Genomic DNA, 288,358 nt, shown 5'->3' with positions numbered 1-288,358 from the left:
ACTATTTTGAGTAATGTCTACATTACTAAGGTATAAATAAGTTCCAAAGGAAAAACACTCAATATGTGCATGTGTGTTTATGTGTGCAATTACTTTACATATCTTTAATTATTGTATAACATGTGATCTAATATAAAATAGCCACATGGCCTAAAACTTACAAATAGCTATCCATTTTTAAATAGTGTTTTCAGTCCACAGTAGCTTAAAAAACACTGATTTTCAGCATAACTGCCTTCAATCACAAAGAATGATCATGAAAACTATACTGCTAACAATGAATGCAAACTATCAGTCATGCAATGTGCTTACCACTTAAAAGAACTCTTGCATTTAATAATATTAATTCAAAAGTTTTCAGGATTAATGAGAAAAAAACACATGTCCAGAATTTTAGCACAATGCCTTGTTCACAGCAAACATTGAACAAAGAAGTTACTTATTGCTATTATCTTCATAATAATGAAATTTAAGCTTAAAAAGTAATTTTCTCTAAGGTCACACAACTGTGGAATGCAATTTACCTTCTTAATCACTGATATTTTCTGTCTATAATTGGCTAAGGGTATGGATACCTTGGCAGATAATTTGTCATTGAAATACCCATCGTCATCCAAGGGTTTAAATTCAGGTACACACAGGTATTTGATAAATGATCATCTGAAGCTCTTTAACCATCTTCCAAAGCTGAGTCATCAGGCTTTTCTCATTCTCCACTTTTGAATTCATCTGACCCATTTCTCTTTGCTATTCAGAAAAAGATACAAATTAGAATTATTCAGGATGAAAAACATTTTGTTTAAGTATTTCTTAATGTATAAAAACAACACATAATTTGATCTTTTTTAAAATTCAACATAAAATCTACATCTGAAGCTATCTTGGCTATTACACCCAATCATTGTTTTCTTCCAAGAGGGAAAAACTATTATTCATTTGATGTGAATCTTTTCAGACTTTTTTCTAACTACCAACATATGTTTGTGTTTATGCATGTACATGTAGTTGTAGAAATAGTTTCATTTTCTTTATTGTGAAAGTATTAATGTTTCATACATTTGTACAGATCTGTAACTTGTACTTAGCACAGTAGTGTATTGGGGTTGTTTCTATACAGGTCCCCACAAAAGCTACTTCATGTAACAATTAACCATAACATAGTATTTCATTCCATCCTGTAGTTGATTTTGTGAATTTCCATATTAAAAGTACTTAGGCTTTTCCAATTATTTTGCTTTGAGAGTTAACACTGCTCGTATACATGCTCCCTTGAGAATATTTCTCTGGAGTAGATACCAGGCAGGGAATTGCTGGGTTGTGTATAGGTACATGCTTAAAAACATATAGTAACCTTGTCCTTTGATCTCTAATAGCAATGTAAGGTTATTACTTCGCTCCATTTTCTCTAAATATTAGCATATTTCTAAATTTTTATTAGAGAATAGATTAATATTTTATTGCTTTATTCTGAATATCTTCACTAACAGGTGATGAAGGCATCTTTTCAACTATTAGTCTTTTCAAATGGCCAAGAAACCAAAGGAACTGCCTGTTTATACTTTGCCCATTTATTCTACAAGATTGTTCAGCTAGTTACTCAACTACAGATTCGCTGTTAATTGATTTGTTGTTGTTGTTGTTGGTGGTGGTGGTGGTGGTGGTGGTGGTATTGAGCACTGGTGATTAAACCTAAGGGCACTTTTGACCACTGAGCTACATCCCCAGTCTTTTTAATTTTTATTTTGAAACAAGGTCTCTTTAAGTTGCTGAAGGCCTTACTAAATTGCTGAGGCTGGCCCAAACTTTCAATCCTCCTGCCTCAGTTTCTCAAGTCACTGGAATTAGAGGCATGAACCACCAAGCCCAGTTCTTTTAATATTCATAATTTTTATTTTTGATAATTTGCTGCAAATAGTTTCCTCATTTTATAATTTGTCCCTGCTTTATTTATGTTGGCTTTTGCCACATAAATGTTTAAAAATTTGATGTAGTCAAATTTAATAACCAGTTTCTTTGGGCTTTGAGGAGAACTGATCAACTCTCAATTTCCTTAGACTTATCACCTGTATTTTCTCTATTATTTAACTGTAATAAAAGCAATAAATATGAGATGTATCCTTAACAATTTTTTTAAGTTCAAAATACAGTATTGTTAACTGTAGGTACAATATTGTTCAAAAGATCTCTAGAAATTAATCTTCTTGCATAACTATAGCTTTATATCTATTGAACCACAGCCCCTATTTCCCCCTCCTCCCAGCCTCTGGAAACCACCATTCTATGAGTCTGGTCATTTCAAATACCTCATATTAATATAATCATGTAGTATTATCAATGTGTGACTGGCTATTTCACTTAGCATAATGTCATCTAGGTTTATTCAGGTTTTCATGTATGGCAGCATTTCTTTTTTAAGGACAGTAATATTCCATTTTATGTATATAACACACTTTCTTTGTGCTTTCATGCACCAATGGACATTTAGGTTATTTCCATATCTTGGGTGTTGTAAATAATGTTATGTTTTCTAATGGTGGAATGATTTTGGTTTTACATTAAATTCTTTATTACAACTGGATTTTGTATGCATAAATAGTGTGAAGTGAGAATTTAATTTTTACCTCAAGAAATGAATCCCAACACCATCTATTGATGATTCTATCCCATCACCACTAATCTGAAATGCCACCTTTATCATATGTGAAGTTTCAAATATACATAGATCATTTAAAGAAACTATTTTACAATAAAGTTACCACTTCATGAAAATACACATTTTTAAAATGCTGAAATTCTTTGAACTGTGACCTAGAGTATCATTTTTCACTTTGTTGAGCTGAAACACAATCTTCAAAATTGAATGCTAAGGGAACTCATTACCATTTCATCTTACACTGTTCCATTACATTAATTAGGTCACCTATTTCATCTTTTCCAAACACACCCATCAAGAATATGTATAGTGACAACACATGTACTCAAACAAAAGCCAGAAACCCAAAGCTATTCATTCAACACTCTTTTTTTTTTTTTTTTTTTTTTTTTTTTTTTTTTTTTTTTTTTTTTTTTGTGAGCCCAACATTCAATATACTTCCAGCTTTAACCTGAACTTATCTCACATTTAGACTTCACTGTCCTTCTTATTTGGTCAACTCTAAACAAGTTACAAAATCTTAGAGGTTACAAAAAATAGTCTAATTAAACAGAGGAAGACAAAAGGGATAAGATGAGAAATTCCATTTTGCTGCTATTACTGTTTTGTCTTTATTGAGACATAATATTAGTGCACCTTTATGGAGACATGTGGTAATTCAACACATATACTATTTCTTTATTTATTTACTGGGAACCAGGGATCAAACTCAGGGGCACTCAAACACGGAGCCACATACTTAAACCTTTTTTTTTTTTTTTTTTTTTTTTTTGTATTTTACTTAGAGACAGGGTCTTATTGAGTTGCTGAGAACCTCACCATTTCTCAGGCTGGCTTTGAACTGGCGATCCTCCTGTCTCACCACTTGAGCCACTAGGATTACCAGCAACTTGGCTATTTTTATTCTGTGGTTGCTCCCTTTCCCCACCCTTTATCCTTCCCCCTCAGGTCCCTTTCTCTATTCTACTGACCTCAAACAAAAAACAGAGAGAGATTAAAACAAATGAAAAACATTGATAGCTGAGTTAAAGTGAGGAAAGTAAAAATGAAATTAAAATACAAAGATTTATTTAAGCAATAGTTACCCTACTGAGCTAAAGAAGAAGAAGAAATAATTTCTCCACTGTGTGTTTTGGTATTCCTTATTGAATTTATTTTTACCTCTCCTCCCTTACCCCTTTGCACCTTCCCTTCCCAGCCTCTAGTGAACACTTCCATTCCATTCTCCTACAAGATTGATTTATTAGTATCCACAAATGAATGGGAACATGTGGAATTTATCTTCTTTCTGGCATATATTTCACTTAACATAATGACCTCATTTCCATTCAAGTTGTTGTAAATAACAGAATTTCATTCTTTTCATGGCTGAATAATATTCCATTGCATAAATATGCCTAATCCATTTATCTACTGAAGGGCATCTGAGTTAATTTATGTTTTGGTTATTGTGAACAGTGCTACAGTAAGCATGGGAGTTCAAATATTTTTGGTACAATGATTTCATCTCCTTTGAATATGTATGCAGGAGTAGAATTGTTAGATCATCTGGTAGTTCTTTCTACTTTTAGGGTTTTTTGAGGAATCTCCAAAAAAACCATTTTCCATCATGGTTGTACTAATTTACATTCTCATCAACAGTGTGTAAGATTTCCCTTCTCACCAACACTTTTTATTATTTGTCCTTTGGTGATAGCTATTCTAACTGGAATAAGATAACTTATTGTGATTTTTATGTGCATTTCTCTGATGATTAGTGAAATTGAGCACTTTTTTCATATACTTATTGACCATTTGGATGTCTTTTTTTTGAAGAGTGTATATTTAGTTCTTCAGCCCATTTTCAAAATGTGTGTGTGTGTGTGTGTTCAATTTTTTAGTTCCTTTTATATTGTGGATATGAACCCCTAGTTGGGTGAAGAATTTGTAGAATTTAAAAGTATTTTCTCCCATTCTATAAAAATTCTGTTTTTTTTTCTTTCACCAAGAATTGAACCCACAGATGCTTTACCACTGAGCCATATCCCCAATTCCCAACCATTTGTTCCCAATGTTAAGAGTAAAATAACAGTTTTTAAATATATCCTACAGTATTCTTTTTCTGTGAGTATTTCAACCTGGAACCTACTATTCTCCTTCAAACAATTTATTCCTTATATGGTTGTCATTAGGAGTAACCTGATATTGACTACCAGATAAGACTGAATCTATTAGTCAAAGGTTTCCCAAATATGTAGGTCTCTTAAATGAAGTAGATTTTAGAGCATCTTATTTAAGGAAGTTGGTTTAGGTCAACTTTATTTTTAAACAGTGGGGTTGACATTAAAGTTGTTAAATTATTCAGACAGTATTCAAAAATGTATTCCCTAAAGGAATATAGTAGATGAATAAGTTCATAGAGACAAGCAATTAACTCTAGAAAGCTGGTTCACCTTTCTCTTGCTTTGATTTGTACACATATTTTCTACCACTGTAAGGTTGATTCAATATCATATCTTGGCACAAATTGCTTAAATAGCAAATTATGAAAAAAAAATGTTGTCAAGACTGAGGTTTAAGAAGCATTGAATTTTCTGTCTTAAATAGCACTGAAGCATTGAACTGAGCTCTACTTTTATTACAGAATGCCTTATATTATAATTGAGTACCTTATATTATTATATTATTATAATAAGGCTAAAAATTCCTTATAACTGAGTATTCATAGATATTTTAAGATGCACATTTTCCCTTCCTACTCTTTTTCAAATGCATTCTTTGCAATTTTCTAGTGACCTTAGTGATTCCAAGTTGGTACTGGGTGTGGTCTACAAGGAGCCAAGAAGTTCTTTGGTTGCTTTTCTGCTCTTCAGAAACTTTCTCATTGAAAAAGTCCTTGAATTCAGAATGCAGTATCTAATTGGAAACAGGATGAGGGGATTGTATTATTCAAACGAAAATTCATCTGGTCAAGTGAGAAGAAAGGAGATATAGATGTCTATGTTTACTACCAATATGTTCAATTTTCATAAACTCTTGGTAACAAAAAATGAAGGTTCAAGCAATGACCCCCTTCCCTTGAAAAAATAGTTTATATATTTCATAGTGCTTTGAGTTCAACATCATCTGATTATATGCTGATTAAGAAGGGAAGGATTGAAAGGAAAGAGAGAGGGAAGCAAACATAAGTGTCTCTATCATAATGATAAGGAAACTTAAAAGCAGAGACACTAAGTGTCTTTTCCAAAATTTCCTTACCCTATGATGAGTTGGTAGAGAAGAAAAAAAAATGCCTTTTATTTCCTAGATAGATACTTTATCTACCATACTTTTCTCAAATTGGGTTGATGAACTATAATTTACACTTTCAGAATTCAGCAAATAGAAAGGAAAGATGCTCTCCTGCAATGGTTTGCTTAGATAGTGGCTACTATTAAGTCTAAATAACATTTCAGAGATTAAATTTAGGCTCTGTATCTTTCTTCTACATATATTGCTTCTCAGTGTGGGTCCAGTATCCATTAATAACATTTTGAGAATGTTACAGCTACATGGATATCAGATTTAAGGAGAAATAATAATGGAACTTTGTCATGATATATCTTACCACCATTCAAATATCTATCTGTAGTCTGGAGGACATCAAACAAACAAACAATAGTGCCTAAACACATGGAAAACAGAATGGATGCCTCAGGCTTCTTGGATATTGTAGAATATATGTATATCTTTCTTTAAAATAACCAGGTAACAGTCTGGTTTGGAAAACTTTCACAACACATCTTTTTATTTTTTTTTATTTTTTTTTTAGTTGTTGGTGAACCTTTATTTTATTTGTATGCAGTGATGAGAATTGAACCCTGCCACACACATGCTAGGCAAGTGCTCTACCACTGAGCCACAACTCCAGCCCACACAGCACATCTTAATCCCTTGCAAGACACCATTGCAGTACAGCTGCTGTAGAACCAAGAAAGAGTTGATTACACCTGGAAAAAAAGGGTCAAATTGGGTAAATTCCTCAAAATTGTTACCCCAGATTTTGTCCTAATTGTTGTCTCTTGGGTTAAAGAGTATTTGAATTTGATGTGCTCTACATGATAGGTCAAAGGAGATCACTTATAGTCTGATGGTGCTCACACTACCCATCCTAATATCTAGAAGTCTAAATATGACTTACCTAAAATTCCTTTAACATGGAACAAATCCTTGAGTTCAGAGTTAGATAAGATTTTATAGGCTGGGGACGTGGCTCAAGCGGTAGCACGCTTGCCTGGCATGCATGCGGCCCGTGTTTGATCCTCAGCACCACATACAAACAAAGATGTTGTGTCCGTCAAAAACTAAAAAATAAATGTTAAAATTCTCTCTCTCTCTTTAAAAAAAAAAAAAAAAAAAGATTTTTTTAGCATATACTCCTACATGATGGGAAAAGATATGTTTTCTGCTATGATGTAAAAAGCTAGTATCTTATCTGAAGGATATAGAAAATAACAACCCCCACCCCACAGAGAAAGGGAGAACAATAGGCCACAGAGAACTTCCCTTATCTACAACTGCTCCCCTACCTGCCTTCCTTCCCTGCCTTAAAAGAGTCCACCATCAGTGACCAACAAACTTCCTCCCTTTCTTTGTCCCCCCTACACCAAATAAAACTCAGACCTTGGGGTTGGGACTGTGGCTCAGTGGTAGAGTACTCACCTAGCATGCACCAGGCACTGGGTTTGATCCTTAGCTCACATAAATATAAAATAAAGATATTGTGTCCACCTAAAACTTAAGAATAAATATTAAAAAAAAAAAACCTCAGACCCTTGTTGTAGCCCACTGCAATTTTCTCCTTGAAAATGTGCCCCTTCTTTACAGCATTGCTGATCTGTTGAGGTCTGCCTCTCTTTCTTTTTCTTTTTGTATTCTCTTTCATTTGCTTTCATTATCCATTTGCCAACCAAAAATGAGTTATAGAGAGCAATAGGAACAAAAAGGAAAGCTTCCAAGTAGGAGGGGAAGGTGACTACAAAAATGGGGGATGAAAAGGAAGGAGAATATGGGTAAAACCTCAGAATTCTGTTTACAATTTCTCCGTGAAAGGACTTGGATACATCCTGGCCTTCATTGTCCCTTTATTATGTTGACAGTGCCTAAGTTTTATTCTAAAGTCTAATCATCCTCCTATCATCTCTTTCTCATTAAAAGAAGCCCTATTTGGGCTGGAATTGTGGCTCAGCGGTAGAGTGCTCCCCTAGAACGGGCATGGACCCGGGTTCGATTCTCAGCACCACAGAAAAATAAGGGCATTGTGTTGTGTCCATCTACAAAAAAAAAAAAAAAAAGATTTATTCTCTCTCTCTTTCTCTCTCTCTCTCTCTCTCTCTCTCTCTCTCTCTCTCTCTCTCTTTCCTCTCTCTCTCTTAAAAAAAAAAAAAAAAAAAAAAAAAGCCCTATTAGAGCCATCCCTGCAATCTCTGATAGAATCCTTGAAAAACCTTTTACCAAGTCTTGGGGATAGGACAAAGAACACTCCTGACACAAAGGCCTGCTGTGATGCCTATGACTAGGATTATAGAAGTAAACTTAAGCTGTACACCTGTACCCTAATCCCTTTCATAGACAGAAACAGTTGATGTATAACAAGTGGGGGAAGGTACCTTAAGATCAAACACATCCATCCCCTTTAAGTACATATGAACAAGTGTTTTGTTAAATCAAGAAGCTTTTCATAAAAACCGGTTGAAATCAGAGCCAGCTTATAGAAGGCAGTAGTTAATAGAATTGTTCCAAAATTGAGGTAGCAAATTAAATTTATTACTAGATGGAAGGAGTGCATCCCTAGGTGCACTCAGAAATTCAGGTGATGGCTGGGGGTATAACTCAGGTATAACTCACTGGTACAGTACTTGCCTAATATACGTGAGGTCATGCATGCAAAAACAAACAAAACAAAAAAACCTAGAATACAACAGGTAAGAAACAATAGGGCAAAAAAATACAACCATGAGTGAACATGAAGGTTTGCATTTGTTAAAATATGTAAATATTGTTAAAATATACCATGGAACCTCAGAAACCAGAATCAACATCTGGCCACTCATTCCAGGGGTGGTTAGTGCTCTGAAGACATAAGTGTTTATCAGATAAGCCACAGAGAACTAAACTTCCAAAGAGAAGGCTGAGAATCTTCAAATCCGATGTAAGTAAGTGATCCATGTAGTTCCTGTCAGTAAAAACTTTTTGTTTGGAAAATTAAAAAACATGTATCCACCATCACTTACCTATTACTTCATTATCCTACCACAATTAATTCATCAAAAAGTAACTATAGCTCAGAAGTGTGTAAATAAAGAAATAGATATTATTAGGGAAAGAGAAGATATTAGTACTGGGAAGAAGTTGATGGCAATAATTTATGATAGAACAACAAAATGGCTTGGGAAAAAAATGCACTTCTCAAGTTTTCTATGTTTAGAAAACTTCTACACCTTAGAAGCAGAATCTCAGGATTCTGATTTGAGAGATTTATCTGGAACGTGAGGGATGCAGGGTACAGCAAGGTAACTGAAAAGGCAATGGTACCGACTCAGCTTTAGTCTTATCCCTGCAGGACCCTTGAGTACAAATTCACCAATTGCACTCAGATGGTTAATTTTTGAGGCAAGGCAGAGGCCAAAGTCTGTCACAGGGCAAGAATACAGCTTAGCTTCCCATTTGGCCAAGGGCAATCCTGGCAATTCAAATGTATTATGAGCCAATATTAATATCAGCTGGAAGATGAGTACTCGCTGATAAAGGTGACCAAGGTAGGGCACCAACAGCGTTCTTCTAGAGCCTTTAATAATACCAATAAATCTTAAGCTTTTCAAACTTGGTCAAATTCAGATACTTTATCCTAATCACAGTTGTGAAATTTCAAATGAGTAATAATATACACAGATTGTGAAGCAGTTAATATATAAGTAGATACAATTAAAAATTATTTTATGCAGAGATGTAATCAATTGGAATGAAGCTCCTTTCTTGTGTTTCTTTTCCCCAAATTCTATAGCTTAAAAAAAATTGAAGAAAACATTTTTTAGAACTCTTGTATTTTTCACAGTGTCAGACCTTGTTGATGGAAACAAATTGATCAAAGTTCTAGAAATTATATGGCAGTATAATCTTCAAAAATATTTGTTTCAAAACAAAATATCTATGGCATTGTTCCTTAAACACATAACTGTGCAAAGATACTCACTGAATCACTATTTAGTCACTGCCAACAACAAAAAAAATGAAACAAAAATTAATAAACAAGTGTTCATCAGTAGAAGTTTGGTTAGTTAAAATTTTAAGAATGTGCATACAATGAAACACTCTAACTTTTAAAATTATGATGTGATTCCATATAATTAATATAAAAAGAATTTCAGGACTTAAGAGAAAAAGTAGGTTATAAAACCTGCATTTTATACATTATTATTGTGAGGATATATATGTGTTTTTAAGCATAGTTGTATCATGAGTGGTCTTCTAAGTCAATTGCTTAACCTCTTTGTACTATAGTTTCTCATCTGCAAACAAATAATAATATCACTTTCCATTGAAGTTTAAAAAAACTATAAATTTAGTTTAAATTACTTGGATTCTTCAGGAGAAAATATGGTTAAGTGAGCAAACATTAAAAAAAAATCATGGGAGACATATTTACCAAAATGTTAACAGTACTACCTATGTGAAATTATAGGTAATACTTATGTTCCTCTTTTTAGTTTTTTATATTATCTATGTTTTTGGTAATATCTATGAATTACTTTCATGAATTATTAAGAAATAAGTTTATTTTTATTTTTATTTTGAAACAAACAAAAAAAAACTATTCTATGCCAAACTGTCCTACAAACATTTGTGTACTACTAACTCACTAATATGTATAACAACAGCAATGATAAATCCATAGGTAACCTGGAGAAAATGGGCCTGCTATGAACATGAAAAACTAAAAAATTATTCTCTGAGCATGAGATATATTCTGAAATACATATAATTGCTAATTTCCTTTGTAGAGATCCCAGGTCTTCTAAATCAATCGCTTAACCTCTTTGTACTATAGTTTCTCCATCTACAAACAAATAATAATATCACTTTCCATTAAAGTTTTAAAAAAAACTATAAATTTAGTTTAAAGTACTTGGATTCTTCAGGAGAAAACATGGTTATGTGAGCAATTAAATGTGTGACTGAGTTAGAAACTCAAAGGTAAATATTTACAGTGCTTAAAGAATAACAAAAAAGAAAAAGGATATTCTGGAGAATTCTTTTCTTCTAGTTAAATAGAACACAGCACATGCCTCACCACTGTTGAGGCTGGCTTTGAACTCGCGATCCTCCTGGTTTAACGTCCCAAGCCTCTGGGATTACAGGTATGTGCCACTGAGTCCAACCATTCTCTGACCTCTTATGATCAGAAAATTACTCAACTGGAAGCCATCAGCTTATGTGGCCTCTACCTAACAGACTTCTCAGGGGCACTTGAGAAGCTATTAGAATCGGGCAAATGTACTACTGCCTGATGACTAGAAGAATCCAAACACAAGAGCTTCATTTTTCAAACACCTCCTGAAGCAGGCCCAGAGGATTTTAAGCGTGCTCCTGAATTGTGTCGTCATGTGCTATTGAATCTAGAAAGTTCTAACTCCTTTCTCCTTTCCCTGACCACCACAGCAGTCAAGAGTCCCAAATCAGCCTGATAGAGACCAGGAGTTCACAGGAAGCTGGGTGTATGATAATAGGAGAGTGAGGACATTAGGAAGTGAGAGTATGAGCCCCATTTAAAGAATAGCTGGTGCACTCTGCCGCGCTGCTGCCATGAGGGAATCTGAAAGCAGGCTAGCCAGAAGTTCTATTATCCCAGAATTTCCATTTTAAAAACAGGGAAGGGGAATCCACAGGTACATGTCAAATCTTTTGAGTTTTTAAGCTGTGTGGGTCAAACAAAACATGTTGGAAGGACAGGTTCTGCTCAGAAGCTATTAATCTGTGACCTTTGTAGAGCTTCCTTCTGTAGTTAGTGATAGTCCAGCTGCAAGGTTGGGATTAATTTGGGCTCAGTATTTCAAATCCATTGTATAATTATGCAGACATGTTCCTTGAATCATAAATGCTTATGACCTGTGCATCTCTCTGTTCTCTTTGTTTCTGGGACACAGAGAAGCAGCCCAAATTTGAGATACTTCCCCTGAACTGGGAGCAACATCCTACTGAGAATAGAAACTGAAGTGCTATCCCTCAAAGGCCCCAAGGATGTCAAGAAGCTGGCAGCAGAGAATGCCCCCTCCACAGGCCTTTGTAGTACAAGCCAATTAAATTTGCATATGTGCATTTCCTGCCTGTGTCTCTTTCCCCCTACTTTTCCTTTAAAAGTTCTGCTCAAGGGCTGGGGTCATAGCTCAGTGGTAAAGAACTTGCCTAGACATGTGAGGCACTGGGTTTGATCCTCAGCACCACATAAAAATAAATAAAATAAAGGTATTTAAAAAGTTCTGCTCACCCTCTGGGATTTCAAAGACATGATATTTAAATCAACAAGTTTCCACTACCTTCCTTAAAAACTGGTTTTGAATAAAACATTTTCTTACCATTTTTACTATGAATATTTTTGAAGCAATGAATGTTACAACCTAGCCTCTTCCTTCCCACCCCACCCCCACATATATTGATGCAACCCAGTAACAACAGTGAGAATGGAATAGACACTAGATTAAGAAACAGAAGTCTTGCTTTCTAGTTAGACTTTGCCATTTAGCAGACTCATAAAATTGAAGATGCCACTCATCTCTTCAGACCTTGTTCCTGTAAGACTAGGGGAGAGTCTTCTCTGTATATATCTGAAAAGGTCATTTAACAAATAAGATAATGTATCTGAAAGTGTATTGTGAATGACAAACTACTAAACAAGATTAGTTGTCAGTAGTCAATAAATATTTATGGAATGCCTCCTAAAAAGGCATTTGCTACATGCTAGAGGCTACAGTTGAACAAATCAAACATACTCCCTGACCTCAAGCTTACAATAACCTCAAGTGTACAGAGTTCTGTGAAAAGAATTACAAGGCTCTTGAGGAATATATACAAATACATATATAATTTGACTGCTCCATACATCTTAAGTTTGGTTTAAAGATTTCTCCATAGTTGTGAACTATAATTTATTTGATATATAAAGGCTGCAACCCACTCTTCTAACAAGTAGTTGAATCTTTTTGTGAAAGTTGAGGCACATATGAGTTCTACCCTGACACTGAGAAGACAAGGGAGATTGACTCACCACTCTCGGCACTGATGCCATTTTCAAAAAGGCTTGCCAGGAGTCTATTGGAAGACTTCTGAAATAGTACACCATTTCATGAAGAAGGTCTTTGTGCTTTTTAAGCCAACCACCTTTGGAAAGCATGTATTTCACTAACAAAAGTGGGAAATGCATGAATTAACTTGGGAAATTGTACATTGATTTTTTTTAAAAATCACAAATTTTATACTTTAATTTTAAATTAGTTTGATATAACAGTACTGAATAATGCCCCAGAATTCCATGGGTTACCTAAAGATTTTCAGTCTTTACCACTTACATTGTTAAACAAAAAGAAAAAGAGAGGGGACAGAAGATAAGTAATGGGAGAGACAGAGGGACAAGGAAGGTAGAAAAGAGAAGGAAAGGGACAGAGAGGGAAGAATTAAATGTTATTTCCACCATAAATAATTCACATCATCTGTCCTTCATAGAAAGACTAAATGATCCAACCATCCTTGACATATGGTGATCGCTCAGAAAAATTAGCAATTATAATGGCATTTTACTGTAAATGTCATCACAATTAATATTTCAGGATATCAACGAGGAGAACTACGAGCACATCTAAGACAGTTTGCAGGCCATTTTTAGTTTGAAGCATTATTTTATTCTTTATCAGTTCCCCTTTCTATTTCACAAGAATCACTGACCAGAAGTAGAAAAATGGGGTTTCATACTAGTGGAAAAATGAGAAGAAGCAGTGAGGGTCATTAGAAGCCTTTGTTGGCCGTAGTTTGGAGATAACTACTTCACACTGACTATTTCTTTATGGGAAAGCAAAAAACTCTTCAATAAAAAGATCAATTTAAATCACTCATTCACACAATGTTGACTTTAAAAAAGCACAAATAAGGGGAAAAAATCCATGCCTTTGTGTTGCAGTCTTGTTTTGAGTTGGGGTAACAGAGTCAATTTTGAGATCTTTGATCTCTGTGCACATGGGAGGCTCTTGTAGGAAGGCTATTTCATCTCTTGAGTGTTAAAAGTCTATACTACCTTTCCTGTGGCACTGAAATGTACTTTATTTTTTCTTTAAATTCAATCTAAATTTTAAATATCAACTGAAGAGTTTGGCTGAGTGCATTATCAAGGTCTTTGTTCTTTTCAAGCCAACCACTGAAAAGGCAGTTTTGAAAAGGCATACATTTCAACAAAAAAAGGAGGAAGTGTATAAATTAACATAGGAAATTGCACATTACTTGAAAATAATCCGAAGTTGTGTGGGTGCTTCAATTTTAAATCAGTGTGATATAATAATATTTAACAGTACTGAATAATACTCCACAAGTCCATTGTGCAGCTCAGAGATTTTCAAGCTTTATAATTTACATTGTCAAAAGAGAGAAACAGAAAGAAAAGAAGAGGGACAAAAAAAAAGAAGTAATAAGAGAGAGAGGGAGAAGAAAGAAAGGGGAGAAAAAAGGGAAAATTCAGGGCTGAAGATATGCTGGTAACTTTCCACACCTGTATAATGGACAAGTTCAAAGTGAGCTTCATAGTTCCCCCCGCCTTTTTTTAAGAGAGAGAGAGGGAGAGAGAGAATGTTTTTAATATTTATTTTTTAGTTTTCGGTGGACACCACATCTTTATTTTTTTTTTATGTGTTTGCTGAGGATCGAACCCAGCGCCCCGCGCATGCCAGGGGAGCATGCTACCGCTTGAGCCACATCCCCAGCTCCCATAGCTCTCCTTTTTATCAGACTTGCGCTTCTGGAAATAAATCAACTGTCCAAAATGGTCATCAAAGAGTTTGTTCTTCAAAGTTGTGTCTGTAGCCTTAGACAACATGCATTCTTCTTTGAGGATGGAGAGGAGGCCCATGGGCTGTTGGACACACACAAAGACAGCACATTTTTAAAAACTCTAGGAACAGTGTATCCAATGGGGAAACAGTATGCATTCATTCCCTAATAATTGAAAAAGAAGAGAATATTCACTGCATATAACTAGCCAATCATCCTTTCAACAAATATGTATTAAATACTTACAATTCAATACTGATACCTGCAGGAGCTGCTGATGCTGCAGTGACCACATACTTTCCTCAGGATGCTTACCTTCTGGTGGAGCAGACAGATCACAATCAAGTAAACAAAGATATAACAAGAAAAAATAAATAACTTAGTCTCATATAACTGCCCTGAAGATGCAAAGTAAAGGGAGATGACAATACAGAAGGGAGCAGGCTAAGGAAAATCTACTTTAGATGGGGGTGATCAGAGAAGACCTCTCTGACTTGAGTGAGAAGAATAACTTAAAAAAATCTGGGCACAGGTATTCCTGGAAGAAAAATGAAGAGCATAAAGGCCCTAAGGCAGAAACACACTTGACAAGTTTGAGTCCTATTGGAACCAAATAGGGACAGAAAACAGCCAGCAAGGTAGAGTTAAGTGCAGCTGGATCCCAAAGAATTTATAAACTATGGTAAGACATTTGGACTTTACATGTAATTAGAAGCCTTTGGAGACTTTTAACATGAAGTGACATGATTTGATTTATTCTTGAAAAGAACCATTGATTTAGAACAGGAATGGGCAAAGTCTATAGGGAAGTCATGAGCTAACAATGATTTTTTTATATTTTTAAAGGATTGTACAAACAAAAAAGAATGCTGACAGAAAACCCTATGACTGTCTTAAACAAATTCTTCTCTAAAGGGTCACTGATTCTCTTTCATACCTTTACATCCACTCAGTAATTGTAACACTGAAAGCAGCAGTTAACATGTAAAATAAATGAGTGACAATGTTCCAATAAAACTGTATTTACCAAAACAGATGGCAGGCTATATTTGACCCACAAAGTTATAATTTGCTGACTCCTAATCTAGACTAGTCAAAGTGTTAGAACTCATCAGAAATGTGATGTATGTTGAAGGTAGAGCTTTCATAACTTCCTGATGGATAGAATGTGGAGTGTAATAAAAAGAAGTTCTTGGCCTGAACAATTGGATAATGGATATTTCCATTAACCAATATATACATACATATACACAAGGAGACACATGCAGAAAACAGGCTTTGGGGACAAGGAAGTATCAAAGAATCTTATAGTTGTGTATGAATTTTTATATTTATAGATTCACTTATCTACTCCACAAATATTTGGAAGTGCCTTTTATAACCAAATCACTGTACTGAATACTTTGGTTTATATCAGAATGAATCACATATGGGTTTTGGTTCCAGAGCATCTAGCTAAGAAGACAAGTAAGACAGCAAAACAGACAAAACAGAGGCACAGATAAAATGTCATAAGCATTTCAAGGTATAACAAGCAAGACAGAACATGACCCCTTACTCCATAACATATATTTCATGATTTTCTACCAACTCTTTGTACTTAAGAACCATAGACAGCCAGGTTCAGAAGAGACACTAAAGCTGTGATTGAACTTTCCTAATAGAGCCTTGAATTCCCTTCGAAAAGGTTGGTTAGCGTATGCTTGAATATCTTCCTGGAAAGAAACACACTGACTCAGAATCAAGGCCCTGAAAGGGTGATATAATAAAACAAAATTTGTTTAGAGGTTAAAATTCTTTTTTCTAAATTATTCCACTATATATATAAATGGGTCTAATTCTTCTATGTGGTGGTTCATCAAATATTTCAAAATCATATTTTCTATCCACCTGAGTCTATCACTCTAATATGTGTATGTACCAGGGCTTTCTACTGCTTTTGTATTTTCTTGTAGACAAAATATATGGTACAATATGGACTCCAAGCTTCTAAGAGCTCACACCAGTGCATCAGCTGTTTAATTATGGGAGTCCTTATTTCCCTTCCCCTCTCTTTTTTTCCTGTTCTTCCTTCTCCTTCCATTCTCCCTCCTTTTTTGCCAAAAACTCACAAGGTCAATGTTGTCAGGATCAGGATAATGTTGATTTCATTTGGAGTACTCTGTCTTCACTTACAATAGTGCACCTACTTGCATTCTGCATCATTCCCCACTTAGATGCTTGGGAAGAAGTATGGTGCTCAGAACTCTTCAACCACTATTGCTAGAATATTGTTTAATATTCTTTGAAAAAATGCTTTTAGAGGCTTGGAGTCCATCTGACACCATATATTTTGCTACAGGTCTGCATCCTCCAGCATAAGGTAGAAAATGGAATGTACTTGTTAACAAGAGGGTTGTGGCAAAACCTCACAAGAAGCAACCATTCCCATCTCAAGCAAAGTCATTTCACATACATGAGAATTTCTGTTTTCCTAGTCCTCAGTCAAGACAACTTTGGGATGGATGGAGGTTTTATATGAAGCAAGCATATTTCATATTTTAAAATATAACAATAATAACAACACTGAAAAGACAAAAACAACTTCTTCAAGTTCTTATCTATCTCTCAAGCAGTCACAGGTGTAGCTTCTAATAAATACGGGGCTTTTCAGCAAATTCATTTCCAAATACATTGGCAAAAAAGTAATTATTTTCTGCCCCATAGCATCAGTTGTCCTATATTATACAGTAAATTGTTTCAGTCAGTTGCCTATGTCCTCTCTCTCTTCAAATATTATCAATTTTCTTTCTTACTGTCTTTATCTTTGTCACTTTCTGACAACTTGCACTTCTGCTATCCTGGATAAAGACCTCTTGATTTCTTACCCATACTACTATACCAGCTTCCTACCTGCTTATGATTATCCTGTCTTCCCATCCCAGACATCATGTACAAGCGTGCCAGATTAAACACAAGCAACTCTGACTTCTCCATTACACAGCTCAGACCCCTCTTTGACTCCCATTGCCTTAAAATTGGGAATAGTTAATTAAAATCCCTTTAGAATCTGACCTTCCATTTTTCTTATAAGTACTTCCTTCTGCATATACTGTGCTCCAACTAGATTACCTAACATTTCAGAACATATTCTTTGCTTTCCTGTCTCTATGCCTTTGCTCTGACTTGCCCCCAACCTTCATACCATCTTCCTATCTTTACCTGCTAAATTTATATCATTCTTTAAGATCTAACCTAAATTTAGCACTTCTCTCTCTACCAGGCCTCTCTAGATTCCTATAAGCAGAGGTGATCTCTGCTAATCTCTAGGCCTTTCTTTGTTTATGCCTTTTATTGTATTTATATTACATTTAACAATTTTAAATGCATTTCTTCACTTATTAGACTTACTTGACTGCATATTTCCTAAAGGCAAGCACTACTTATAACAAATGCTACATTTTCTATAGCATTTAATTCAAAGTCTTTTACAGAGTAGTGTGCTATAATTAAGGTCCAATATTATGTTTGCCTGGACATCTGGGGAAAATTAAAAGGAGCTCAAGTGACCTAATCACAAGTTCCCTTCCCATCATGATGCCCAGGTTAGGTCCCCCAGCAAACAGTCCTACTTATGACAGATTTCTAGGAACAGTATTTTCTCCTTATCCCTGAAAAACAGGTTTTGATTCCTTCTCAGCCTGTGGAATTATGCAAGCAAGCAACCCATTCTTTTGTTTGAACATAGCATCTCTCTCACCATATGATTGCTATAAAGCCAACCTCCCAGAGTCCCTGCTCATTCACTTTATTCTGAATATAACACCTGTGTGGCCCTGCTGTGGGATATCTACCTCTCTGGGGATGTGAACATTTGTGACTAATAAGATGCTGATATCATCCATCCAGTGTTGGATGTCATATGTTCAGTCATCCCCATAACCCTAAGCCAAGAATCATTCTACCAGTAGGGTGAGGAAGAAGCAGGTAACTGTTTGTTGCTAAACAAACTTACTTATTCTTTCAATGAAAACAAACAAATCATAAATGTCTTGGTTTTTAGACATCTTTCCAATTATACCAGCAGTTCCTTGAGTGCCAGGATGATGCCCTCTGGGTTTGCATTCCTCCAAACCTTTAGCACAGTAGGTCCTGAAGTGACTAAATTGTAGGGGTTCAGCAAATTTCACCTGAGGGATTGATTGACAGGTAAACACCGAAACATGCTCAGATAGGAACAGTCATGACTGTTATCCCATAACCAGGGAGGCTGAGGCAGGAGGATAGTCAGAAGTTCAAGGCTTGCTTTAGCAACTTAATGAGATCTTGTTGCAACATAAAAATAAATAAATAAAAAGGGCTGGGACATAGGTGAGTAATAGAGAGCCTCTACATTCAATCCCCAGTACTACAAAACAAACAAACAACAACAAATATATATATATATATATATATATATATATATATATATATATATATATATATCAAAATTAGCACATCCAAAGATCTCCTTTTGGGAGACAACATTTATATAATTCCAAGATGCTACCAGGGTTTAAGTATTTTAGAACTTGATTTGTAATAGTTTACACCATTGACTACTGACACGGAAAATTCCTGCTGCCTAATGGCATATCACTGTATAAAAATTATCAAAAGTTTTCAGGCCAAATTAGTCAAAAAAGGCAAATAAGATAGTATGGACTCAAAAACTAGTAAAATGATAAATACTGAAGTGAATTTTCTTTTAAGTATTATATAATTCTAAACTCTTAAACTCAATCCTGTAAGAGTATTTCCCAAAAAGTTGAATTATTGGAAGAAGGATATATTCTTTCAAAGTTGCTATACTAAAAGAGTAATAAGATTTTAAATGTATAATTTTTGTTGTATTCGTTAAGAAATAATAGGGATAATCATATATAAATGTAAATATGTAATCACATTAATATGTAAATCATTGACAAAAGTTCTAGACAAACTAGAATATTTAAAGTAACAAAATAAGTATATATTTACAGCATATATATGAAAGGAGATCACTATAAGCTTGAAGACCAAATTAAAAATTAAAATTGGTGTTAAAATATATTTTAATTCTGTATAAGATAAACATTTTTGTAAACTTAAAAATATAAAACTTTTATGTATGAAAATTTCTTTTCCTTATACACAGAATAGACATGCTATAAGACATTTTGGACTTATGGATGTATTTTAGTTATTTTGTATTTTAAAAACTCCCCATTATTTATTCTTTTGCAAGAACTAAGTATCTAGACCATTAATATTAGCTACAAGCTTTCTTCATAGACCTCTAATCAGCATAATGAATCTTTTCAAATTATAGGATCTTTGCAAGATAGGTTTTGCTATTAATATTCCTGACCTAAACTGAATTCTTTGAAATTGTTCATAGAAAACCAAAGACTTATCTTTGCTTTCTACTATCTGTTCAGTATTTTTTTCTTCATTTTATCATATCAGTAGAAAATACAACAGGAAATTACATCCACATTGGCTAGCATAAATGAGTCAAGAATCTTCAGGTCAACTAAAAATAAATAACATTCTCAGACATATCACAATCTGAACAAACACTATATCCCATCTTTCTGCTTGAAAATAGTGTCTTGTCATAATGAAAGTAAGCAGATGTCACGGGTAGCAATTAAATTTCCAGAAATTAAATCTGTCCCTCTGAGGATCTCCAGTTTTTTTGTTTATTTGCTAGTCAGAAAACTACAGTTTTATAATGCCACAAAACATCTACCAGATATTGGTCGGTTCACTACTATTTTTAATGAGCGTATAGTAAATCCATTATCATTTTTTTTCGATTGTGCCTGTCCTCCCCCAACTAAATTTACTCATTAGAAAATAAACAAAATCAATGTAGTGTCCACCTCTGTTAGGAAAATATATATTTTAAAGGAAGATTTAGTCTTATCTAAAGCATAATAAATAAAACTGATAGGATACTGATTGATAAAATCTAAGATCTGCAAAGGAAAATGAGAGGTCAGTCATCCCAGATCTTTCTTGACAGGGTCATTGAGAACTAAATGTAACAACATAGCTAGAGAACTTTCAGAAGGTCAAAGGCTTTGGACTGCCCAGGTCTGTCTCCAAAATTCATTGCAGTTCTTGATTACAGCAGGAAACAAGGGGCATGTAGCTGCAAATATGCCACTGTGCTTGTTCATGTGGACAAAGTCACAGAAAAGACCATCAAAACTCCTTAATTAACTCTCCTTAATCTTTGCCAGACCATGGGGAAATTTTTTAGAGTCCAGGGACAAACTAAATTCAGAAACCATACACTGCAGCTAATTTACTAATAAATGATGAAGTACTGTCATAAATTACTTAAACTAACTGGTACTTGTCCAATTAAATGAACAAACTACATTCTGCAAGGTAGTAGCCTTGAGATTTATGGCAGTTATTTGTTTGCATGTTAATTTTCCAAAGTTTGTTAAGCATCTTTGAGTCTACACATTCACTTTATGTTAATCAGCCGCACTCTACAGTGCTCACAGCTCTGTTTTTATTTTTTTTTCCCAATCAAGAATGTGGCCATTTTTAATCTCAACAAATCTCCTCACATATTAATGGTGGAAGTAATGCACAAGCTGCAAATATATAGCCATAGTCTGCATTAGAAATGATGGAGTAAGAGGAACTGCTGTGAGAGTTTAGTTAGAATGCCATGAGTGCTGCACACAAGGATCATTAAAGAAAATGTGCAGTACTTTCTGGCCCTATTTCCTATTCTCTGACAGAGGCTTATCAACATGTCAAGCAGAGACAATTCTTAAATGAAAATGGATGAGGAAAAAAATATATATTACCTTCTCAATGAGATCTATGCAGGCTTGTAAAACCAGAAGAAAGTCAATGAATACCCAGTCAATGCTCTCTTTCCTGTATTCTTCTTGCATCAAAATAAACATATGCTGATTGAAGAACTCTTGTCATTTTTCCCTGGTAAAATTAATGCAAAGTTGCTCAAGGCTATTATACTTCAAAGATATGAATAGGTAAGAAGAAAAATAATATAGAGTTCTAATTATAAGAATACACATTAAAGAGAAAATCATACTCACTATCATATGATGGCAAATAGACCTAGACAGCAAAAAATGCTAAAATAAAGTCTTCCCTTTTCAAATTGTGAGAGATGTAAACTCTTAGTCCCAATCCCAGACATATTGAATCAGATTCAGTACTCTAATACTATTCCTAGATAATGCCTATTGTCAAAAGCTCTCTCCTTGGCCAACTTTAGTTAGGCAATCTTATCTTACTTGCTCTGTCTTTAGTCTGTCTAGCCCAGTTGCAGCAAGAATCACTTTAGGGAAATTTTCCCCAACCTTGATATCATGTTCCTCAAAGTTCAAATTTTATGTGTAAAGTCTTAGCCTGTCTTTAGCAATAAACCTGTTAGGTCAGATCAGCAAGAATACTCCTATCCTTGAGGTCTCCTTTTAGTAATTTTCTATGCACTGACCTCTTCCCACTGTTATTTGCCCACAAATCCTCATTTGGCCTGGTTGTATTTGGAGTTAGGTTCAATGTCTCGCCCCTACTGCAAGTCCTGAATAAAGTTTTCCTTACCTTTTTTAACACTACACACAATTAGATTTGAAACGTATTTGTATAGTGAATTAGAAATCTGTAACCCCTAAACTTTGTTCTGTTGCTACTGTTGCTGCCGCTTACAATTAGTATAACTTTTGGCAAGTGACTGACTCTCTCTAGAAAGCAGCACCGCCTTGCAAATGATGGAGTTGAAGGTTCTTTTCTAGTCCTTGCTTCCAAATCTTCATTATATTAGTTCCCAGTGTGAACCTCATCTCCCTAAATGGAGAATGACCATTTTTAGCATCATTCTGGCTCAGATTCTCTTACTGTTAAAGTGAGGCTGCATATCCCTTCCCTGGAGGGCTGTGGCAAAGGCTTTCATGCAACCTACAGGGGACAGATCCAATCTCTGTGCCTGGACGATGCCATAGAAATGCAGATCCTGCTTCCACAATGCAAAAGTGCTATTATAATAGTGGGTTTCTGACAGAATCCAAATAGGAATGAATTTCATCTGAACACTCTCCAAACCAGGAAACAGAATGTGCCCCCCCAAAGTGTAACTTGCAAAACAGGCCTATCACATGCCTCCTTCTGCCCATAAGAAAACACACAGCAAGGTCAGTTAGTGTCTGGTGGTGATTTAGTTGTAAGTCACCTCTCTAATCAGTTATCTTGAGTCATTGTCACAGGAATCCATAAGTTGGATGACATCAGTTCTTAATTATGAGAGTTAAGAGCCCAGTATAAAAATAAAATATCAGGAAGATTTTTATCTTCTGTTAACACCAAGGAAATTACCCTGTCTACAGTGGTCAGTTTCAAACTTTTAAAAAAAAAGGACTAACTTACTTTTTATCCCTTTTTTTTCTCTAAATAGTCAAGAAGTGGTTTGGTCAGGAGTGGGGAGTAGTAGAGAAACACAGGAAGAAAGTCTGGAGAGGTAAGCAGAAGGAGACTGTTATGATTTGGAAATGAAGTCTCCCCCAAAGCTCCTGTGTTAATCCAGGTATATTCAGAAGTGAAATCATTATCACATGAGTGCTGTAACCTAATCTGTCCATCCTTGTTTGGATGTTTGGCTGGTAACTGTAGGCGGGAGGGTGGGGGGGGGAGCATAGCTGAAAGAGACTGGTCACTGGGAATGTGCCTAGAAAGGTAAATCTTCCCTGAGCCCCTCTCCCTCTCTCTCCCCCCTCCTCCTTCTTGGAAAACAGAAGTGAGCAGATATCTTCTGCAGTTACCCCTCCAACATGATGTTCTATTTTATCCCAGTCCTAGACCAATGGTGCTGACCAAGCATGGACTGCAAACCTCTAAAACTGTGGGCTAAAATATACTTTTCCTTCTCTAATTTATTCTGGTAGGGTATTTTGGTCACAGCAATGAAAAACTAACACAGAGATTAAGAATGATGTCTACTGAGTTAATTAATGAAACTTATAGACCAATATACTGCTGGATAAGTTATAATTCTAATAATTTTCATCATTTTCTGTCCAATGAAGAAGGAAAAAAGAAGCTAAAAATACACTTCCACATTTCAGGAGTAAATGGATACATGCCACCATGCCAGGCTTACTTAGCTCTTTTAAACATAACTTCATAGAAGACTTTGATTACTGTAGGGCACTAATGCATGATAGAAAACAAAAACATATAAAAATGAAATGGAATTAAATAGTCAAAATTCAACCATTTTGATATTAACTTTCATCTGTAAGAAAACAACAAAAATATACATTTCTCAGGGGTGTTGTGAGAGGTCCAATGAATGAGAGAATGTAAATTTCTTTAGCATAACACTTGGAGTTGGTTTCCAATAAATATTAGTTTACCCTTTCCATCCCTTTATCATTCATTTTCCCTTCTTCATGCTCACCTAAGTATTTACTAACTGTGTCACCTTGAGCAGTCAATATTTCTAAGAGTCACTATCTTTATACATTGGAAATATTAATTAGGACTACCTTTCTGGCTTGTTATTAGATTGAATTAGGTACTTCATACAAATCCTTTAGCCAGCATTCATAGTAAGTAATCAGTGCTTATTAATAATTGTTATTGTTTTGCCATCATTATTAATCTTTTTAAAATTATATTTACTTATTTCTAATAGAGTTATAACTCATGGAATCATAAAATACTAGACCTGTAGACCTTAGTTCTTGGTAATTAGGTATAGAGGTTTTCAACTTGGGAGAAGTGTATTTGGAAGATGGGGGGCATCTTTTGGCTGTCATAGTGACTAAAAATGCTTCTGGTATTTAGTATACGGGGGTCAAAACATTTACAAAGTATAGGACACTGTAATCCATAAAAATCATCCCATCTTATTAGATGCCAAATACTTCTCCATTGAGAAACAAAAAGTCATTCAACCTCTTCACTGCAGAGCTCAGAGAAATGAAGATATCAAAGTGAAGTAGCATTAAAGTTAGAGCTAAACTTGTATAGATTATTAATACTGCAGAAATTTTCCCCATCTTTTGCAAATGCCATTAACAAAGCATACACGTTTCTATTCTTAGCAGTGGTAATTATCTCTATAAAGTCAGCAAACTTTCTAAAAATCCTTTTAGTATTCTTTCTTACTCTGTCTCCAGGAAAGAGAAAGAAAATGAGGTTCATGTTTTATGCTGAGTAATAATATATTAGCTTACTTAGTGTGATAGGAAAGATTGGAGTGGTAACTCACTCCCCTAGAACACAATACTAAAGGGGTAAAGGTTTGATTTTAGACCTCTTATGGGCTCATTAGTTTTATAAAGAGAAAGGCCCTGTTCTATAATCATGAATGTCATACATATGCATGTTACAGTGAATGACTAAGAAAGCATGAAACTGCCAAACACCTCTAACCCCAATGGAGGAAAAATAGCTCAATTATTGTCCTGCTGAACATGATTCAATTTCCACTCAATTCAGTGTATTTTAACATTTGGGGAGCAATTACGAGTGTCAGGGAACTATGCTAGATGCTGGGATACTAGGATGAATCAGACACAGTCTATGGCCTCAAAGTGCTTAGGTCACCAGGAAGCACAAAATTATAAGGAGACAACTTCAATATAGTATAATTAATATTACAGTAGAGGTTGAATTACTGGTTTATAAAGTAAGATAAGCTATAAAATTGATTTTGTTTAGTTGTCTTAATGTTTTAAATAACAGACAAATTAGATACCTCAATATAACAAGAGAAACAGTTCAATGAAGTCAATTTAATTGTCTTCTATTCCAAATTTCATAATTTGTCATCTCCTTTTCAGATTTAAACGTAATACAATTTTGAGTGTCACATGACAACTAGCTGAGCTTTCTTTGGAATATTAACTATATTTCCTTAGCTTCAGTCTCCTCAACTGGAAAAATATAGTATTCCTGCTCTACTTACCTCTGAGTGTTGTAAGAATAGAAGAATAAACATACCTGTGAATGCTTTATACATGTTACAGATTTCAAAAGCAATTGTCACTTCACTGTACCATTCTCTCTTTCAGAAGATAATTTGACCAATTCTTACCATTGGCATATGAATGAAAGCAATATTCCCTCTACCCTGACACAGTTGAGATGGCTATGCTTCCTCCACAGGTTATCTTTCCCCCTTGTGCAGCAACTTTGGAGGCCATGTGTACCAGTTGGCATAACTACAGAATGGATGAAAGCTTTGCAATATATATTGGACTTGGTTGAGTAAAAATAAATCTTTTGTTGTCATTGAGATTTTAGTGTATATTAACTGCATTGTGGCTTATATTATACTGATTAATACATATAGCAGATATAAATTATTATTTTGAAATATTTCAGCATATATAATTGATCATATTATCCAACACCCCTAGGTATATTTATTGCATAAGACAAGGCCTCAAGATCAACAGTCCCCAAACTATTTGTTATTCTTTCATCATAATAGCCTTCTCTATGCTAAGTAAAACTTACATTACCTTCCACCTCTCATATCTGTTCAATTCTCTGTCCCTTCAAATACTAACTTCAACATATGTTCTGAAACCTTTTCTCAACTAATGTGTCACCATGTGTCTGTTACTCTAAATAAGTCAATATGCCAAATAGTTAAGGGATTCCAATTTATCAATTTAATTCATGTCAGAAATCGATAGTTATGAAAGATTCTTAACTGGACAACTAAGATGTTGATTGCAATACATGATGGGTTTGTCTGCATCTACAAAGAAACTTGTTACATAAGGGAAAACTGTCAAAACATATTGCAGAATAGAAAGGCTCTTAATTGAAGAGTTTTTTGATATGATTTTCATTATACATAAAAACATTTGGAATACTCATCATAGTAGTTCTTTTGTTCTTTTTATAGAACCCCTTATTGCAGTCGTTCCCAGTAGTTGCAAAATATGCAAGTACAATGTGTATACAATTATAACAAGATGATGTGATTATAATGCCCTTGAAATATCATCCTACCTGTTCTATATTTTGACTTCTGGAAATATATCCATTACCAACTTTGATTTTAGGATGGACCAAGCCCTTCACGAACTCCAAAGAACCAGTGCCCATGAGGAAAGCAGTTTTGTCAGCACCTGGTCATCAGAAAGGAAGAAAAGAAGGTGAGAGTGAGGAGGAGGAAAACAGTGTAGAGCGTCATTACAGTATAGCCAGCACACTACCCAAAGATCTGAAGGATAGATATATGTGTCAATATAGATTACATCTTTGAAATAAATGACTAAATTTGAAAGTATAAAAGAAGCTATTGTTTTGAGGATGTAAATCAAAGCTGCACTGAAAAACTTAGAATGGCTATAATATCTAAAAAGAACAACAACAAAGAGTGGCTATAATTAAAAAGCCATAGACAATAAGAAGTGTTGGTGAGGATGAAGAAATTTAGAACCCTCTTGTGTGCTGTGGCCACAGTAGTTTGATCATTACTCAGTAGTTAAGCATAGAGTTACTATAGGACCTAACAATTTCATTCTTAGGCATGTACCCTGGAAAAATGAAAACATATTTACAGGCAAAAAATTATACATAGTATTCCTAGCAGCATTATTTATAACAGTCAAAAAGTGGAAAAATGCAAATCAACTGGTGAATAAACAATATGTGGTATATTCATACAATGGAATATTACTTTGCTATAAACAGAAAAAGTAAATCATGTATGTTATGATGTGCTGCAATTTGAAAACATAACACTAAATGAAAGAAGAAACAAAAGACCACATATTATATAAACTGTCCAGAATGAACCAATCCCCAGTGAAGGGCTTGAGAGAGGAGAGAATAGGGAATAACTGCTAATTGGTACAGGGTTTCTTTGGGGAAGATGAAATATTCTGAACTTACTTAGTGGTCAAGGTTGTACAATATTGTGAATATACTGAACTATATACTTTAAATGGGTAAATGTTGTGGTATGTGAATTATATTTCAATTTTTAAAAGAATATATTTCTTTATAGTTGTCCTCTTTTAAAAAGAACAGTGTATAGGACATGGAAAAATCTCATCTTTATTATTTGCATTCTCCTTCTATGAAAATAGTCATTTATTTCCCCGTTCTTTTTTAAAAAATGTTTATTTTTAAGTTTTAGGTGGACACAATATCTTTAATTTACATTTATGTGGTACAGAGGATCAAATCCAGTACCTTGTGCATGCTAGGACAGCACTCTACCACTGAGCCACAACCACAGTCCCTTATTTCCCCCTTCTATGAAGATATATGCTTGTAGATTTTTTTTAGTGAAACAAGGGTTTGGGCTATGGAATTTGATCATCAAGGCAATCACCGATTGACACAAGTCTGGACACTTTTCCAGTATCTATCAAAAACTTTTCCTTTTCCTATGAAGTTTGTTTACTCCATAGTGCCCTCTGATGCCCAACAGGAATACATACACCCCACAAAACTAGTTTTATAAAACAGAACTTTAATTTTCTGAAGAAAGAAGTAAAGAAGAATAAGTGCTGCCAGAAGAAAATATAAATAAGCCTTTATTCCATTAACGGTTAAAATATGATAGTAATAAAAAAAGAATACCCCAGGCAAAAAGTTATAAACATATTTCAAATTGTTGATTATTTCAGTTACTGAAAAAAAATAAATATTCCACTCATCTGAAAACTCTTCCTGCTATGCCTTCAATTTTAAATGAGTCCTGAGATATACCAGTTTTTCTGCATCATCAGAAGAGCCTGAAAACCTAATAAAGGATCTAAGGACTAGGTATATTGAAATGGTTTAGGGTCTAAGCCACTCTGAGTTTATCATGTTACTTAGGTCATTCTGATACTCAGAAATTTTCAAATAAAAAGTCTTTATTAAAGTGGTTTTCAAACTTGCCAGCAGACTGGGATAACCTGCAATGGTAAAAACAAATACTAAAGACTTCATCCTACTCCCAAAGATCTGTTTTCTTTCATCTGGGCAAGACTCATACTTCAGGAATTTAAAAATCCTTCAGGTAGATTCTGATATACCACTAAGTTTTCAAACTAGCATCTAGAAAATGGTAGACAGATTTGTTAAGCACATTTATTAAGTCAAGAAGATGAAGAGAATAAAGTACATGTTATGGTTTGGATATGAGTTGTCTGCCAAAAGCTCATGTGTGAGACAGTACAAGAATGTTCGGAGGTGAAATGATTACAATGGAAGAGCTGTAAATTAATCAGTGGATTAATTTGCACTTGAATGAATTAACTGGTATCTCTAGGCAGGAAGGGTATAGCTATAGGAAGTAGGTCATGGGGACATGACTTTGGGGTTTATATTTTGTCCCTGATACCTCAATCTCTCTCTCTAATTCCAGGCTGTCATGAGATGAACAGATTTCATCTGCCATGCTATTCCATCATGAATTTCTATCTCACCTCAGGCTCAGAGTTATGTAGTGAGCCAGACATGAACTGAATCTCTGAAATCTTTTTTTTTATAATTTTTTTATTTGTTTTAATTAGTTACACATGACAGTACAATGATCTTGACATATCATACATTTGAATCAGATGGGATATAATTTCTCATTTTTCTGAGTGTACAGGTTGCAGAATCACATTGGTCAAGCAGTCACGTATATACACACAGCAATAATAATGTCTATTTATTCTGCTGTCCTTCCTGAAGGGGGGAAAGGAAGGACAGCAGAATCTCTGAAATCTTAAGCCAAAAATAAGTTTTTTTCTTACCTTTGATGCAAAGCTGACTAAAAAAGTACAACTTTACCTAAAATCAGATAATAAAGTAGAGAAATCTGAAATTTTCAATTTTACAATTCTATACCAGTGCAGTCCCATCTGTAAATAACCAGATATAAAAGAAAGAAACAAAAATGACTTTTGTCAATATAAAATATGACAAATTTGAGGAGGGGTTATGGCAATGGCATTAAATTAAGTCTTTCATGAAGGATTAGTGATTTCTGAACTGTTTGCATCTTATTATTTTATTGAACAAAATTTTACTGGGTACTTACAATGTGCAAACCTTGCTACTAAATGCTGTAGTAAAAGATAGTAAGCCAGACAAAATTCCCTGGCATCAAAGAGTTTATCAGTCATAAGAGTAAGTAAAACACAGTTATAAGTTGCCTGCCAGTGAAATAACTACATAAGAAACATAGAAATTAAGTATCATGAAAATCAGCAATAGAGAGATAACTCTATGAACATGGAAGCTCAAAAAATAAACAATATTTGATGTGAGAATGAGCCAGAGAGTAATAAATTTTGAGACAGAGAATAATATAACTTAAAACAACATAGGTGAAAGAGTTCAAATTATGGTCAAAGAAAAGGTATTTAGCCCAGACAAACTAGACCATGATAAACTGAGAAGTCAGTGATTTCTGGTTTATAAGACATCTGATGCCATTTTCAAGTATTAATCAAACAATGGAGAAAATGTTAAAGGAACTTTGAGCAGAAAAATGGCATACTTCACATTACACTATGGGTCAATTAATTTTATGGAAGTTGTGCAAGGCAGATCAGAATGGGAAGAGTCTGAAAGTACAGAGACAGTGCAAGATGCCCAAGTGCAAGATGGGAAGGTCTAAACAAGTAATAGGAACAGGAATAAGAGATCTAGAAACATAGCTAACATATTTCCAGTCTGTGAAGTACAGAAAAGAGCAGTATCATGAATATAAATAGAAGCCAATAGAAAGATAACACTTGGGGAGAATATGATGCCCTAAATTTTAGCCATGGAGGATTTAGGATACCAGATAATATACAGTAGAAAGTTTATAAATGTGGAGTAGGAAGTCAAGAAAGAGGTAAAGGCTAGGATGCCCTTTTAGGTTTGAGTGCCCTCCCCTTTCCACTTACTTCTTTATTGGTTTTAGTCAACTTTTCATGTTTATGAACAAAATACCTGACAAGAATAATCTAGAGGAAGAAAAGTTTGTTTTGGCTCACTGTTTGATAGGAGCAGTCCAAGGTGAGCCAACTCCATTGCTCCAGTCCAAAAGAACATCCTAAGAGAAGAACATGGTGGAGGGAAGCTGCTCAAAAGCCCAAAAGCAGAAAGAGAGGAGGAGAAAGCATCAGGGTACTAAATATAAACCCTAAGCACACACTCCCAGGGACTTACTTCCTCCAGCCATCCCACCTGCCCATAGTTACCACCTAGTGAGTCCATTCAAATTATTAATCCAACAAATGGATTAAATAATTGATTAGGTTACAACTCATAATCTAATCATTTTTATCTGAGCATTCCTGCATTAAACAGAAGCTTTGGGGGGATACTTCATATCCAAACTATAACACCATCTGTCCAGCTCCTTCAATTTTATCCTAAATGATTAATTCTAAAAGAAAAATCACAAAAGCTTAATAAATTAAAAGCCCTGAGACATCAATTTAAAAAAACTCAGCACCTTAATTTCTAAAATGGGCTACAAACAAAAATTCATGAAGAAACAGTACAAAATTATGACAATATAAAAAAAGATTGAAATGTAAATTAAAATACAACCTATCAATTAAAAATAGAAAAAAAAGTATGAGTAATAGTGAAGATAATAAAAGAATTACTCTCATGCTGCTGATAGAAATATGATAAAACAGAGCAATTTGAGAAAGAAACTTACTTTTGGATACTTGTTATATATATATATATATATATATATATATATATATATATATATATATATCTTGAAATCTATAAGAATTTTCACCAAAAATTTTTAATAATGGAAATAAATATTCAATGAGATATTTAAATTATTTTGTTACATAAAATTGAAATATTTTAGCCACATAAATGATAATGCAGGAAAGATGAAGTTGAAACATGATGAAAAGATTAAATATAAAACAACATTAAGATTATGGTTGAATATTTTTATTTAAAAGAGTCTACATGCATTATGTTCAACCAGAAAAAGATGAAAGAGGTCCTATGGCATTAAATGATTGTTTTGAGCAGACAGGATTCATTAAACAATTATCTACCACTATGTGCCAGGAACATTTTAAACCCTGGAATATAGCAGTGAACATACTAATTAGATCCATGCTCTTATGGAGCTTACATCTGGTGGGAATTGATGTAGGTAGAGGTTAGGTAGGACAGGTAATTAAATATATATATATATATATATATATATATATATATATATATATATATATATGGCTGTAGGAATCACGAATAAAAGAATTCAAGGAAAAGGGATGATATTGGGGAGGTAGTAGGATGGTCAGAGAAGGCCATATATTCAAGGTTTATAGTTTCTCCCCATGACCATGTCTATTGCCACCACCTAGCCTGAGACACAATTTCTTGACATATTATTGCAATAGTCTTATTATTGGTCTCCCTGCCTCTACTCTCATCTATGGTAGGTTCTTTTGCACATAGAAGCCAGTGCCAGTTTTTTCACAGTGTAAATCAGACCACATGTCTCTCCTCTATACCTAACAGTGTCTCCCACCTTACTCTAAATACAACCCAAGCCCTGTAATAGCCTCCTTATCTTCTTAATACCTTTCCAAATCTCTCTCTAATCTCATTTCCTGCCATTCCCTATTCTCTCACTCCCCTCCACTTAGGCCCATGGCTACTTGGCTCTTTTTTGAGAAAGAGAACATTTCTTTGCAGGAATTTTTTCTCTAATTCCTCTCTCTGTCTGGAATGATTTTCCTAGGTATTTTCATGGCTTACTTCTCACTTTATGAAGGTGACTTCTTGAGTTATCTCATAAGAAAAGCCTTCTCTCATAAAATGAAAAAGTAAAACAGTGCTTTCCTGAGGCTGGGGGAAGTGGGAAAGAGCTCTTTCAATTTGGGATGATGAAAGAATATTGGAGATGAACAGTGGTAATGGTTATACAACAATGTAAATGTAGTTAATGCCACTGAGCTATATATTTTTAAATGGTTAAAAGGATAAATTTTGTTATGCATATTTTGCCACAATTAAAAACATAATAAAACTATTTGTTGCAAGATATGAATGAACGCAAAAGAATTTTAATATTAAATGTAATAATTTCAGTAGTTACACTTCCTTCTAATAACTGTGGTTTTTCTAGTTTAATTATCATTCAATACAGATCACTGAATATGCCTCAAATCTTTTTGGTAAGCAGGCAAGAGTATAGATTCTTAAAGTGTGAAAACAGAAAATGATGTTCTTATGTTTTCACCCTTTTGAATTAGTTATTTTGTCTTTAGAATTCCAAGGGTCTTTGTTCACCTCTCCAAGTCATTTAAAGTATTTTATGGTAATTTGCTCCCTTCTCTGATTTCCCACAGTTTATATGCTAAAGGCAGAGTCTAAATCAATCCTATTTCACATAGGTATAGGAAATTCATGGGTATCATCAATTATTAATTGAGGAACGCTTCTTATTCTTCAATAGGCAGATACTCCATCAGAATAGTGATTAAAAGAATAAATTTTAGGAACAAAATTGAGGATGATAGTATTGGTTATTTTCAACTTTTTCCAAAAAACAAGTGAGCTCAACTACAGATAAAAAAGAGTGGGCTTAGAGTCTGGGATTTGAATAGAGGTTAAGCCAAAGTAATTCTTACTTTCTGTGTTATCTGCTTCCAGTTGCTTCTTCCTGGGTTTCTGTTTATATTTCATGTTTCCAAAATGCATGATGGCTCCTGTGAGTCTGTAGCATCCATACTTCTCATGTGGAAGAAAGCACAAGATGTCCACGCCTTGCTATAAAAAGAGAAACAGATGATCCTATCTTCTTTTTCCTAATGGCTGCAGTAAGCACCTACCCCACTGTGTGTCTCACCTCCCCCACTAGGATATAAACCGGCAGGAATGAGACACCACAGACCCCAGAATTAACAGCTATGTTCAAAGAAATGCAAATAGGCCCTGTTGACAATTGATTACCAGCAATCTTCTCATCCCTTTTTTTGACTTGGCACTTTGTCAAGGAGCTACATCTCAGTCCTTCTTATTATTTATTTTTGAGGCAAAATATTGCTTGGTTGCTGACAGTCTTCCTACATTGGAAAGGCTGGCCTTAACCTTGTGATCCTTTATGCCTGGCTTCTCACCCGCTTTAAAAGAAACTTAGGAAGGCACAAGACTTGGCTTATTTCATTTGCAGTAATTTTAGAATTTTTCCATGAGAGCCAGGTGCAGTGGTACATGCCTGTAATACCAGTGACTCAGGAGACTGAAGAAGAAGAATCACAAGTCATCATCCTCAGCAACTTAGCAAGGCCCTAGGTAACTTAGCAAGACCCTATCTCAAACTAAAAACTAAAAAGGGTGAAAAATGTGGCTCAGTGGTTAAGCACCCCTGGGTTCAATCTCTGATACAAAAATAACCCATCAGTACCATGTTCCTCTCCTCTTCCTTCTAGAAACAAATCACTAACTTGCTATATAAAATTAATTATTTTGCCTTTCACAATTATGGCAGCAAGCACTATATATCTATTGGGTTGCTCATTCTTTGATCCCATATATTCTTCCAGAGCAGACTCATTTCAAGGACTGGCAAAAGGAAGTGTTTAAGAAAAGCCACATCATCACAGAATTGTATCCTAAGAAGACACTGTATATCATATGATGTCATGAGCAGTATATAAATCATTGCTTTGAACTATGTAAACCCTGGACAGTAAGACACTGCTTCTGGGAATGCTGTGGTATTAAGAGTGCTAGGGGAACACCCATTTGAAGGTGACTCCTGTTGCTAAGGAGAATTATTCCATGCTTGTCACGGAATTCCCTAGTTCAAAAACATTGATGTCAAATCCCAGTAGAAGAGATGGATGTAACTGCTAAGCCCCCACCAAGTTGTCTTCCTCAAATTGGTGGGGGCTTTAAAAACTGTTGGGCATTAAAAACTTCACCCTGTTTACCTCAAGAAGTTTTTCACACTGAAACTCTTTAATGCTCATACCTGTATAATAAACGCTCAGGCTTTTGTTCCATTGTTAGATCTAGTCTCTATCAAAGCTTGGATCACCCACTGGATTTTCATATCCTTTGTCTTTAGTTCTTAATATAATTCTTTTTGACTTTTATTTTCTCAAGTCGGCTCACAGTCTGCATTTAGTTAACTGTTTACCTGCTATGTGGGCTGCAACAGACAATATGATGTGCATTCTTATATACTCCAGGAGGGAGAAGTTTACTAAAATCTTTTTAGTGGTTAATTTAGAATATGCATCATGAGACTATAAAAAATTCATATTCCTTGCCTAGTAATTTCACATCTAGGAGTCTAGCATGAGGTGAATATGATATGCAGAAAAAGCATTTACCTACAAAGACTCACCAAAGTAGGGTACGGGGCAAAAAAGACTTGAGTCCATCAACAGGAGGCCATCACAATAAACAATAGAACAAATCTCTGATAAAATATTGATATTAATTTAAGTGTTCCTAAATAATTTATAACAACATTTGGAATGCTTATAAGATGAAATTAAAAAGACAAACTCTATAAACCAAATAATATGTAGGCAGTGTGATGATAAACTTCTGTTGAAAAGCAAACAAACAAACAAAAAAACCATAATGACCACACAAAAGTAACCCAAATTAGAATAAATAGTATAAAGATATACACCAAATGAAAGAGGTACTTGCCATTCAGTTGAAATCTTTTTCCATAGTTCCAAAGTTACTCCACTGAGTAACTTTTAATCACTGTGCACTTTTAATCAGTAAGCTTTGGACAGAAGCAGCCCTCTCCCACCAAGGCCACTTCTGCAAGTCGTTTAAGAAGAATGGAGCACTAAGTTGCTTTCTATCATTCCTCATTGTCATCAACAGAGTGTGCTTTGACAGTTAACAAACCTTACTTCTGTGGCCAGCAATTCTTCAGCATCATTCAGGCTCTCCACAGCAAGTACTGCACAGGAACAAATATGAAAATCAGAGGGATTTGCAGACACCAGGAATATGACTATAGTAGGGAAACCCAGTTTAGAGAAATCCAGAAGGCCTGAGAAAATTGTTGAACAATATTCACAGCTTATTCTTACAGTTTATAGCATGCTTCTAAATAAGCCATATAAAATACATGTTCTAGAGCCAAACCTCTTTAATCAATTTTTGTCTCTCGTCGGTCATGTGTTAATGCTTCCCAACAGAAGACAAGGCTAGCCAAATCCAAAAATTCAATTGCAGCAGCAGCTTGAATTGGTATGGGGGGCGGGGGGTGGAGCAGATAAGGTGTATTGGTAAAACTTTAAAAACAGGAATTTGAGCTAGAATCATGGCTGAGGGCCAGAGGAAAAAAAAAAAGTTTTGTAAAATTATAAGTAGAACAGGCCTGAGCTTCAAAGGCTAGGAAGCAGCCAGACCCTGGGATCAGCACCCAAGGAACATCAGCAGTGTAGCCTGTCACATCACATTCTCACTCTTAGGAGGCTGAGTCTGACTTTCAAGGGATCCATAAATCGGCTACTGTGTTTAACACTGCACCACTGACATGCCTGACTCCAGATGTGATTCATTTCATCAGGAAACATGATGCAGGCCAAAGCCAAGGCAGGCTGTCAGTGACTTGGCAGAATCACTCCAGCCTCACCAACAAACACTTGCTCCTGAGGAAGTTTTTTTGAGCTGGTCGTATTTTCCTATTTATCACTCACTGAAGTGAAGATCTATTATCCTGAACCTCAATCTCAGAAACAAGAAATCAGGCTACAGGAATGCTATGCAGATCTATTTGGAAACAAGCCAAATATCTATAGCAATTGAATGAATTAACAACTGCTGTAATATCCACGCAGTGGATTGTTATTCAGCAAACAAAAAAAAGTTGCTACAACATGGAAGAATGTCAAAATAATTATGCTGGTATAAATCAACCAGACAAAAAGAGTATATACTATATAATTCTGCATTATAAAATTCTAGAATGTACAATCTAGTCTGTAGTTGACAGAAAGCATAACAGTAGTTGCCTAGGGATTGGGAGTGGAGGGGAGAGCTCCAATAAGTGAGGAGAGAGACAAAAGGGAGGGATTGTAAAAGATCCTGAAGAAACTTTTCTATCGAAATGTGAATTATTTTGATTTTGGTAATGGTTTCTCATTTAAATACATATACCAACACTTAGCTATTATACACTTAAAACATATGAAGTTTATTTTAGGTCAAAGGTACTTCCATTAAGCTGTTTCATAAAATAGTTTTTTACAAAGAAAGTGGACTTTCCCAAAAGAACTCAAGCAATGGCAAATATAACACATTATTTTTAATGAAAAGGCAATCCATAAAATTGTAAAGTATTTTAAGTATTTATATTTTAAATATTTTTTCTTTGTTAATTGACCAAAATTTTGTGTGTTGTCAACATGGTGTTTTGAGATATATATATATAGATAGATAGATAGATAGATAGATAGATAGATAGATAGATAAATGTGTGTGTGTGTGTACTTACACACACACATATGTATTTTGGAATAACCTACTTCAACTACTTAATTTGGCCACTACCTTACATACATACGTTTTTTGTGATAAGAACATCTAAAATTTACTCTCTAGCAATTTTCAAATACATAATACACTGTTATTAGCTATAAACACCATGTTGTATAATAGATCTACTGAATTTAATTGACTCTGAGATTCCATGAGTGAGATCACACTGCATTTATCTTTCTGATAAATGCCTAAATTACTTCACTTAGCAAAATGTTCTTCAGATTCTTCCAAGTTGTTGAATATGTCAAGATAGCATTTTTTATTTGAATGAATAGTATTTCATTGTGCGTGTAAATCATATTGTTTAATAGATTCAACTTTGATGGAAACAGGTTGGTTCAGTATTTTGGCTATTGTGAAAATGCTGCAATTTCATTGCCTTTTCATATATACCTGTGATTGGATTACTAGATCATATGATAGTTCTACTTTAATTTTTTGAGAAATCAACATACTCTTCCATGATGGCTAAACTAATTTATATTCCCAGTAATGGTGTACAGGGTTGACTTTTCTCCACATCCTCACCAACACTTGATACCTCTTATCTTTGTGATAATAGCCAATATAACAGATATGAGGTGATATCCAATGTGATTTTGATTTGTATTTCCTGAGAATCTATTTTTCACAAGCATTTTTTTTCACAAATCTACTGTACGTCTCTTTTCTGGTCCTTTGCCCACTTTTAATTAGTTTGTTTTATTGCAACTGAGTTGTTTGAGTTCCTTACATATTTTGAATATTTATCCCTTATCAGATGTATAGTTTATAAATATCTCCTCATATTCCATAGATTATTTTTTCACTATTTATGATTGTCACACACTGTAGGAAATGAATATTAGGGTGCTAGGAAAAATGTCAAAGATTCCATAAGGCTAGAACTTCTTGGTCACTGATCTCTACTCCTAAAATTTATTCACAAGTTGAATAGCAAGAATGAGCACAATGAATAAAAAAAATGGAAAGGGTACCAGAGAGTATGTGTGTAGGATGGGGGGACATAGGTAGAAACAAGATAAACATATGGTAGTAAAAAGTAAAGGATTTTGAAGGAGTCATATCTAAGAGAACTGAGGCAGTGAGTCTCTGTCACATCTGAAGCAAAGATCAGACTTAATTAAGAGTCAAAGAGAGAACAGGAATCCACAATAGATGGGGGCTGGCTCTGAAGTAACACATCACCTCATTTCCTAGGCTTCTTCAGTGAGTAGGCAGCTTCTCTGCTGTGATTTTCTATACCAGATTCTTTTGTAGTACAGACAATTGCTTTTACTTTAGGAGATCTGGACATAATCCTCATATTGCTAAAATTTTCCTTCTTATATCAATCCTCGTGATTCTCTGAAACTATTATTTTGAAAACAAGAATGGAAAGAGTACATAATATTTTTTAATATTTCTCAAAATGACAATGGATGCACAATAAATATGGAAAACAAGTAGAGTGACAATACCCAATTGTGACCACCAGATGTCAGGCATTGCACAGTAATCAATCTGAGCAGTCACACATAAATGTTCTAGAGAAGTCCCAAAGCTTCAGATGGCTCTACATTATCAGTAATCATAGATGCTCAAAGAAATATTAAGGTCAGAATTAGTTCCTATCTAAGACCATATTTAACAGATACAGCATAGAAATTAATGTTAAGAATGTTAGATTTGACAAAACTAATTTAAAAAAAATCTGTTTCCAAATTTAGGTAGAAGAAAGGGGAGGAAATACGTGCTGCTTATATATCACGAATTATACTCATAGGAATAACAATTTTCTAGTTAGAACAGCTTTTCCCATCTGATCGGGGTAATTAGGAGTTGAAGACCAAGTAATCAAAATGCTGCCAGATTTATACCATTCTTTATCTAAACATAATGGACTGGGAGAACTGTTCCCCAAAATCTGCTAGCCTGTATCTGCAACTTCAGACCACATCCACTCTTGTGGGAACACTGCTATCTTCAATGGCTTACCTGAAATGTAACTGAGTAAGTTTGCCGTTTTCCCCTTCCAATGACTTCCCATAGCACTCAAAACACAATATAAGTGCTCTCTATCATGGCCTGCAAGGTGCTACATGATCTGGCACCTGCCTAATTCCCCTTTCCTCTCCACTACCCACAGTGACTACTTTGCTATTCCAAAAAGAAGCCAGATATGTTCCTGCCTAGAAGCTTTCACACTTATCATTTGTTCCTCCTGGAATTGTATTTCTGGAAATCTTTCCCTCTTGCTCTCCCATTTATTCATGTGTCTGCAAAAATATTGCCTTCTCCTAGAGAAATTGCTTGACTGTTCCATCTAAAATAAAACGACCCACAACATTACCAAACCCCATTCTCTCTAGCCCTCACCCTATTTTTTTCTTTATACACCTACTACTCTCTGAAAATCTCTTATTATTATTTGTTACTTGTTTATTGCCTACCTTCTATACTAGAATGTGATTTCACAAGGGCAAGGAGCTGTTTGAACCACTCTGTCCTTCATGTTTAATTTGTAGCTCCTGCTGCACAGAGAGCAATCCTACAGTATAAATATTTGTTGACTGAATACATGAAATCCAGTTTCTGGCCCCATAATTTATGTTTATATTTCTGTTCATAGCAGTTATCCACATCAACTTGCTAATAAGTTTTGAATAATCATTCTACCTCATTCTTCTTTTCATTCAGTAGCAAGATCTGTCAATTTTTCCTTCTCTTTTCCTTCCATTCCCTCAGACACTACCTTGGGTAACTGTCTTCTCATCTTACACTGACTCTATTACAATCACTTCCATCATCTTTTTTTCTTTTTGCCTCCTGGCCATCCTGCCCATCACACGAGCTTAATCACCCTAAACACTACTCTTGATAGGACCAGTGACCTCATATTATCCTATCAATGCCTACAACACACAGATGCACATACAGCTTCCCAAGTCCCTGGCTGCAGAACCCATCAGAATAAAATCTCACTGTTCCCCTTATGTAAAAACTTTCTTCCAGTCAACTTGGACTCTGCTCCTGCTCTTGGCTTGCCCTGTACTGGCATTGTTTACCTTATTCCTTCTTCCATAAATGCCTTCAATCCTCAACTCTCTGTTAAATCCTATTCCTCTTCTTCATATCCCAAACCAAATTCTCTTTCTTATAAAACACTCACTGTCCACCACACACCATTTCTATTCTGCCCAGGTGGTTCTAATCATTTAAGACCTTAAATTTTCTAATACTTTTAAAACACACACACACACACACACACACACACACACACACACTAAACTGTACTGGGCGGACATCTTTTCTACCTCCAAGAACGCTTTTTTCTTTTACTACCACACTGAAAAATAGTGTCACCATTTATATTGTACCCATATAGAATTATGGAATATTGGTTCTATAATTGGTTTAGTTCCCTAATTTGTAACATGAATAAACTGAGATTTAAAATGGCTAAGAGAACGAGGCTCAGTGACTCATTCTGAGTCACGTATAATACGAGTTGGCATATAACAGTACACCTCTATTATTCAGGAGGTTGAGGCAGAAGGATCTTGAGTTTGAGGCCAGCCAGGGAAACTTGTCAAGAAAATGTTCCTAAAGCAACATTTTCCAGACCCCAGAATCTGTCAACTTTTCTTTTTCTTGTTCTGCAATGACCCTCAGCTCCACAATATTGCCATGAAGTTCTTTTTTTCCAGATAGAATTTGAAAGAATATATGGTAGTTCCTCTCTCCATGCCGCTGGTAAATCACCTGAGGTTTCTCAAGTAAATCTGAGTGGGTGGAAAATGAATGAAGATACATATTTTGATGTTCCTGCAAAACTTAGGGAAAAAAAAAAGAAAACAGGTGCTATAGCTCAGTGGTAGAGTGCTTGTACAAGGCCCATGGTTTGATCCCCAGAATGACAAAAATTAAAGAAAAAGAAAAGAAAAACTAATCAAGTACCACAATGGTGACTTACAGATCTTAATGTCGGCATATAATAGTACACCTCTCATATCAAAGTTCATCCTGATGAATTTTCCCTAGCTGAACACAGAACTCAATTTCCTATCAAACTTCCAAACAATCACAATAGTTTCATTATACATATAATTCTCAAAGTGACTATTTCCCCAAAAGATTCAAACACATGGAACATAGGCTGGATGTGGTGGCACACACCTGTAATCCCAGTAGCTCGGGAGGCTGAGGCAGGAGGATCACAACTTCAAAGCCAGCCTCAACAACTTATCAGGTCCTAAGCAACTCAGCTTAAGACCCTGTCTCTAAATAAAATACAAAAAAGGAGTGGGAATGTGGTTCAGTGGTTAAGTACTCCTGGGTTCAATCCCCAGTACCAAAAAAATCTGCAACATGGGATTGAGAGGATATAGAACCAGTTAATGTTTGGAGGGAGCTAGAACGATTGCCAGAACTAGCAGTGGCCCTGATTTCTATTCATATCTATCTGTTGCTACCGTATATTCTTGAATGTATTATGGAATCTCTAGGTGTCCCAATATTCTTATTTAAAATTGAGAAATATAATATTTTTCAGCATACTTCTTCATTCATTCATTCAACAAACATTCATTGAAAATCTGCTAGAATCCAGAAAACCTGCTAATCACTAGAGATACTACATAAGAGAAACCTGCATGATCCCTACCCCTTTGAAGTCTGTATTCTGGAGAGTAAGTAGCTGCTACAATAGTTCTAACACAGAAATATTTGGTATGTTTTAAATTCTAAAGAAAATCCAGTTGTATTGTTTTTTAGCAGATAAGAGAAAATAAAATTTATGATAATCTAAAAGACAGATTAGAACCATATTGTATGAAACATGTAGGACACAGTAAAGAGTAGGGCTTCATTTCATGTGTACTCAAAAATATTTAGAAATTTAAGAAGAGTAGTTATGTGATATGATTTATTTTCAAAACATACCTTGGCATAAACAACAATAGGGCACTGCTCCTTCCTTTACAAAAAGCCATAAGCCTGATGGAGGTCACACCATGCCAGAAAGGCACAGAAGAGGACAGCAGCCTGGCAGCAGCAGGAGAGTACTACGTGCTGGGGGATTGAGCTAGTAAGTTAAAAAATGTAGGACAATGGGAGCCGCGCACACAAACATACACATGTATAATTGAACACATACAAGTATGTACATATGTATATGTGTATGTGTATACATTTAAATATATGTCTACATACATGCATAGCATTAATTAAAAGAATTTAACTTTGATTTCTTGATTTTCTCTCTTTCCTTCTCCCTTTCTTCATTGCTTCCTTCCTATCTTTGTTTGTTTAGTTCTCGACTACCTTCAATTCTTCCAAATTTGTTTTTTTCTTATTCTCTTTCAATTTCTTTCTTTTCTACTTTATTTTTCTTTCCTTTCTTCCTTTTCTTTAACTTTCTACAAATCCCCCCTTCCATCTTTTCTTATTCTTGTTTCTGCTTTCCATCTTTCAGCAGAAAATTTCTTAGCACTCCAACAAATTTCAAATTTAGCTGTTGTTTATGTACCAGTTATTAGTACCTGCTGTGACCAGGTAGATACTGCAAGTAAATATAAGTGTGGACACGGCAACTCTAAGACTTTGAATGGCAACTAGGCAAATCAGCATGAGGTAATTGTTTAATTATGCCCAGAGACTCAAACAGAAAGCCTTCTGCAAATTTGCTTGTAAATTATATGGTGACTCCTTGCTCTCATTCATGACATAAAATGCATTTGTAAAACTAGATTTTAAAAAATCAAAATGCTTCCTCTGTCATGGGACTTCTGTTATTAAAAAGTACATAAAAATATTTTCCTAATTAAAAATTCCTCTGGGAAAATATACAGATATATGGAGGCTACAGGCAAGAATAGAAAGAATAATCACAATTAGAAAATACCTACTAAATTCCTTGTAATGAGGAATATTGAAAATTATGTAGAATTTACAAATCTGTAAAATTTAATATGAATTTACTATAATACAAAAAAATGAGCTTTCCTCCTTGGAGGGGAAAGATAGTTCAAACTATTAAGATAAATACTTTCTTCCTGAAATTGACCAAATCAGAGCTGCTCAAACACATATTTATAGGTAGTGTTAATTATTTTAGCAATGAAGAAAGTTAATTTTTTTCAGGCATCTAACCCTACTACTATAGACTTTAAAAGACTTTCTCTGAAATTCTAGATTTTTTTTCATGTGTTTAGACATGAGTTTTACCATTGCGTAAAAATTAAAGATTCTGATATTATGATAATTATGTTACTTACGAAACAAGAGAAATTGTCATTTCTCAAGGTCTGGAATTTCCCAAATGCTTCCAAGATAGGATTCACTTGCATGATTAGAACTCCTAAAGTTCTTGAGAAGCATAAAAGAGAAATATAACTACAACTGATTAACTTTAATGAGAATTTTACAATATGACAAGCCCTCCATTTCTAGGTTCATCACCATTCTTGCTTTAATAACCAGTAGCTAAAAGCTCCTTCCAAACTTGGTCATAAAATGTTTTTTGGGGATGGAGATTCAGAAAAACAGATGGATGAAAGACAATGTATTGCTATTATGATTACATATGGAAGCTCATTAATTGGTTTTAATCATTATTAGCCTGAGTGGGAAGATAAAGTGGTTATTTAACAAAACAAAACAAAAATACCACATTCTATTTCCACACAAACTTCATTCCATAATATTTCCCCATTGTTAATCTTCCTGTCTTCCCTCTCAACCTTCATGCCTGGAATGATATCCTAGGATAATATAACAGACTTTTGCCATTATTAAACTATATTTTTGCTTCCTGCTATTCCTAAGTAATCTAGAGTTTCACACCAAGCAGTGACTTGTAATGGTACTGACCTTGAATTTGTTTAGGCACATTCAGACCAATGGGACCAAACAGGTCATCTACACAGAGTAAACCTGAATGACCAGCCAGTGGCCACATTTCATCATGTCTTGTGGTTTTCTACTCATCCTCAAAGATCCATTTTATGGAAATAATTACATAGAATATGGTATTCAAGAATATGTAGAGTTACAAATATTATATCCCTTCTAAATAATATGTATTCACTGTCCTTTAAATAAGTAAAAGGGCTATATGAGCAAAGACTTTCATAGAAGTGTTATGTATTATGAAGTGTTATGTATTATGTATCATCACACATTCAATGGCTAGACATACCCATTAGCACATACCCCCCCACACACACATAAGCCTAAAATGCATGCTAAAACAAATTTTTACCTAGAAAATAGTAGAGTTCAAATAGTAGAAATCAATCAAATTCAGAAATATGGTGGTTGGTTGGAAAAGTAATTTCTATAGATTAAAGATGAACCAGATGGCTATTTTGAAATACTTCTTGATTAGCAAAAACAGCTGGCAACATCCAGAATCAAGCTGAAAAAGCAAACTAATAAAGCCAAAAGTGAAAAGGTTTTAAGTTTAGCAGTTCAATAATTCACTAATTTTGAGTTATACTCAATATTACCTAATTTTGTTTTACATACCAAATTTAATGGTCTAGTTATCTTTAAATTATTATATAAAAGCCCACTAACCTATCAAGGGCTAAACAAAGTAGGCTAAATTAAAAATTGCCAAGGATCAAAAATAGAAAAATAAAGTAAATTTTTTCAGAACATGGATTGTGATTAAAGTTGAGAGTATATGCATCGAGAAATCAGGCTTTGATAACAGGAGTTAGGAGCAAAGGAAGCACACTTCTTTTGTGCATATTTGTGGAAATCTGACATCATACTATAGCCAATGAAATTAAGAAATATCAAAAGTGGTCATTCAAGGATGTCAGATAGCTTGGATCTTAAGGGCATAACTTACATAGGATTGAACCAACAGGATCAAGTGGCCATTCAAGGAAGTCAGATAGCTTGGATCTTAAGGGCATAACTTACAAAGGATTGAACCAACAGGATCTGGCTTGAAGCAGATCTGAAATTACATAAATCATCAGATTATTAGTACAGGGCACTTGAAGATCCTCTCAAGGGGTAGAGGAAAAATATAAAACAAGACTTTTCTTAACTTTACTAATTGTTCTGTGGTTATTTCCACCTACCCCTCAGGTGGTCATGGCAAAGCTGCCATGATCCAGTGGATAGAGCCATTTCACTTTTCCTACCATGATATTTGAACACTTATCAGTTTTTTCCTGGTATCACTCATGGTGACTACGGTAGCAAAATATTGCAAAATTTTTTGTGTTCACAATCTTTCCAGCACCAGATTCTACTCTGTGGTTTGAAATTCAGTGACACAGTTAACTAGTTCTGATCATCAGTGTGATGGAAATTAAGTAATTTTGATCAAATCCAAACCTCTTCTCAGAAAAACATCCACCAATTCTTTCACCAGGCAATTTTGCTTTAGGTTTCCCCTTTACATTTCATACCCTGCTAACTCTATATTACCTACAGTATCATAGGACAAAGACCTTCCTTTGAGGAACAGGCCTATATATCTACAAAAGGCTGAAGTCGAACTACTCATCTAGTGCTACGATTCTGAGACCATGTATCCCTCCTGGGATAGCAGAAACCAATGAGGAGCCCAACACATAAGGTGACATCATCATTGCATGGGAAAGCCAAGTACCTGAGCACCTTACAGGGGTGGGTCTTTGTCACCTGGTGATATTCACCTGTCCTGCCAGCATTATTTTCATCAAAATTAACATATAAAAAGGTATTACTAAGGCCCTGTCCTTCCTTCCTCTTCACTCTCTTCTCTTTTCCTTCAGAGCCACATTTTTTAGTTTTCACTGTACCAGTGGTTCACTTCCTGCTTTGAGTATTCTGCTTCTTGACCAGCAGGTGGCTTATTTTAAAACTGATTTTTTTTTTTTCCCCCTCCTCTTCTACCCTTCCCAATCATGGGGTAGGGGAAGCAAGATTAGCATTCTTCCATCCCAAATTAGTTACCCTGCCTTTTAGCTCACTGATTACAGGAATGAAGGATTCTGTGTCAGTAAGATAAATGTGAAGACCTGGGAACTGGTGCCAGTAGGGCTGTTCAATGGATATCTCCAGGTCACCATTTTAACATGAATAATGTCTTCTGACAGGCATACCCAGAGCCTAGTCCCTGAATTTCCTTATAAATCCCTTTATTTCTCCTTGGGAGGGGGACAGTAGCTCCTAAGACACTAGATTGCTGCTCTCCTCATTTGATGGCAAATCAATAAAACTTCTTTATCCTTTTATTCAAAGCATTGTCCTCATTATTTGGATTGGCACCGGGAACAAGACTGAGCTTTCAATAATACCACTACAATAAACCCACACTAGCTGCCCACGACAGCATATTTTCTGTTCTGTGCTCCCATCCACTGAATTTTCAGTCCATCTTCTTTATTAGTCAGTACAGAGATCTTTGAATGTGATCGTTTGGAAAAATAGAACCCAGCCTGTGTACTACGGTTTCTAAAGTGTCGGTTGAAATGATGGAGCCAGACTACCTGATACTATAATTGAAGTAATCACTGACTGAAGCATTATGATAACTTGCTGAGTATCTTATTTTTACATAGAATGTATTCTACATCCCAAAATCAAACAATTCATAGGTGTTAAATTTAAGATTTATTTTCAGTGAAACATATCTCTTTCCACTGAAACTTAGTGCAGGCCCCAAACAAAACAAAAAAACATGGCAAACACTTTTATGAAGAGTATAGACTGGTTCTCTTGCTCTACAAAAAAAAAAGAAAGAAAGAAAGAAAGAAAGAAAGAAAGAAAGAAAGAAAGAAAGAAAAATGTCAAAATATTCTTATGCTATAGGCACTTTTATTTCCATGAATTTATCCACAATTTCCTTGGCTGCAGTTTGAAGTCAGGAACAAGGGAAAGTATTTGTTTCATTTAATTAGTTAAAAAAAAAAAAACACACACACACATTTAAATAGGGTGGAATAAAATAGATTTCCCTATGTACATAAAAAAGTCATAAGAACATATAAATTCCAGGCCTATTGTCTTCTCTAAACATAAATTGAAGGATATGGAAAACAGTAACCCCCAGGGAAAAAGGAGAACAACAACCTCTGGAGAGAAGGCAAATAATGGGCTCTGAATTTTCACCATTTCACAGCAACAATGGTCTTTGAACTTGCACAACTATTTCCCTGACTGCCTAACCGACACATTCTGTTGATGATTAAGTCTCTCTAAACTCTATAAAAATCAGACTCCTTTTGTAACCAGTTGTCATTTTCTCTCCTGAAAATGTGTCTTTCTGCTGCTTAATAAAGAAAGCTTGCTGATCGGTTGAGGTCTGTTCTCCATTTCAGTTATTTTTTGCTTTCATAAATGGAAAACAGGTAATGGCTTATATATTTGCAATTCTAAGCCTTTTAAGAATGTTTAATAAGAGCTATAGAATAACTTCTATGTGTCAAACGAATCAGTAGATGCTTTGTGTGATGAAAGCTGATATCTAAAGGGTGTTTACTCTGGGCCAGTGATCAGCCACAACACTATAAATGCATTATTTCACTCTGAAGTCTAAGCTAATTGTCCCAATAAGCCTAGGAGATATGCATTATTTTGCCCACATATTATCCAGGAGGAAAGAGGGGCTTCACCATATTAGATACCTGTAAAGGCCAGGCTCTGCACACAATGCTTACGTGCCACTTGATGACAGAGAAATCCCAGATCAGATGGTTTTGCTTTTCATTTTCTCGGGCAGCTACTTATATGAAGCATATCCTGAAAGAAATTATCAGCAAAAGCAAAGATGTGAGCCTCCAAGCACCTCTTTCCTTTGTAGGCAGCTATGACTTCTTTCTGATACACAGAAAGCCACTTGTAAGGGTTTATGGCCACGTAGAAGAGACCTAAATATGTCTGAGGAAAAATCAAAACAGATTTCAGAAAACAGATTAGAAATACATTCAAGCTTGTCAGTTCTTCCCCTGTCAGGTAACATTTGATCAAATATTTACTCATAAAGGAATACAAAAGAAGAGAACTTTTAGATTCTTATAAAGAAGGGACTTCTAACTGGAAGATACAGAACCAGGTTAGACTAACATAAGGACCTGGGACTATCTCTTCCTTGAGAGATTTGCTGTTATGATATAGATATAAGGTGTCCTCCAGAAGCTCCTATGTTAATGCAGAGATATTCAGAGGTAAAATTATTAATTATGAGAGTTGTAACCTAATCAGTTCATTTTAGTTTGAATGGACTGAGTGGTAACTATAAGCAAGTGGGGCATGATTGGAGGAGGAGGATCACTGGAGGCATGCCCTAGAAAGGTTCATATTCGCTGTGGCACATTCCCTTTTTTTTTTCTCTCTGCTTCCTAACTATCTGCCGTGCCCTTCCACCATGATGTCCTGTCTCACTTGAGCCGAGAGCAATGGTATTGCCCCACCATGGACTAAACCTCTTAACCACGAACTCTAGTTGCATTAATTGAACATTTTGGTCACACCAAAGCAAAACTGAGTAAAATATCTACTACTTGCTAACATGTCTAATACAGACAGCTTTTGAAGACAAAGAGAACACTAACAGCAGGAATTTTGATAAGTAGTCATCAGACATTTGAGGCTAGAAGGGAATCTCTGTCTCGGCAAGATTAAGAACCTGACTTTTAGAATACTGAGAGAAAATAAATAGCTCCTGTGGGTCAGTCTGTCACTGAAGTGGTTGAATTATGGCTCCCAAAAATATGTTTATATTGTGTATATTCTTAGCCCTAGAACAGGGTTTAGACAAAGGTTGATGAACACTGTGGTATTCATTATTACCATTGGGCCTATAAATGAAGCATGTTATTTTTTCATTAACTGATTCATTAAATACGTGTTTATTGCACACCTGGTAGGAAAATCGAAGCACGACAGAAACTTGGTGTGTCTTTAGTGGGCTCACAGTCTACTAGTCACTAATGCATAAACTTTCTGATCGCCAGGATGACAATTTCTATCATCGATGCATGTACACTTTAGGGGTTCCGCTCATTTCTTTCTCTAATGTCCAGACAGAGATTGCCATGTAAGATACTCAATAACTGCTTTTAGGAGTGTTGAATAAATGATTATCTGTCTCTACACAGGTATTCATGTGTGTATAAATATCTTGTGTGCATATTCATGAATACAAGCAAACCCCATAAACTATGACAAAAGAGAAACAGCTCAAATATAATTTCCACTCACAAAAATTTCTTAAAAAGAAGTTGAGGGGGCTGGGGTTGTGGCTCAGCAGTAGAGTGTTTGCCTACCACATGTGAGGCCCTGGGTTCGATCCTTAGCACCACATATAAATAAATAAATAAAATGAAGGTTAAAAAAAAGAAGTTGAGAAACTTAATTGATAAGGAACAGAGTTAACCTGGTCTATCAGGATCTAAGACTTATGCTGTTAACTTAACAAAATGACCTGTGGGAAGAAACATGAATGCTGACAAAATAAAATTGAGGAAATGCTAAGATAATTCCCTCCCAAATGGGTGTTCCTCAAACACAGTTCCTATGTAAGTGTGCATTAATTAAATGTAAAATATCACCCAGGAGAAGTGAGTGCGAGCATGATATTTTACCAGTAAACAGATATATATACATAGATCATCCAATGGTCATAGCGTCTCTTAAGGGTACTTAGCACAGATGTTTCTTTGAAGAGAGTCAGCATTAGCATGTCTTCAATCATTTCAAAATTTGTAGGATTCATCTGCTGGATTTTGTCCTCCTTGACACTCAGATTCTGCAGAGAGAAGACAATTATAAGATCCATTCCCCATCTCTCCTTTGATTACTCATTTTAACTTGTACTGGAAAGAATATTCAGAGGAAAAAAATGCTTTCTTAGAGATAGGACCAGAAGAAATTAAGTCAATTTCCATGGAAGAAACAGGTTCTCCCCCTAGAAGAAACAGTTTCTCCCCCTACAAAAGCCCCCTTCTTGCCTGGAAATAAAGAAAAGCATCATTTTATAGAATCAAAATTTTCTACAATGCCCTAATCTTACTGTTTTTCACTGACCCTGAGGAGCTCTGAGAGTACAAAGAGCACACTATGCATGATTTAGCCCTTATATTGATGTTCCAACGTATGTTAGAAGTTCTGAAGAAGCAATCCGGAGGGCAGAATCAAAGATGTAGATATCATCCTTTCAGATATAGTTCAAAACCTATGTCTCCCTCTATCAACTATCCTAGCTTGTAATTTTTTTTCCTTTGTTCATTCTTACCACATATACAACCTATACTACTGCCTTGATATCAGTAACTTGTGTGCATATTTTAATGACTATGTTAGATTATTTTACAACTACATTATAAATGCCTTAAGAAAAATTTAGATTCTGTCTTCTACTAAAGCACCTATTGCAATGACAGGGACATTAATCACTCATATTTTTTTTTCAGTACTGACAATTGAACCCAGGGCCTTGTGCATGCTAGGTGAGTATTCAAGTCACTTGGATTATAGGAGTACGCACCCCACCCAGGAATATTAATATTTTGATTAATATGTCTGCATCGTTACTATCAAATTGTTGCTTGGGTTTTTTTCAACGGTTTCCTACTACCTTTGTTACAACCCTTTTTCTTGATTAGAAAGTACTAATGTCAAGTGACTGCCCCATTTTACTCCAGCTGATGATGCCTTCTTCTTTCAAGGCTCTCATTCTCTTCACGGTCTTGATCCAATTCCCATCCATAGAAACTTTGACAGTGTTCCAGCAGTAATCCCTTCTCTTTGGGGGTTACTTTGATTTTCAAGTTTTACAAATTCCTTCTCTTCTGCCTTTCAAAAACATATAGAACATATGCCAATCCCTACATCATCAAAAACCTCCTTTTAGCCTTGATTCTTTCTATTTTCTGACATGACTAGTTTTTTTCAATGCATAATACTTTATATTTACTGGCTTTATTGGCTTTGTTAACATTACAAGCATCATAGGAAATCAAAAGTTTAATAACTTCTATTATGGGGATGAAGAAGACTGGAACCAGGGAGATATATTATGAGGCTGGGAGAATGAGACCTCCATTACACAGTGGAAGGTCAAGCAGGACACAGTAAGTCACCTTTAGACTCCTCCTTCTAGATGCATTAATGTTATACATGTTCTTCTTCCTATGATTTCCTTTTATAGTATAACCACATTGTATTTACAAATCACTTTAAATATTGAAGAGACAATGAGTTTAACAAATGTGCTCAGAAAAATAAACTTGTATTTGGAGGCCTAATAAATTGCTTTGGACATTATCAAGAAAGTGAAGACAATAAATAGACTGGGAAAAATATTTGAAAATGATATATCTGACGAGGAACTTATCAGCAATGTTGATGTATCAGCAATATATCTGAACATGCAGCAATGTTCAAGTCTGAGCTCAGAAATGATTGGATCATGAGGGTTCTGACCTCAACAGTGGATTAATCCATTGATGATTGAATGAACAACTCGGAGGTAGAAACCGTAATCAGTACGCATGATTGAAGGAAGTAGGTCATTGGGGGTGTGACCTGGAAGGCTATTTCCTGTCCCAGCTCCTTCTCTGCCCCCTGCTCATTCCCACACTTGCTCTCGCCCACCCCCACCACACACTGCCTGGTTGCCATAAGCTGAGAAGCTTTCCTTCTCTCTGCTCTTATGCCATGATGTTCTAGCTTTCCTCAGACCTAAAGAAATGGAGTCAGCTAAGCAGGGACTAAAATCTCTGAAACCATCAAACAAAATAAACTTTTCTTCCTTTAAATTGTTTACATCAGTTATTTTGTTTACAGCAACAAAAAGCTGACTTTTTGTTGAAAGCCCTGCCACTCTCTGGCCTCTTGTAGCTTCCTGACTAACAAACAAATGATCCCCTTGGTCTCAGATGTACTTCTTCCACTGTGATTCCATTTGTCACAATAGTCTCACCAGCACCAAGCTGACAGTGGCAACATGTCCTTGAAGCTCCAAAACTGTGAACTAAATAAAATCATTTACATAAATAAAGTTACCCAGCTTCAGGTATTTCATTGTAGTAACAGAAAATGGACTGCTACAGAAAACAGAAAACCAGTACCAAGGAGTGAGGTTGATACTATAACTATACTTTAAAACATTAAGGTAGCTTTAGAACTGGCTGATAGGAAGAAATTGGAAGAGTTTGTAGGAGCAGGCCAGGAAAAATCTAGAATGCTGAAAGCAGAAATGTGGGGAGATGCTCTGAATGACCATTCCTTCCAGTCCTGATACACCAGGCTCTGACCAACCACTGCATCCATTGTGGCTTGGGCAGTTACCTGCTTGGACAGCAAGGCCAGTCTTCTGAGTAGGTGTACCCCTGGGGTTGAGCTATACTCACCTATTCTTTTGTAATCCTACCACTTTGCCTTGTTCAGAATAGAATGTTCCATGGAAATTCCCTTTATGTGTCCCCTTCTCTTGCTCTGCCTTTGGATGTGACCTTCCTAGATGTCAGTCAATCTGCTGACAGCAGACATCATGAAGCTAGACTCAAACCCCTGAAACCCTTGCCTCATTTGAATGGCTTCTTCCCAATAAAAGGGTTCTACACATGCATCTCCCCCCCCCTCTCTCTCCCTCCCCAAATCCCTAAGGTGGAAATAGCTGTCACAGGACCCAAAGAAAAAAGGATTTCTCTGTCTCTGTGTGGTTATTTTGTGCAGCCCAGTTTTCCTGGAGTGACCTTGAGTGTTTAGTCATGGAACACGACACAGAATTTTATGAGTGATTCTGTTGAGTACTTCAAAGATAAAAAGACTAAGAAATGGTTTCAGATGAAAGGGATGATTCAACTGAAAATTGGAGAAAAGATCATCTTTGTTACACAATTGCAAAGAACTTCAATGCATTGTGTCCATGCCTTAGAACTTTATGGAAGTTTAAATTTAAGAATGAGGAACTAGTTTATTTGGTGGAGGATATTTCAAAACAACAAAGCATTCAGGCTGCAGAACAGGTAATATTGACTGCTTGTAGTCAAATTTATAATGAAACTTGAAATAAAAAATAAACAGAGTGGAAAGATCTGGGAAAGATTAACCTAGAAAACAGAGTGTAAAAGTGTATTCAGTAGAAAAAGACTAGGGTGAAGCCCGTAACTGTTTGCTAACATAATTAGCAAGGATAAAAGGGAATCAGTTGCTTTGTATCAGGACCATGAGAAAAAAAAAAAAAAAACAATGGCATCACAGAAACCTTTGAGGCTACCCCTCTATCATATTTTAGAGGACAGGAAATGCAGAATTGTTTCAGGAACCTATCCCAGGGAGCTCTCCATGGGAATGTTGCCTAGTACTGCCCTAGGATTCATTTCCTTGGATTGAGTCAGTGAACCACTCTATGGCTCCCTCTCAGATTCAAGTCATCCCTTACACTCATGCTAGTAGTGGACCTTGTAGCATCAACATGAAGCTGGTTTTGCAAGCATACAAGATGCAAGATTTTAAAGGAGAGTCTGGGGTTCAGGCAGAAGTTTGCCATAGGTATAAGCCCCTGAAAAAATTACGAGGCCATACCTAGTGGAGTCATTAGGGTGACTGCTGACCTCAAAAAGTAGAGTAATGACAACATACAGTTCTTGCTGGAGAAAGCTCTACACATTGTGAAGATGCAACCTGAGAGAATAACCACATGGCCTGTGACAAGCAAAGCCTGGAGGTGGGGCTGCACAAAGTTGTGGAGACTGCTATAGTTTGGATCTTGGATGTCCCCCAAAGACCTATGCGTTAAAGACTTGGTCCTCAGGGTGGTGCTGTTGGGAGAAGGTGGGACCATTAAGAGGTAGGGCCTAACTATCAGGTCTCCTGATAATTGAGGGCATAACTTTGAGAGAGATAATGATTATCCAGACTACTCCTCATTCCTAGTCATAAGGTAAGGAGGTCTTACCCTGCCACTTGCTACTGCCATTTTGAGCTGCCTCACAATGGGCCTAAAAGCAACAGGGCCTAAAAGCAACAGGGCAAAACAACATTAACTAGGACTTCCAAAACGGAGTTGAAATAAACCTTTATTTCTCAGTTAATTATCTCAGATAGATTGTTATAGTGACAGAAATCTGACTAACACAGCCCTCCCCCATAACAATTTGAACAGAATGCCAGACTTAAACTTTAAGATTTAATGTCCGCTTTACTGAGTTTAAGGCATGCTTTGAATTGACTACTTCTTTATACTTGCCTATTTCTTCCATTTGAAATAAGAATGTTTATCCTATATCTGTTCTTCCACTGGATCTTGAAAGTATATAACATTTTTTTTCCTGTTTTTATAAGTGCTCCTTGCTGGAAAAACTTTGTCTTAGATCTCAGATAAACTTTTGGACTTGAACTTTTAATTGATGATGGAAGGTAAGAATTTGAATTACTGGCATGGAATGAATACATTCTGTATTATGAGATGAATGTGAATTTTACGGGCCAGGGGCATGATGTTATGGTGTCCCCCAGTGGTTTATATGTTGGAAGTTTGATCTCAATGTAGCAATGTTGAGACATAACATGGAACACTTGAGGTGAGGCCTAATAGAGATGTTTAGGTGACTGGGAATACTGCATTCAAAAAGGAATAGCTAGTTCTTAAGAGATCCTGAGTTAGTTCTCAAGAAAGAGTTGTTATAAAAGAACAAGTCTGGCCAGTCCCTATTGTCTTCGACTTCCAGACAACTATGTGATCTCTCTCTCTCACATGTACTTCTACCATTTTGATACTATCCACCATAAGATCCTCACCAGAGCTGAGTTTATCCTGGTACTATGTCCTTGAACATCCAGAAGTGTGAGTAAATTAAATCCCTTTACCTCATAAATTTATCAACAGAGATAAATTTCATTATAGAAAATGAACTAATACATAACTCAATAGCAGAAAGGCAATAACCCAAATAAAAAAAGGGGAAAAGTCTTGAATAGATACTTTCCAAAGAAGATATACAAAGACAAGTACATGAAATAATGTTCAACAACATTACTCATTAGAGAAATGCAAACAAAAATTATATCAAAATACCCATTTACATCCATTAATATGGATGTAATCAAAGAGATACTATCACTATAATGTGTTGGTGAGAACAAGAAGAAATTGTATCACTTATGCATTGCTGGTAGGAATGCAAAATGGTGCAGCTACTATGCAAAACAGTATGGCTAGTCCTCAAAATGCTAAACATGGAGTTATATGACTCAGCAATTTTACTTTTACATATCTATCCAAGACAAATGAAAATATATATTGATACAAAAACTTTCACACACTCATAGCAGCATTATTTATAATGGCTAAAACATGTAAACAACCCAATAACTATCAACTGGCAAATGGTAAAACAAAATGGGCTATATTTAGCTATGAAAAGGAATTAAGTATGTATATATGCCACAAAATTAAAGCACTTCAAAAAGTTTGTTAAGTGAAAAAGCCAAACACACACAAATAGGCAAAAATCTATTTTATGATCCCATTTATATGAAATGGCTAGAACAGGCAAATTTGTAAAGACAGAAAGCAGATGAGTCATTGCATAAGGGTACTAGGGGAGGCAAGAAGGAGTAGTGATTGCTAATGGGCACAAATCTTCTTTTGGAGATGATAAAATTATTCTAAAATTACATTATGATGATGGTTGTGATATAAAACTCAGCCAAAATTCAAGATAGTTATTACACAAACTAAATGTTTTTACTCTTATTAATTTTATTTTGTATTTTCCTTATAAACTGTCTAAATGTTGCCTGTTAATGTTTTGCAGAGGTATTACTTCAAGAACAAAACCTGGGTTAATTTAAGATAATAAGCCATCACCTATAGGGCAGATAGGATAGTACAGACCCCAATTAATAAAAAGGGTTAATGATTATAAGGTTATAGACATTAAGGTTAAAGCCCAGTGCTCTTAATTTAAGACTGGTGAAACTTATTTGCTAGATGTTTCAGATCAAGACTTAAAAATTAAAAGGGCCAAGAAAACCAATATTTAGCTCTTGCCCTTGAGTCAGTCTGAATCCAGGGAACAGGGAACTTCTCTAAAGAGCTTTGCAATTCTGGGCCACATAACCTCCTTTCAGGGAGATTAATGAGACCACTGGAGAACAGAAAGCCAATCAGTGTACTTGCTATGAAGAGGAGGTTCATTGGAGAAGGGAGACATCCCTGATGCTTCCAAGGGAAGCCACATGCTCAGCAAAACCTGGCCTCATCCTAGCACAAATGGCACTAGCAGAACTAAGAAGCTACTCTCAAGTTCCCTCAAGAGTGACTCCCATGGGAACTCATCTGACTCTTAACAATAGATAGAAACAGAGTCAGTTTGACCTGCTTCATCTTAAACACCTAGCAAAAACAGTTAAAATCAAAACACAGCTATTCCTGAACATTTAAAAAATAATAATAGTTGAATGTAACTTAAGATATACACTTGTGTTAGCCTCCCAAAATAAATAAGACTGGAGACTATAAAAGAGAGATTCTGAAGAAGGAATGTTTAATAACTATCAAGTGAAACAGCCAAGTCAGAAATTTTTAGCCTGTTTAAGGCTTACAGATCTTCCTAACCTCCTACACAGGTAGGATTAATATTTACTAACATGATTATCTAGCCCTAAGTAACAGAAATAAAACATTCTCTACTAGACACAGAGGTCATACAACTACAAAGATTTTACGAGATCAGATGACATTAAGTAGCTTAACTACATCTTATGGTAATGGACATCTGTAACATTAAAAGTTAAATGTGTGTTTACCTTCCTGATAACTCTGAGGAGGTTAAAGATTTATATTCCCAAATAAAAGCCTGGTCCACTCTGGTCTTATTATGGGGACAACTTCTCAGCCCTCATACTCTCTGGTGAGAGAACTTCTATCATCTTCATGATATACATTGACATGTTCCAGATGCTGAAACATTTACTCAGTACTCATGTTTTTGTTTCTCTCATGGAAGCACCCATCCTCAGATGACTTTGCAATCTGATCTTCCCCAACCAGACTTCAATCTGACCCAAATTCTAAAAGGGAAATCCAAACTGCTTTCCCCACCTCACTTCGAGCTCCCCCACTCAGCTCAAAGAAGCCAGAGCAGTCGTTGCCCCATTTTCCTTATAGCAGTAAGAAGTTCCTAAAATTAAAGTGGGGAATGAAGCCAGAATTAGACAGGCAATAAGTACTGGTAGGTAAATAGAGTCAAGTCAGATCAAGGAGGCCAATTTTGAGTGAGTCCAGGAAGTTGGAGACTGGCCCCTTAGAGATTGAAGTGTTAATTTCTTTAGAGCCTTTCCTTCATCCTTATCAAGAACCTGCCCCTGCTCCCTGTTGCTAAGGTAACCTATCACAGGAATTGCCCCTCCCTACAGGGAGCTATAAGGTTGTTAATTATTGTATCCTAGGCTGCTCTGTCCTGCCCTTCCCCCTTCATCCCACCTGTTTCCCATCTTTTGGCCATCCCACTGAGCATTTCTTCGCCTACTCTGAGGCTACCAAGATACAGAACTCGTCGCTGATAACCGGCGGTATTAGTTGCATAATTCTTTACACATTGTTAAAACTATTGACTGTATGGGGCTGGGGATGTGGCTCAAGCGGTATCACGCTCACCTGGCATGCGTGTGGTCCTGGTTCGATCCTCAGCACCCCATACTAATAGAGATGTTGTGTCCGCCTAAAAAATAAATAAAATTCTCTCTCTTAAAAAAAAAAAAAAAAACTATTGACTGTAGACTTTAAGGAGATGAACTATATGGTATGTGAATTTTATCTCAATAAAGTCTTTTTTTCTAAGTTGACAGTTGGGCTGGGAGGATAACCCAGTGGTAGAGTGCTTGTACTAAGAACCTCTGCTTGATCCCCAACACCAAAAAGAAAAAAGAAAAGCACAAACTGATGGAAAAGAGATAAAAGACATTTAGATCTTTGTTTTGCTTTTTTTTTCCAATAGGATATTATCTCAAAGCAAATGTCCCTTTGTGTCCATACTTAACTGAATTAGGGCATTCTGAATTTTCCTTTGTACTTACCTTTTAAAAAGGACCACTTTTAAAATTTTTCCTTACTTCCATTACTTAGTTATAAAATCCACCAAATATGGGATTATTTTACACACAGATATCTACTCTCTGGAAGACATTAAAGAATGGTATTTACAAATAGCATCCAGAATTTTACAACTGCAAAGGCACTCCCTTGTGATTAAAGTTATTTCAATAAAAAGATAAGAACATTAAAAAGATAAACTTTGGGGCTGGGGATGTGGCTCAAGTGGTAGTGTGCTCGCCTGGTATGCGCAGGGCGCTGGGTTCGATCCTCTGCACCACATAAAAATAAAATAAAGATGTTGTGTCCACCGAAAACCAAAAAACAAATATTTAAAAAAATTCTCTCTCTCTTTAAAAAAAAAGATAAACTTTCTTGATAGTAATTATAACTGTTCATTATAGGTTATGACTTGATACAAAGTAGGGATGGAAAAGAATTAGAAAGAATTCAGAGAAGGCCAAAGAATTATCTATAAAATCCACAAAGAAGTGTTCATCAAAGTCAGGCAAAAATGTTCATTCTGTGGGGCTAGCAGATCAACACCAGGTGAGTGATAGAGGTGAAGGTTCTGAGAGTGAGCTGTCTCCTCAATACTATACAGCTGCCTTGAATGTCCTGATGATAGATAGGTAAAAGAGGTTGGGGGCTGTCTGTCATGGTTTCATTTCACCTTTACCCTTGAACCTTACAGTATTATGACACAGCATTTGACCTAATCTTTTCTTTCAGAGGTCATAATTCTGAAATTCAGCCTTGTTTTTTTCTTTTCTTTCTTTCTTTTTCTTTTTCTTTTTTGGTACTGGGGATTGAACTCAGGGGCACTTGACCACAGAGCCACATCCTTAACCCTATTTTGTATTTTTATTTTGAAACAAGGTCTCACTGAGTTTTTTAGTGCCTCACTTTTTCTGAATCTGGCTTTAAACACACAGTCCTCTTGTCTCAGTCTCCCTCCTGATTGGCTGGGATTACAGTCTTTCTTCAAGCCCTCAATGTCTTTCTCTAGCCTTTGACATAATTGGCCATTTCCCCCATCTCTTGGCTCTCTGACACTGTGCTATTTTTATTCAGATTATATACCTCTTCCTTTATCCAACAAACATAATTTGGTTCATACATCTATTAGGTCATTATTTACTCCAAGGTCAATCTTAAAAAAAAAAGACCTTGAACCATTGATGTATAAAAGGACATGAATTTCAGATCCTATGATGTTTGCCATGGCAACTGTTTTATTTATTAAATTGTGTTCATTGAATCTTTGATGGTAAGTAGAGGAGTACTTTAAAGACAAGTGCGATCTCTGACTGGTATCAGTGCCATCTCCTACCCCAGGTTTTTTTTTCTTTTTTTCTTTTTGATTCTTTTTTTATTATTAGTTGTTCAAAACATTACAAAGCTCTTGACATATCATATTTCATACATTTGATTCAAGCAGATTATGAACTCCAATTTTTACCCCATATACATATTGCAGATTCACATCGGTTCCACATCCACTTTTTTACATACTACCATACTAGTGTCTGTTGTATTCTGTTGCCCTTCCTGTCCTCTACTATCTCCCCTCCCCTCCCCTCCCCTCCCCTCTCCTCCCATCTTCTCTCTCTACCCCATCTACTGTAATTCATTTCTCTCTCTTGTTTTTATTTCCCCTTACCCCTCACTTCCTCTTATACATAATTTTGTATAACAATAAGTGTCTCCTTCCTTTACCATGCAATTTCCCTTCTCTCTCTCTTTCCCTCCCCCCTCTCGACCCTGTTTAATGGTGATCTTCTTCTCATGCTCTTCCTCCCTATTCTGTTCTTAGTTGCTGTCCTTATTTCAAAGATGACATTTGGCATTTGTTTTTTAGGGATTGGCTAGCTTCACTTAGCATAATCTGCTCTGGTGCCATCCATTTCCCTGCAAATTCCATGATTTTGTCATTTTTTAGTGCAGAGTAATACTCCATTGTGTATAAATGCCACATTTTTTTTATCCATTCATCTATGGAAGGGCATTTAGGTTAGTTCCACAGTCTAGCTATTGTGAATTGTGCTGCTATGAACATCGATGTAGCAGTATCCCTATAGTACGCTCTTTTAAGGTCTTCAGGGAATAGACCAAGAAGGGCAATAGCTGGGTCAAATGGTGGTTCCATTCCCAGCTTTCCCAGGAATCTCCATACTGCTTTCCAAATTGGCCACACCAATTTGCAGTCCCACCAGCAATGTACAAGTGTACCCTTTTCCCCACATCCTCGCCAGCACTTGTTGTTGTTTGACTTCATAATGGCTGCCAATCTTACTGGAGTGAGATGGTATCTTAGGGTGGTTTTGATTTGCATTTCTCTGACTGCTAGAGATGGTGAGCATTTTTTCATGTACTTGCTGCTTGATTGTATGTCCTCCTCTGAGAAGTGTCTGTTCATGTCCTTGGCCCATTTGTTGATTGGGTTATTTGTTATCTTATTGTTTAATTTTTTGAGTTCTTTGTATACTCTGGATATTAGGGCTCTATCTGAAGTGTGAGGAGTAAAAATTTGTTCCTAGGATATAGGCTCCCTATTTCCCTCTCTTATTGTTCCTCTTGCTGAGAAAAAACTTTTTAGTTTAAGTAAGTCCCATTTGTTGATTCTTGTTATTAACTCTTTTACTATGGGTGTCCTATTAAGGAATTTGGAGCCCGACCCCACAATATGTAGATCGGAGCCAACTTTTTCTTCTATCAGACGCAGAGTCTCTGATTTGATATCAAGCTCCTTGATCCATTTTTGAGTTAACTTTTGTGCATGGCGAGAGAAGGGGATTCAGTTTCATTTTGTTGCATATGGATTTCCAGTTTTCCCAGCACCATTTGTTGAAGATGCTATCATTCCTCCATTGCATGCTTTTAGCCCCTTTATCAAATATAAGATAGTTGTAACTTTGTGGATTAGTCTCTGTATCCTCTATTCTGTACCATTGGTCCACCCGCCTGTTTTGGTACCAGTACCATGCTGTTTATGTTACTATTGCTCTGTAGTATAGTTTGAAATCTGGTATCGCTAAGCCGCCTGATTCACACTTCCTGCTTAGAGTTGCTTTTGCTATTCTGGGTCTTTTATTTTTCCATATGAATTTCATGATTGCTTTATCTATTTCTACAAGAAATGCCGTTGGGATTTTGATTGGCATTGCATTTAAACCTATAGAGAACTTTTGATAATATCGCCATTTTGATGATGTTAGTTCTGCCTATCCATGAACAGGGTATATTTTTCCATCTTCTAAGATCTTCTTCTATTTCTCTCTTTAGGGTTCTGTAGATTTCATTGTATAAATCTTTCACCTCTTTTGTTAGGTTGATTCCCAAATATTTTATTTTTTTTGAGGATATTGTGAATGGGGTGTTTTTCCTCATTTCCGTTTCAGAAGTTTTGTCGCTGATATACAGAAATGCCTTTGATTTATCCGTGTTGATTTTATATCCTGCCACTTTGCTGAATTTATTTATTAGCTCTAATAGTTTCTTTGTAGACCCTTTTGGGTCTGCTAGGTATAGAATCATGTCACCTGCAAATAGTGATAATTTAAGTTCTTCTTTTCCTATTTTTATGCCTTTAATTTCTTTCGTCTGTCTAATTGCTCTGGCCAGTGTTTCGAGAACTATATTGAATAGAAGTGGTGATAGAGGGCATCCCTGTCTTGTTCCAGATTTTAGAGGGAATGCCTTCAATTTTTCTCCATTCAGAATGATGCTAGCCTGAGGCTTAGCATAGATAGCTTTTACAATGTTGAGGTAAGTTCCTGTTATCCCTAGTTTTTCTAATGTTTTGAACATAAAGGGATGCTGTACTTTGTTGAATGCTTTTTCTGTGTCTATCGAGATGATCATATGGTTCTTATCTTTAAGTCTATTGATGTGGTGAATAACATTTATTGATTTCTCTATATTGAACCATCCTTGCATCCCAGGGATGAATCCTACTTGATCATGGTGCGCAATTATTTTGATGTGTTTTTGTATCTGATTCGCCAGAATTTTATTGAAGATTTTTGCATCTAGGTTCATTAGAGATATTGGTCTGTAGTTTTCTTTCTTTGAGGTGTCTTTGTCTGGTTTCGGAATCAGGGTGATGTTGGCCTCATAGAATGAATTTGGAAGAGCTCCCTCTTTTTCTATTTCCTGAAATAACTTGAAAAATATTGTTATTAATTCTTCTTTAAAGGTTTTGTAAAACTCTGCTGTATACCCATCCGGTCCTGGGCTTTTCTTGGTTCATAGTCTTTTGATTGTTTCTTCTGTTTCATCCATTGATATTGGTCTGTTTAAATTGTGTGTATCCTCCTGACTCAGTCTGGGCAAATCATATGACTTAAGAAATTTATTGATGTCTTCACTATCTTCTATTTTATTGGAATATAGGTTTTCTAAATAATTTCTAATTGTCTTCTGTATTTCTGTAGCATCTGTTGTGATATTCCCTTTTTCATCCCGTATGTTGGTAATTTGAGTTCTCTCTCTTCTCTTCGTTAGCATGGCTAAGGGTCTGTCGATCTTATTCATTTTTTCGAAGAACCAACTTTTAGTTTTGTCAATTTTTTCAATAGTTTCTTTTGTTTCAATTTCATTGATTTCCGCTCTGATTTTAATTATTTCTTGCCTTCTGCTACATTTGCTGTTGTTTTGCTCTTCCTTTTCTAGGGCTTTGAGATGAAGTGTGAGCTCATTTATTTGTTGGTTTTTTTCTTTTTTTGAGGAATGACCTCCAGGCGATGAATTTCCCTCTTAAAACTGCTTTCATTGTGTCCCATAGATTCCGATATGTTGTGTTTGTATTTTCATTTATCTCTAAGAATTTTTTGATTTCCTCCTTTATGTCTTCTGTAACCCATTGATCATTCAGTAACATATTGTTCATTTTCCATGTGATGTAGGATTTTTCCTTCCTTCTTTTATCATTGATTTCCAGTTTCATTCCATTATGATCAGATAAAATGCATGGTATTATCTCCACCCCTGTATATTTACTGAGGGTTGCCCTATGGCATAATATACGGTCTATTTTTAAGAAGGATCCATGTGCTACTGAGAAAAAAGTATATCCACTTGATGATGGTTAATATATTCTATATATGTCAGTTAAGTCTAGGTTATTGATTGTGATATTGAGTTCTATAGTTTCTTTATTCAACTTTTGTTTGGAGGATCTGTCCAATGATGAGAGAGGTGTGTTGAAGTCACCCATAATTATTGTGTTGTGGTCTATTTGATTCTTGAACTTGAGGAGAGTTTGTTTTATGAACGTCGCAGCACCATTATTTGGTGCATAAATATTGATAATTGTTATGTCTTGTTGGTGAATGGTTCCTTTTAACAGTATATAATGTCCTTCCTTATCCCTTTTGATTAATTTAGTCTTGAAGTCAATTTTATTTGATATGAGGATGGCCACTCCTGCTTGCTTATGAGGACCGTGTGCGTGGTATATTTTTTCCCAACCTTTCACCTTCATCCTGTGTATGTCTTTTCCAATCAGATGTGTCTCCTGGAGGCAGCATATTGTTGGATTTGTTTTTTTAATCCATGTTACCAGCCTATGTAGCTTTATTGGAGAGTTTAAGCCATTAATGTTTAGAGTTACTATTGATATATGGTTTGTACTTCCAGCCATGTTTGATTATTTATCTTTTTTTTTTAATTTGGTTTGTTTCTCCATGATTAGCTTTCCCCCACCCTCTGTCTTTACTGAGGTACTTCCCACTGTTGGTTTTGGTTATTGTTTTTCATTTCTTCCTTGTGTAGTGTTTTGCTCAAGATGCTTTGCAATGCTGGTTTTCTGGCTGCAAATTCTTTTAAGTTTCGTTTATCATGAAAGATTTTTATTTCGTTGTAGTACCTGAAGCTTAATTTTGCTGGATACAAAATTCTTGGTTGGCATCCATTGTCTTTCAGTGTTTGAAATACGTTGTTCCAGGATCTTCTCGCTTTCAGCGTCTGTGATGAGAAATCCGTTGTTAACCTTATTGGTTTACCCCTGAATGTAATCTGCGTCCTTTCTGTTGTAGCTTTTAACATTTTCTCTTTGTTCTGTATATTGGATATCTTCATAACAATGTGTCTTGGTGTTGGTCTACTGTGATTTTGTATGCTCGGTGTCCTGTATGCATCGACAATTTGTACATCCATTTTCTTTTTTATTTCTGGAAAGTTTTCTATAATTATTTCATTCAGCAGGTTGCTCATTCCCTTGGTTGAACCTCTATACCTTCCTCTATCCCAATGACTCTTAAGCTTGGTTTTTTTATGTTATCCCATATCTCTTGGATGTTTTTCTCATGATTTTTTACCAGCCTTTCTGAGTTGGCTAGACTCGTTTCAAGATGATATATTTTGTCTTCATTATCTGACGTTCTTTCTTCTACTTGCTCCACTCTGTTAGTGATACTCTCATTTGAGTTTTTAATTTGGTTTATAGTTTCCTTCATTTCTAGAATTATTGTTTGATTTTTTTTATAATCTCTATCTCCTGATAAAGATGCGTATTTGCTTCTTTTATCTGTTTATGTAATTCATTTTCAATGTGTTCTTTCATTGTTTGAATTTGCTGTCTCATATCCTCTTTAAGATTCCATTCCATCTGCCTAAGGTATTCCTTGAGTTCTTTATTTGACCATTTTTCTGATGCCTCTAGGTCCTCCTGAATATTTGGGCTGTACTGCATTGTTTGTACTCCTTTTCTTCCTTGCTTTTTCATGCTGCTCATGTTACTCCTTGTTCTGTTTGACTGCTGAGTTACTGTTTACTCCTATACATTTATTTGATGCTTGGGAGGAAAGGTATTAGAAGGGAAGGGAAGAAGTCACTAAAGAGAATGAGAGTAAGAAGGTAGAATTCAAGGAAGGGGAATAAGGAAATTGAAAAGAAATGAAAAGACAAAAGAAAAAAATAGAAAGTAAAAAAAGAAAAAAATTCAAAACTAAAAATAAAAAAATATTTAAAAAAATGAAAATATAAAAGAATGAAAATGAACCCCCCCCAAAAAAAAAAAAAAACTTAATAAATGCAGTCTTAGAGTTTGATTAACTTCTCTTCCAGTAGGTGGAGCTGTGCCCACCGGGCCAAGCTTTTCCTCTCAATACGCGGGAACCAATCACTGTGCAGCAGCTCCTCCTCCCAGACTGGGCGGGTCTCCAATCCTGAGTGCCTAGGGCCTTTTCTTGTGTCTAGTTACTTCCCCAATTTTCCTCAAGCCAGGCCCCGCTCACCAGTGACGCTCATCACAATACTGGCTACATGCCAGGTCTGCTGCTTCCGGGAGCCCTATTTTCTTGAACGACTGGGCACACTCTCCCTGTTTGCCATTCCCTCAGACCCTAAGTTTGTGGAGCTTGGGGCTGAGAACCCTCAGCGTATTTTGCTTGCCCTCCGGTAGCCACACCCCCCGTAGCTGGTGCAAGAGACCTCAGTTGTCAGCACTGGTGGGAGCGGTAGCCGGGAGTTCCGCGCCGCGGGTCCCGCGCCACTCCTGATTCCCTCGGTCTGACTATCGCGCTCACGGGAGAGCTGGGAGGGGCCCTTAAGGTTTCCGTGCTGTGTGGAGAGGGAGGGCTAGGGAGTTACACACCTGAAAGGAAATGTGCCGGGTTTCTGTTCTCACAACTAAAAGGCTCAGGGGTCACTCTAGTTAAACTGGGCTAACTGGGCTGCATGAAATAACCACACAAGAGACACAAATACCTTTTTCTTTGGGGTTGCTGTGATGGCTCCTCTGACCTTAAGGGTCCGCAGAAAGAGAGAGAGTGAGAGCACACGCTGACCCCTTTTATTGAGGAAAAGCTATTCAAATGAGGCAAGGGGTCAGGTTTCAGGGGGCTGAGTCTATCTTCATGATGTCCACTGTCAGCAGGTTGACTGACACCTGGGTAGGTCACACCCAAGGACACAGTAAGAGGAGGGCACACACACAAGGCACTTCCATGGAAGATTCTATCCTAAACAGGGCAAGGGGTTATATTACAAAGGAACAGGTGAGCATAGCTTCACCCATGGGGCTGTAGCGAGACACATCCATTTCTGTGACTGAGCGCCTCAGCACCCAGCTGGGGTGTGTAACTCAGTCACCCGTAAGGTTGGCCTCCCACAGAAATGTTTAATGACTGATTAAATAGAGAACATTACCAAGATGAATTTGATGTTCTTTTACCTTTCCCTCTCTAGTCTCAACAATTATTTTTCCATCATCGTCACTCCCTTTAACCATAGCCTCAATATATGAATTCTTCCCATCACAAACCCAGTATTTCTTCTTCCCTGAAGAGAAAAAAAAAAAAACAACAACAACTATACTACTATTATACTACTTGTAGAAATATCCACTGGGTATGTTCATATTAATTGACATGATCTCATTTCTAGTAAATCTGCTTGTTGACTTGGAGCCATCAAAATATATAAAATTGTAAAAGTCATATAAAATCATATCCTGAAAATACACTCACATGATGATTCTATAGGAAAAAACAATGTCTCAGCAAGCAGAGTTTATATTTCCATCTAACTCATTGTCCTCTAACTTTCCATTTGTTGTTTGTCTTTTAAATACTGGGTTTGCTTTGCATTTAATATTCTGATCCATTTATGCAAACAATGATTTTGTTTTGTGTTGTGTGTACAACACAGCACCATAGAACACTTTGTTGCAAGAATATTACCTACCAATATATACCAGCGAATACTTACCTACTTTTCCAAACCCCATAACCTATCTCCACTAATAACTCCATGCCCTAGGCTATTGCTTTGGTCCTTGTAAAATTTCTTCAGTTCCCCTTAAAAATCTTCACTCAGAAAGGTCTGGTTACTGCTAAACAAAATTTTAGGTCCATGGTCTTCATTAAATCTTTGATGATAAGTGGATGAGCACCTTAAAGACAAGTGAGGTCTCCAAAAGAGGTCAGTAGCATTTCCTACCCCAGGTCTTTAATGAAAATATTAGAGAAAGGAGCTTATTCAAACCATATTTTTAATCTTTGAATGAAAATCTGCCAAGAGAATTATGTGCTAGATTTGGAGGGGATATTGAGGAGAGAGAATAGTTATTTTTGTCAAATAATAAAATTGACTCATATTTCTTCCATACGTTATTACTTTTCTCTCTTCAGCTTCCTCTTATAGCCATGTTCCATCCATAAGGAAAGAAGCCCCTCCACAAAATGGTTAACCCAGAAAAGATTTTAGGTGAAATGGGGCAGAACTCTTGTGAACACCTGAGGCAGATTCTCTAGGCTCACTTCAATACTTCCTAAGTTCTCTCCCCCTGAGGCAGATAGCCAGTATAGATGAATAAGAAATTTACTTTCAAAGAAAAATGAGTCTTAGCAAAAGATCACAGGAGTCTCAGATCACAGTTCCTCATGTAGATAGCCGGAAGGTTGAGGGGAGAGCATTTAACTGGAAGGGGGAAAATCCTAGCCCATAGCCCAGAAAGACACACTCTGTCTGTGGCACTAATGGGTAATGCCAGCTCAGTCACCACCACCACCTGTAATATAGGGTAGATGATCCCCATCAGATGTTTTCCCAGAGTGGGCAGTAGGACTTGGGAAAGAGTATGTACAAAGGAGGCAATGAAGTTAGGCACCATTTGCCACTTCCTTCACCATCCTTGTGTCTGCAAAGAATTCTGTTGCTCAATACTTTTTAGTATAATCTATGATGTCCTTCCTTCTGTTTCCTTGATTACAAACAATCTGCCACTAAAGCTTCTTGGTAAGAATATTTTATATTTCCATCTAACCCATTATCCACTGGTTTTCCATTTGTTGTTTGTCTTTTAAATACGGGGTTTGCTTTGCATTTAATATTTTGGTCAATTTATGCAAACACTGATTTTGCTTTGTGTTGTGTGTACAAAAATATGCTTGTTTTTTAAAAATTCCAATTTAGCATATATTTTGTATGTGTATGCTTCAAGTAAATGCTGTGCATTTCAAAACAAATATTATCAAATGAAAGAAATTTGAAGATAACCTGGAAAAGTGTCTCCTCTCCCCCGTTTTCTTAGTAAATAATCCAGGAAGAGAGAGAGAGAGAGAGATGTGCATAATACAATAGTTACATAGCCAATTAGTGACAGTCAATAGAACAATGATTCTATAAATTAGATCACCCACCTCCTAAATCAGTGCTCCTCCATTATAGCATGCTTTCTTTAGCGAATGCTTAGCTTTTCTACCTCCAATTTTTTATCTCAATCAGCAGGTTCACACCTGCCCCATGATGCACTCTATTTCATTACCTCCAGAAATAGTAGGAGAAAGTACTTTTTGGAAAACCTTTCCTATGTGAAGTTCAGGCCCTTCCTTGCAGGGATATTCTAAAAAATGAAGTATATGAAATCTGTCAAATTTTAATTCCTTAAGATTATAAACAATGCTGAGCTGGAAATGCAAACTGCATTGAATCAGGCAACATGAATTTTAGTACTGACTTTCCTACTTATAATATATAAAGCAATCATCTCATCTCTTAGAGACTTGATTTTCTCATATGTAAAGTGAAATTTTTGCTTACATGATTTCATAGATTTAGATGATTAAATATCTTGCACAATATAAAGATGACATCATTTATTGGAGAAAACGTAAAGAGAAATGTATAAAGAATTTAATAATCCACCCACAAACAACTTAGAAGTAACTGCTATTATCTCTCTCTGAATAATTTTTTATGAGTCCCTTTCTATGGTATTGAATAAAATTAGAAGGATTGTTCGGAAAAATTAAAAATGATGTTGAATGGTATATTTTGAGTAACTATTTACAATGCTGATTCTACTAAATGAATCATCCAATCATCTCTAATATTTTGGTTCAATTTTGATTTTCTTCCTGCCACCACTATTGTCTTGTCCTTAAATGTCTAACTACCTGTGATAAACTTGTGTATAAACAGCCAGACTTCAGGAATGCTTCTATTACTGTATTTGACTTGATGGATTATAATTAGGTACTTTGAAATTTAATCACAGTAATGAAATCCAATGACTGGACACTGGGAACTGATCCAAGTCTGATTGATATGATAGAAATATAATGTCTTAAATAACTAGCTTGAATTAAATTGATATTACTAAAGTCTAATGTTAACTAATTCTGGATACTAGAACAACATTCACTTTTTATGGTACACTGTTAAATGATTTTGGAATTAAAACACTTATGTGACCTGATTCTAGACCACACTGTGAATCTGATTTCTTAATCTCCAATTAGCTGAAACTTGGAGGATGGCTATGTAGCCCGGACATGTAAAGGAAAAGGAGATAAAAGGTAACATGTATTTAGAGATTTTAGTGTAGAATTTGGCCTTTTTCTTGAGACTAACCTTATTAGCCTTTGTTCTTGTATAAAAGGATCAAAAAATTATGAATTGCAGTGAGTGAATTACCTTTCCTTTAGTGTCGGCCCAGTGACTCTGCTGACATAGGAGACCACCAGAGGGCCAAGTTCCAACATTAAGAAGTTCTGAAGAGGACCAGAGACAAATTCTCATTTTCCTTGCCATAATGTTTCCCATTCATTTTTCTCACAGCATACAATCTCTACCTCTAGGTTAAGTCACTGTCTAATCTCTCTCTCCTAAGGCATTTATTCACCTACAACTAAGTCTTCTAAAAATGTCTTTATTGGTGGTCCTCTCCTGGGTCATAAATGTTGTAATAGTGGCTTCTGGAAAAAACACAAACTGTCTGAAGGCCAAGTGAGTAGGGCCTGGGCCACCTCCCAGATATCTTTCATTCCTAGTGTGGACACTGTGAGCTCTTCATTGCTCAGAGTCAGAGATTCATAGAGGCTGACTCAACCCCAAGCAATAAGTTCGGCTCCAGAATTGATGGCTCCTCTCAATCAATCAAATATCATAGTTGCCACCTTGAAGTAGTAAAATGAGTGAAGCCAACAGATATCATGAGTCTTACCAATCAAGGTCATGGTCTGCAGCAGAAGCAAGTCAGCTTCACTTCTGAGGAAGGTTGAAGCTTCATCAAGCTCTAACAGATCCATGCTTCTAAGGATATTCTCTGAAAAAGGGTAGCCTAAAAGTGAGCTGAAAGCATTTGCTCAAGATAGGTAAGGAAGCATCATGTGCTAAAGTGAGAAATGATTCACTGCAGACACGTAAAAGAGGGTTACTTTTCTTTTATCCATCTGTGCCCCTTTTTTCTCTGTGGCACATCTCAAGTTCATGTAAAACGGAACTCAAGAACATCTGCCTTTCACAAAGCTGAGTCACCTATCAGGATGGAAGTCACAATGCCAAGGGCCCACAGTGCTCTCAGGGTCGCATGAAAATGTTTTGTCTTAAGACAAATCAGAAGAAAAATATGAGTGTAATATTAATTACAGATAAAATAAAACCAGCCCAGATTATATTTGTCTTTACATCAACACAACTGTAAACCTACCTTAATATTTCTTTGTGGATAAAGGGTCCCCACAAGATAAAAGTGCCTGCCTAGGACCTGTGAAAATCACAAGGCAACTTTTACCCACAGAGTTTGGACCTTGACAGATGGTAGAATGGGCCAGAGCAACCAATATCAAGCTGTAGAGAGTAGGGGCCTTGGCAGGAGTAGAAGAGGGGCTTTGAAATATGTACCTGTATCCAGGTTTTATTGAGCATCATAGCCAGAATATGATGACAAGGGGAGGAAGTTATTGAGATACAAGTTCAGTTTTAGAGAATAAAGGAATGAAAACAATGAGTATCCTGACCGAGAGGAGTGTCTAGAGAAGATGGTTTACAAAAACTTCACATAGGCAGGAAGACTGGATTAGGGCAGAGGTGAAAAAGCAGGAAGTGGGAGCAAGCAGGTTGTGGGGAGAAGGACATGGAACAGGTTTGAGTGAAGGAGTTCATTGCTTAAGTCAGTATTGGAGGGATTGAGTTACTAAGTAAGGCTAAATGCATTGGACATTCTCCCTTTACCAAATAATTTACAATATTATTTCATTTTCATACTTTATATTGGTAACAGGGAGAAGAAGAAAGGGAAAACAGGTCATTGTGATCCCAAATGAAAGCTCTCTTTCTCTGAGTGGACAAAAAATTCTCCCTCTACGCTCAAGTGTGCAAGGCAAGTATCACTGGCCCCATTACAGAGGAGAAGGTGGAGAGGCACTCATCCAGTTTGCTTAACTCAGATGCTGCACCAGAGGACTCCTCAGCACCACAGTCTACCCACTCCAGAATGAACTGTGATTACTTTCTTGTGTTACTTGTACTTACACACAGTAACAATGAAGAAACCCAATAAACTAATGCATTTGCCACACTTAACTCTTTTCTTCATGGCTGCTTGTTAACATATCTGGAATTGATTTTAAAGAAATATAGGATAAAGCAAAAGCTAGTGGTCCAGGGTAAAAGTTATTTCTATCTCTTTCAGAAAATAGGCATGAGCCTTGTAGGAAATCACTTAATCCTGGTAGGCACAGTTTTCTTACCCATGCAATGCAAGGTTTAGGTATAATGTATAGGAACATTCCCTGAGCTGGAGAGGAGAAAAGATCCTCAAGTGAAACAACATAAGCAAATGTCCAGGAGATGGGACTGAGTTGTGATATTTCTCAGGGGAAAAAGATAAAATTGACCTTTCTGTAGGTAAGCATTTCACATTTAAGATTTGTAATTATTAATAATGTTAGGAACACTATTAGATATTTTAATAAATTGAACAGCATGATTAAAAAGCTCAGAAACCTAGCCAGAGAAATTGAGAAATCGATTATAGGAAACATTATTGACTCTTGGAGCAGAGACATGTAGAAAGCAGTACTTTAGGAAAATAGCCATGGCAGACTATCTGGATGGATTGGGACAGGGAGAAGCTATAGTCAGAGAGACAAGTTGTATGGTGCATTTGGAACAAAATTGTACTTTATCCAATTCTGATCTCGGTGGTGACTTCCTCATGGTTTGCATTCAATAGACAGTAGAGTTCAAGGAGTATATATGTGATACTGAAGATATCTAAAAGTGTGTGTGTGTGTGTGCATGCATGTGCACGTGCATGTGTACAAATTTCTAGAATGTACCTAAGAAACAAAATGGGCACAAGAGATGTGTGAGAAGAGAGAAGTAAGTTTCATTCAACTCCATTCAAACTTCTTTCTATGTATGCTATTGCTTATACTTTCATACTTAAAAAATTTTTAAAAAGTAGTTTTATCACTTAAAGGCATAGAGCAAATAGCTATGTAAATCTCCTTTTAAGTTTGAAGCACTTAGCATATTTTGAAGGCATACAAGGAATAGAATGTGTAGGAGCAGGCACTAGGTATTAGGAAACACAGGTGTCATGAGCAGAGAGGACCTGGAAACCAACCATTTGGAGGGAGATAACTGAGACCAAGAGAATGACTCACCTGAGCAAGGAAGGATTAGAATCCTCCCTCCTCTTTGACCTCCCTCAGTATCCATTAACACCCTAATATCCTTCTGATCTATAGATTCCTTTAAGTTTGAAAGAAAGAAAGAAGAGGAGGAGGAGGAGGAGGAAACTTGAAAATGACTCTCTGGAGCAAAAGGCTTTCAGAACTGTTTAAATAACTTTGGTGAAATTATGTTAAAAAACAAAATACAATTCTGAGTTAGAGTCTACAGCTCATGTAATCAGTTTTCACTACTAATGGCTACTTTGGCATAACTATTCCTCAAACCAATTAATTCACCATTTCTCATTGGGGAAAAAGAGAAGATAGTAGAGACATCTATATTGAATCATCTTACAGTAACACTGAGAGTAGAAATAGGCTAACAATAAATTCTGAAGCACCTACTACAAAAATTATAACTAATTAGTTTTATTAAAAATATCAAATATGACAGTCTAATTGAGATGATCTTTGTTGCTTCTTATAAGAATATGCTTTTAATTAGAATGTGTAAACTGACAGTTAACAGTAACCTCACAGAAATCCCAGGCCATATGAAATGAAAATAGAGAAACATCTTCCTGACTGGCTTTTGATTTGTATGACATGGACATTAGAACTTTCCATGTGATCTTAGAAAACAAGTGTGGTGTGTTTGGACATTTTAAAAAGAATAAATCCAGAGAAAGCAGACAGAACAATTTAACTTGGGTTTTAATAAGCTCTGAGGATTCAAAATATCCAAATGTAGAAGAAACTAACTAGACTGATCTTTAGAGAGGTTTAATTCAGAATTAATGATAGGCAAATGCTAAAAATCAGAAGTCTGTTTTAATTTCTGACTGATCTGGAGACATGTACTAGTAGGTTCTGAAGACATGTGGTGGGGAGCAATGGAAGGTGTGTATGGTAATGGTGGTATGGGTGTCATGGATGTGTCTGAAAAATAATAAATCCCAAGAAAGGGCAGAATCTGTGAAATGCTAATGTGGCTTAGTTGATAGTTGATAGATGCCAAACGTATAAGGTAGATAGGCATGGCAGTTGGAGATTCATATTTGACCTATGATATTATTATATTACTACTTAGGTGTAAGAGACACGATTACCTCTTCCCTATGCTGAATAAAGGAAGGGGATTAAAATATGGGCCTAAATATTAAGTAGTGACTTTAAAAAAATCAGGTGAGCCAGTCCTGGGTGGCACATGCTTGTAATCCCAGCAACCCAGGAGGCTGAGGCAGGAGGATTGTAGGTTCAAGACAAGGCTCATCAACTTAGCAAGACCCTAAGCAACTTAGCGAGGCCCTGTCTCAAAATAAAAAGAAAAAAGGTTGAGGATGTGGCTCAGTGGTCAGACTCCCATGAGTTCAATACCTGGTACCAACAATAACAAAAACAACAACTACAAAAATCAAGTGAGAATTATATTCCGTCAACAGTTGTTATACTCAAATGATCAAAACTCATAAATAATTGGCTTGAGAATAAAATGAAAAAACTATTCTTAAATATAGAGGACCCTTTGAGGATCTCTTATAAATTAATGAACGCAATTCATTCCACTTAAAATGTAGTTGATCAGATACTCTAATACACAGAACCAAAAGTCAGATCTCAAATCTTAAAATAATTTCTTCTAAAGAGGAAATGTTATGCAGCATTGAATGTACAGACATTAATCAATTGTTTGGGAGCCAAAGAATTTATATTCTTAATAGTCATTCTTTCTTCTTCCTAAGATAGAAGGGTTGATATCATAGAAGATGTTATAATATATTACATGCTGGAAAGAAAAAGAGGATGATTTCCATACAGATTTGCCAAAGATTTATGATGAAGTAAAGAACAATGCATTCAAACCCTCTCATTTCCATGGTGTTCATCTTCTTCCCTTCTCAATTTTCATTGGGATTTAAGAATGAGAACATTTGTGAAAAAACTTGATATGTGACTAAAGAAGCAATAGTTTAATATTTGTTATAATGTAAGATCATATGCTTCTGAGAATTATTAAAGATGTTTGTAAACTTAAGAATGAATTGCACAACAGTATCTGTGGGAATATCCACATACACACATATATATGGAATTATGAATTTAAAAAATATTTTGTATTTTCTACTCTTCCTACAACATATTTTTATGTAACAAGATGGTGATATTGCCGAGCATGGTGGTGCATGCTGGTAATCCCAGCAACTTGGGACGTTGAAGCAAGAAGATTTTAAATTTGAGGTAAGCTTCAGCAACTTGGCAAGGCCCTAAGCAACTTAGCAAGACCTTGTCTCAAAATGAAAAATAAAAAAGGGATTGAGGATATCACTCAGTGGTTAAGCGCACCTGGGTTCAATCCCTGGTACCAAAAAAAAGCTGGTATTTCTTGATATAAAATTAGGATTAGAATTAAGTATATGTCTACAAACATGTATATATAAAACATATAATTAATTTTACATATAAATCAAACACATTCTAAAACTTGGTTTTTCTTGGCTTACCTTTTTTCTGTTGCCATAACCCATATCAGGTCTTCATTCTTCTATCCTTCCACTTAAAACATCCCTCTTGCTTTTAGCCACCCCATATCTAATCCTGGTTAACAAGTGTTTGTTTGTTTGTTTATTTATTTATTTATTTATTTATTTATTTATTTATGTGTGTGTATGTGTGTGTGTGTGTGTGTGTGAGAGAGAGAGAGAGAGAGAGAGAGAGAGAGAGAGAGAGAGAGAGAGATGCTGGGGATCAAATTCAGGATCTTGCATATATCAAGTACTCAACCACAAAACTACATACCCAGCCCTTGGTTAACAATTTAGAATGAATTTTCAAATTTTTATCTATGTTTTTATGTTTAGGTAAACATATTGACACATCTTACACTGGTGTTAGTTGTTTAATAAAATGGGATCAATTATATATATATGTGTGTGTGTGTGTGTGTGTGTGTGTGTGTGTATCCTTTTGTTCCAATTTTTCTTACTCAAAAATACTTCATTGAAAACCTGCCTTATCAAGTTACCACTTCAATTTACTATTTTAATGGCTGTATGCTTTTCCATATCATATAGTATCATAATTTATTCAGCAATTATCCTATTAAAGTTTCCAGAAGTTTTGTTGTTGTTATTCTGTTATTTTTTTGTTTTGTTTGCCACTTTGAAAAATATTGCAATCAGCATTCTTGCGTATTTCTCACCATTTTTACTTGTAAAAGTGTTCCAGAAATGGGAATGTTACATTTTTAAAAAATGCATTTAAAATTTTAATTGATGTTGCCAAATTGTTTTCCAAAAAACCAGTAACAACTAATAATTTCATCAGCCACCAGCCATGCATGAAATTACTCTTCTTCCTGCATTACTAACAGTGATAGACATTCTCATTCTTTTTAATTTTTGACAGTCCACAAGTAATATCTCATTGTTACTTTAATTTCCCTATTAAAAGATTTGAGGACCTTTTCAAATGCTTTTAAGGAATTTGGATTGGTTCTTCCTAAGTTGTTTGTTCTGCATTTATTTTGTTTATTGTTCTATAGGGATATTTGTTTTCTTTTTCCAAATGCAATTGTTCTTTGTACATTTTATATCCTAATGCCATGTCTGTCATTAAAGCTCATTAAATTTACTAAATCTTTTATTTTATCTTCTGAATTTGTTTATGGTAATTTTTAACACTTTGATATGGTTAAATTATTTATCTTTTCTTTTTATAATTTACGATTTTTCATCCAGTTTTGGAGGATTGTATTTGGTTATATTTAGTCAGTAATTCTTGATGGTTCCTGTATTAGCTACCAAAGGGAACAAAAACAATAACAAAATTTCTCTTTGAAAGTGGACATGTTAAAAACAGAAACCCCCAAAATAACAATGACTTAACACAGAAATTTATTTTCTCTTAAGAAGTCTGGAAGAAGTTAATCCAGGGCTTTCATGTATATCCCAGTGTAAAGGATCAAATTTCTTCTAGCTTGATGACATTCTTTATATCAAGTTATGATTCAAATTGTTATGGATCCAACCATTTTGTCCATTTATAATTGGAAAAAATAAAAAAGGAGAAAAGAAGAACCATATCCTTTAAGGATTTTTTCCCCCAGAAATTGTCCACCACTCTTTATATCCCATTAGCCGGTTTATTATACCAAGTTGCAAAGGATGCTTTTATTACCCTGGCCACTAGAAACAGTCTTAATTCCAGGAGCCCTTGTGCCCAGCTCGAAACTGAGGGTTTCCAATAGTTTGGAGAATAAAGAAAATGAATATTTTATCACTGCAAGAGATTCAAAACAATAACTATCTGAGCCTAGCATGGGCAAGGTTCTGGGTCCAATTTCTGGAATTAAAGCAAAACAAAACAAAACAAAAAGTCCTAAATAATTAACTGAGATACTTTGAGACTAGTGATTTTTGGGAAAAATATATCTTTTAAAAAACTTAATGTTACTTAATAAAGACATAAATAAACAATGTATGAATAAACTCACTTCTAGTATTTTTCCAGAGCTCATTTATTCCTCCTAACCTCTCCCTTACAATATGAACACCTCCAATCATCATTTTCTTCTATAGCTAGGTGGCATAGATATTTTAACAGATGATGTCTACTTGGAAAATTGTTATAACTGGAAGTGACCAAGTACTTCCGCATAGATTTTTTTCTCCTCTCCACTGCTCAGTTTTATCAGTTGCTCACTCTACACACCTAATAGTCTCAACAATCTGGAAACTATTTTGTGAGTCTGGTAAAATGATCCAAGAAGGAAGATGCTGGAAAAGAACAGTTTACAGACAAAAGTGTTAATGCCAATTGGTGTTTTTTAATGAGTGGGTAGGTTTAAAGGAGTAACCTCTGTTTAGATGCTCTTATGTAAAATGCTTATTTTAAGTAAGGTTACACATTCAAATAAATATAATAAATATTATTTATAATAGATAAGTATGGAGGCAAAGCCATGGCTTATAATGTAGATTATAAGCCTGTCTGCCTTTTGGGACTAGATGGATGTCATAATACATTTCACCAATGTCTTCTGTATATTAAAAATACTGTAAACTTCTTGAGAAAATCATGTCTCTAAATTTGAGTTATGTTTTTTATTAAAGAAATAGTCTACAATTAGAATTAAGAGCACAAGATAGGCAAACAAATATCTTAATTTTTTCTTTGATCATGTATAGAAGTAATGAAAAAGAGGAAAGAAATATCTCATATCAAACTGATCATTTATAATTTCAAAACATCTGAAAATTCCTGGGGTATGATTCAGAAAGACAGTATCTTTCCTCGTGATCAAAATTGAATACAAATATACAAAATGGGCAAACAAAGCTAGATGCTTATTCAGTGATGCTTCAATAAATAAACTCTCCATGCAGTACTTTATTAATCAATTTATGCTACCAACGAACACTTTAAAATTATAATCATGCAAATTAAAGATACCTGATTTTGCAGCTGCTAGTATATACTTCTAAGTAGAGCTTTGATTACCCTTCACTAACTGAAGAAGACAAAGTTGTCAAGTCTGAAATTTATTTCCTCATTCCAACTTTTCCTTTTGCTATTTCTGTTCTCTTAATTGTGAGGTTAATGCACAATGATATTTTCATTCCTTTCCACTCAGTTCAGCTTGTGATAGTTTATTGAGCAGCTGGCTCCTTGTCAGTCACAGGAGAAACACCAATGAATTAGGAAGGTAAGTTTTGGAGGTGACAAACCTTCAATCCATAACAATGTACATCGTAAGATTTTGATTTTAAATAATATCTGTACAAAAGTACTCTGAATATTATTTAGAACAGAAAAGTATTCAATAAATGAAAAAACAATTATTATAAAAGTATTGTAACTATGTTCAGTGCATAAATAAGTAGAATTTGATTCACTTTCTAAGAATGGCCATATCCTGGCAAGACTAATAGACATGAGGTAAGATGAATTTCTTTGGGTCTTAAACATCTTGCAATAATGTTCTTGATAAAGCAAGTTGAGATAAGATAAACTAAAACTGGATGATACCTGGGATTTTCTGCACTCTTATCATGGCCATCAGTTTTGAACAGTTTGGTAAGGAATTTTTGCCCTTAAAAGCAATGGCCTGATTTAGGTGTATGAACATATATATTAATTCAGTTCAAAAGCATTATCATTTTTACACAGAACTTTGTGTGCTTAGGTACCATTATTGTCCCCTGTTTATATATGAGGAATTGAGGTTTGCAGGAGAAACTATTATACATGGTCATAGTGCAGATCCAGTACTTAAATACTTACAGTATGGCACCAAAAGCCATGTGCTTAAAGATCTGGCTTCTTGCTTCAGGCTTAGTTCCAGAGATACTGAATAATTAGTATTCAGTTTTTGTGTCAGTGAAAATAGAGGTGATTCTTCATATGCTGTCCACTTAGTACACAGAAGAGAACTGTAAAGTGGAAAAATTCAGCATTTATGACACTTGGTGTCTGAGAAATTGTATGTTGTGGATTGGACACAAAACACACAAAGTAAAATCATACAAAGTGCTTTACCATCTGTCTTTGTTTTTTGTTGTTGTTGTTGTTTGTTTTTGATTTTTGTTTTGTTTTGTTTTTACATTGAGAGCAGGTACTGTTTTATTAACCGACCAGATAACAAAAATACCATGATACCTTAGTTCTTCCTTCTAATAAGCCTATTGATCTGGTCTTCCCTGTTGCCAGCATCTCGATCTTCTAAAAAGATGGTCGTTTTCTTCATTCCACCTTTGGAGAAGATAATTTGAAGTGCCATAGGAAGTTATTTGCTTCTTTGAAGCATTTTCCAACAGTGTAGAACTCCTGAATTGGATCCTCCATGCAGATGATTCCATATTTACCAAGAGATTGAGCAATCGAAGTGTTATCTGTTAAGGCAATTTGTTTCTTATTGATTTTGCCATATCCACACTTGTAGATAAGTTCATTCACTGACTTCAGGTTTGAGTACCTCCATGCAATATATGGCTCTATAATCCTTAGCATGTTAACTGAAGTCTTGTTAAGCATAACAAAAGTGCCATTAAAAATCTGGCAAAGATGAAGAAGTTCTAACACCTTATCAACCCAGGTGTTATTCAATTCAACTGAGAATTGAACCCAGGGCCTTACACATACTAGGCAAGCACTCTACCACTGAGCCACAATCCCAGCCCCAATGTCTTGGTTTTTAAAAAAGTAGGACACCTAAATTTATAATATCATATAATGGCCATTTATAAACCACATCAGCACATTTTTATACTTTCACAAAGTGTTTTGTGTACTGCTGATTAAGACCAGAATGAATAAAACTCTAGGCTTCTCCTGCCAGGCTATTCAACATTCCATTAAAGAAATTACAAACGTATGTGAGGAGTCTATTGCTTCTTAGACTTTATGGTAGGCCTTTGAAAAAACATATTAAGAGGACATACACAATTCCTATCCTAAAAGAGCTTATAATCTTTGTTGGTAAAATGAGGTAAACACAATTAAAATGGTCATATGAAATAGGAATGACTAAAATATAGGATAAGATATGAAGACAGTAGCCAGGAAAGCAATGCTGTGCTAACAGCATGGGAAATCTGTGAATAAAGAGGTAGAAACATAAGTTGTTTTTAGTTATTCTGCCTGATATAGGAAAATAATTTTAAAATTCAGATTTAAAGCACATTGTGGAAGGCTTTGACTATGAAATTTAGATTTTATTCTAGATTTTAAAACATTTTTGTTCAGGTCAAACACATCTTTTTTAAAACAAACAAACCTAAATACATGTCTCTTAACTAAGATGTCTATTCCCAACAAGATGGAGAACAAAGATTTATCCTCTCACTTAAAATTTTTTTAAATGCACAAAATATATGCTTATTACTCAGCTTTTCATTGCTGTAACCAAAATACCTGATAAAAATAACATAGAAAAGGAAATTTTTATCTTGATCTTACAGTTTCAGAGGTTCAGTCCATGATCAGGTAACTCCATTGCTCTTGGCCTGAGGCAGAACATTGTGGTGGAAGAGTATGGTGGAAGAGTACTGTTCCACTCATGGCAATCAGGAAGGGGTGAGGGGAGAGTGGGGAGAGAGAGGGGCAAAGAAAAGGGGAAGAAAGAGAGGGAAGAGAGGCAGGGAGGAAAGGGCTTCAGTGAAGATGAACTCTTACAGGGCACATCTCCAGAGATCTAACTCCTTCAGTCATGCTTCACCTGCTTAAAGTTACTACTCAGGACATTCAAACCTGAATGAACTGATTAGGTTACAGCTCTAATAACTTGATCATTTTACCTCTGCATTATTCCTGCATTAACAGAGAACCTGTTGGGGAAGACTTCATACCCTAACCATAACAATATGATAAGAGGGTTCAAGTAATTGGTCAATAAACAGAAAGGACAATAATCCTTGAAAGCAAGAAAATAAATATGGCAAGCACCATGGCTGCCCCAGCTTGCTGCCTGGATAGTTTCTTGAACAGGGCGTAGGAAGCTTCCAGACCATGTTCCATAATTGCCTCGATTAAGGAGGCAGAGCTAGGAATCTATGGTGGCCAAGATGGCTAGAGTTCAAAGAACAGAGTACTAGAAAGGAGAGAGCAGCTAAAGAAGCAAGAGAAAAAGAAATTGGAGGAAAAAAAAAAACCTCAAAATTTAATGAAGTGTTTAGCAAAAAGTTTTGCAGAATTTAACAAGGCTCTTACATGGACCCAACACAGAAAGATTTTCATGAACACAGAGAAATGTTCATGGTTTATTATCTTCTTATAAACCAATCTGTAATGAAAAGAAACAAATCAAGCAAACTGCATGGACATATTTCTGAAGAGTCACACCTTCTTGAGATGCAGGTAGGTCCTTCAGGAATTGAGGAATTGAGGTTTGCAGGAGAAATGATTATACAAGGTCATAGTGCAGATCCAGTACTTAAGTGCTTGCAGGAATTGTATATGTCCTCTTAACATGTTTTCTCAAAATCCTTAATTGGAGATGATGTTATTGTCCCTGAAGACTTTCTAGTAGAACTGTTATGCCAGATTCGTGGGACCCCAATTGATGTTATGCCAGATTCCTGGGACCCCAATAGACCTCCAGGAGCCAAATCCGATGCAAGCACACAAGAGTCTTTATTGCAGCTCAAGCCTGGACTCACAACCGTTCCCGACGCAGCGGTCCCAGGGAGTGAGTCCGGGTCCTGTGTTCAGTGAGATTTTATAGGTTTTGGGGGGATACTCTATGCGTCACAACATCACACAGCAAATCATTCCATACTGCGGGAAAATCAAACAACTCTTAACATTGATTAGCACATTCACTGGCCGGAACAAGTTGGGTAAGGGTGATTGGCTAGTACAAGAGGGGGGTTCGTTTGAACTAATTAGTTTAGGCCACGAGGGGTGTCCGTGCTAAACTACATGGTTTCCCAACATGTTATCAACCACCACAAACTACTTTGGGGTCATCTGGCATTCCAGGTACTTTCCCTGTCTTATGCAGATTGGAGGTTGCTAAGGGGGTTGCCATAGGTCCTCACCTAGCCTAACTGAGTTAGGGACACCTGGTGCCGCAGACCTCTCCGGTTATTTACAGAAAAACAACTCAGCAGGGTGGGTATGTACTTAGGAGTGTTCTATGGGTTTTTCCAAGGACAAGAGTCACATCCCCTTCCTTAGGACAGGCCTTGAGGTAGAAGCTGCTGTTATTTATTTATTTTTTAAAATGGAGTCACATTAGTTTCTCAGAACAAGATATGGAGGTAGAAGACAGTAATACTAATGAGCCTGACCCTGTATAGGCCTAGGCTAATGTGTTTGTGCTTTAGCTTTTAACACAAAAGTTTAAAAGGTAAAAATATTAAAATTGAAAATCTCAGAAAAATCTTATAGAAGGATATAAAAAGAAAATACTTTTGTAGCTATACAATATGTGTCTTATAGTGATAATTTTTATAAAAGTGTCAAAAGTTTTTAAAAAATTAAAAAGTTTATAAAGAAAAAAATTACAGTCAGATGGGAGTGTAGATCAGTGGAAAAGTGTTTGCCTAGCACGTACAACACTTGGGATTCAATCCCCAAAGGAAAAACAAAAGGAAAAAAAAACATGTAAAAGAATAAAAAATAATTTGTAGTAAGCTAGTTTTATATTGAGAAAATAATAACTTTTTAAATAATTTTAATAGAGCCTAAATGTTTATAAAGTCTAGGGAATGTAACATTCTAGATTTCGCATTCATTCACTGACTCACCCAGAATGACTTCTAGTCCTCCATTCAGGATACATGCTTTAGAGAAGGGTACCATTTTTTAACTATCATTTTTTATTCTGTTTTCTATGTTTAGGTATGCTTAAAGACACAAATATTTACCATCATGTTAAAATCGTCTATAGTATTCAATATAGTAATGTGTTACACAGTTGTGTAGCCTAGGAGCTATGCCATATAATCTAGGTGAGTAGTAAGCCATTCTATTTCAATTTGTATAAGCACATCCTATGATGTTCATACAAGGACAGAAATCATCTAATAATGCACTTCTCAGAACATATCCTCATTGTTAAGTGATGCATGACTACATACTGTAAAATAAATTGTTTTTCTATTTTTAAAGGAAATAAAATAATATAACTGAAATTGTGTTTATCATCATATGTGACTAGAATGCTCTGGTGTCAGTATTGGTGATTAATATCATTCTGCTTTCTTAAAAAACCTAGGTATCTTATTAGTATTCTGTTAGCATTGTAATGATTTGTACAGCGGCTAAGATACTACAAAGATACTATACAAGAGTCCTTACATTAATGACAAGAAATGCCCTGGTAGTGATCCATATATAGAAATAGGAATCTTTCAAAAAGCTCTTCAGATTTATAAGCCTATCTTTTTCAGAATAAGTAGTTTTTAAAATGCTGATATGAAAGATCTACTTGGTTCTATCTGATATCTCTCTTTACCTCCAAGCCTGCAACGCATCATTTCTTTTCATCTGTAGATCAGCCTCTTGAAATATTCTGAACTCAATCTTGGTTTTGACTAGTAGGCATTAAAAAACAAAACAAAAAAAATTAGGGGAAGATAAGGCAGGGGTTACATGTTATTGAAATCAATGATGATCCAGGTCTAATTCTATGTCCAGATTCTACTACTTTGACTTTTGTTTTTTAATTAAATCCTAAATTACAAGACTTATCAAGTACTAATGAATTAAGTCCTAACATATCACATGTATTCTGCTTTCTGTATAGAATTTCAATTCCTCCATAATTAAAGACTTGATTAGTCCTCATATCTTTCAAGAAATACGATCCCAAATCCCTCCTCATTGTCTGACACTCTACCCTCACTTGCGAAGACTTTTGCTTGACTCTTGAGGATTCAAGTACATCTTCTTGTGAATGATCATATATAATTATGCATAATAGTGGGCAAAATCAATATTTGTACAGGATTTTAGCTTTGAAAAATTACTATTATCTTTTAATGTATCCTGATTTGAACATTAAAAGTGATGAAGTGAGTATGGTGGTGGGGTGTTTCAATATAATTTAATAACAATTTAATTTCAGAGACTCTAAAGCTCAGAAGAACTAAATAAATTGCCTAGGATCCAGAGCTAGGAAATAATAGTCACTTACACAAAATTAGGTTTTGTGAGCATAGTTTATACTTTTTTCATTCTCACCCTCCTTTTGTGCCAGAATTTCCTGAAATTCTGTGTAGAAATTTCTGCCTGATGTTCTTTCTACTGCTTTCTGTTGGGACCTTCTCTAGGGCAGCAGTCTGATTCCAGATCAAACTTGCTCTTGCCCATTTTGTCTACTCCTCTGTGCAAAACTAATAATAAGAAAAACTGCTCTATTGTCCTTCAAAATATTTTACTAATTTGAAAATAGGAAAAAATTCATCAAAACCTAATTTATCTCATAAAGCAGGCTCCTGGCTCATAGAAAACTTTATTTAACTGTCATCATGACCATATCATTGTTCATCATCAAATACAATAAAGTTATGAAGTAGTAGAACACTGGTAAAGTAGAACTATAGCCTCAATAGCCAATTTGTTGGCTTGACAATACCTATTTATTCTTGATGAATTAATCACCCCAAAGGGTATGGCCTGGAGATTTTTACTTTCTTATACACATTAACTTTTAATTTTATCTAAATTTTCCTAATAAGGGGTTATATATTCTAGTTTTATCTTAAAAGACTACAGAATTTCTGGAATCCTCAGAGAAAACCCTCATAAGATGTGATAGACATGTAAATAACTATGGTGACAGAGAGAATCAATTCAGTGTATCTAGAGAGATTGTTTTTAAAAAGGGACTCCTGATTATACAGGCTGAGCAGCTTCAAGATCTGTAGTTGGCCAGATGGAGACACAAAGAGTTGATGGAAATTTCTAGTCTTGAGGCCAAAAGCCTAAAAGTTAATGGTATAATTTCCAGCCCCAAAGCTGGCAGAGTATATAAAAAAAGAAGACCAGTGTTTAAGTTAGAGGCTTTACAGTTTGGATCTGTAATGTACTCTCTAAAAGCTTAGGTATTGGAATCTTGCTTCCCAGTTGATGGTACTATTAGGACATTGTGGGAACTTAGGAGGTGGGGCCTAGTTGGACGAAGTTCACTGGGAACATAGCCTTGAAGAGATTTTGTCCCTAGCACCTTCTTTTCTTTCTAACTACCAAGGTAAGCAGCTTTGTTCCACCAACCCCTTCTCACCATGATGTACTGCCTTACCACAAGGCCAGAAATAGCAGAGCTGGCTAACCAGAACTGAAAGTTCTGAAACCACGTACTAAAATAAATATTATTTTCTTTTAATATTTTTTCTTCATGCATTAAAAAAAATAATGGAATTCATTGTGATATATTTGTTATCACAATGACATAATTTGGTGAGTTTAATTAAACATTACCTCCACCACCACCACCACCACCAATTCCCCATCCTGTATTCCACTGGTCTCCCTTCTTTGACTCATAAAAATCCCCCCATTTATCTCTCTTCCACATGTGAGAGAAAATATATGGTGCATGACTTTCTGAGTTTGGCTTATTTCACTTAATATGATGCTCCCTAGTTTTATCCATTTTCCTTCAAGTAACATAATTTCATTTTTATTTATGGTTGTCTTGAACTCAAATGTGTATATATAACCACATTTTCTTTATCCATGAATTTGTTGATGGCACTTAGGCTGGTTCCATAACTGCGTTATTATGAATTATGATACTATAAACATGAGTATGCAGGTATCATTAGAGTATAACGACTAATTCTTTGGGATAAATAGCAAGGAGTGGTACCATGGGTCATATTACCGTATGGTTCTATTCACATCTTTGGACTGTTTCCCAGTGTTTGTACTAATTTACAATCCCATCATCAGTATATGTGTTATTTTTTCTACACATACTCACTGGAATTTATTTATTTATTTATTTATTTTATGGCTGCCACTCTAGCTGGAGTGAGATGAAATCTTGGTATAATTTTTATTTGCATATCTGATTGCTAAGGATGTTGAATACTTTTTCACATATTTGTTGGCCATTTGTATTTCTTGTTTTGAGAGATATATGTTTAGTTCATTTTTCCATTTATTAAATGACTAAGTGGGCTTTGAGTTCTTTATATATTCTGGATATTAATTATCTTTCAGAATTACAGTGGACACAGATTTTCTCCTGTTCTGTAGATTCTTTCTTTTCTTTCTTTTTTTTTTTTTTTTTTTTTTTTTTTTTACAATCCTTTGTTTCTTTTGCTGTGCAAAAGTAGCTTTTTAGTTCGATGCCATCTCATTTACTAATTCTTGGTTATATTTCTTTTGGCTTTAGGAGTCCTATTGAGGAAGTCATTGACTGCATCTATGTGTTGAAGTTTTGACACTACATTTTCTTCAATCAGTTGCAAAGTGTCTGGTCTAATTCCTAGATCTTTGATAAACTGAGTTAACTTTTGTACAGGGTAAGATAATAAATAGGGCACATTTCCATTTTTCTTTTTTTTGGTATTTATTTATTTTTTAATTACTTTTATTTTTTAAATACATAACAGAGGAATGCATCACAATTCTTATTACACATATAGAACACAATTTTTCATATCTGTTTGTATATAAAATATGTTCACACCAATTCATGTCTTCATACATGTACTTTGGATAATGTCCTTCACATTCCACCATCATTGCTAACCCCCTGACCCCTCCCTTCCCCTCCCACCCCTCTACCCTATCTAGAGTTCCTCTATTCCTCCCATGCTCCCTCTCCCTACTGATGAGTCAGTCACCTTACATCAGAGAAAACATTTGTTTCTTTGGGATTGGCTAACTTCAATTAGCATTACCTTCTCCAACGCCATCCATTTACCTGCAAATGCCATAGTTTTATTCTCTTTTATTGCTGAGTACTATTCCCTTGTGTATATATGCCACATTGTTTTAATCCATTCATCTACTGAAGGGCATCTAGGTTGGTTCCGCAGTTTAGCTACTGTGAATTGTGCTGCTATAAACATAGATGTGGCTGTGTCTCTGTAGTATGCTGTTTTTAAGTCCTTTGGGTATAGACGGAGGAGAGGAATACCTGGGTCAAATGGTGGTTCCATTCCAAGCTTTCCAAGAAACCTCCATACTGCTTTGCATATTGGCTCCACCAATTTGCAGTCCCACCAGCAGTGTATGAGTGTGCCTTTTCCCCCACATCCTTGCCAACACTTATTGTTGTCTGTCTTCATAATAGCTGCCATTCTAACTGGAGTGAGATGGTACCTTAGAGTAGTTTTGATTTGCATTTCTGTAATTGCTAGAGATGATAAACTTTTTTTTTTTCATATATTTGTTGATTGATTGTATATCCTCTTCTGAGAAGTGTCTGTTCATGTCCTTGTCCCATTTATTGATTGGGTTATTTGGTTTTTGGGTTTTTTTTTTTTTTTTTTTTTTTTGGTGCTTAGCTTTTTTGAGTTCTTTATATATCCTATAGATTAGTGCTCTATCTGATGCGTGAGGGGTAAAAATTTGTCCAAATTTTTCTTTTATTTATTTATATTGGTAGGGGGGACTGAATCCAGGGGCACTTAACCACTGAGCAACATCCTCAGCCCTTTGTTGTATTTTGTTTAGAGAGCATCTTACTGAGTTGCCAAGACTCACTTTGAAATTGCAATCCTCCTGCCTCAGCCTCCTGAGCCACGGGGATTACAGGTGTGTATCACCATGCCCATCATACTTCCATTTTTCTATATGTAGATATCCAGTTTTCCCAGCTCCATTTGTTTAAAAAAGGTGTCTTTTCTTCAAGATGTTTTTGGCAATGTTGTCAAGGATCGGTGTTTTTGTGTGGACTTGTTTCTGTCTTCTTTTCTACTATTTTTATTCTGGTACCATACTGGTTTTATTACTATTATCCTATATTAAAATGTAAAATTGGGTATTGTGATTGCTCTTATTGCTCAGAATCACCTTGGCTATTCTGGTTGATTTTGTTCTTCCTCATGAATTTTAGGCTACCCCCCTCCACCGCTAGTTCTGTGAAGAATGACATTGGTGTTTTGATGGGTACTACAAAAATCTGTAGATTGATTTTGGTAATATGACCATTTGAGTAAACTTAAGTCTACCTATTCATAAACATGGAAGTTCAAGATGAAAAGATGCTAGAGTGTCTTCTTCAATATCTTTCTAGCTTTTGAGGCTATTATAAAAGGAATGTTTTCCTAATTTTTCAGTGGATTAATTATTGATGTGTAGACAAGCTAGATTTTTGTGTGCTATTTTTGTAGCCTGCTACTTAGCTGAACTTGTTTATCCATTCTAGAAGTTTTCTGATGAAGTGTTTTTGGATTTCCTAAGTATAGAATGGTGATAATTTGACTTCTTCTTTTCTTAGTTGTATCCATTTTTTTATTCTGTCAGGGGATGCCCTGAACAGGAGCTATGCACACAACTTTAAGTCCCGAATAAAGAGGTATTGGATTGGTATTGTACCCTGCTATGCAAGTGAACTTTACCTCAGCTGGGATAAGAAAGGTACAGTTTTGGGAGTGGGCGTCACCTAAATGGGGTTGAATTACACCCACCAGTTTGTTGTAGTCCTACCTCTTTGCCCTTTTTTTGGATAGAATGTTCCATGGATTAGCTCCCCCCATTAATAAAACCTGGGTTTGAGGCGTGCTCCCTCTTTTTCTTGCCTGCTTTGCCTCCTTTATGGGAGCTGGGTCAGAGAGGCCGTCACAGAACCCAAAGAAAAAGGTATTTGTCATTAATTTGTGCCAGTCCAGTTCTCCTTGAGTGATCCTGACTGGTTTAGTCGTGTGCCGCAACACTTCTCTTGCCGAATTTTGCTGATTAAAATTTTGAATACTATATTGAATAGGAGAGATAAAGAGTGGACATCCTTGTCTTATACATGATTTTATAAGAAATGCTTCCAGTTTTTCCTCAACCAGTAGGACATTGGATATTGCTTTGCCATATATAGCCTTTATGGTGTCGAGGTAAGCTCTTTGTTATGGGTTTTGTTGCTTTTTACATGAATGGATGCTGCATTTTGTTGAAGGTTTTTAAGCATCTACTGAGATGATCATGTAATTTTAGTTCTATTTATGTGGTGAATTCACTTTATTGATTTGCATGTGGTAAACCATCCTTGCATCTCTAGAATAAAACCAACTTGATCATGATATATAATCTTAATTGTGTTACTATAAATTACTAATATTTTAAGAACTCTTCTATGTTCCTTAGAAATACTGGTTTGTAATTTTCTTTCCTGAATGTTTATCTGGTTTTGGCATTGTTAATATAGGCTTCATAGAAGAAATGTGGGAGTATTACCTTCTCACTTGTAGTTCATGAGATAACTTGAAAAGCACTAACATTCTTTATCTTTTTTTTAAAGATCTGGCTATAGTCAGCTGGGAATGTTTGCTCCTGGGTTTTTCCTTTATTGGAATGCTTTTAATTACTGCTTCAGTTTCACTGCTTAGGCTTTTCTATATCCTGTTGGTTCAATTTAGGTAGGGTGTGTTTGTCCATTTCTTCTTGATTTTCCAACTTATTGGAATCTAAGTTTTCAATATACTTGCTAATGATCCTCTGTTTTTCAGAGATGCTATAGTGATATATCCTTTGCCTTAATTTTACTAATTTGGATATTTTCTCTCTTTTGGTTAATTTGCCTAAGGAATTCATCAATCTTGCTTATCTTTTCAAAGAATCAATCTTTGTTTCTTTTTTTAAAAAAATCTAGTTTAATTTTTGCTTTCATTTTAGTTTTTTTCCTCCACTTCTTTTGGAATTGAATTAATCTTGTTTTCCTAGAGTCTCAAGATTCATATCTAATTTAATTCCATTACAATCTTATAAGATGCAGGAAATTATATTAATGTTTTTGTATTTGCTGACTTGTTGTGACATAAAATATGGGCTATTTTGAAGGTTTCATGAACAGATAAGAAAAAAGTGATTTCAGCTATTGTTAGATAAAATACATTCTACAGATGTGTATTAGGCATATTTCATTTAAACAATTTTTAAAATCTCAAAGGCCTTTATGAATTATATCCGAAAATCTCTATGGATGAGAAGGTGCATTTAAATCATCCAGTGTTGTATGTGAGTCTATCTGGGCATTTATGTCAATGACTTTATGTAAATAGGTACAGAATTTTGTGGCATGGATATTTACTATTGTTATTTCTTCTTGTTGGAGTCTTCCCTTTATCATAATCAATCAATCCTTTGTCTCATCCAATTAATTTTGATTTGTAGTCTGCTTTCAGAGTAGCCACTCCTCTTGCTTTCAGGCTTCATTCACAAAGAATATCATTTGTCAATTTTCACTTTCAGCCTATGATGTCTTTGCCTGTAACTTTAGTTTCTAGCAAACAGTTGTATTATTTTATTCTACTCTGCCAGTCTGTTTGTTAAAAGGAGAGTTATGATTTACATTGATATTTGAGATTTTTTAATCTCCTGTCATTTTGATCACTTTATAATTTTTTAAAATATTTATTTTTTAGTTGTAGATGGACAAAAATACCTTTATTTATTTTTATGTGGTGCTGAGGATCAAACCCAGGGCCTTGCATATGCTAGGTGAATACTCTATTGTAGTGAGCCACAACCCCCAACCCACTTTATAATTTTGAGTACTCATTGATCTTCTCTTCAGATGAGATTTGTCCATTTGTGAGCTATAGAGTTTGTTTTTAGTTTCATCTATGTGCACTATTTAAGTATTTTCTGCAATGCTGTCTTAGTATCCATGAATTCTTTTTTTTGTACTGGGAATTGAACCCAGAGGCACTTAACCACTGAGCCATATTGCTAGCTCTTTTTGCTTTGAGACAGGATCTTGCTAAATTGTTTAGGGCCTTGCTAAGACTGGTTTTGGACTCCTGATTCTCCTCCCTCTGCCTCCTGAGTCGCTGGGATTACAGATGTCTGCCACTGTGCCCAGCTCCATGAATTCTTTCAGTTTGTGTTTATCTTGAAAGCTATTTTTTTATTACATTCTGAAGAACAACTTTTCTGGACACAGAAATGTTGGTTGGCAATTATTTACTTTCAGGGCTTGAAGCATCACTCTAAGCCCTCTTAGAGTTTAGAATTTCTGCTGAGAAATCAGAATTATGATTGTTTTACTTCTAAACATTAGCTGATTAATTTCAGTCTTTCAAAGTTTCAAATAGTTTAAAGTCCCAAAGTTTCTGATCATATTTCTTATTTTATTGTATTTATTGCCAAGTGCTGAAGTTCATAGACCTCATTCTCAGTAACTGAAAATCTTTCTACATAATCTAATCGCTTAGAGAGAGACTTTCAACTGACTTGATCAAGTCTACCATCTCCAACATTTCTATTTGGTCCTTTTTCAGAATCTCTCTTTATTAAAATGTTATCTCACCTCCTGTATTTTCTCTCTTCTTTCATTCCTTAGGTCTTCTTGTAGTTCACTGATATTTACATCAACTTTTAAATTATCTGTCCAGGATTTCATCCACTTCCATACCAATAGTTTGATTCTGTTATTGGGATATGAGAAACTGAACATTGTCATGTTTCTTTGCTTTCTCATGTTACCTGCTTTTCTATATTGAGATTTGCCATATGCTGGAATGGATCTCTCTCCCATTGCTACGGGAAGATTCTTCAGTTCACTGTTTTCATTTTATTATGGGTCGCAAGCCAGAGGTCTATCTCTGTGTCAGAGGATCCACTCAATGTGTCACCATGCTTTGATCAATCCTTTATGCCATTCTGTAGGGAGAAGATGATCCCTTTAACAGTGAATATTTGAATAATCATAAAAACTTATTAAAAATGTTTTTCTATAACTCCAGTAGTTCAGAAGTGAAAAGGGGGAGCAATACCTTAGTGTAGGTTAATGAAATAGTTTTAAAGAAAGTGGAATTGATATTACACTAGATAGGGTATTTTAAAAAATTAGAAAGAAGAGGCATAAGGAGGAAAAATATAGGTAGGTGGAGAGAAGACAGGTGGAAAACAAGAAAGTGAGTAGAAAAAAAAAGGATGGGAGTTAAGAAAAAGATGAAATGTATAAAAGAACATTATCACAAAGAAATGGACAAAATAACAGCAACAAAACTCTAACAAAGTAAACAAGTCAGCAAACAAAACTAAAAGAACAAATTAAGTGAAAAAAGAAACAAAAAAGCACAAGAATCTGAAAAGAAAATCTAAAAACCAACCAAAAACAAAACAGGGAAACGGGTCAAGGGTAGGGAAAGAAAGGGAAAAATGATGAGACAGAGATAGAAAAGACAGCAAGTACAGAAAGGAGTAATAATAAAAACAGAATGATTAAGCCCACTTAATACACTACATCTCTCTCTCTCTCTGTCTCTTTCTCTCTCATACACAAACAGCTAGGCATGGTGGCTCTTTCCTGCAGCTCCAATCACTTGGAAAACTGAGGTGAAAGGATTGAAATTCCAAGGGCCACCTTGGCATATGCTGGAATGGATCTCTCTCCCATTGTTACTGGGAGAACCTATCTTCCAATTTTTTAGTTGAGAATTTCCCTATATATGCACTCTTATTTAACGGTCTTCATTTTAGAGAACCTATCTTAAAACAAAACAAAAAGTGCTGGGGAAGAATTTTCAGTGCCAGAGCTCCTCTGAGTTCAGTCCCTCCACCAAAACAACAACAATGAAAACAGCACCAAAAACCAAACAACAACAACAACAACAAAACCACAAAATAAAACCATCCTACAGGGAGAGGCAGAAGAAATAGCAGGCATAGAAATACAAGAGGGTCAGAGTATAACCAGAGAGAATAGTAGTTTAATACCTCCAATTAACACATTATAACATTAAAGATAAAAAATGTACAAAATCAAATTAAGAAAATGCAATATCAAAGAGTCAACAATTTTTGAAGTATCTCAAATGGAGGGAATTCTTACTGGGGATTCCTTCTTTGGATTACCCCACATGATTGGCAGTCATTTATTCAAGCCTTGATTGCATAGTCTGTATGTCTGGGCATGGAGGCAGCAACCATATCAGCCAGCTCCCCTTAACCTGTCTTGATCAGTTGTCCTCTTACAAAGCTTCCCAACACTCAGGTTCATTTGCCTTTCCATCCTGACTTCTCTACCTGTCCAACCTGGTGTAAACACTTGGAATTCCAGTGTTTCCACAGCATTTCAAGTTGCATGAAAGCTTTTAAGAGGGTCTGAGGGATTTACCCAAGAGTCTTCAGTCCTATTGCCTGCTTTTACCCCAGCTGAGAGAGCAACTCTGAGTTCTGTGGAAAACGCTGTGTCCATAAAGCTAAACACAAATACCTCACTCACCTTTCTTTTGGTTAGCAGGCAACTCTAAAAATAAAAGCACCACACAATGAATCACACCAATTGGGCTAGATGTGTGTGAACTTATGCTCAAGGGGTTAGTAACAATTATCTTGTCTGCCCATCTCCTGCTCAGCCAGAGTATCTCTGAGAGCACTGTCCACTGATTCTGTGGTTGAAGTGAATGCCTTACACTTCTTCAGGGCAGTGGGGAAGGGTCTGAAATTCCCTGCACTGAATCTCTAAAATGAAGACTGTTAAATAAGAGTGCATTTGTAGGGAAATTCTCAACTAAAAAATTGGAAGATGGAAAGATTTCCCATGCTCCTGGATGGGCAGAATTAATATTGGCAAAATGGCCATACTATGAAAACTTACACAGATTTAATGCAATTATTATTAAAATCCCAATGACATTGTTAACAGAACTAGAAAAAGGAATCATGAAATTCATATGGAAAAATAAAGAGACCCAGAATAGCCAAAACAATATCTAGCAAGAAGGGTGAAGCAGGAGGCATCATAATGCCAGACCTTAAACTATACTACAGAGGTACAATAACAAAAACCAAATGGTGTGGGTACCAAAAAAGAAATATAGACCAATGGTACAAAATAGAAGACACAGAGACAAACCTACATAAATACAGTTATCTCATACTAGACAAAGGTGCCAAAAATATACATTGGAGAAAAGATAGCTTATTCAACAAATAGTGCTGAGAAAATTGGAAATTCATATGTAACAAAATGAAATTAGTCCTCTACTCTCACTCTGCACAAAACTCAACTAAAAGTGGATCAAAGACTTAGGCACTAGAACAGAGACCCTGCACCTAAGAAAAGAAAAAGTAGGCCCAAATCTTCATTATGTTGGCTTAGGGCCTGACTTCCTTAACAAGACTTCTGAAATGCAAGAAATAAAATCAAATATCAATAAATGGGATTGATTCAAACTAAAAAGCTTCTTCTTGGCAAAGGAAATAATCAATAACATGAAGAAAGCACCTACAGAATGGGAGAAAATCTTTATCACACACATCTCAAACACAGCACTAATCTCCAGAATATATAAAGAACTCAAAAAACTTAATACCAAAAAACAAAAACAAACAAACAAACAAACAAAAACCCACAATAAAAAACCAAATAACCCAGTCAATAAATAGGCTAAGGAACTAAACAGACACTTCATAGAAGAAATACAATCGATCAACAAACATGAAAAAATGTTCATTATCTCTAGCAATTAAAGAAATAAAAATCAAAATTACTCTAAGATTTTACATCACTCAAGTCTAAATGGCAATCATCAAGAATATAAGCAATAATAAGTGTTGGTGAGGATGTGGGGAAAAAGGGACACTAATACATTGCTTGTATGACTGCAAATTGATGCAACCACTATGGAAAGCAGTATGGAGATTTCTCAGAAAACTTGGAATGGAACCACCAAGTTATCCCACTCCTCAGTTTATACTGGAAGGACTTAAAATCAGCATACTATACTGACACAGCCACATCAATGTTTATAGCAGCTCAATTCACAATAGCTAAACTATAGAATCAAATTAGATGCCCTTCAACAAATAAATGGATAAAGAAAATGTGGCACATATACACAATGGAATATTACTCACCTTTAAAGAATGAAATTATGGAATTTGCAGGTAAATGGACAGAAGTAGAGAGTATCATGCTAAGTGAATTAAGACAATCCCCCCAAAAACCGAAGGCCAAATGTTTTCTCCACCATGCGGCCTGCGCAATGGTTTCATTAATGAGGTTCTTGGCATAAAAGTTAGCTAGAAGAGATCGAAATAAAACACACAGACTCAGTTACCTTATTTCTATTGCCAGGTCCGACACGGCTCCCCTCTCTGGCTCCAACCTCTAACTGCCCAGCAGGGCAGCGAGGATTACTCAGGGCTAGCAGGAGAGAGAGAGAGTGAACACGCCTGGGAGTAGCCTTTTATTGGGGAACAAGAAATTCAGGGGATAATTCCATCCAATGAAGGTTGAGGGGGGACTGCACTCCAAGGTCAGGGTCAGTGATTGGGCCCCCGGGGTCAGTGGTCAGTCACACCCCCACACGGTTCTCTCATCAGGAAAGGGCCGGGAAAGTTCTGACACAGCCAGAACGCCTCAGACCCTTAACGGGAGCCGCCCAGTCACGTGTCAGAATGGCTTCCCACAGTTTTCTGATAAGTAGATGCTAATCCATAGTGTGTGTGTGTGGGGTTTGAGGGAGGGGCAGGGTGGGTAGGAAAAATGAAGGAACTTTGGATTGTGCAGAGGGGATTGAGGGGAGAGGGATGGCAATGGGGATGGGAAGGATGATAGAATGAGACAGACATTATTGCCCTATAATAATAGCACATAAGATCACACTACTGGTGTGACTCAGCACCTCGTACAGCCAGAGAAATTAGAAATTATGCTCCATTTGTCTACAATGTGTCAAAATGCATTCTATGTCATGTATAACTAATTAAAATAAAAAAAATGGGAAGACCACTGCTAGAAAATACTAAAATATTATCAAGCAGTAATAATAAAAAAATTGGAAAGATTAAAAAATTATAAGTGAAAAAAATTTATACAGAAAATACAGCATAAGCAAAAATAAAATTGTCAACTGAGTGGGAAAATGTATTTGCAACTTTTACTATAAACAAATGGAAAATTTACAATCTAAAGTTTGCTTCCAATCCAGTAGGAAAAACTAACTGGAGAAAATTTGGAAAGTAATTGATATGCTTTATATAAACTATTAATATAGCTTGATAGAAAAGGAAACAGAGTTTCTCTTTATATATACACGTTTTTATATATATGGCAGCTAAGAAAATGCTGGATCACAATGCAATGAGGAAACAAGGGAATAAACATTAATGGTGGGATGTTAAAAATGCATACACTTCAAGTAATTCTATTTCAAATGACATCTGTTTAAGGATACTAACTACAATATCTTCATAACAACAAAAATAATTTAGGGTTCATTAATTTGGGTGAAACTGTCAGAAACTGATCAAGTTCTACGTGTACTGCTATTCTGGAAAAATTCCCAAGATATGTGGATTTTAACAAATGGGTGTTACGTGTCCACTCTTACAGTATTGTGCAGAATAATTAGCACTGCCTTAAAAATCCCCTTTGATCTACCTCTTCACCTCATTCCCCACCAGTTTAAACACTATCATAGTTTTAACTTTTTCAGGTCATATAATTGGAATCATACAATACTTAACCTTTATGGATTGGTGTTTTCGATTAGGGATGTACATTTTTATAAAGTCTTCAAAGATCGTTTATTTTTAGCACTGAACAATCTTCCATTGTGCACTACAATAAGTTATCCATTAAATCATACTGGGTTTTATATAATTATTTGTTACACATTATGGAATTCACCTTACTGTGAAATAGCACACCAGAACTTTTTGATTCTAACCAACTTTAACCTAATTGCCATTGATCAACCTTTCCACATCCTTCCTCTCGTGTACTCGTTTTGGAAGGCTACTGATTGAGCAATTCTTTGATAGATATGGGCTTTTAATATCATCTATTTCTGCTTGTATGTATCTTGGTAGTTTGTGCATCAAGATACTGGAACATTTCATCTAAATTACCAAGTCTGTGGGCAGAGTTGCATTGAATAATAATAATCCTTTATTATTCTTTTCATATCATGGGATCAGTACTAATGGCCACATTCATTTAGTGGATATGTGTGATTAGGCTGTAACCTTTACAAGTTCTTTTATTTATTTATTAAAAAAAAAATCTCCTTCAGTGAGACTTGAAGGCTAGAATTGGGTAATTTGCCCTCTGATAAGGCAGTTCTTTTCCTTGTTAGGTAGACATTCTACAAAAAGTCTGTAGAATGTTCTGGGTAAATTTCATTACTCTCTTTGCTCCAACTTGGGTTAAAAACGAAGGAAATTTTCTTTGATGACCATGAAGAACCTGGTGGAGCTATCAGGAGAAAAGCCTGATCAAGTATCAAGGTAGAGTGAGAACTTATTACAAACTTCCAACAGCATTTCAGTTTTTCTATTCAATATCCTGTTCTGATATTTCCTGTTCTGTGTATTGACAGAAGACAAGCCAAGTCTGGCAAATTCCTAAAGTTCTCAGTGATTACTCTGTCTTTCCTACCTGCATTCATTACTCTTCCACAGTTGGGTGGCCAATTTGAATTCAAAACTGCCTCCTTTCTTTGTTATATAGATTCCTGAAGTGAGCTTGGGAAGGTACTACCTCACAGTACATTAGCCAGCAGGAACCCCATGGGTTTGTTTCAAGTCCTCAGATCCACAAAAATTCTAATGACCTGAGCCAGTTACATAACTCTTCTACACTGAAACCCAGGATAGCTGGTATGTTAATGTTTTTGCTCCCTGTGGGACACTTTACTTTTGGCTTGATGGGTTTAGGACACTGGGCAATTTTTTTTTGTTTGTTTGTTTGAGTTTGTGGAACTTCCAAACTAGCTAGTTGAACCATATAATCATTGCAACCTTGCTAACATGAGTCCTTGGGGAAAATATGTATTTTCATGGTGTTGTAGCTGAGTGTCATAGTTGCCTATGGTCCTCCAAAGGAAGGCTGATTGGAAAGGTCCTACAGGTCTAGCTAGTTCAGGTTCTAGCAATTTATCAATGTTATTGTTAAAGTGTTCCTATCAATGTTTCAAGTACATTTATATATGTATGTATGCACCTATGCATATTTACGTATTCATCTATCTCTATAGTTTTCAGGATGGAGGTTTATCTGTAACTTAAATTATCTGATGGATCTAAGAAAAAAATAAATTTTTTTTTTCATTTTCTTCAGCGTTCTTCTTCTTGTGAGGGTGAAAGACAAGTTCTCTGTATGTCAGGTAGAAATTGGAAGTAAGGATCCTTTCTAAATTTTGAATTTGGCCTCATTTACTTATATTCAATCCCTTATTATCCTTCAATTCCCCAAACAGAAAATCTCATTTATACCTTATATAAAGTTAAGGTGATACTATTGCCCATATAAAAGGACGGATATAAAAGGACATAAAAAAATAAATGTAACCATATGTAATAATCAATGAACTAACCCTAGGAAGAAACACAGACTGAAATCAGCACAATGATCTAAAGTTAAATATACATCCAAACGACCTAGCAAATCAGATATTATACTACTTGGATCAACCTACAATAGCAATAACCAAAGTCTCTTACTCACTAGCTCAAAGATAGTAGCAATTCAACTGATGGCTTCAATCAGTCTAATAATCTCCTGGGTATTTGCATAAAATGCTATTCAGACTACTTGGTTCAAGGTGACCTTGCTTACCATTCTCTTTTAACACAGCAAGCCCAAAATATGTATTACTAATTTATTGTTCTTCTTTGTCATATTTCAATTTTCTAATACTCTTATAACTCTTTCTTTATATTATAATCAAAGATTTATATTTTTCACTATTTTTGTAAACATCATACGTAAGTCTTTACTTTGGGTACACAGAAATAAACATTTATGGACTTTTTAAAAGAGACTAAAAATGATAAAATAGGTAAACTAATTTATATTAAGTTGAAAATTAATGAGGCTATTACACATATGTGGCTTAAGTAGTTAAGTATAATTTAAAAACTGGTTTGTTCTTAGGGTTCATAAATTTGTCAAGAGATAGAAATGCAATGAGATCCAAATCTGAAATACATTGTTTTGTTATTAAAATATGGCAAACTATGTCTAGGCTTTATACATAATCGCTTCTAGGAAGTTAAAAAAATCATGATGTGTAACTTCAGAACAAATTTTACAGGCACTCAATGATTGGAAAATACTGTGACATTCAAGGGAAGGCAGATTTAAAAATCCTCTCTCCTAACTATTTTGAAATACAAAAGTAATTGCTGTCAACCACAAAGACAAAAATATTTACTTAATACTTAAAAATAGCTATTTAAAAGAAATAAATTATATTGAAGTGCAATCCAGACTAGTAGTTTAGTCAATAAAACTGTCACTCTAGTTGTAGACAAACATGATATATAAAGTTTTATATTCCATTTCCCATCAAGGAAGATAAACACTAATTGATAATCTAATTAAAACCCATAAAGTTCATTTCTGTGTTATTTTTCTAATAAGTGCATATTATTCTCATTTCATAGAATACTAAAATGGGTTAAATAAAACTTTCTTTGCATAGAACCAAAAGTCAAATTATATATAGTCAGAAAATCTATGAAAACCTGGCTTTAAAAAGTTAAGTCAACATTTATTATAAAATCTAAGAATACCAATAAAGTTAATCATAATTTCATTATTTGGAACCTATCACTATTCAGTTCTCATTACACATTCATGAATACATATATACACACATATATATCTTAAAGAGAGACATGTAAATCTTTTTTTTTTTTTTTTTTTTAGTTTGGTTTATTGCTTTTTCTACTTCACAAACTGAAATCAATTTCTATATACTTTAAATATATTTCAAAATCTGGATGTATTTTATACTGATTAACCAATCTCCTACAATATATAGTCCATAGTATATAGGACAGTTTCCAAATTTCATGCCAAATTAATGTTGTACACAACTACTAATGTACCTAAATCCATCCTTATTTCCTTAGGATAAATTCCTAGAAGTAAAATTGCCCCCAAAACACATCTGAATTTTTTGGGGGGTGGTGATAAGAGATGGAACCCACGGTCCCAAGCATGCTAGGTAAGCACTCTCCTACTGAGCTACATCCCCAATCATTTTAATTTCTGAGACAGGTCTCACTCAGTTGCTCAGGCTGGCTAGAACTCCACTGGCTGGGATTTCAGGAATGGGCCACCATGCCCAACTATACCTTTGGGGAATTTTCAAACGCATGTTGGTCTATGTTTGAATCATGGGTCATTCTTCCTGAGAATACCACAGAACTTTAAATATCTTATTCTAAATTAAGAAACCTAGGCTGTGTTTAGAATCTTTTCAGTTCTAACATGCTGATTAACTGTATTACACAAATCACTAGATAGTAATTCATATTACAATTCGTGAGCAAATAAAATCTCTACTTAATTGAGCATGAACAATGCTAATTTTGCTAGCACTAATAATAAGACTTATTCTTTGAAGTTTGATAAAAGGATAAGGCCAGATGCACTTTATTTTTTTGGTAAGTGAAATGAAAATACAACTCTCAAAATAACTGAAGATAATATAATGGAAAGGCAGACTCATTCACTACCAAATCGTTGCCAAATGCTCTGCTTCTTACTGGAAAATTAATTTTAAATATAATAAAACCAAAATCTGGGCTATTCTTAATCACTTTGAAACTGCCACTCTCTTATTAGATTTTTTTGTAGGTATACTAGGATTAGCCATTTTCAAGATTCTAAGAGTATAGAAACAGTAGGTCCTTGAGGAATTAGAAACTGAAAAAAAAATACAGCTAATATAGAGGAAAAATGCTTGCTTCTCTTCATAATGAATGGCTTCTATGAAGAAATATTTGTAGCTCAATAAGCAAAAAAAGAATTAGGACAGCATATATTCATGGAATATGATAATTAAATTTTCTCTAGTGTATTTAGGAAATGCTTCTCAGTCTTTGAATAGCAACAAGAAAGTCAATTACATACAAAATGCTTAACAGTTAAGACAGTATAAAATTTCAATGTGATTTGCATATTCAAAAGAACCCCTTTATTTATACACTACAACTAAGAACTTATCAGGCTCATTATATATATTATTTAAAAAAATCAAAACATTTGCCTATTTTGTTTTAAAGTTATCTTGAATGCTAGCTCAGTGAAAGCTAGAAATGTATAATTATGTTCTTAATCCAAAAGACATATTCCCTGAGGATAATAAACATTTAATACTTATCAGTGATCACTGAGAGAGCCAAGGAAAGTGATGACCCAAACATTCGTAATAAGAAGGTACTAAGAGACAGAAAGTGATGAAGAATATTTAATTCGGACTTACCTTGAGCGCTTAAGTATGGATTTTCTTCTTCAGAAAGATCAAAAGTAGGTTAAGATTATATTTTTAACAAGCCTATTAAAAATATACATATGGAGTACAATAAGTCTCCTCATTATCTACAGAGGTTATGTTCCAAGATATTCAATGCCTGAAACCTAGTACCTATTTTTACACTATATTCTTTCCAATAATACATATTTACAAATAGATATATAAATTAGGTACAGATTAACAATAGTTAATTAAAAAGAACAATTATACAATATACTGTAGTAAAAGTTATTAAAATGTGCTTTTTCTGTCAAAATTTTATTGCACTTACTTTTTTTTTTTTTTTGTGATTAGGTAAGATGATACTAAAAGATGCACTTAACTGATTTCTCTCCAGAATATCCAAATTGTCAGCACTGCTACACTTGTGGTTTGGGCCATTAGTAAGTACTGTAAAATAAGAATTACTTAAACACAAGCACTCACTGCAATACCCCAGCAGTTAATTTGATAACTGTAATGACTACTAAATGACTATGAGTAGGTAACACATAAAGCATAGACACTGGATAGAGATGATTTATGTCTCAAAATAGAGTTGAATGATTCCATCATAGTACTACTAAGTATGATAAACAATTTAAAGCTTATGAATTGTTATTTTTGGACCAAGATTACCCATGATAACTGAAAACGAAGAAAGCAAACTCACAGATAAAGTGGGAATACTTCATTTGCCTATCCAGTTCTATGTAGGTCTTTAAGAATAGGCAAATTGAATTCTTTAAATAAACACATACTTTCTAAAATCAGGTTAGAGCTTTACTGTCCAGTAGAATGGTCAATAAAATAAAATAAAATAAAATAAAAAATCCAATGCATTAATTGCACAGGCTACATTTGAAGTACTAAAGAGCCATAAGTGATTAATGGTTATGGTAATAGACAGCACACAAAAGAAAATTCTATATGGCAGAACTGGGCTAGGCTGTGCCTAGAGATGCTTTAAAAAATTTTTTTGGGAGGGGGGGTGCTGGGGATTGAGCTAATGGATGCTTAACCACTGAGCAACATCCCTAGCCTTTTTATTTTTTTATTTTGAGACAGGGCCTCGCTAAGTTACTTAGGGCATTGCTAAATTACTAAGGCTGGCTTTGAACTTGTAATGCTTAAAATTATAAAAATATGATTTTCCTTACTTTTTAGTTATTCAAACATTTATTTTTTAACTTTTAGTTTTCACTTTGTAAAAACGTTCATTCTTCAGTTATATCTATCCATTTGTAGAATTTCTCACATTAAAATATACACATAATTGCAAGAGACTGAACCTCAATAAAACAAATAATCTAAAATGTCTTACTCTGCACAATACTTTTAAAAACAATTTGCAGAACTGAACAAAATGTAGACAAATATAATAAAAGTAGTGTAGATTTATATTCCTTAATGCAATTCCTTAATGCAATAAAATGCAAAAATGTATTTAACTTTTAAACATAGATTCAGAAAATTAGGGTTGAAAACCAGAAGTGCAGCTAAATTCACCTGAAACAAATAGAGATATAGTGAAAAGAGCAAATTAATAGCTATAATGGTATAGCAATAAAATCAAACAAAAATAATAAAATGTTCCTTTGAACAAAATAATATTTAATCTATACTTTTAAAATTAAATGGCACAGAGGTTTTCAAGATGGAGGCATAGAGGTTGCTTGGCTGAGTGCTCCATGACATAAAAACAACAAAGCAGATATGCAGCTTCTCCACAAATGAGGTATTGAAAACCCTAGGGATACTAAAGTCCACAAGGTAGAAACTCTACTGCTTCAGATCCATACTGTTAGATGGGTAGACATACAAACAGCATGAAAAAGCAAACAAACTAATTGCCCCAAACAAACCAAGATACTCTAATAGTAGAACCCATTGATACCACAGTGGAAAAAATGTCAGAGAAAAAGTCTAGAATGTACATAGTTAAACTGATCTGTGAGGTAAAGGATGGTACAAGGAGTGAAATCAGAGAGAAAATACAGGGAGTAAAAGATTATGTCAATAAAGAGGCAGAGATTCTGAAGAAAAAGAAATCAAAAAAACCAAGCAGAAATCCTCAAAATACAGGAATCAATAATCCAAATTAAAAATTCAAATGAAAGCATCATTAACAGACTAGAACATTTGGAAGACAGAGTGTCATGCAATGAAGACAAAATATATATTTTGAAAACAAAGTTGAATGTGGAGAAAAAAATCTCAAGAGACTATGAACATAACTTGCAAGAAATAGGGGAAAACCTGAAAAAAACATATTCAAGATTTATTGGGATAGATGAAGGCTTGCAGATACAAATGAAAGGAATACACAATCTTTTCAATGAAATAATATCTGATAATTTCCCAAACCTAAATAATGAAATGTAAAATCAAATACAGAAGGCTTAAAAGACCCCAAATATACAAAATTAAAACCGATTGACACCAAGGCACATTATTATGAAACATTCAGAATATGGACAGAATTTTAGAGGCTTCCAGAGAAAAACGACAGGTAATATTTAGAGGGAATCAACCCAGACCCTCAAAGCTAGGAGGTCTTGAAATAATATATTCCAAGCTCTGAAAGAAAATGAATACCAGTCAAGAATACTATACCCAGCAAAATTAAGCTTCAGAATTGATAAAATAAAAACCTTCCATGATAAACAGAGTTAAAAGAATTCACAACTAGAAAGTCTGCACTACAAAACATACTCAATAAAATATTTCATAAATGAAAAGTAAAAGTGAAAAACAGCAAAGGGAGAAAGTACATTAAAAAAACAGCGAACCAACAGAGAAACCAATTCAAATTAAAAACCAGAAATAAATAAAAATGACAGGGAATAAAAATCATCTCTCAATAATAACACTGAATGTAAGTGGCCTAAATTCATCAATCAAAAGACATAATGGGCCAGTTTGGATGAAAAAACTGAACCCAACAATATGCTGTCTACAAAAGACTCATTTCATAGGCAAAGATATCCAGTAAAACCATGGGGAAAAACATATTCACACGGCGCTCACAAACAAGCAGGGGTTTCCATTGTCATATAAGATAAAGTAGACTTCATGCCAAACTTAATTAGAAGGGACAAAGGACATTTCATATTGCTTAATGGAATAATACATTAACAAGACATTAACAATTGTAAATATTTATGACCCAAACAATGAAGAATCTATGTACATCAAACAAACCCTTCTCAACTTCAAGAATCAAATAGACCACAACACAGTAATACTGGGTATCTTGAATACAACTCTCTTACCATTTGATAGCTCCTGCAAATAAAAACTAAAACCATGGAACTAAAAAATACAATTAATAACTTAGACTTAAAAGACATCTATAGGATTTCATCCATCAATGAGTCAATACACTTCATTCACATGGATCCTTCTCTAAAATAGACCATATCTTAGGCCACAAAGCAACTCTTAACAAAAATAAAAAAACAAGGATAATATCTTGCATCCTATCAGATCATAATAAAATTCAATTAGAAATCAATGATAAAATAAAAAACAGAAGGTACTTTAACACCTGGACACTAAATAATATGCTACTGAATGATGAATGGATAGCAGAAGAAACATACTTAAAAAATACTTAAGACGTAAAATGAGAATAGTGATACAACATACCAAAATCTCTAGGACACTATGAAGGCAGTGCTAAGAAGAAAGTTCATTGCATTGCACTCGTTCATTAAAAGAATAGAAAGTCAATGAATAAATGACCCAGTTACATCTCAAAGTCCTAGAAAAAGAACAAATCAATACCAAAAGCAGACGAAGACAGGATAGGATAGTAAATAAAATCAGATCTGAAATCACTGAAATGGAAACAAACAAACAAAAAAAAAACAACTGAAAAAAATTGGCAAAACAAGTCGGTTCTTAGACCTACCCAAATTGAATGAGGATGACACAGAAAATTTAAATAGATCAATTTCAAGCAATAAAATAGAAGATGCCACTAAAAGCCTACCAAAGAAGTAAAGTGCGGGACCATAGGAATTCTCAGCCGAGAATTTAAGACCTTCAAAGAATAATTAACACCAATCTTCCTCAAAAAATTCTATGAAATAGAAAAGGAGAGAACCCTTCCAAATTCATTCTATGAAGCTAGTATCACCTGAATACCAAAATGAGACAAAGACATATCCTGGAAAGAAAATTTCAGACCAATATCCCTGATGAACATAGATGTAAAAATTATTCATAAAATATTGGCAAATTGCATACAAAAACATATTTAAGGGGATGGGGATGTGGCTCAAGTGGTACCGCGCTCGCCTGGCATGCACAGGGCGCTGGGTTCGATCCCCAGCACCACATAAAAATAAAGGTGCTGTGTCCACCAAAAACTAAAAAATAAATATTAAAAAAATAAAAAAAAAAACATATTTAAAAGATAGTGCACCATGATCAAGTGGGGGTTCATCTCAGGGATGCAGGGTTGGTTCAACATATGGAAATCAATAAACATAATCCATCACATCAAGAGACTTAAAGACAAGAACCACATGATTATCTCAATAGATGCAGAAAAAGAATTTGACAAAATACAGCTACCATTCATGTTCAAAACACTAGAAAAACTAGGGATAGTAGGAACATACCTCAGCATTACAAAAGTTATATATGCTAAACCCAAGGCCAATATCATTCTAAATGGAAAAAAAAAATTGGAAGTATTCCCTCTAAAAACTTGAACAGAACAGGGATGCCCTCTTATACCACTTCTATTCAACACAGCCCTGGAAAATCTAGCCAGAGCAATTAGACAAAGGAAAGAAAAGGATATAAACAGGAAAAGAAGAACTGAAACTATCACTATTTGTTAATGATATGATTCTGTATTTAGAAGATCCAAAAAAATACCATCAGAAAAGTTCTAGAGCTCATAAATGATTTCAGCAAAATAGCAGGATATAAAATTAACACCTATAAATCAATTGCTTTCCTATACATCAGTGTCGAATCCACTGAAAGAGATATTAGGAAAACTACCCTATTCATAATAGCCTCAAAGAAAATAAAATATTTGCAAATCAATCTAACAAAGGAGGTAAATGACCTCTACAAAGAAAACTACACAACACTGAAGAAAAAATTGAAGAAGAATTTAGAAGATGAAAAGATCTCCCATGCTCTTAGATAGGCAGAATTAATATTGTCAAATTGGCCATACTACCAAAAGCACTAAACAGATTCGATGCAATTACTATTAAGGTTCTGATGATGTTCTTCATAGAAACAGAAAAAGCAGTCATGAAATTCATTTGGAAAAACTAAAGGCCCAGAATAGCCAAAGCAATCCTTAGTAAATGTAAAGCAGAAGGCACCACAATACCAGACCTTAAACTATACTACAGAGGTACAGTAACAAAAAACAGCATGGTATGGGTACCAAAATAGAAATGTAGACCAATGGTACAAAATAGAAGACACAGAGACAAACCTACATAAACACAGTTATCTCATACTAGACAAAGGCACCATTAACATATATTGGAGAAAAGATAGTCTCCTCAATAAATGGTGTGAGAAAAACTGGAAATGCATATGTAACAAAATGAAATTAGTCCCCTACTCTTACCCTGCACAAAACTCAACTCAAAGTGGATCAAGGACCTAGGCATTCGACCAGAGACCCTGCACCTAAGAGAAAAAAAAGTAGGCCCCAATCCCTCCATTATGTTGATTTAGGAACCAAATTTCTCAACAAGACTCCTACAATGCAAAAAGTAAAATCAAGAATTAATAAATGGGATGGTATCAAATGAGAAAGCTTCTTCACAGCAAAGGAAACAACCAAGAATGTGAAAAGAAAGCTTACAGAATGGGAGAAAATCTTTGCCACTTGGACTTCAGATAAGAGCATTAATCCTCAGGATATATAAAAACTCAAAAAAACTGAACACCAAAAAAGACAAATAACCCAATCAATAAATGGGCAAAGAAATTTAACAAGCACTTTACCGAAGAAGAAATAGGATCGGTTGACAAATATATGAAAAAATGTTCAATATCTCTAGCAATTAACAGAAATGCAAATTAAAACTACACTGTGATGTCATCTCACTCCAGTCAGAATGGCAATAATCAATAATACAAGTAACAATAAATGTTGGTGAGGATGTAGGGAAAAAGGCACACTAATACATTGCTGGTGAGACTGCAAATTGGTACAACCACTCTGGAAAGCAGTATGGAGATTTCTCAGAAAACCTGGAATAGAACCACCATTTGATGTAGTTATTCCACTCCTCGGCATATACCCAAAGACTTGAAATCAGCATACTATAGTGCCTCGGCCACATCAATGTTTATAACAGCTCAATCCATACTAACTAAGCTATGGAGCCAACCTAGGTGCCCTTCAACAGATGAATGGATAAAGAAAATGTGGCATATACACAGTGTAGTATTACTCAACCATAAGAAGGTTCACATCTGCTAGTAAATGGATGAAACGGAGATTATGCTAAGTGAAATAAGCCAATCTCCCAAAACCAAAGGCTAAATGTTTTCTCTCATAAGCAGATGCTAACTCACTCATAGGTGGGCAGTGAGTCGGGAGGTGAGTTTCACTAGACTGGATAGGGAATGGGAGAAGGGAGGTGGAATGGAAATGGAAAAGACAATAGAATGAATCAGACATAACTTTCCTATGTTCATGTATGAATACATGACCAGTATAATTCCACATCATGTACAACTACAAAAGTGGGAAGTTACACTCCATGTATGTATGATTATGTCAGAATACATTCTTTGTCATGTATAACTAAAAAGAATAAAAAATTAAATGGCCCAATTAAAAATTATTTACACATTAAATACATATCAGTATAATTAACAACAAATACATTTCTGAATATGTAGCAAGAACAGAATTTAAACTCTCCTTATGTAAATCATAAGAAATTTAAAAGCGATTGGAAGTGTAGGTCAACATACATTTTACAAAAAAAAAAAAAAAAAAAAAAAAAAAAATATATATATATATATATATATATATATATATATAAACTAATATACCTTACAAACTGTTCTTTAAATTAGTTTTCTATTAGATGACGTAATCATTTTATACAACAGCTATTTCCTAATTTTTATACATTATTTCTGATAATTATTCACTGTATTTTTTTTTCCAAATTTAAGATTTTCTGCTATTTTATCTTACTTCATGTTAAATGCAATAATAATTATTTTAAATTCACTGATTTCTCTTAGGCTACTTTAGAGACAAACTTCTTTGCATCATATCTCTTTTTACAAAATAACTGTTTTCAACATATTAACCTTTCAAAATATTTTAAGAAAGTTTGATTTTAAAACCTAAGTAAGGTCATGTGCCCAGTGTAATGTCATTTCCTTCAGTAACAGACCACATTTACCATGGTAGTCCCATAAATGATATTGCCTAGTGATGTCTTAGCTATCTTAGTTTGTGTAAATATGATCTATGATGTTCTCACAATGAACAAATCACTTAATTAGGTATTTATCAAAATGTATCCTTGTTAAGTGACCCATGACTGTAATCACAAATGAGAGTAGACAAGGAAAAGAGTAGTTTAGAAAGACTATAATGCAGGTTTCTTAAGAATACTCTAATGTAACAAGCAAAGAAAGCTTTAAGCAATAAAAGCCAAAAACAGAAAAGTTTAAAAAAAATTATAATTCAAAACACCAAATAAAACATGCATCAAATTATGATTTTTACTAAATTATTAACTAGATAATAATTTCCCATTGTTTTGGAGTCACAAGTAACCTCCTTTAACCACCCCCCTCCAATACATAAATACACCCAAATTATCATTATTACAAATTCCAAAATGCCATGATGTCTATATACTAAGATTTACAGTTTCTGGACTTATTTTTCCACCACTTAAACTGTGAATCATTGCTATCATATGAGAGTGTTTGTTCAACTCTTCTTGTTGAAGTTTCACCAAATTTTCTTTTTCTTCCAAACGACCTTCTAATTGAGCCTTTTGAACCTCTAGGGAGGAAGCCTATGGAATTGGGGAAGGGGGTAGGAGAAAATGAAAATTGAGAAGAAAAATAGCTTAGTATGATTTATCTTTAGGTATTTTAAGATCCTTTATTTTTCATTTGTGTGTAAGACAACCATTTCAAGATAACAATATAATGTGTATTATATTGCAGTTAGACAAATTATATGGTAAAGATAAGTAATAATATAATGTAAATTAGGAAAATACTTTCAACTTATCTTTTTAAGTCAATAGCTAGCAGCTAAAGTTTTGCAGAAACTACTATATACTACTACATTAAAAATTACTAAAAAATGCATTAAGGCAGACAACAAAAAATGTAAAAGTGGTATTAAATTTTATGTCTCTCCTATTACTCATGGTTTATAATAGGTGGTAACATAATTGGCCAGAGAGAATAATTCATGGCTAACACTCAAGTTGAGTGACCATAAAATAGAAAGAGCACTATTTTTATTTTTGGAATATTTATGACCATGATTCTGTTACTTCAGACTTCATTTTTTCATTTTTAAATTACATGTATTAATATTAAAGTATTACTACAACATTTGTTAATCTGAAGACAATTAAGAAAAAAATGTTGTGTCCTTTGCAAATTACAAAGTTCTAAATCGCTATGAAGGAAGATTATAAGTAGAAATATAAGTACTTGCATATGACATCAAGAACCAGGAATCCCTTTCTATATTTTTTGAACACTTGAAAGCTGTTAAGTGCTGGTATGCAGTATACATTCAATAAATGTTTGATGATTTTATGAAAAACAGTGTTAGAGAGCCCTTATAACAAGTGACAGTCAAATGGCTTTGAAATCCTAATATCTTTTAAACAAAATTACTAATAAAACAGAACATAAATTTATCCTTTTCAAATGCAAAGAAGTCTTACCTTAATGCTCAACTCTTTTCTTATCTGTTCTGTTCTGTTTAATTCTTTCCTAAGGATATCAATGGATTCTTCCTTATCTTCCCTTTCCTTTTGTAAGACTTTAATCTTTTCTTCTTGTGCTTTTGTTTTTTGATGCAAATCTTAAAACAAACAAACACCAGCTATGTATTCATTTATATATTCATTGGTCTTATACTGATATTACCTTAAAAAGCATTAGTAACTATTATAAAAGCAAAAAAAAAAAAAAAAAAAAAGCAATGAGTAAGATAAAGAGATATCTTGCTGGGGCTGGGGCTCAGCTGTAAAGTGCTCGCCTAACATGTATGAAGCCCTGGGTTTGATCCTCAGCACTACATAAAAATAAATAAAATAAAGATATTGTGTCCAACTACAATTATTAAAAAAAAAAAAAAAAAAAAAAAAAGAGAGAGAGATATCTTGCTGCAAATACATGTTTTTACAGAATTTGCTGAATAGAAATTACCATGAAACTCTTCCACTGTTAGTACAGAAATTACCAAGTATTCATTCCATTCCATTCCCTATTTCCTGTTATGAATATAAATATATTATACATCAAAGACAGGAAGAACAACTCTCAAGAGCATAAGGGTTAGGAGAAAAAACAGGGGGAAGAAAACCATGAAAAATTATATAGTTATGTTTCTGTGCTCTAAGGCAAGTGAGTTAGAACAAAATGTTTTTATACATCATTTCACAGATGCAGCATTAAGAAACTAGAAGCTAAAAGTTACCTAGCACTGCCACCTGCTGTTATGACTCTTAAAATTTTTAAAAGGAAATTATTTCTTGTACCCCTAGATTTAAATATATATATATATATATATATATATATATATATATATATATATATATATATATATATATATTAGTCTTTTCAACTTGGATCAAGCTAAGGAAACTACTTCTATGAAATATTACAAAAAGAAAAGGGAAGTTGTGATTCTCATTTAAGGTTTAAAAAAGTTGAGAAGTAAAAAGTAATTAAAAAGTAAAAGAAGCCACACATGCATTTCTTCCAATGCAAAACATGCTAAAAATAGGCAATGTATTAAACAAGAAGTTACTTACTTGCTAATTTACATTCTCTATCTACTAACTGGTTTTGGACTTCTTTTCTCTGTTCTTCTTTCTCTAGCAACTGGGTAATAGTTCTGAAGTTATAAAAGAAAAACCATTGGACCATATTATTTGTGACATTTTGTTCCCAAGTATTTCCCCAGAAAATAACACAAGAACCATAATTACTTGTGAAATCTGCCAAATATATATTTTTCTTTTGTAAAATCCCAACTAGAATATATAAGATATTAGAATAAAGAAATTTTACTTTTCATTTTGTTGCTTGAGTGACTCATTCAACTTTTTCACTGTCTCAATTTGTTTATTCAGAGAATCACATGTGATCTCCAAATCTTTATTCTTCTGTTCAGTAGTTTCATTTCTGAAATGACAATGAATTGGTAACTTTATGAAAGAAAACACAATGGAAAAAATAGTACTAATAAGAGGAATGTTATGAACAAACCGATTTCAATGAACTCTAAGACAGTAAAGATATGTTCAGGTTGACTGATGTGGTTAAAAATTAATATGAAATAGAAATATGTGAGACAAGCTGGGTGTGGTGGTACAAGCCTGTAATCCCAGCAGCTTGGGAGGCTGATGCAGGAGGCAGGAGGATCCCAATTTCAAAGCCAGTCCTCAGCAACAGCTAGGCACTAAGCAGCTCAGTGAGACCCTTTCTCTAAATAAAATACAAAATAGGGCTGGGGATGTGGCTTAGTGGTTGAGTGCCCCTGAGTTCAATCCCTAGTACTAAAAAAAAAAAAAAAAGAAAGAAAAAAAGAAATATGTGAGACATTAGCCTTATTTTATGGATATAGTTTTAGTTTACCTACTAAAAGTTTTAGTTACTTAGCCACTAAAGAAGTTTTATTTTTGGTGGACACAAGCAGGTCACAGTAAAAAGATTAAAACAACTAAAAAACCCTAACCAACAAAAATGGGTGGCACTGGCCAAATGTGGCCAACAGAAATATTTCATCTGTGGTAACCTCCTATTAAAACCCTTCTCTCTCTGTGAGAACTATTTCTTTTCCTCTTGCTTGAATCTTACTCTTTCACACTCAAAAAAAGAAAAAAAAGAAAAAGAAAAAAAGATTTCATCGATCTATCACAGAGTTCTTACCAATATGAATTTGAATACTTTTATTGAATTTGAATACCTTCAGATACTCCTGATAATTAAAATGAACACTCCCTAACAATTAGCTTCCCTTTATTACCTACATGGCAACTGAAGTTTTACTTTTGGTGGCCACAAGTAGGTCCCAGAAACCATGTATTTCTTTTGGACCACAGCTTACATTCTTACATGTTAATCTGATTTAACACAGAGTGCATGTTATCAGTGGTGTCTCAAAAGTTGTTGGGGGAAACTACCCTGTTTAGAAATGAATTAGTCATCACAACTTCCATTACTTTTATTGATAGGCAAATAAACCAAAGAACCTTGCAAAGTTAAAAATTTCTACATCTGTATTAACACAATTTTAAAATAAGTTTAAAAAAAAAGTTCCTCAGAATGTTTTCATTTTTATTGTTTGCTAGAATACACATAATAGTTCCTGGTCTTCCTGGAAATTCAGAAGTTTTAAAAATGGTCTGAAAGTTTGACAAGGGAGGAAAAAAATAATCAAAACTTTTATTAGTAGGAATAAGAATTATATGACTATAGATCTCTAGAAGTTCTTATAGATGAATTGTTGTGTATAACCTTTTTAGATATAAATCTGAAAATATCTGTCAAAATTTTAAAATGTATATACTCCAGTAATTCACCTACAAAACTTACTCTACAGATCTGTAGTCATACAAGAAAATACATATAACTTAACATCATTAAGAGATGAATTAAACACAACCAAATCTCTCTGCTATTAAGGTTGAAAGTTAGGAAACTACCAACATACAACTATTTTTTGAACTGCAGAAATGACAACTCATATGGTTTGACCTGATGATAATTGCAACAACTAAGTTCATTCAACAATTAATGAGGTGCTTAATTATATATGAATCAAGCACCATTCTAGGCTTTACGGATTTTTCAGTGACCAAAAAAAGCAAAGAAATTTGTCCTTATGGAGCTTACATCCCATATGATTGGTGACTATATGAATAAAAGAAGCAAAGTTAACTGCAAAGAAATAAAGGACATCTATATTCTATTTCCAAATTTACTAATGAGTTTGAGGAAGCAATAGTTCATTTCACCATGACTCAAGTTTCTTGATAACTACTTATTTTATGGGGTAAGCAAAATATATGAAATGCTTGCAAAAGAATCTTAGTATCACAGAAAAAAATATAGTGTGTTCATTCTAGGTTGTAACCTTGGACGGAAACCTTATTTACCTATGAAGAAGTTCCATGTAAGATTTTGTCAGTATTTCATGTTCTTCGGCCACAGTCTCTAACTTCCTATTATGCTGAAAGAGATGCTCGATATCACTCTGGGCTCTTTCTGACTCAACTTGTTGTGACTTCAGTAATACACTAAGTTCTTCATTTTTTCTTTCAACTTCTCTTAACATACCAGCAAGTGTTCGTGCCTTAAAAGAAAACAGCAGACTATCATTTATATATAACTATGTATCATCCATAACATTTCAGTTAACAAATCACGTGTACAATGAGGTCCATTAAGAATTTATACACAGCAATTCACCTATAAGAACTTATTCTAGAGATCTATAGTCATACATCTCAGTGCATATAATTTAAGGTCATTAAGAGATGAATTAAATACCAACATCAAATCTCTGTGATATTATGTTAAATGTTATGAAATTGCCAATATACAACTACTTTTTGACCTGCAGAAATGAAAAAATGACATGGTTCAACCTAATACTAATTACGACAACTAAGTTCATTCAATGATTATATTGCTTAGCTATCCATGATTTAAAAGATTCACCCAGTATCAAATAAGTCAGTATCTACTGACTATAGAGAGTTGCATTAATCATATATATACTTATTACTCAACTGTATTTTTAATAAATAAGACACAGGGTGAGTATTCCTATCCCCAATGCTTGGAAAAAAAGTGTTTCAGATTTCAGATTCTTCAGAATTCTGGATTATGTGTATATACATAATGAAGTATCCTGGGGATAGGGCTCTATCTAAAAACAAAATTCATTTCTTTCAAATACACCTTACATAGATACTCTGAAGGCAATTTTATAGAATATGTTAACAATTTTGTAAACAAAATAAAAAGTTTCATGGTAAGAAATTTTCCTTTGGATTATGAAGCATTTTGGATTTCAGAATTTTGCATTAGGAATGTTCAACTGTATTATTATAGTTTTATATTTAGTAAGTCATTCTCATAAAAACAATTTCAGATGACCAGGCTAAAGGAAATGAACAAAAATTTAACATAAAAGTAGCTATAGGGGCTGGGGTTGTGATTCAGTGGTAGAGTGCTTGCCTAGCACTTGTGAGGCACTGGGTTCGATCCTCGGTACCACATTAAAATAAATAAATAAATAAAAGTAGTTGTAGCTACAATTAAAGGATAGCCATTAAAAATAAACTACTAGTTGCATATGTCAGTTCTTCCATTTCATGTAAGAATTAAGAATAAGACCTTAGTTACATCACAGATCCTTAATACTTAAAATTAAGGTGGCATACTCAAGAACATAGCAATATTTAATAAGTGACATGAAACATTAAAGGATAAAAGTAACTAAAATGAGAAATGAATTATCCCTACCCTTCTAGCCTTAAAAATACTACTTATTTTCAAATGCCAAATAAAAACCTATATCCTACTCGTTTTTATGACACAGACTATAAAAAAGTAATATGAATTAGTGTTGTTTTTATGATAAACATTTCTAGTACACGAATAAAATATTAAATTTTCTTTTTTAATCTTTATTTACCTATTTATTAATTTATATGTGGTGCTGAGGATGGAATCCAGTGCCTCACACATGCCAGGGCAAGTGTGCTACCATTGAGCGCACCCAAATATTAAATTTTCTAATAAAATGCAAGACATGTCCAATAGACATAGAATGTAAGAATGCACTAGGAGAAAAGATGGAAACAAATTATTTCAATATCATTATTTTTTTATATTTACACTTAAGTTCAATATACTAGTTAAGACAAATAAAGCCATGCTAAAATAGCATACACACACACACACACACACACCCAAACCTATATTTCTCCATATTTTTTAGAATGCCTTTAATCTGAAAATATCATAAAGGTATTTTTATGTGTCACTGCTTTTACTGCCTTTAAAAATCCAAACAACTTTATAATAATTCATTACAAATAAAATTAAATTGTGTAGATTTGTGACTGATGGGAATTTCATATTACTGAATTAAATTCTGACCTATATTGTATACATCTTATATATATTTGTACATAACCAGTATCAAACTTACCAAGCATCTACCATATGCTAAATATGTGCTATGTATGGCTTGGAGGTGCACAAAATCTCCAATGTCCCAAGTAAGGGGAAGATAATGGTATTTGCACATAATGTGAGAAATATTATTAAGCACAGCATTGATACACAGTAAAAGAATAGGCAAACACACGAATGGGTTGGAAAAGATCATAGCAGAATTCTGGGAAATAGAGGTATTTAAATTGCAATCTGAAGACTATAAGGAGTCAGGCAAAGAAAGAGAAGTTGTTCTACACAGGAGACAGAAATTACAAAGACAAGGAAACACAAAAGTATGGTAAGTTTTAGAAAATGCAAAGTAGTCTAATATGGTTGACTTCACTAAATAAGAAGAAGCGCTAGATATGGATTAGGAAGTAGTTGTAATCCTTATATGCTACACTAAGAACAATCAATGATATTCTGAGAGCAATGGCAGCTATTGTGAAGGATATTCAGCACAGAAGGGATAATCAGATTTTTGCTTCAGAGATCTCTAGGGGTGGGGTGAAGAAGGGCAGAACCAAACACAGGAAACAACTTTGGCTGAAGTGTAGAGGGTAGCTGAAAATAGAGTACTAGACTCAGGCAGGAGGACTCTAAATTAGAGATTCTGTTGTGACTCTTCCTATGAAAAACAAAAAGGAATTGACCTATAGTAAACAGAATTAGGAACAGACATAGGCAGAAGAGTGTAATTTTTAGGAGGTAGAATCAACAGGACTTGATTTTATGGTTTTTTAAAATAATTTTTTAAGTTGAGGATGGACAGAATTCCTTTATTTTAATTATGTATTTGTATGTGGTGCTGAGGATTGAACCCAGTGCCTCACAGGTGCAAGGCAAGCACTCTACCACTTAGCCACAACCCCAGCCCAAGAAAAACGTTTTTTAAAGGGAAAGGTGATTAATTCACTACTAGTTATGATTAGTTTTAAATATTTGCTGTACACTTAAATGTAGCTGTATAGGAAGCTCTAAATACAGCACAGGAAAAAAAAATCTGTACTTGCCATAAATTGGGAACACTAACATTTTAATAATGGTTAAAACCAAAAAATACATAAAGAATATCAATTAGATAGAAAACAAAATCAAAAGATAGACTTAAACATAATAATTATTTTTTTTTAAAGAGAGAGAGAGAGAATTTTTAATATTTATTTTTTAGTTTTCGGCGGACACAACATTTTTGTTTGTATGTGATGCTGAGGATCGAACCGGGGCCGCACGCATGCCAGGCGAGCACGCTACCGCTTGAGCCACATCCCCAGCCCGACTTAACCATAATTAAAGGGAAGAAAGTTTCAAAGTGGAGTAGATGCATCAAATCCTCAGGAAAATACATTTTGATTATAGTAATAAAAATATAATATCGTGCATATGATTTACTTCATTCATTAAATTTTCTACTAACCAGACACGTCTTTATATCCGCACATACCTCTGTTTCAGCTTGAGTTCTCTGACAGCGATACTGAGCAATCAGTCTATCAGCTTGTGCAAGAGCTAGAGCTTTGGCTTCCAAGAGATCTTGTAATCTGCTTTCCTTGGACTGTTACAAAAACATCATTAATTTTTATCAATTTCCAAAACAACTATTAAAACTTTTCAGAAATAGTTAAAATAAGCTTGTACTCACAGCTAATGTGGAGAGTTTCATCTCATAAACATCCATTATATCAGATATTCTCACATCATTTATCTGATCCTTGACCTAAGTTTTTAGATTCAAAATCAGAAAATTGTTAACATGACAAAAATCATAAAATAAATTTCTACTTCACAATTAAATCATTAAAACTTAATGATGAATAACAAAGAAAAATAAAAGAATGTTATATCAGATGTTTGCTTCGGCAGCACATATGCTACAATAGGACACCTTTGGTGCAAGAATTAAAATCAAGAATCAATAAATAGGATAGATTCAAACTAAAAAGTTTCTTCTCAGCAAAAGAAACAATCTGTGAGGTGAATAGAGAGCCTACATCTTGAGAGCAAATCTTTACCCCTCACACATCAGATACAGTACTAATCTCTAGTGTATATAAAGAAATGAAAAAACCTAAGCACCAAAAAAACAAATAACCCAATCAATAAATGGGCCAAGAACATGAACAGACACTTCTCAGAAGAGGATATACAATCAATCAACAAAAATTTAAAAAGTTCATCATCACTAGCAATTAGAGAAATGCAAATCAAAACTACCCTAAGGTTTCATCTCACTCCAGTCAGAAGGGCAGCTATTATGAAGATAAACAACAATAAGTGTTGGTGAGCATATGGGGAAAAAGATATACTCATACACTGCTGGGGGGACTGCAAATTGGTGCAGCCAATATGGAAAGCAGTATGGAGATTTCTTGGAAAACTGGGAATGGAACCATAATTTGACCCAGCTATCCCTCTCCTTAGTCTATACCCAAAGGACTTAAAAACAGCATACTACAGGGACATAGCCACATCAATGTTTATAGCAGCACAATTCACAATAGCTAAACTGTGGAACCAACCTAGTTGCCCCTCAGTAGATGAATGGATAAAAAAAAAAAAAATGTGGCATATATACACAATATAATATTACTCAGCAATAAAAGAAAATAAAATCATGGCATTTGCAGGTAAATGGATGGCGTTGGAGATAATGCTAAGTGAAATTAGCCAATCCCCAAAAACAGAAATGCCAAATGTTTTCTCTGATATAAGGAGGCTGATTCATAGTGGCGCAGGGAGGGGGAGCATGGGAGGAACAGAGGAACTCTAGATAGGGCAGAGGGGTGGGAGAGGAAGGGAGGGGCATGGGGTTAGAAATGACAGTGGAATGTGATGGACATTATTATCCAAAGTACATGTATGAAGAAACGAATTGGTGTGAATATACTTTGTATACAACCAGAGATATGAAAAATTGTGGTATACATATGTAATAAGAATTATAATGCATTCTGCTATCATATATGTTAAAATTTTTTAAAAAATTACATAAGGTGGGTCACTAACTTGGTGGGGAGTAAGGAGGAAGAGAAGGAGGAAAGATTTGATAAGCTTATGGCAACTTTAAAACTATTTCTTAAGCTGGCTGCATGGTAGAAAGGGGACTAGGAAGGACTGATAATTGTGTTAATAAATGCTAAAATTTTATGACTGATTTCTGTTCCTGTCCTTTCAAAATTTCCACAATAATATACTTCTTATGTCAAAAGAAAGTTTCAGTGATGAAATGAACATCTAAGGTTATTTAAATAAATGTTACCATTAGAGGTAATTTTTAGCTGGGAGATACCAGGCATCATCCCATTTAATATTGTTATCACTCACCATTACTCCAGATTGAAGTTTCTCTATTAATTCCTCAATGTTCAACCCAGGAACATTATCTTTCAAAAGGGGAGGTGTTAAACACTTTACTGATGTTGGAAAACTGTGACTTAATGACTGCAAAGGCATTCTCCTGGGCATATGTTCTGTTTCCTGTTGTCTATATGCATTATTTGCTGCTATACTTTCTCCAAGTCTGAATGAGAGTCAAAAAGAAAACAAAGTAATAACAAAATAAAGTTAAAAAAAAAAAAACAATGTATAATTAGGGAATCTTTTAGAACTTTTTTTTTTTTTTTCAAAATATTGATTTTTTGTAGTTGTACACAATAACTTTTATTTTATTTTTTTTTAGTGTGGTGCTGAGGATCGAACCCAGGCCTTGCACATGCGAGGCGAGCGCTCTACCGCTGAGCTTTAACCCCAGCCCTTAGAATGGGTCTTTTTGAATAGAAATCTTTAAATCTTCTCAAAATAATTTTGGAGAGCATGAAGAAACAGGGTTTTGGGAAATGTCCTAAATTTACTAAAGAACTTACTTTTTCACTTAAATCCTTCATTGTAACACATCCATCTTTGGTTTGGAGGTACTGCAGAACTAGTGTGTGAGTGTGCATTATTTGCAATGACTTACAAAATTATTGGTACTGTTCAAAGCAACCTTTATGCCATGAGAGAGATCACCTGGCCTTTATGTCCTTGATGTTTGTTTTTTTTTTTAAACTCTGTCCTCACCAATCAGATTTCCATCCTGCCCACTTAAAAGCCCATGTTGTTCCTATCTCAGGGCTTTGTATGAGCTCCTCAGGCCTTTGCTAATGCCCTATGCAATATTAATATTAACTACCTCTCCTTCCCATAACAAAATATACAAAATGAACTCACCCTCACTTTTAAATATTCTCCACTGACTATACTGTAAATTTATGACAGCAGGAACCCAGTCAATTTACTGCTATGGTCAAAATGTCCAGAAAAGAGACTGACACACAGTCATAATAGGCCCTTACCAAATGTTTGTTAAAGGTTAATAAATAAGCATGCACAGAAAAACCTACTTACTTATCCATCCTATAAATTTGCCTTATTGAACTGCCCAAGATAATATCAAATAAGAACACTAAATAGTAAACATATATGAATGTTTTGAGAAAAGTATCTACAATACAAGACAAGGATGGTCAAAATAGTGAAAATGGTAATGAAAACCTCATGTCCAGAGGCAGAGGGTTCAGATGCCCATGTTCATTGTGGATGCAGTCTTCCCTCTGAAGCTTGAGAAATTTTTAAATATTAACACTATTAAAGCAATCAAGCAAACACCAAATGGAGTTGCTACATTTATAGACCATTTGTATCTTGTTAACTTTAGAAGCTTCCTGTATGACCATATATTTGATGACCTTTAGTAGACATTTTGATGGCAACCATTTAGTTTACAGAGAACTACTCCCAACACAACAATTTGAAATTTTTTCAAACATCATTGCAAGTATTCTTTTTTGTTATTTAAAATTGGTGAGCATAGTGAAAAAATCTTGCCTGGCCAGTGTCTATTCCATTTTCTGATAAAAGCACAGAATTTTTCTTCAGGAACCTTTACATCAACCTTATCCAAATAACTTTTAATCCATGTAGTTCTCACAGCTAACCCCTTAGCAACAACCCAGATCTGGTCAAGGATATTTATGCTTATACTACTCACTTAAAACAACTAGAAAGGAAAAGTTCTTCCTGTAAAGAAACTAATATGGTAGGATCCAAGTGTAAAAAGAATCCTGAACCTACTACATTTTTAAAAACAGGTAGTAAGAGACAAAGAAGGATGGTATCTGGATAACATCTTTTACTTCATGGATCTAGTGTTCCCATGATTGAGTACATGTCTGGCCCTTTCAGTTGTAGGAATCAAAATTTTATTTTAATAGCATGAAAAATTACTGACAATCACAAAATCTTCAATTCAATAATCTATTCATATTAAGGATTACTGCACAAACAGTAATCATTTCAATAGCACAAGAGATACATTGCAAATGACTGTAACTCACACCAATGCAGGAAAGTCTGGCAGTGGAGCAGCTTCCAATAATATTCCCAATCCACATTGTACTTGTTCTCTATTATCTGACGTTAAAGCAAAAGCCAAAGGAGTAATCAAACGAGGATCCTAAACAAATCAGAAACCAGAAAATAAGAGGCAGAAAGAATATATGATGTCAGGTCTTTAGAGCAAAGTGGCAAATTCTAAAATGTCTCTATTTAATGTCTGAATGCATTAATGGACTTTACTTGTTTATAGCTATTTACACTGTCATGCAATCACTATGAACACTAGCTTAAAAATTTAGCAAAAGTTTGGGATGCTTTCAATTATGTCTATGAAAATTACATCTTAAATATTTTGATAATTTTAAAATATCATTCACACCTTACTAATGTTTAGAATCACTGTTTACTTTTTCTAATTACCATTTAATGAAAGAAAAAAATGGCTAATAATGTCCAAATTGGCAGTTATCAATTAAAAATTCAAATGAACTCAAATCAGAAAATTTAAGTTTAATGACTGAAACAGTATAAAGTATTAGTTCTCTATATTAGTAAATATTTTATATTGGTACTGTCAGCACCAAATCATCCACTACGAAAAACATCCCCTAAGAACATAAAAATCACATTTTTGGACTCAATTCCTTAAAAGGCACGTTGTTAATAAAGATATTAATATATAATTCCTTCACACTTAAAACATTAGGTGACTTGTAGGTACTCAAGCATAATTTGTGCTACAGAATTATGGTAACAGCAGGTCTTTAATTACACAACCCTCAATGGATATCTTTCTTTATAATTTCTCCCACAAAGAAGAATCCAATTTGCAGTTTGGAAATTTAAATATAGAGAGATGAAATTACTCACTCAAGACTATACCAACAACTGGTACAGTCAAACTCTGAATCATTTCTATGCCTTTACACATAATATTCTCAAAAGTGTGTAAGTGGACGTGCCTAAAGTTTGTTTTGGCTTCTACCCTTTCTACACATTTTAGAGATATCTTTGCTAAGTTACTGTACTAACAATTCAGCATTAACAGTAATAATTAATTACACATTTTTTGCTAAATACCTATAAATGGCAGGTGTTATTAAAATAGACACTGTTAAACAAATGTTGGTCTAGGCCCCAGAAGATCAGAAATAATAAGAATGAAGTCATTTGTACTAAATGTTACATAATCAAACTGAACTTTGATTTGAATCTTTTTAAATACAAACAAAAAGATGAAAAACCTCTAAGTCAAGTAACTAAAATGACCAATTGCTTTTTGTTTCTTGTTTCTGGATTTTTTAGAACTTTTTCTATCTAGAAAGCCAATCTCCCTTTGCCTAGCTAATGAGAACACTTATTTTACTTGATAGAACGAGATGTTGCCCGATTCTAGAACTGTAAATAAAAGGCCAATTAGATATTTAAACTAAATATGGTGTTATTGTCTTCTGATAACATGTAGAGCTTTTATTCATACACTACTGTTTTGAAATCTGAGTGAGTTATTTTCTGCACTCTTCTTCTAATCTTATTCTTTTTCATAATTGAATTGAGTCCTCTTCTCCTGTTAGCTTTTCATTGCTATGACCAAAAGACCTGATAACAACACTTTAGAGGAGGAAAAGTTTATTTTGGATCACAGTTTCAGAGGTTCAGTCCATGGCTAGCTCTGTGCACAAGGTGAAGCAGAACATCATAGCCAAAAGATGTGGAAGAGGAAAATAGTTCAGGATAATGGCAACCAGGAGGCAGAGAAAGCTCTGCTCAGCAGGGACAAAATATAAATCCCAAAGGCATGCTCCCAGTGACCTACCTCCTCCAGTCACACTTTACCTGCCAAACATCACCACCCAATTAATTCATATCAGTGTACAGATATGGGTATGTACCAATTAAGTTAAGGTTCTCAGAACCCAATAATTTACTTCTGAACTTTCCTGCACTGTCTCACACATGAGCTTTTGGGGGACACCTCATATCCAAACCATAACATAGACATTTTCCTGTCCCCTTACTATTCTTTCTCATCAACCCTAATCAAAACAAAACAAAACGAAATCTAAAATAAACACGACTTTCCTAATGCCAAGTGAAACACATAAAGAAATCCTCAAGTATGACACAAGAAAAGAATGAAGAGTATTATTATCACTAACATTCTATACATTTAAATCAGGAGCACTTAATGTTCAGTTTTGGGGAAAATATGTAAAATAATAGTATAACGAGAATATTAAAAGTACTGATAAAAGTTAACTTTAAACTGTCTTCTGGTGGCCAATTCTAAAATAAATATCCTTTAAAGATTTATAATATTAAAACAAATATATTCACTAGATATCAGTTAAATATAAATCAACTTCACTGTTTGAGAAGTTTAAACTCACCTGAAGGATTTTGTAGAAGCTTACTTCCATACCAGGAACCAACTGTTTAAGTTTGTTCATCAAATCAAGAGTTTTCAAAATTACATCAGCAGCAAGTTTGCTTTAAACATAAGTCATATTTAAATTAGATAACTAAAAAAATTCTTTGGGCTTATTTCTGTTCATAATTCTAAAGAAAATGAACAAACAACCGCCCCCCCCTTTTAAATGGAACTGGAGATTAAATTCAGGGCCTCATGCATCCTAGGCAAGCACTCTAACACTAAGCTACATCACCTGCCCTATATCTTTGTATTTAAAACTCAAGAAGATAAGGAATTACGTCCGCTGATGAGTAAAAATATTAGAGATCAATATTCTTAAAACTCAAGACCCAAAGAGAACAAACTTGTATTAATAATCTAAGTTTAAACAGTGTTTCTTTTTCTATTCTCAAATAGCAATATCCTTTAAGCTATATTGGAATATGACCCATTTAATTCTTAGTTTTGTCACTGGATTATAAATGGGGGGGTAATCTTAGGTGATTAAGAATACCCAATACAAAGTGAAAGAATTATACTAGGCCATGTTCTCAGAGTATAAAAAGTAAAAAAGAGATAATTTTTATTAGATTATCTTCATTCATGATGAGGAAGAAACATAAAAGAATGTCTTCTTACTATCAGTGAAAATCTACCTTTAACCACAACTCCTGACAGGCCAAGAAAAGTTGTCTTTGTTAAAAAACTATCAGCAGTGATTCATTATCTTAAATAAAACTATCCCATTTTTTCCCCATATATTTCATTAAACATTATGAACAAAACTCCTATGAACAAAGTCATTAAACTATGAATGAAGATATTAAATAACAATTGAGGCAATATAAAAAAGAATTTCCAGAAAAGGAATGTGCAGGACCCTTAGCTAATCACACATGCACATACCCAAAACCCTAAACAATGAAACGAAACCACAGAAGTTAATAATTTTCTTAAGAAGTACACAATCTATAAGTTAAATGTTTTTAAACAAATTCATTATGAAAAAATACTTTAATTCTCTGCTATACCTTGAGTTAACTGAACATACACTAGGATGATCTTTAAAGATGAGCATCACCACATCTTTGATTTTTATTGCCCTTGACCACTTTGCAATATGAATTTCTTATACTCACCATAATTCAGAATCGGCTACCTTTGTTCCAAACCCCAGGTCAATTCTGCCATATGTAAACTGCTGTTCTATGAGAGTGGTACATTTGATAGTAGTCAGAATTTTTGCAATGTGCATTTTCAAAGTATCATCTCCACACAGAGGTTAAGTTTTGTTAAGACACAAACAAAAAATCCTCAATATACTATATATTTGTGTAGTTATATACAACAGAATAATTTCATATTAATTATTTATTTGTCACTGCAATCCAGTATAATTACTGTTATATTTGCTCAATGACAGAAAACTGGAACTGAGGCTACTAAAGTAAGTGGCAAGTGAAGAACTCATACAAAGTTTCTGACTCAAAAGTAAAATAGAAAAGATGGAGGCTGGGGTTGTGGCTCAGTGGTGGAGTGCTCACCTAGTACATGCGAAGCCCTGGGTTCGATCCTCAACACCACATAATAATAAATAAAGTGGAGGTATTGTGTCCAACTACAACTAAAAAAAAAAAAAAAAAATATTAAAAAAGGTGTTTCTCCACCGGATGTACACGTTTTCTTAGCAAAGATCACGTTTCAATAAATATTTATTGAATTAAGGGAAGTTATTTTCTCACATTTTGCATATTGTAAATTACTGTGAATATCTACCACCAAAAAGAGGCTGTTACGATGGCATTCAATGAAAAGGCCTGAGTATATCAATTGCAAATATCTCTAAAGTCAAGGAGAATAAACATGAATCTGTAAAGCAGTGGTTCTCAAATCTGGTGGCATATTATAATCCCCTACACTGATGAATCAAACAAACAAACAAAAATCAACACGCAGAACATACAATCTCCACTAATCCTAAGGTTTCAAAATTACTTTCATTACATCAGATTCACTGGAAGGTTCCTGTGTCTAAATTTTCTTGTTTCTCAAATAATTCTAATACCAAACCAGAGTTAAGAGTTAGTACTGTAAAAAGTTGAGCATATTCTGGTTCCTTTATACACCAAGAAACTTGACCAGGTGAATTAAGAGATCTGGTTAGATTTGCTTATGGGGGAGAGGGCATTAATTAAATATTTTAAAAATGGGATTTGCACTTAATTAGCAACTCAGAGTTAAGTATATGGAAAAAGCAAACACAGGAAAGAACTAAAAATGAAGTTAGAAGTGAAACTAATTGTATTTAAGGTTTTCTTTTAAAATAAAGTTATGTTGATAACATTTGTTGATGGACCTTTATTTTTATTTATTTGTATGCGGTACTGAGAATTGAACCCAGTGCCTCAAGCATGCTAGGCAAGTGTGCTACCGCTGAGCCACAACTCCAGCCCAAAGGCTTTTATTTTTAAAACACACAATTAAAAAAAAAGAAAGAAAAGCTGGGCTAAAATCATGACAACTACATATTTATTACTGATACACTCCACTAAAGATGGCAGGACTTATCATATAGGGGTAACAATTAGAATTAAAAGCAAAAGACAGTAATAAGATAATTTTAGAATGCATCTCCAAATCTCAATTTGTAATAAAAATGCTTTCAAATTAAGATTAGAAAGCATTTCTTAAAATGCACTTTAGTTTAAACATTTTACAGAGAAAAGCGGGAAAGTCTATATACTTAGAGACTTTTCATTGAAACTTTTAAAAATTTTCAGTTTTAATATTTCTGAACAGAGATGATCATTGGAAATGACAAAATACAAAGACAAAATGTAATGCAGTACTGGAAAAAAAATATCATTTCCATACTTATGACAGCAAAGGATATTTAACAAAACTTCGATGGCCTTAACCATCCTTTCACATTTTTTTCTTAGTAAGGCCTCATCTAGATTTTGTTCTGTGAACTGAAGCTGATCAAGGATTGTAGGCAACAGAAGGGTCACAAAACGGTCAGCTGAGGAACAGTTAGCAGTATCTATAGCATCCTAGAAAATTAATAGTCAACAATGATTAAAAATAAAGATGAAATACAGAGTATAAAAACAGTCATCATGCAGCTGTCACAGTCTCTTTAGATGTCTTATTTACTTTAATATTTCCTTGACTTGAATCTCCTGCTTAAAATTTACCTTTGCATCCCTTTTTGAAGGCCATGATGGCTATTTTTTTCCTCAAAGGGAATAATAAGATTTTGCAAATAAGACATTTTTAATAGACCTGGTGATTTAAAATTTTTCAAAATAATTTAAGTATTTACTAAACCCCCCCCAAATTTGCTAAAAATAATTATAATAAATAATAACAGATTGGTCTTAATGGTTAATAACCATAATTTCCATCAAGAATCTCAAAAGCTTTTTAAAAATATTCAAACTGTTGAGAATCAAGATCAAGTTAAAATAGGATAATTTGTGCATAATCTTTAATGTATGTAATCACTCACACAAATATTTATTTGTAGTTCAGAAGCATCCACCAATGAGAAAGAAAATGCTTTAGGAAGACAGTGGAATATAAAAAAATGTAAAAACAGGGAAAAGAGTAGAGAATGCTAATTTGCAGAGATAGTAGAATCTATTGACTAAGGTGATTTTTTTCCTCTATCCTAAGTGCATAGCATATAGTCTGGCATGTTCACTCTATCTTATATTCAATTAAATCTCATATTCTATCTTTACAAACTCAACAGCTAATAAGGACAATGAACAACTTCTACTGAGAAAGACAGAATGTGACTATTAAAAGTATAACCATACAACAAAACTATACAAATCTTATCAATACCTTTACTTATTAAATAGAAACAAGAATACAGAAGCTATTCAATGAAAAAGGGAAAAGTAATGAATGTGAGTTTGGCTGAAAAAACACTTGGTAGTTGAATGCAGCAAGTAAGTCTAGAGTGACTGTTTCAGAATAATTTTCCAAAAGTATACGAACAATTGGAAGTTTACTATGAATGTTCTTGAAAACAAAATGTTAAGGGTAATGAAAAGTAGAAAAATCAATTTGTCTAATTTTATTACCTCAAATATTTCCCTGAACAACTCCAGAGCTAAAACAGAACAGTTTTCTGATCCATCCAATGGTTGGTTCAACCAACGAAGCAAAGCCACAGTAGGTTCTAAGCACTTAGAACGGCCTCCCAGAATGGTATTGCCAGATGGAGACTGTTCAAACATCATCTGAGTAAGCACGTGGCGCAGCTGAGTCACTGAACAGAAGGCAAGAAGTAATTCTAAAACCTGTATAATATAAAGTCTTCATTTAATGTCAATTTCTTCAGACTGCATCATACAAAGCATATGATGAAGCTAAAAACGCCATGTTTTTAAAGAAAATATTCTCAAACAAAGTTAAAAATGGCTTCCAATTTATCTTTCAGTATTATTTTTCAAATGTGTGATAAGGTTCCAGGCTATAAAGAAATTTGTTAACAGTGCTTACCTCTGATAAGCAGGACTATGAGAACAAAACAGGGAAGGGTGACTTCAACTACTGTTATACTCTTTTTATAGTACTTAAATCATGTTAAAACACAAGCATGTTCTGTTATAAAATGACAAAAACTTCAAAAGTTAAGAATTAATCCTCAGTGTCAAGAATCACTATAAAGCATACTGTAGGATAAGATAAAAGTGGCATCTCAAAGCCTTAAAACCGTATGGATGACTGTTTCTATACTATTCTTTACATACTTGTTAGCATTATGACCCTTAGCTACCCTACTATACTCAGTTCTCCATTTTGTAAAATGGGCTATAACCACTACATTTACTACCAGTCTGCTTATTAGCCATCAAGTTAAAATCTATCTTATTTCATGTACTATCAAACTAACAAAAGTTTTTTATTTGGTATCTCTTTGCCTATCTACTACTTTTTAAGCGACATAATCAGGATTTGCATTTTACTCAACATGACAGTATCTGATTTTAATAAAATCCATCCCATATTCATGTATGGTAATAAATGATGAACAATCTTTAATTTACACTTGCAAATATAAACTACAGACCTTGTTTCTGAATAGGTAATAGATTCACATTGCTCTAAAGTTAAACCCTGATCTCTAGGTCCAGAAACTTTGACCTGGAGACAAGCAAAGTTTATTGTGTATTTCACAGAGCTATTTTATGCATATTTAAGGAGATAGTTTTCCACCCACACTGATTTTCTTAAAACATTCATAAAATCAATCATTAGTACAGAGCTAGTTCATTTTCTAAACACATCTGTGTAACTGGCAATCAGACCAGGAGGACTCTACTAAAAATTCCAGGATCCCTCAGTGAACCCTCCTAGTGAATGCCACAACTAGTCCTCTCCCCTAAAGATTTTTGATATAGAGATTAATTTTATCCTACATATTTTTGAATTTCCATATAAAAATTTCAGCCAGTTTGCTGGTTTATACAAAGAAACTCACGTGGAACTTTATACAGTACTTTTATGTCTGGTTTCTTTTTCCTTTTTTTTTTTTTTTTTTTGGTACCAGGGATTGAACACTAGGGCACTTAACCACTAAGCCACACCCCCAGCCCTTTTTCAGTTTTTATATTGAGACAGGAACTCACTAAGCTGCTGAGGGCCTAAGTTGCTGAGGTTGGCTTCAAACTTACAATTCTCTAGTCTCAGCCTCCCATGCTGTTGGGATTACAGACATGCACCCCAGTACCCAGCCCCCTATGTCTGGTTTCCTTAGCTTAGATGTATACATACTATTATTGCATTTTATTCCTTCTCACTGCTATATACTATTCCGATGCAACAAATACCACATTTTACTTATTTATTCCATTGATGATGGCATTTGGGTTGTTTACAATTCTTAGCTAATAGGAGTACTACTGTATTTTGTATATGGCTTTTTGTGAAAAAAAAAAAAAAAAATACACGTGTCTATATATACTTATATATATATCTATATCAATATCTCCAGTTCTTTGAGGTAAATCCCTAAAAGTGGAATTGCTGGGTCATACTTTTATGTATATATGTATATATATATATATATATATATATATATATATATATATATGCCCAGTATTAGTAGATAATGCCAGTTTTCACAGTTTAGTACTGTATGAAAATTATGGTCTGTCTAGTATTTTCCATTTTAAACATCCAGTGGTTATATAGCATTAATACCATTTAAATTTGCATTTTCCTGAAGATTTATAAAGTTGACTAACCATTTAATATTTATTGACCAAGTTGTTTATATTCAGGTATCTACTGGGTTCGGCGTTTTTTTTCTACTCTACATTAAAAAATAATTTTAAAATAATATATTTTGGGTAAGAGTCCATTTTGGACATACGTATTGTGGATATCTTTTCCATGCTGTGAGTTTAGATGCCCTTTTGTTTTCTATTTCTTTCTTATTTTTTTGGTGCTAGGACTGACCAAGAGATACTTTACTACTATGCTACATCCCCAATGCTTTTTATTTTGAGACAGGGTCTTGCTCAATTGGTGAGGTTGGCCTCAAAACTTGCAATTCTCCTTTCTAAGCCTCCTAAGTCTCTGGGATTATAGGCCTGAATCACCATACCAGCTGCCTTTTTATTTTCTTATTGATAGTCTTTTCATGAACATCAAATCTTAATTGTAATGTAGTCTAACTGACCAACATTTTTCCTTCTTTTTTTAAGTTGTAGATAGACACAATACTTTCATTCATTTTCATGTGGTGCTGAAGATCGAACCCAGTGCCTCACATGTGCTAGACAAGTGCTCTACCACTAAGCTACAGCCCCAGCTCTATCATTTTTCCTATATTTTGTTTCCTGTTTAATTTTTCCTGCTTTACAAAATCTTTGTCCATCCCATGGCTCTGAAGATATTCTGGCTAGATGTTTCTCTTAAAAGCTTCACTGTTTTTACCATTCACATTTACATCTACAACCTTTGTATTAATTTTTGCATTTGGTTCGAGATAAGCTTAAGGTTAGGGCTTTTTTTTGTTTGTTTGTTTCCTAGACATATATTCAATTGATTTAGTGTCATTTAAAAATCACCATACTTTTAAGATTCTACTGCTATCAATCAGAAGGCTATATACTTTGAGTCTGGTTTAAGACAATACCGTGTTCCACTGGGCTAGCTATCTTATCATTATGACTCTGCTCTATTATGGTAGTGTTACATTAAGTTTTTGTATCTGTACTATGAATCATTCAATTTTGTTCTTCAGAAGAGCTGAGGTTATTTCAGAACTTCTATATATCCATATAAATTTTATAAACAGTGTCTCAATTTCTATATAACACCAAAACCAAAACTAATGCTAAAACAAAAACAACCAAACCTGCTGGGTTTTGATTAATTACATATTGCAAACTCTTCCAACCAAAGAACTTGGTATACTCATATTTGCTTAGTTGTGTTTTTCTAAACTGTTTTGTAATTTCACAGCAGAGGCTCCACATACATTTTGCTACATTTATGCCCTAATCATCTGATATTTCCTTAAAAATCAGTAAATGCCATCTTAAGAACTTTATTTTCCATTTATTTGTTACCAGAATAAAAATAAAATTTAATTGTATTACTGATCTTACATCCAGCCCAACTTGCTCAACAGGTTCACTTAATTTTTATGATTTCTATAAATTCAAGATTTTCTATATTCACAATAACATCATCTGAATAATAAATTTTATTTCTTCCTTTCCAATTTCTATAACTTTTATTCATGTTCATTTTCTTACTGGGCTGTTTGGCATCACCAATAAATACTGTTGAATACAATTGGTTATAATGAACATTCTTTTCTTATTTCTAAAATGAAGGAAAGTTCTCATAATTAGCCATTAGAAATGATGATGCAATAGATTTTTGGTAGTTATTCTATGAGGGAAAGAAACTTCTGTTTATTCCTACTTTGCTAATCTTTATCATGAATGACTATTAAATTCTATCAAATGCTTGTTCTTCCTCTAATAAGTTAATACCATTATTTTTCTGCTCTTATTAATGTGAGAAATTATATTATATATTTTTCAAAAGTTAAACCATTTTTGCATTCCAGGGATAAATCTCATTTGGTGACAAGGCATGATCCTTTCTAAATACTGGCTTTGATTTGGTAAATATTTTGTTTGGAATTTTCACAACTAAGTTCATGGACGACATTAATATATAATTTTCCTTTCTCATATCATTCTTTCAGTTTCTGCTATCAAAGTCATTGTGGTCTTATAATCAAACATACTTGCATGCTATTTTATATATAGACATATATATATACACACATACTACTATATAAGACCAATCCCTTTGGTTCCATGGTGCCTAATAAAGCATATGTATATTCCATGACAGAGCAATTCTGCTTTTAGGTACACAGCCAAGACATACATGTCCATAAACTCACCAAAAGACATGTAGAAAATAGTTAATATAAGATTCTTCCTAATAGTCAATCAACAACAACAGCAGCAGCAGCAACAAATCTGTAAAGCTTTATAAAATGTGGGTAAATCTCAGAACAGCAACAACAAAAAAATGCAAAAAGTACATGTTATATGTTTTTGTTTACATAAATTAAAAAATAGAAAAAATAGCCTATCAGAAGTCAGTTTGTGTCATCCTTGCTAAGGAACTGGCAGGTACTGACTTAAAAGGGAGAATAAGAAGAGTTACTAGAGTTCACATAATATTCTACTTCCTGGTCTCAATATTTATTACACAAATATATTCAGTTTGTAAATATTAAGAAAGCACTACACTTGGATTTTTATGCCCATTATAGTTTATAAAAGGTTGAAGACAAAAATGTATTTTTACATACCTTTGAAGAAGAATCAGGATCTTTACCATTAAGAAGACCTAATACTTGATTAAGGCATGAAGAAAAGTGTTCATACCTAGGTTTAAATAAAAAGCATATATCAATTAATGATATATCAAAAAGGATTTATTTATAACATAAATGAAACATATAAGTATTCCTTCCACTATTTATTTATTCTAATATAGAATACAATTTTTGTAAAGTTTACAGATACTTCTTGACTTATAATGCAGTTATGTCCCAATAAACCCATCTTAAGTAGAAAGTATTTTAAGTTGAAAAAGTATTTAATACAACCTTATCTACTTAATACCTTAGCCACATAATACACTACGGAGTATTGGTTGTTCAGCAGCTTACTGGTAGCTGTTCCTTATAGCCACCACTCAGCATTGTAAGAAAGTATGACACTACATATTGCTAAAACAGAAGATCAACATTCAAGATCTAAAGTACAGTTTCTACCAATCTGTGTATTGCTTTTACACTATTGTGACGTCAAAAAAATTCTTAAGAAGTCAGATCACTGCAAGTTGGGTACCTATGTTTAAAATCTGGAATCTATCTTATACTATTATAAACATAAATTTGCCCTCTCATTTATTGAAACACAGTAACTCACTTGGCAATAATCATTGAATTTTAATATCTCAACTGTCTTATGTTGTAAAAGATTGTGTTCATTTTATAAAAATTCAAAGGTCATAGGAATATACTAATAAATTACATAGCTACTTATTTATATAAAACATCTAAAATTGGCAAGCATTAAATTAGGCTCTGCAAACACATGATACTGAACTCTAGGAGAGGTACCATTCATGCTATGTTCTATATAACTAAATTGGAGAGAGCTCACAGAAGAAGAAATGTAGAATGTAATAATGCAAAGTAATGTAAAATATAACAGTAAAATGGAAGAACATGTGTGATGATACAGAACAAAGAATGGGTATCAGGCCTAGATTTGTCAGGGCAGGCCTAATTAGGTAATGACATTTCTTAGACTTGAGTATTAGAAGAATAAACATGAGTTAGACATATAAAGTTTTTCAGCCTTACAGAGGAAATAAAAAAAGAAAGTGTGAAGAGGTTGCCAGGGACCCCGATTTTGGATGAAAATTTGGATATATACCTAAAAAGAAATAAGGACATATGGTTAAAGGAAAAGCTGACACTGAGCATGTTTATAAGTAAAGGAGAAAGAGACAATTCAGTGAGACGTACAAAAAAGATGGAGAAACTGCTAACTGTAGGACAGAATAAGACTTAACACATATAATAAAAAATATTTATTAATGAGACAAGAACTGGTATAAACACAAATAAATTTGTCTGCAGACAAAGATTTGAGCAAACTTCAGTCAGATGGGATTCCATTTCATTTTTTTCTGTGTGTTAAACAAAGATAAGGTAATCTGCACAAAAGGTGGCAAGAAGAAAGCAACAAATATTTGAAAAAACCATTGTAAGCAATGAGAAAGGAAGTCAACTAGGAATCAATAATTCAAGAGGGCCGGCCCAGATAAAGTTGTGTGATTTGTTGAAGTTGTGATTAGTAAGCTAGGCATTAAGTTTGACTTTGGAACAGACTTAAGACTCAGGTTTGCTAAATGGTATAACAGGTCTACAAGTAGACTTGTAATTCTTGGGTTCTAGTCTTCTTGGATTCTAGACTGGACAGAGGAAAAAGTAGATAATAAAACTGTGATATTTTCAGAAGCAGTGATCAAACAATGTCTTACTAATGCTAAAACAGATTATCTTTCTATACTCCTAGGAAGATATAGCTCAAAGAAATTTCCAGTATACAAAGCTGTCAAGCACTACCTGGTAGCCAGAATGAATACACATGGATATTGAGACACTTATAAAAGATGAGAAGAGGCAAGTAAAGGGAGGTCAAGTGGAACAAAAAGTGCTGTCATCTATAGAAGTTTAAAGAAAATAAAGTGAAATACTAATGTAAATTCCTCTTGGGTTTTATAAAATATTAGTTACCCATATATAAGAAGTCAATTTTGCCTTAGTCCATAGCATTGTTTTTCAAATATTTTTCTTTCTTTTGTACAGGGGATTAAATTCAGGGATGCTCTACTACTGGGCTACAGACCCAATCCTTTCTAATTTTTTTATTTTGAGACAGGGTCTTGCTAAATTGCAAAGGCTGGCCTTGAACTTGTGATCTCCTTCCCTAGTTGCTGGAATAATTGTACCAATGGATCCAGCTTTTTTTTTTTTTTTTAAAGTTCTTTTCTTTCTTTTTTTGGTGGTGCTAGGGATTGAACCCAGGGCCTGGTACATGCCAGGCAAGCACCCTACCATTACCACTGCTTCATATCCCCAGCCCTTCCCTTTTAAATTTCTTCATTCTGTTTCTTTTTCCTTTCCTTTCCTTGTTTTTTTTTTTTTTTTTTTTTTTTGTACTAGGGATTGTACCTGGGGGGTGTGCTTAACCACTGAGCCATATCTACAGCCTTTTATTTTTCATTTTGAGACAGGATCTCGTTAAGTTGCTCAGAACCTCAATAAGTTGCTGAGGCTGGCTTTGAACTTGCAATCCTACTGCCTCAGCCTCCCAAGCCCCTGTGATTACAGGCAAACACCATTGCATCTGGCACTTGATTCCATGTTTCTTAAAAATCAGGAACTGTCTTTACATTTTGCTACTGCAAGAACCCATCCTTCCTGAGTGTCTGATAATAGTAGGAGCTCAATAAATGTTTTCCTATTTGTGAATGATAACTTAATTTAACTCTTCAAAGCATTTTCAATAATTTCTTCAGTCGGGACCACAGTGCTGCTTAGGCACTATGGAAATTTAACTTAAGATGTTAACAGGCCATGAGATCTTTGGAAAAGAGCTACTACCCGATCTCAAAAGATAGATGGTTACATGAAACTCACTGATAGAAAGGACATATAAACATTCCATTTTAACTATGACACAAAAGTGGCATGTACCAAGGAAAACATTAATATTTTGACAAAAAATTTAAAGTCATAGACATACTAACATAAATGTTAATAAAAATATTCTTTCAACGAATTATAATGTTCAAGATTTAAAATTAATTTTAAAAGACACTAGTTAAGAATATCTACATCTTTAGATAATGACAGCAGAATCCTACTGATGTAAGACATAGTTGAAACATACATATACCACCCCATCATCACCAACTTGTTATATTTTGTTATGGTTCAGGAGAAAAAGAATGGGAATTAATAAAAATATCAAAACATTTCAATTTAGTATTCTATGAATCAGTAGAATACAAGTTTATCATCTTAAAAAGTAGTTTTATTTAGCAAAAACAACACATCTTAATTAAAAAAGAAAAAAGAGAGAGAGATCCTATATTTAATAAAGAGTGTCATACCTGGTAAGATAATCAGCAATTTTTGGATTCTTGAGGAGATCCATCAGTAGATCAACTGAATACTTTCTTGTTAGGGTACCATCACCATTTATAAGAATATTGAATATTAGTTGAAAAGTCTGATGAATGTTTCGAGCATGAAATAGCTTAAAAACAAATTAGGAAAAGTATATTACATAAAAAAATTTAAGTTGACACCATACTAAAATGCAAAAAAAAGCTTCAATGATTTTTTAAAATATCAGAGACTATAAACACTCCACACATAATAGAAAAATAATTATATTTACCTTTTCCCCCACCTCTTCATTTAATGTCAAACTGGATAATATTGAAAGTGCAAACACAACCACAGTTAAACTACTATGGGCTAGGAAGGTTATAAGAGTTCGATAAAAGGATTTCACATTACTCTGAGGAAGAAAAAAATTAAAAATGAATTAGAATAAAAAATTATAAGTTTTATATTTCAGTTTAAAAAGTGAATGTTGCACAAAGTGGGTGAAAGTATTATTAAAAATCATTATCAACTCTTTTCAGTAATGATTGCCATCTTTAAAAGATGAATGCTCTAAAGGAGCAATGTATAACAAAGATAAATTTAAATTTAGAAACTGTTTGACTAATTTTATAAACAAAAAGGATCTACAGAAAAAATACAAATTTGGTAAACATGTCAAATTGGTGGGAGATCAATTTTTCCCAAGCTTTGTCACTTCAAATAATGCACAGATAATAAATGTGTCCCTTCTAATAGTTCAAAATGGATACAGAGAAAGGAAAAAGCTTAAATACTACAGGAAGTTGTTTTACTATTTAAGTTAATAAAAACAGTAATGAGGAACTCTCTTAATTGTGGTATAAAGCAAGAAAATATTCAGTCAGTTAGACAATTTATCTTATTCTGAGGTAGCAATGAACTTTTCTCATTTGCTAATTACCATTTAGACTTATGAGACCATTCATGAGGTAAGATCGGTAAGTTCATAAACTACTAAGAGTAGTATAGATAAGTACAGTCTTCATAAAGAGCAGTTTCTATGTAAGGAATTATGAGCAAATGTTTATTATTTATTATATTTAAGTGTTTTCTGAATATGGACATTATTTTTTATTCAGAAATTAAAAACAGGTGTGTATACCTACCAACCCACCCATACATGGAAGCTTTCCTTTTTCTAAAAACCTTTCAAACCCTTTAATGGCTCAAAAATCAACTCCACTTCCAAAGTAAGACTAGGTCAATAAAACCCAGCACTTGAACAATTTTAATAGCATTTAATTTAAAATCAAAAAGGTAATTCAGAATATTGCACAGTAGAGATGTGTTCAAAAGCAATTCAAGTAATCAATCAACTTTCCCAATTTATTCTACTTCTATATGTGATTCTGTTAGTTTATTTGGATGCTTTCACTTACAACAAGTACTGATAGTTGATACTAGGTGATTACTCATGGACCTTTCTGGAGGAGTTGTCCTTGACAATGCAGACTCAGGTAAATGGGAGTGCTAGTGACATGCCTGCATTATTAGCACAGAATAACTTAACAATTCTTGCCTTATTTCATGTGACAATGGAATACTACAGAGAAGGAAACATTTTAGATATCAATATTTGCATTAATTCTGAACTTACATTGTCTTTGAGAAATAACATATATAAAACTAGAATATTTCAAGTCTTTATATGATAATCTGACACTACATTAACTTTGATGTATCTGCTGGATGGTCTTAAATTAACCTTTTTTTTTTTAAAAAAAAAAAGAAAAATATGTGTAAAAACAAACTTCTTACCAAAGTCTTTATGTGTGTTTGAACAGAAAGATTGTGCCGACATAGATTTGCCAATAATCCTAGACAAGGCATTGTTAACTCATCTTCAGATGATTGACTGTTATTTTATATTGGTGTTTAAAAAAAAAAAAAAAAAAAAAAGACAAAAAGGATTAAATACATTCTATCAATCAAAATGATAAACTAATTCATATATCTAATTCCTTTTTATATTTAAAAAGTTTAACATCTGAAGACTGTCAAGCTCTGAATAGTAATTAATAATTATTTCACTCTTTGAAACTAAATTAGTCAACTTCATCATAGAAATATGAAAATAACTGTCAGAGTGACAATGTGCTATTTCATTGATATATTTCCTATCAAGAAGATTAAGCATATATACAAAATGTCCACTTTCATTAACTTTTTCCTGCCCAAACCAATGTTTCATGACTCCTAGCTATGAAAATTGAAGCAGTTCTTCTTTAATTCTGTTTTGATCTTTAAAATCATCTAAGAGGACCAAATAAGAGTCAGTCTCACTTAGTTTAAAAAGTACAAAAAAAAAAAAAAAAAAAAAAAAAAACTAAGAAAAATTAATCTATCACATCATTTTAGTTTAAAAATAAATCAATAAATTATTTGGTTACATGTTTAGTGCATACTCACATATGATCTATCAAGAATGTAATTAATTCATCCATATTGGCACCAGAATGGAAAACTTTGACATTATAAGTTAACCTCTGCAGAAGCTGAATGCACTAAGAATAAAAAAATACGTATGAATATAAACACATAAAAACCCATTGGTACCTACTCACATGACTGGGCAGTTGCACATATTATGAGAATGTCATCATTTGAAGAGGCAAAGGTTAGGGCAAGAATTTTGTCATTTCTTAGAGCAATATTTTTTCCTTTATTTAAAATTTCAAACACATACAAAGTAATGAGACTAATAGGAAGCTTTGAGTTTATCACTTAATTCACACATTTCTACACATTCTATATGAAAAAGCATCACCATTGTTAACAATTTGGGAGTGGTATAATTGTATCTCTCAGGGGTTCACTGTTATTAAAGGTTTTTTTTTTTTAAAAAAAAAAAACCTTTAAAAAGGTTTGGTCCCCAGGTTGATGCTATTAGGAGGTGGTGGAACATCTGAGAGGTGGGGCTTGGTGCTAGGTGTTTGGGTCACTGGGTACATGAAATCTTTCTCATGTGTCCTCTTTGGTAGTTCTCAAGAGAGGAAGGTTGCAAAAGGAGCAAGCTTGGCCCTATTATCTCACTATGATTATGCTCTTGCCATTGCTCTCTGATATGATGTGACTGCAGCCATAAGGGCCTTTGTCAGAACGGAACTGATATAGATGCCATGCTCCTGAACCTCCCAAACTGTGAGCCAGTAAACCTTTTGTCTTTAGTGTACTCTCTCAGGTTCTGAAAACTTAGTAACATAAAACTAACATAATCATCAACATTGTTCACTTAATCATCCTACAGGTGAATAGGGAGTGAAACACATACATAGCTCACTAATCGATTAAAAGATTTTTTCAAATTGAATCAATTCTAAAATTGCATGCCAATTTAATTGCTGATGTTTCTCCATCTTACAATTGCTTACATTTTAGATTCAATGAAATTTCATATATTTAAGAGTTTTCAATCTTTACTAAATAAAACTATGACCATAGCTTTAATTTTTGTAGGATGTTTCCTCAATAGATGGAGATTAGATGCCAACTCAAATTACATTTTAAATATGAATAGCTTACATTTCAAAATGCAGACATCTGTTATAAAGTAGATTTGGGTTTCTTCAAGAATGGTTGTAGTATGGGTAAAATTCCTTTCTCTAGAAACAATTACATGTGTGTCCAAACAGCTCTTTATGAAAAGAACCATGCCTAATCATGTTGTTATATCATCATATAGAGTTTAACAGTTTATAACCAATTTTGTCAATTTTGATCTGGAAATAAGTGTTACAGCATACTATGTGGGTATGCATACCTGCAAAAACACTGAATCACTGTGGCATGTGCTGCTCCGACAGATCACTCCTGCCAGCACACTATTCAGATTATATGTATTCTGAAGACAATCTCTGGTTTCATTGTCTACAGCTGTAAGTTAAAATAAAATGGTACAAACTATATTTTTTAAAAATTATTTTTAGATATACATAACAGTATAGTGCATTTTGACATATTATACATGCATGGAGTATAACTTCCCATTGTACATGATGGCTGTACCCGATGTGGAGCTACACTGGTTGTGTATTCAATGAACCTAGGAAAGTTAGGTCCGATTTATTCTACTGTCTTTCCTATTCCCTTCCACTCTCCCTTCTCTTCATATTTTTTTTTAATATGGACTTCATGAATGAAGGTAAAGTAATTTTAAATTTATTTCACATAAGTTGTCATTTAAGAAAATAAAGTGTGAAAATATGGTTACTTATCAACACCCTCCAATTCAGAAACTCAAATGATTTCTCTATGGAGAATAAATTAATATGAAAGAAAAAACTCATTTTACATCCTTATAGAAATATTGCTATTAACAGATTATCACATTGACTTTGTTGTAAACCAGAAAGCCTCTACAATATAAATCTATTAAAGTGTATATAACTTAAAATAAAGATTATCACTTAAAAATTGTCTAGTATATTTAAATGTTGAAATAGCACCTAAATTGTTGGTGGGTGTTAGAAGAGGTATAACTGTTTTAAAAGCAATTTATGCAGGTGGCGCACCCCAGCCAGATGCTAAGGAGGCTGAAACAAGCATATCGGAGATTCAATGCCAGGCTCTGCAAATTAGTGAGTCCCTGTCTCAAACATAAAAAATAAAAAGGGTTGGGAATATGGCTCAATGGTTAATGGTCCCTGGTTTCAATCCCTGGTATATAAAGAAAGAAAAAAAAAAAAAAGCAATTTACTTCCTGAAATGGCTATCCAATTTTAAAATGACCTGAAAACTTTACTCGGAATTTTTGAGGGAAATTACATAAAAAAAAAGTTCATTGCACTATTGAGTTTATTTATTTTTTGGTACTAGAGATCAAACCCCAGAGGTAGTCACTGGTTTACACTGTGCTGTATAGACAAAGAATGGCAGAAGTTCAGAAGAATGAATAATCCTCTCTCACACTGATACCCATTTCTGCATACTCAGCAGTTGTTTCCATAAGATCTGCACAAAGGCATTCACTATCAATGCCCCCATGCCCAGCACACTATTGACTCTAGAAGCAAAAGTTGAAAAATAACATCACCATTAGGAGAATGGCTACATAAATTATAGCACCCTCTAATTATAGTAGCAGACAGCTACTAGAATTATACTGATATAGGATAAAACATCTGGTGCTCTACAACACCAACTGCATTGAAAACAACCATCTAAATATCTAAAATCATTTGTTCTAAAATAGAAAAATACCTAAAAAGATACATATCAAACCAAAAAAATGAGATTTCATCCCCAAAGGTGAATGCAATGATGAGAAGAGCTGTGGTAATGAGTAAAGACTCATCCCATCTTACTCTACAACTAGGCTTACTAATTTGGTAAAGCCATTACATTATATATGTGGTTATTTAGATTTAGATTAATTAAAGATTTAGTTTCTCAGTATTGTACCTATACTTCAAATGCTTAATGGCCCTGTGTAGCAAGTACTTACTTGACTGGACAATAAGGACCTAAAAAATTTCTATCATTAAAAAAACTTCTATTCTTCTATTGGACAATGCCTCCCTGTGCTAGTATTTCCATATCACTTGAATTTATTAAGCTTATCTTCATTTTACAACTACACAAAGAAATATCCCACTCCCACCACCCCATGCTCAAATGAGGGGTGGGGGCTAATCATTAAGTAAATGCAAAAGGAAAAAAATTAGAAAAAGCAACAACAGTATTTTTATCCCTAGTTCAAAATTCTCTGTAATGTCTATCACAGAAAAAATGATCTTTTGGTTGGTAACTATGATTTTCTGAATGGTGTATTCAATACCGCCATTATGTAGGTACAGATTTTTGTAGTTTATAAATTCCAAAGCAGCTTAACATTTCCCAAACTGCATTCTTTCCTATAAAACATGGAATTTTTGAAATGCTTTTGATTCCTTGACCTAATATTTTAAGAAATGACATATTATCCTTTTTCTAAAGATTCACAATTCAAAGTAACTCTGAAAAGTTCTGCAATGAAGAAATCTTTTGAATGTGACTTGTTCTCCAAGGGAATTTATAATTAAATTTGGACTATAGAAAATATTAAATTAGGGGCTGGGGATGTGGCTCAAGCGGTAGCGTGCTCGCCTGGCATGCGTGCGGCCCGGGTTCAATCCTTAGCACCACATACAAACAAAGACGTTGTGTCCGCCGAAAACTAAAAAATAAAATATTAAAAAAAATCTCTCTCTCTCTCTCTAAAAAAAAAAAGAAAAGAAAATATTAAACTAATATATTTTCCAAAAACTGGGAATAAAAAAAAAGAAAGAAAGAAACTAAATGCATTACCTAGTTGAGACAGCAAACTGATAATACTTAAGATCAGTGAAGCACTTATGTTTGGGTCTTCCAGTAGCTCCACAAGGCAACTCAAGCATTCACTTGGTAGTATCTGATTTGAGGTAAACAGTCGTGTGAGCTTTTGTCCAGAAATTACCTATTAAATGGTATACAAAATGTGTTAGTTAAGAGTTGGCAATTTTCACCTCTTCTTCGTTTCAAATAATAAGCTCAGTTTTTTCAAAGTGCTACTGCCACTTTCTTTCCCATTATGAAAAATTCACACATCCTAGATTATCTAATCCTCCTTCACTAGCTACAGTAATCACTTGGATCTTAGTTTAAATTCTTCCAGTCAATTTTTCTTAAGTCACTTACACCATATAAGTTAGGCTGACTTGTAGCCTACCATACACTATACCTCTTTTTCATGCGGTAGCAAACTTTTGACTATCTAGTAATATTTGTCTTCCATACTATATTGAACACTCTACAAAACCCTAGACTGAAAATTTGCCCTTTATTACTTATACATTTATTTTATAAATGAATTCTAGTTTCACCAACTTTGAGGGAGGAGAATGAAAAAAATGAAACCTCAAGGATAACTATGGATTGCTCCTTTGCAAAGATAAGACCTAAGTCCAAAAAGTAAGAGATAATGGAGAAAATAGTTTAAAAAAGAATTTTAAGTAGCCAGGATAGGCATTAAAAATTTAATTTTTGTTTATTCAATTTTTCATTCCTTTCTTACAACCAACAAAGAAAGGAGAGTCACAATGTAAAGTTTGGATTGAAAAACAAAACCAGCTGGCAGAAAGCATGAATTTCCAAAATGCTTTACAAATTATTCATTATTTAGCATCTTGTTATATTAAGATAGAAAAACCATTAGTTACTTCAAAATTAGATTAAATCTGTTCTAAATACTTTAAAAATTTTCTGCTTTATTATCCCTCTAATCTTTCTTTGCCTGCTTTATTATCCCTCTAATCTTTCTTTTCTGATCTTTTATTCCCTCACCCATGTTAGTTTTCTTTGAAAGCTTTAGTGTTAAGAGTTTCACATTATCTGTTCCCAAGGAGTATGGGTTTTACAGTATTACTAAAATAAAGTCTGTAAGCCAAAAAACACTAAGTCAAAAGATGAAAATACAAACAATGAGAACATATATTTTGAGGTACAGACCTTCTAAGCATTGCTCTTTTACCTACTGATAACTATAGTCCTCTAGAAAATTAAGACCATACTTTTTGTGTATTGGATACTGGGGATTGAACCCAGGGCACTTTACCACTGAACTATGACCTTTTCAAAAAATTTGAGTCAGGCCCAGGCTGGTCTTGAACATATGATGTTCTTGCCTTAGCCTCCCAAGTAACTGAGATTATAGGCATGCACCACCAGGCCCAATCTGAATGCTACTTTTAATTTCTAGTCACAAGGTTACTGTTGTGAAATACCATCATCAAGAATCAGCTTAGCCTATAAAGAACCAATTAAGAAACTATGAACAAATAGAAGGAAGACCACTACAATAGTGGAAGTGGAAACAGGAGGGGGAAAGAATAAATACTAGCGACTCAAGTAGAGACAATTATATTCCATGCTTGTATGATTATGCAAAATGTACCCCAATATTATGTATAACTATAATACAAAAAAATCAACTAAACTTAGCTTTGTGAATCATAAAAAATTCAAAGCTCAAGTTCTGCATGGGTCTATATAGACAAAGTATGGAGGAAGTTCGGAAGAATGGATAATCCCCTTTCACGCTGACACCCATTTCTTCATTCTCAGTTTTTTTCTGAGAGCTGCACAAGGCATTCACCATCAGAAATATATCGCCTACCTAAATGGCAAAATTAAAAACTATGAAAACACCAAGGAGTGGTGTGGATGAGTGGGCCCAAATTTCCCACCCGCTCTTTTCCTGGAGTCCTCCGTAGGCCCTCCTCTCTCGCTGCAGCCACCTGAACGCTTATACTCACTCGCCCTTATAATACAAAATGACAGTTAAGAGAGTGAAGAGCTGTCCTTTCCGCCCCAAGCTGGGGCCGCCACTCCCCGGCCACACCAGGATCCGTGGTAATTATTAAGGACGGAGAACCCAATTTGTCCCACGCCGCGAAATCCTTTACCTCCAAGTGCCGCAAAAGCTGAGTAGCGTTCGCTTCTGACTTAACGGCTTTGTATTGACTGATGGTCAAGAGCAAGGACTTCAAGCAGGCGGTGGAGTCCATCGGGACAGTCCAGTTCGCAGTGCTGGTCTAAAAGCCGCCCAGTCTCAGTCTGGGGCTTCCACTGTTCACCGCGCTTTTTCGTTTTGCGGCTCCACCCACTCCCAGTTGTTTCCGGTTCCGGTCGAGCTCCGGAAGTTTCGAGACACTCTGGGGGACTGCTAGGTCTGCGGGGAGGGGTGGGCCTAGGGGTCGAGGTGCTCTGGGGGTCCGTGAAAGGGATTGAGAGGCGGCCTCTTAGCCCCTCTTACACAAGAGGCCGCGAGGTTTCAGATTGAGCTCCGAGAAGACGAGAAATCTCGCGATAAACGCGATTGCGGCTTAACTTGTGGAGGGGCGGTTAGGCTCCGGGGGTCGGCCCTGGCTAAGTAGTGTGTTCTGTTTTTGTGTGTTTCCTCGGCCTTCACGCTGGCGGGCCAGTTTTTTTCTTTGTGCATCATCTTCTACCAGAGAAATGGTCGCTTTCCCCTAGTCTAGACAGGGTGAGGAGATCTGAGGAGCAGAATCTTTGGGTCCTGGATTTTGACGCGGCCTGGGAGGGGCCTCAATTTTAAGTCTTGCTGCAACCACTCCTTATGCCTAGGAGTGAATATTTCTCAGAGAGGACCTGTGTGTGGTACCTGGGGTTCTACAGCAAGTTAGTTATGCCCTTACACTAGTGCCAAACTTCCTCCAGAAAGCTACCTCGGGGACGCCTGGGCCAGGTATTGCTCCGGAGGATGTTCTCAGCGTTAATTTTTGTAAGCGAAGTTGTCTGTGTGTCTAGCATGTCTTGTAAAGTTCGATGATGGCGAAAATGACACTTTGCATTTTTTGTTGAGAGGTAATATGCATGTGTATAGAGTGAAGTGAGTAACTGATTCTGGAACTTTCAACGTAGTATATGCTAATGACGAATAAAACCTTAAAAACCAGGTTGTAGAAAATTGTGCAGATACAACACAAGTCCGTTTAATTCGGAAATCACGTTTTGTCAATTGAAGAAACTTTCTGTGCCAGTACTTTTGTTAAGGCACACTGTATTTTTATATTAAAACTCGATTTAAAATTAAATAGGATAGTTGACAATCTTTTGGACCATTGAGACATTCATGTAAAAGTTTGGGGGTACCTAATGTATTTATTTATGCATTTATTCATTTTCCATATTAAATAATTATTGAATGTTTATGAGTTAGGCATTGCCAGTCTGGGAACAAAGAGGTGGAAGTACCCCTTGCTAGGAAGAAACTGTCTGATAAGGTAAATATCCTAAATAAAAAGTATTTTAGGAATTCACCACATAAATGAAAGTATCAGTGATTGTAAAGAATGGAACCGTGTTTTTTACAAATCATTGCTTCATCTTTGACTATGTGACTCCAGGCAGGCTCTCACTGTTACAGTCTTAAAGTAAAATCTAAGTATGATCTGTTTGACAGGATTTCTCATTCAATAAATTAATTCGTTGAGATTCTACCATGTACTTGTTCTAGGCTCTAGAGATTCAGTGAATAAACACCAAAAATCTTAGTGTCATAGAACTTACATTCTGGTAGGAAATCTATAATAAACAGAAAAATAAGGAAAATGATGGAGGAAAACAGAGTATTGTTACCTCATGGAGAAGCAACATTTGAGGAAATACTTTTAGGAGTTGAGAAAAAGCTATATTCATTAGTGGAAAAAGTTTCTAGTTGGTGAGAATGGCGAGGACAAAGACTTTAAAGTGGAAATGTGACAACATACTAGGAATACAGAGTAGAGAGCAAGAATGAGTGGTAGAGATACAGAGATGAGGTCATATAAGATCTTGCAAGACCTTTGAGTTAATCAACATAAAGAATGAATTATGGAGTGTGTACTGCATATGCCTGTAATTCCAGCTACTGGGGAGGCAGGAGTATTACAGTTTCAAGATGAGCTTCCATAAAGTAGCTAGAGCCTGACTCAAAATGGAAAATACGGCTGGAGATGTAGTTCAGTGGTTAGCATCCTTGGGTTCAATTCCCATTACCAAAAAAAAAAAAAAAGGAATTATTGCTTGACAGTTATTTTGTGTTAGTTACAGGTGTTGGTAAATGGAGTGTTAAGATTTTGGTAGTATTACACTTTCACCTCCAATTACAGGTGTAAGCATTACCATTTTTAGCACCTGCAAAAGGCTCCAACTCTGTGTGTGTGAGCCTTCTTTTGAATCTTGCATTTTAACTTAAGCGGTAACAAAATTTTGCATTTTCTTCTGTTTATATTAATGTAAAGTAATTTTTTCTCATGAAAAAAATCTTCACCAAATTTAATGGAAGCTTAGTAATATAAACATGTTTGTAGCTGTGAGAAACCTGGGCATTTTTATTCAGTGATACTTGCATTCCTGATTTGGTAAACAGAACCATGTTTTTATTCCTTAAAAAGGGTAAAGAGTAGATGAAGGAGATGATGCTCAGTCCAGGTGACTAAAGGCCTTGTGCTTGGATTCCATCTTGAGTGCTGTAGTGATCTCTGTTTTTAAACTGGGACCTTATCTAGTCAATTTGTGTTTTAGATTGATTACTCTGGCTGATGAATGGGCAATGATTTTGAGAGGGGAAAGACTAGAAATAGGGAGACTAATTTGCTTCTGTCTTTGCAAAGGATAACTAGGATAATTGATTTGGAGATTTAGAAGGGGTAAAAATTTGAGAAATATTTATGAGGTCAATTTGGCAGGATTCAGTGACTATTCGTGAAGATTGAGGATAAGGATTGCTCTAGAAGGATTTCCGAATTTCTAGGTTGTGTAATTAGGAGAATACAGGTATTGCTGAGGTAGTCAATCAACAGTATTTGGGGTATATTTTTTATTCAGTGAAATTTTATATAGTTTATCATATAATTTTGTACCATTGAATTATATTTCTAGGTATTTATAATTTTTTGTAATTTTAAGAAGATTCTCTTTTTCTCACAAATTTTTGTTGTTACTCTTAAGAAATGGATACTAATTGTTTGGTTTGGTTTTAAATCAGGCTACTTATCAAAATCTCTTAGTATTTTTTTTTTAATTTAAAATTTTTTTTTAGTTGTGAAGCCTCAAGACAATGAGGCAATACTTTTTGATTACTTATTGTGATGAACACAATACTTTTTTTTTTTTTTTTAATGTGCTGAGGATCAAACCCAGTGCCCTACACATGCTAGGCAAGTGCTCTACCACTGAGCCACAACCCCAGCCTCTCTTAATAATTCTAATAGAGTTGTGTTTATTCTGTAGACTTTCTTTCTTATATCATTGGTAAATAATTACTTTATCTTCCAATATTTATTATCTTATTGTATTAGCATAATCTTGAAAATATGAAAAATCATGATAACACTGAATATCTTCAATGAGAATGACCAGTATTTTGGGTGAGGTTGTGGGGAATTGAACTCAGGAGCACTCAACCACTGAGCCACATCCCCTGCCCTTCTTTGCATTTTATTTAGTAACAGGGTCTTACTAAGTTGCTTAGTGCCTTGCTGTTGCTGAGGCTGATGAATTTGCGATCCTTCTGCCTCAGACTCCCAAGCCCCTGGGATTACAGGCAGGCACCACCACACCTGGCCTAGTATTTTTTACACTCAGTATAATTTGTACTATTGACTTGTTATAAGTATTTTATATCAGTTTTAGGAGATTCCTCTTTATATTATGTTGCATTTTTTCTTGGAATAATAATTACACAGACTAATTGAGCATTTATCATGTGCCAGGCACTGTTCTAAGGACTTTCTACCTACCTATTTAATATTCATAAGAACTCCCTGCTATAGATTCTGTTATAATCACCATTTTACAGATGAAAAAAAAAAAAAAACTAAAGGAAAGATGAAATAATTTGCCCAAGGTCACGCAGGCAGTGGTAATAGACCCTGTTTTTGCTATGCTGTAGGTTTTGATTTTTTGATATTTTATTCAGGTATTATTATCTATGTTTTTAAGTGAGACTTTACAATATTTTTTCTTTATTCTTCTTTGGAATTTGGGTATGTATTACTTTTGAAAAATGAATTGCAGTGTTTCATATTTATTGGTATAGAGTAATGATAATCATATAGGAATTACTTGATCCATGCAGAATGAATACAAAACTGGCCTAATAAATTAAACTTGGTAGATTGTATAGTGGTAGATCTTCCACAAATTGTGAATTTCTAATAAGATTATAAGTCTTATAATTTTCAACCTTTTCTTTAGTTATTTTTGGAAAAAATATTTAGCATACCAAATTTTTCTAGATTTAAAAAGTATTGATATACAACAAGTTGCATTTATTTTTTTAGTCTCTTAACTTCTTCCATGTACTTTTAAATTTCCTTTTTCATTCTAATGTCTTTTTTTCTTATTTGCATTTTTATGCACCTTTTCAAAAGAACCAACTTTCATTTGTTAATTCTTTTCCATTCATTTTTGAATCATTAATTTTGCTTGGCCTTTATTAATTCTATCCGCATACATACATTTGATTTTTGTTGTTTTTTTTTTTTAAAGATTTCTTGTTTAGTTGTAGATGGACACAACACCTTTATTTTGTTTATTTTTTTATGTGGTGCTGAGGATTGAACCCAGTGCCTCAGTCATACTAGGCGAGCACTCTGAGCCACAACCCCAGCCTCCATACATTTGGTTTTTTTCATAGTTTTGTAGAAGTTAAAGGCTTAGTACATTTTATATTCTGTATTTTTATAAAGAACACTTACTTTACACCAGTAATGTTAAAAACCTAAAGTCAGAATCTTCATTTTTACCTTTAAAAAAAAAAGTCATTTTAACCTGTCAGGAAAATATAATTGAAAAATGCTACAATCAAATATCTACTGCGTGCCAATACTATTTTCAAAGAGGTTATACTCTTTGGGGGAACCAGAATAAGTACTATTAAGAGAAATAGAGAATGTTGTAGAATACACATTTTTTTAAGGATAAAATGTTAAGTATCCAGTTCCTTCATTCTTCAAGGATTGGCATAAAGTATCTCTTTGTGAACTTTTATTACTGTCTGTTCTTTATATTTGGCTTAGATATTTTCCATAGTTCAGGAATCAGGCTTCAAGGAGTAAACAACACTTGCTTAGGATCTTATAACATGAGTTTATGCCTGACTAGTTCCTTTATTTGTTCTGGGAAAACCTAAAACATGCTGTCTTCAATTCTGAAAATACTAATTTTTAATCTCTTTTAATCAGGGTTTAACTTATGTTAAATGAATCAGACTGAATGAAGATGTGAAGTATAGTTTTTACAGAACTGCAGAGTTTGTAGAATACTGAATATTGTAACATGAGAATTGTACCAGAATTTTAAACGGAGGATCAATTGTTCATTCATTCATCCAGCATGTACTTAATGAATACTTAAGTGCTAGGTATATTTCAAAGGATTCTGAGGATGTGGCAGTGAACAAAATAGACAAAAAATTCTGTCCATGTAGTTTTTATTTTACTTTCTTGTCTGTCTGTCTGTTTTTAGTTTTTGTCTTTCCCTTCAGTGCTGGGGAATAACTAAAGGACCTCATAATGGTAGACAAGTGTTCTACCACTGAGCTACAATTCCAACCCTGAGTTTTTATTTTATTGAGGGATAAAGATAATAAATTAGACACATAAGTAAATGTTAGTAATAAGATTTATAGAGGGAGACAAATGGAGGCAGAATAGGAATTATCAAAGTCAAATTAAGGTGTTGCAATATTTGCTAGGGCAAAGTGTTAATTGGTTTTGGCTGAATAACCAAGTCACCTCAAAAGTCAGTGGTTGAAACCATGAACATTTGTTTCTTGCCCTCAGGTATGTGTGTTGATCTAACCTGACTTGTCTGAGTGGCTCTTTTCAGTCATTTTGTGGGAAGGTGCAGTTATCTGGAGCTCTGTTTTAAATGTCTAACATAACATCTGTTATATGTCAAGCAGGCTATTTAATTTAATATTGGTAATTAAAGGAGAGGTCAGGGCTAAAGGAAAACAAAAAGCCTCCAGACTAAGTGGTGTAGAAAGTCAGTATGAATAGAGAAGACACATCTGAAATCTAAACCCCAGGGTACTTAAAAGTATTTAGAAAGATGTGGAAAAAACAGCAAAGGACATGGAGAAGTTTACTGCCAAAGAACACAAGTTCTGTCTTGACCTCCTGATCATCTTGACTTTTTTTTTGGTACCAGGGATTGAATTCAGGGGCACTTGACCACTGATCTATATCCCCAGCCTTATTTTGTATTTTGTTTAGAGACAGAGTCTCACTGAGTTGCTTAGCACCTTGTTTTTGTTGAGGCTGGCTTTGAACTCATGATCCTCCTGAGCTGCTGGGATTACAGGTGTGCATCACCATGCCTGGCCTCACCTTGACTTTTGAAGGAGCACATGGGCTGCCTTTTGACTTCTTTAGTAGGATTTTGGGTTAGCAAAGAAGGTACTCAATCTATTCATAAGTCCTCATTACTTCTGTCTCCAGAAGGTTTGGGGTATGCAGAAGGATGTGTGACATTGTTCTTTAAATCAATATTGAGTGCTTCTTTGGGTGTAGTGGTTCATGCCTGTAATCTCAGCTATTTGGAAGGTTGAAGTGTGAGGATTGTGAGTTCAAGGCTATATCAGGTGCTATTTTAGGCACTGGGGATACAAAAAAGATTTATACAGTTCAGTAATACATGCCAGTAATCTCAGCAGTTTGGGAGGCTGAGGCTGTAGTACTGCAAGTTTGAGACCAGCCTGGGCTACTTTGGGAGATCCTGTCTCAAAAAATAAAATGAGGTGGAAATGTAGCTCAGTGGTAGAGTGCCCCTGGGATCAATCCTCAGCACTTAAAAAAAAAAAAAAATTTTTTTTAATAAGAATTCTCTGACATTGTGGGACTTACTAGGGGATTGTTTATTCAGTGGACATAAATAGCAAATGCAACAAAAGTTTCATTGGCCCAGGTTTCAGAATTTCAAGCTAGCGAAATTCAGTGGTAGCAAATTGGCAGTGGTCAGCATTGGGTCATTTAGATACCATGTCCTTACTATAGCTAAAACCATTTACATATTGATATTAAATAATTTTTACCCTTTATGCAGAACCAGAAAACAAGGTCTTTATAATTAGCGTCAACTCCCATTTTTCAGAAATGTTACCTTTGTCACGGAGATAGATCAGAAAAAAACAAAATTCTCTTTGCAATTATAGTCATGTGCCACATAATGTTTTGGTCAATGATAGACACATATATGATAGTGTTCCATAAGGTTATAATGGAGCTGAAAATTTCCTATCATCCAGTGACATTCTAGCTGTCTTAACATCATTACTCAATGCCTTATTCACATTGTACATTTCAAGTACATAATATTTAATAATAAACTTTTACTTTTTTACATACTTTTATTTTATCACTTACTTATAAAAATAGCAATTTTAAATTTTTAAAAAACTCAACTGTGAATTTGTATGACATGTTATCTGAGCAACCTCATATCTATTTTTTAAAATTTTTTTATTTGTTTATTTTTATGCAGTGCTAAGAATCGAACCCAGTGCCTCACGCGTGCGAGGCAAGTGCTCTACCACTGAGCTACAGCCCCAGCTTCATATCTTGGATTTATCAAGTCTTCCTTGTATCAAGGGACCATGTCTAACGATTGACCTATGCTATCTGGGTTTACATAAGGACCTCTGTGATGTTGCCTGACAGTGAAATCACATATAGATACATTTGTCAGATATTCCTGTCATTAAATAGGGCTTGACCATTTTATTCTATAATTCTGCTTTCTTTCCTATTTCTCAAATATTAAAATTTAGCTACTATATAAGTGACTTGTCAAACCATAAAATTTCCTTTCTCACTTTTCAAATTGCTGATTTTTCTTTCCATACATTTCACAGAATTTATCTTCAGGTTAAGAGTAATTGTCTTGGATAAGTCTTGGATAATTTGGTTAATTTTATTTATTTATTTATTTATTTATTTATTTATTTTTGCATTACAATTCTTAATACACCTTTATACCACAACTTATCATATCTCTGATTGTATATAAGATCTGTTGACACCAAATTCACATCTTCATACATGGATTTTGTATAATCATCCATGCTATTCCCCTTCTCCCTCTCTTTCCCTTCCACCCCTATTCCCTATCTAGAGGTAATCTTCCTCCCTTGTTCTCCCTCCCAACCCCATTTTGAGTCACCCCCCCCCCCCCGCCCTTATATCAGAGAAGACATTCGGACATTTGTATGAAAGGATATTCTTTATAACCATAAGCTTATTCTACCTCTCACCTTACAAATGTATGCCTTTCTAAGAGGACATGAGCAGCCACTGAGTCAAGTTAGAGATAGATAAGGTAGACCTCATCAATTGGTACAGACAGGCACACAAAAGATAAGTTCTCTACTATTTATGTATTCTTTCTTTGTGATTATTGTCTAATGACTATTTTTTTAATTTGCTGAAGATATTTCACTTTTAGAGAATATGCTTTCAGTAGTATATGCTGCTTCTTTGGTTCGTACCCAAATTTCTGAGCAGAGTGGTATTTGCTTGCTTTCCTGCGTGCCCATGCTCCCTTTCCTTCTAGCGTGCACACAGGCAAGCATGCTTGCTTCCTCTCTTGCGTCCCCCTCCCTCTCTTCCTCTCTCTCTCTCTCTCCCCCTCTCTCTTTCTCTCCCTCACTCTTCCTCTCTCTTCCTGTTTCCCTCTCTTCCTGTCTCCCTCTCTCTCTTCCTCTCTCTCCCTCTCTCTTCTCTCTCTCCCACCCTTTTCCTCTTTCTGTGTGCGCGCTTTCGCGCGCGCACCTGCTCACACACCCGCTCACACATATATGCACATGTTTGGGAATCAAGCTCGGGGCCACACCCATACTAGGTATGTGCTTTTTACACTGAATTACCTATCCAGTTCATAACACCTTGGTTTTCAGGTGGACAGTTTCATGTCGAAATGTTTTCTGTTTGTTTTGCGCGGCGGAGTGGAGGGTCAGGGAAGTCCTAACCTGTGCATTATGGATACATTCTAAATATTCAAAAAAATACATGTGCATATATGTTATGCACATGTATATATTATGTAGGTTTGTCTATTTAACTCCAGAAATAAATTACTGAATAGATGTAAATAGAATTAAAAACCTGCTTCTGACAAGATGCTAATTATGCCTTAGACAGGCTTGTTTTCTTTATTGGGAGGAATGTGTATATATTTCAAGACTCTTCTCTGTGGTGAATTGCTATCCAGTGCTAACAATGATCTTTGTGAAGTAGAAAGAACACAGAATGACAGTGGGTTTGGAGGGACAGAAAATACATGATTAAAATTTCTGTTAAATTCTGTAGAAATTTTTCTAGTCATAAGAATGTTCTTAATGCATAATTTGCTTGAGTCAACTGTATATTTATTCTTTGTGGCCAAATGTTTTGGCCACTCTTGTCTAGGTGAGTTCATTTTATGACCTTGCCAGGAAGTTAAACAAAGATAGAAAATTAGAAAATCAAATAATGACTACATTTTGTTCATTCTTAATCCTACTATACAAAATTATAATTTGTTTATTAGATGGTACTAGAAGGTGGGAGTCTTTGAAAGTATATCACTGGAATGGAGCCATCATGAAAGAGATTATAAAAAGACTCAGAGAGCTTTCTACAAGAAATACAAGAAATGGGAAGTCAGTAGTCTGCAACCCAGAAAGGGATCCTCACATAAACTAAACGTGTTGGCATCTTGATCTTGCACTTCTAGCCTCCAGATAAGAATTTCTGTTGTTTATAAGATACCCACTCTATGGTACTTTGTTATACTCACTCCAATGACTAAGACAACATAATATTTAAACAAACAAAACAAAACAAAAAAACACCAAGAATGGCTATTAATGTTTGTCTGGCAGACATAGATAACAATAATTAAGATTTTGGTTATGAGAAACTTGTATCTTGATATTCCTAGGAAGTATTTAGTTTGTTTGTTTAGATTTGAAGTAACTAACAACATCTCATCCTCTGAGTAGTTTTTTTTTTTTAATTCTTTTGGTAAAATCTAGTAGAAGTAATAACTAAAGTGTCAGAATCTGCTTGTTAACAGAATCATGAACTTCTGGAATATATTTAATTCAGTGTTGATGTAGTAAATCTATCTTTCTAAAATAGCTATCAAATTTTTATAAAGCTGCGTATTTGAGGTTGTTTAATGTAGCATTGTTTGTAATAGCAAATTTTTTAAAAAAATTCCCAGACACAGCTAAGTTTTATCAGTAATGATCTGGTAAAAATGACATACAGTGGCATATGATGCAGATCAAAGACTATAGATAGTAATATGTACTGATATGAAAATTCAAGGTGCTGCATACTAATTTACAATTTGCATTGTGTGTATATATTTGAAAATAATTTTTGTTCCATTTCTTTTTTTTAAATTTTTTTAGTTGTTGATGGACTTTTATTTTATTCATTTATTTATATGCAGTGCTGAGAATTGAACCCAATGCCTCACACATGTGAGGCAAATGCTCTGCCACTGAGCCATAACCCCAGCCCTTTTGTCCCATTTAGATAAACGGGCTCCCTAGTTACTGAAATAAAGTTGTTATAGAAGGAATAAATGAGAAACTTTACCCAGTCTTATGCTGCAAAGCAGTGTAGATCTGTTATGTTTATAATGTTGCTGCCACTTTCCTTTCTTTTCCTCATCATTTCTTCCTTTGCCAAAGAACATTTATCAGTAGTTATACATATGCTTGCTTTAACACTTTCTGGACTTAAAAAGGGGGATCAGACAGGGAAGCCAGCCTAGCAGAAGATACTTGAGTCTAGAGGCTTGAACACTTAATAAAGAAGATCAGATGGCACTAACTTGGAATAAACAGCTGTATAAATAAATGAATGCTAATGACGCTCTTTTTGTTTTCATTTGTATTATTTCAGTATTTTTTTTTTCCTTCAGGAAACATCCACAAAATCCATTGGTATTCTAACCAAAGATGTATAAGATCTCTTTACATCCCACTTTCTATTTATAGAGTTATCCAATCATATAATTTTGGATAAAGTAGCTACCTGTCATTTTTAAACTAAAAGGAAGTAAAATAATTAATACTATAAAGCAGAAACTCATACCTCTATGGGAAATAAATTACTACAAACCCTTCAGGAAGCCATTTGGAAATATGCACTGAAGTCTTAAAATGCATTTTGGCCTAGAAATTCTTCTGAGAAATTATCAAAAGGAAAAAATCATAAATATAGAAAAGTGCTGTAAACAATGGAGTTTATCACAGAGAAACATGAGAACTCTATTTGTCCAACTATTAGAAAATCATCAAGGAAACCCCAACCAATTGTTGTGTAGCTATCAAAAATGTTGGCTAGGAGGCTAAAATAACATGAAAGATGCTTTTTGTATATTATTCAGTGGCTAAAAAAAGTGGGCTAGAATATTTTCATTCAATATGATTATAAATTGAAAATATACTTATGCCTAGAAAAATAAGTACATTAAAGTATAGGCAGACATTGTGTTTGGATGGGGAAACTATTTTCCTTTTATAGCAGTTTCAAAAAGTTTTAATGACTAGTTCTTACAGGAGGGAGAAAGAGAATAACTTTACTAATTAAAAATATTACTTTCCTTATAGCTTTAAGTAGCAGTAGTAAAAGTCAGTTTTCAAGCATTGGAAGACTTATAAAGGAACATTGTGCAACATGGAATCTTTACCAGAAGAATTTTTTGTGAGGTAAGGAATAGGTTGACAAAAACAAACTCATTTGTTAAGATTCCAAAGGCATGACATTAGTCTTTTCCATGTAACCTTGGCAGTCTATTATGGATTAGATATCCTATGCTACAAGACAGTTTTTGATTAGTGGGGGAATGAGGAGTGGGTGAAGTATAATTTTAGAGAAGTTCTCTACCAGGGCTAATGAAAAATGTGCTACAACTTGCTGTACTTGGGACATTCTCAACAAAATAATTTTAACATACACTATGTACTTGCTATGTTGAGACACTGTTTTTAATGCTTTTACAAATGCTAATTTATATAAACCTCATAAAACTCTATGAAGTAGATGCTGTTATTTTCACTTTAAGAAAGTAACTTAAGCATAACACAGGAGACCCTGTGGTATTCTGTTCCCTCCAAACAGTGCAAATTCAGCCTGCCTGTATGTCTTCCATATAATGCTGAACACCCTTGAATTGTCTCATATACTAAGCAATGTTACATATTAATTTATTTCACAAGCATTTACTGCCTCCTTGGTGCGGAAGGAATAATGATTAATACAAAATCTGTATACTTAAGAGTTTATAATGTAATAGGAAGATATGTGAAAAGAACTGTATCTGTAGGCAAAGTGTATAATATTAGAAGTGTTGTGGCTATGTTTCAGAAGGAACAATAATTATTGACTAGGAATTGAGTCAGGTTCTACAAATTGATATTGAACTGATCTTTAAAAAAAATGAGAATTTTTTTTTAATATCAACTTGCTATTTTTTCTACCATCTATCGTCCAGTAAGGTCTACCTTAACGTCTTTGAGTCCATAAAGAGATGTGATACTTACCAGGATTATCTAAAACTTTAGACAGAACTCAGTTGTTAGATTGATTGCTACTATAATTCGTGATCTTTGTAAGGAGATGCTCTGAAAACACCTCTGTTACTCATTTTCAGTAGGGATTCTACTGTGGAAGAACAGACTGAAGAGGAAACTGAGAATAAGATAGAAAAATCAACCAGTCAACTGGTAAGAGAAAATTTAATTTTCATTTATTTGTAGTTAATTAATAATGATTAATTCTGTATGAGAATGTAATGCTAAATTTAGTCAATAATCTTAAAAGCTTTTGAATGAGTCCACTTTTCTAAATGAGTAAGATGATCATAATTAAATATTTCTTGCATGATTGATACTATATGTCAAAGTTATCATTCTAAGTACCAATTCTCACTGTTAGTTAAAATTAATAGAAAATTAAATTCACTCTCCCAGAAACATCTGAACAGTTAGTTTTAAGAAATTTCTCATTTTGGGCCAGGCTTGATGGCTTGTACCTTAAACCTAATATGATGACGGCAAAGGGATTACAAGTTTGAGGTTAGCCTGGGCCACTTAGTGAGATACTGACTCAGAAATATGAAAGGCCTGGGGATATACGCTCAGTGGCAAAGCATTTAGTATACTATGTGTGAAGCTCTGGTTTTAATCCCCAGTTCTGGGGATAAGAAAGAAAGAAATCATATCTTTTTCTTTTGTGTGCACGTGTGTATGTGTGTGTGTGTGTGTGTATTGCTGGTGATCAACACATGTTAGGTAACTGCTCTACCACTGACATCCCTAGCCACCTCATTTGTCTTTTCAAAGGAAAATTCAAGAAAAATGAAACTACAAACACATATGTGAATGCAATCACATACAAAAATTTTATTTATTAAGATGTTTTGCTGAATTATTTATGAAGTTACTTTTCTTTCTTATTTTTATTATATTTCCTGTTAAAAATTCTAGGCCTAAATGAGAAGTTCTGCATTATGCATTGATGTAATTTTTGTATTGTCAATGACAAATACTTTATAGTTGATTAAAACATTTATGTGAATACTATATATCATATTTATTGAAAGTTTTTTTTTTTGTTTTGGATTTTTTTTTTGGTACTAGGGACTGAATGCAGAGGCACTTAACTACTGAGCCACATCCCCAGCCCTTTTTATTTTTCATATTTTATTTAGAGATAGAGTCTTGATGAGTTTCATAGAGCCTCACTAAGTTGCTGCAACTGGCCTTTTACTTGCAAACCTCTTGTCTCATCCTCCTAAGTGCTGGGATTACAGGTTTGTACCACTGTACCCAGCAAGAAAAGAGTAATCTATATAATATTGTAATTTAAAAAAAAAAGAAAAAAACTTTTGATACTGGGGAATAAACTCAGGGGTACTTTACCACTGGTTCTTCCCAGCCCTTGTAATTTTTGAGACAGGATTTCACTAAGTTGCTTAGAGAACAGAGAGACTATCTTATTCTTACTTGCATTCTACGTGTCTGTCACAATGATATACATATAGTAGGAATTTGACTCTATTTTTAATAGTTTTGCTAGTTTTAATCACTAGAGTAAACGAGAGTATGTAGAATTGTATAAATTTTTAATGGATAAATGTCTTGTAGGACAAACAGAAAAAGGACATACCTACTGACCTTGTTCCAGTTAACCTGCTATTAGAAGTTAAGAAGTTATTAAATGCAATTAATACTCTACCAAAAGGTGTGATTCCTCACATTAAGAAGTTCTTACAAGAAGATTTTTCTTTCCAGACTATGCAGGTAACATTATAATTTGTCTTTGAGGCAGAAGTAATAGCTCTATGTAAATAATTTCTTTTTTTTAACTCATGCAGTGTAACTCAGGTCTTGGAATCTTCATTTTACTACTACTTCTTTTTTTAAAAAAAGTTTTATAGTTATACATAGTAGTTGGGTTATTCCAACAAACTCATACATGCATGGAAATCAGTTGCAATTTATGACCCCTATCATTTTTTGTGTGCATATCCTTTTATAGTTACCTTATTTCTTCTAGGACTTTTCTCTGTTTTGGGTGTATGCATAAATGCCAAGGATGTGACCTAAGTTCCCTCTGATTGTTCCTCCTTTTATTCTTGTTGGTTTGGGACTTTTGTCTCCTTACTTCTTTAAGTTGGAGTAATGTTAGGGAATGTTTAGTTCTGTAGCAGTCTCTAATCTGTGAACTTTTAGTGTCCCTATAGATTCCCAGCACCTCACAGAATGGGGCAAAATACATCGTAATAACAACTGTTGCAAACAATAAACAATACACAGTGTTAAAGCAAATTGTCACTAATAAAGAGGAATGGTATATTTAGCACTTGTCAATGGTAAGAACAATAACCGTGAACTAGATCTGGCTTGAAAGAAAAGAGCAGGTGTCAACTGTATCATCCACAGCAGTAATGACTGTATTTAGCATTAATGGTGGGGGTATGAGTTATATAGACCAATTAGTTCTGAAATGTGGTAAAAGTAGAGTTATTTATGGGAAAAGGAAACATGTTAGGTAGTTAGAAAACACTTTACAATTTCAGAAAGTGAACAGAGAATGCAGAAGAGATGTATCAAGTAATCTTTATAATGAAGGAATGGAAAAAAATAGAAGCAGCATGTATCAAGAAAGAAGGAATGAAAACAGTAGAATTTGGCTATTAGCAGGAAAAGAGAAAGAAAAACAAGAGAAATAAACAAATGAAAATAATACAAAACCAAACTAAAATATACAGTCTAAAATGTCTGAATCCTCTAAAGGTAATGCTAGGAAAAAGTAATTACAATATTTTTTAAAAATGCTGAAAATCAGGGGGGAAAAAATAAATGTATGTATATGATTCTGAACCAATCAACACAGCCAGAATTCACATGCATGCACACTTTCTGTCTCATATACACATATGGAAAGAATAAAAAATAAAATAACTTTTAAAAATTCCAAAATCTTAGTGAAGAATGAAGGAACTTTAACTTTCTCCACTGAGGTAATCAAAATAATTGACCAGAGTAGGTGAGCACTGCTTATGTCCAATAGACTTTCTTTCCATTTCTTCTTAAGTAATGTACTAAGAGCAAAGGGTAAAAATTGTTAATTCTTTCCTGTTTTTGTGTTGCTCTCTGAACTTCCAATTGAAGTGGTCTAAGATGGAAGCTGTTTGATGTAAGACTCAGCTTCCCTGTTTATCAGTATGAGGTGGGATGGGTTAGGATGTACTGCTTGGCATTTTGTTCATTTGCCAGGAGAGTGGACTGAGGTCTAATCAGGATTTGTTGGGTAGACCCTTTTTTGGAGTGACTAGATTGACTCCTAGAGCTAGACTGTAGCTGATCTCTTTGGAGGTTTGGTTTTAAGGAGCCTCTCACAAAATCCAGTCTGCTGCCCAGGATCACAGCCTTCCTGAGCTTAGTCCTTGAGTGTATTCACCCCTACCCATGGAGACTCCCAGCCTGCTTCATATACATAAGATAAACACAAAGGAGAGGCGAGTTGGGGTCCCTTCCACCCTTCTGACTCTAATGCCCCTGGGTGTGTCTGTTTCTCCTGTTTCATGAGGCCCAGCGTAGGTCCCTCAAAAATGGGTACTGCTGGCATGTTGTCATTGTTTTTTTGGTTTTTGTTTCTTTTTCCTCCTGATCTCTTAAGTTCCAGAATTGCCATTCTGGCAGTGCACTTGTCCCAAGATGGCTCCCACTCAGCTCTCCACAGCCGGTTGACATATAAAGCATGATTTTTAAGCACCAGCATGCAATGCAGCCTCTGAATCTGTTAAGATTAGGCAGCATTTTTTATCTCAGATTTCCTTCAGCTAAGTCTGTGTTTGTTCACTCTCCCTCTTGTCTGTGGTGAATCTGCACTGGTGGCCTCCAGGTTAGTTCCATGTAGCCTTCAGAAGCTATACATCCACTGTTTTGGCTCCATGCCATGGCACAACTTGGGATGTTGCTTTCCTTTACTCCGCCATCTTCCTAGCCTCCTCCGTTGTGACACTCTGGGACAAGAGAATGTTTTTAGTTTTCTAATGTTTTACTAAAATTTTTTTTCAAAAATATAAAACAGAAATGATATGCAAAACTTTTGGATTTTATGAGTGAAATAAATATTCTAAAGAATATATAGATTTCCATCTTGCAAATAGTTTCTCTAAAAAATAATTTGTGCTAGCTTCCAGTATAGTAATGGAACTATTTCTTAAGTTAATAGTGTTTTCCAAAGTTAAGAAAAATGATATACTCTTTAATCTGTGGCGGTTAAATGGCAGTGGGGGCAGTACACCTTAGGTATCTTAAAAATACCACATTTGTACCTTCTATATGTAAAAAATACATGATTGTTTCCATGAAATAAATTAATGCTGTTACAATTAAAAATTTAAACTCTGAAACTTTCCCTACGATTTTATATGTAGTTATAACCTTAACTGAGATCAGTTACTGTGATTGAATCTGTCTTGACTCCTTTTTTTCCTCTTGTACTTTGGAAACTATCAAGAAACAGCAAAACTCAGAAATCAGTAAACCTTATGTATGCATAGTCAATTAGAAAGTAAGAATAGAAGAAAAGTTTTTGTTTACAATAGCAAAAAAAAAAAAAAATTTAAATACCCAAGAAAACAACTAAGAAATACATAAGATAAACTAGTTTTCAAAGTTCATCCTAAGTCACTCACATGATAATATCAGAACCCTATATAAGTACTAAAGAATCAAAATCTCTTGGGGTAGGTCTGGGAATCTGCACTTTAGCAAGCATTTACCCTGATTTTATTCACAGCTAAGTTTAGAAATCAATGCTTCCTACTAAAACAATAAATAAATATCTCTAAAACCCTATTAAGAGTATTAAAAAAAAAAAAAAAAAGACCTGAGTGGAAAATATGCATGTAAAGAGACACGGTACAATAAAGTTCTCAATTTTTCCTAAATTAAATATCAACTAATTCCAATTTGAAAAGATTTTTGTTATTGTTGTTACTAAGAGATAATTCTGAATTTCAAATGAGAAATAAGAGGAAAAACAACCAAGAAAATTTTGTAAGAGAACTGTAGAGGAGAAGGGCTCAGAAATTTGCTGACTTAAGACTTACTAAAAAACTGTAATAACTAAAAGGTTGTGTTACTTTTTCTTGACATTACACATGGATAAGTCTAGAAAATAGAACCCAAATTGCAGATGAAATAGAGATATATACACACGGAACTTTTATGAATGATAAAGTGATAAAAATTGAGCATGGTGGGAGGGGGCGCATATCTCTAATCAATGCTTGGGAGGCTGAGGCAATCGGATTGCAAGTTTGAGGCCAGCCTCTGCAATTAGTGAGACCTTGTCTCAAAATTAAAAATAAAAGGGTTCTGGATGTAGCTCAGTGGTAAAGCATTCCTGAGCTCAATCCCCAATACTGTAAAAAATAAATATATAAATAAATAAAAATAAAAACTGAATAGTAAAGGGACAATGATCAATTTCAATGGGAGATTTTAGTACTGTTCTTTTTAAAAACTGCTGACACAAAATGTGTTGTCATACAGCAAACTTCATCCCATTGGGACACACAAGCAGAATACACTACTTCCAACAGTGGTAAAATATACATTTTTTAAAATGTGCATATAGAACATTTACAAAAATTGGCTAAGTCACAAGGCAAGTCTCTTTGGATTTTAAAGGATCAACTAACTCATAAAAAGCATATAGAACATTAGCAATTAGTCTAGAAATAATAATAAAAATATAAAACTAGGAAATCTCATGTTCTTAAGATAGATGCTTGTAATCTAGGGTATATATAGGTCAAGGAAGAAATTGCAATGAAAGTTAACATTTTTGAACTGAATAACAACTGTATATTAAAACTTATATTATTAGCTAAAGCAGTGCTATGAGGAAAATTTATAGCTTACAATTCATGAATTAGAAAAAGAAGCAAGGTTGAATATCAGTCATTTATGCATGAACTTTAAGACATTAAGAGAAGAACAGAAAATTAAACATAAAAGGAAGTAATAAGGATAGTTAAATCAAATAAAAGTTAAATTGAATCAATAAAATAAAAAGAATCAATAAAACTGACTAGTGTCTAATAATATTTGAAAAAAGAAAGAAAACAAGAATAATCCAAGTAATCACAAATAAACATAAATATCAATACAAATTCCATAATCATTGAAAAGATGACAGTGAATTCTGCTATTTGTAGTAGTTGCCTGAGTTGTTTCAAAACAATTTCCTGTGAAGAACTAGAAAACAGGAAAAATCTGCATATTTTCTAGTCCAGAATTATCACCTGAATTATAGTTTTATATATCCACCATTGATTCAACATTATTTCTTGAATTTGATTAGGCATATAAAACATAACACTGAAGTTATCATCTCTATCAAATAGGCTAGGTAATTTCAGATCAATTTTCCCATTGAGAATGACTAAAAATGCTAAACAAAATATGAAAATCAGGGGCAGGATTGTGGCTTAGTGGTAGAGCGCATGCATGAGACACTGGGTTCGATCCCCGCAACACATAAAAATAGAAATAAATAAATGTATTGTGTCCATCTACAACTAAAAACAGTATTTAAAAATATGAAAATCACTGAAAGCAATGGAAAGCCATAATAGCACTGAAAATCTCTGAAGCCAACATGTAGGAGAGGTGGAAGTCCCTTCTCTTTGATAAGCCATGCACTCTAATTTTCCCCTAGTCTTTGCTTATTTGCTTTTCTGTTAGACTTAAGTAATTCACCCAGGGATTGGGATAATTCTAAACTTACTTCTGTTTCATGAGAAAGGGTCTGTTGTCAGTGCCTTGCACATATTCTTGAAACACTATCTTTTCAGTATTCTCTGGTCAGTTGTGTTTTAATATCTACATCTATTGCCTCAAGGCCTGTTCTAAAACTGCTGAATGCTGTACATCTGGCATTTCGGAAGTTCTTATTAATCCCCCCTCCCAAAAGCATTCAATCAATGTATTAGAAGTTATGACATAAATTAGAAGTTATTATATAAATACTCCTTTTCCATCTCCCCTTTAGTCAGGTAAATCTTAGGCTTTTAATTTTTCAAGAGTCCAGAGTGTCGCTGTTATATGAACCCCAGTTGCCCATTGTACTTTATTAAAAGCTTTTTTGGGCTGAGGATGTGGCTCAAGCGGTTGCGCGCTCGCCTGGCATGCGTGCGGCCTGGGTTCTATCCTCAGCACCACATACAAAGATGTTGTGTCCGCCAAAAACTAAAAAATAAATATTAAAAGAAAATTCATTCTCTCTCTCTCTCTCTCTCTCCTTCTCTCTTTAAAAAAAAAAAGCTTGCTTTTCCTTCTCGTTATTTTTCCCCTTTCTAACCATTATTCTCTACCTCCCAAATAAACTACTTGCATTCAGATCTTTTAATTATAGTCTGCTTTTATTAGAACCAAAACAAAAGAATAAGGTGTTTACTAGAGTCCCTGCCATGCACTCTAATTTTTCTCTAACTCTGCCTATCTCCTGAGAGCTCTGCCTGGCATCATAGCCACAAGTGAATTTGGCAGTTCCTTTAGAAAAGTGGTTCTAAGTCTATCTCATGTCTTTGGGTCTTCCACCTCTCCTGCATGTTGGCTTCAGAGATTTTCGATGCCGTTATGGCATTCCATTGCTTTCAGTGATTTTCATATTTTGTTTAGCATTTTTAGTCATTCTCATCAGGAGGATTAATCTGAAATTACCTAGTCCGTTTGACAGAGGCATAACTTTAGTGTTATGTTTTATATGCCTATTCAAATTCAAGAAATAATGTTGAGTAAGTAGTTGAATATATGAGTTTGTAATTCAGGTGACAATTGTGGACTAGAAAAATAAATTTGGAAACTATCAGTTTGTAGATAATATTTTAAAATATAACAGTGGATTACTTTAGGGAATGTGTGTTGATAACAAAAGAGATTTATTGAGTCATCTGTTGGGGAGACTGAAATACAGTATCTAGTTAGTTAGGAGAAAAGAAGGAAAGAATTATATACTGGAAACCAAGTTTACAAAGTGTAGATTAGGGCTGGGGATGTAGTTCAGTAGTAGAGCACTTGCCTAGCCTGTGTGTGTCCTGGGTTCAATCCTCAGTAACACACAGGCACACACACAAAAAAAGAAATTATAGATTAAACTTTTCACAGGTTGTATACATCATTAAATACAATATAATTTAAAGCATTTGAGGGTACAACTTTGGGGAATCAGCACACAGAAAAGACATAGTTCTTTAATTTTATCCATGTGAATAACAAAGTAGGTAGAAAATAAAAGTGCATATTAGCTCATTTCCTCTAATTTGGTATAAAATGCTTGCCCTGATTTTTGGTAGTACTGCCATAGTTTCTATTTACCACAGATTCAGGGCTGGAAAGAAGATTTTACCTATACTTGTGAAGAGAAATAATGAGAGTAAAGTAGGATTACTTCTTTTACTCTGAAGTAGGAGTTGATGTTGCCAACCTCTTGCTTTTAGTGTTTATAGGAAATAGTTACAAACAAGATTCATCAACTACTTATAATTCAAACATGAGTATACCTGGGTGCTATAGATTTTTTGAAAACCATCTTTATCTGTTCCAATTTTTCTATAGTGAGCATGTATTATTGGTATAATATAAATATTTATGGGTATTTATTCTAACTTAAAGAAATTCTCAACTAACCTATTTTTCAGAGAGAAGTTGCAGCAAATAGCCAGAATGGGGAGGAAATTGTTCCTGCTTTAACTTTACGTTTTTTGATAACACAATTGGAAACAGCACTTAGGAACATTCAAGCTACTAATTATACTGTAAGTATATTCCTTGAAATAATGGAACTTGGACAGCATTTATTTTTTTCAGAGCCTCAAAAAAATTTATTGTCCCATTGTCTCAATGTAATATCCCTACTTGACTTATATGCCCATATTAACAAGTCAGGAATTTAGAATTACCTCACAAAATTGATTTTTCAAGGCTATCACTTAAGTGATAGAAACATAGATTAAATAAAAAAACTGCAGATGAAGTGGACCAAAGCAGACTGTACAAAAAAAGCATTTGGGGGAATGTCACAAAAAAGACATACAGTTAGTCATCCATAGCCACAGGTTCAATAGATCTGAATTTAACCAACTACAGACCAAAAAGATAGTTAGGCCTATAATAGTTGTATCTGTATTTAATATGCACAGACTTTTTATCATATTATTATCCCTTAAACAATAGTGCATAATAACTAATTTTGTAGCATTTACATTGTATTTGATATTATAAGTAATCTAAAGGTGATTTATAATATGTGGGAGGATTTTAGTAGATTACATGCAAATACTCTATCATTTTTAAAAACTTCCTTTAGTGTAGATGGACACCATACCTTTTTTATTTATTTATATTTAGATGTGCTGAGGATGAATCCCAGTGCCTCACACATGCTGGGCAATAACTCTACCACTGAGCTACAACCTCAGCCCAATAGTCTATCATTATATGTAAGAGATATAGCATCTCTAGAAGGGGTAGGGTCCTGGAACCAACCCCTCATGATAATAAAGGACAACAGCAAGCACTGGACAATATTCTGTGGTAATACATGATAAGAACAAGTTTTACACATCTTAGAGAGTACCCAGGACAGTAAGCATGTGTCATTACACTGTGTTACCAACAGGTACCTTTAACCTCTGCTTAAGAGTACTTATTTTTACTCATTTTGCCCATGATCATCTTAAGTGGACAGCATATTTTAATGCAGGAACATCAATGCATTTTTATTTAGAGGTGTAAGCCAATTTATCTTTTCCTCTTTTACCTCTAGAGAAGAGTACATAGAATTTATTTCCTTCCTTTATCTTACTTTCATATGTGACTGCATCTCTATAATGAACTTATTCTAGCTCTCTTCTCTACCAAAAAACTGTTTGAGTTATCAGAAACTGGAACTTGTAGAACTATGCTTTCCAAATTAGGAATGAAAAGTCATGAACTTCAAAAATAAGAATAAGGTGTTTACATAGAAAGACAAAAATTCCATGAATAAGGTGTTTACATAGAAAGACAAAAATTGCATGATGTCACTGATATGTGCAATCTAGAAAATGTTGAATTTGTACAAATAGAGAATAGAATAGCACTTTTCCAGAGGATAAAGAAGGGGAGATGGAGATATTGGTCAAAAAAAAAAAAGGATAGAGAATTTCAGTTAGGAGAAATAATAAGTTTAAGAGATATTATGCAACATTGTGGCTATAGTTAATAATGATGTATTGTATTTTTAAAAATGTGAATTAGATTTTAAGTCTTCTTATTACATAAAATGATAAATATGTGAGATCATGCATGTTACTTAGCTTGATTTAGCCATTCTGAAACCGGTTATAGCTGGGTACAGTGGCACACAACTGTAATCCCAGAAGCTCAGGAAGCTGAGGCATGAGGATCAAAGCCAGCAGGAGTTCAAAGCCAGCCTCAGCAAAGCAACTCATCGAAACACTGTCTCTAAATAAAATACAAAATAGAACTGGGGATGTGGCTTAGTGGTTTTGTCCCCTGAGTTCAGTCCCTGGTATCCCCCATTAATTTAGCCAGTTTACTTTACTACTACTACTACTACTAATAATAATAATAGTAATAATAATAAAAGGGCAATAAAATAAAAAATCAAATTTTTGGCATAACTTGGATCTGTAAAGTAAACTGAATTCTGCATATATGTAGAAAGATAGATTATGGTTATCTTCAAAAAAGTACTGTTTAAATGCCTAAAAGATAGTCCTAAAATAAAAGATTCCATATTATAAGGATGTACAAAGGGGTTAAACATTAGTCCTTATTTAGTACTTGCAGAAATAAAGAGATTCTAGATGTATTCAAAAAAGAATCCAAAGAAAAGGAAGTTTGCATCTTGATATCCCTAGGATGTGTATCTACTGCTGCTTGCTAATCAGATTGACAATCAATGAAGTATAACAGTATATAATGAACATTGTCCAAGTTTCTTCAAAGACGAATCTTGAACAGAAATAGGAAATGGAAGAGTTCCCTCTCTTGGTAGCACTTGTGAGCTGACTTTTATTAATGTTATGATCAAAGCAACCTACTGCTATATCCAAATTGTTCTCCTTGTCCTTGAAGACCATCAAGGAGGAGCAAGACCACTTTGTTTGTAAGAGGCAGCACTGGGTTGCAAGGGTGGAGTGTAGATGCCAGTCACATCTGTAGCCATTTGGTTCTAGTACTTCAAATCATCTTTGCTAACTGGGATAAGATAGGGAAAAAAGGGCAGAGGTAAGGTCATAAATGTGCTGCTTTTGAAATTTCTGGAGTTTTTTGCCTTCTGATTATAGTATTACCACAATTCTGCATCTTGTTCTCAAAAATGTTTTTATTTAGAATTGCGTGAGGCATAGACTTTGTTGTACAAAGCTGAGTTTTTTAAAAAAATTGCAAAATGATAACCACATTTATTTAGTGTTTACTACATGACAGCCAGTTTTCTGAGCACTTTGCAAAGATTAGTTTATCTACTCTTTGTAATTATCTTATTATTCCCATTTTTTTAGTTTAGGAAACTGAGGCATAAAGGTTAAATAACTTGCTAATTTCCAGGTAGTAAGTAGTGGAGTTAGTATACAATCCATATAGTGTTGGCTTCAGAGTCTATGCTCTCAACTATGACATTGTACTGACTCTTCAGAGATGGGAATTTTAAGGTGGAAACCAGTTAGAAAGTACAGGAAGTTCGTAAACTTATTTAGTCCATTGAAAACAAACACAACATCTGTTTCCACAACTTTTTGAAGCCAAACTTCTAATTCTCTTCATTTGTCTCACAGATACATACAGTTGGTCATAAGAAGTGTGCTAGGGTGAGGGAATACTGTTAGATCAGCATAAAAAGGAAGTTTATATCTTAACGGATGTTAATCATCCTTATACCTGGAAAAAACTTGTTTATGGTATGAGGCAACCCCCATTAGAACACTTCACATGACAGTTGTACAGAGTACAGTTGTACTCTTCAGTAAGTATAGAGTATAAGAGTAGTAGACTTAAAGGTCTTCAGAGAAACAGAACTAGTTTATGTTATATAGGTTATGTTATATAGGTTTCCCTGTGTTTTCTCGTGCGTGTAATCAGAGCATTGTGTACTCTCCCTCTTCCCTCTCAACCCCAGCAACACAAATGTAGCAACATCTGTATTGCTTCTGCCAGGGGTAGTCCATTAGAGATTTAAGTGTTCCACATTTTTATTGGTTGGTTATCTGGGGGATCCTTTGCCTGGTATGTATTAAAATTTCAAATTACCAGAAAAAATTCCCAGATTTTCAGCATAAATCTCATTATCATCATAAATTTCAGTTCAAACAATTGAAGCCCAGCAAGCCACCTTCAACAGCTAGAAAATAGTGGGGGAAAAAAAATGAAACCCAAGTTCCAATACAAAAGCTAAGGATCAACCTTATAGGCAGGCCTTAATAAGGATATTAGTATCATGCCAGCTATGTTGATTATTTTATGCACAGGCATGTATAGTTCTATGACATTTTATCACAAGTGTGTATTTGCATAATCATTATCCTAGTGAGTTCATGCTACCTTTGTAGTTACGCCTTTCCCTTCTACCTTGCTTCCTTCCCTTATCTTTAAACTGTCTCCATCTCTGAATTTTGAGTAAATGGTGTTTAAATGAAGTAAATATCCACACATTTAAAATTTTCACTGAAGAAATGATAAGCTTTATTTTTATATTTTTAAAACAAAACCAACATGTGGAGAGTAAAGGATTTTGATGTCAGAGATGATTGAATTTTTTTCAGATAGGTGTTAGATACTTGCCTGTTCATTATTATATTATTTCCTAAAGTATTCTTGATACATAAAATATAGAATTTAAAAAAAATTATGAATTACATTTGCTTTTATTTTTTAAAATTTCTCTTCTTAAATCAAATTATCAAATTGATCTAAACATGCATACTCTATAGTTTGGATTATATAATTCACAAAATAATAATTCTTTACATTTTTCATAATTATTAAGTAGGCCAAGGATATTTAATTAAACTTGTATACCAAGAAGTAGCTTGGTCTGTATAACCAATTAACATATATTTTTTTTCTTTGCAGGCATACCAAATTAATATTGGTTATTATTTGACATTACTGTTTTTATATGGAGTAGCACTCACTGAAAGAGGAAAGAAAGAGGTATGTAGTATGTGTTATTTGCCCATTATGTTAACTTTATTTTAGCAAATTAAAATGCTGACTTTTAAAACTTCTCTAGAAATTGAAACCTTTCATTGCCTTTTTTGACATGTATTTATACTGCCCTAACTTTACCTTTTTTAAAGTGATTTTTTTAGATGCTTACCATTTGTGTAAAATAGAAAATTGTTTTGCTGCTTTAACTTGTACAGCACATTTTAATTCATTTGCTAATATGCCTTAATCTCTGTGTTCTTAATCTTACCCCTTTTGTAAAATATGAGTTCTACCTAAAAATTTTTTGTTAAATAAAGTGCAAATAAATAAAAATTGGGGAGTTAACTAGAAAATTTCTAAAGTTTCCTTCAAACTTAACATTTTCTTTTTTTTCACTGATTTTTAATGTTTTCTTTGCAGCCTCGAGATTTCTTTCACTTTTTTTTCCTAAATGGGTATTTTTTACATGATATCATAAACATATAAATATGACATTAGGTGAAATAGAATTTTTTTAAGTATACAAACTGAGGACATTTCTATTTTAAATAATTTCATGTAATACTAATTATCATTCTGTCTGATATACTAGAGAACATTTTTAAACAAGGCTTTGAAGGATTTTTTTCTGCTTGCTTTTTCCAGACCATTGCTATTATACCTGTTTTATTATTTATAGCTAAAGCATCTTTTGGAATTTATCCTGATCTTTACCTCCAAATCTGTATTGCTTATGATCTATCTGGTGCTTTCCCAAATGAGATTATATCTATGGTCAATGAGTCACTTCTTTCCAGTTTGAAAAATTAGAATTCTGCTATAATTAGAAGGAAACATTAAGAATGACAGAGAATTATGCTCCAGTAGTGATCAGAAAAACACTTATTTTGACTAGTAATATTTTCCAATTTCAAATACAAAAATTGTTATGTAACTTTCACTTTGAAACACTGGATAAAAATGTTATGATTAGAGATATTGTATTCATTCATAAATATTTTAAGTTCTGAATGCATTGTCTTTGTGATCATATACATAGATGGTAAGATTGAAGTTGTAAATAAGTGAAATGATTGGATCATCCTCAGAAATGCCTAATTTCTCCAGTTTGGGAAATAATTGTTTATTATAAAAGAACGAAATTCTTTTCACATCAGCCAAACCAGTTTTATGTCACTACAGGATTATACAGAAGCTGAGAACAAATTTCTGGTGATGAAGATGGTAATTCAAGAAAATGAAATTTGTGAAAACTTTATGTGTTTAGTTTATTTTGGACGTGGTTTACTTCGATGTGCACAGAAGAGGTAAATATTTTAAATAGTGGATAGATCTTTCAGCATCATCAACTTTTAATTTGTGAAATGGAAATAACATTTACACAGTATGTCAGGCATCATAACATTGTGAACTCATACTGCTTTGTTCTGTCTTCATCTTTCCTATAGAAAATAATTTATTTAATATACTTGAGAATATTAAATACCAAACTTAACACACCATGACAATAAGAGGAACTCTGACGTTGACATTAGCAACACAAGCTTTGGAGTCTGACAAACCTGCATTCAGATGCATTTTCTATCACCCTAAGAAACTTAATGTTGTTAAGGCCTATAGGTTTTTTCTTATCTCTAAACTAGAAATAATATAGTGTTCACCTCATAAGGACGTTATAGGTGATGAACAGTGCCCAAGACACAAAAAATACAATACTTAATAAATGAACAGTGGTTGTAGTTATTAATGTTACCATTGACTTAATGTTTTCAAAATATAAGTAAACTTGTAAAGAATTGAAAGGGTACAAGTGCTAAGTTTAGGGAATGTTTTAAATGTTTACATGTTTTTTGGAAAGTGAAATTGTACAAAGGAAACTATATAGATTATCCGTTGTTTTTTGGAAAGTGAAATTGTGCATAGGAAACTATATAGATTATCCGTTCATTTCCTATATGGATATCTTTAGCTTTTGTAGCATCTTTCATTCATTTTATTTACCACGCATCTGTCGTATTCTAGAAATTGTGCTAGGTATTAAGAGTATAGTAGTTTAAAATGGTCTTATTTTTATGTAACTGACAGTATGGTGAAAGATATAGACCTTAATTAAATACAGTTATAAAATATTCAATTATGAAATGTGATAAATGGTGAAGGGCTATGAAGGAAAACATAATGAACAGTCCAAGTCTTTACTGGAACTCCAATTTGGTTCTGAGAACTGGAAGTCTCCACTGAGGAAATTGTGGTTCAATGAGATCCGAGGGATGAATTAGGGAGTTTACTTAAGCAAACCCCTGTAAGGGACTAGGCCAAATAATTGGGTTCTTTAAAGTGTCTCCTGTGTGGTATTTTTTGGTTCTATATAAGGTTTATCTACTATTCACTGGCATACCTGTTTTTCACTGGTGTATCCAGTAGACTTCTCACTTCCTACTTACTATATCTGATTAGCATGATATCATCAATGTAGTGGGCTAGTGTTATGCTTTTCAGAATTTAAAGATGATCAGAATCTTTTCAGCCTATATTGTGACAGAATGTAAGAATTAACTGTAGTCTAAGACAAGACAAAGAATATGTACTGGTTTCTTTCCCTTAGAATGCAAACTACTTTTTATTCTCTTTACTGATGGGCAAAGGAGGAAATCTATTTTCTAGACCATCATTAATAGAAAACACAGTTGTATGGCAGCATCATTATAGAGGACAACCACCACTGAGTTTCTCAAGGCACTGGTGCTTTTCTTAACTCTTTTTCCTGCATTAATGAAACTAATGTCTTCTCTGAGCCTTTCCATGAACATTATCTAATAACAGGTTCTTTCTGGATTTTTATATTGTGTGTGGGTGTTGGGGGGCAGAGTTTGAGGGGAGAGAGAGAAACAGAGAGAGATATGTGCTGGGGATTGAACCCAGGGCCTCATGCATGCTAGGCAAGTGCTATTATCACTGAGCCACAGCCATAGTCCAGGTTAAGTCCATTCTAACATTCTTACCTCCGCAAGCCTCCTGACTCTTTCAGTAATCTGCCAAAAAATGGTTAGCATTTCTTCTTCATTTACTGTAGGCCATCATTCAAATTTTTAGGAGCCTCTCAACAGCATGTCAGGACTGGCTTCAGGTATCCTTGCTAGGAAAGTAAATTTTAAATTCTGTAAGAGTTGTCCCATATCAGTATACAATCCTCTATCCAGCCCATTGGCTTTGCTTTCTTGAGATCTACTCCCACACTTGTTTTTGCTTAAATGTGCATACCTGTAGGTTCTGCAATTCTTAGAATCTAAGTTTTTTATTCCCGAGACCTTTTTATTCCCTTTTTGACCCTTTTATATTTGACCCTAGATGTACTAGTCTGAAATTAGTGACTATAGGGTGAGGAATATATTGAGAAGGAAGGCATCATCCTTTGAGACTTGTGTCTCTCATGTTTTTGTATAGTTTGTAAGTTAAAGGGGGCTGTTGTCTTTTAGCAAAAAACCGGTCTTTGCCAGTTGGATGATTCAGTCAGAATTTAGAGAGTCAATGTTTCTGAGCACATTCCATTAAATATCCTCATTTTAGATTTTGCAGAATCCTCTCATTCCCCACAAAAGCCCTGACCTAGCAAAGTAGTCCTGTTGTGGCTATGCATTTGATCTTTTTTTTTTTTTTTTTTTTTTTAGTTCTACCCTTGTAACTAAATCCCAGGCCTTATTTGCAGCATAGTCTACCCTTATCTCTAGAGGAGATGAGAATTCTTTAAATGTTTCTATCTTCTAGTTTTATAGTGTACTGAGTTGATAGCTGCAGTCTGTAGAGGCTTATATATTAGGTCTTATTTGCAGTTTATTCCATTTTAGGATTAAAATCTGGCCCTTTTAACACAAATTATCTTTATGGATACAGAAGATGAAAATCTCTTTAAATGCTACCTTAGAGTCTTCTGGCTTTCACAGTATATTCTGGGATAATAATTGGCTGACCAGTGTCTGTCTCTTTCTTCAGGGCCTACAAGAGAGTTAAAAAAAAGCCATCCAGTTAACAAAGCTAACCTCTTTAATTACTATGGCTCCCATACTGTTAAAGCTTGAGCCACTACATAATCCATTGCCTCCCCTTCTATCTATATTTCAGCCCAATCTTCCACAGGTGAGAATCCTAGAATTTGCATGACAGAGGTTATTACAACCCTACTTACCACACAAACTTGATAACTTGTTATGTCATTTTTAAACCATACAGTATTAGAGTTTCATTCAAACTAACCTATTTTAAAATGCCTTACAGATATAATGGAGGACTGCTAGAATTTCATAAAAGCTTACAAGAAATAGGAGATACAAGTGATCATTGGTTTGACATAGATCCTACAGAAGATGGAGATTTACCTACAACTTTTAAAGTAAGAAATTATTTAGGAATAACATTTCATTTCACTGATTGGAATCATGTTTGGTAAATTTTATTTAAAAACTACATTATATTCTATGGCAAACCCTCTTTTATTGAAAATTACCTTTTAAGAAACAACTTTGATTTCATTATCTGTTCTATATATAATGTAAGTATGATTCATCAAGTACAGAGCAGCAGCATTTTCCACAACAGGAAAGTTAATATCCGTACTAGTCTAGTACTTCATGAATAGAACTAAATGTAATAGATGGCATTATTTTTTTATAATTATTTATTTTTTGTTACCTAACTTAAATTGTAATGCACTAAATGCTTTGTTCAGAAAACTTGGAAAATGTAAAACTATCCAAAGATAAAAGTTAAATTCACATGTATTTGTTCAGTGGAAAAACAATTGTTAACATTTTCATTTATGTCTATTCACATATATACATATATATATGCATATAAACACATATCCTTTATTTTTTTATACCTTTATTTTTGCTAACTTGGCTATATTATATTCATATATTTGTAGCCTGGAAATTTATAGTGTTTTAATTTTCTAGTAATTATATTCTTATATAATATGATTTTTGCAGTTCCACCTTAATTAACTTAACCATTCCCTGCTGTTAAACATTTAGTTTGTCCTAAACGTTTCAATTTTTAACTCTTAATATAAAGTGATCTTTGCATATTTCTCACATCATTCCCTTGGAATAAATTTTCTAAGTTTGAATTGTAAAACAAGTGTTTACACACTTGTAAAGTTGTTGATAATATATTCCTATATGCTCTTTCAGGAAATTGTGCCAGTTTATAGTCTTAAGACAGTGTAAGAGTCCCAGTCCCCCGAACTTTTATTCTTTTTCTTTTGGGTAATTTTTATTCAAAGCCATGTAGGTCTCTTTTTAATTTACTTAGTATGAAAATAGCTATACCAGGTTCTCCTGGTTAATGTTTGAATGGAATGTGTTTTTCCAAGCTTCTACCTTTAAACCTTTTTGTAGCCTTATATTTTAGTTGTCTTTAAGGCCAAAAATATTCCTTAAACTAAACAGGGACATTTCATTTTAAAAAAATGAGATTAGATTATCCTGGAAGCTAAACAATTCAAAATTTATATATACCTAGTAATATAATCCCAAAATATATAGGACAAAAGTTGACAACTGAAAGGAGAAATCAAAAAATCCCAGTCACTGTGGGTGTGTGTGTATCTGTGTACACCCAAGGTCTCACACATGCTAAGCAAGCACTGTACCACTGAGCTACATTTCCAGCCTACAATGGAATATTTTAATATACCTTTTTCATTATCAATAGACTTCATAAATGGCCTTTGGCATTGTCGTGATAAACATGAAGTTTAACTTTGAATTATTAATTAGCAATAATTTTGTATACTTTTTAGGTATTAAACTATATCACCCTAAAGCATTCCCAGCATAATCTTTACTGTTTGTTTTTCCTTCTTTTAAAATAATTTTCTATATTATCCAGATTATGGTCAGTGAATTTTTATATTATGCAATGTAATACAATATATGCAGTTTGACAAAAAGTTAAGAGTTCTTGCTCTGCCATCTCTAACTACAATTCCTGTTCCCTATATTTGACTCCTTCTAAGTTTCTAGTCATTTTCTTTGTTTTTTACATATTTTTCAAAGAAAGTACTGCTATTTAAAAAAATTTGTCCATTTTAGGTTTTATTTTGACTTTCCACTATAAAGGGTTAGCCCTCTTATACAAAATACGTCTCTTTGACTCTTACGCACATACACAAACACACAACAGCTCCCATCTTACTAGTAGTTTTAAATTTTTATTAAATGTCCTTATCCTAGGGATTTCCTTTACCTCTCTCCTGTGTAGAATCTTTCATGTGTCAGAACTCAAGTTTTCTCTTTCTACTTTGCTCCTGGTTTTGGTGTTGCACCTCCTGCAGCAGCTTTCCATAGAAGAGTGCTTCCTTAGGAAGTAAATTTTTTAAGAACTTTAAGTCTCAAAATAATTTATCCTTTGTACACTTTACTTATGTCTGGTCATAGAACTATAGGTTGAAAATAATTTTACTTCATTTTTTAGAAATGTTTTTCTGTTATCTTCTAGATTCTAGTATTACTTTTGAGAAATCTGATGTCATTCTGGTTTTCAGCCTTTTACATGTGACCTGTTGCATTGTCTTCTTTCCATTTTCTTTCTGAGGGTTTTTGAAGGATATCTTGTGTATCCCCAGTGTTCTGAACTTATGTTTTTGGTTCTGAAACATTTTCTTGATTTATGTATATGATAATTTCTTTTTAGTTTTCTCTTATTTCTGCTTATTATTCATATACTCTGTATATTGAACCCATTAAATAATATTTATAATTAGATACAGAATTTCTAATATTGTATTTTTGTCATTTTACCTTCTTGCAAAGATTTTCAGCTTTATCTTCCTGAATGACTGATATTCATGAAATAATCATATGCTCTCAGAAAATTAGCAGTAATACTATTTGAAATGTTCTAATACCATCCCTCTAAAGGATAAGTGTTTATGACCTTATTAATTAAGACCTGATAATGTGTTTTTCACTTATCAGCAATTTTAAAATTAGAAATTGTATTTCAAGTTGTAACTCTTGGCAATTGAAAGCATATTTTTGTACTGTACTTTTGCCAGTGTCCTAGGGCCCAATTGTGATATTGAGATATATTTTATATATATTTTATTTATATATATAAATATATGTATATATAACATGTAATTTCTTAAGCAAGTAATTCTTGATAGGAACATGCCAAGTGTTTTACTATAGGTTAGATGGAAAAAAGAAATATAGCTTCAAACATATATTTTTCTCCTTTCTCCATGTTTCTATCACTCTGTAAAATTCAGTATTTACAGTTTTGTTTACTTTTCATGTAGGAAATACGTTCTCTAACTATTTTTAAAATGCAGATCCTTCAAAAGGGAATATGATATGGACACATTACTTAAGGAAAACTTTGGAAATATTGTTATTTTAATTTATCATTATTCATGAGAATATTTTTTATTTTGAAATCTAGGATCTTCTCAATAATTTTATCAAGACAACTGAAAGTAATATAATGAAACAGACCATTTGTAGTTATCTAGATTGTGAACGATCTTGTGAAGCTGACATTTTAAAGAACACCAATTATAAGGTACCATATTTAATACTTTACTGAGTATTTTAATGTGATTATAAAATTAACTTAGATGAAATTATTATATCATTATGTTCTGAAATATTATTTTAAAAGAGTTTTAACTTAATTACAATGGTCATGCAGTTGAGAAGATGTTTCATTATCTCTGAGAATTTCAATTCAGAATGAGCAATAATTATTCACAATCTGTACGTTAGTTAAAAAATAATTAGTTTTGTTAAGATTTTTATAACACATACCTACAGAATTGTAACTATTATTTCTGTTATCGTACAGTGAAAATGATCTAGAAATTCTTTTTACTTAATAGTTAGAAATGTTAGAAATCGAGAACAGGAGCATTTTACTAAAGAGAAAAGTTGTCACTCCTCAGTAATTATGATATTAAATAAGTTCTCATTACCTCTTCAGTAGGCCTTCTAGAAGGGAAAGGAATGAAACTCTTTGAGTTTTAACTTGAATAAATTCAACAATCAGAATACTTCTGATAGATCTCTCTAAATCAATCAGAATTAAACTACGTGATATCATAAGATGGGAGAAGAAGATTGATTATCAGTGCAAAATCAAACACCACTTCTGTAAGATAATTGCAGTCTCACTTGCAAGGAATGTTTATAACAAATGGAGAAGGTGGAGAAAAGAAGGCCAAGATATTTCCTTACGATAAGACAGGGATTGATAAGTGGGCTAGGTGAGGTAGAGTTCTCAAAACAAAGCATGTTCCGTATTGGTTTAGGTAACATGGTACTATGGTGCTGAAATTTCCTAGGAAAGCCTGGTAAAATAAAGTCCTGGACATGCAGCTTCAATATTTGTAATATAAGCAGAATTCCTACATAAGGAGAAATAGGGCTATAGTTCCCAGGGAGAGCATATAGGAAGGACAAACATATCCATACCTGTGATAACATAGTAGCCCAGGAACTGTCACTATGGAACAAATCTGAGGTGCAGTGATGAGTTATATAAAAGAGATTCAAGGAATAATGGTATGGAGTTGGAGCTGGTAGAAAAGAAGATGTAAAAATGAAGATGATCTGGGATCTACTTATTTTCCTTGTTAGAGGTTACTCTCTGGGTTCTGTTATTTTATTGTACATAGAATATGGAAAATATTACATTGACCTGTTCAAATCATTGCCCTTTTTAAACTGTCTTTATTGTAAAAATGACATAAAGTTCTTCAGTGATCTCTATAGGTAAATTTTGAATGCCGTGCAAAACTCATTATGATAAAGTACTTTTAAAAGTAACTTGAGGAGTTTGCATTTTTTGTACTTACATGAATTACTACTTATTTCCATATCAATTGCTTACTTTTATTTTTTCCAGGGATTTTTTCAGTTAATGTGCAGTAAAAGTTGCTGTGTTTATTTCCATAAAATTTGTTGGAAAAAGTTCAAGAATTTAAAATATCCAGGTGAACATGATCAGGTATATTTGCTTTTCTTTCTTAAAACTTTGCTATAGCACTTCTTCTTCCCTTTCCCATTTTGTCTTCATTCTATTTATTTCTTCCTATGTATATTTTCCCTGTTTTTTCCTCTCTCCATTTTCTTCTCATTTCTCTCTGATGCTTATCTTCCCACCATTCTTCATCCCTCATTATTATTTATTAAATAGCTCTTTGTAGCAGGTATTCTGCTAGTTGTTTTGCCTAATTATTTCTAACAATTCATTTTCTTGCCTCTAGATGTTTATACTCAAGAATAGAAATATTGTTCCATATATTCACATAAAGGATATAAAATCAGAGTAGAACTGCTTAATAAATACACAGGATAATTATACAATTTTAAGAATAATTTCTTTTCGGGGGGTGGTATTTGAACCCAGGGGGACTCAACTACTGAGCCACATTCCCAGCCCTTTCTATTTTTTATTTTGAGACAGGGTCTCACTAAATTGCTGAAGAGCCTTGCTGAGTTATTGAGGTTGGTTTTGAACCTGTGATCCTCCTGCCTCAGCTCCGAAGATAAGCCACTGGGATTATAGATGTGCACCACCATGCTCAGTGATAATTTATATTTTTAGGCATTGAGAACAAGGACAAATTTGTTTTAATATTTGGATTTGTTTATATTTAGTTTCTACCCATATCATACTCCTCTTTCCTACTAAAATTGAAGTGGAATGCCATAACACAATTCTGTATTTTTCTTTAGTGAGTTAATGACCATAAGTTGGGTCTTAATTTTGATTCTGTAGGGTTTATATTGTGCAAACAGTAAGAAAACCTTATAAATTGTGGTGTATTATAAAAAAAAAAAAAACTGGATATAGACTTGGGAAATATGGGTTCAACTCCAGATTGAGACACTTATTAATTTTATTACATTTGACTGGTAATGTAGCCATTCCAAGACAAATTTTTTTAAGTTCTAAAGGATAAGGTAAACCTATTTCATAGGGTTATTGTGAGGAACTGACATTATAAACTGTACAAAGAATTATATAAGGCACTGCTATTCATTTTTAAGTGGTATTTAAATACTTCTTCAATTTCTTTTATTATTAGGACCATTAATATTGCTCAATCTTAAAAAGAGAAGTAAAAGAAATGTAAAACTAAGCCAGAGATAATGGCAAAGTCAGAATCAGAGAAAAGAATGATGCAAAATTTGTATTTTTCTGTTTTCTCGGGAATCTTTGAGTATCTGGTAATTCTGTATTCAGTAAGAAATTCAGTATTCTTTTATACTTCCTCAATTAGAACATTTTACATAAAGTTGCTTTCCTTGGAACAGCAAATACATTTTAGGCTGTAATATAGCTCTTTACACATTTGGAAATAGAAATGACTAGAAAAGAAAGTGAAACCATACATCTTAAATAGAGTATTTGTTGATATGAAATAGATTATCTGAACAATTCCCAAATGTTTATTCACTTGTTAGTTTACTATTTGGCAACAAGTGCTTCTACCTATTTATTTAAATTTACTCACATTTGCACATTAGTGATTTTTATTTTTTTTCTATTAACTTTAGAGTTTTAGTGGGAAAAAATGTTTGAAGGAAGGATGTACAGGTGACATGGTAAGAATGCTACAATGTGATGTACCTGGCATTGTTAAAATTTTGGTGAGTATCTTCTAAAACTTTTCTTGGTTTCCTTTACAAGAATAATATTTTTTGATTTGAAACAGATTTTGTAATCATAATAGAATCCTAGTCATATTTCTTTGCCATTTCTATTCATGTGATTTATGTGAAGTAGTATTTAAGTGGTCTTTAAGAATAAAAAAAATTTAAAAATAAGGATACAGAAACATGAGAACAGATGAATATGCTATGTGCATATGAATGAGGGAAAGTATCATCAACTAGGAATTATAATGTATTTACTTCTTTGCTACCTAAAGTTAAAAATAATTTTACTTTCTGAAACTCTTATAGTCTGTAAATATCTTCCTATGAAAATATCTGTAGAGCAACCCCTATAGTAGTACTTGTCACAGTGCACACAGATGGTATACATTTTATTTTTAATTAATGAAATATCTTATTGAATTATCTGTTTATAATAATTATGACAAATTTGAATAGAAATGAATCTCATTTACTTCTTTACCTTTAAATATGTATTTTTATTTTTCAAATTTGTCATTTAGATTGTGTAGTGATATAAAGTTGAATTTGTTTTAAAGACAACTCTAATTTGTTTCAACAGGACCATGTATTGCTCACCTTTCAGTTACATTTTCTTTATATTCACTATGGTTTTACTCTGATTGTCTCTTTTCAAGTGTTAAGGCTAAGAACTAACATTAAAGAATTTTGGAAACTGAACTACTTTAGGGCTACTTTTTTTTTTTCCCATCATTTGCAGTTTGAAGTTGTGAGAAAGGATGAATATATAACCATTGAGAATTTAGGAGCAAGGTAAGCTTGAAAGAAAATTTTCTCTTACTTTTTTCTGAGTATGTATGTGTTTTTAGTTGCTGCTTCTGTGCTATGTCACCTGTTAGAAAGAACACCATTATGTTTTAAGGTAGTATTTAGATATATGAAAAAGTCGTATTGAATTGCCTTTTGTTCCCCCTTCTATGCTCACTGCTGTGTGCATTTACATTGTAAAGCAGGGAAGGATAAATTATGTGGATACTTTTCTCTTGAGAAAATGAAACATGTTTTTCTTAAAATTAACATTTAAGTTTGTTTGATAATAATCTTTCTTCAAAGCTCATCTAGACCTCTAAGCTGATCTCACAATTAGACTCTTCCTGGTTCCTTAGATGAAAAAGTATTTTAAAAAGCTGAATACACACACACACATTTTTTTTAAGCTAGAAATTCATAGAGGTATAGAGAATTGCTACTAAAATGAAAAATTCCAATATAATGTTTTTCAAATTCACTGATTCTCTTTTTCTTTTATTTAAAGTATAAAACAATATACCATTTCAGTCTACCCAGATAGATATCAAAGGCAATATTTTCACTTATGAGTTAATGAAACTCAAATCTTGTCTAGCACAGATAACTCTCCTAAAATCTTAACCTTTTTATCTGTCTGCATCCCAAGAATCTCTACTTTTATTTTTCATAAATGTCTATACTCAACATGCCCCAAACTGAACACTTGATCTTTTTATCAACACTGCTCTTTAACTCTTAAAAGTCCTCTAGCAATTTGACTTCTTAATATATTATAACTTTTTCCTTATTTCTGCCCTGCCTGCCCCCTTTAACTAAATTAGATTATCATTGTTTCTTATTTGGAATTCTAAACAGCTTCTTAACAGGTTTGTTCCTAGCCTTGCCTTTCTCTAGACTGTTGTTCACATAGCTGTCTGTAGGACTTTTCTAAAATAAACATTGAAATACATCACTTCTGTGATAGCAAATCTTTCATAATCTTCTCATTGCTCTTAAAATTTAAATTCAAATTCCTTAGCCTGGCTGTTCAAACATTTTGGACCCTGCTGAACTCACTAGTGTCATCTCTTGTTATTCTGCTAAATTTATAGTTATATACTGTGTATTAACTATACTGAGCTTCTTTTAGTTTCTTGGGTGTGCCATCTCAAGCAATGTCCAGATTTTTATTTGGAAGTAAAAATGTTTTACTATTTTATGGGCCTTGCATGGAGTACTTTGCTTCTTTGACTTTCCCTATTTAAAACTACTGGATAGCCTTACTTAGATGAAAGTAGGTGTTTCTATCATGTATTGCTGTTACTTCTGTCAAAACATTCACAAATTTATTACACTTTCTTGCTATCTTCACCCTTTGACTGTAACATCTGTGAGGGCAAGAACTATATCTTACTGATATATTCTCAGCACATAACTTAAAGCCTTGCATATAGTTGGTACCAAGTAAATGCATAATAAATGTAGAGATTCTGAATTCCATTATTCTCCAGTGAGTAATTTACTTTTGTTTTGCTAGGCAGTTCACTTGGCTGGTTGTAAACTGTGGACTTTTTTTTCTTGGAAAATGGTTCCAGTATCAGTCCAGATCTTTTGCCATTAACTGAACTGCTTTTGGTTTGTTCCACATTTAGTCAAACCCAGGTGTAGGATAATGGCAGTCAAGATTTGGCTAGATATTTGGAGATATCTTCTCTTTCTATCTCTTCCTTCTTGTATTCTCTCATTTCTTCAGTGGACGTAGTTCCACGGGTTCAGTTTTCTGATGTCTTTGGACAGAGAGTTTGGATCTGTAGTAATATACCACCTTTTTCATTTCTGATGTTGACAGTATTTATTTTTTTTTGTCTTTATTTTCCTGACCATTTTCACTAGAGATTTATCAATTGTGCTAATCTTTTTAGAGTCAGTTTTCATTTCACTGATTTTTCTCTTACACATTTTTATTTTCAATTTCACTGACTTTTGCTATTTGTTATTTCCTTGTTCTGCTTGTTTGGGTTTTTAGTTTGCTTTTCTTTTTCTTAAGATGAAAGTTTTTATTATTGAATTCAAGATAGTTTTCTTTACAAACTGATTTTACATTAAGTACTGCTTTAAATGTGTCCCATGTATTTTGGTACTTAAAAATTTATGATTATTATTATTTTCATTAAATTCAGAATGTATTCTAATTTCCTGTGTGTGTGTACCATGGTTATTTGGAAATAATGTTGCTTAATTGCCAAGTATTTGGGAAATATTTTAGCTGTTTCTCTACATATTGGTCTGTTAGAGTCTCCCACTCCTGCTGTATCAATGTACACAAGTTGCTCGTCACCCCTCGGTTATTTTGCTGCAGCCGGACTGCGGCATTGGTCCCTACTTTTAATTTTATGTGATTGCAGAATATATTTTCTAGTTCTATAGTTTTTAATTAATTTGTGGGGTTTTGCTGTATGAGACATAATATTATATATTTTTATGAATATTATATTTGCATTTGCAAGCTGCATTCTGTTCTTTTTATGTGGAGTATTCTCTACATTAGACAAAGGTATTTTATAGTTTCATTTCAGTGTTCTATATCATTAATAATTACTTGTTTACTTTTTTAGTTCCTTAGGGGAAATATTGAAGCTGCTGTTGTTATTTTATCTTTTTATATTGTCTGTGTATTTTGAAGCTTTTTTTTAAATGCTGTATATACATTTTAAGATTTTCTTGATGATTTGATCTCTTTACTGTTATATAACATTCTCATTGTCTTTGCTCATAATCCTACTTTAAATCTTTGTCTGATATTAGCTACTCCAGCTTACCTTTTTTAAAAATTTTCTTTAATCTCTATACTTGTGATTTTTATTTGTGTGGCATATGTGTTTGTATTCATATATATATGTATATATATGTTATTATATTTTAAGTTAATTTTTTGTTTTCTTGGTAGATGGCATAGGTCTTGCTTTTTGTTGTTGCTGTTTTTGATATCTCATCTTACATTCTCTGCCTTTTAAACTGGAGTTTTTATTCCATATAAATTTTCTAATTATTTATATGATTGGATTTAAATCTACTATCTTATTGTTTTCAGTTTTTTCTTTTTGCTGTTTTTCTTTCTTGGTTTGGTTATTCGTTTTATCTTTTCTCCCACAGTAATTTTTCCAGGGTTTATAATATATATTTTCAACTTACCATGTCCATTTTTAAATATTATACTACATCGTATATAGCATAAAAATCTTAAAATAATATCTTCTTACATTTTGTGCTATTGTTTTTAATTTGTTTCATCAGCATTTTTATAAATTCCACAATATATTGTTACTTATAAGATAATTTAAAAAGTTTTGAACTTCATATATTTGGAAAATTTATGTTTTATGCATTTTAAAGCTATATGTTTATATAATTTAATCTTATTATTACTTCATTTCATAGTTCTAACTTTATGTGTAGCCATCACAGTCATTCTACTGTTGGCAGCTATTTGTGTTATATCTAATTTCAGACTATAACATTAGTGATACAAATGAACATTCTTGTACAAGTCTCCATTTTTCAGAATATATATATATATATATATATATATATATATATATAATTGGAATTGCTAGTCCATTTGTGTATATACTCAACTTTATTAGATCTTGCTGAACTGTTTTCCTGTTTTATACTCCCTACCAGCAGTCTAGCAGAATTCCTTTTACTTATTGTCTTAGCCAATACTTCATAATGTTCAAGAGTTTTAAATTTTTTCAGTGTTGTGGGTGATTGGCAGTGTTATAGGTGATGCTGTAGATAAGATCAATTCACAGCGGTCAGTAGCCACACTAAACTTTCTGTCATGAAACTTACATTCTAATGTTAAGTATTTTTTTGTTTTGTTTGTTGTGAGAGGGTTCATTTCAAAGCCAAGCCACACATTTTTTCCATCTGCTTAATGGCAATATTTACTTAGTGCTTAAGTATGTTTAATAAATTTGGCTGCTACTTAATTTTTTTCTAATTGTTTGTGTTGATAGTATGCCAGTTTATTCATTTTCAAAATCCTAAACATTGTTTTAGTCAGCTTTTTCACTGTTGTGACCAAAAGATCTAATAAGACCGATTAGATGAAGGAAAGTTTATTTGGGGTCTTAAAAGTTCAGAGGTCTTAGTCCTTAGGCAGCTGACTCCATCCCTCTGGGCCCAAGATGAGGTAGAACATCATAATGGAAGAGTGTGGTGGAGGAAAGTATTTCAAGACATTGCATGCACAGGGGAACAAAGAGAGAGAGTTCCACTCATTCATTCAAGACTACCCCCAAAGACACAACCTCAGGGACACACCTCTTCTAGCCACACCCTACCTACCTATACTTACCACCTAGTTAATTCCTATCAGGTGATTAATGCACTGATAAAGGCTCTCATAACTCAATCATTTCACCTTTAGGCTCTCTTGCATTGTTTAATACATGAGCTTTTGGTGCACACCTAGTGTCTACACCATAACAATGAGTAAGTTGGGTTCTATTAGAATAGTTATTGCCAAAAAATTTGGAAAAGAGAAGGCCAAGAAGTTCCAGGTTTGCTATTTTTTGCTTTTGTTGACAATGTAAGCCATTTTTCTTTTTTTCTGCTACCACAAAGCCTTCTTGCAGATAAACTTTTTACGTGATTCTTTTCTGTATGAATCTACCAATACTATTTGCCTCTTAATTACAATGAAAATGCGTGTGGTTTTGTTGGTATTTTATATTTTATATTCGATTTTTTCCTTTGCTTTTGAATCATTTCCAGTAGGAGGAGAAGAAAATACCCATTTAACCATACTTATACCACAAATATTGACTGACTTTTATATTATTTCACGGTAACTTAATTTTTTCCATTTGCAGTTATAAGAAGTTGATGTCTCTGAAAATAACTGATACTGATATAAGACCGAAGATCAGTTTAAAATTTAATACAAAAGGTATTATTTTAGTTTTATATGACTCCTTTTGAAAAGTATGTGAACATATTTTACTTTCTCTGTAAAGTGTCATGCCATTAACAAGCATACCATCACCTTTATTGGCTGTTCTCTAGACTTGGGTTTATATCAGTGAGCAGCACCTTGTGTAGGCTAGAACTCACAGACCGAAAGATCAGCAGTATATGGGTATCATATTACTTTGGCATTCTATAGTATGGCATGCCAGGTAGCTGTGACTACACAATAAGATTTGCCCCAGCAGAGCTTTCCTCCAACTCCTCTCCCATTGTTACTATTTTTCCTTTTGATAGAGCAGCATTTAGAGCATCCTAACATGGGATAAATGAACATTCTCATATCTGAGCCAAGTAGTCTAAACTAAGGTGCCAATATTCAGGAATGTACTAGGAAATGCTCTCTCCAGCACTTAGAGATATTACAGGTCCTTGGTCCCAAGGAAGACTAGTTTGGTGGCAGTCTTTTGTGCTAGGGGAAATGGATATCCCTCTTAGCAGCCAGCTTTTTATTGGGCTAGCTGGAGAAAGCTCTTTGAGTCATTTTATTGTTAATTTTTTTCAGGTCCACAGCATATATGAGGTATACTAAGTATAAATACTAATTTAAAAATTTATTAAAACATAAAATCAAGAAGGATAAAATAAGCCACATTCTATGATAAATACATTTTTATATTGATAATAAATACTGTCATATACCAAATACTATCATATACCAAATTCTTACTACTTTCTAACTCATCTTAGTCTATTTTCTTTCTGTGGAAGTACTACTAAACTGGAAAAATACTGAATAGTTTAGTCACATGCCTATTTTATTTCATTAATGACATACATACTTTATCATTAAATTTATTTTGGGGTGTAAAAACATGAAGTTTACTAGATTAGTGCTTCTAAGAATTTGTATGTACTTAATAAAATCTAATGGTTTTATTAAAATGCAGGTGCTAATTCAGTAGATCTGGAGTGGGGCCTGAGATTCTGCATTTCTGACAGGCTCCCAGGTGGATGCTGCTGCTCTTAGTCTGTGGATGACACTTTGAGTAATAAGGATTTATATTGTTTCATGTTTCTTGATATAGACATGTGCTTTCTAATATGGTAACAACCAGCCTATGGCATAGTTTAAAGATTAATTAAAATTAAATAAAATTTAACACTCTGTTCCTCAAGCACATTTACAGTGCTCAGTATCAGACAATTTTTAGACAATGCAAATATAAAACATGTTTGTCATAGAAACTTTATTGAATAGTGTTAAAAATTAGGATAAAGTATAGTTGTTTAAGTGAAGTATAAACATTGCAATTATCATTCCTGGAAAATTTTCGGAATTTTAGAGGCCTAATACTTTGATGACATTTGGTTGCCAAAGCTCATGTACTTGAATGAAACCTTGGATGGTTGAAAGGTTCTGATGATTGCTTTTGCTTGGGTACATATTGTTTTTGTTTAAAGTTTTTTGACAGCTAGATAGAAAGCAGCATGTTTATTTAGCACCAGTTGTGGCAAAGCACTATGCTATGCTTCATTCCTTAGGAATAGTTTAGGAGCTTAGAATGTAATTCAAGAGGCCACATAGAAAAAGAGCATTAATGTGGAATGTCTTGACTTCTCAAAATTCATTTTCAGATGAAATGCCTATCTTCAAACTTGATTATAATTATTTCTATCATCTGCTTCATATAATTATTATTTCTGGTACTGACATTGTCCGGCAAATATTTGATGAGGCTATGCCACCCCCTCTTTTGAAAAAAGAGCTGCTTATACACAAGAATGTGCTGGAATCCTACTACAACCATCTTTGGACCAATCACCCATTGGGTGGATCATGGCATCTTCTTTATCCTCCAAACAAGGAGCTACCACAGTCCAAACAGTTTGACTTATGCCTTCTATTAGCTCTCATAAAACATTTGAATGTATTCCCTGCACCAAAAAAAGGCTGGAATATGGAACCACCATCTTCTGATCTCTCTAAGTCTGCAGACATCCTGAGGCTATGCAAATACAGGGATATCCTTCTTAGTGAGATTTTGATGAATGGTCTCACTGAGTCACAATTCAGTTCAATTTGGAAAAAAGTTTCAGATATTCTTCTGCGCCTTGGGATGAAGCAAGAGGATATTGACAAAGTGAAGGAAAATCCCATTGAGAATATCTCCCTTGATTACCATCAGCTATCCATCTACCTAGGCATACCAGTACCAGAAATCATCCAGAGGATGTTATCCTGCTATCAACAAGGTACTAAGTAATTGTTTACTTCAGTCAGTAAATCTTCACTGAAAGTCTGCTCTGTGCCAGGCACAATGCGAAGGGTAGGAAGAGTCAGTGAAGTTGAATTCTTGGTAGAATAGACTCATTAAGAAGGTGATGAGGAAAAAAAAAAGAAGGTGGTAATGGAAATTATGGTACTACAGATATTTACAGAATATGAGGGATGTCCTCCCTCAAAGGAGTCTTAAAAAGCTTTCTGGAAAATATAATATTTAAGGAATTCTTAATAGAAAAAAACATACTCAAGAGGATTTCTTTTTTCATATTGAGAAAGCAATTATTAAGACTTTGTTTTCTTTTGGTACTGGAATTTAACCCAGGAGCTCTTTATTACTGAGCTGTATCCCCAGACCTCTTTATTTATTTTTTAATTTTAATACAGTTTCTTGCTAAGTTGCTTAGAGCTTCACTAAGTTGCCAAGGCTGGCCTCTATATTGTGATCCTCCTGCCTCAGCCTCCCAAGTCACTGGGATTATAGGCATGCACTCTCATGCCCAGCTTTAAAAATTTTTAAATAAAATAATTTTATTACTTCTCCAAAAGTAAATATGCCTAAAACTATGAATTACAGGTGCTGTGTGATTTGAGGATGCCTTTATAGACACAATAGGTATATGTTTCTTTTCCTCTTCTTTTCAGCCAAACCTTGATGTTTATTTTAAAATTTTAGTAGCTATCCATTTGCTGTGGGTAATTAAAATATTAGATATTAGAAGTGTCTGAGTTCAGCAGTTCCATTCATAGACTTGTCTTTTGATATGTGAAACACTTTGGACTTTCTTTGCTACATCCCAGGATTACTTCTCAGATTTCCTCTTGGGCAGTAGAGTTCAAAGCCTGTCAGCATCATTGAAATTCTTGCTTGCTATTCTGAGTGAATGTTTCTTGTCCCCAAGTTATTAGCCTAATGAGTAACTGATGACCACATCTATACTATTTAAATGTACAATTTTCCAAGTTTCTAGTAATTGTTGAACCTGGTCCAGGTTTTCTTCAGAGAAAATTACTTTGCCTCACTCCCAGTCCTGGTAGTAAGGTTCTGGAATAGCTTTATTTGATTAATATTTGAGAGCCTTTTTATAAGTGTGAGGAGACACTGAGTTTAGTGAAATGGGAAAATTAATAAGGAAGAATTCTTGATTTATAAACTTACTTACTAATTTTATTTTTCAAAATATATTTACTGTATTAAGATTTTAAATAGCAAAAACTCATGAAATTGAGGTAATACTTGGAAAGGACTTTAAGCGCCAATTTCAGGCATTTCAAGCAGTTTTTACTTGTATGGTCTGAAGAGCTTATTGATCAAGTTCCTTTAATAGTGGCTTTCTTAGTATCTTTCTTCTCTTTCTTCAGTTATTAAACTTGCAGTTTTTATTCATTTATCTGTGATTATTTGATTAATACCATTGTCCTCACTAAATCTCCATGAAGGTTGTTATTTTTTTTTCACCCTTCAATCTCTAGAGATTAACACAGCCTGATGCATATTATAAGTGCTCAATAAATATTAACAGACAAGAAGAGTGAGTGCTCATCAGAATAATTCAGATTGCTTAAAAAAAATCACAAAGTTTCAATGGAAATTTACTTCTTAATTGACAATTTCCCTTCATGGCCTTAAATTAATAATAAGGAATTTGTTGCTTTGTTTAAGCACTTATTTTCTAGGCTTTTTCTCTTATCAACTATAAATTTTTGTGTAATTTTCTCTCTTTAATCATGAGCTTATAATTTTTTTTAAAGAGAAATAGAGAGAGAGAGAGAATTTTTAATATTTATTTTTTAGTTTTCGGCAGACACAACATCTTTGTATGTGGTGCTGAGGATCAAACCCGGGCCGCATGCATGCCAGGCAAACGCGCTACCATTTGAGCCACATCCCCAGCCCAGAGCTTATAATTTTTATATGATAATCTAGGTTGTGCCTTATCTAAATTGCTTTGATGACCATAAATTGCTATTTTTATAGTTAATTATAGAATGAATTGATGCTGTATAAAAATCTTACTCTTTTCTTAGTCAGACATTTGTTGGTAGCATTTGTAGTTGTACATCTAAATTTTTTTATTTTATTTTTTTTTGTATACCATAGGAATTGCTCTGCAGTCAATAACTGGCAGTCAACGTAAGTATATTTAACAATAAAGTGATTAAGAGTGATCTTTTAATTTGTGATACCTAAGGGATAGCTATAGGATTTATACTTGGTCAGATTAACTGTTTAATAAACTGTAAACTATACCTATTTATTAAAAGCTTGGGAAATCATTTGTTCATATTAATACTGGCCAGCTGAATCTTGAATGAACCTTGGTCTTAGTACATATACTTCAGGTTTTTACCTAAGGATGATGTTTTAACTTTTTACTTACCAGATGCTTCGCTTCAGCAGGCAAAAATGCCTACCTTCTTGACGTACTATGTGTTGTCAAACATGTACAGCTTTATCTGATTAACAATTCATTGTTTATAGTTGTATTTTTTTTTTTTTTTTTTTTGGCCAGGTGATGAAGTGAGTTAATGTATTTTTAAACTTCCATTTATTTATTTATTTGATTTTTTTTTTTTTTTTTTTTTTGAGATGGAGTTTTCCTAATTTCCCCATTATGCCATTATGGCCTCTCAAATTCCTGAGCTTAAGTCTTTGTCTCTCAAGTACCTGACACTACAGATACACAACACTATACCTGGCTTTTTTATTTCCATTTTTGTGTTGTTGTTGTTTTAAATATAATTAACATTCAGCTTTAAAAAAAAAAAAAAAGGATCTGTTTAGAGGTAAATGTTGGACCATCCAGGTGAAGTTTTGGGCTGAGTCTCTGTGGCAATAACAAGGAACAGTGTTAAAGAGAGCACATAATAAGGGGCTGATATCCTTCTTATGAAAAAGAAAAAATAGATATTTTAACTTTTCCTTATCTTCTTATCTTCTTTATGTTTCTGATTTGTATCCTAAAATAATACTGGTTACAGTATTTACAGTGTCAGTGTCAAAACTCAGAAACAGTATTTTGTGTCTACTTAAGTTCTACTACAGTCTACTTACGATACCAACAAAATATCATAGCATTTTGGTTCATACAGATTAATTCCAGGCTAATTATATGTACCTATTATTTGATCATTGATAGACATTGTATTTTTATCTAGTATTTAGAAAAAGTAAAATTTATTCTGTATCTCTTTTTTTGGCATATGTTATATATACACATATACACATACAGATATTTAGGCAAGCATTTTTATAATCATAATAAGAGACTAAAATTGCTTGCATCTAGATTCTGAGTGCTTTGTCTTTAAAAATTAGGTATTGAAATAGAAGAGTTGCAGAATGAAGAGGAAGAACTAAGTCCACCATTCATGGAATATAATATAAATGTGAAATCAAACCCTGAAATACAGTTAGCAGAAATGAGTAAAGATGGAGCCTCGATACCCAGTGAATCTTCAACAGAATCTATTAAAGATCTCCAGGAAGTATAAGCTTTCATTAATATTTGAATTTCAAAAACTTAATCTGGGCCTTTAGTTGTGTGTACTATACTTAAGGCATTATGATTTTAGCTTATATTTAACTGTGTTCACACAGAACTTGAATTGGAATACATCTTTCCTCAGTACTTTCTTCCATAATAATTCCTGCCATTACCATTTATTTTATCAACATTTATTGAACACTTTACTCTGTGCCAGGCTCCATGCTAGATTTCTGAGTACAATTCTTCCTTATTAATGGAAGTCTAAGTGGAAGAGTAGCAGAAAGAAAAAGAGTGCATAATGGGATATAGAGCAGAGAGAAAGAGAAAATTGAAATATTTCAATGCCACTTGCACAAAAGTAGAATTTAAATCATCTAGGATAGAATCTCTGTTTCTTAATAACTGGCAAAAGTTATTATATAGTCAGTAAGTTTTTCATGGACTTAATCATTCATCTTATGAACATGAATATGTTGCTTTTTTAAAAGTGCTTTCTTCCTCACATATCTAGATATCTGAATTATAGGATAAGCAGCACTACAATACAGCAAAAAAAAGTTGTAAAATAAAAGTGCTTTCTTTCTTTGTTGGTCACATGCATGTGTTCAAGTGAGCACTTGAAAACATTTATCCTTAGTCTACTTATTGACAGAATATTCTATTCCTTTATACGTTATTGATTTGTCAAGGACAAAAAACTAAGATTAAAATAAAAATAAATGTTTCCATAAAACCTAGAAAGAAATATGATTTATAGTAGTAGAAGACAAACTATCAGTAGTTAGAAGCATGCAAAATAACCCATTGTATACTTTGAGCTGCATATTAAATGATTTATTTCTTGCCTGCTAGGTTAAGAGTAAACCAAAGAAAAAGAAAAAAACTAAGAATAAAAAGGTAAGAGACTACATGAGCATTATAATACAGAGTTGTCTGATTATGACCTCTTCATTTTAATACATAAATTCATTGTTAGAACTTAAATTAGTCCAAGATAGACATGTAGCATGAATGACTCAATGGCATGTTGAGTATAGGATTATAGAGAAATCCACTTACGTTGTACATGGTTGAAACAGTATATACAACTAAATCATAATTTTCACTTTTCAATATATAAATATGTTGATTGAATTAGTCAATTTAAAATTCCCTTAATTTCTGCATACCACTGTTATTTTTAAAATGTCTACTGAGTATTTTAATAACAGCTTCCTTTGTCATATTTCTACAATGTAGAAGCATTTTTCAACATGTTAAGAAATCTTATTTTCTTTTGTGTGTCTGAGAGTCTGCCAAAAATGCAATAATGTGCAATAAAGGTACAAATGCAACCTTTTTCATTGTTCTTTCCTCATGTATACCAGTTCCAAAAATAACAATTCAAAAAGTCTTACAGTTTTATCAAAAAGTCTTCTAATCACGTAGACAGTTTCAATGCAAAGTGAGGTGTTTTTTTTAACCAGACATATTACTGTCCATTTTGTGGTTCATACTTAGTGGTGAAAAAAAAAAATATTGTTTTTCTAGTCTGAAACAATATATTTAAAATCTTGATATCTTTGTTTATTATATACTGAGTAATTGTAGTTCTCCCAGCTACAATCTAGTGAGACCATAATATTCGTCATTTGGAAGTATGCACAAATTTTAATCATTGATGAAACTTAAGATGAATTCGCAAAATACTTACTGATGTGAAGAACAAAATAAATAACATGTCAAAATATTCTGCCATGTGTATCTAAAAAGAAAAAAACAAAAAAGAACAAAATAAAGATAATTTATACATTATCTGATAAATAAATATCAGTATTATTTTCACAGTTTTCATAACCATCATTTATTGTAACTTATTTAACTCCAAAGTTTTGAAAATTAAATTGTTTTTAAAAGACAGATATATGCATTTTTTTTTTTTTTTACTTTTGGAGAGTTTTTGCCTTATAAAACACAGTCCAGTTCACTAGATTAGTGGTATATTTTATTTTTGCCAAAATATCGATAAGTCCCAGGTCTAATACTGTCTAAAGCTGGACAAGTAAATTCACAGCTGTCAAACCACAAAGCTAAGTTCTATGTGGTATGTCTTTTATTTGATTCCAAAAAATTAAAATACGATAATTCTCAAATTCTCAATTTTAGTTAAATGGAAATGTCAAATTGAAATCAAACAGAGAAAATACATCTAGAAATAAATGGAAATATCACTCAAAATTTCATACATATGGTTATTAAAAATGTTTTATTAAATGTCAACAAATATCTAGGTATTATTTTGTTTCTTTAACATCTTTTTTCCTAATTTAGTTTAAGAAGTTCAAGTTCTTTTGAAATAAATTTTATTAAGATAAAATTTGGATATTAGAAGAGAGATCTTATACCTTTATCTTGTATCTTTTATCTAAATTTTAAAATATTTAAAAAATGCTTAAAGTTACACAAACAATTATTTTATATGGAATAATCCTATTCATATGCTTAAATTGCTGTGCTGTAGGTGCAAAGAATTGTCTAGTTGTAGCATAGGCAACCAGTTACAAACAGTGACATCAACCAAATTCTCTAATGAGGAATTCTTACGAAAAATTTTAACATTAAAGTATGCTTCTTGCACAAAGCAACAATGACTGTTGTAGTCCGCTATGCGATACTGTTACCAAAATGCCCGGCAAGAGCAATTTGGAGGAGGAAAAGTTTATGTGGGGCTCATAATTTCAGAGGTCTCAGTCCAGAGATGGCCAACTCCATTGCTCTGGGCTTGATGTAAGGTAGAACTTTATGGTAGAAGAGTATGGTGGAGGAAAGCAGCTCAAGACATGGCACCAGAAAGCAGACAGACTTCAGCAGAGACAGAATATGTACTATACAGGCACACCCCCAGCAACCCATCTCCACCAGACATACCCTGTCTACTCTCCTAGGTTACTACCCAGTTAATCCATTCAAGTGGCTCATAACCCAATCAGTTCACCTCTGAACTTTCTCGAATTGTTTCATGCATGAGCTTTTGGGAGACACCTCATATCCAAACCATAACAGTCATTTGAAACCATAGCAGTCTCTGCATGAAATTATATTCTCTAATAAAATATCAAGAAAAGGTAGAATTTGTATAGCATATAGTGGGGACAGTACAAACTTTGTAGCTATTCTATATTTTCTCTTTTTTCAGTTAGGTATTTAGTATTTCTTCTAATATAATGTGAATTGTAAATAACTCTTTTGGGTATTTAGATCCTTCCATCTCCTTCCCAGGGTTAGAATTGGGAAAAGAATAGAAGTCTTTTGTGATGAAGCCTTGTGGGAGAAAAAAATGACAGAAAATAAATCTAGCTCTTCAGATTGTGTGGCCTTGCTACAGAACAGAAGTTGCAGAGATGAATTCAAGAGAGATTGATGTATATTGGCATAAAGTTGTCATGGGAACAGCTAGAAGGAAATTTGAGAAATAATCTAGAAATAATTTATACTATACTAGGTATACTTATTATGTACAACCAAAGATCTTTTCAACTTGGGCATTGAAGTGCACAGGAACCAAAGTCAGAGTCAGTAATTCTAAATTGTAAAATCAAATTGGCATTGAACATTTAACGTAAGTCAGAAAACTGAAACATCAGAATTTTCTTAGTGTACTGGTAACAGCAGAAGAGCATTGTCTGGGGCTGGGGTTGTGGCTCAGTGGTAGAGAACCTACCTGGCATGTGTGAGGCACTGAGTTTGATCCTCAGCACTTCATAAAAATAAATGAAATAAAAGGTGTTGTGTCCATCAGCTACTAAAAATAAATTTTAAAATAATTTAAATGAAGAAGACCATTGTCTGTATAGAAAGAAACTCTGAATTTCTTGTAAACAAGAGATGGTAGAAATTAATCCTTATATAGTATTCCTAATTTATGTCATTTCTATTACCTTTATTTGATACATTGTTGCTATAGTTTTAATGAAGATAAAATTTAGAGACTTTTTAAAGATTCCCTCCAAACTGAGATCTCCTGAATACTTCTCTGTTATTGTTTTGTTGTTGTTGTTGTTTGTTTATTTGTTTTTCTTTTGATTTTGTTTCTACTGGGAATTGAACCCAGAGACACTTAACTCCTGAGCCATATCCCCAGCCCTTGTTTGTATAGTTTTATTTAGAGACAAGATCTCACTGAGTTGCTTAGGGCCTCAATAAGTTGCTGAGGCTGGCATTGAACTTGTTCATTATCCTCCTGCCTCAGCCTCCTGAGTCACTGCAATTATGGGCATCTGCCACCGGTCCTGGCCACCTTCTTTAAGATTGTTAATGATTTAGTCTGATTGCACTTTACATGAAAGTTTCCAAGAACCCTTGTAATTAGCATTGGAATAAATCGAAATTACATATACCCTTTTCTGAGTTTTACCAACAGGTTCAAACTCGACCCCAATATTCACCTTCATTATCTGAGTCAGTGATTTTTAATGTTATATGTCATGACTTAGTAGTAGATTATAAAATCAATTTAATAGATTAGAACCACCATTTTAAAGAAGGTAGAATAATAGAAATAAAAAATACCACAGTCACTGTTCATTACAGATAACATGAATATTTCATGAAATTTATATTTTAGTTTTTCACTTGTGAGTAAAGATATAGATAAGTAAGCATATATGGCATCATGATATAAAATGTATTTATTTGGTTTTGATCAAAAATATTTGAGAAACACTGGATCTAAATGAGATATCACTATGCTATATTGATATAGTTGATATAGGTTATTAATTCTTAATGCTTTTTTTTCAGAATAAGGACTCAAAAGAAGAGCAAGTGTAAGTATTATTTAATTTAATTTTTAAGTTTTTCTTAGTATTTGCAAAGGGTGTTTTGTCCATAACACTCAGCTTTCCTTTGAAAAATTTTTCACTAAGAGAAGGAAAAAAAACAGTTATTTTTCTTAACAAGTTGCTGCTATGTTGCAGAAAATGACAAAAAGTTGAAATATCATTTAGCTTGGGAGAATAGTCTCTCACCATTTTTTCTCTGAGGCTACTTAGGAGTCATCTAGTGCTCACTGCATCATTCAAGAAATAACTTGAGTTCTGCATAAAATATTTTTAATTGTATTCTACATTGTAGTAGCCAAATCTAGACTAGATCTAGAATAAATCATTGTTATTCCCCAGTGACCTCTTTAGAAGAGTTCGATTTAATGTGTTTTTATTTAACCTAAAGTGGTGATGGTGGTGGTTTTGTTTTTTTTTAATCTCAGTTATTGACAGTGAATTTTTAACTTTTAACATAAAAATTTCAATGTCAAAACACCACTAAGAGATATTATATAACAATGTGATTGATCACAATATAGTAGATGAAGGAAGGGGATAGAACATTTAATGAAGGAACAACATTATTTCTACCAAAATGTTGGTAACTGTTTATTAGAAACATTAGAAAATTTCTCAGAACATGAATTGGGATATCTTTTAAATGAAAGCAAGAACATATTTTGTAAACTTTAAAGCTATTATTTCTAGTAAATATTTCTTATGGACACAATCCACTTGTTGAATAAATAATTCATCAGTGGCACATGCCTATAATCATAATGGCTCAGGAGGCTGAGACGGGAGGATGGCAAGTTCAAAGCCAGCCTCAGCAAAAGCAGGTGCTAAGTAACTCAGTGAGACCCTGTCTTGAAATAAAATACAAAATAGGGCCAGGGATATGGTTCAGTGGCGGAGTTCATCCCTGGTACCCTTCCCCAACAAAAATTAGTTCATCAGCCAAGATATGATTTTGCTTTCTTTGGCAACATATTGAGCCGCTAGAGCAACAGGTTTTTTGTTTTGTTTATTTGTTTGTTTGTTTCTTGGCTTTTTCTAAATGCCATAAAAATTACTTAATAAAAGTGACACATTGTCAGCAATCTTTTTTTTTTACATTGTAGATCCAAATCTATATAGTGATCAGTATACCCTGGAGGCTTTGTTTTTAAGTGAGAATTTTCAAATATCCACAAAGTAAAGAGAATACTATATATACAACAGTATAAATACCTATCATCCCAATTCATCAGTTAATCATTCTTTCACATTTGTTTCATACTTTGTTTGACATTCTGTTCTGTTTTCAGTCTCTAAAATTATTGTAATTTTACCTCTTTATACTTCAGTTTTCAACTGTTAAAAATATAAACATTTTCCTATATTTTCCAGTGCCATTATTGTACTGAAAATATTTGGGAATAATCTTGGGAAGCTTTTAAGAATGCAAATTTATTATATTTTTTTTTACTTAGAGAGGTGCCTGGAAACGTGTATCTTTTTTTTTTTTTAAGCTCTTCAAATAAGTTAAAAAATTGAGTTCGCGAGACTGGTCCATATAAACAGTTGATTCCATTGAACTTTCTAAATGTTTAAGTTACTTGAGAATATCTCAGTTATGTCTTATGACTGCTTATATAGTGTTTTATCAATTCTACAAACGTTAGATGTTAGTGTTCTAAAAAAGTAATACTGTATCCTAAAATTTTATCCACTTGCAAAATCAAGTCATCTATATTGTGTTTTAAATAAAAGTACTATTTCTAGTTATCATTCAGGGAGATTAGGGAGAAAATTTAGAGTTACTAAATAGTAGGCCAAGTAAAAGATTAGTAGCATGTATTTAAATTTTAGACATAAGCATAAAAATTGGACACTTGACATTATATATTTAGCATTTTTATTTTTATTTTTTAGTGGTTCTTATTAGTGGTGTAGTTACTGAATGCTATGTTGTCACTATAGTTTTATTTAAAAATTCTTTTGTAAAAGAAACTTACATTTGATAATCTATTTTATGTTGTTATGCATAGCCCTCCATTTACACTGAAGTTGATTAAACCAGCCTACTTGTCAAGACAATTTTGGGTGGTAGGGAATGTTCGGATGAATAAATAATAGAGCAGATATGGACATGCTTGCCAGTGTTTCTCAAAATATTGTTTTACACGTCAACTGATAATTCATTTATAATTTGAGAAACAAAATAGATGCTTCTCAAAAGAAATACAAATGGTCAACAAATATATGAAAAAAATGTTTGACATCTAGCAATTAGAGAAATGCGTATCAAAACTTTTTTGAGATTTCATCTCACTTCAATCAGAATGGCAATTATATAATAGTAATGTTGACAAAGATGTGGGGAAAAGGTATACTCATACATTCTGGGTGGGATTGCAAATTAGTACAACCACTCTGGCATGCAGTATGGCGATTCCTCAAAAAACGAGAAATGGAACCACCATGTGTCACAGTTATCCCACTCCTTGGTATGTATACAAAAGATTTAAAATGAGCATTCTACAATGATGCAGCCACATTAATGTTTATAACAGCACAATTCACAATAGCCAAGCTATGGAACCAACCTAGGTGCCCTTCAACAGATGAATGGATAAAAGAAAAGTGTGTGTGTGTGTGTGTGTGTGTGCGCGCGCGCGCGCGCATACATACACACACACACACACAAATATATACATATGTGTATACACACACACACACACTGTAGAGTATTACTTAGCCATAAAGAAAAATGACATTATGGCATTTGCCAGTAAATGGATGGATCTAGAGACTGTCGTGTTAAGTGAAATAGCCAGTCTCAAAAAGTCAAAGGTAGAATCTTTTCTCTGATATGCAGAAGCTAATCCAAAATAAGGGGGGAACATTAAAAGACAAAGAAAGGAAAAAGGTAGCTTGAATTTCATTAATATAGAGGAAAGATGAGTGGAATAGACAAAGGAGATTGAGGAGGAGAAGGAAGAGATGGGAAAAACAGTGGAATGAATCTGACCAAGCTTTTGCATGTGAATGCATGAGTGTGGCACAGTGGGTCCCAGCATCAGGTATATCCACAGGACACTAATTGAAAAACAAAAACAAAAAACTATAAATGGATTGAAGTAAGATTGACTGGAGAGGACTGGGAAGATGGAGAAATAGTGGAGATTGAATTGGAACTGGTTGAGTTCCATACCTTTGTGATAATGACAGAGTGTAACCTGTGTTTTATATAATTAAAATAAATAAATAAATTTATTGGGTTGAATAGGATTTAATAGTTTCTTTTAATGATCTCTCAAATATTCTAATATTCGTTGTGAATGTTGAAAAGAAAAATATGGTATGAGCACTATCCAAACATTCTTTAACCATGACACCTTCTAATTCTGGGCATCTCATGAGACAAGTACAATACTAATTTAGGAAACAATAGCTTAGATGAAAAGCAATGTATAGTTAATACAAAATCACATTGATCATATCACCACTACAGCTCATATATGGTAGAGAAGGAAGAACAGTTGAAGAAAGAACAAACAAATCCACAACTCATTGGTAGATTTATGAAAGATGATGCAAGTGACATTCAAGAGGATTCTGCATCTGAAGACAAGTTTTATAGCCTGGATGAATTGCATATTCTAGACATGATAGAGCAGGTAAGTGTGGATGGAGAGGGAACAGCCCGGATTCTGTATTCCAGAAATAGTTGTTAACCTTTGTTTTTTTCCATATTCTTTGAACAGAATGACTTTTTTTTTTTTTCATTTGCTGATAGATCTTTATTTTTTTAATACCTGGTGCTAAGAATCGAACCCAGTGCCTCACACCTACCAGGCACATGTGCTATCACTGAGCCACAGCCACAGCCCCCAGAATGACTTTTTTAAAAACCCAGCAGTTTCTGCTATTATAAGGAGAAAGTAAAAACAGGAAGGGAGATATGGTGGGGAGGGTGAAGGAAAAAAAAAAAAAAGAAGGGGAGAAAAAACTTTAGGAACTGGAAATGTTTCATATTAGCCTTCAAATCATTTCTTGGGCTTCTCTATTGGCTAAAGGTGATTACAAATGTTTTCCTTGTAAAAGGTTTATGGACACCACAAGGGGGGAAAATAATTTTACTGGATTCAATATTATGACCAAAAATAGTTTTGTAAAACACACTTACCTTTTTTTTTTAATTAAATCTGGTTTTTATCAAGTGTTTATAAAAATATAAGGTACAATAATTTTTTCTTGTTCCCTTGGTGATAGTAGTCACTGTTTGTATATTCACTAAGAAGTATTTGTCAGTACAGATGATTACCTGACTGGTAGTACAGCATTCATATAAATGGTCATGCCCAATTTTTCTCCTTCCCATCTACAGTATTCAAATATGTACATTTAAACTGAAATTACATACTCTTAGTTTTGGATGTCACGGTAAAGTTTAATTATGGGACCCCAAGTTTTTATTTAGTATCCAGGAGAGCTCTAGCAACTCAAAATTAGAATAAAAATGTTACATACCTTTCAAAAAATGTTTATTCATTTAAGAAAAGACAAAAACATTTATCATGTACATGTTGCCAAGACATTATGTTAAGACATGGTCCTTGTTAACAGTGTTTACAATCTAGTGGAGAAGTTGAATATTAAAGTGAGTTGATAAAGTGCAGTGAAGAGGTTTGGGCAATTAAGACTGCCTAAGTTAGAAATTATATAAATTAGAATTATATGAGGAGGATAATTAAGTTAGAAATCAGGTTCCTCCACATGCTGTGTGACCTTGGGCATGTTGCTACTCCTTTTATCTTAAAATTGGAATAATGAGTGTCTGACTCATTATTACAAAAAGCATACTTTAAAAAAAATGTTAAGTATGAGGGTAGATGTGATCAAAATACATTATTTGCATGTATGAATATGACATAGTGAAACCCATTATTTTGTATAATTAAAATGTACTAGTATAGGTAAGCATGCTGATGGTGTTATTCGATAGAAGCAGCAGCAGACAAGTAACTGTTGTTAGTGAAGGGTGTAATTTGGGAGAGGTGAGTTTATCTCATCAGAGAAGTGATGTTTTAGTTGAGACATGAAACATGAATAGGTATTAGATGGTATCTTTAAATCCCCTGTAAATAACAAAATAGTAGTACTTTTTTAAAGAGAAAAATAAGACATGCATTATTTCATTTTCTTAATAGGGTTCAACTGGCAAGGTAACTACAGACAATGGAGAAACTGAAAAGGAAAGGCTTGCCCGTCAACGGCAGCTTTATAAATTGCACTATCAGTGTGAAGTAAGTACTTTTCCCACTAGATCTGAGGAAAGCAAGAAATATTTCAAATGTTAAACTTAATATTGTTTCTTTTTAAAAAGAATACAGTTGAGTTTTTCTTTCAGTTTCTAATGATTTAAGCCAAATTAACTGTGAAATAATATTTTTCATTGACCAGGATTTCAAAAGACAGTTGAAAACAGTGACATTTAGATGGCAAGAAAATCAAATGCAAATTAAAAAGAAAGACAAAATCATTGCATCTCTTAACCAACAAGTGGCTTTTGGAATCAATAAAGTCTCCAAGTAAGTACAAATTTTTTGATAGAAGGGAAATTGTGGGTTTCCCTTGTTTATCTAATAAGGATACTTATTTTGGCCACTAGATGGCAATATGACTACACAGTCAAAATTCCAAACAGGGCTTGTTTAAAAACCGACTATATTTTTGCCTTGCCAATTGAATTGAGAAATAACTAGCTGCTCGTGTATTGGCTAAACAAGTGTGAAGGTAATAGAATTATATGAAGAGAATAATTAACTTTCAGGTTGTAACTCATAATTTGTAAAAATATGATTGATGATTGGCTGATTCTTTCTCAAAGACACCCATAGAATCATTTGAGTACTTCTTTATATTGGTGTGTCAGTATTTGTGTCATGGAGACTCTTCCCATATTTACCAATCTCTCTTCTTTTATAGTCTTAAGTATTAAATGCCAAAGTCCCCAAATTCTGACTGATTAGGGAAAAACGATTCACCTACTTTATTTTTTATACTAATAGCTGCCTCCCATATATCTCAGTTGTAATAGTAGCATAGTTTGTAACACATTTGCTTATTTTAATAAACAGTTGTACTATACAACACCAGCCATCCATGAAGTCTATTTCAAATTCCATTGAAGTTGCTAGAATTCTAGTAGAGAGTAGAGACAAAAACTAGCAGATGTTTTATAGTAAGGGAGTGCAAGATATGTCTTATAAAATTGGAGAAGTATTGGCAGCAATTTAGATCTAAATTTTCTATCACATGTTAGTTTAAACATAAAAAGGGTTTTACAAAGAACTAGATGCCATAGTTTTGTCAAAATAATTTCAATTACCAACACCTTTAGATTTGTCCCTATTGGAGTAAGAGAGATCCTGTGAGTTCAGAAGGAGATGAGGACCTAAGAAAGTCTAGGCAAACTGAGCGGGCCACAGTCACTTACTTCACTTATCTATATTTCAGGATTTAAAACTTTATCTTTTAGCCTGGAAAATGATAATGAATCCAGAATATGTCATGTAACATCAGAGATAAGAAAAGCAATTCTATCAGTGTGGATGAGCAGCCTCTCTTTTGCCATCAAAGAATATTCCTTCTCAATCCATAGGGCTACAACCATCACTCTATAGGATGCATATGTCTTCACATCAGAGCATTCACCAAACATATGTCAGGTGCCCACTGTGTCAAGAATTATATAAAGTACATGTAAAAGATAACAAGATGTATGCAGAATTTATGATGAGCAAATGGATACCATAGATTAACATGTAAGAATTAGAATTACATATAACAGGAACTTTTAGGTCCAACAAGATACAGTAGTCCCATTCTTCTCAGCTCCCTGCATCCTGGTTATAACATAACCATACATAGGAACAAAAGTAATAAATAAAAGGTGAAAGAGTGAAATATATTGTCTAAAGACTTTGGGGTGTGTTGGAACAAAAATGGCAGTAAGTGTTCTTGTTGCCTCCCATATATATCCCAGACAAGATACTACAGAAGCTAGAACTGTGAATAACCACAGAAAGAAAAAAAATTCTAAGAAGTTTGTTTCCTATAATCAAGAGATCAGGAAAAGGAAAGTATAACAACAGTAAACCCTTTGATAGTGACCACCCTACTCTAGCCAAACACCAGTGGCCCCCATACCACCCCTAGAAAGTAATCAGTGTAATCTGAGTGTCCACTTGACAAAGAGGTGGCAGTATCTATTTCCCTATCAGGATACTATCAGCAATATTGAGAAGGCAGCTGACCTTATCATGATGATGATGTATTTATTTGTTTATCTGGGGAATGAATCCAAGCAGCTGATCTTCTAGACAGAAGGAGGTAATTCACCTAATTCATCTGCCAGTATGTGTCAGTGTGATCTAGTGGATGAGAGCTGAGCCTCTACCTTTAACCAGCATCAATGAGACTCAACAAGGCAGTTCCTGGTAGGACTAGTCAAGACTAGGCTTCATCTCTCCTTCTCCCATGGAAAGCTAAATCTATCCCTGGAACTAATTGCATTCCATTTCTCTCCCCCCTTATTAGCTGGTGACAGAGGAGCAAGCACATAGGGAGCTTCTGCCTCCATTCTAATAAGAAAGTGGTGTGAGTCCACTCTTGTCAGCAGGGCCAGTAGGGAGCTGATCTTATGCTCCACTTGGAGACAAAAGGTGCCTTTTTTAGTATGAGTTGGTGCTCCTTCTTCATGGGAAGATATCAACTAGGCTCAATGGTGAGCTAAATTTCTACATGTTTCAACATCATTGAGGCAGTGTAATTCAGTGCCCACTTCTGTTAGAGTGCTTTCAGTAGGGACCAGTATAAAGCTGTACATACCCATTTGGCCCTTATATTATATCTCAAGAGGGGTACTGTTTGCTTATAAAAAGGAAGATTAAATAGAACCCAGAGTCATAATATCCAAAATATCTAGGCTACAATAGAACATAGTTATAATACCAAGAATCAGGAAAATCATGTTAAAGAGAGTAAACTATGACAACATTAAGATGAATCAGATGTTGGAATTATCTGACAAAGATTTTAAAGCAACTGTTATAAAAATGCTTCAATAAAATTGAATTTGCTTGAAATAAATGGAAACCTGAAGGCCTATAATCCCAGCTACTCAGGAGGCTGAGGCAGGAGGATCATTGAGCCCCAAAATTTTGTGACCAGACTGGGCAACATAATGAGACCCCCATCTCAAAAAGAAAACCTAGAAAATACCAGGTTATAATAAGAAACAGTAAGTTATAATTAAATACAATAATTAAAATTAATTTAAAAATACTGACTATAGTCACTAAAGAGGACAGGAGTGAATCAGTGAACTTGGAGATAGATGAATAGAATTTGTCCCATCTGAAGAGCAAAAGAAAACAGATTGGGGAGTGGGTGGATCTAAAAAGACAGTTTCAGGGACCTGTTGAATAATGACAAAAAGCTAAAGTTCTTTTCAGAGTTCCAGAAGGAGAACAGAGAGAGAAAGTGGACTGAAAAAGAGTGTCCAAAGGAATAGTAGAAAACTCTCAAATAAATGAATAGAAAACTCTCACATTTGAGAACACACATAAATTTACATGTTCTAGAAGCTAAAACTGAACCCTAAATGGCAAAACTGAAAGAAATCCATGACAAGACACATCTTACCTATGTCTCTGATAATTAAAAACAAAGAATAATCTTAATTATAGGAGTAGTCCCCCTTAACCACGGGGGATACATTTGAAGATTAGGTAGTACCTGTGTGTATAATGTTTTTTTTCCTAAACTTACATATCCATAATAAAGTTTAATTTTTATTAGGTACAGTTAGATATGAACAGTACCTAATACTAAAATGGAATAATTCTAACAATTATACTTAATAAAATAGCATCACTTTTCTTCTTTTATGGGAATATTATTAAGTAAAACATGGGTTTCTTGAACATAAGCACTGTAGTGCCAGGACAATTGATCTGATAGTCAAGATAGCTACAAAGGGACTAATGGGTAGGTAGATATCTTGGACAAAGGGATGATTCCATATCCCAGCCAGGACAGAACACGAGGGTGCAAGATTATAACACACTGTTCAGACTGAGAATAATGTAAAACTTACAAATTGTTTATTTCTGAAATGTTCCATTTAATATTTTTAGACAATGTATGACTCTGGGAAAGGAAGGAAGCAAAACTACAGATACCAGGAGCAGGGAGGATATTGTACCTATGTTGGAACATTAATTGGAATTATAGCAGAGTTTTCATCTGAAATCATGGGAGTCAGAGGAAGTAGCACATTATTTAATTACTGAAAAGAGAAGAATTGAAAGAAAAGAATAGTCATGAATCCTGTATTCAGCAAAAATATTCTTCAGGAATGAAAAGAAAGAGAGACAAACTCAAAGGGAAAGTATAAGAATTTTTTGGTAGCAAATCTACCCTTACAGAAGGAGAATAGGAAGTTTTCTAAACTTAAAGGAAATAGAAGATTAAAAAAGGAATAATAATATCAGAATCAGAATGAGTGGGAAAATAAAAATAATGAGTCCATTCTAATGCTCATTAATTTCTTTAATTGTACCACCTCATCTGGAATGTAACATATAGAAAAAATACAACAATATATTTTACAAGTGAGGAGGGTAAAAGTACCTAATTCAGAGTATGATTTCTGAATTTCACTTTAAGAAGGAAAAGATGAATACCAGTAATTATGTATATATTTTCACACATTAATTTGTAATTTTAATTATGTAATTTTTTTTGTAAACCACTGAGATGTGTTAAAAAACACTATTAAATAAAAGTCAAGATGGAACCTAAAAAAAAGTGTTCGAATAACCCATAAGATGGTCAAAACAAAAAAAAAGAAAAATGAGGGATATAAACAGAAAGCAAACTGTAAAATGACAGTTAAGCCCTAACATATCAATAATTATAAGGAAAAGACTAAAAGAGTGAACTTAAAAACAAGCAAACAAAATATGTTCTAATAATATGTGGTTTACAAGAAACTCAATTCAAATTCAGTAACAGTTTGAAAGAAAAAACATGGTAAATATGCAAACTATTCATATCAAATAAAGTAAACATCAGAGCAAATAAAACTGCCAGACACAAAAAGGGACATTGAATAATGACAAAATGGATCAATCCACTAAGCAGACATAAGAATTTAAGGTATGTATATCAAACAGCAGATCCTTGAAATACATGAAGCAAAATCTGATAGAACTAAAAGGAAAACAGAAAAATCTACAACATAGTTGATGACTTCAAACCCCATTCTCATTACTTATGGAACTAGTAAACAAAAAATCAGCAAGGATTTAGAAGAGTTCAGAACCATCAACCAACATTATCTAATCAGTGTCTGACAACAGCCAGATACACATGCTTTTAAGTGCACACAGGACACATTCTGGGCCATAAAACAATACTCAACAAATTTAAGAGTTGAAAATCATACAAAACATGTTCTAGAATCACAAAGGAATAAAACTGGAAATAAATAACAGAAAGATAATAGGAAACTTCCAAATATATGGCAACAACTCAGGTCTAAATAATTCAACAGTTAAAGAAGATTTCAAGGTAAATAAAAGTAAATTGAATTAAATTAGCATGAAAATACAATATATTAAAATTTTAGGTGCATAGCTGTCAGTTCTAAGACTATATAGCACTAAATAATACAATCATTAGAAAAAAGGAAAAAGTGAGAATTTTCAAAAATTCCAGTGCAAATTAAACCCAAATAATCTCAAAGCAAATGGAAGGAAATAATAAAGATTAAAAATAATGGAGGTGGAAACACTGAAACAACAGAGAAAATGTATGAAACAAAAAACTGGTTCTTTGAAAATGTCATTAAAATTTGGCAAACCTCTAGCAAAACTGACAAAAGACATGAGTTATCATCATCCACAAAGAAATAGTGATATCACTATAAACCTTGAAGACATTGGGGAATTATACTGAGTTGAAAAAAGCCAATCCCCAAAACTTATACTTTATAAAATTCCATTTCTATACGATTCTCATTGAGAATTTATTTGAGAATTTATTCTATTTTAAAATTTGAGAATTTATTCTATTTTAAAAATAGAAAATAGTTTTGTGGTTCCAAGGTTATAAAAAAGAAAAGGGAGCAGCTATTGAAGGGCAAAATGAAGGATCTTGTGGCTTAAACTGTTCAATTAATCACTCTCAATATCCTAATTATGATATTATACTACAATTTTGCAGTCTGTTACCATTGGTAGAAATTTGGGAAAGTGTGCATGGAATCTGTTATTAGACCTTCGTATGATTCTACCATTATTTCAAAATAAAAGTTTAACTTTTGAAAAGTACATATAAATACCAAAATTGAATTTTATAGAGTAAAGAAATTACCTTTGATTATTTGGATGAGAAAGAGCTTCCTTCAGTGAAGGAAGAACTTCATTGAAAACATAATACAAGGTGCTGAAGGAAAGAAAGATAGCCAGACAGAAGGAAAACATGAACTCCCTATTAAGCTTTTAAGCCTTTTTTCTTATTTAATTCACTGAAACATTTCCTAAGAGTGTGTGATAGCATTTCCTTAATTATAAATATTGGTTTCTTTTATCTTATAATATGGAGATTTTTAGATAGCAAAAAAATATTTCTTCCCTTTGACCCAAATTCCATGCCATGCCTACAATAAATGTTTTGCAAATATTTGTTGTTAAGATTTATATGAAAGTGACATATTTTGTATAAACTACAATAAGCAGTTAGTAAATGTCAAGAAACTGCTATTAATAAAATTTATATAACAAACTTGACAGCCAGCCCGACTTAGCTGGAAAACTTTAGATCTTAAAAGAAAATTGAAGAATTTCTTCCAACATGAGAAAAATAGGACTGAAAAGTTACTTACAAATGCCTGAACACATATAGCTGGTTCATATCCATGCTGGATAATGGGAACTGTGCCTACCTACCCAACAATATTTAAGAATCAGGTCTTCTGAATTTCCCACTGGCTGTCAACTCTTTGTTTTATTTTGTTTTGTTTTTTATTTTTATTTTTTTTAATTTATATATGACAGCGAAATTCATTACAATTCTTATTACATGGGACTGGGGTTGTAGCTCTGTGATAGAGCACTTGCCTCGCATATGTTAGGCAGTGGTTTCAATCCTCAGCACCACATAAAAACAAATAAGTAAAATAAAGGTGTTGTGTCCATCTACAAGCAAAAAAAATATTTTAAAAACAATTCTTATTACACATATAGGACACAATTTTTCATATCTCTGGTTGTATACAAAGTATATTCACACCAATTCGTGTCTTTATACGTGAGGCTGATTCATAGTGGGGTAGGGAGGGGGAGCACAGGAAGAATAGACAAACTCTAGATAGGGCAGAGGGGTGGGAGGGGAAGGGGGTGGGGTTAGCAATGATGGTGGAATGTGATGGACATTATTATCCAAAGTACATGTATGAAGACACAAATTGGTCTGTCAACTCTTATTGCCCATTCTACTCTTACACTGGGTAAAATACTGAAATAATGGAAGTATATAAGGAAAAAGATGTCATCTTAGAAATCTTATCTCAGTTATGTGCTATCTAAAAATGTTTTGGCCATTGAGTATGTATGTGATGGTTGTCCCATAAAATGATATTGTCTAATGACATGATAACCATCTTAGTTTGTGTAAGTACACCTTATTATATTCATGCTAACATTTATCTGAATGTATCCCCATCATTAAGCAACATATATGACTAACTTTTCAATTCTGTCTGCATATTTCTGTGTATTATATTGTAACAAAGCTTGTATTTCTTATTCTTCACTTGAGAACATGATCTCTTCTACAGAAAGTGGGGCCTGGTTTCTTTTCATTGTTTCCTCAGTTCAACAGAACATTTAAGTCTACAAGTTTCAGAAAATTTAAAGTAAAGGTGAATGGGTAGTCTCTAAAATCTAATAATTCAGCCAACATTGAAGTCACTGTTTTAAGGACTTAGCATTCTATAATGTATATTAATCAAACACCTATGTATCCCAACAATCTGAACTATAAAGGACTTAAGGAGAAATGTATTTTTGCTATAAATCTCTTTATATTGAAGCTAATTAACAGGTTTATAAAAAAGCTTGGTTATAAGAATAAATATGGCAGCACACAAGGAAGGAACCTCAAAAATGGTATATGACTACATATGTCAGCCAAAAGGTATTACTTTATATTTCTCTTAAGAATTTCTTGCATATTCATTTTTAATCTGATCCATAGTTTTTTTTTCTGATTTATATGAAATTTTTACCCAATCTTTCCAGAACTAAGTCATGTGACTCCCAAGTTATAATTTATACTTTTAATTAAATTCTATGCACACAACCGCATTACTTCTATATTTAAGGTCTGATTTTTTTTTAAGATCTTAATTGTTTGATAATTTGCATGACTCGATACAGTGATCTCATTAAGGAACTTGAAGTTCTGAATCCCACAACCATTTTAGAAAAAAAGATGATACTATCCCTGTTTTCTAGTGGGTAAAGTCTAATGGGTAAACCTTTTCCAAATCATTGTGCTGAGATACAAGATAACACTTTTCTCTGGCTTTCTAATGTACTGGGTTAGTACATAATTCTCCTTTCTTTGAGAAGTCAGTAAATCAGACTCAGAAATCAGTTAAGTTCAAAAGGACCAGGTGTAGAAGTTGTATTAGGATTCTCTAAATGTACAGAGCCAACAGGATATTTATATGAATGATTATAAAAGGAGATTTATTATATTGTCTTACACAATCAGATGCTGACTAGTCTCTAAATGTCTATCTGTGCACTGGAAAGCCAGATGACCAATGATGCAGTCCCAGTCTGAGACTGAGGCCTAGGGACTTCTGGAGAATATCTGTTGAGAGTCCACATTGGAAGAATGAAGGAGCTGGTGTCATGTCCACTGGCAATGACAGCAGTCATAGATGCACCTGCTCAAAAGAAAAAAAAAAAAGAGCTTTCATCTACTGCAGCTTTCTTCTTCCACCTTTTATTCCATCTGAATCCTCAACTGATTGGACAGTGCCATCCACATTCAGGACAGGTCTTCCCCCACAGTTTACTGTCCCACCCACATGCTAGTGGTTGTTATAAATACTGTCATAGACACACCCAGAGTATCTTAATCCTAGGCATTTCCTGGTGTCTCCCAGTTCAATCAACTATACAATCCAAATTAACCATCACAAGTTCAATTAATATTTCAGGCTCAAGATTTGTGATCCAAATTAGACATAGTTAGTTGGTCCCTTCTTTGGCTACAGGTAGAGCTATTCTGACTGGGGTAAGGCGAAAATTTCTAACATTATGTAATTTACTTTCTTATTCTAGATTACAACGTCAGATCCATGCTAAAGATAATGAAATCAAGAACCTTAAAGAGCAACTTTCCATGAAAAGGTACAAACTTAGATTTTTCTTTGGTTGGTATGCCCTTTCTGAAACTCCTTATTTCTCTCTATATGTTATGGATAGGGTAGCCATATAATGTGTCATCCAAATTGGGTACCTTGCTTTTTTTTGGGGGGTACCAAGGATTGAGCCCAGGGGCTGTTAACCACTGAGTCATATCCCCAGCTTTTTTTACATTTTATTTTGAGATAGGGTCTTGCTAAGTTGCTTACGGCCTCACTAAATTGCTGAGACTGGCCTTGAACTCAGGATCCTCCTGCCTCGGCCTCCCAAGTTGCTGGGATTACAGATATGCACCACCACATGTGGCCAAACTGGGTACTTTTGAGCATGATACTTAGCAGCATCAGTAATTACATTGGGACAATAGATGTAAATTGGAAGTGTGCTAGGCAATTTGGGAGGTCTGATCCTGAAAAAAATGATGAGAAAGATTGAATCAGCAATGTTATAGGCCTACAACAAACTATTGCCTCAGACTAAAACTTCAGAGTTATTTTTTTTTTACCCTAATTAATACTACTGGGTGTGACTGCTTTGTGAAATTAGCCAAGTTTTATTCTCATTCACCTATTGTTTGTAGGAACAGCTTTTTTGAGATCTAATTCATATAGCATAAAATTCACCTTGTTAAAATGTACAGTTTGGGCAAGGCGTGGCACATGCCTATAATCCCAGTAATAATAATAATAATCCTCCTGAGTTAGGAGGATCCTAAGTTTGAGGCCAGCCTAGACAACATAGCAAGAACTTATCTCAAAATAAAAAATGAAAAAGACTGAGGATATGAAAGTTGTTTGTTGGTTTCTTAGTATATTTGTAGAGGTATACAGCCATCACCACTGTCTTTTTACAGAACATTTTTATCACCTCCCAAAAGAAACCTTGTACCCATTAAGTCATTCCCCCTTCTCTTCTCCTCTAGCTCTGGCAAACACTAATTTACCTTTTGTCTTTATGTGATTTGCCTGTTATGGACATTTTATGTAAATTAATCATAACATGTGGCCCCTTGCAATTAAGTTCTTAACATAATGTTTTCAAAATCCATGTTGTAGCATATATCAGTTCTCATTCTTTTTTATGAATATATAATATTCTATAAATATAACGCATTTTATCTTTTCATTAATTTGTTGGAAATTTGGCTTTTTACCAAGTTTTTGGTTAGTATGTACAATATTGTGAATAGTGATGGCATTTATACATAAAGATTTTGTGAATGTTTTTCTGTCTTTTGAATATATACTAGGAAGAAGAACTTCTGGGTCAGCAGTAAGCTTTACGTTTAACTTTTTATTCTTTTTGGTACTGGGGATTAGATCCTGGGACACATCCTCAGCATTTTTTTTTTTTTTTTAATTCGGGTCTCACTAAATTGCTGAGGCCCGTCTCAAATTTGCAGTCCTCTTACCTCAAAGTCACTAGAATTACAGTTATGCAACCACCATGCCTGGCAATGTTTAACTTTTTGAAGACCTACCAAACTATCTTCCAAGTAGCAGCACCATTTTTATAGTCAAAATAACTATATATAGAATTTTGATTTTTATACATTCTTACTACACTTGTTATCTATCTGTATTTATTTTACCTGTTTTGTTTGAAGCACTATATCATTATGCATTCCTCTAGTGATTAATTATGTTGAACATTTTCTTATGTGTTTTCTTTTTTTAGTGTAGATGGACACAATACCTTTATTTTATTTATTTATTTTTATATGATGCTGAGGATCGTACACAATGCCTCTCACACAATGAAAAACATTCACAAAATCTTTATGTATAAATGCCATCAGTATTCACAATCTCACCATAACACAATGTTATGGTGAGATTGTAATAAATCACCAAGTCAATCTCAAAGCAGGAGATGGAACACCAGCTGGCGGGCCAAGGGGCAGGCTGCAAGTCTACACCCTTCAACCCTCTTCAAGGGTTAGAACACACTTTTTATAGTCCAAAACCACAAGTAAATCATGTCAGTACATTAATTATAAATAGCTGTTGCTATGATTCAAAACTATAAATAAAAATCATGAGCTCTAAAATCATAAGCAGAAGGAGAAGTGGATCAAAATAACACTGGTTACATACAGTTTAAAGAATGGTTATTAACGTCTAGACAATCATTCTCTGATAGGGTACATTGCCCAAGAAAAATGGGAACCAAAAAAAGGAATAATTTTACATTGTATAAGAAGAACAGAAACATTTGCATTTCTAAGCAGGATGTGCTAAGCAGGATCAGGATGGCAGAGGCAGAGTTTTTTCATGGAAGAAGCATTTCTTACATGACATGGAGTCTCAGGGTAAAAATGGAGTCTGTTTGGTCATTGCCTAAATAGCCTTGCCCATAACACTAGGCAAGCTCCGCACTATTGAGCCACAACCCCAGCTCTTCTCATGTGCTTTTTAGTCATCTATCTTCTTGGAAAAATTTTTACTTGCTTTCTTTGCCTATTTTTAAATTTGATTGTCTTTTTATTAGTAAGTTTTAAGAATTTCTTGTATTTTGTGGATACAAGTTTCTTTGAAGTATACTCTTCCATTCTGTGGGTAATCTTCATTTTTTTCAGGATATCATTTAAGTCAAAAATTTTTTTGATGAAGTACAATTTTTTTCTTTAAAGCAAATTTTGCACAATATTTAATTGCATAATATTTCTATTGTGTTAATTTGTCTATTTGAGTATTTTGTGGTTTTTATTTTCTCCTCAAAAAACTCTGGCCTTAATGGTATTAATAATATTATTGTCAAGCTTCTTATCAATATTTTCAGGCACTTGAGCTTCTTAGTGCTTCTAATAGTAAAACCTTGAGAATGATTTTGTGATAGTCCCTGTTACACTGTTGCATTTTTGATTGATTATTTTCATTAAAGATATCTGGGTGTGGTGATGCCAGTAATCCTAGCAACTTGGGAGTCTAAAGCAGAAGGATCGAAAGTTCAAGGACAGTCTCAGCAACTTAGCAAGGCTCTAACAACTTAGTGAGACCCAGTCTCAAAAGTGAAGTATAAAACAGGCTGAAGATGTGGCTCAGTGACTGAGTACCCATGGATTCAATTCTTAGTACAAAACACACACACACACAGAGTTTGGTTTGTATTTACTATAGAATTTTGGGACTCAAGTATAGGAAACTGAGAAGGGATAGGAAAAAAAGAAAGAAATATTATAGGAAACCATTTTCCATTGTATAAACAATGACCTGACCTTTATGTTTCTCCTTCCTCTCAAGCTATGTAGAACTTGCTCTTATTTTAAGGTATGAAATGAGAGCACTGATAAAACCAGTAAAATATTTTATGACAATAATAATGAAAACTTTTGTGGTTTTATTATATTGTTAGGATACAAAAGGGTTTGTGGAAACCTGATGTAAAATTTATTAACAAAGATAGTGGCTAACATTTATTTAGTATGTATGTGCCAAACACAAAGTGCTTTATGTATATTGTCTGAATGAATTTTCACAACAGCTATTTTTAAAAATAATACAACTTTCTTTTTACCTGTGAGGAAAATGAGGTATAGAAAAGTTAAGTAACTTGCTGTCTTACTTTGAGCTGTTAAAAAAATACCATTGAATAAGTAGCTTATTTACAACAAAAATGTATTTCTCATAGTCCTGGAGGCTGGAAAGTCCAAGATTAAGGCACTGGTCAGTTTGGTATCTGGTAAGGATTTGCTTCCTCAGTAGACAGCCATCTTCTCACTGTCACCCTACATGGCAGAAAGGGAAAGTCAGCTCATTCAAACCTCTTCTATAAGGATACTAATCCCTTTCATAAGGGTTTTACTTCATAACCTCATTAACACACAAAGACACCGTTTCCTAATACCGACATCTTGCAGGTTAGGATTTTAATGGGGGTATAAACATTCAGTCCATTGTATTCAAGCAAGACTTTACATTTAGTAAGTTGTAGAGCTAAGATTCATCCTAAGACAGCTTGATTTTAGAACCAAGTCTTAGATAATAACCCATATACTGACAACTTTAAAACTTCTGCACTCTTGATACTAAAGGATAACAATAGGGGTTGAGCAATATCTTCTCTTGTTCTCACGTGTTATATAATTTTCCAAAAAATCATTTTCTACTCATGGTATAGTTTATATGTTTCTTCCTCCTGAATAAGATGAAAAAGGTGATTCTTGCTATAATGTTGATAACTCTTTAATGATCATATATTTCAGATCCCAGTGGGAAATGGAGAAGCATAATCTGGAAAGCACAATTAAAACATACTTAAGCAAGGTGAATGCAGAAACTAGCAGAGCCTTAACAGCTGAGGTAAAAAAAAATATATATATATATACATATATATATATATATATATATGTGTATATATATGTATGTGTATATATATATATATATATATATATATATATATATATATATATATGAAGAGTGAGGGAGGGATGTTTTACTTGTGTAATACTGGTATCCTAAAGAATGAAAAAAGGCTGGTTTTGAATAATCCAAAATAACATATTTTAGTACTAAGAAGGAAAACACAGCTTAAACTCATGTTTTTTTTGACTCACTGGCATACTGCATATGAGTACTTCAGTGTTTATGATCACATGTTGTTTTACTTCAGTGATTCCAAGAAATCATTCTGTTGTGGTATTGTACAGGAAATACATAAACCTTGGGGAAGTTTCATGAAGCCAGGTCACTAAGCCAAACTTTAAATATAAGCTAATACCTAAAAACCAAAGGCCGAATGTTCTCTCTGATATGGATGCTGATCCATAATGGGAGGGGGGCATGGTAAAATGGAAGAACTGTGATTGGGAGAGGAGAGGAGGGAGTATTGGGGCAGGAAAGATGGTGGAACTAGATGGACTCATTACCCTAGGTACATGTATGATTGCACATATGGTATGATACTGCATCGTGTACAATCAGAGAAATGAAAAGTTGTGCTGCAATGGGTACAATGATTCAAAATGCATTCTGCTATCATATATACCTAACTAGGATAAATAACCTAATTTTAAAAAATAACATTTCACTACTGCCATAATATTTCTTTTCTTTGCCACTTTCCATATACATTGTATACCCCAGAGTCAAAAACGAACTTATTTTCCAGGCCCCTAGAAAGTCACCCAATTTCTTCTAAGTTAGCTTAGAACACCATAGCTAGTATCGCTCAAAAGAAATATAATTGTATATGTATATGTAATTTTTATTTATAGATAACCAAACTTGATATACAATAAGATTCACATTTTTGGAGAGTTCGCTGACATTAAAAGCATTACAAACCTTCCCACCTCTGTCATTGGTAAGCTCTATTCTCTAGCAGAGTACTTGGGATTCCAGAATTCAAGAACCAAGGAGTGTATCTGAACTCAAAATCTGTGGAAGTGGTTTTGAAATACGAGTGTTAACAGAAGAAAAAGCCCACATAACCTTAAAAGCTCAAGCTTGTATTCTTCTTTTTTTACTACTTTAATCAAAAATTTATTTCTGCTTCCACTATTAATTTTAAAAAGGAAGGACTTTGTAACAATGCTGTCCAAGAGTATAATCTGTAGTGAATATTGTGTGATGAGTAGTAAAAAACAGAGGCTAAGTCATTGTGTATCAGTTATGACTTAGAAAGGATTTCTGATATTGGAGAAACTCCAAGGCCCTTTGGACTGTTATCTTTCTGTGTGGTCTGATTCATTATTTGCCTATTCATCAAGGGAAAAAAGTAGCAGGACTTCTTTTGAGTGTTCTCAAATTTTGCTGCCTATTATGATTACCCAAATTATTATCCTAATGCTCAGGTTAATCCTGTTATCAATTAAATTGGAATCTCTGGGATCAAAGGATCATTTTTTTGAAGTTTCAAAAATTATACCAGTATGTGTGCAAGTTTGAAAAGTAACATTCTTGGAATGTTTACTAGCAGTAACCATTGAATATGAACATTAGAATTGTAGGATTACATTCGATCAAAAATATTTAAAATGTATCTTGAATGATCAAGAAGTTCAGGTGCTATTGGGAGAGATTGAAAAATAGCTTAAAATTTACTTGAGCCAATATTCACTTACAAGAAGGACACCTTCAACTTCTTTCTTTTTCTGTCAAAATCCATAGGTGTATTTCTTACAGTGTCGTAGAGATTTTGGTTTGCTTCATCTGGAGCAGACTGAAAAGGAGTGTCTCAATCAGCTTGCCAGAGTGACTCACATGGCTGCAAGGTAACCTTTTCCTCATAATGAATGCATCTTGATCTTAGAGGTTCACAAATGTCTTCAAGGTTGAACGTAATCTACAATGTATTTCACGTAGAGTATACCAGAATCTTTGGAGTAAGGTAGCCACACACACACACACACACACACACACACACACACATATAGCCATATATATATTTCAGAAGTTAGTCACTTTGATGGCTGTACTTTTTGTTGCCTCTGCTGAAGCATTGAGTACAGTAAAAGCTGTAGAAAGATTTTTTCTTTCCTTCACAGTGAACTATATCAGAAGTCTCAGTCAATTGGAAAACTTTTTTTCTAGTTGTTTTCCCTAATAATGCTTGTTTTTATTTGTTTTTTATATGAGAAGTAAATACTTTACTCTCACAGTATTATCAAACAATGCTATATATTGAGGACATGTACAAGTTTTACCTGAACAGAAGAAATACATCTATAATACATACATAATGAAACTTCATTGAGTAGTGAGTATTCAATTAGACATTTAAAGATTTTTTCTGCAAGCTCATATCTAAATGTCTCTATTAATAATGCTTATATCAAACGCTATTAGGATACCTTGAGGGAAAATCAGTATTAACACCTAAAATCACATGCTAAGGGCAGTTTCTTACTATGTTATGTAAGAGTAGTTTTCAAATATTGAGCAAGTTGAATGAAATTTTCCTTAAATTTTTAATCTTATGGGGTATACCTTTGACATTAAACACTTAATTTAAAAAGAATCTCTGTAATCAAGACATCCTTAATTTTTTTAGTGATTAGCATTTTAATAATTATCATTCTTCTAAAAATCAGAATCTCTGATGTTTAGCAAGATTCCCAGGATGTATTGATGGGCATTCAAGTTTAGGAAGTACTGTTGTAAGTGATTGGTCTTCCTTTGCTTGCTACAGAGAGAAAGAATGCAGTATAAATGAAAATATTATGAGGCCTCTTTCTATGAGATGATCTTAGTGAAAACTAATTCTGCTGTTTTAAAATTTTTGAGTTTGGTAATACAAGTATGACAGTGTTACAAAAGACAGACATTTTAGACTTCCACATGAAGTCCCTTCTAAAGATGACAGGCCTGAAGATTCAGAGTTGTTCAAACTTAGTTATTTGTTGGACATGGCTTGACAAAGCTACTGTGTTTGTGCAGTTTATGCAATGCACAAAGGAATCTCATTCATCCTCACCAAAAAGGTATTTGTTTCTAATTTGCCCTGCCAAAGGCAGTATCTTTTTCTAATTTACAGAGGAACCAGGTAAGCCAGCTCTGGCTCTGTGATGTCAGAGTTAATGTGAAGATGGACCAAAACCTTCTTCTAAGACCGGTCAACATTTTTTAAAATGCTCCTGTAGTAAATGACTAAGGCAATTTCCCATATAGCTTCCCTACTTCACTGGAAATATTCCTATGCAAAGGTTTTATAATATGGTCTCTAAAATATCACCAAGTTAGAAAAAAATTGGCATTCTGGAAGACTAAGGTTGATTTTCTCTTGAAAAAACAATTTATATATATTATTAGTTTTGTTTTTATTTTTAATAACAAACTCTTCCATACACAACTTTGACCTAATTTAAGGGAATTATTGGTGATAGAAGTAATTTTATAGTTATATGTTATTTACATGTATGCTAGAGAACATAACGGAAATTTGCAGAAGCCTAGGTGTTACATAAAAAGAAATTTCTCTGTGTTTCTTTGTTTACATCAGCAATCTAGAATCACTTCAATTAAAGGCTGCAGTAGATAGTTGGAATGCCATTGTGACGGATGTTAGAAACAAGATCGCATTTCTCAGGGTAAGTCCTGAAATATATTTAGAGCAAATTGGCTGATTGTTAAACAAGACATCTAAAATAAAAGCAATTACAGAAATTTAGGGAAGAGCATTTTTTGTTGTTCTTGTTGTTATTTTGTTTTTTCAGATACCAAAGTTTAAGCTTTCAGATTGAGATTACTTTCATGTATTTGATGGTAGAGAGCATTCTAGATTCATACATGTGGCCTTTAGATCCTTAGTCCAGGTAATGATAAACTCAAAACTTGTCCCTCATACCTGGTTTCCCTGAAATTCCAAAGCTAATGCTACCCCATCAAAAATAAGTGCCTTAACTAGTTTTAAGTAATAATATGCTCAACTTAAAAGAAAGATCAACTAGGCCTGTACTCATTTTCAGTTTTAACTTTGTATATAATTATTCCATAATGCAAACTAATTCTTAATCAATGATTTGCTTGAATTGGGATAAGGGGAAAGGTAATCTAAAGAAGTAATTCAATAAATAGTTAGTAATTCATTTAGTTTTAGAATTTTTTTTTTTTTTTTGGTTTTAGAATATTTATATCTGTAAAGTTGATACATAATGTTGATTGTTTTGCAATTTACAACAGAGCAAGAAAGTATTGGTGCTCAGTTGTGAGGAGCTACCTCAAAGACTATAGACTTGTACAGTTTCTTCCTTGGTGGTTTTGACTGTTTTTCCCCAGACTCTTCTTTACTCAGTCTTTAGTGTGTCTTTAGCATATCTGTTGGTGTCTAAAGAGCTGTCCCTTTTTTCTCTGTCTTTATTTTCTTCCAAGCACACATCCTGTGTGGAAACTTCTAAATGTTTTATTTTATAAGACTTTCTTTTCCTGCTTTTGTGGGTTGTTTGCCAAATAATATTGTAAAGCAAGATGGAGAGAGTGGCCCAGAATGTTGAAAACATAATAATAAGCCTCCAGGATTGAAGTTTCATTTTTGGCAAAATCTAAAAGAATAAAATACATGTGGAGTAAGAGCAAGCTAAAGGTATATACTTTTTGAGATAAACAAAATGTAGACATTTAATCAGTATTCCCAAAGTTTTCCCTTTAGTTTTTAAAAATGAACATTTTTAAGTAGTTTAGCTCTTTGTTAAAAATGCTTGTTTTCCTGTGTATTACTTGACTCCTCTGACTTAGATTCTTTCTATACTTTATTTCAGTGATTCCTATTTGGCACTTAAACTTACAGAAACAAGGAGTTACACAAGGAACTGTGAATTATGTGTCACTGTTTCTTGTCAGTCAACAAACACATCTAAAAAATATAGTATTTACAGTGGGGATAGTGGTTTATAGCATTGGTCTTATGTTTTTATATTCTTTCCATCAGTGGATTGAGAGCTACTATTCTGTTGGATTATTCAAAACTATATCAAGTATATTATTTCTTTGAAGTTGATTGTGCTTTAAAATATCTTTTCTCTTCCACCAGACACAGTACAATGAGCAAATTAGTAAGGTGAAGCAAGGGTTTGCCTTGAGTTCCTTGCCTCCAGTCCAGCTTCCTCCACCACCACCCAGTCCTGAAATATTGGTAAGAAATATGACATTTTAGAAAATTGCCAGTTTATTTTTGATAATATAAGGATGTAAAACACTGATTATGCAGTATGTTTGATGTTGCAATTATCTCCATATCTACTAATACAATTAACAGATGATAATTTCCAAATGATGTAATAACTGGCTGACTCAATTGAAGCCAGTGCAGTAGGGTTCTATGAATGGATTTTAGTGATTTGTTTGCAATTTAAAAAGTAATATTTTCTCATCCTCAATCTCACCTCTATTGTAGGAGATACCTGATGAATACTCAGAATTCCTGGTTCCTCCATGTTACCACAGAATAACTGAAATATTTCAGTATCATTCCCTAGAAAGCATTTACTAAGGATTCACTCCTCTCTATTTCTACATTAGACTCTCTTTTCTTTAACTTTTATATTCTAGTTTATTTTCAATGCAAGGACAGCTTACACTTATTCCCATTCCCTGCTCCTTACGAGACAATGAATCTAACCAGATACACCATATACGTATTTCTGTACCTTCACATCCAGTGAATTCTCACAGGTTTTCAAAAGAACTTTTAGGATGATAGCATTAGGTAATAATTTTTTATAATCTTAATAGAACTGGTCATAGTAAAAGAAGAAAGGTATAAGATTCTTGGAAGCAGATGACTATTGATATCAGCACTCAACTGCTTGTAGTAGAACTCTGAAAATGTTATTTCTATTCATGGTTGAATATAACAAATTATGTGAGTTGTATGGAGTTAACACTGCACATTTTGAAAGCAGAATCCAAAACTAAAAGAACTTTATGATATACCCCATGAGCTTTAGTTTAGAATAATAGTATTGCCTTTTATAATTTTGGTCAGTTCAGTTTCTACAGGAACAATGTTTTATGAACATTGTTGTTCTAGACTTAGCACATCATCAATACCCAAGTACCCTGAGAAGGAAGTAGCTGACAGAGAAATTTCAAAGATTATCTATTACAGGAAGCAACACATATTTTTGGTAGGATTTCCAAAAATCTTATACCTTCTGCCCATATTCAAAATATTGCTTATAGGCTGTAATCAAACTTTCCCGTGATAAAAGGGCTCCACAAACTGAGAAGCTGAATAGAATTCTTTTAAAGAGTTTTCTGGAATGAAACCAGCATCAGCCTTGACTGGAAGATACCTGTGATACTCTACAACTGAAAAACAGTGAAATCTTGACCCCCACACCCTCTAGATCTTTATGCTGTTAGAGACTATCTTTGTGGCTTACCCAGTTTTAATAAAGGGCATAATCCACTGGCAGTTAGGCTCAATGGCAATTTATAAGCATCCTTTGTTAATGGTCTGAGGGGTACACATATATATATCTTCTGTACTTACTAACCCAATTCTCTACCATTCTTGATTCAGCTCACAGTTGTGTAAAAATGCAAGCACTATTGGCCATTGAGCAGCAACAAAATACTTTTGAGAGAACAAATACTAGAAATGTTAGTGTTATTTGTATAAATTGAGGCGGTATTATACAAGACAAGTACACTAAAGGGGACTGGGTTTAGGTCTCACTGTATGAAGAGCTATGTTGGTATTGGTCAAATCAGCTGTCCTGGACTTTGGTTTTCTGGGTTTTCCCATTAATAAATTAGGAAATTGTACTAGATGATCTGATCACTAAATTGCCATCCATCTCTGAAGTTCCAGTGTTCAAGAAATGATCACTAGACTTCAAAGTTATAGAAGTCTACCTGCGAAGTCTCTGATAATGTGAATTATTCTCAGTGTACGTGTGTGTGTTTCATTATATCTTGATTCATGTATCCTGGCTTTTTAATTCTCAAAGAATTGTTAGGTAACTGTGGTTCTTAAAAAGAGCATACTTTTAACTCAGTTACCCACCATTAATTTATTATTTAAAAACTTATGAAAAATTTGAAACGCACATAAAAATATTATAACAATCTTCTGCAAACCCAAGAGCAAGCTTCAATATTATCAGCATTGTTTTATGTCACCCCTTCTTCCTCTCCTCCCTGAGAGGAAGCAAACCCAAGACATCATATAATTTTATCCATTTATACTTTAGGTTATACCCTAAAAGATGATGAACTCTCATTGGATATACTCATAAACATCATTATCTTACCTAAGCAAATTATAAGTAATTTTTAATATCCACGATCCAATTCAAATTTGCATTCCACCATATGTTTCAGAATTTTTTTTTTTTTTTTACCTATGAGATATATAATATCTGTCCTTTAGTGGTATTAAAAACCAAGTATCAACCCAGTCTGTTATAATGCTCTCCTTTAGCTTTTCATTTGCCAGTTTTAGGATCATTTCTTAAAGCTATGTTAATGTTGGTTATTTTTTTTACTTCAGCAAAACAGTGGAATGCCTATTTAATGCTTTATGCAATGCTAGTCCTGGCACATGATAGTTGCTCAATAAATCTGTCCTCTTTTGTACTCCAACCAACAAGTTTTCTCTCTCATTGAGAGCTGCTAAAAAGGTTCAGGTTTCCCCAAATCCCTGGTAAATACAATGACACCCATAAACGTCTGGAAGTCACTGTAGAGAATTTATCTGCCAGGTCTACCCTCCTTTGTTCTTCTATTCCTCCTGGAGCTAAACATGAAGCTGTGCATCCATTAGGTGGTATCTTTAATACATAACCAAAAAAAGCAATATTTTCTGTGGATAACTTTTTGAGTTTTTTTGTGAAATTTCAGCATAACAATATAACAATACTAACAGCCAACATGACCAGCACTCACCAAGAACCTCCTTTATGTAGTCCTATATTATACAAGTGGGAAGGAACCTTAAAGATCACCAAACTAGGAAATTGGCATCCAAGGTTAAGCTAAATCGAGAGAATGTGGAAATAAAACCCAGTTCTCTTTTCTGACTCTCAATATTCTTCCCAATATATCTCACCACACGAGATATTTATATATTTAACAAATATTCTAACATACATTGTTTCTTAGGCAGTTTTCTGTCACTGTGATAAAATATCCAAGATAAACAAAAGGAGGAAAGATTTGTTTTGGCTCACACATTCACAGGTTTCAGTTCATGGTTACTTGGCCATTTGGCTTTGTGACTTTGGCAAAGCAGTACATCATGGTGGTGAGTGAATGGATGAGGAAGCTTTCCACCTCATGGCCCCTGGGAAACAGAGAGCGGAAGCAGCCAGGGTCCCAATATACTCTACAGGGACATACCCTTATCTCTACTCAGTGACCTAACTTCTTTCCAGTAGGCCCCCATCCTTTAAAGGTTCTACCACCTCCCAATAGTTTTGCAGCAGGCAACCAGGCCTTTAACATGTGGGTCTTTGTGGGACATTTAAGATGGAAACTATAACATATTGCTTCTGATATATTTTGTATCTGAACTTCAACATGTTTATCTTTATATTGCTCTGTGAATTTAAATCATTGCCTGTATAACCTGTATAAATATATAAATGTGTATAGTTTTTTTTTAATTTTTTAAATTTTCTCTTTTAGATGCAGCAATTCTTGGGAAGACCCCTTGTGAAAGAATCATTCTTCAGACCCATACTTACTGTTCCTCAAATGCCACCAGTTTGCTCTGGTGTCATCTCTACAGCAGGCCAACCTAGAACCCCCCTGGTAAGTCTTTCTTGGTGATGAAATAGATATTAATTAGTTGTTTATCACTATTATGGGCTTCTTCAATTAGTTTTTTATCAACTGACAGTTTGGTTTTGGGGGCAGTGGTTGGGTAGAGGGGATACTAGGGTGTTTAACCACAGAGCCACATCCCCAGCTCCTTTTTGGTTTTTGTATTTTATTTAGACACAGGGTCTCACTGAATTGCTTAGGGCCTCGCTATGTTGCTGAGGCTGGCTTTGAACTCCTAAACCTCCTTTCTCAGTCTCCCGAGCCACTGAGATTACAGGCGTGAGCCACTGGGATTACAAGCATGAGCCACTGGGATTACAGCAGTGCGCCACTGCATCTGGCTTGGTTTTTGAATAGATATATTTTTATACTATAGAGTCATCACATTTACAATTTTACTTTTGTAACAGGCAACAATGCTTAATAGATTGGTATTTATAATAGATAATTTATTTTTAGCATGTTTGTTGGGTGGATTGAAAAGCAAAGAAGCCAAATCACTCCAAACTAAATTATGCCATGAAGCCAAAGAAAAAATTTATACAAGCACGTACTGTATAACACTTAGGCATTCTTTAACTATATCTATAAACAAACAATATAAGTACCACCACCTTGGAATATATGCTTTCAAGTAACAAATCTTCCTACCTACCAATAGTCAGATAAGCTTTTATCTAAGCTTGAAGAAGTAATAAAGAAATTTAAAATTACTAGAATTATTTGTTGTCTTGGCTAAAGTAAAATTTTATTTGATTAAAAGAGAATCTTTCTCAAAAAGAATGATGTTACATGTAATTAATGAAAAAAATTATAACTTTTTTGTATGTTCTAAGTAATTATGTGTATATGTATATGAAATTGTAATAAAATTTTCTTGAAAACTTTGAAATACCTTAACTTTCTATTAAGATTATTTTCTGATTGCTAAGGGAAAGGTTAATACTGAGGCAAATTTTCTGAGCAGTATTCTGTTTCTTACTTACAAGACTTTATTCAAGTTATCCAGTGACTGTTAACAGTTGCTAATTTTTTTATGACTTCTAAAACTTTTTCTGTATGTGCATATGCTTAGACATTTAAAAAATTTTTTAATATTACAAGAAAATACTTTATGGCAGAAAACTAGATGTATTTCATGGACATCATTCATGCTCCATAATTTAGATTTTCTTTTAGTTACTTAATTAGATCTACCATAACTTAGTCATTCTCTTCTTTACAGTCTTTTGGTTGTTTTCAGTTTTCCACTATTATAAAAAATACAGCAAAAACACTGTGCATTTATGTACATGTTTATAATTACTGAGGCAAGCATGTCTTATTTTATAATAAATAGTTAGGTAACAAATTAGAAATGTTGTTGCACTAGTTTAAAGGATCTCTGAAAAGGGAATGTGAGTATCAGTGTTATTCTTCATTGTAGTCATTTTCTGAAGTATGTAAGTGTCAGGTTGGCATGGAATTGTACCAGTTAAAACTGATGGGTTATAACTTTCTGCTCCTTACAGATGACTGGCATAGCCTGGACTATGCCAGCTCCTGTGGGAGAGACTGTGCCTCCTGGTACAGGTCTGGGAAATGATCCTTCCCTGATGAATTTGGAGAGGATTACAGACAGGCTGAAAACTGCTTTCCCACAACAAACCAGGTACCTTAGTTTTTATTTAGTGCTTGTAGATCATATTATACAGTTTCCATAGCCGTAACTGTGACAGTGAAACCTTTCAGAGAAACATAAAATTCACACAGAAGTACAAATAATTCTTTACCATGGTCTTGGTAAGAAAAATGAAATTTACCAAGAAAGGATAGTATTCAACAGAAATGCTAAACTTCTTCACTAATATTATTAGACTTTAATTATGAGAAAATAACATTTTAAATTTAGGTTTGCTCATTTACTGAGAGTACTAGTAGTGGTAACGGATCGAATTTTAATGCTACCAGCTGCAATATTTACCTTGATAACCTATTTTCAAAGGGGTTTTTAAGTTAATTGTATGCTAAATAAGCCCAGACATCATCGGGTTATAGTTCCCTATTTTCTTAATTTTATTGAAGATTCTTATAATTTCTTTGTTAGGAAAAACAGTTAAGTGCAAGAAATCATGATTTTATTGTGCTCTTTTTTTCTATAGTCTGACTTTGGCAGAAGGATATTTAATTCTACACAAATGAAGTTTCTTTTATTTCTTGTACCCAAGGATGTAATTTGAATTTTCACCAATATTTTCATTCAAAAACTAATACTTTACTATGCCTACTGTTGCTATCTGGATTCGATGATAAGTTTATAATTCATAGTAATAAAATAAAAGTGAAAAATATAATATACAGAGTTGTTATAAATAGATAAGTATAAAATGAATAAATTATAAATGAAAGGTAAATATATCAGGCTAATTACACGACTCTTCATTTGAGGGAGAAATATATTTGATCCTCTCTTTCATCAGAAAAGTAGTTGTAGGCTCAGTGGACTTTGGGAATTTGAAAGGAGTATATTGATTAAAACAATTGTAAGTTCCTTTATCGAAAAATGTGGTTTTTAATTTTTGCTTTTTTATTCCAATTTTTATTTTTCTCTACGAATTTTAAAAAGTTAACTCTTAACAGGTAAATAAGAAAGAAAACACTAACAACCTAGGTAAAAGGAATATTTTAGTCATAAGGGAAGTTTGAGAGAAAAATATAAAAACTTTAGTACACAAATAGGTAAACTCAATTTTTATATAATGAGCTCTCAAAAAAAGGTTATAATCTCTTTTCTGGAAAGAAAATAAATACTAAATTTTATTACTAATGAAAACATTAAACATCATTATTAAACAGAATTAGGTGTTTTTGTTTTGGCTTAATATAATTGCAGATGGACCTATAATCAATTGTTTTAGATAAGAAACCAGAAGGGTTACATTTGTATTCTACATACATATTATGTAACAGGGTTTTATGTCTCATTTGGAGGGTATATCCTCAAGTCAGTAGGGAAAATCACCACTTCTCTTTCTTTCATCTCTTTCAGAAAGGAACTTACAGATTTCTTACGAAAATTGAAGGATTCTCATGGGAAGACCTTATCTGGGCTGACATTTGATGAAATTGTTTACAAAATTTCCCAATTTATCGATCCCAAGAAATCACAGGTAAAAAACTCTATCTCTCAGTTTAGGGGTTTATATAACTCGGTGGTAGAGTGCTTGATTAGATACATGAGGACCCAGATTCAGTTATTATTTCGTATCTTTCTGCTTGCATCTCTCTAATAGTTGGTTATTTTAACTATTTCCATAGCATGCTAATAAAATTGATAACCTGTAGTCATATAGCAAATAATTGATTAACAGTAAATAATTTAATAACTTCTACTTGAAAGAACAAATGTCCTTGAATGGACAAATTTAAATGTCTTTCACCAGATCATTCTAGAATAAAACTGACCCTCTGGAAATTTTCTCTAGGTTACTTTGAATGATTCTAAATGGTGCCTTTTTTCCTTAATTTTCTGTAAAGATTATTTAATTTATTTGTTAAAATTTTTTTGGTAAGGATTATTTTAATTAAAAGAACATATAGAGTTATTTTTGTCTTCACCTAACTCTGACAAGTATTGTCAACATTTTGTGTCAAGATTCCTTATGAATCTGATTATTTACCCTTTTGCTAATTCTTCTTCCACCCCATTGTCTGAAATTCTATAAGTTTATGCTGTTTTAGAACAATTCTAAACTATCAATATAATATTCTTATTTTCAGAGTCAAGGAAAATCAGTACCAAATGGCAATTGTGTTTCACCCAGTCATACCTCATCACAGCCTAATGCTCCCCAGACCCCCAAACCAGCTTGGAAACCCCTCAGTTCACAAGGTTCTGCCACATGGGAAGGAGCAAATAATTTGGTGAGACTGAAATTATTGAATTGTTGAAACACTTAACGAACACATTTCTATTCAGGAGAAACAAATAGGCCAAATTTAACATGTTTATTTTTCCATAGGATGATGAGGAGGAAGAAGAGGAACCTTGTGTAATCTGTCATGAGAATCTTTCTCCAGAAAACCTTTCAGTTTTGCCTTGTGCTCACAAATTCCACTCTCAGGTAACCCTTTAATCAGCTAAGGGAGATTCATATTACCTTATTTAAAATCATATACATGCATCATCTTCCTGTGACAAGCTCCACTAGGTATAACTCTGAACTTCACCTTTGGGTACCACACAGAAACATTTATACTTTTCTCCTGTTCGTACAATATCTACGCTCTGCTTTCTCATATCTCCATATACCTTACAGGAGAAGAGACTACGTTGAGATTTAAATGGTACACGGTAAGCAGGTCTCTGAGAAAATATTGATTGACATGACAATTTAGTGGCAAAACTAGCAACACAACAGTGGCACTTTACCTTGACTTGCTATAAATTCCTCATAGTATACTCTGTCTATACCTTTGATGCCTGCCCCCCCCCATTATTAATCATAAACCTATCTTAACAGTCTATCCAGGCTCCTATATTTGCATTTGAAGATGCTCAGACTTGAGTTTTAATGTTAGAAAAATGTTAAGGCTGTAATATCTCCTGTTTATTTTTGGCATTTATATGAATTAACTCCTAGTGTTGCTGCTATGTAAGTGCTATTCATATACAGTATACGGTCTAAGTCCTCTGTGGAGAGATGTAATTTGACATGGGAAACAATAGTCTAACACAAGAAAGGCTTCTCAGAAAAATAACCAGCTCATTCAAGCCATGTTTGTAAAACATTTCAAAATTTCAATATGTAGTACCTGGTACAAAATTATGTATTGCATTTACATTGACATGAAGAGATATACACAAAATAGTTAATCCCAAAAGAGCTCCAAGAGAGATTCTTAGCCACCTGACATTCCTATTTTAAGTTTTAAAAGTCCTGACAATTTATAATAAAAAGTAAATATTTAACAAAATTTATTTTGCTCTTTGTCTTTGCCAATTGAATACAAAGCACATAATTTATTCAGGTTACTTTCTAGGATTCGGGTTAGTGAACCTCATTTATACTGCTTAATTCTTAATCCTCTCTCATCTGACCTGGCTCTCCATTATTCATACAGGTCAAAATTACTTGTTTTTATAAAGTCAGTATTCAAGCAGATTCTTAACAGATAGTTTATAGTTGAATATCACTGCCATTGTTAACATAGACGACAACCTGAGTTTATTCATCACTAGGGATTTTAACTTCTGAACATGATATGTATTTTATACAAAGTATTGATAAATTTGTATTTTTAGTTTTGACTTTTTCTGGATTATATGAGCATACTATATAATGAAATAAACCAGAAAGAGATTATAGCAAGTTTCCTGACTTTCTTTGTCAGGAAGAATTGCTAGTCATTGTGACAACAGGTTGGGGAAAGAATCTTAATAAAAATAAACTGGCTCAAAGGTATTCTGCAGTTACCAAATAATATTGCTCAGCAAATCACAAATCACATAGTTATCCACTGGGTAAGGCTTAAGCTTTAAGGTCCATCAGAAGATATGCTGGTTGGTATACAGAGTGACAGCTGCCTCTGCTAGACTAAATCTAAGAGACTGATGTGAATCTTTTTGCTCCTTAGTGCATTAGACCATGGTTGATGCAACAGGGGACATGCCCAACCTGTAGACTCCATGTTTTATTACCAGAGGAATTTCCTGGTCACCCCAGCCGACAGTTGCCCAAGGTGTGATATAAGGCAGGTGACTGCAAAGGAGGCTAAGTTTTCATACTCCAGAACTTAGTTCTGCCTTTTATTATGAACTGATTGTGTGAGTAGTGTGAAGCAGTGCTCTCCTATTATGCTAAAGAAGCAAGCTAATCTCATTGAAGAGGCAGCCAGAGGAATCAAGACAAATCTTCAAGACTTGTGAACTGAACTAAAGAGGTTTAAAGAAGATGAGTTTTGTTAAATTATATTTGCTCTTATCTTCGTAGGTGTTTTTTCTCCTGTAAACACGATAGCTATGTTGCTGAATTTCTTAAGATTTCTTGTCTTTCTTCCTTCTTATTCTACTCATTCTTTACTTTCTGACAAGTACACTACATTATAATTTCCTGAAAAAAGTTTAGGAGAAAAAGTAGAATAGTGAAGAAAAGAAGTAGAAAAATCCCATGGATTTTAGTGTTCCTCTTAACTTTTAAATATTAGCTATAAAAATTTAATTGGATTATTTAAATTGTATTTCTCTTTCCTATTCTTTTCTGTCCTCTAAAATATGTACCCATGAAGAGATTGTGAGCTACTTGATGGTAGAGACCACACTGTCAGGTAGCTCACAATATCTTCATGGGTACATATTTTAGAGGTGTGTTGGAGCTGGTTTGTAATGGCTTATGAGGGATGATTGTTAAAGTTTCAGAAATTTTGCAAACTAGGCATCAAATGATTGGTGGAAGGAAAGCTGCCGTAGTGGCAGTATTTATACAGTAGAAATTGGTAAATACTGTAAGTAATGACTTGTCTTTCCTTCATGAGCTGGTTCTTAAACATTTGCCAGAACACCACAAGACATTTGTGTTCCCAGTGTCTTACATAATAGGTGCAGAACAAATTTTCTGAGAAATCAGGACGTGGTAAAAGAGGGAAGGAGTACTAATATACAAATTAGTGCACTTGCCGTGAGATTTTATGTTCATTTGTATACATGCTCTTTGGACCTTAATAATTTGCATTTTGAAGGGATTTATTTTCTCTTTAGAAAGTCTTAATTTTCTTCTGGTTAAGGGGGAATACTGTTTATATGTTGTTGCTTCTTGTGACAAAGTTGATGCCCACTGGGCTGGATTGCATATATAAAACTTGTCACCGAGAATTTTAATTCTTAGCAGTCAAAAAACTATTTTGAAAATAGTATTGTGTAAATGCTGTGTTGTATATGTCTCTAGTTGCAAAATTAAAGTAATTTAGGGTTACTTTTTGATTCATATGTTCCTTGGCTCACATTCACAGTCTCAATTTCATTAATTTATGGAAAAGAATAAATGTTTTCTAACTCATCAACTATTTGAACTATATATTTCAGTTTAGATATTTTGAAGTTACTTTAAAATCTCTATTTAAAATATCTATTTCTGTAATTGAATGCTAAATAGTTATTTTTCTGTAATGAGAAAATATGAGGGAAAATATTCAAAAAAGGTAGCAGTCATCATATATAAAATGCCAAGAATGTATTAGAATTACACAGGGCCTTTAAATTAACCTAGCACTTCAAAGTCATGGTCATGTAGCAATTTACTTTGTAAAACTTAGTTTATGTTTACAATGTAACTCCATTTTCATGTGGAAAATAATAAATGTTTCTTAAGCAACTATTTTATTTGTGTATTTTATCTTCAGTATACCCAAAACTACTTTAAATCTCTATTTTAAACATTTGTTTCTGTTTAACTGTGCTTAAACTTTTTCTTCTGTTTTGAAAAAGGTTAGGAAAATGTGAAGGAAAATATCCAAGAAGAAGTGAGTATCTAGACTTACAAAATGACAATGATGTCTTAGAATCAGCGTGCCAGAACTTCTTAGGCCCTTGATGATCTTATAATCTATCCTCTCATTCTATGGGCATGTCAATTTATGTGACTAGATAGTGACAAATCTAGTCCCAATACCTGATGTCCTTATGCTCTATTACATACTTCCTTTACAAATTCATGCTGTAAGATTGGTGCTGACCTGCCATTCTGAGCTCCAAGGAAAAGCCAGATGACTTAACATAACAGCCAGTGTATGGTAAGAATGTACGTAATAGGACAGTGTTCCTGAAAGTCCTGTCTAGTTCTACAGGTGCTGAAGATAATGGGATTATTTTTCTTTTTGATATAATTTCATAGTACAGAGAATTATTATCACTGTCATGCTTGTGTACTGAAGGATGGTCCAGAAGAACACTCTACTGTGCCCAGAGATGCAGTGAGGACAGAAAGCATCTGATGTTGCAATATGTATATCAAACAATCTGCAGGTATAAAGTAATATCATTGCAGCTGCTGCTAAAGGATATGTCTTCTATTTTCCTTCATATTTTCCCATGTGATTAACACTTTACAGTTTTTAAAGGACACCTTCACTCAGCACCACAGAAAAAATAAATATAAAGGATACCTTCAAATGTGATTGGTTCCTCATTTGATCCATTAGTAAATCTGGACTTGATGTCATTATTCTTTATAGGTGAAACTAAGAGTCAAGCAAGAGGAAAATAATTTGTCCAAGAGTTTAGCTCTTGGCATTTTGGCATTTGAATACAGACTTCTGTCCCTTACTTGGTATTTACTTCTAGTACTTCCCAACTCCATCCTATTTTGAGTTGACATTGCATATAAGAGAAGTAGTATTTTATTCCTTTTAAATAATATTCTTCCAATTAAATTGATTACACGGTAAACTCATTGATTGTTTTGTACTAGGAATGTGGTTTTGAGTATATAAAAGTATATAATAGTAGTGGGACATCATGAAAGAAGTTGGACTCACTTCTCCCTTTTATAGTTTGCTTAGGATAGTTCAAATTGGTGCCTGTTGTCTTGACATAATTATTCGTTCTTCCTTTCACTTTCAGAAGTGTCCCAATTTGGATGATGAACTTTATCTTAAATGGTCAATTCAGGAAAGGCAGGCTTAAATACTTTTTAATTACCAGATTCAGAATTAGCAAAAATTCTCTGCATTTATAAAATGCTCTTAATACCTTATCTGTAAGCCTCTCAGGTAAGAATTCTGGGATTGGAATAGTTTTGAGATTATTCTAGTTTATAGCCAGATAAAAACAGCAAATGATTACTAATTTATTATAAAAATACATGATTTCTGATTTTCTTGAATAGGCTGTTTTCAGTAACCAGCTGTGTACATTTGAAGATGCTACTTAGTAGAGCTAATGGGCTGTTGTATCTTATCCTAGACCAACACCTCATTACATGCTGTGTTTATAAAAATTCCAGGAGGCCATCTAGGAATCTGCCTTGCAAATGAGCACCATAGGTGCTCTGATACACACTAAATTTTGGAAATTACTGGTGTTAATAGAAAGATACTTTCTCAAGCAGATCTATGTTTGGATTTTTGAATTCTGTATTTGACATATTGTGTGTTTATAAATGAATTACTTTTATCAACTAATTCTTTTTCTGGAAAATGGAGAAAAAAATTATAATTTTTAATGAACATTTATTAGTCTTTCCCAAAGCAGTAAAATTTCCACTATTCGACCTGTTTAAATTTACTCCTTAATGATAAAATTCTAAAAAATTTGTTTAACTACCATTATTAAAAATAGATGAAGAGAGAATATGATCAAAGTTCTACTTCCAGCTTCACAACACCCCAAAATGTTCAATATGTTTATTTCAGATAATCACACCCTCATAAAAATTTGATTGATTCCTTTTAATAATATGGAATACTGCCTCAAGGGGTTGAACAACTAACAATGATTTTGAAGACTGAATGTTTTTGAAGGCTTATGGCAAAGACTTCATCTTCATTTGGAAGATAAGAACCCTGAAGAATTGATTTGCCAAGGTCACACAACTATTAAGTAGGGCCATGATTCTAAGTCAGATTCTAACACCATACTGCCTACTTGAAAAGAACAAACAAAACTGACTATTTGAAAATCAACAAGTTGTTTCTTTGGATAAAGACAGAAGCAAAACAAGATTAGAACAATCTTAGCACAAGGAAATACTATTATAGCTCAGAATAAAGCCAAACTTACAGTCTTCTTGCATCAAGGTTAAAGTATTTGATCAATACTTTAAATAAAAGACAAAGGTCAGGACTGGGGTTGTGGCTCAGTGGTAGAGTGCTTGCCTAGCATGTGTGAGGCACTGGCTTCGATCCTCAGCACCACATAAAAATAAATAAAGGTATATATCTATCTATAACTAAATTATGTCCATCTACAACTAAAAAAACAATAAAAGACAAAGGAAAGATATTTCACCTTTTTAATTTCAAATATCATCTTGGTGCTTATTTAGAACATGTCCCTAAGGTTGCATCATTTTTTTAAACCATGAAATTTTACAATTACTACTATGATTTCAGTATCACACCACCACAGTTCTGCAGTATGAATTATCTCTGTCAGTGTTACAGGCCTTTGATTTCTTTTTGGAAATATTTTATGACGAAAAAGTAGGCTAATTATAAGCAATAGTTGTGAAGTTGTGCATTATTTTAATCCAAGGAAAATTGTTTTAATTCCTAAGGTCTATAATAAAGTTATGCCTCAGCAACTAATAATGAAATATTTTCAGTTAAGAAAAGTAGATTGTTTTTAATAAATTATGAATACATTTATAACATTATCAGATCACTACAAATAAAGTTCAAGACCAATAGATTTTAAATATATTTTTTGAAAGCAAAAATGGATTACTACCCTCTGCTCAACAATATCATTAATCTAGAGTTGATATGCTCTTTGAAGTTATGACAACATCACAGATCATTATATCAGACTCCTGTGATCATACTCATCAGTATTTATTGAATGCTTGCTAAATGAATACAATTTTGGACTCTCTGTATACAACAAAACAATAGGACATAGTTTCTGACCTGAAGAAGCTGAGTCATGTGGAAAGCAAGCATCTCAAATTGATAACTCATATTATGATGTAACATGCATTTACTGCCCAATGAACTATAAGCAAATACTATTAACAAGAGTTTGGCCTGGTCATTGTAAGCTGGGACAATTGGAACCTCTCTTGGAAAATGAAGAAATGGGTATGGACTGTGGTGAGCCTTTCCTATAGACCGTGGCCGCCATTAGAAGATGGCGCCGGCTTCCACCGTGGCCTGTGATAAACAACTCCTTTTATGGAGAGTTGGCACGTAATCCCTTATCACCCTATGAGAAAGATCCACGTGGCAGCTTGGGATTGGTATGCGGGAGGCTTTATTAGGCTGTGCTTGGGCGCTCGGCGGGGGGGTCACTAGCAGATGATACTTGAATCAAGGCCTGAATAAACTGCTGAAAGAAGAATCCTGTGTCGTGTTTTTCCCTTGCCGGCGAGGGGTCGCGACAGTTGGTGGCCCGTATGGGGAATTATATTCCTCGAACCCAGGATCCAGAACTTTCAGCAGTCAGGGTGGTGCACCGGTAAGTTCCCAGGTAAAGTGGGAATCCGCAAGCTAATAGCGGGGCGCTCCCCTGTAAAAGGAAGAGAGCGGGGAAATTCATAAAAAGGGACGCTCCCCTGTAAAAGGAAGAGAGCGGGGACTTTTGTACTTTCACTTTCTTTATAGTTCTAAAAACATTATGGGTGTTACTTCTTCAAGCCCAATTTTGTTGGCCCTAGATGGGTTGCTGCGTTCAAAAGGACTTAAAGTAAAGCAGAGCACTTTGCAGATGTTTTTGAGAGAGGTTGATATAGCGGCTCCTTGGTTTGCCTTTTCAGGGAGTCTTACGATTCCTAGCTGGGATAAATTAGGGAAAGATCTAGATTTCGCTCGTGAGCAAGGCACCTTAGAGGGTGGCGTTATACCACTTTGGAAGTTAGTTAGAGGATGTATAACAGATGGTAAATGCCAAGAAGCTGTGAGTGAGGGTCAGGCCATTCTTGAACAACTACATGAGGAAAAATCTGAAGGATCACATAGTGAAGTGGCAGAGAGTATTAAGAGTAAGAGTAGTGAGAAGGCAAAAGAGCCTGAAGATAAAAATAGGAGAAGGCTCTATCCAGACTTGACCGAATTAAAAACGCCTGAGAACACAAGCGACTCAGAGAGTTCTGAGGACCTTGATATATTGTTACAACAACTACATAAGATAAAAATGAAAAAGAAGAAAAAGGAGACACAAGGCGCGCATGCCTACTGTAAGAAGGGGGAGGGATCTAATATTGGTCAACAGAATTCTGAGGAGGAGGAGGTTGAAAATTTAGAAGAAGATATGATGCCTGTTGCCCCGCCCCCGTATGTGGGGGGGAGCCAAGGTTCCGGGAGATCTTTTCATGCGCAAGTTTGGAGAACAGTCAATACAGATATGGGACTTGCGTACCCCGTGTTTCAGGACAATAATAGAGGAAGATATCATGAGCCTTTAGACTTTAAGATAGTTAAAACCTTGGCAGAATCCGTCCGCACTTATGGCATAGATGCCGCTTTCACTCTCACTCAGGTGGAGGGACTTACTAGATTTTGCATGACTCCCTCAGATTGGGCTAGTCTAGTCCGCTCTTGTGTTTCCCCAGGGAAATATTAGGAGTCCAAAGTTGGCTGTTTAATGTTTCTGGCAGTACCCAAGACTCGGAGCGAGGTAGGAGGCTTAAAATTTTTGCAAATAATTCACAATTATCTAATGCTACATTACCCTCCGCAGCAGTCTGTCTCCAATCTCCGTTCCTGTTTCTTTTGGCTAATGATACATCATAGGGGATGCTTAATTGTTCTAATGTTACTTGTTATTTGTCTGAGTGTTGGAATGGCTCCTGGACTATGGCAGTGATTATGAAAATTCCAACCTTTGTCCCGATCCCGGTTACTGCAGATCCAGAGTCTTTTCCTATTGTTGAATTGATTAGAGCCCGTAGAGATTTTGGAATAACGGCAGCTATAGTGACAGCTGTGGCGGTATCTGCTGCTGCAGCAGTTACAGCTGGAGTAGCCATGGCCAGCCAAGTACAAACTGCTGCCACTATTAATCAGGTTATTCAACAAACATCCACCATACTTGAATCTCAAAGTAGAATTAATCAACACATTTTATCTGGGATTTTGGCTGCTAATCAAAGGATAGATCTGCTTCAAGCTCAAGTTGAGGAATTGTCTGACCTAGTACATTTGGGTTGTATTGATCAACGTGCACATTTATGTATAACCTCTGTCAGATTTAATGATTCCAGAAATGCCTCCCGCATCATCGGGGAATATCTATCCGGAACCTGGTCCTTGGAAGCAGAAAACTTGATCCAGTCTCAACTAACTCAGATTGCTGTTTTGAATAGTACCCGTGTCGAATCAGTGACTTTGGGTCAATTCACCAGTTGGCTGTCCTCTGCCTTTTCCTTTTTTAAGGAATGGGTGGGAGTGGGCATTTTGGGGGCAATGTGTTGCTTCGGTGTTGTACTTTGTTTGTGGCTTCTCTGTCGCCTTAAAGCTCGCCATGCGCAAGAGAAAGCTATGATTGTACAGGCTCTTGCGGCCTTAGAAAATGGCATTTCTCCACAAATCTGGCTTGCACATCTTAAACAGTGATTTCTGGGCATGGCCATTGCACCCCAAGTTAATTTCACATTGCACTGGGATTGGCGTGCCCTCTTTCCTATGCTTTCTCAGTGCTGAATAGCCCTTGCACTCTGCAGGTCTTGTTACCATTTTACGCAGATGGGTTTCAGGACTGGTCTTTCTTCTCGGCTACAGACTCTTTACCTTCCTCTGGGGCTTAGGGATTGTGTTGCCAACTTAAATTTTGTCATCATTACCAGGCTACCTGTGTTATCCTACTTCTCGCCATCGTCACGATGCAGGATGCGAGGCAAGGCAATGCACTTGAGTGATCCTTCAACGGACCTCAAGGAAAGCATGTCCTATTGCATGCGGGTTTGACGTCCACGCCCCGCCCTACGAAAAAAGGCGTCGGCTGATATGGGATCAGGTCTGGGGAAGGCGCCTCCTTAGGACTGAACCATACATTGCAGCCACTTCTGCACAGTGGGATAGGACCTCTACTTTCGCCTGCATTGTTTTATAAAACAGAAGGGGGAACTGTGGTGAGCCGTTCCTATAGACCGTGGCCGCCATTAGAAGATGGCGCCGGCTTCCACTGTGGCCTGTGATAAACAACTCCTTTTATGGAGAGTTGGCACGTAATCCCTTATCACCCTATGAGAAAGATCCACGTGGCAGCTTGGGATTGGTATGCGGGAGGCTTTATTAGGCTGTGCTTGGGCGCTCGGCAGGGGGGTCACTAGCAGATGATACTTGAATCAAGGCCTGAATAAACTGCTGAAAGAAGAATCCTGTGTCGTGTTTTTCCCTTGCCGGCGAGGGGTCGCGACAATGGACCTTGGTGATTCTTGGTCATTCTTACCTTTCCACCTGGACATTCCTCATACTCCATGTTTCACACTCTCTTCATTCAGTTTTACTCAAATGTCAAGCTTTCCTTAACTACTGTAATGTAATTATCTTCCTCAACACAGATACTATTTTCTCTTATTATCTAAAATTCAGTTTGTTGATTTCATCTTTCTCGCAATATAAATACATGTCAACAAGACTCTTGTTCACCATTGTGTATCTATTGTCCAAAACATTGTCTGCATTCAAAATGGGCCCTGTGAATTAAATAGAACTTACATAAGAATACAGAGTACCACTTAAGGCAAGGACAGTAGTTTGAAACTCAAGTGCTTCCTAAAGAATTCTTTTCAGTCATGGCCAATAGATGGCCATATAAAATACCTTACAAATACTATTGACATTTTGCTATATTAATAGTATTTTTTAATTTTGGAACATTTAAAATCTAGATTTTTATGGGATTTTTAAGAAGTTCTAAAGAAGAAAATAAGAATGTATTAAAATTTTTCTGCTTCTGTTTTTTTTATGGAGAACTGCTATCCCAATAATACTTTAATTAAGAAAACCTATAAAAGCTGGGGGGGGGGGGAGGTTAAAAAGATCTGATGAAAATATTAAAAAGTAATGAAGGATAGCCACAACTCTAGAAGTCAACTTTCCAAAAAACATATAAATACTGTGATGAACTCTGCTTAAGGCTGCTTTTTTTCCTCCACACATTTTCATATTTAAGGCTGATGATAGAAATAAAGCATCTACATATTGCACGAGAAACTAACATATTAGGGAGGGGAAATGCATTACTAAGATATACAGAACTAAAGTACCAGTGTCCCAGAAACAAAAAAGGACCATAGAAAAGTAAAACTCACACTCTTTCATGCATTTTCCCTCATGAAACATCTGCCATTTTCTAAGCTGTACATGTGCCAGGTAAGACAAAAATTAAGTGGAAAAGAGTTGCTGCTAAGAGGCTAAAAAGCTAAAGTTGAGATTTGGGCATTATCGTGATTCCAGAGATCAAATTGGGGTTCAGGGCTTACAAATGGCAGGCATTCCATTGAAAACCTGAAAGTTCAAGGGGAATGGACAAACCAGAATTAGCCAAGTTCAATTGGGTTCAAGTGATTTGATCATGATCTACCTGTCTTCTGGAGAATAGAGATAATCATAAACCAGAGTTTCCTAATTTTTTTATTCATGATGAGTAGCATTCAGCAACAACAACAACAACAACAAAAAACTTACAAAGCATGCTAAAAAACTGACCTAAAATTTTTAAAAGCTAAGAGAAACAACAAAACAGAATCAGACTCAGAGGTGTTCCAGATATTGGAACATTAAGATTAAAAACTCTGTGACTAATATATTTTAAAAGAAAGATTAAAAAAATGTTAAATTGGAATTTTTTAAAAGAACAACTTAAAAACTAAAGAAATTCAATAACTATAATCTATGGTTCAGTAAATGAGTTCAATAATATATTAGACACAGCAAAAGAGAGGATTAATGAATAGCGAAGTATAGCAGTAGAAAATATCCACGCTAAAGCTTAGATTTTAAAAAACAAAATGCATTTTAAAATGGAAAATATCATATAAAATTAAAAAATGGAAAAGTGAAAACATTAGTATATATGTATATAGTCATATTTACATATTATATATATTCACAGAAGGAAAGAAAATTGAATGTGTCAGAAGCCTCATTTGAATATTAACTGAGATTTTTTTCCAAAGCTACACATTGAAGAGCTATTCAAATGCCAAGTAGCATTTGGAGAAGAAGATGTGGAGCCATTGTCCTCACCATCATACTCAGTCACATCATAGATTAGCTTCTGGGAAAATGAGACCTCCTAAAAGTATTTTAGACCCTAAACGAACAACAATGAAACTGGCCACTGATTTTTCACAAAAAAAAAAAAAAAGCAAGCCAATACATAATGCATTGGTGCACATAAATGCTGAAGGATGAAAAGTGCCAATTCAGAATTCAATTATCAGCAAATATATCCAACAATGAATCAGATATCTCTCAAACAAACATAAACTGAATCTACCCTGCTGCCCAATGAAACAAAACAAACAGATAAAATTAACAGCAGTTCTTAGAATATTAACCCAAGCATAATGGGACAGTGAACCCTGACAAATCAGAAACAAGCAAGATGAGCTTTATAGTTGACCCATTTTGCTACTTTAAGAAAATTTCCAGGCTGCTGTGGGGAGAGGAAGCTCAGATAAGATCTGTAAAATTCCCTTCTTGAGAGAATAGAGCTAGGAGTACACTGCAGCATAGCAACTCAGTTTTGCAGAGCAGAATGCTAAAGACCTAACTGTGTACCCCATGGAGTATTCTTTTTAGTAATAAGCAACTCATACACTTGAGGAAACAAAGGCTGAGAAGAGAACCACAAGTAACAAACAGAATAATCTCCAGGAGGTCATTGATTGATTATCTTCTAAGAAGGCCTTTAGTGCTATACATTTCCAAATACTGTTTAATATTTAGCTTTAGTATTTCTACACTTTCCTAATTTCAATATTTTGTATTTTAATTTTCATTCGGTACAAAGTATTATCTGTTTTACCTTTTATTTAAGAAACCACCGAACTGTTATACAAAGTGGCTATGCCATTTTGCATTCTTACCAAAAAAGGAGAGTTCCTGTCATTTCATGTCTTCACTAGCATTTCATGTTGTCAGTGTTATATATTTAGGTTCTTCAAATATGTGCATAGTACTATCTCAATTTTATTTAAATTTGCATTTCCCTAATGACATATTAAGTGGAGCATCTTTTCAATGCGTATTTACCATCTGTATTCTTCTTTGGTGAGGGGTCTAGGTCTTTGTTCATTTTTAATTGTTCAGTGTTAAGAGGTCTCTTCACATTTTGGATAACAGTTTTTTTATTAGCTATGTCTTTCTTATTTTCTTCCAATCTGTGACTTATCTTTTCATTCTTTTGACAGTTGTCTTTTATGGAGATGAAATTTTTCATTTTTATTATTTTTTTTCATGGATCATGCATTTGGTTTTATACTTGAAAAATCATCACCATACTCAAGGTCATTGAGATTTTTTTTACTCTGATCTAGTTTTATGCTTTTGGATTTTCTTTTAGGTCTCAGGTGCATTTTGAGTTAATATTATGACCAATATAAGGTCTTAACAACATTTTGAAAAGTTGAATTCAATAGTACATAAAAAGGATAGTGCATCATGATCATATGAGGTTTATCTCAAGAATATAAGGTTGAATTAGCATTTTAAAATCAATGTAATTCATTATATTAACAGACTAAAGAAAAAATATCTGATTCATCCTAACAAATGTAGAAGAAGCATTTAATAAAGCCTACATCAGTTTCTGATTTAAAAAAAAAAAAACAATACAAAGAAACTTATTCAATGTCATAAAGGCCATGTATTTTTTAAAAATAAACAGAAAAAACAACCTACAACTACCACTTAATGGTGAAAAATGAAATGCTTTTTCCCTATATTCATTTGGCAAGGATGCCAGCTCTCACTATTGCTATTCAATATTGTATTAAATGTTCTAGTCAATGAAATAAGGCAAGAAAAAAAATAAATGAAAAGCCCAGTTTCAAAAGAAAGAGGTAAATTATTCTTTATCCAGACATGAAATTATTATTTTTGTAGAAAGTCTGAAGGAATCTAAAAAAACTGTGTTTATTAAATTTGAAGATACAATATTACTACATGAAAATCTATTATGTTTCTGTGTAATAATAATAAGAAATTACACATTAAAATTTGAAAGCAATAAATACGTTTATAATAACATTGAGAATATATGAAATATTCAGTAACAAGCCTAACAAAGATAGGCAACATCTTTATAATAAAAACTACAAACATTGCTGAAAGAACTTAAGACCTAAATATGTGGAGAAAAATACACTTGCATGGATTGAAACATTCAATATTGCTAAGATATCATTTCTTCCAAAATTGATTAAGACAATCTCAAAATCCCAAGAAGCCTTTCTTTATAGAAATTGAACAAGCTGATTCTAAAGTTCATTTAAAAATTTAAAGCACTTAAAATAGCCAAAACAGCATTAACAATGAACTTAAAAGATGAGGAAATTCCACTATTTGACTTTGCTAATTTTAAAGCTACAATAATCAAGACAGTAATTGTACATGGAAAAATATATGAATGAGAACAGAATAGAGATTCCATAAGTAAATCCATGCATATATATACAACTGATATTTTATAAAATTTAAAGAGAATTGGGTGGAGAAAGGAGACTTTTCAAATAAAAGCAAAAGAAACTGCTCAATACCCTGTGGCTGCATCATAGACCTCAATGTAACATTTAAAACTAAAATATATAGAATCAAACAAAGCTTTTGTGACTTTGTGATAGGTAAAAGATACAATTTTAGGTACAACATTCAAAGCATAAACCACTAAAGGAGAAATAGATGGATTGGACTTCATCCAAAGTAAGAGTTTCTGCTCTTTTAAGATGCTATAAATAGACTCATAAGACAGAAAATATTTGCCAATCATATAAATTTTTGATTGAATTATGTATAGAGAACTCTCATAATGTAATAATACAAAAACAATTCAGTAGGAGGGAGACAAAATTAGTTCAGAAGCTTCACCAAAGGAATATACATTCTAAATAAGTTCATGAAAAGACTCTCAACATCATTAGTCATCAGGAAAATGCAAATCTAAAATAGTGAGGTACTACTATACATTTATTAGAAAGTCTAAAATTAAGAAGACTGAAGACACCAAGTGTTGGCTGAGTATGTGGAGAATAAGGGACACTCATACACACACACACAAACACATACACATACAAGTGTACCTCAGAGATTGTGAGTTTGGTTCCAAATCACTACAATAAAGCTAATTATCACATTAAAGTAAATCATAATTTCTTTGGATCCAGTGCACATAGAAGTTATATTTATACCAAACTATAGTTTATTAAGTGCAATATTATTTTGATAAAAATAATGTATGTACCTTTGTTTTAAAAGATGTCAATGGGGCTGGGGATGTGGCTCAAGCGGTAGCGTGCTTGCCTGGCATGTGTGCAGCCCAGGTTCGATCCTCAGCACCACATACAAACAAAGATGTTGTGTCCCCCGAAAACTAAAAAATAAATATTAAAATTCTCTCTCTCTCTCTCTCTCTCTCTCTCTCTCTCTCTCTCTCTCTCTCTAAAAAAAAATAAAAATAAAAGATGTCAATGATTGTCTCACCCTTTGAGTTGTATTCCTTTTCCTGGTAGAGAATCTTACTTCACTGTCAGTTGCTGCTGAACGACTAGGGTGGTCATTGCTGATGATTTGCATAACCATTCAATTTCTTAAAATAAGACAACATTGAAGTTTTCCACATTGATATTTTGTTGTGAAAATTTCTTTGTAACATGTAAATGCTGTTTGGTAGCACTTTACTCAGAACTTTCAAAATTGAGTCAGTCTTCTCAAACCCACCACTGTGTATCAACTAAGTTTTTTTTTTTTTTAAATATTTGTTGGCATTTAATGAACCTCCAGAGCTCCATGTGGCTTTAAGCCACCAGAACACAGGCATCCCTAACACCCTTAATCTTCTCCTCATCTCTTCTGCTGAAGAATTTGGCCTTCACAATGACAGCTGCTTTGGGAGCTTTCTGTTTCCCAAAACTTTGTAGTAACCTGATTGCACTACATCAATTATGGGAGCAGCTCCGGTCTTGTAGCAGCATTCACTCATGTCTGTTCACTGACCAACATCCACAATTTATCAAGGTTGACAGTTGGGCAGAAGCTCTGGTTCCTCTTTAAGTGGTAATGCCTCATACCAACTTTCCCAAAGTAACCTGGGTGATATTTGTCAAAGTGAATCCTGTGGTGATGCATGCCACCCGCATTATGTGGCCATGGCCATGGCTCACATGGCCCTGAAGTTTCCAAGTCTTCCTTAGTCTGGATGACATGTCGGCTACCTAGAGGAAATTTTGTAATTTTGTAAATTCTGTATAGTCATTTCAACAAAGTTCACAGCATCTTTACCTGGAGTAGATTTCATTTCAGGAGACCACTTTATTTTCTCATCCACAGGAAGCAACTTCCCATCCACTAAAGTCTTTTCATGAGATCACAACACCTTAATAAAAATGTTCAGACTCCACTTTTAATTCTAGTTCTCTTCCTATTTCTACCACATCTGCAGTTACTTCCTCCACTGATGTCTTGAATCCTTTTGATTCATATATGAGCATTACAGTCAACTTGTTCCAGATTCCTGTTAATGTTGATATTTTGACTTCCTCTCACAAATCATAATTTGCTTGTGTGTGTGTTGCTGAAGATCAAACTCAGGGCCTTGCACATGCTAAACAAGTTCTTTATTACTGAACAACATCCCCAGCCCTCACAAATACTTCTGTGAATCCTTTCCAGAAAGTTTTCAATTCACTTTGCCCAGATTCATCAAAGGAATCACTATGCAGGGCAGTTATAGCCTTATAAAAAGTTATTTCTTAAACAATAAGGCCTCAAAGTTTAAATGATTTTCTGTTCCATGAGCTGCCAAATGAAGGATGTATTAGAAGGCATGAAAATAACATTAATCCCATTGTACATCTTCAGAGATCTTGGTACATTATCAATGAACAGTAATATTTTGAAATAAATCTTTTTCTGAGCATTAGGTTTCAACATTGGGCTTAAAATATTCAGAAAACCATATTATAAACAGATGTGTTGTCATCCAAGCTTTGTTGTTCCATTTATAGAGTACAGGCAGAATAGATTTATTATAATTCTTAAATTCCCTAATATTTTCTAAATCGGAAATGAGCATTGGCTTCAACTTAAGTTACCAGATGCATTAGCCCTTAAAAAGAGAGTCAGCCTGTCCCTTGAAGCTGTGAAGCCAGGCACTGACTTCTCTTTAACTATGAAAGTCCCAAATGATTTCTTATTTCAAAGTAAGGTTGTTTCCTCTGCATTGAATATCTGTCATTTAGTGTGGCCATTTATCTTCATTAATCACCTTAGCTAAATCTTCTGGAAAACTTGCTGGAGCTTCTACATGAGCACTTGCTTCTTCCCCTCGCACTTTTATGTTATAAAGAAAGCTTTTTTTTTCTTTAAATCTTGAGAAACAACTTCTGCTAGATTCAAACTTTATTTTGCAACTTATCACCTCTCAGACTTCATAGAATTGAAGAGATATAGGACCTCGTTCTGAATTAGGTTTTGGTTTAAGGGAATATTGTGGCTGATTTGGTCTCTATCCAAACACTAAAACTTTCTCCACATCAGCAATAAGGTTGTTTCACTTTCTGATTGTGTATTTTTTTAATTTTTTTTTTTTTAATTTTTTTATTTTTTTATTGTTGGCTGTTCAAAACATTACATAGTTCTTGATATATCATATTTCACAATTTGATTCAAGTGGGTTATGAGCTCCCATTTTTACCCCATATACAGATTGCAGAATCACATCAGTTACACATCCATTGATTTACATATTGCCATACTAGTGTCTGTTGTATTCTGCTGTCTTTCCTATCCTCTACTATCCACCCTCCCCTCCCCTCCCCTCCCCTCCCCTCCCCTCTTCTCTCTCTGCCCCCTTTACTGACATTCGTTTGTCCCCCTTGTATTATTTTTCCCCTTCCCCTCACTTCCTCTTGTATGTACTTTTGTATAACTCTGAGGGTCTCCTTCCATTTCCATGCATTTTCCCTTCTCTCTCCCTTTCCCTCCCACCTCTCATCCCTGTTTAATGTTAATCTTCTTCTCATGCTCTTCGACCCTACTCTGTTCTTAGTTACTCTCCTTATATCAAAGAAGACATTTGACATTTGTTTTTTAGGGATTGGCTAGCTTCACTTAGCATAATCTGCTCTAATGCCATCCATTTCCCTGTAAATTCTATGATTTTGTCATTTTTTAATGCAGAGTAATACTCCATTGTGTATAAATGCCACATTTTTTTTATCCATTCATCCATTGAAGGGCATCTAGGTTGGTTCCACAGTCTAGCTATTGTGAATTGTGCTGCTATGAACATCGATGTAGCAGTGTCCCTGTAGCATGCTCTTTTTAGGTCTTTAGGGAATAGACCGAGAAGGGGAATAGCTGGGTCAAATGGTGGCTCCATTCCCAGCTTTCCAAGAAATCTCCATACTGCTTTCCAAATTGGCTGCACCAATTTGCAGTCCCACCAGCAATGTACAAGTGTACCCTTTTCCCCACATCCTCGCCAGCACTTGTTGTTGTTTGACTTCATAATGGCTGCCAATCTAACTGGAGTGAGATGGTATCTTAGGGTGGTTTTGATTTGCATTTCTCTGACTGCTAGAGATGGTGAGCATTTTTTCATGTACTTGTTGATTGACTGTATGTCCTCCTCTGAGAAGTGTCTGTTCAGGTCCTTGGCCCATTTGTTGATTGGGTTGTTTGTTCTCTTATTGTCTAATTTTTTGAGCTCTTTGTATACTCTGGATATTAGGGCTCTATCTGAAGTGCGAGGAGTAAAGATTTGTTCCCAGGATGTAGGCTCTCTATTTACCTCTCTTATTGTATCTTTTGCTGAGAAAAAACTTTTTAGTTTGAGTAAGTCCCATTTGTTGATTCTAGTTATTAACTTTTGTGCTATGGGTGTCCTATTGAGGAATTTGGAGCCCGACCCCACCGACTGTAGATCGTAGCCAACTTTTTCTTCTATCAGACGGCGCGTCTCTGATTTGATATCAAGCTCCTTGATCCATTTTGAATTAACTTTTGTGCATGGCGAGAGAAAGGGATTCAGTTTCATTTTGTTGCATATGGATTTCCAGTTTTCCCAGCACCATTTGTTGAAGATGCTATCCTTCCTCCATTGCATGCTTTTAGACCCTTTATCAAATATAAGATAGTTGTAGTTTTGTGGATTGGTTTCTGTGTCCTCTATTCTGTACCATTGGTCCACCCGCCTGTTTTGGTACCAGTACCATGCTGTTTTTGTTACTATTGCTCTGTAGTGTAGTTTGAAGTCTGGTATCGCTATACCGCCTGATTCACACTTCTTGCTTAGCATTGTTTTTGCTATTCTGGGTCTTTTATTTTTCCATATGAATTTCATGATTGCTTTCTCTATTTCTACAAGAAATGCCGTTGGGATTTTGATTGGCATTGCATTAAACCTATAGAGAACTTTTGGTAATATCGCCATTTTGATGATGTTAGTTCTGCCTATCCATGAACAGGGTATATTTTTCCATCTTCTAAGATCTTCTTCTATTTCTCTCTTTAGGGTTCTGTAGTTTTCATTGTATAAGTCTTTCACCTCTTTTGTTAGGTTGATTCCCAAGTATTTTATTTTTTTTGAAGATATTGTGAATGGAGTGGTTGTCCTCATTTCCATTTCAGAGGATTTGTCGCTGATATACAGGAATGCCTTTGATTTATGCGTGTTGATTTTATATCCTGCCACTTTGCTGAATTCATTTATTAGCTCTAATAGTTTCTTTGTAGACCCTTTTGGGTCTGCTAGGTATAGAATCATGTCATCTGCAAATAGTGATAATTTAAGTTCCTCTTTTCCTATTTTGATGCCTTTAATTTCTTTCGTCTGTCTAATTGCTCTGGCCAGTGTTTCGAGAACTATGTTGAACAGAAGTGGTGAGAGAGGGCATCCCTGTCTTGTTCCAGATTTTAGAGGGAATGCCTTCAATTTTTCTCCATTCAGAATGATGCTAGCCTGAGGCTTAGCATAGATTGCTTTTACAATATTGAGGTATGTTCCTGTTATCCCTAGTTTTTCTAGAGTTTTGAACATAAAGGGATGCTGTACTTTGTCGAATGCTTTTTCCACATCTATCGAGATGATCATATGGTTCTTATTTTTAAGTCTATTGATGTGGTGAATAACATTTATTGATTTCCTTATATTGAACCAGCCTTGCAACCCAGGGATGAATCCTACTTGATCATGGTGCACAATTTTTTTGATGTGCCTTTGTATCCGAGTGGCCAGAATTTTATTGAGGATTTTTGCATCTAGGTTCATTAGAGATATTGGTCTGTAGTTTTCTTTCTTTGAAGTGTCTTTGTCTGGTTTAGGTATCAGGGTGATGTTGGCCTCGTAGAATGAATTTGGAAGTTCTCCCTCTTTTTCTATTTCCCGAAGTAGCTTGAAAAGTATTGGTATTAGTTCCTCTTTAAAGGTTTTGTAAAACTCTGCTGTATACCCATCCGGTCCTGGGCTTTTCTTAGTTGGTAGTCTTTTGATGGTTTCTTCTATTTCCTCAATTGATATTGGTCTGTTTAGGTTGTCTATATCCTCCTGACTCAATCTGGGCAGATCATATGACTTAAGAAATTTATCTATGCCTTCACTATCTTCTAATTTATTGGAGTATAAGGATTCAAAATAATTTTTGATTATCTTCTGTATTTCTGAAGTGTCTGTTGTGATATTGCCTCTTTCATCCCGTATGTTAGTGATTTGAGTTCTCTCTCTTCTTCTCTTCGCTAGCATGGCTAAGGGTCTGTCGATTTTGTTTATTTTTTCAAAGAACCAACTTTTAGTTTTGTCAATTTTTTCAATTGTTTCTTTTGTTTCGATTTCATTGATTTCAGCTCTGATTTTAATTATTTCTTGCCTTCTACTTCTTTTGCTGTTGTTTTGCTCTTCTTTTTCTAGGATTTTGAGATGAAGTATGAGATCATTTATTTGTTGGTTTTTTCTTTTTTTAAGGAATGAACTCCAAGCAATGAATTTTCCTCTTAGAACTGCTTTCAATGTGTCCCATAGATTCCGATATGTTGTGTCTGTGTTTTCATTAATCTCTAAGAATTTTTTAATTTCCTCCTTGATGTCTTCTATAACCCATTGATCATTCAGTAACCTATTGTTCATTCTCCAAGTGATGTATTCTTTTTCCTTCCTTCTTTTATCGTTGATTTTCAGTTCCATTCCATTATGATCAGATAGGATGCATGGTATTATCTCTACTCCTTTGTATTGTCTAAGAGTTTCCCTGTGACATAATATATGATCTATTTTTGAGAAGGATCCATGTGCTGCTGAGAAAAAAGTGTAACTGTTTGATGTTGGGTGGTATATTCTATATATGTCAATTAAGTCTAGGTTATTAATTGTGTTATTGAGTTCTATAGTTTCCTTATTCAACTTTTGTTTGGAAGATCTGTCCAGTGGTGAGAGAGGTGTGTTGAAGTCTCCCATGATTATTGTATGGTGGTCTATTAGACTCTTGAACTTGAGAAGAGTTTGTTTGATGAACATAGCTGCACCATTGTTTGGGGCATATATATTTATGATTGCTATGTCTTGTTGGTGTATGGTTCCCTTGAGCAGTATGTAGTGTCCCTCTTTATCCCTTTTGATTAACTTTGGCTTAAAATCTATTTTATTTGATATGAGTATGGATACTCCTGCTTGTTTCCGAAGTCCATATGAGTGATATGATTTTTCCCAACCTTTCACCTTCAGTCTATGTATGTCTTTTCCTATCAAATGCGTCTCCTGTAGGCAGCATATTGTTGGGTCTTGTTTTGTGATCCATTCTACTAGCCTGTGTCTCTTGATTGGTGAGTTTAAGCCATTAACATTTAGGGTTATTATTGAGATATGGGTTGTTCTTCCAGCCATATTTGTTTATTTATGTTACTAAACATGGTTTGTTTTCCACTTTGATTATTTTCCCCCCTTTAGTGTCCTACCTCCCACTGTTGGTTTTCATTGTTATTTTCCATTTCCTCTTCCTGTAATGTTTTGCCAAGGATGTTTTGAAGAGATGTTTTTCTAGCTGCAAATTCTTTTAACTTTTGTTTATCGTGGAAGGTTTTAATTTCATCTTCCATCCTGAAGCTTAATTTCGCTGGAAACACAATTCTTGGTTGGAACCCATTTTCTTTCAGTGTTTGAAATATGTTATTCCAGGATCTTCTAGCTTTCAGAGTCTGTGTTGAAAGATCAGCTGTTATCCTGATTGGCTTACCCCTAAATGTGATCTGCTTCCTTTCTCTTGTAGCTTTTAAAATTCTCTCCTTATTCTGTATGTTGGGCATCTTCATTATAATGTGTCTAGGTGTGGGTCTCTTATGATTTTGCACATTCGGCGTCCTGTAGGCTTCTAGGATTTGGGGTTCTGTCTCATTCTTCAAGTCTGGGAAGTTTTCTCGAATTATTTCATTGAATAGATTGCTCATTCCTTTGGTTTGAAACTCTGTTCCTTCCTGTATCCCAATGACTCTTAAATTTGGTCTCTTGATGTTATCCCATATTTCTTGGATGTTCTGCTCATGGTTTCTTAACAGTCTTGCTGAGCTGTCTATGTTCTTTTCAAGTTGAAATACTTTATCTTCATTGTCTGATGTTCTGTCTTCTAAGTGTTCTACTCTGCTGGTAGTATTCTCAATTGAGTTTTTAAGTTGGCTTATTGCTTCCTGCATTTCTAGGATTTCTGTTTGTTTGTTTTTTATAACCTCTATTTCCCTGTATAGTTGATCTTTTGCTTCTTGGATTTGTTTATGTAATTCATTGTTGAAGTGATCTTTCATTGTCTGATTTTGCTGTCTGATGTCTTCCTTGAGACTCCAGATCATCTGAAGCATGTATATCCTGAATTCTTTATCTGACATTCCATCAGCTGCAGCTATTACCTCTTCTAAAGTTGAGTTGAACTGCAATGCTTGTGGTCCTTTCTTTCCTTGTCTCTTCATACTGTTCGCGTTCCTTTCTTCTTGGTGAAACTGTTGTGCTATTGAATTTTCCCCCTATATATTTATATTGGTCTTGTATAGTTGCAAAGTCTCCCTCGCAGGCGCGGGCGGCGGCTCTGCCCCTCCGCCAATTGGGGCAATGTGCCTACCACGCCGGCAGGCCGCTGGGCCTGCTCTGCCAGTCGGTAGCAGGTCCGCCGTCCTTGCAGGCGCGGGCGGCGGCTCTGTCCCTCTGCGGGCCGCTAGGCTTGTTCTGTCGGTGGTCGCAGTTCTGCCTACTTTGCAGGCGCAGGCAGCGGCACTGCCCCTCTGCAGGCCTCTGGGGCTGTACTGCCAGTGGGTCGCAGGTCCGCCTACTTTGCAGGCGTGGGGGGGGGCGGCTCTACCCTTCCTCAGGCCACTGGGCCTGTTCTGTCTCTCGGTTGCAGGTCTGACCTGTTCTGATGGTGGTCTCAGTTCCGACTACCTTGCAGGCGCGGGGGGGAGGGGGCGGCTCTGCCTCTCAGCAGGCCGCTGCTCCTCTTCTGCCGGTGGGTCGCAGACCCGCCTACCTTGCAGGAGTGATTGGAAGCTCTGTCCCGCCGCGGGCCACTGGGCCTTTTCTGTCGGTGGTCACCCTTCCCCTACCTGGCAGGCGAGGGGGGTGGGGGGCGGCTCTGCCCCTCAGCAGGCCGCTGGGCCTGCTCTGTGTTTGGTCCCAGTTCCCTCTACTATGCCGGCGCAGGGGGAGGGGGCGGCTCAGCCTCTCAGCAGGCGGCTGCTCCTCTTCTGCCGGTGGGTCGCAGGCCCGCCTACCTTGCAGGAGTGATTGGAAGCTCTGTCCCGCAGCGGGCCACTGGGCCTTTTCTGTCGGTGGTCACCCTTCCCCTACCTGGCAGGCGAGGGGGGTGGGCGGCGGCTCTGCCCCTCAGCAGGCCGCTGGGCCTGCTCTGTGTTTGGTCCCAGTTCCCTCTACTATGCCGGCGCAGGGGGAGGGGGCGGCTCAGCCTCTCAGCAGGCGGCTGCTCCTCTTCTGCCGGTGGGTCGCAGGCCCGCCTACCTTGCAGGAGTGATTGGAAGCTCTGTCCCGCCCTGGGCCACTGGGCCTTTTCTGTCGGTGGTCACCCTTCCCCTACCTGGCAGGCGAGGGGGGTGGGGGGCGGCTCTGCCCCTCAGCAGGCCGCTGGGCCTGCTCTGTGTTTGGTCCCAGTTCCCTCTACTATGCCGGCGCAGGGGGAGGGGGCGGCTCAGCCTCTCAGCAGGCGGCTGCTCCTCTTCTGCCGGTGGGTCGCAGGCCTGCCTACCTTGCAGGAGTGATTGGAAGCTCTGTCCTGCCCTGGGCCACTCTCTGATTGTGTATTCACTAGTATAGCACTTTTAATTTTCTTCAAGAATTTTTCCTTATGTTCATAACTTGGCTATTTGGTGCAAGAAACAGCTTTTCTCCTATCTCATTTTTCAACATACCTTCTTAACTAAGCGTAGATTTGCTTTTGATTTAAAGTAAGAGACATTCAACTCCCCCTTCTGCTTGAAAACTTAGAGGCCATTTTAGGGCTATTAATTGGCCTAGTCTCAATGGTATTGTGTCTCAGGGAATAGGAAGGCCTAAAGAGAGGTAGCGAGACTAAGGTTCAGCTTGTGATACCCTAAAATAATTATAGTAACAACATCACTGATCACAGATTACTATATTGGGTACAATTTAAAAAATTTAAATAGTAAGAGAATTACAAAAGTGTGACACAGAGACATGAGGTAAGCACATGTTGAAAAATTGGCACCAAGATTTGCTCAACACAGGGTTGCAACAAAACTTCAAATAAAAAAAAAACTATGCAAATCACGACAAAACAAGATATGTATATACTGCTTTTGAAATATAAAATGATATGTTGGAATACAAAATTCCAAAACTATTTGGAATAAAATAAAAAGTTAAGCATTACATCTTTTGTATGGCTCAAGCCATTCCACTCCGAGGCATTTATCCAAGAGAACTGTAAACATATGGCCTTACAGTGCCTGTATATGAAAGTTCATAGGAAGAGTATTTCTGTCATCCCCAAGTTGGATAATCTAAAAATACCTTCACAGGTAAGTGAATACACAATAAAAAGAATGAACATTTCATAATGCAACTATTTGGATGAACTTCAATTACGTTGATTTAAAAAATTAAGACAAAAATGAATATATACTGTTTTAGCCAGCTTTTTCAATGCTCTGACTAAAAGACCCAACCAGAACAACTTTAGAGAAGAAAAGTTTATTTAGGGGCTCACAAATTCAGAGGTCTCAATTCATAAGCAGCAGGCTCCATTCCTCGGGGCTCAGAGTGAGACAGGACATCATGGCGGAAGAGTGTATCAGAGGAAACTGGCACACATGATGATCAAGAATCAGAGAGAGAGAATCCTTCTCCAGAAACAAAATATATACCCCATAGTCATGCCCTAATGAACCACTTCCTCCAGCCACACCCCACCCAGTCACCACTTAGTTAATCCCATCAGGCATTAATGCATTGATGAAGTTAAGGCTATAATACAATCATTTCTCCTCCAAACCTTGCATTGTCTCACACATGAACTTTTAGGGGACACCATACATCCAAACCATAATGTATGCTGTATGATTTCATTTGTAAAAATTTTTAGGAAATGTAAACTTATTTGTATTGACTGAGAACGGATGAGTGGTTGCCTGAGAATAGAGAAGGTGCAGAAAGGGATAGGAATGAATTATTATGCAGAACACAAAAGATAATTAGAAAGAGACAATAAATGTAATTCTTGATTGTGGTGATAGTTTCATAAGTGTATACTTATGTCAAAACTTAACAAATTATATGTACTTCTGATATGGGCAGTTTACTATATGTCAACTATATCTCAAATAACTTTTAAAAAATAAGCAATAAATTAATGGCCATTACATCCTAAGATTGCAGTAATCAAATGGAACAAAGATGAAAAGACATTCTATCCAGGATCACCACCAGGTTGCTTGGATCCTAGGTCCTCTACTTTTCTACTGATATGATCCTAAAAAACCTCCTAGTTTGAATCCCTATGCTCTATTCTGATGAAATGTTAGTCACCCAACTTCTATCACTCCTGAAAACATGCTCCTGCTTTTTAAAAATTCATATTTTCTGGAAGGTAAAAGTTATCTCCCTGACCTCAGTTCTCTCCATTTAAAAAAATTTTAACACTTCTTGACAGGGTTGTCTTGAAGGTAAAAGAATGTAATAGAATACCTTGTGTATTAATCAGCTGCATTATTGCTACAACAAAAATATCTGAGGCAACTAACTTATAAAGAGAAAAGGATTATTTAATTCACAGTTTGGGAAGTTTAAAGAGAAGGAACTTATATTGGCTTAGTCTAGTAAGGGTTGTGGATTATAGTGTACATAGGAGCAAATTGATTAAATCTCCAGCCAGGAAGCAGTGAGAGTTCTTGACTGAGACAGGGATCCCACTGCTGCAGTCTGGCTGGGCACAAATAACCGAGCCACCACGAGGCACTTGTAGGTTCAAATAGGAACTCCTTTATTGCCCGAATTCCACCAGCACTCCCTGGGAACTCTCTCCGCCCTCAACTGGGCTCCGCAAGAAATCAACTGGAACTCCTGCAAGAACTCAAAAGTAGCGGGCTCCCAGGCAGCAGCAGCAGTCCTATTGCCAGACAGCAGGGGTCCATATACAACTGATTACACAGCCTGCCCCAATCCAGCATCATCCAGTCACAGCAATTATACACAGCTTAACTTAATTATCATCATCCCAATGGCTCCCTGGCGTCACCTCTCAACCACTCTCTCGAGCAAAATGCCAGGCGCCACCCCGCCACCACTCGGCTGTGGCTCTCAAAATCTCCCCCTTCTGTTTAATTAAACAACAAGCATGTGGCTTAGGGACCGTGCCTGTCTTAGGTTGTCCAATACTACATATGGTCCTTCCCCGTCATCGGATGAGCTGACCTCAAGGTGTCAGCCTCCTGTCTTAGGTTGGAAACATTGCAATTGGATCTTACCCGTCATTGACTACCGGTCCAGCATACAGCCATACTTGTGGATAGGCCTTTGCACCAGTGGGGAGGTGAGGTTCTTTGCTTCACCTCTGTTGGCCCCCAAATTTGGCCTTGGTGCCAGTGGGGGGTGTGGTTCTTAGCCTCACCTCTGTTGGCCCCCAAATTTTAGACCATCACAAGCAGAAGGGAGGGGGATTCAAAATGCCACGACACCAAGCCAAATGACAGTTCCTTTTGGAAAAATTATACCACCGATGACACCATCAGCAAAGGTGCCCCAGCACTACCACAATTCGCTGCACCAACAGATAGTTCACAATGTATACAAATGATACATAGTCCAGGCAAGTTCTTGAAGCAGTTCAAAGCAGAGGAATCATCAATATGTCCATTTCCTCCCAAAGTAAATCAACTCCTTGATTGAGCATCACTTGTTGAGTTATTATTCATTGATGCATCAGTTTATACAGTTTGTTGTAATAGCTATCGTAGAAGCTGTAGATTGGTTTTATCTTTGTCTTCACCGGCATTGGGATGGAGATAGGAATTCTGGCAATGATGGCTAAAAAAAAAATTATGTAACATTCCAGCAGGCACTAAGAAAACAATTTTCTGAACAATTTACATTATCCTGAACAGAATTATTAAATATAATGAAAAGGAAAGGTGAAAGTAAACAAACAGATCTGTTAACCTCCTTATTTATTCACATATTAAAACAATTCTCAACAGCCAGCTGTTTACCCAATTTAAATTAAACCATTTAAATCACGTGAATAAAAAAAATATTTGGATCCATTTTTTCATGAGCGCTCCTCATATATGATATATGGACATATGCACATACAGACATACAACACAAAACACAAGTGTGCACACATAACACAATACATACAACACATAACATAATAGTAAAGGCCTTGTAGCTTTTCACAGGTGAAATCCCCATTGCAATGTTTAAAAACTCCACAGTCAAAAAATAGAACTGATCAGAAAAACATTAACCTACGCCTGTATGAGCTCAAAAAAATAAAATAGAACTTCATGATGTGGGAAAAGGCAATAATAGATATTGAAAAAGGCATCCAGGTTACCACCTGGGTTTGACTCTTCTTTGGATATCCCATCCTTTTTCCTGCAACTTGCATAATGGGTCTGAAGGTATTCCCACAGCAAGCCCCAAGGTTTTTTTTACATTTGAAATAGGCTTTAATGGTGTTCATTATTCATTAGCCTCCAGGTGTGGGAGAACCACTGTTGCAGATGTAAGGATATCAGCTGTTATGGATTTGAGTCAAGTCATCTTCTTTTTGGTCTGTAGAAATCACTTTAGTTAGTCTCTCTGGAATCCAAATCGGCTGCTGTTCTCCCTGTGGAAACACACAAACAGACCTCCGACTCTAGACAATCACTGGGTCAGGACCTTTCCATTGTCCTGTTAGAATATCCTTCCAAAGTACCTTGGGCTTATGTACATTTTTTGGACACATATGCCTTTCTGTAGCACTAAGCCTTGATAAATCCAAATTTAAAAAGTTTAGAGTAAAAAGGGTTATTTTAAGTTTATCTTTGGGGGATATATACCCCTTCCCAATTCCCTCTTTTTGCTTTAATAAGTACATTTTAATAGTTCGATGAGCTCTTTCAACTATGCCTTGTCCCTGTGGATTGTATGGGATTCCTGTTATATGAGTAATGCCAAATGATGAGCAAAATTGTTTAAAAGAGGTAGAAGTATAACCAGGGGCATTATCTGTTTTTAACTGTTTTGGAACGCCCACAGTGGCAAAATTTTGTAAGCAATGAGCTATAATATCTTTAGTTTTTTCTCCGGCATGAAGGGAACCCATCAAAAATCCGGAAGAAGTATCAACTGTAACATGCAAATATTTTAATTTTCCAAATTCTGGCAAGTGAGTGACATCCATCTGCCAAATATGGTTTGGTATCAGTCCTCTAGGATAGACTCCAAGATTAACTTGTGGTAAAAAGGTCACACAATTTTGACATTGTTTTATTATCTGTCTAGCTTGTTCCTTAGTTATTTTAAAATGCTTTTTAAAAGTATTTGCATTGACATGGAAGGATTTATGAAACTTTGTAGCTTCTTCTAGAGTAGAAAAAATATGTATGTCATGTGTAGTTTTATCTGCTAAATCATTGCCCAAACTAAGGGCTCCAGTCAATCCTGTATGTGCCCTGATATGTCCTATAAAGAATGGATTTTTTCTGTCCCAGATTAGACTTTGTATAGTGGAAAACAAAGAGAAAACAGTAGAGGAAGGGGAAATCCTACCAGCATCTTCAAGGGATACTATAGCATTAACTACATACTGACTATCAGAAAATAAATTAAATACAGAATCTTTAAACATTACAAAAGCTTGTAATACTGCATTAAGCTCTACCTTTTGAGCTGATTGTTTGGGTACTAAAAATGTAAAAGTTTGATCAGGGTTAACTACTGCTGCCGTACCATTATTTGACCCATCAGTGAATATATTTGGAGCATTCATGATTGGTGTTTTTCTTGTCATTTTTGGAAAACTACAGGATGAGAAGACCAAAAAGACAACAAAGGATTAGATGGTAAGTGGTTATCAAATGAAACATTAGATTTGCACATGATTATTGCCCAAGTATTTAACTCATTAGCTAACTCATCAATTTGATCCATAGTATATGGAGTAATAATTTTATTGGGAGAAATTCCAAACACTCCCTTTGCTTTTATTCCTTTGAATATTAATTGTCCTACAGCCTCAGGATACCTAGTAAGGATAGTGTTAGGAGAATAAGATAAATGTATCCATAATAATGGACCTTCTTGCCACAATACTCCTGTAGGAATATTCTTTGTTGGTAGTACAATAAATAATAAAGGCAAACTTATATCAATTCTATCCAAATGCATATTTTCCATATATGTTTCAATGATTTTTAATACCTTTCCTGCTTCAGGCGTTAACATGCGGGGTGAATTTGGATCTGATAGACCTTTTAGGATATCAAATAAAGGTCCCAACTCTCCTGTTGGTATGCCTAGATAAGGCCTTATCCAATTTATGTCTCCTAATAACTTTTGAAAGTTGTTAAGTGATTTGAGTTGATCTACTCGTATTTGAATTTTTGGTGGACGGACCATGGTTGAGAATAATAGAACTCCTAAATAATTAATTGGAAAATTTAATTGTACTTTATCTATTGCTATCTCTAGATTATAATTTTTTAATAAGTTTGTAAGTATGGCATAACATTCTAGCAATGTGTTTTTATCTTTGTGTGCTAATAATACATCATCCATATAGTGAAATATTTGTAGTTCAGGATTTTGATTTCTAAGTGGCTGGATTGCTTTGTTAACATAAATTTGACATATAATTGGGCTGTTAGCCATCCCTTGAGGGAGTACTTTCCATTCATATCTCTGATCAGGACCTTCATGATTCAGCGCAGGGATAGTAAATGCAAAACATGGACTATCCTCAGGATGAATTGGAATTGAAAAAACACAATCTTTAAGATCTATAACTAAAACATACCAGGTTTTTGGCAAAGCAGACAATTGGGGAATCCCCGATTGAGCAGGTTCCATAATAACCATCTCATTATTAATGGCTCTTAAATCTTGCAAGAATCTCCATTTACCAGATTTTTTTTTGATGACAAAAATGGGAGTATTATGGGGATATACGGAAGGTTGTATATGTCCCTCCGCTAATTGTTGTTTGACCAGGTCATGGGCTGCTTCTATCTTTTCTTTAGTCAGGGGTCACTGAGGAACCCATACTGGTCTTTCTGATTTCCAAGTAATTTTATTGTCTCAGTGACCCCTCCAGAAAACCCAATCCATGTCTATTTATTTTTTGATCTATTTGTATTGGTGCCACTATACTTTCTTCTTTTTCTCCTAATCCTTTTCCTTCCTAAAACATTGTCTAGCCATAATAGTGGGCGCATTTGGATTGATGTTATTTGTTAATGTCAAACCTAATTGATCTAGGACATCTCGTCCCCATAAATTTATAGGAAAATGATCCAATACATATGGCTATATAATTCCTTCACATCCTTCAGGATCCTTCCAATCTAATACCATTGCACTTCTATGGGTATTAGTTGCCACCCCTAGGCCTCGAAGCATTTGAGTGGCTTGTTGAAACGGCCAATGTTTTGGCCATTATTGACAAGAGATAATTCTAAGGTCTGAACCTGTATCCAGTAGCCCATTAAATTCATGTCCTTGAATATTTAGTTTTAGCATTGAGCGAGAACCTAAATTTAAAGAAAGCATAGCCCAATCTACACCTGTGGAGCCTAATCCCCTGGAATCTCTTTCTATAGTGAAAAATTTATCATGTAGGCTGGGTATTATTAATAACTGTGCTATTCTATCTCCTGGTGAAATTACTGATATACCCTTTGGAGAACTGGCTATAATTTTTATTTCACCTTCATAATCGGGATCAATTACCCCAGGACTTATCATAAGTCCTTTTAGAGTAGAAGAACTGCGTCCTAATAATAAGCCTACTGTTCCTTGGGGAAGAGGTCCTTTTACCCCTGTGGGAACGATTTGAACTCCCATCTCTGGAGTTAGTACTGCTCTGGCGGAGGCACAGATGTCCAACCCTGCGCTCCCTCTGGTTTGTCTGATGAGAGATCTAATGGATAATGTGTCCTGGGCACTACCCTGATGGTGTTGCTGGGTTCCTCCAGTGCCGCATATATTTGTGGTTGTGGGCCCCAGAACATTGGGCCCCCTTGTCCGTTTTTTGGTGATGGAGTCCAGTGTTTTTCTCCACGATATCATGGGTAAACACTTGGTCCTTGTCTGTTTTTTGATAACAGAATACCAAATGGTTTGAGAATGGCATTCATTATCCCAATGTCTCCCTCTATGGCATCGTGGGCAAATACCCGGTACTCTACCCCTTTGATACCTAGTTTTGTTAAACCCTCCTCCTATGGGGCAACTCCTTTAAAAATGTCCTGTTTGTTCACAATTGTAGCATGTTTTTGGCCTGGCACCTAAAGCCTGTTGTACTGCAGCTGCCAAGACTTGCCCTTGTTCATTAATGTCTCTACATAATTTAATATATGTGTTTAAATCTTCATGTTTCCATGGTCTAATGGCCTCCTTGCACCATTTGTTTACTTGTTCATAGGCTAGCTGTTTAATTAATGGCATTGCTTGTTCTGTATCCCCCAAAACTCTGGTATCTGTTTGAATAAGCCTATCTACAAATTCAGCGTAAGGTTCATTAGCTCCTTGTATTACCTTAGATAATTGACGTTGTAAATTTCCATGCCCCTGTAAAGTTTTCCATGCCCTAATCGCAGCTGAAGCGATTTGTGAGTATATGGCAGGATCATATCCAACTTGTTGCAGCTGACCCTCATAAGGTCCCTCTCCTAGAAACATATCTAAATTTCTCTGAGGATAACCAGCTGCTGCATTTCACCTAGCTGTCTCCGTGCAAAATTCCTGATTGGCAACCTTCCATAACAGATATTGTCCTCCATTAAGCACAGCTTTGCACATACTAGTCCAATCTGCTGGCATCATGTCCAAGTTGGTAATGGATTCGACCATGCTTACAGTGAAGGGTGCTTGAGGATCATAGGTTGTTACAGCCTCTTTTAGCTGCTTCACTGTTTTGAAATCTAGAGCACGGTGAATTTGCTGCCCTCCTGCCTGTTCAAATACAGGGCATGCTAATCTTTGAGGTTCTGTCTCAGGATCCCATCTATCAACTATGGGGGTTGGGGGCCACTCAACATATGATGTCTCCATAGGTGGAGCTGTTGGTTGAATACTTACGCCCTCTGGTGATAGAAAGGTGTTAGTAGCAACCTCCCATTGTAACTTTTCCCCTGATAGCCTTCCCTTCTCTAAACTTTCTTCCCCTGTCTGACTAACTCGAGAGACTTCCTCTTTTACTTGATCTAAAATGTCTTCTCCTTGACTAAGCTAACAAGATTGTACCAACGTCCATAACGGTAATGTGCCAACTGGCAGAGTTCCTGGGCTTTCCTTTTCTATCTTTTTTACTTCTTCACCATGATGGTTCCATTGTGATATATTTAATAACCCCTCTTTAATGAACCATGGGCTACACCTTTGTATCATCTTAACGTATGCCCTAACTGTTCTTGATTTTACTGAGATGCCTCCTTCCTCTAGCAATTTAGTTAACACCCTTTAGGTTTTTTTTTTACTAATTTTTAATTCCATATTTCTGCTATAAAAATAACGCCACCCAACAAGATAACACAAAACAAAAACGAAACAAAAATGGAACAAAAAATTGTTGTATCAGTTTTTCTATTTTCTTGACATGTGCATTTGTGGTCTATCTCTATCTCTTCCTCAGGGGCAAACAACTTCAAACCTTGAGCCAACCATTTTCCCCAGTTTGCCTGAGAAAGTTCTAAGGACAGACAGCTTGAAACAAAAACAAAACAAATCAAAACAAGAACACATTGTTTTTTGAAATGGTCACCCATTCTCTCGCCCTCCCTCAGGGGCGAGCAATTTCACTTACCCCCAAGCTTCAGGCGTCCCCTGCATGGGCCACCAAATGCCGCAGTCTTGCTGGGCACAAATAACCGAGCCACCATGAGGCACTTGTAGGTTCAAACAGGAACTCCTTTATTGCCTGAACTCCACCGGCACTCCATGCGCACTCCCCGGGGAACTCTCTCTGCCTTCAACCGAGCTCCGCAAGAACTCAATGGGAACTCTGCGAGAACTCAATGGGAACTCAAGGGGAACTCCGCAAGAACTCAAAAGTAGCAGGCGCCCGAGGCAGCAGGAGCCACCCTATTGCCGGACAGCTGGGGCCCATATACAACTGAATACACAGCCTGCCCCAATCCAGCATCATCCAGTCACAGCAATTATACATAGCTTAACTTAATTATCATCATCCCAATGGCTCGCTGGTGTCACCTCTCAACCACTCCCTCTGGTAAAATGCCAGGCGCCACCCCGATTCGGCTGTGGCTCTCAATATCCCACCTCCCCTTTGAAGGCATGCCTTAAGGACCCACCTATTTTTTTATTTAATTTTATTTTTTTATTGTTGTTCAAAACATTACAAAGCTCTTGACATATCATATTTCATACATTAGATTCAAGTGGATTATGAACTCCCATTTTTACCCCAAATACAGATTGCAGAATCACATCGGTTACACATCCACATTTTTACATAATGCCATATTAGTAACTGTTGTATTCTGCTACCTTTCCTATCCTCTACTATCACCCTCCCCTCCCCTCCCATCTTCTCTCTCTACCCCATCTACTATAATTCATTTCTCTCCTTGTTTTTTCCCCATTCCCCTCACAACCTCTTATATGTAATTTTGTGTAACAATGAGGGTCTCCTTCCATTTCCATGCAGTTTCCCTTTTCTCTCCCTTTCCCTCCCACCTCATGTCTCTGTTTAATGTTAATCTTTTCCTCCTGCTCTTCCTCCCTGATCTGTTCTTAGTTGCTCTCATTATATCAAAGAAGACATTTGGCATTTGTTTTTTAGGGATTGGCTAGCTTCACTTAGCATAATCTGCTCTAATGCCATCCATTTCCCTGCAAATTCCATGATTTTGTCATTTTTTAGTGCAGAGTAATACTCCATTGTGTATAAATGCCACATTTTTTTAATCCATTCATCTATTGAAGGGCATCTGGGTTGGTTCCACAGTCTAGCTATTGTGAATTGTGCTGCTATGAACATCGATGTGGCAGTATCCCTGTAGTATTCTCTTTTAAGGTCTTCAGGGAATAGACCAAGAAGGGCAATAGCTGGGTCAAATGGTGGTTCCATTTCCAGCTTTCCCAGGAATCTCCATACTGCTTTCCAAATTGACCGCACCAATTTGCAGTCCCACCAGCAATGTACAAGAGTACCCTTTTCTCCACATCCTCGCCAGCCAGCACTTGTTGTTGTTTGACTTCATAATGGTTGCCAATCTTACTGGAGTGAGATGGTATCTTAGGGTGGTTTTGATTTGCATTTCTCTGATTGCTAGAGATGGTGAGCATTTTTTCATGTACTTGTTGATTGATTGTATGTCCTCCTCTGAGAAGTGTCTGTTCAGGTCCTTGGCCCATTTGTTGATTGGATTATTTGTTATCTTATTGTTTAATTTTTTGAGTTCTTTGTATACTCTGGATATTAGGGGTCTATCTGAAGTGTGAGGAGTAAAAATTTGTTCCCAGGATGTAGGGTCCCTATTTACCTCTCTTATTGTTTCTCTTGCTGAGAAAAAACCTTTTTAGTTTAAGTGAGTCCCATTTGTTGATTCTAGTTATTAACTCTTGTGCTATGGGTGTCCTATTAAGGAATTTGGAGCCTGACCCCACAATATGTAGATCGGAGCCAACTTTTTCTTCTATCAGATGCAGAGTCTCTGATTTGATATCAAGCTCCTTGATCCATTTTGAGTTAACTTTTGTGCATGGCAAGAGAAGGGGATTCAGTTTCATTTTGTTGCATATGGATTTCCAGTTTTCCCAGCACCATTTGTTGAAGATGCTATCCTTCCTCCATTGCATGCTTTTAGCCACTTTATCAAATATAAGATAGTTGTAACTTTGTGGATTAGTCTCTGTGTCCTCTATTCTGTACCATTGAAGGACCCACCTCTTAAAAACCCAAAGGCATTTTCACTGGAGACCAGACCTTTACATAGGGACCTTTGGGGTGAAAGGAGCAGCACAATAGGAATGACTCTTATTTCTACTATTTGAGTACTATCCTCAAGCCATAATTGTATATACTCTTATTATGCTATGGGGACTCCAGCTGAAGCCACATGTGTAAACTGTAAATAAAGTTCTTAACTAGTGGATCTCAAGCTTGGTAACATATTAGAATAATAAGGGATACTGGAAAAACAAATACCCCCCCCCAAAAAAAAATGATGTTTAGGTTTTACCCCAAAATTTTGATTTAATTGACTTGATGGCACAGCTGGGCATTAGGATATTCAAATCTTCCCAAGACATATTAACATGGCCCCAAGACTAAGAAACACTGCTTTAATACTGCTTAAATTTTAACATACTTTGAATCATTTGTGGTCTTGTTAAACTTTGTATTCTGATTCAGTAGGTCTGGAGTGAGGTATGAGATTCTTCATTTCCACTAAGTTCCCAAATTATAATGCGGATATTGTTGGTCCTGGGGTGGTAATTTAAGTAGAAAAGCTAAGCCACAGGGTGAGTCTGAATCAATTAGAGATCTTTTTTGAATCTGAAGAGTCCCAGATCCTGCCCCCAAGATGGGGCCCCAGCCCCTGTATTTTATTATAGGCTAACCAAATGAGTTGGATGTCCTTCTCTGAGCAAGAACCATCTTGCTAGTTTGACTTTTACACATGAAGATACTGTATCAGGAAGCTGTTTGACCTCTGTTCTAATGTTGCTTTCTCCTGGGAAACTTCATTAGTGAACAAAACACATTTTCAATGGGAACATTTTCTGGTGTCTAAGTTCCCAATGTGGATTGGGGACTGCCATCTGCAGCGTGAATCGAGCGTGACGGTTTCATTAACACAGCTCAGAACCTAGTGTGGAGCAGTCTTTATGATGAATGGGGTCTTGGGTTCTACTTGAAGCATTATCACATAATATATCAGTTTTATGTCACATGAACTGATGGTTTTATGGCCTTTCCATTCAAGTTGATAGGCCCCTTGTCACAAGCTCTTTTTAATATGGTTTGAGGGCATTTTTTTGGTGGTGATGACATAATGATTTATAAAACCTACTTCATGCATCAGCCACACATATGTAGATCAGAAATATTTCTTTCTGGAAAAAAATTACCATTCTGTGATAAATAAGTACATATTCAATGAGCAAACATTCATCAATTTACAGATTTCAATTCATGTTTCTTTATACCATAGGAACAAGCAATTAGCACTATGCCAAGGAAATAGTCTTGTCAGTAGGATCCTCCCAAAGGGAAGACTTGCATTCAAACTTGGTGCCAACTTGACCTTTACTGTACTGTGGACTTGCTGGAGATGCCATCAGTCTGAATGTTGATAGGGAAAAGGCGCTTAAAAGGAAGCACCACAGATAGAAGACAGAAAGTTTTTCATCTACATTCCAGGGTTGTTATATAACTTATTATTTGCCATATTTTATCCTCGAAACATCCTGCAAGGTAGGAATTATTATCTACAATATAAAGAAAACTTAAGTGAGGCCTCATGCAAGGCTTGAAACTAGGTCAGTCGGACTCCAAAGTCCACATTTATTTTGCTATATTACAATGTTGGCATAAAACACCTACAGGTCAATGTGAGTTAATTATGGTTACACCAGTTTTACAGATACCAAATCAACTCTTTGTAATTGTTCACATTCTGCTTCCTTGGCCCAGCTTTGAATCTGTAGGGACTTGACATCAAAAGTGTTAATGCTATGTCTTGAAAGGTTCAAAAACATTAAGCAAGTAAAAACTCTCTTTCATTGATAAATGAAATATTCTTCATTCTTAACTGCTTGAATGAAATAATATCATCAGTAAATTTTAAAACCTCCTAAAAATCATTTGTAACAGAAATAAAGTAAGTCTGATGGCAATATTTTTACTTTATAAATATTTGTGATATTTGTTGTAGAGAGACAATGATTAGCTTCTGTACAACTTTTAATATTTGCAAGTCACTTTCACAGATATTGTATGATCCTCATGACATTGCTGTCATGTTAACATTAATCCATTTTTAGATAGGAAATCAAGTCTCAGAGACTCAGGAATCAGGAATGCCACCCTCAGAAATGGCCACAAAGTCAATAATGAAAAGACAATTTCCCACTCCAAGTTCCAAGTTTCTCATTACTCCAGAGAATATAACTTAAAAATTACTTTTCTGCTTTTACAAGTCTCCATGTCAAAACAAGAAAATATTTAATTAAACAATTTCAGTTGCAAAATATTTCAAAGAGTTAAGAGAATTGTCAACTCAAATATCTGGGGACTTCCTAGATAATTTAAGGATCCAAAATGTTTTTGAATTGTAATTACAAATCTCTGTTTTCTTCATTATATCCTTTCTAAATATAAAACCAAAAGATGAATATTTGGTAGAGCGAAAAAAATGATGGCATCTGACCTCTAAACTTAGAAAAAATATACCATGTAAACAGAATGCCTTACAAAAATGAAACAAAGCAAATGGAGATCAGAGATCAGAGGTCTAGATTATGCCAGCAAGGAGGATACACAGAGGAGTTTTTGCTTAGAAGATTGCTTTTGTATTCTGGGAATTAATGTTTTGAGAGAGAGAGAATTTTTTAATATTTATTTTTTTAGTTTTGGGCAGACACAACATCTTTGTATGTGGTGCTGAGGATGGAAAAAAACTGGGCTGCACGCATGCCAGGCGAGTGCGCTACCGCTTGAGCCACATCCCCAGCCCTCTGGGAATAATTGATGTGAAGAATATGTGGTGTTTTTATCCTGAGGTGGCTACTTGGGGTGCAATGAAAGTGTGTCTAACCAGACCATTTCTTGAAAGGTGTAATTTCATCTCACTCCAGTCAGAATGGCAGCTATCAAGAATAAGTGTTGGCGAGGATGTGGGGAAAAAGATACACTCATACACTGCTGGTGGGACTGCAAATTGGTGCAGCCAATATGGAAAGCAGTATGGAGATCCTTGGAAAATTGGGAATGGAACCACCATTTGACCCAGCTATTCCTCTCCTGGGTCTATAACCAAAGGACTTAAAAACAGTATACTACAGGGACACAACCACATCAATGTTTATAGCAGCACAATTCACAATAGCTAAACTGTGGAACCAACCTAGATGCCCTTCAGTGGATGAATGGATAAAAATAAATGTGGCACATATACACAATGACATATTACTCAGCATTAAAAGAGAATAAAATCATGGCATTTGCAGGTAAATGGATGAAGTTAGAGAAGATAATGCTAAGTGAAGTTAGCCAATCCCCAAAAAGCAAATGCTGAATGTTTTCTTTGCTATAAGGAGGCTGATAGGGAGCGGGAACATGGGAGGAATAGATAAACTCTAGATAGGGCAGAGGGGTGGGAGGGGAAGAAAGGGAGATGGGGTTATAAATGATGGTGGAATGCGATGATCATTATGATACAAAGTATATGTATGAAGACACGAATTGGTGTGAGTCTACTGTATACAACCAGAGATATGAAAAATTGTGCTCAATATGTGTAATAAGAATTGTAATGCATTCCACTGTCGTATATAAATAAAAAATAAATAAAATTTTAAAAAGGCAGGAGTTAAAACTAAAGAGAGAAGGGTAACAACATCAAGTAGAGGTCATCCTTGGTAGCCACGAAAGAAGAGAAAGCCTTCAGACTGGAGTAGTCTGCAACCTGGCAGGAGAGGAACTTATAACCTCTTTAGGTGGCAGTATCCACATTTCCACTTTGTGCTAGGAACAATCTGGAAATCGCATCAGTGACTGGAAATGGCCAGTCACTTTGGGAACATTGGAGAAGTTGTATGATATACCAAGTCTGCATCCCTGTCTCTTCCCACCATATTCAGTCAAGTAGGTGAATAATAATGTAAAATTTAAGGTAGGCATCATTATATCATCCTTACAACATATTTATAAAGTGAAATAATGATCCTCGCTTTACAGAGGAAGAAAGCTTAGAGAGTCTGTAGATTCTTTCCCTAGTGCCTTTTGCAAAACTGGAGTCAGGATGCAGGTGTGTGCTTGTAGTATGTTGAGCATACAGTTATGTGGTTGAGTCCATACCACAGAAATATTTAGGCACTACTATATAAATCATTTTTATTATAGGACAATAGCCTAGAAAACACTTTTGAGATAAGAAAATATTCTTGTAGCAAAGGGTGCAAAGCAACGCTATCTACACACAATTGGCTAATAGGAGTTGTAAAGCATGAATTAAAATAGATATGAATACCTGTTAATTCTAACTAGGTAAAGAACCTCAAATATAAGCAGATAATGTGTAAGTCTATCTAAACATTCAAATACTTGCATTATTATTACTAGGTAAAGTCACTTCCTTGAGAGGCTTTCCCAACTTCTGGACCTGGTTTACTCTCCAGAGTACTTGCCTCTATAATACCCTGTCTACTCCTTAACACTCGCCTGACTTGTGCTTGCTTTTGTGTTTGAGTAAAGCTGTGATTGATTGGTTCTCCTCTGGACCCCATTGGTTAACAGGGTTGTAAGCAGCATTTTTAAAATATATTTTTCATCAATTTTTTATAACTTTATTTAATTAATTTATTTATTTTATGTGGTGCTGAGGATCAAACCCAGTGCCTCACATTTGCTAGGCAAGTGCTCTACCACTGAACCACAACCCTAGCCCCTGTAAGAAGCATTTCCAATGATAATCTCTGTTACATTCAAATGTTAAAATTTTGAACAATGTGAGAAATTTTTGAATAATGATTATGTAAAAAAGCAATAGGTTAAAAAACTATGACATTGTGGTGCAATTTTTCTTAAAATTTGTTGTATATGCACAACACACTATAGAGAGAGTCTAAGACATAATTGTGGTTTTATGGATGGTATATCATACATGATTTTCTTTTTTCCCTTAATTTTTCTTAGCCATAGTTTTTAAATTATTAATATTTTATTATGTAGAAAAAATAATAATAGACTACTTTTAGGCTCCATAGAAAAAAACTAAGGCTGATTAAAATGTGAAGAATTACTGATAGTTAATTCACCCTGTTTACATGAATCTAAGAAAGAAGTATAAGCTTCAAGTGAAAGGTAATTTAGGATAAGGCTAGAAAGGGGTCAGGAGAAAGACAGGGAGGTAATTGAATAAAAAGAGGGAAAGAGTTGGCAGGTAGGGAGGAAACAAATTATTTGACACTTTTATCGAGAAAATAGCCAACCCTTCTTAATAATCCTTAATAGCTAAAGAAATTATATCCTTGGCTAATTTGTCTTTAAGTTATTCAATAAAGTCAGGTGATGGTGTTTTATGACCCATTATCACTGGAGCCAACTCTTATCAAAAGATGATTCATTTCTGTATGTGGCTCACACATTACATTAAAACTTACAGTTTTTGGCATTCTTAATTAAAATTCTAAGATTACTGCCAATAACTTTCAAATACCATGCTTTTTCTAACATTTAGATGTTTTCTTCTTAGTCCTCACATTGACCAAAGAGGATTTTTTTGGTGATGATTTTGAGCAGAGAATCATGAAAAAAAAATGATAAGAAAGTGGTTAGTTCTAGGTCACCAGGCAATGGGTCTTTTTTTTTCTTTTTTTTTTTCTTGTTTGCCATTAATCCCATGGAAGGGGAACAAAAAATTGTTGAGGGCCAGGTGAGGTGGCGAATGCCTGTAATCCCAGCAGCTCAGGAGGCTGAGACAGGAGGATCGAAAGTTCAAAGCCAGCCTCAGCAACAGCAAGGTGCTAAGTAACTCAGTGAGACCCTGTAGCTCAGTGAAACCCTGTCTCTAGTAAAATACAAAAATTAGGCTGAGGATATGGCTCAGGGGTTGAGTGCTCCTGAGTTCAATTCCTGGTACCCCCTTCCCCCCATTTTTTTTTTTTTTTTAGGAGAAGCACAGATACTTTTTTCCTTTGAAACAAAAGTTTAGGGACCATTTGTGTTTTCACTTATAAATGGAAAATATTTTATAAATTTTATGAAAAACATCTTAAACTTTTTTTGTGTGTATGTGATGCTGGAGATTGAACTCAGGGCCTTGTGCATGCAAGGCAAGCACTGTACTAACTGAGCTATATCCCCAGCCCGGTTTTAAAAGAGTGATAGAGGCACTCATATTGAAGATATAAATCCATCTGTTGAAACCTGGACCCACATGCTTGCAAATCCTACTAATTGGTAAAAATATTATGAGACCCTGATTATTGAGCACAAGTTTTATCAGAGGCATTATATTAGTCACTTATTTAAATTGTCTCACATTCTCACAATAGTTCGTTAAAAATTTCAGAAACAGATGACAAACTAAATTTAAAATTATCCCAAGCTTTGTCATATAGAGTTACCTAGGTTGTTTTAACCACTACAAACCTTATTTGTAGTGGTTGCATGATATGTGTATCTGTTTTTCATTCATTTAATCTATTGATAAATATTTAGGTTTATAATTTCACTATTTTAAACAATGTTACAGAAGTGGTATTATATATTTTGGACTCTTGTACAATTGTTTGCTCAGAAGAAATTTTTAGAAATGAAATTACGGGTTTAATGTGCCTTTTAAAGAACCTTTTAAAACTGTGTTAATTTTCATTCTAGAAAAAGGAGATTCAGCTCCACTCCCGATAGTGGTATGTGAAGGGGCCCATTTCCTTACACATCCACATTAACACTAAATAATACCATTTCTTTAATCCATGCCATTTCAATAAATAGAAATGTTACTTCAATTTGCATTTAATTACCAATAGTTTGAATGCTTATTGTCAAGGGAGCTATTTTTCCATTTTATAGTCACCCTATAAAATCCTTGTATGTACCTCAGTAAGAGAGATCATGGTAAATGAACTAGCATTAATCATAACATAATGCTCAATTCAACATTATTATTAACTTTATATGTGTTTTAATGTTAAAAGTTTTTCTTTTCCCTCAGACAGTGAACTATGGAAAGGAGGGATTTTACTCTGTTCATTTCCACGAAGTCCTGTTTTCTCCTAAATCTTAAGGCATATACAGTAACCCATGAATCGTTTGCAGTGTATCAAAATAGAAGTGGGGTTGCAGGGCATATAGCAGGGCTGCCTTTGCTTTCCTAGGTTTTGCTCATGCTTCTTCCCAGGGAACTGAACTCAGGGGGAACTTAAGAAACTTGTTCAGAGCCAAAATCTAATTGGTGGCAGAGCCAAGCCGAGAACTCAGGTCTTCTCTCTTCTTGTCAATCTGTATGCCCTCAAATCTAAACCCAAATGATGACTTTTAAGCTGAACATACTCTTAATTATCTACTTTCACTAACTGCCCTTGGCTGATCATACCTCTCTAAGTAGATTTTCAGGGCTTTCAGAGAAGCGAGTTTTACTCTCTTGCTCCTTCCATTCATAGTACCTAACGTGGTGGGGCCAGGAGTAAACCTTCAATAAATGCTGGCAGGACGCTGAGCCTATGTCAATCTGCTACATTTCTTATATTTTCTATAATGAAACCTCTCAAAAATCTCCTAGTCAGTTGTTTTTAAAAATTCCAAAGATCAGACACATTTAAAGTTGCCTTGTTTCAGAATTTTTGTGCCCTCATTGCCTATATAACATCCTTTTTAATCACAGCATTGAGAGAGTATTTGTTGTAAATGTTAATTTATCTTGAATCTTACAAGAAATTGTTTTTCTTTTTTCTTTGCTAAAATGTTCCTTTAATATTCACTAGGTGATTTAGTGTGCACTCAATTTGATTCATGGGGAACATAATATACCAAGTTTCATTGGTGACTTTTTTCTGTTTTTACCTTTAACATCATTAGAATCTATAATGTTTCTCCTTAGAGGAGGAAATGATTAAACAATACTACCTCACCCCTTCAGTCACTAACTAGACAATTTAATCTAAAATGGAACACATTTTTTTTTTCCCTAACATGACCAAAACTAACTTGATTCAACTTCCTTCTAACACAATAGAACCTTCATGGGATGTTAAATTCCTCTAAGAGAAAAACAAAACTAAAAGCCTATCAATGAAGGCTTTAAAAAAAATCCTGCTAATCACATTAGCTTTACCCCCCTGGGGAGGAAGGAACTACCATTCCCTAAAACCACCCAAAGCTGGTAAAACAAATTATGACCAGAGAATTTCCTGTCAATGGCACTCTCATTTCCTGTCTGAATTTTTCTGCAAGACTGTCAACAGAATACCTAGAATTAGAGTGGACAGTGCTTCTTCAGCAGTCTTGGTTATCAATGTTAATTCTTGGATCTCTTCCATCCATGGGGCTTTAGCAGATAAATAACACCATTATTCTTCATCTTTCATGCTCAGGTATAAGTCTCACTCAAGAACAGCTTAGATTTATAGGTGATGTGATTTAGAATTCTAGGCCCATAAGTTAATGCTTCACAAATGTCTACTTTATCTCTTTGAGGATGATAAATGGACTGATCCTTGGCACAGCTCCCCATCTTCTTATTTGGTCCCTTTGCTTCTGATAATGGCCTGATTCTGCCAGATTCACTACTGTTTGCAGTAGAAAAAACAGTGATTTGGTATAGACAAGAAAGAAAGATTAATGTCAATGACAGAGCAATGTTTTTGAGATGTCATCTCAGGAGGATAAATAATAATATAGAGCACCTATTAGGTACTAGGCCATGAATTTGTACTTCAGAAAATTAAAATGTATTTTTAATTGTGCATCAATTAAAGCTGATATTTACTTGATTTACATATATTCATACACATTAATTCATTTAATTCTTTCAATAGCCATATTAGTCAACTTCATATTGCTGTGACAAAAACCTGATAAAATCAACATCAAGGAGGGAAAGTTTGTTTTGGCCTCTGGTTTCAGAAGTTTTAGTTCATGGTCAGCTGACACCATTTGCTTAGGCCTGAAGTAAGGCAGAACATTATGGAAGCAGGACAGTGGCAGAAGAGTCTATTCTTCTCGTGATAGGGAGCAAAGAGAGAGAATGAAGAAGGGATGGGGAACATAATATACCCTTCAAAGACATGCCCCCAGTGACTATTTCCTCCAGCTAGGTCCCACCTCCTGAAGTTTCCACCACCTCCCAATAATTCCATCAAATTTGAACCCATCATTGTACTAATCCACCAGTGAGATCAGAGCCCACTCATGATCCAGTCACTTCCTGAAAGCCCCGCCTCTGAACATTGCTGCATTGGGGACCAAGTCTTTAAAGCCTGAGTCTTTAGAGGGCATTTCACATTCAAACCTCAACAACAGACCTATGACCTATGTATTGTTACTATTCCTACTTTACAGATGAGGAGACTGAAGCATAGATCATACAATCATCTCCAGTTTACGTAAGAAATGGCAAAAGCAGGGTTAGAAGTCAGCCCACCTGTCTCCAGAGGTTATGCTTCAACCATAACTATGTTAAATGAATTAAATTCTAAAGGTAGTGGAAATCCCACTTGATGACACTCCAAATCTAGTCCCCTCCAATCATGTTATTTTATGCATTTATATGCATACATGTTTGTACAAATACTTGGATTTTGTTTTGCTGCTGCTTTGTTTTTGGTTGATTTCAGTATTAACATGTTATGTATGCTTTATTTTTTGAGTAAAAGTTCCTTGAATTGTATGTTTCATCCAGGGCCTTTTTGATCATGTTTCAGTTTGTTCTCCTTTTTTTTTTTTTCGTATGTAGAAGGGAGCTTTTGCTGTCCGTTTATATGAAATAGTGGGTCCCTGAACCCTTCTCTAAATGTTAGGTGTGGGTGCACTGACAGCTATCATACTCTTAAAGAAATGCATTCAGGTAATCATGCATTTTTCCCCAATTTTTTTCAATGTCATGGCAACCTATTTGATTCCTCTTAAGTCAGGGCATTTAAGATGTTAGGTCAATATCTGGTCAAAATAGAGGTTTACAAACTCAGGAACATGATTTAGATATGTCTGAGCCCAGGCAGCATTTCAAGCTCACTTGTTCAGAAGGAATTTCTGTGCTGTGTCTGAAAGATGGAACCTTCTCAGCTCTATGTATCACTCATCTCAATCACCCCTCCTCTGAAGTGAAAGGGCTTGTGGATTGGTTGACAGTGGTACAGATCATAAAGAAGTCCTTCGGTGGAAAAACCAAGTGCACTCTACAGTGTGTCCAACAAATTCTTATCCGTTTTTAGATTGAGTAAACTTCTATGCTCATTCTAATCAGATACAATCCACCCTATACTGTAAGTCACTTATTATCATTAAGATTACTTGGTGGTGGTTGAAACTCAAGTCAGGGCACTTATAACCCTCGTGGTGGTTCTTTGGTTTTCCTCAGCCCCTTTTGTGATTGGCAAAAAGCAGCAAGAGAGGCCAAGAGATTCCTATTCTGCTGATTATAGGCCTCTCTCTCATCACATGGATGTCCTCCGACTGTATCCTTTTAGGACAAACTGATGAGGTTTCAAACGATCCCATTCTTTCCTACTCAAGAACCAGCCCACTTTCTTGAGGTTAGAGCACAGGAGGGCCAATAAAATGTCCATGCAATGAGCCCAGATCCTTTAAAACCAGTAATCTCCTACCTCAGATGTGATCTAATGCCTCTGGTGTTTTGGATTACAAAAAGAGAAAGGTTATGTTTTTCAGATTTCACCCCCCAGACTCAAATTAGCTAACTCACAGATGAAAAGCTATATTATTCTAAGACTGGATTACATGAATTTCATAGTCTATTCAATTTTTAAGATGTGATATATTCCCTCCTCCATTCTCTGAGTTCATATGGGTATTAACTGTCTTTGCTACCAGTCAGTCCCAACCTTTTGGAACCCTTGTTTAGAAACAGCTAAACTAGGAACTACATGTCAGAGATATTTTAGTCATGGCCAGAGTAAGTTACTTGTAACATCCATAATAAAGAAGGTTATTTCCCATTTGGGAAATGTAATTCTCATGCAGTTGCTCTGTATCTTTCCTTATGTGACATTAGCATAGGGAAGAAGAGATAGAGAGTTGGGGTTACTGGTAGATAATAGTTAGGGGTTCTTTTTTGATTATAAGTGGATACAAGGCCAAGACTATCCCTCCTGGGTAACACTTTCACAGATCATACTTTGGGTCCATGGCAGGTCCATACTAAGTACCAGTATATTTGCCATTCTCAAGGTACGGTAATCATACATTGGAGAAAAGATAACCTCTTCAACAAAGGGTGCTGGGATAACTGGAAATCCATATGTAACAAAATGAAATTAGACTCATCTCTTACCCTGCACAAAACTCAATTCAAAGTGGATCAAGAACCTAAGCATTATTACAGAGACGCTGTGCCTACTAGAAGAAAAAGTAGGCCCAAATCTCTATCATGTTGGCTTAGGAAACAAATTCCTCACAAGACCCCTAAAGTGCAAGAAATAAAATCAAGAATCAGTAAATGGTATGGTATCAAACTAAAAAGTTTCTTCTCAGCAAAGGAAACAATAAAGAACGTGGAGAGCCTACAGAATGGGAGAAAAATCTTTGCTACCTGCACCTCAGATAGAGCATTAATCTCCAGAATATATAAAGAACTCAAAAAACTTAACACCAAAAAACCAAATAACCAAATCAACAAAAGGGCTAAGGAACTGAACAGACACTTCACAGAAGAAGAAATACAATCATTCAACAAATATATGAAAAAAATGTTCAATATCTCTAGCAATTAACAGAAATGCAAATTAAAACTACACTGTGGTGTCATCTCACTCCAGTCAGAATGGCAATTATCAAGAATACAAGTAACAATAAATGTTGGTGACAATGTGGGGGGAAAGGTACTCCCATACACTGTTGAGGGGACTGCAAATTGGTGCAACCACTCTGGAAAGCAGTATGAAGATTTCTCAGAAAACTTGGAATGGAACCACCATTTGACCCATTATCCCTTCTCATTATATACCCAAAGGACTTAAAATCATCATACTGCAGTGACACAACCTAATCACTGTTCATAGCAGCTCAATTTACAATAGCTATGTGCCCTTTAACAGATAAATGGATAAATAAACTGTGGTATATATACTCAATGAAATATTATTCAGCCATAAAGAAGAATGAGATTATGGCATTTGCCAGTAAGTGGATGGAACTGCAGACTATCATGATAAATGAAATAAGCCAATTACAAAAAACCAAAGTCCAAATATTCTCTCTGATATGTGGATGCTGACTTGTTCACAATTTTTAAGATGTGATATATTCCCTCCTCCATTCTGGCAGAGTGGGGGAGGTATATGGGCAGAGTAGGGGGAGTGGGGGGAAGAGATGGGGATGGAAAATACAGTAGAATGAATCAGATATAACTTGCCTATGTTCATGTATGAATATATGACCAGAGTAACTCCACATCATGTACAACCACAAAAATGGGTAGTTATATTTCATGTGTATATGATATATCAAAATATATTCTACTGTCATGTATAAAAAGAACAAATAAAACATTTTTAAAAATTATATTTACATAAGAATATGTAACAAAAAACATATTTGCCATTCTCAAGCTTACTACTCTGTCATTCTGATGAAAAGTGAGCAGATCATTTTTACTAGCCCTGTCCATATGTGTGCAATGTTCCCACTAGCAAGTTGCCTCCCTATAAACATAGTCTGTGGCCAGGTCATCCTTAGTGTCCAAGATCTAAATAATAAGGTATAATTTCACATATAAAGGAAACAACCAATAATACAAGAAGCAACCTGAAATTACAATGGACACATATTGGAGGCAAGAGAAAATCATAGTCATTGTGGACTAAGGTTGTTCAGAGAGAGCTTCAATGGAGGATGAAGTATCTACTTATGGGTTTCAAGGACTGATAGCTTTCTGTGGGCAGGAGTCAGGTTTGAGACATGGGAAGCATTACCAGGATGGCATTTGGGATGGGAAATGATTTGAACAAATACATGGAGAAAAGAAGTACAGAGTGGATTAGAGACTATAGGGATCAGGGACATTTGAATGGAGTAAAGAACCTTTATAGAAGAATTAGAAAATAAGTTTGGAAGGATGGGTTGGAATTAGTTGTGGAACACACCATTGCAAAGTTCAGTAGGTACTGGGGGACTGGTCAAAGTTTTTGAGATGGGTATTTGACAAGACAAGATTTGGGGGATGAGAACCTCAACATTAGCAGAGTGGTTTGCAACAGGCAAAGAAGGGTCAGAAAGAACACTCAGCAAGCCAAAGTGTAGGTCCACACTGGAGGAAAACCTGGCTACGGAAAAAGCGGCTTTAGATTCAGACTTCACAGTCTCCCAGCCATGATTCTTCCCAGCTGTGTCTCCTCAGGCAAGTTCCTCAATTCCCAAGCAATTTCGGGAGTGGAGCACCAATCCAAACGTAATTTACCCTCAACTGACTTAGGATTTCTACTACCATTGTTAATCATCTTTCTCCTCTGGCTCTGAAAAGTGGGGGCTCAGACTGGGGAGGAGAGTGGGTGTATGTCTGAGTCCCTTCATGGGTACGCAGGTAATCTCATAAGTAGTTATAGGCCTCTGAGTCCCCCTAAGCTTCTTTTAGAATAAAAGGGCTTTTCCTTGCTGATGGTAAGGACTTACCGGACAGTGTATCCTTCATTTTTTCTGCCTGATGATTTAAAGGAAATCTCTATGCTCTTTGCCTTTGTTTTGTAAAGCCAATTGTTTAGATTATAGAAAATCCCTTGTCTTTTTCAGTAAGTCCTTGACCTCAAGAATATTGCCTCACTGTGGATTTAAAGATACCAGTTTAAAACCCAAAGCTGAGAGATGACCACTTTTCCCCTAGGCTTCATGTTCCTTACACTTGGATTCTGAGATTATCAGGCACAAACTGTCTGAATGATTAGTTTAAAAACATATTTTTCTCATTTTCTGCTGCTGTGTTGCAGGTTCTCTTGTGTCCCCATTTATAGTACTTACTTTAAACCTTTGCACCGTCTTCCTTAGCTTTCATAAGTCTCTCCCCCGAGACCCTATTTTTAATCTGCCCCAGTACTGTCCAGAGACATCATAAACTTCTTTAAACATCTTCCATGCCTTGTGTATACTCACTTAGGCTTCACCTGGAGCATCCACAGATGATTCCCCTCTGCTTGCATGTGGAAGAATCTAGGCACTTTTAAGCAAGTGTCAAATAGCCTTCGGAGTCCTGAATGACCCCCACCACATGCAAGCCCTTTTCTCACAAAACCATCCTCCCTTTTCCCCCCTTCATCATCTGCTCCTCAGTTAGGGTACCCTGTCCCAGGAAGCTCTTGGTAGTCAACATATTCTTGCTTCCTTTTCCTGTTTCCCTACAGGGCTTGACTGCATGGCTGACCACAGGTAAATACTGAAATAAATAAAATTTGCCTTTGTACACTTTAGTTTTCACTGCCTTTACCATTACACATACAATATTGTTCAGTACAGCTTAAAGTAGAAACTTCTACTTTAAGTTTATACTTTAAAACTTCTTCTTTTTTTTTTTTTTACTAGAGAACTCAAAGTTTTATAAACCTACCCAAATTAAGCTAATTGTAGGATTTGAGCCACAGTGTAGAACGACATTTGAAGAAAGAATTTTCTCAGAATCCCTCAAAGGCTACCATGGGTCTTGCAACTAAAATCTTCATTGTTCAGAAAAGAGTTGTCACTGTGGAGGTACAGGATTGTATGGCTTCTTCTTTTTTGGTGGGGGGCGGGGGTACCACAGATCAAACTCAAGGGCACTTGACCACTGAGCCACATCCCCAGCCCTATTTTGCATTTTATTTAGAGACAGGGTCTCACTGAGTTGCTTAGTGCCTCGCTTTTGCTGAGGCTGGCTTTGAACTTGCTGTCCTTGTACCTCAACCTCCAGAGCTGCTGGGATTACAGGCATGTACCACTGTGCCTTTGTATGGCTCTATAAACTGATGATCTTAGAGAAGAACTGAGTCATAGGCAAAGATTCCTCTTCAGTTTCTTTTTACCACCTAAGGGATTGTGTCCTACTCTTCTTGCCCCTACAGTCTATGAGGGACCTCTGTTTATATGACTTCATCTTCTGTGTTTTTTTTAACATATTTTTTTTAGTTGTAGATAGACACAATATCTTTATTTTATTTATTTTTATTATATGTGTTGCTGAGGATGGAACCCAGTGCCTCACTCATGCTAGGCAAGCACTCTACCACTGAGCCACAACCCCAGCTCCTTCATCTCCTCTATTTTTCAAGGGTTTGCCAAAAGGAAAAATAACAGTCACCACCTATCATTTCAATAAAAGAAGATATTTATTTAATGCAAAAGACATTTATTATTGCATAAATAATGTGTCAACTGAAGATAGGGCCCAGCAATGGCTAGTAGAAGAATGGAGACTTTACAATACCCTCCTTGTGTTGATGCTGAACAATTGTCATTCTTGTGGCTTCTGAGAGTGTGAACATGTAATTCTTTAGTTTATAAAATTCTGGAAATGACAAGTAAAGAGATGTTTATTCTAACTTTATGGTTGCTCACTCCTTCAGAACTATATATCTGCGGCTCAATGTGGCTTCCAGATACTTCCATGTTTCTCAGTTTGAACTCATGAAGAATTTTCCCTTTAATTACTGGAATATTAGGAACAAATGCTAAATGAAACTATATCAGTTGAATTTTGAAAATAGGATGATCATGGGATTGACTATTACTCAGGCAAATTTACAACTATCACAAACAGCCTGGGGGTAATTGGAGTCAAAGTCATAAATCCAAAACCAGCAAGTCTTAGGAGTGCAGTACATTTTTTTTTTTACTTCTGTTGATACCTTTTCATTATGTCTTTATTCTGAGAAAAGGGGACATAAGCCTTGAGAAAGGAGGCCACATTATAATGCAAAAGGTAAGGCAGATATACTTTTGTAGATATTCAGAAAGGAAAATTTTATGCATAGAGTAGAATTTAAGGTTTTGAAAATTTCCTTTACAGGTTTATTCTCTTATTACCCCTGTATTTGTTGCTTCAGGGTTTGAGGGTCCATTGTATACATATTTAGTGTCTTTCTGAGAGATTAATCTTTTGAAAGTATTATATAATACTCTTTTTCTCTAGTAATTTTCTTTGTTCTGAAGTCTGCTTTATCTGAAATGCCATGTAAAGCAGTATTAGCCAATCTCAATATTTGCTTTCCTTTTTTCCCTATTTTTCACTCCTTTGTTTTTCTTTTCATGCTGGTTATTTAAACAAAATTTTTCAGTATTTTACCTTGATTTATCTATTGTGCTATTGAGTATATTACTTTCTATAGTTTCTTATTGGTTGCTTGGTGTGTGTGTGTGTATGTGTGTGTATGATTTATCACTCTTCTCTGATATCAATTTACCACTTTAAGTGTGGAAATCTTACCTCTGTTTATATGACTTCATCTTCTCTGTTCTTTTTAACATACTTTTTTTTTAGTTGTAGATAGACACAATATCTTTATTTTATTTATTTGTATTATATGTGTTGCTGAGGATTGAACCCAGTGTCTCACACATGCTACGCAAGCTCTCTACCACTGAGCCACAACCCCAGCTCCTTCATCTCCTCTATTTTTAAATATAATTGTATTAAGTATCAGATGGTCTTATAATTTTTGTTCAGTCATTAAATATGATTTATTAAGTTTATGAAGAGTTTAGTCTACTATATTTGCCAATAATTTTTGCTTTCTCCATTTTTTTCTTCTTCTTGATACTTCAAATATCTTCACTTTTTGTTTGTTTGTTTGTTTTCTTTATGTTTGAAGAATTTCCTTTAGGGTGTGTCTGCTAGTGACCCATTCTTTGTGTTTTTATTTCCTCTTCATTCCAGAAGGATAGTTTCTCTAGGTTTGGAAATTTCAGTTGACAGTTCTCTTCTTTCAGCATTTGAAAAATGTGTAACTTCCTATGACCTCTTGGTTTGAGATGAAAAATCCATTGTCATTCAAAATGACATTCCTTATTTGTAATGTCATTTTTCCTTGCCTGTTTTCAGGAATTTATTCTTTGACTTCAGTTTTCAGAAGTATAGTTATGATGTATCTTGTCATGCATTTCTTTGGTTTTTTTCCCACTTGGGGTTGTCTCAATGTAATAGACTAAATGCACATGCCTCCCCCTAACCAGTTCATGTGTGGAAATCATAACCCTGAAAATTAAAGTGTTGATCAACTTAGAAACTACATTAGAAATTACCTCAATCATCTTATAAACTAAGTAATTCTGAACAGAATATTAATAGAAATATGGATGGAAAGGCCATCCTGATGAAGAATAAGTTATTGGATAACAGAGGAAAAACCATTATTTTTATAAAATGACAAAGAATTTGATTGAATTGGGTTTGTGCTCTTGTGTTTTGTGTAAGGTAGAATTTTCCAGTGATGAAATTAGCTATTTAGCTGAGGCAATATGTAACCAAAGATTATTCTCCAGCCATAAGGTGTGGACTTATTTGGAACTGCCACACTACTCTTCTCCGCCACTGCCAAACTCTACAGAGTCTAACCTATTCTCCAGTTCTCCCCAGTGTAAGTAAGATGTATATTTAAGCAATGGAAACATTGTCTAGGAGGTAACAACTCTGATGCCTAAATCACAATATTGGAAGAAGAATGTCTCAAACAGCGTGAATAATATCTGTTTGATTCTTCTATGGCACAGTGTAGACATGGAACATTGGCTTTTGGTAAACTGTAAATCAGACCATGAATTTCTTTATGGAGGAAATATTTATAAATTCAGCTTAAATTCTCTCTTTTGGAAAAATCCCAATTTTAAAAAACAGTTATCTTTTTGGAAATTAAAAATTTCTTCAATTCAATGGATGAGGAAATATTGGGAAAACTAGGAACTAGTTATTTCTGGGAACACAAATGTATTAAATATTTTTTAAAAATTATATCAATAAGTATTTTTAATGTCTTCCTAAATTATATGTGTGTGTACAATGTACACAGCTATTATTATGTTATTAGGACTGATAGGTTTTATTCTTTTTTAAAAGTTTTAATCTTAAGGGTAATAATTCCAGTTAGAGGAAACCACACCCAATGTAGTTTAACCCATGTGTATTTTCTACGTAAGTGTACAAAAATCAATAACAGACAATACACTGTTGAATTGTCTAGATAGCTGTACTTTTCCTTATTTACCTTAAACTTATGAGCCTTATTTCGCACATAAGTTAAGCTTGGAATTAAGTTTTGCACCAGGTTCTTTCCTTTTGAAGCCTATTGTTTGGCTGCAAAATTTCTACCAACTATATGCCAATGAGAGCCCACAAATTTCTTCCTGGGATTAATGAAGCCCCTAAACCTCACTTATAATAAATTTTTTTTCAGAATGCAATGGGAGAAAGCCCACCTTTTTAAATCTAAGCACATTCAGTCTCAGGTCCTCTTCAATCTCCTTTTCTATTGGGGTAAACACTAGTGAGTGCCTAGCAATACTTGTTCCAGGCAGTGAAATGAGAAGGACTCCAAAGAATGTTGATAACAAAGGAAATAAAGAAATGAAATGGGCCACTTCCCTTGTCTTCAGTCTTCAGGTGAGGATCAAAGCGCAGTGATCAAAGCACAATGTACTCACAAAATATCTAAAGAATTCCATCTGCCCATAGGGCATGCAACCTATGCCACACATTCCCCGGCTTGTAGGCCAGAGTGGCCCTCCCTTTCACAGGGCTGCCACTGCTGAGGAGTACAGGAGTAATAAGATGTTTAAGCCCTCTCCATTAAGTCCTCTAAATTCTTTCTTTGGGATTGGAAAATTGTATGCTGGGGTCTTTGTAGTCCTGGGGTTGAACATCATCTCTGTCTGGTCCACCCTTCCCTCCTGACCCCTTACAGACATATCCTCACATCCCTACTATTTATAGCACTTTCCCCTCAGCTATGGGGCCTCTCCCAGGAAGGGAACAACTTTTCTTCCACTTCCCTCTTATTTCCCTCTGAGGCAGAGCTTTGAATATATACAGGGTGAATACTGTAAACTTTGATAATTTTTAAAATTTAGCTTCTATGATTCCACCCATTATACAAACCACACTGTCCAGAAAAGCTCAGAGAGGGATCCTTCCTATTAAATATATTTAATATATGTATTTAATTAGAAGGCTCAGAAATTTCTAGTCCCTTTTGCTTTCCAAATTAATGTAGTGTTACTATTTGAGGTCAAAAAGACAAGGGCATTTAAAAAAGGGGAGTGTTCTTAGATTCCCTCACATTATACCACTGCTCATGCAAATGATCTTCATTGCTTAGGTAAGTAATGCTTCTGTGGAGTTGTAGAAGTCCTTCTGTTGTCTTTTCAGATTATTTAGAGCCATGCAGGAGTTTCTGTTCATCATCCAGGATCTTCTCTTCTACCTCCAGTCCATATTCTAAGAGATTATGTCCAAGTCTTAGTACTAACATTTCCTTATCATATAGTTTATGTGTTTGACATTTCCTCTCTATGGGTTTTCCAGAAGAAAAAATAATAATTCCTCTCACCTAAATGAAAGGAGATTTATTTAGCTAAAATAGCACAATATCTCAGAAATAGGGTATGCGACAACTAAAAATAAGAGTCTGATGATGGTTTATTAGATTATCAACGTTTCCCATTATGGTCCCATTAAGTTTTACTGCGCAAATATACAGAAGCTCTGCCTTCTGACACCCAGAGAGCACACAAGGAAGTAAATACAATTGTCATGTAGACAAATAAAACATGAGGCACTGCTAGCATAAATCCCTTTCTTTCTTATAGTTTTTTGACTTCTGTAGAACTGTAAATCTGCCACTCAAAATATTTCCAGGTACTTATGCATTGGTCAGTTTAAGCCTGTGGAAGAAATGTACTTCTAATTGTTAGCATGTGAGGAAGAAGTGTTAAAATCATTTATTTGTAAAATTTGGAGTTCAGGTTATAAGCAGCCCTTATAAGAATTAGGGAACAGAGATACATAGGTATTATTAGCCTATCAATAGAAGTCTTTAGAAAGATAGTACTTTTCACTTTGTTAATACTTGTTCCAAGTGTTCTAAGTGAGAAATAGGGTCATCTCTCTCATGATAGAAGCATATATTCTAGCACTGAGTTTCTTAATGTAAATGTATTAGGCTACCAACATTTCATATAAGATGATTCTTTATATGGCCTCTCTTGTGCATTGCAGGATATTTCCCAGCATCTGTGGCTAATACTCACTAGATGGCAATATATTTCCCCTGTCTTGCATGACAACCATAAATATATCTGGATATTTGTAATTTCTCTGGTTGAAAATCACTTTTGCAGTGTAAAAGGAGGATAGGCCTGCTACTCTAGATAACCAAAGAGTAACATGTGAATCTTACATAGAATGTATTAAGCATTTGAGTAAAGAATGAGTAAATGCACATAATTTTTTCTTTGCTTTTCTTCCTCTTTCCTTTCTGAATGTTCCATCCCTCCAACCTCATTGTGAAAATACTAAATTAGCAAAAACCACTGAATAATGTATAAGTTTCTGAAATTTTTCCTTCGTTGTCTTATTTTCATGGTATTTTTAGGTTGTGGGTTGTAAAGATTAGTAGTTGTTGGCCTGTGTTTGGGTGATTCCTTTTTTCCTTACAGATTATTGATCTACATGAGAAGAACAGTAATAAATAGATATTTGTCATATCTATTTTTCACTTGAGCCTTCAAAATAAGTAATTTAACCTAAAGAGTTGTGAGGAGCAAGAACTTTGCTGTAATACTCATAGCATGGCAAAAGGAAGGTGGACAGGAATAGAGGGAGGAGATGAGAGAACAACACTATAACATCTGACTTGTGATACCACCAGGGTTCTTGCATTGGTGTTAGTCAGCTTTTCATTGTAGTAACCAAACTACTTGCCAAAAATAAGTTAAAGGGGGAAAAGTTTGCGGGGGAGGGGAGCTTATGGTTCCAATCCATGGTCAGCCAACTTCATTGCTCTGAGCCCAGGATGAAGCAAAATATCGTGGTTGAAGGGCATGATAGAGTAAAACTATTCTGTTCATGGTGGCTAGGAAGCAGAGATAGTAAGGAGAAGGAGTTGCAGGGAAGATGAATGCTTCCAGAACATGCTCCCAGTGGACCCACCTCCTCCCTCCTTGCCCCACCTGCCTATAATACTTATTACTCCATTCAAACTGGATTAGACTGATTAGGTTACATCTCTCATCATCTAAATATTTTACCTCTGAATATTCCTGCATGAACATTGGAGCTTTGGGGGGACATCTCATTTCCAAACCATAACACCACCCTCCCATAAGAATCTAAAAAGCAATCATATTTTTCTAGTTCTTCTAATCATATCCTCATCATGGAACCATATTCTGAACCACTATGTTTCCATCTGTAGGGAAGGTATGCCTAGTATCATGAATATTTATACTAGACTTATGGGAAGGAGAAAGAGCACTAGAGAGTGGTCCCATTTTTTCCCTTCTTTCTTTTTTGCCCCCACAAATTCAGTAACTAGGAATATTATCTTTTATTGTTAATTTAATGTTCTAGAATTGAAGTCAACTTGTCTACAAATCATAGATGATAGGCTATCAGATTCTATATCAGTGATGATTTATGTTTTTCTTTTAGAACCAGTCAGCCTGAGACAAATGATTGTAGATTGCAAAGGTTGGGAGCTAAGTGTTCATTGCATGTTCAGTGTCTGATGCAGGTAATGGTTAACTTCCACAAACACTCTGGCAGTACTTGGGATCTAAGGAGGCAGGAAGGACTTCAGGCCTTCAGGAGGAGGCTTGGACAATCTCAAGTGCATCCTAAGAAGTTCTATTTGCCTTTGCTCTGCTTCTCTATTTAGGGAAGTATTCCTGACTTTTTCTTTCTCCCCAACAGCCCCACAAACCTGGCAGCTACCCTGCCAGGAATCATCAAGTTTGATGACATCTCTCAATATAGGCTTTTCATTTATTGCTTTAACAGGAAAATCGAAGTATAAAATGTATGCCCTGGTAGTCATCTGCTTAGATAACATGACATTGTCCTAGATTAATCCTATCCATAGGAAAGCAACAAAATTCCTAGCCAGAAGACTTAGAAATATAATGCAGACTTTATAAAGGTAGTAATAATTACCTATTTTGGCCCCTGCTGAATCCCAATGCCTGATATAGATAGAATTTAATAAATATTTGTTAAATGAATAAATAAGGATGTTTATAATTTCATTATTAAGAAACATGTTTAAATGATTCCAGAGATTGTTCAGAGGTGGAATAATATAATTGCAGCCCTGGGTTCCTTTCTTCTTTTCTGTTTTACCATTCTAATAGTTCTGTCTAAAAGGTCACAAGATGGTTGAACTAACTTCACAGACACAAGATGGCTGACAAAGCTCTAGACATCATGTCCTCCCTCACACAAATAACCCAAGAAACAAGAATCATGGACAATTTTGAGTCTCTGTTTTTATTTAGGCACTAAACTCTTTTTCAGAAAGCCCAAGACAAATTCTCCTATGGCCTGATTTTGGTGGCCTGCCACCGCACGCAATTCTACTTCATGCAAGATTCAGTGAGGGCTGTAGTCTTCTATTGTTGCCTCGGAGAAAGGCAGTGGTGAAAGAAGTCACCTTGATCAAAGCACATCTCGGGTACTTGAGTTTAAGAAAGAGTACAAATACATGCTGAAAATCTAGAAACTATTTGTTTAAAGCTACCCTTGCCTGCCTATACTTTGGAAATTCTTTATGCACTCAGCTTATAGCCCACTATTGTTCCATAAGAGCATGTTATTTCACTTCTCTGTGCCTCATGCCAAGCAATATGCTTGACATTTTTTATTAAATGATGAGGGAGGGGAAGGCATGTCAGTCTAATTTCCCCCGTTCTTCCCTTAGCTTTCCTAACCACCAATCCTACATGCCATACTAAGATGTAATTCCTGAGATACTGAAAATATTTTCCGGCTAGAAGAATCCCAAGCTAAGGTCAATAACATCAAAGACATAAATGCAGGGAAGTACAACGTTGGTCTTTATTTTCTTTCTTTCTTTTTTTTTTTTTTTTAAGTTGGTCTTATTGCTCAAGAAACAGTATTATAATAAATGATGTTTCCTGGTTGGAATCACAGTTTCATTATAGACATCATCACAAAATTGGGTTCTCGGCCTCCTTCTTCTCAGGCCAGATGGCAGCAACGGGCAGTGGTCCAGTCTATCACAGAACACTGGCAGTGACATGTGGTTGTTCCCCGTACATCCCAGGAACCACAGGCATAACCACAAGCACAACCAGTGACGACCATACCTGCATGGACATGTGAGACACTGACATCAGAGCCCTTGGATCTTGAGAACTAGAAGGCACATTTGTAAACATCTTTTATCCCCGTGAAGCCCAGGGATAAATCTAGGTTTTGTGGGGGCTAAATTACAGTCAATGTTGCAGTCTGTTTTAAGAATAAAAAAAATCCCTAAATTACAGAAGCAACAACAGTTTCTTTTTTTTTCTTGAGGTTACCAGGGATTGAACTCAGGGGTACTCAACCACTGAGCCTCATCCCCAGTCCTGTTTTATATTTTATTTAGAGACAGGGTCTCACTGAGTTGCTTAGTGCCTTGCTTTTGCTGAGGCTGGCTTTGAACTTGTGATTGTGATCCTCCTGCTTCAGCCTCCCAAGCTGCTGGGATTGCAGGCATACACCACCATGTCCGGCTCAGTTTCTTTAAATTGATAAATTTACCTCTGTGAATGCCCCATCACCACCACCAACACAGAGGCTTAGAACTAGAGAGAGACTAAAGCTATCACTATGACAAGGCAGTTGACGTGAATGGGCTGGTGTGTGGGGGCAGAACAGTGGGGAGTAATAGAAACTCAAGATCTCTC

At 34.6% G+C, this 288,358-nt stretch overlaps 3 protein-coding genes and 1 pseudogene across 11 annotated transcripts in view; 1 reads left to right on the top strand and 3 right to left on the bottom strand.

Annotated features, from left to right (window-relative positions):
- Positions 1 to 109,243: 109,243 nt before the first annotated feature.
- On the bottom strand, positions 109,244 to 144,616 carry Cip2a (cellular inhibitor of PP2A). 4 transcript variants are annotated; one of them, XM_071615822.1, is made up of 22 exons: positions 144,473 to 144,616; positions 142,338 to 142,485; positions 139,813 to 139,925; positions 138,462 to 138,556; positions 137,811 to 137,907; positions 136,303 to 136,425; positions 136,013 to 136,158; positions 132,627 to 132,702; positions 127,855 to 128,073; positions 126,635 to 126,813; positions 125,305 to 125,384; positions 124,900 to 125,029; positions 123,738 to 123,837; positions 121,347 to 121,465; positions 119,296 to 119,491; positions 117,614 to 117,688; positions 117,416 to 117,526; positions 113,898 to 114,094; positions 111,808 to 111,921; positions 111,549 to 111,631; positions 110,454 to 110,593; positions 109,244 to 109,559 (listed from the first exon to the last, which is right to left on the bottom strand). In XM_071615822.1, the coding sequence occupies exons 1-22, from the start codon at positions 144,572 to 144,574 to the stop codon at positions 109,389 to 109,391; spliced, it is 2,814 nt and encodes a 937-aa protein (XP_071471923.1). In that variant the 5' UTR covers positions 144,575 to 144,616; the 3' UTR covers positions 109,244 to 109,388. The 4 variants fall into 4 exon arrangements, with proteins under 4 accessions (XP_071471923.1, XP_071471925.1, XP_027799007.2 ...); XM_071615824.1 differs by having other exon boundaries at positions 124,900 to 124,966; XM_027943206.3 differs by lacking the exon at positions 125,305 to 125,384 and having other exon boundaries at positions 124,900 to 125,041; positions 126,654 to 126,813.
- A 77-nt stretch (positions 144,617 to 144,693) lies between these two features.
- Positions 144,694 to 232,357, top strand: Dzip3 (DAZ interacting zinc finger protein 3). 6 transcript variants are annotated; one of them, XM_071615373.1, is made up of 33 exons: positions 144,761 to 145,311; positions 145,750 to 145,813; positions 156,184 to 156,282; positions 157,227 to 157,299; positions 158,722 to 158,877; positions 165,798 to 165,914; positions 170,236 to 170,316; positions 171,496 to 171,620; positions 174,586 to 174,700; positions 177,760 to 177,879; positions 179,221 to 179,322; positions 180,879 to 180,971; positions 181,720 to 181,772; positions 186,629 to 186,705; positions 188,361 to 188,978; positions 191,108 to 191,140; positions 192,326 to 192,495; positions 193,350 to 193,394; positions 197,277 to 197,302; positions 200,796 to 200,961; positions 202,495 to 202,590; positions 202,748 to 202,875; positions 211,714 to 211,782; positions 216,002 to 216,098; positions 217,908 to 218,011; positions 219,739 to 219,826; positions 221,266 to 221,367; positions 224,868 to 224,993; positions 226,517 to 226,656; positions 228,034 to 228,154; positions 228,765 to 228,908; positions 229,007 to 229,108; positions 230,622 to 232,357. In XM_071615373.1, exons 3-33 carry the CDS (start codon positions 156,251 to 156,253, stop codon positions 230,730 to 230,732), a joined length of 3,630 nt encoding a protein of 1,209 aa, XP_071471474.1. In that variant the 5' UTR covers positions 144,761 to 145,311; positions 145,750 to 145,813; positions 156,184 to 156,250; the 3' UTR covers positions 230,733 to 232,357. The 6 variants fall into 6 exon arrangements, with proteins under 6 accessions (XP_071471475.1, XP_071471474.1, XP_071471476.1 ...); XM_071615374.1 differs by lacking the exons at positions 144,761 to 145,311; positions 145,750 to 145,813 and adding an exon at positions 144,694 to 144,736; XM_071615375.1 differs by lacking the exon at positions 145,750 to 145,813 and having other exon boundaries at positions 144,761 to 145,275.
- Positions 232,358 to 244,657: 12,300 nt separating this feature from the next.
- On the bottom strand, positions 244,658 to 245,065 carry LOC114098932 (large ribosomal subunit protein uL15-like; annotated as a pseudogene).
- A 42,583-nt stretch (positions 245,066 to 287,648) lies between these two features.
- Retnlb (resistin like beta) overlaps positions 287,649 to 288,358 on the bottom strand; it is a 1,517-nt gene continuing 807 nt past the window's right edge. The window contains exon 3 of the mRNA XM_071615821.1: positions 287,649 to 287,776. Within this exon, the coding sequence (XP_071471922.1) occupies positions 287,649 to 287,776 (128 nt within the window). The remainder of the gene's footprint in view (positions 287,777 to 288,358) is intronic.

The sequence above is a fragment of the Marmota flaviventris genome, chromosome 8 (genome assembly GCF_047511675.1).
Source record: "Marmota flaviventris isolate mMarFla1 chromosome 8, mMarFla1.hap1, whole genome shotgun sequence".
Lineage (NCBI taxonomy): Eukaryota > Metazoa > Chordata > Mammalia > Rodentia > Sciuridae > Marmota > Marmota flaviventris.
The sequence above is the reverse complement of the archived record's forward strand: the minus strand, read 5'-3'. Positions and strand labels throughout refer to the sequence as shown.

Excerpts from the sequence above, each read along its gene's own strand:
- Cip2a (XM_071615822.1), bottom strand. The coding sequence starts at position 144,574 with ATGGACTCCACCGCCTGCTTGAAGTCCTTGCTCTTGACCATCAGTCAA. Across the intron at positions 128,074-132,626 it reads ATCCTGATTCTTCTTCAAAG|GTTTTAGAATTACTTCTTGC; the intron begins GTATGTAAAAAT and ends TATATTATACAG. Across the intron at positions 125,385-126,634 it reads AATATCCTTTGCTGTCATAA|TTGTAGTTGGACACAATACC; the intron begins GTATGGAAATGA and ends TTTTTTTTTTAG.
- Dzip3 (XM_071615374.1), top strand. The coding sequence starts at position 156,251 with ATGGAATCTTTACCAGAAGAATTTTTTGTGAG. Across the intron at positions 171,621-174,585 it reads CTTCGATGTGCACAGAAGAG|ATATAATGGAGGACTGCTAG; the intron begins GTAAATATTTTA and ends AATGCCTTACAG. Across the intron at positions 218,012-219,738 it reads GTGACTCACATGGCTGCAAG|CAATCTAGAATCACTTCAAT; the intron begins GTAACCTTTTCC and ends TGTTTACATCAG.